The sequence below is a fragment of the Arvicanthis niloticus genome, chromosome 7 (assembly GCF_011762505.2).
Source record: "Arvicanthis niloticus isolate mArvNil1 chromosome 7, mArvNil1.pat.X, whole genome shotgun sequence".
Classification (NCBI taxonomy): Eukaryota; Metazoa; Chordata; class Mammalia; order Rodentia; family Muridae; genus Arvicanthis; species Arvicanthis niloticus.
The window spans coordinates 45,045,792-45,334,149 of NC_047664.1; the positions used below are offsets into that span (position 1 = coordinate 45,045,792).

General features: G+C 37.0%; 1 long non-coding RNA gene across 2 annotated transcripts; it reads right to left on the minus strand.

The window, feature by feature from the left end:
• Positions 1-55,129: 55,129 nt before the first annotated feature.
• Positions 55,130-182,786, minus strand: LOC143442965 (uncharacterized). 2 transcript variants are annotated; one of them, XR_013111591.1, is made up of 3 exons: positions 182,727-182,786; positions 176,755-176,842; positions 55,130-55,256 (listed from the first exon to the last, which is right to left on the minus strand). It is a non-coding gene; the product is annotated as an uncharacterized LOC143442965 (long non-coding RNA). The 2 variants fall into 2 exon arrangements; XR_013111590.1 differs by lacking the exon at positions 55,130-55,256 and adding an exon at positions 66,948-67,071.
• Between the last annotated feature and the right edge of the window lie 105,572 nt (positions 182,787-288,358).

The following is a 288,358-nucleotide window of genomic DNA, read 5'->3' on the forward strand; positions in this document are numbered from 1 at the left end:
TCCATAATGATTTTCCACTTTATTTATTGATTCAGGTTTCCTCACTGAGTCTGGAGTTTACTGATTGAGCTAGACCTGTGAATTCTTGTGAATTTCATGAGCCTTAAGAGTATATTTGGATGAAGATTAGGGTCATGGGAGGAACATTTTCTTTTTTTGTTTGTTTGTTTGTTTGTTTGTTTTTCTTTTGAGACAGAGTTTCTCTGTATAGCCCAGGCTGTCCTGGAACTCACTCTGTAGACCAGGTTGGCCTCGAACTCAGAAATCTGCCTGCCTCTGCCTCCCAAGTGCTGGGATTAAAGGCGTGTGCCACCATTGCCCAGCAGGGAGGAACATTTTCAACATGTAAAATATACTTGTGCAAAAATGTCCTTGTAAAAGATAAGACCACATCTAATTAATATATACAATACAAATATTTTAAATGACAAAAACTATTCAAAATATTTGGTGACTTGTTATAAAATTTCTACTAATAGTAGTAATTATAATGTGTGTTGAATTGTAAAAAAAATTTATGCATGAAGATGTTCTACTAGAAAATTTTCTTCTTTTCTATTCAGAACTTATGCAATATAAACTACAAGGAACTGTTAGATGGACCATCTGTGAGTCCTAGAATAACAAAAGAGAAAGCCAGACATACTGCAGCCCTAGAGCAATTTCATAGCATGTCTGTTACTATAATGGGGTAACTTATGATTATGTATATGATTAAAAGAATCCTCAAGTATGTCTTGAGCTCTGGCTGTATATGATATGTGTCGTGTTTACTCCTATATGGTTCTTTAACATGCCAGAAATAGTGTTCACTGGACGGACACCCACTTGCACAAGTTGAATGTTCACATAGACAGCTGCTGTAACTTCATCCTATCAATATTGCTGCTCCAGATACATTAAGAAGGATTGAAAAATTGCAGTAACTTGATTTAGATCACCGTAACGTATGTGTGAATGAGATTTGTGATCTCCTAATCACATGAAGGCAAAGAATGTTTTGTTTTTCTTAATGCATATTTTGCATATAGTGTACTTTTTAAAAACCCATCTAAGAAGTAATGCCATTTATTTTCCTCAACTGGTAATATGTTAATGTATTTCAATATTTATTGACCATTTAACCAGGAAACAAACACAAAAGGTCAATACTAATTCTCACACATTAAACACTTATCAAATTTATTAGCTACCCTCTTGTGGAATCATGCTGAATACCTATTGGAAAAAAAGAATGCCGATATGTGCTACATTTTATACCCACATTGGTGATTATATTTAGTAAATCTACTAATTATACTAATTACAAAAAGAGTACAAAACCTGACTTCTATGTGTTAGTCACATGGTCCTACTGTTTTACCTTTAATTTTAGGTTTTAAAAGAACTGTTAGCACAGTTAATAGCACAATTTTTAGATAACCAGTCTCAGTTTATTTATTTTAATGTGCCAGAATCTTTTCCTACTCTTTCATGTGTGATGAATGTATTGGTGTTCATGTGTTCACACATATACTAATGACTAATTTGGTTTTAAAGAGAATATTAGAAGATTGGCTATAAGAAGTCATTAATCATAAGAGTTTGAAAGATCATTTGAAATTATTTTATTATAGAATGAATTTATCCCACAAATTCATACAGCATAAGTCTTTTAAATGAATTTGTTGCAAACAGGAAAAACTTTGTGAGTGGTGGCTTAACATATAAGACTTTAAGTTTAGATCTGATATGGGAGGTGCTTGGAGATAAGTGCAATTGTAGTAAAAGTATGAGGAACAGAGTTTGAATTCAGAGCAACTACATACAATAACCTGACATGGTATCATTCTGCAACTCCAGAATGAGAAGGAAGAGGCAAATGGATCCTGGGAAATCACAGCTAGTCTATTCAAAAAGGTAAGATTCTGGATCAGTGAGAGAGCTATTTCTAGGAAATATGACTGAGAACAATATAGAAAGACATTCAATGTTCTCCTCTACCCTTCTGTTTGACATGGTTTAATCTACAAACCACACACACACAGAAATATGCATACACATAAATTAGTTCTTATTATAGCTTATGTATATTTAAATATGGGCATCTATTTGACATGTACTTTAACTTTTTCAGACTTTAGTTTCTAGTTCTTTAAATACTAATATTTAGAGAATAAAACCAATAATATGTTTATGTTTATTTACATATTGCCTTCATATATGTATGAAAATATTGTAGTATATAAATGGAATGATAAAATTTTTAAAAGTTACAGATAATATTACAGCCATCATCCCTTTATAGGATTACTACTAATATTTATGTGGGTTTTTTCATGTTTATCTTGAAATTCAGAAATCATCAATCCAGAGGATAAATAATACACATTTACAAAATTTTCTCTCCAAAGCAGTTCTAATTTAGTTCCTTCTAGTTGTGGATTAGAAATGTTGTACTTGAGTGCCAAGCAGACAAAAGTTGAACAGTGAAGGCTATTCATTACTGTCAATCTGAGTGGGTTCAGAATCACCTAAGAGAACCGTGTTTTGCTGTGTATATTGTAAAGTTTCCAGAGATATTTCAAAGAAGAGCAAAGATGTACCCTGTATATTAGAAGAAATATGCAATGTTGTCCTAGACTGACAGAAGGGGAAACAGGAGAAAGGCAACAGAACACTGTGATTGAACATTTTCTGTTTCTCAGCAAGTTGACGTCAAAACCAAGCCTTTTCCACCACTATGACCTCCATTCCACGATTGACAGTAGACTTCTGAATTATAAGTTAAAATAAACCACTTTTTTTTCAACCTGATTTTGTCAGGTATCTGGACATAGTAATAAAATAAAAACTAGTACAATGTGGAAGACTCATGTAATATTAAAGGATAGAATGGGTATATCCAGGCTGGTGATGTAAAATGACTTTGGGTATAGGGAGACAGTTGAGGTACTGCATAGCAAAGATTTTGGGATATCATACATGGATTCTACAATAAAACTATTGTTGTAAGCATGTTACTTCAATCTTAGAGAAAACCAGAAGAGAAAGTAGCATTATATAATATAAGAAGGATGGATTGGCATAGGAGTTTTAGGTGACATATATGAGATATCACTGTCAATTATGATAGAAATTCAGCAGAACACACCAGAAGGTAAAAGTTAAATACCATATACATTTTTATTATTACAAAATACAGCCTGGAGAATCTTTTGTAAAAACTAATACACTGTGGGAGTTTTTAAAGGGAGTACTTTTTTTCATAACTTGTAGTACATAAAAAAAATAACTAAATAATTTTACATTATGAGATACATTACAGAATGGCCATGAAACTCTGAAGATCAGAGACAACCCTTTTTCCCACTGTTAGTTAGGAGTCCCACAAGACCAAGCTACATAAGAATAACATATATCATAGGGGCTGGGTCAGACCTATGTAGACTCCCTAATTGTCTGCTCAGTCTCTGTGAACCTTTAGGTCTCAGATGCTGTAGGTTTTCTTGTGGTGTGCCAATCCCCCCAGGGTCCTACAATCCTTCCTTCATCTCTTCAAAAGGATTTATATACCTCTGCCTAATGTTTAACTGTATATCTCTGCTCCTTGCTCCTGTTTCTATCAGTTGCTGGATGAAATCTCTCTGATGACATTTATGCTAAACTCCTTTCTACAAATATAACAGAATAACTTGAGAAATCATTTTACTGTTTTTTGTCAGTTCTGTTTGGTTCTATCCTAGATATCTGAGCTAGCCAGCCTCTGCATCCTGGCCATCTAGGCAAAGGGTGGGCTCCTTTGTGTGGCATGGGTATAAAGCTGTACCAGTCATTGGTTGGCTACTTCCACAATTTTTGAATCACTGTTAACACTGCACATCTTGTATGCACAACAAATAAGAGGTCAAAATTTCTGCATCTGATTGATGTTCCAATCCCTCCACTGAAAGTCTTGACTGACTCTAGAAGATGACAGGTTCAGACTCTATATCTCCCTACCTTCCTAGGAGTCTTAGAAAAGGCCAACCTCATAGACTGCTGGAAGTTTCCATTGCTCTGTACTCCTACCTCATGCCTGAAATACTGCCAATTCCAGTTGTCTTTCCCAGTACTCTCTGTCCCTATTTCACTCAAACCTGATTTCTTCTCTTCCCATGCCCACATGCCCCACGTCTATCTGCAATATCGATTCTATTCCCTTTCCCATGGAGATCCATGCATTCTTCCTTGAGCCCTTCTTGTTACTTACCCTCTCTGTGTCTGTGGATTGCAGTATGATTATCCTTAACTGTATGGTTAGTATCAACTTGTAAGTGAATACATGCCATGTTTATCTTTCTGAGTCTGGGTTACTTCATTCAAGAATTTTTTTTCTATTTACATCAATTTGCCTGAAATTTTATGATATTATTAGATACCAGTTTAGCAATAATCCATTATTTAAACATGACAAATTTGCTTTATTCATTTATCTGTTGAGAGAGACATCTAATTTTTCCAAGTTCTGTCTATTATAAATAAAGTTGCTATGAACAAATGAGTGTCCTTGTTGTAGAATGGAACATCCTTTTGGTATATGCCCAAGAATAAGACAGTTGTGTCTTGAGATAGGTTGATTCCCAATATTCTGAAAAAACACTATATTGATTCCAAGAGAGGCTACACAAGTTTGAACTCCCACTGGCAGTGGAAGAGTGTTCCCCTTGTTCCACATACTTGCTAGCATAAGCTGTCACTTCTGTTTTTGATCTTAGCCATTCTGACAGGTGTAAGATGGAATCTCATAGACATTTTTATTTGCAATTCCCTGATGGCTAAAGATGTTGAACATTTATTTAGGTGTTCCTCAGACTTTTGAGATTCCTCTGTTGAGAACTATCCATTTAGATCTGTTTGTGGATGTTCACTTTCTTTCTTTTTTCTTTAAATCTACTTTTATTTTTTTATTTGATATTTTATTTTATTTATATTTATTATATTTTATTTATTTACAGTACAGATATCATCCTTTTCCCCCATTTCTCCTCCCTATGGAACCCCTATCCCATCTCTCCTCCTCCTTTTTGTTTTTATACAATTTTGATTACATGCATGTAATAAAGTCAGTTCTAGGTTGAGGGTCTAGCAATACAATAGATGCAAATAGTTGAGGAACAAGCAATACAATAAACACAAATAGTCAAAGAAAAAGCAAGGCATTAAACCCAGGCATTAAATTTTAAACTTATGAACACTCCTGTGATCACTGTTTCTAAAGACATATCAGGATGACCAAAGTATCTGAGCCTACTTCCCTATCCTAGCCCAAGGTCATTTTCATATCTGAAGCCTACTTCCTTGTTCTAGTCTAAAATTTAGAATCCTGTCTGAAATTACTTCTTTTTTACTTGCCTAATATTTAGATTCTGGCCTGAGATTAGATCTTTGTTGTAGCCTATGATTTAGACTCCTACCTGAAATTACTTCTTTGTTCTAGTCTACTGTTAGATTCCTGCTTGAAGCCTACTTCCTTGTCCTTGCCAATGTCATATTCCTGTCAAGCAGCCCCCTTTCTTGTCCTTGGTCCATGTCAGCTTCTTGCCAAGAAGCCCCAAAGACTCTCCTCCTCTCCCCATTTTTATTTCATTAACAAGACTGAGCCTGTCTTAGGTCGTTCTGACAAGAATGCCTTCCTTACCCAACATGGAATATGCATTATCAAAGGCAATGCACAACTTAGGTTGGGTAAGGTTCTGTGCAGCATCTTACCTGTCCTTGGCTTGCCAGCCTGTTAATTTAATAACTTTTTCTGGGGGTCAATTTTCAGGTTTAAGCCATGTACTTTGGCCGCCAACATGTTGATATTGTTAAAGATAAGCTTTAACATTATGAGCAAGAATAAAATTTTTCCCAGGACAAGAGGGGCTAGCCTGATCAAGCTATATATGCCATTCCTAAGGTTTGTCTGAAATGGAAATACTGAGCTCAGGCCATGGATAATTTTATCGGGATTATCTGCAGCATCAAAGGTCAAAAAAGCAGCATTCTTTAAATTCATAATCTCATTGTACAAAGTTAACACATCCAGAGAGGATTTAGGATTATTCCAAATATCCTACAGATGTCTTTAAACATTTTTCTAATTATAATGACAATCATTGTGAATTTCAAAACTAACACTACTTTAATAATATTTGTCGTGACACTTGGAATGGCTCCTAACTCTTGAACCATGAACCTCTTTCAGATAATTTGAATGGGTTATAGAGCATCATTCGTTGTTCCAGATACCTATATAAATCCTTTTGTATACTCAATACATTAGTAACATTTTTGCTAGATGGTTAACAAAAATAAGTTGTCTTAACTCCCTGTGTCAATGATATTGCAGAAGCAGTGGTGCTATAAATTAATGAAATTAAAGCTGTTATACCAGCAAATTCAAGCCTGCTACCCTCGTGCTTCTGCTTAAAGCCTAACTCACTTCTTCCAGCACTTTCAAGATTTTTTTCAGAGAATGAAGGTTTTCTAGTACTCAGGGCAGTGAGACAAAAGCTGGTTTATAGACCCCCCCATAACGGACATGCCAGGTTTCAACACACTAACATAGTTGGAAATTATACAGTAAATGCAACTTACAATAAATGCTGTAGAAGAGACAAAACCAACTCTATTTTGACAATTAAAAGAGCCTTAAAACATGCACTAACCCTTGTATGAAGTCCAGATCCTGTCCCAACATTATCTCTTGCTATCCTAACATCATAGAGAGCTGCAGCTAGCTTCCAAATATGTTCCTGAAAAAGTCCAGATACAGAATTCCAAAAGTAGACTGTTATTTCCCATATTGGATTGATTTCTAGACCAGTACATGATTGAGTCCTAATACCTGGGCACCTTTAAGAGTTTCTCTTTTTGATTCTCTAACCCACAAGGTATAAAAACTTGAGGCAAGGCATCTTGTCTCATCTGGGATATAGTCAAGTAAAGGTGGGTCAGGAACATATGTTTAATACAGCTCCCCAGTCACCCTTGTCAGGGCACTCATCAAGTCCACAGGTTGGCATCATTCTTTGTCTCAGCAACAGTATGTCTCACCAATCTTTTTAACGTTCCATGGGCCTCTTCCACAATACCTTGTCCTTGAGGATTATACAAAATCCCTGTAATAAATTGTTGATAAAAAGTCTCGACTGCTCAACTACAATTGCCAGGCCCAATATCTGTTTTTTCTTAAATAGAATATTTTATTTATTTACCTTTCAATGTTATCTCCTCTCCCATTCCCCACCCCCAAACCCCTTAACCCATGCTCCCTTTTTCTATTACAGTAAGGGTGTGCTCCCACCATGCTCCCATTCCTGCCTCCCTGCTCTCGGATTTCCCAACACTATGAAATCCAAACTTTTGGCACCAAGACCATCCACTTCCACTGGTGCCAAGCAAGGCCACCCTCAACTACCTATACAGGTGGAGCCATGAGTCCCTCCCTTTGTGTTCTTGGGCTGGAGATTTTAGAATGGCTACTCCAGTTTGTTTCTTAGGACCATTTGCTTGATAAATTGTTTTACAAGCCTTTTACTCTAAGGTAGAGTCTGTCTTTGTCACTGACGTGGATTTCCTGTATGCAGCAAAATGCTGGGTCCTGTTTATGTATCCAGTCCATTAGCCTATGTCTTTTAATTGGGGAATTGAATCCACTGATGATAAGAGATATTAAGGAACAGTGATTGTTGCTTCCTGTTATTTTTGTTATTAGAGATGGAATTGTCTTTGGCTATCATCTTTTGGATTTGTTGGAAGAGGATTTCTTTCTTGCTCTTTCTAGGGTATAATTGCCCTCCTAGGAGCTTTTCCGCTATTATCCTTTGTAATGCTGGATTTGTGGAAAGATATTGTGTAAATTTGGTTTTGTCATTGAATATCTCAGTTTCTCCATCTATGGTAATTGAGAGTTTTGCTGGGTATAGTAGCCTGGGATGGCATTTGTGTTCTCTTAGGGTCTATATGACATCTGTACAGCATCTTCGAGCTTTTATAGTACCTGATGAGAAGTCTGGTGCAATTCTGATAGGGCAGCCTTTATATGTTACTTGGCCTTTTTTCCCTTACTGCATTTAATATTCTTTCTTTGTTTTGTGCATTTGATGTTTTGATTATTATGTGACAGGAGGTATTTCTTTTTTGGTCTAGTCTATTTGGTGTTCTATAGGCTTCTTGTATGTTTATGAGCATCTTGTTCTTTAGGTTAGGAAAATTTTTTTTCTATAATTTTGTTGAATATATTTATTGGCCCTTTAAGTTGGGATCTTCACTTTCATCTATTTCTATTATCTTTAGGTTTGGTCTTCTCATTTTGTCCTGGATTTCCTGGATGTTTTGTGTTAAGAACTTTTTGCATTTTGCATTTTCTTTTATAGTTGTGTTGATATATTCTAAGTTATCTTCTGCACCTGAGATTCTCTCTTCTATCTTTTGTATTTTGTTGCTGATGCTTGCATCTATGACTCCTGACTTCCTTCCTAGGTTTTCTGTCTCCAGGGTAGTCTTTCCTTGTGATTTCTTTATTGTTTCTACTTCCATTTTTAGATTCTGGATGGTTTTGTTTTATTCCTTCACCTGTTTGGTTGTATTCTCTTGTAATGTTTTAAGGGATTTTTGTGTTCCCTCTTTAAGGGCTTCTACCTGTTTACCTGTGTTCTCCTCAAATTCTTTGAGAGTGTCAATTATGTCCTTCTTAAAGTCCTCTATCATCATAATTAGAAGTGATTTTAAATCTGAATCTTGCTTTTCTAGTGATATGGAGAATTCAGGACTTTCTAGTGGGAGAACTACGTTCTAATGATGCCAAGTACCCTGGGTTGCTGATGTTCTTGTGCTTGCCTTTTACCATCTGGATCTTCTTAGTGTTACCTGCCCTGTTTCTGACTGGAGCCTGACTTTCCTATTATATTGGTTGTATCAAAACTGTGTGGGGTGTGTGTTACTACTGGGGTTAAAGCTGGAGCCCAAGATTTGCTCAGTGCTCAGGAGCAGACAAGAAGAAACCAGTGCTCTGGGCCAGGAGTGAATTCCTATGTCCTAGTGGATCCCAGTTACTCCTTGTTTGGGGCCGGTGTTGCTGTCTCCTTACCTAAGATACTGCCCAGGTTAGAGCTCCTGGGAGGCCTGCTTCCTCTGGGTTCTGTAGAACTGGGGGAAGAGCTGCTGCCCAGGATCTCTTAAATCTACTTTTAATAAAGGTTTTGAAACAATTCAACACCTCTTCTAGCCTACCATCCAAACCTAGGAGAGAAAATATGGTAAAGAGGACAAGGGGATGTGGACCAATTTAGAAGTAGCTCTTTGTTGCCATTCTAATCTCTATTTGTTGGGATATGTCCAGTTAAATAGTGTTAGGATACAAATATGAATCAGCATCTGGGGCCTAGCAGAAAGCACCAGGCCTCCACTGAATTGGCAAGAGTCAGTAGGAAAGACCAGGAGCAGCTGGGATACCTGCAGGAGTTCTCTGCTGAGAAAGAGTTACAAGGCTAGCTGTTCGGGTGTACTCTCACTGTTCATTCAGTACAATTAATACTCTCTCCAAACATCATGTGTCCTCACATTTGAAAAACAACACATGAGGCTGTAGCATCAAAATACCACATGAGTCTGCATCACATGATACATGAAGTTCATTGTCTTGAGTTCTTTATAGATTTTGGAAATTAACTCTCTGTCAGATGTGGATTGGATTAAAATCTTTTCCCGTTTGTTAGACTGCTGTTTTATCCTGTTGACAGTATTCTGTTTTATAGAAGCCTTTTCAGTTTCATGTGATCCTATTTATTAATTGTTAAACTTAATGCCTGCATGAATGTGTCCTGTTCAGGAAGTTGTCTCTTGTGAAAGTGAGTTCAATGCTATCCCCCATTTTCTCTTCTATTAGATTTAGTGCATCTGGTTGTAGGACCATGAAAGGCAGCCTAATTTCTGGTTGAGCTAGGTTTGAAACACTGATGAACCAGCAGGTGACTCTGTAGGGTCCCATGCAAGGGATGATAGGGATCATTTATTTATACTATCATATCACTTGTAAAGAGCAATATGTTGACGTCTTCCTAACCAATTTGTATACCTTGATCTCCTTGAGATGTCTTATTATTGTAGCTAGAACTTCAAGCTTTATATTGGATAGATACAGAGTAGACAGCAATGTCATTACCTGATTTTAGTCAAGCTGCTTTTAATTTCTCTCCATTTAATTTGATGTTGGTCACTGGCTTGCTTTAAGTTGTTTTTATTATGTTTAGGTATGCTCATTGGATCCCTTATTCTTTCCAGGAGTTTAATTAGGAAGGAATCTTGCATTCTGTAAAAGAATTTTTCAGTGAAGCATATACTTGATCAAATAGTTTTCTTCTTTTAAGTTTGTTTATATGGTGGATTATACTGACAGATTTGCATATTTTGAACCATCTCTGCACCTCTGGGATAAACCCTACTTGATCATGGTGGATGATCTGTTTTATGTGTTCTTGGTTCTTGAACACAGTTTATGAGTATTTTATGGTATATTTTTGCATCAAGACTTAGGAAGAAAATTGGTTTGTAATTCTTTCCCTTTGGCGAATCTTTGTGTAGTATATGGATGGCCTCATAACATGAATTTGGCAATGTTTCTTCTGTTTCTGTCTTGTGGAATGATTTGAGTAGTGGTGTTAGCTCTTCCTTGAGAGTCTGGTAAAATTCTCAGCTAATATTTCCTGTCCCTGGGCTTTTTGGGTTGGGTGACTTTTAAGGATTGTTTCTATTTCATTAGGGGTTATGCTTTTCATCTGATCTCTATCTAATTTAATGTTGGAATCTATAAAAAAATTATTTCTTTTAGGTTTTCCAATTTTGTGGAGTACAAATTTTGAAGTATGCCATAATGATTCTTTGGGTTTCCTCAGTACCTATTGTTATGTTTTTCTTTTCTGATTTTATAATTTGGATATTCTCTCTGTGCATCTGTTAGTTTGGATAAAGATTCTCTATCTTGTTAATTTTCTCAAAGGACCAGTTCTTTGTTTCATTGATTGTTTGTATCGTTCTCTTTGTTTCTATTTTATTGATCTCAGCCCTCAGTTTGATTAGTTCCTATGATATATTCCACTTGGGGTGGTTGATTTTGTTATTGTTGTTCTAGAGATTTTATATGTGCTCTTAAATTGCTAGTATGAGATCTCTCTAGTTTATTTATGAAGGTATTTAGTGTTACAACTAGCACTACTTTCATTATGTCCCATGAATTTGGGTATTTTCTGCATTCATTTTCATTGAATTCTAGGATGTCTTTAATTCCTTTATTTCCCTTACTCAGTTGTCATTCAATAGAGAGTTGTTCAGTTTATAGGTTTCCTGTTGCTTCTGTTGTGCTTTGAAGTCTCTATTTAGCCCGTGATCTAAAAAGATACATATGATTATTTTGATTTTCTTGTAACTGGTCAGACTTTCTTTGTGACTAACTATATATTCAATTTTGAAGAAAGTCTCATGAAGTCCTAAGATAAAGGTATTTTTGTGTGTGTGTGTCTACATGAAATATACTGTAGATTTTGGTTAGGTCCACTTGATTCATAAATACTCTTATCTCCATTATTTCTCTGTTTCGATTTTTTCTATTGATCTGATCATTGGTGAGAATGGGGAATTGGAGTCTCCCATTATTATTGTATGGTGATTGTTATGTGATATAAGCTCTTATAATTAGGTCATGGATGTTAAGAATTGAGATGTCATCTTGGTGCATTTATCTTTGTTGAGTATGAAGTATCCTTCATCTCTTTAGATTAATTTTGGTTGAAAGTTTATTTTTGTTATATATTAGAATGGCTACAACAGCTTGTTTCTTGGGTCCATTTGCTTGGAAAACCTTTATCCAGCCCTTTACTCTGAGGTAATGGCTATCTTTAATGTTGACGTGTTTTTTTGTGTTTTTTGGTTTTTTGGGTTTTTTTGTATGTAGTAAAAAAGTGGATTTTGCACTTTCTGTTTTTGCATTTACTCTGTTAGCTTGTGGCTTTTATTGGAGAATTGAGACTATTAATATTAAAAGGTATTAATGATTGCTAATTTTTTTATTTTGTTTTTGGTGATGTTGATTGTGATAGTGGTGTCTGTGTATATCTCTATGGGTGTATAAGAACATGTATATGCATGAATATATCTGTGTGTATGTTTCCCTTCTTTTGATTTTGCTGGTGTGAGATTATTTATTTCCTCTGTTTTTCTGTGTGTAGTTAACCTCCTTGGGTTGATGTTTTCCTCCTAGTACCTTTTTATGTCCTGGATTTTCAGATAAATATTGTTTACATCTGACTTCTTCATTGAATGTACTATTTTCTCCATCTATGGGTATCAAAAGTTTTTTTTTGTATATAGTAGTCTGTGATGACATCTGTGGTCTCTTTGAGTGTGGAAGACATCTGCCCAAGCTCTTCTGGCTTATAGTGTCTCTGTAGAGAAGTCACATCTGCCTTTATGTGATTCTTGTCCTTTTTCCCTTGTGGCTTTTCTAATTCTTTCTCTGTTCTCTTTATTTATTGTTTTGATTAATATGTGACAGGGGAATTTCCTTCCTGGTTCAATCTATTGGAATACCCCAGGATTGTTGTAGTAAAATAGCTGGGCTTTGGTGGTTCCATGATGTACTGACTATTGTTGTTTTTCTTACACCAGTGTCTAGTCATCTGGGTTGAGAATAAATGTAAGTCTAGTTCTGAGTTAGTTTTTCATTGGATAAGAGTTTTATTCTTTGGTTTTTGTTTCTTGTTTGACTTTGTGGTCTTTGTGATCTATATTTCTGGTGACCTGTGGTCCATCATGGAGTCACCATCAGAGTTGAGGCTAATATTTAGCATGGTCATTTTTACGGCAGAGAATCTCTGTTCTTCTTACTGGTTTGGCTTATACTTGAGCAATGGGTATTAACCAATTAAAGTATAGGGACATGTCATCAGGGCTGGTGGATGTATCAGCATCTTGGGTCTTTTGGCTCCAAACCAAGATATTAGGTTGTTCAGATGCAGGTGGGGCTTTTATACATTCTGATCTATGTGGCCAACAGTTGAGCCATGAGTATCTGTCCATATAAGGATAGCAGTGTGGCAGCAACTTAGGTTGTTGGCTTCCACATTGAGGGAATGAGATGGTTCAGACAGTATGTGGGGGTTCTTATCTGTTCTACACAGCCAATAGTTTTAACAGACTTTCCTTTTCCTTAGAGAAGTTTTGAGCCCTCAATCAAGTTTAAGAGGCAAAGAGACTTCTCACAGTACCTCTGCCCCATGTATAAGTTTCTCTTTCCACTGTCAACAGTCTTAGATAGTTCAGAATTGGTGAAATATTGTCAACCCATTGTTCCGAAGTTTACATTTTGAGACACTCTTGGTATTGCACACTAAATAACACTTGTATCATGGCATACATCACATTGCGTCATTCTACAGAGCAGTTGTGCAGCTCTGTGTGACTCCTATCCCCCACTTATGTAAATCTTCCTTTCTTCTTTCCACTGGCAACCTCCATCATGTTATTTTCACTGTAAGTTTGCTTTTTTAAACATCATATTGTTAAATAATGCAACATGGAAGAGTTTCACATTGACGCCTCTCTGTTAGAAATATGGCATGAAGTGACCTCCATATTGTCCTTGGCTAGACAGATATTTTTAAGAGCAGAATTACACACTGTTGTCTAAAAATATTCCCACTTTATATATGTGTTTACTTATTCAAGAAAAATTTTAAGTGATTTTAGGTGTTAAAAATTATATGCATAGTTTCTAACTGTATTCTCAATATTTATCTTTATATCCACAAATAAGAGGATCTTTCACTCCTGACCCAATAAGATTGTGTTTCAGCTGAGAAAAACTATTACACAGATCTACAAATGGTCAAAATTCAGAGAATAAATGATCATGGGAGCCCAGTACAAATTGGTACATGTACAATTCAACCTCAACACCTAAGGCTGAGAGAACATCACAGAAGAGGGAGAAGAAAATTGTAGGATCCAGAGGATCAGGATGCCTGCTGTTAAATAGGGTCTTATACACATGATGGGAATTTGCACCCAGGAAAGTTTAACAATGTGGTTATATAAACAAGGCCTGTATAATGATCATATCAGCCAACATGACAACATGGACTGGGAAATTTCACAAAGCCCCATAGTTACATGAAAAGCCACAGAAAATCAATGGCTGTCCAGGACAGAAGAATCAGTTTTCTTCAGACCAAAGTCCCTAATAGGTTACCAAGTCCCATGTGGTCATTGCTAAACACATGTATAAACATGAGACAGTAATAAACTTAATATGGTATGTGTATGTTTAATAATAATAACTAAAGAAGAGATCACAAAATTCAGAGAGAGTCAAGGAGACATGGGAAGAACTGGAGGATAAAGAAGAAAATGACATATATGCAAAGTTAAAAAATATTTTGAATAAAAATTTTAACTAAGAAAGTTATGCTCAGGACTTTATAGAGATGCTTTGATTTCATCTGGGCATATATTAAGAAATATACTCGCTAGATGACATAAAAAACATATGTTGTGTATGAAACTGCCAGTCTGTGTCATTTTTCTTTTTCTTTTAATGAAAGCAGATGTGTGTGTGTGTGTGTGTGTGTGTGTGTGTGTGTGTAATAATTAAAGAAAATGAGGAAAATGAGGTCATGAATTGGAGAGGTAATAGGAAGCCACAGGAGAAGTTGGAAGGAAGAGGGTGATACGTGATATAAATGCAATATTCATGTATGAAAAACTAAAAAACAAATAAGTAACAATTCAAAAATCAGTAAAGAGGACTTAGGAAAAATAAAGAAAATAATCTCACAATACTTTTCATCCAGCCTCATCCAGAAAGTCTGTAACTTTGCATTTTACATTTATGTGTATGTTCTGTTTTCAGTTAAATTTGGGGATGAGTTGGGTCTTAGTTTACATCAATTTTCTTTCATTTTGTGTACCAGTGTACACTTGTTCTATCACCATTTGCTGAAAACAACATCATGGGTTCATTTTACTGGCTTTGCTGTTGGGGGAATGGCTTTCTACCATGTACCATTTATCTGTCCTTCTCTTCCTTTATACTGTTTTGAAAACTACATCTATAAAGTATGTTTTGAAGTTTAGGATGCAAAGTTAATACTAATAAAATAGATATCAATTTTGTGTCAGAAACAACAGTAATGTTAGAAAAAAATAACCTATCTTGTGGCATTTTTGCTGAGGGTGGCTGAATATTGTACAGTTCCTAGTGTTGAGTTTGCCAGCTTACTTTCCACAGTTCCTGGTGGAGGGAAAAAGTCTGGTTTGGGTGTTATTAGACCATAAACAAAATATTAGGAAATGATACCATTGAAGTAGTTACTCATTTTGACAACCACCAGCCCATAATATAAGTTAACAATTAGACTTTTATTGATTCAACAGCCTTGGAGAACATTTTAAAAAAAGAATAAAAGAATAACAAAAATGAACATTGTGATCATGCTGCCATGACTTATATGGGATCCATACTCTCATTATTTATTTATTATAAAAAAAAAAAAAAAAAAAAAAAAAAAAACTAAAGGACCCAGAGAGTTAACTTGGTAAATTACTGATTGCATGAACATGAGAACCTGAAATCAGATCCCCAGAATTCACATAAAAACATTATTGGTGGTGCATGTTTGTAATCCTAGGACTGACAATGTAGAGACAAGGGACTCCATGGCCCACTTGCCTGCTACTCTTGCAGACTCTCTGAGCTCTAGGTTCAGCGAGAGACTCTGTCACAAAAATAAGCTTGAAAGTTATCAGGGAAAATACCTGACTTCAACTTCTGACCTCATATGTTCACAATACATGTACCTAGAAAAAATTATGTATACATTTAAAGAATATATATTTACATATATTTGTATACATATACATGCATATATGTATATACATGCATATATATGTATATATGTTTATATGGCTACTTATATAAATCTATATATATATGTACATGTTCTAGGTGTATGTGTATATAGAATTATATGTATTCATATAGATATATATATGTATATATATTTATAAATGCATCTAATAAAGTAAAAGAGATGTTTGTGACAAGTAAATGACAAAGTGTAGATTTAAAAATAGTAAGAGTTGGAACTAGTAAAATCCTATAAATGCTTAAGGTCTAAAATGAAATTCTTTTGAATTACTTTAACTGCTATTAAAACACTTTTATATCTCATGCCTTATATATCAAGTTATTGAAATGAATGCACACAATTCTATAGGCTAAAATAAATGAGTATCATTTTGTAGCCCACTTGATAGTCTACAGAAATGTCTTGGACTTTACTTCTTTTACCACAGACTTATATTAAGCACAATAATTTTATCAAAAAAGGTCATATTTCTGATGAGAACATAAGACTAAGTTATAATAGAAATGATATCAGGAAAGTAAAGGCTGAATGAGCTCCAGTTTTGCTATTTATTTCACTTAGCAAAGTTTGTTATTCAATGAAATCTTTCAAAAGCATTATACTTTCCTGAATAACCATGGGTGTTTGGAAATAAATAGTTATAGGCCTAATTGTCTTTGACATTGATCACTTCCAGCAACACACTCACCTGTGTCACACAATACTTGCTAGGGTGTTAATCTAGATTGTAATTATTCTCAACTGAGAATTGCATTTAGTTAAACAGATGGGGGTGGACACTGGGTTAACTTGGCCATCTGCTCTGCAGCCAGAAACAGACTGCCAAGGAAGAACTATAAGGTCATAGGCTAGATCAAGTGTTCTCTGTTCTATACCCTTATGGCCTTTGTTGATGACATCTAAATTTCCACACAAGTCCGAATAATGTACTGTAAATGGCTAATAATAATAATATTACTGTTTAATAATAATAATAATGTACTGTTTAATAGACTAAACTAAAGTCGTTATTAATTAGACACTAAAATCTTACAATGAATTTACAGGGTTAAGGAAAAAAATTAAAGAAGAGAACTTTTCCTGATTAGCATGTCTCTCTTTGGAAAATAAAACCTTGATAAATTTGCTAAAGAAATATCTTCTGGGCTACAAACTGTTTTCCTTGAGATGTTTATAGGTCTCCCACTTAAGTTTCTAATCCTCCACCATTTCCCTTTATTTGGATTCAACACCCAGGCTATTGTTTTGGGAAATTAACATGCTAGCATCAGCTTTCTCTTTCCTTACCAAAAATAGCTGAGAACTCATCAAGTTCTGAAAAGCTACATTTCTCATTATCAAAATGAGGGATAATTGGAGTTTTGGTACACTAACCATGGATGAAACCACATTTTATTGTTACTTGGTCTAATAAGAACACTATGTAAATAGAACTTTCAAAATCACTACTACCAAGTAGTAACAAACATGATTTGATATAAGAGGTAAAAGGTAAAGTATGAAATTTACTATGTTTTAAAATGAAAAGTGTAAGGGTACCTATGGCCTCTACTATGAAACTACTCACAGTATGTGTTTGCAAAATGTTGCTTCAAATAATTTCAGCCAGATTCCTGAATAATATACATAGATCAAGTAGCCATGGGTATTTTCTGGAAAGCTAATAAGATATAAGATGTACAGTGGCTGAAGCAGAGCATGAAGATGTCTGACTAAGAGTATATATATATATATATATATATATATATATATATATATATAGTGAATTATAAAAATGAGTATATATATATATATATATATATATATATATATAGTGAATTATAAAAATGAGCATTGATTATCTAGGTTAAGGGTACAAAGTAGAACAAATTAATATGCCTTTCACATAAAATTAAGAACTGCCAAGCCCATTGCATTGATCTATTCATAACTTTACATCATTATCAATCATATTAAACTTCTTGCAGCTTTGATGTCTGAGAATGACTGGGCAAAATGAGCTGTTTCATCTATGACTTTCCTTCCCATAAACATCACTCAAAATCATCTAGACACAGTGTTAACGATACATCACATGGAAGGTAATTTGCATCAACACATGCCTGAGTACACCACATAGATTTTTATCTTTCATCTTAAAGTATAGATCAATCTGAAGCCTGAATCCACAACCTTGAAGGCATCAAAGATCATCACTATGACACGCAGGGGGATGTGCTGAAGTCACAGAAGCATTTTACTGAGCTCATCCCACTAAAGAATCAAGGATCACTACCTACAGCCCAGTTGCCTTGGTTCCCGCTTGCTTTCTCAGAAAAGGCTCCTTTTTTTACTTGCTGCTTTCCTTGACTCTCACCTTTATGGAGCTGTCTAAAGTTATCTTTATCAATCTAGACCAAAATCTGAATTTATATAAATTGAGTTACTTTTTTGCTGAAAACAAGTAAATATAACTACAAAATACATTTTAATTGCCAAAATGGTTTAAAGAGCTAAAAAACACAGTAGAAAAGCACACAGCCCAAGTATCATTCAAATGTTGAAACTCAGGAAAAGGAAAATGCTATTGGAGACTCAAGTACACTTACAAAAATACTTCAAGTGGGTTTACAAAGATACACACTTTAACTTAAGGTTTTTCTTATTTAATGTAATGATGACAATACCTTGAGCAGTAACTGTCCAATGGAAAAAATTGCACAGCACACTCCTGTATGAAGAAGGACATTAATTGTCATATTGTTCTAAAATTCTCCTGGATTTCAGGCATTTTGTGATTTCCCAGTGTAAAGTGTGGCTCTCTCATTACATTACGTAGAAAACAGCTTTACCAAGATCTCAAGACTTCAGAATAAAGGCACACCTGAACTGTGTACTTTTATGGGAAGTTCAGGTTAACATCTATAGTCTATCCATAATAACTATGCAAAGGAAAGAGAAATGAAAGGATTAGAAACCTATCATCCAACAGAAGTTACCACTCACCATCAGCCTCTGTGTGGACTGCATTAGTTCCTCCTGTGCATCCTTTGAGCAAGCAACGACACAGTAAGGTCTCCAAATGATCTTACTTCCAGGCACCTATAACCAGCAAACACCAAGCATCTGAAGGAGAGCAAATTTACCTCAGGGTACATGAAAACAAACATCTTATTATTGCAAATTCAACTTTCATAGTAGCAATGGTACCATGACATTGTCACTCATGCATGTCATATTACTGTGTTCTTTCTCGCACCACTCTTTCTTCTTCCTTTTTGTCTATATTTCTTATATCCTTACCCATTTTATTGATTTTACTTTAACTTCTTGACCTTCTACACTGACTCTGGACTTCCTTGTGGATTGAATTCATCTTGTTTGATCATCTTTGGGGGTCAGCTTTTGGAATCAGTTTTTACTAATAAACCATGAAATGGTTCTCAGGATTTTTGTCTAATTCAGTTAGTTGGAATGTAGAATTTGAAATAACACTTGAGGAAATCAGGTTTTCTTCTTTTTTTCTTTGTATATTTCTTTCTTTGTTTCAGTTCTTTTAGAGAGGGTGTCATAAAGACTAATGTGGCCTCAAACTCCATGTATAGCCAAGGCCTTGAACTATTATCCTCCGTACACTTCATGAGTAGTAAGATTATAGACATGTATCTCTACAACTGTTTTTCTCAGTGTTGGGAGTTGAGCCTAAAAGACTTCAACCATGTGAAGGCAGCATGATACCAACTGAGCCATATCTCAGCCTAAAAGTCATTTTTTTTGTTTTTACATATTTCTTGTAATTATTTAATTTTATATCTGTTCACTTGAATATATGTTAGATTAGATTAGTGTGTGTGTGTGTGTGTGTGTGTATTTGCTGATACATGTCCATATGTATATACATGAGTATGAGACAAAAGCCAGAAGATGGTCAATTTCAGATGTCATGTCACCAACCAGCTATCCATCTATGTCTACCTAACTGTTGCCTTTTGATGGTTTTGTTTCTCTCTCTCTCTCTCTCTCTCTCTCTCTCTCTCTCTCTCTCTCTCTCTCTCTCTCTCTCTGTGTGTGTGTGTGTATGGCTGCTTGGTTGGTTTTGATTTTTGAGGCATAGATTCTCTCTGGCTAGGTACTCTCCAAGTAGGCTGGGCTAGCTGCCCAGGTATTTGTCTCAGTCAGATTCTAAGCCCTTAACAACATAGCTGGCTTTTTAAATGGATTTTCTAGATCATTCTCAGGTCCATGTGCCTTCAAGGCAAATAATTTTTGGACTGCAGTATTTTCTCATTCCCATCTGCTTAGTTTTATTTGGACGTGTTCTTATTGAGCATCTGGTCCTTGAGGGAGTTTCTAGATTGGATAAATTAAGGTCAGAAAACTTACCCTAGGAAAAGGTGGCACCATATTCTATAGGCTGGGTTCTCAGACTGAACACAAGGTGAAAGCAAGATGAAGAGTATCATCTTTCCATCTGTTTCCTGAATGCAGTTGCAGTGAGACCAAGTGCTTGCAACCTGCACTGCCATGTGTTCCTTACCATGAAGGACCTTTAAGCTGTAAGCCAAAATAACTCTTCCCACTTAATTTTGTTTTGTCATGAAATTTCCCACAGTAAGTTGAAGTAACCAACAATTAACAATGACCATAAAATAGAAAATGAAAAAAATAATGCAAAATCACCTTTTGGGGTCTTTAGCTCTTTCCAGACCTTATGGAGATATAGTGTTGTTTGCTTCTGACTCTTCTCTGTACATTCCTGACCTTTTCACACTCTTCAGATATGCTTTTTACTACCTTACAGCTTACTGAAGATTTCTCCATCCCTTCTCTTTGGGATATAGTTTTGTTGCTGGTGATGATGGTGCTGATTTGATTATTTGTTTGGTTTTGTATTTTAATTTTTGTTTGGTTTGGAGTTTTTTATTATTCTGACTAACCTACTTTGGTGGATAAATGAAAGCAGCTTCAAATTTTCTATTTTACTTAGCTCTCCCTAAATATTTTTAAGTGGAGTGATATTATCACTTTCTCCAGCTGGCTAGACCTATGGCAAAGAAAGCAGCTTTAGCAAGAAATAGAGACAGCAAAGAATTCACACTTGGGTTCCTGGGATTTGTTCATCTGTAACACAAAGCAAGGGAAAAGGGTTGTAGCTCTGATACACACATTACCAGCTCTCCTGGATGCTTGTTTTGCTCCATTGTATGCAAAACAGAGCCCACACTTGTGAAGTCTAGCTGGTCCTGTCTTCAGTTTTGACTAATAAAACATAATCTCCCAATCAAATATAAACTCCCATACGCTATTTATTTGTGTTTTCTTGCTGCCTCTGATCACCTAGAGGATGTGCTAACTAACTTTTCTGCAAAATGAGAATAACAGGAGGCATCTAGTTCACCTGAGTCAAGGCTGCGTTGATTATCCCCCAAGCCAGCCAAGCCACAGACACTCATTAGAACAACAAAACCACACTAATGAGCCCAGCCAAAGTGCCAGGACACTGACATGTAAGCTAAACAATTCTAATTGCACATTTCTCCCCACACCTACAATCTAACCTTTCAGAAAGCTGGCCAAATGCCTTTAAGCATTTCCTCTTACAATGAGCACAATATTAAGCATTCAGTACAAGGTGCTGGAAGGTCATTTCAGAAGACATAAGCTGGTCTTTTTCTGGAAGATTCATGGTAAGCAAGATTATAGACAAGAGGAATCAACAGTTTCTCAGCATCTCATAGACGCTGTCTGGTTTAGCGAACTTCAGGTGGTTTACCTACATGGAAACTCAAGCCACCCTCAGGGGTATTACATACACACATAACACACACACATATGTATATATACTTGCATGCATATATATATATATATATATATATATATATATATATATATATAGTATTATTTGCTCTTTTATTTCATAATATATTATATTTATAAAATATTCTATTTTCCTATTTTATATGTATATATGTAAATATGAATATTTGTATAGGTATATATGTCTTTCTATAATACATGCATAGACATACACATTCATATGTATGCATAGGTATTTTTAATCCAAGTATAACTGGTATGAATCTTATTGGTACATTGAAAAATGTACATCCACACTCAATACGAATCCTCTGCATCAAAGCATAAAGTAGAGGCGCCTGAGAGTTCTAGGTCCCAATCAGATTTGGAAAGAGACTTGGCTTTTGCCAGGGGAATCTGATGGATGGGGCAGAAGATGCACAGGGAGGGATGGGGACAGAGAACAATAAAGGCTTAGAGATTAGGGATTTTCACATTTTTAGATAATTTACCTGTGGGTGGCAGAACTTCTCACAGTCCATGAGAATCTGGAAATTTTGCCATTTTCTGGCTATTGAGACTGGCGATTGAGTTTGTACTGAAGGCAAGGTATGTTGTACTTAAAAACAAACAAACAAGCAAACAAACAAACAAACAAAATGAAAAGAAAAGAAAAAAATTTTTTAAAAAAAAGGAGTCTAGGCTAAATTGAATCTATGGGTCCAGGGAGAGAAAGAGATTTGACATAACAGCAGGCAGGAGAAGTCAAGAACTCTAATATCATATGGGAAGAGTCCATGGTTGATTGAAGGGAGAAAGGCAAAAACCATAGGATTTTTTTGTTTTTGTTTTTGTTTTTGTTTTTGTTTTTTTTTTTTTTGTGGCAGTAAAGAATTCTCAGGATGACACAGATGACAAGACACAGGGAGGAAAGGAGACAGAGCTGCAGGACAAAGTGTCAATTTGAGAATATTCCCAAGGGGCCAAAACTTGTCAGAGAGATGCCCAGGATCACAGTGGAGAAGCATTCTTCTCTACATAATGGGGTACCCAGGAGGACATGGGGAGCTGCCTCACACACCAGTATAACTTCTGTTTAGCCAGCTATCAAGAGCAGGCAGCTCCCAAAGGACCCTTATTCAAGTAAGTGAAGAAACCTGCGAGAGGAGCAGGAAGAAGTGAGAAGTGGTTAAAGAGGCAGACTAGATTTAGAGTCTAATATGGTGGGTGGCAGAAGCCAGAATAGGCAAATGATCCATTCTCAGTAGGATGGAATTGGCAGTCTAGTTCAGTTAGGAGAAGCTGATCTTTTGGGGCCCAGATATGTTTGTCATGGGTGTTGGTACCAGATTTAAGGGAGGGCTCAGTGAACCAACCAATTGAGTCTACTCTGTGGATAGAAAAAAAAGTTTATTTTCAGACTGACTTCTCAGGAGCCAGAGAACAGTCGGTAATAGAAAAAGCATTGAGTGTATTGACAGGCCAGGTAGCAGTGATGGAGGAGCTTGTGATAAGAACAGCCTGCTGGTAAGAGAAGTGGAAGGTGGGGTACAGTCTAGAACAGCCTGGGGACTACCATGGGATTTTTAGAAGGGAGTAGGTAAGAGTAGTAATGGCTTTTCCTGACAAACATAAACATGAATTATGTGATTTTTTTTTCATGGAAGCAATCCTTCAATTGCTTGATCAGTGTCCAGCTGATCTGACCCCAGAATGTCATATAAGACATTGTCAGTTGTACTGCCATTTGGAGCCTGCCAGTTATAAGTTATTTATATTACTATCCCACATGAAAAATATTATTTTTTCATTGGATACTTTATTTATTTATATTTCTTACATCATCCCCTTGCCCCACTCCCACCCCAGGCACCCCCTATGACATGCCCCTCTTTCTGCTTCTGTGAGGGTGTGCCTCCACACACCCACCCTCTCCCACCTTCCGACCCTAGAATTTCCCCACACTGGGGTATCTAGCCTTCACAGGACCAAGGACCTCCTCTCCCACCTATGCCCAACAAGGCCATTCTCCCTTACATATAGAGCTGAAGCCATGGGTCACTCCCTGTGTACTCCTAGGCTGGTGATTTAGAGCCTGGGAACTCTGTTTGGTTGGTAGTGTTGCTCTTCCCATGGGGCCACAAACCCCTTCAGATCCCTCAGTCTTCTCTCTAACTCCTCCAATGGGAAGCCCCATGATTAGTTCAATGGTTAGATGTGAGCATCCCCCTCTGTATATGTCAGGCTCTGGCAGAGCCTCTAAGGATACAGCTATATCAGGCTCCTGTCAGCATGTATTTCCTGGCATCCACATCAGCCTCTGCCTTTGGGAACTGCACATGGGATGGATACCCAGGTGGAACAGTCTCCGGACAGCCCCTCCTTCAGTTTCTGTTCCACACTTTGTGTTTATATTTGCTCCCTTGAGTATTTTGTTACTCCTTCTAAGAAGGACTGAAGAATCCACACTTTGGTCTTCCTTCTTCATAAGATTCATGTGGTCTGGGAGTTGTGTCTTGCATATTGCGAGCTTTTGGGATAATATCCAATTATCCGTGAGTAAATACCATGTGTGTTCTTTTGTGATTGGGTTACCTCACTCAGGATGATATTTGCTAGTTCCATCCATTTGCCTAAAAATTTCTCGAATTCATTGTTTTCTTTTTTCATTTTAATTGTTATTAGTTTACTTGCGCATGAGCACCTCATAGGTTTTCCATATTTCTCTGTTAAATTTGATACCTAGTATAGCACATTTAACTTTTAATATTTTCATTGATTTTTATTATTTGATCTAGAATAATGACTTGACATCCTGCCATTCAATGTGCATTGTAGGATACATGCTGATAATATCTATATTATCATTCAATATATTCTAAGGGCCTTCTCCAGACCAACTATCTTGCTAGCTTGGTATGCCATAAACTCCTTGATTATAGCATTACTGATTTTTAATCCCACGAGACTCAGTGATTTGCAATTACATTGTACTTGAATGCCTTGAAATAGAAAGATAAAAGAACCAAGCCTAACAAAAGTAACGTTAGCTTTACAGGTGAAATAATTCCTGCTGTGTTAATTAGAGGTGATTTTCATCATGGTCATTGCCATACAAACTTTAAAATAATACCAAAACTATCTTATATCTTTGTAATATTCATATCATTCAAATTCATTTTATTCAAGGCTCTTTTGTAGATATAATGTATATAGTGACCCCATTTACTTTATCTTCACATGAAACCTTGATCATCTAACTCTGTCTTGTCCAGAAAGAGACAATGCATTTTCTAGTGACCAAGAGAGATTCCTTTATTGGCTTGCTGATGCTTGTTGGAATAAACCTACTAGATGCTGCTGAAGTTTAGTATAGGCTTTTGTGGTAGGATCTGATGATTTTTTGAATTTCCTCAGTTTCTGTTGTTATATCTCTCTTTTCATTTCTTATTTTGATAATTTGGATACTGTCTCTGTGCCCACTGATTAGTCAGGCTAAGGGTTTATCTATCTCGTTGATTTTCTCAAAGAAACAACTCCTTGTTTTGTTGATTCTTTATATAGTTCTTTTTGTTTCTACTTTGTTGATTTCAGCCCTGAGTTTGATTATTTCCTACCTTCTACTCCTCTTGGAGGTATTTGCTTCTTTTTGTTCTAGAGCTTTCAGGTGTGCTGTTAAGCTGCTAGTGTATGCTCTCTCCAGTTTCTTTTTGTAGGCACTCAGAGCTATGAGTTTTCCTCTTAGAACTGCTTTTATTGTGTCCCATAAGTTTTAGTATGATGAACCTTCATTAAATTTTAAAAATTTTATTAAATTTTAAAAAGTCTTTAATTTCTTTATTTCTTCCTTTACCAAGTTATCATTGAGTAGGGTATTGTCCAGGTTTCATGTGTATGTGGGTTTTCTGTTGTTTTTGTTACTGTTGAAGATCAGCATTAGTGTGTGTAGATCTGATAGGATGCATGGAATTATGTCAATTTTCTGGTATCTGTTGAGGCCTGTTTTGTGACCAATTACATGGTCTATTTTGGAGAAGGTACCATGAGATGCTGAGAAGAAGGTATATTCTTTTCTTTTAGGATGAAATGTTATATAGATATCTGTTAAATCCATTTAGTTCACAACTTCTGTTAATTTCATTGTGTCTCTGTTTAGTTTCTGTTTCCATGATCTGTCCATTTCTGTGAGTGGAGAGTTGAAGTCCCCACTATTATTGTGTGAGGTGCAATGTGTGCTTTGAGCTTTAGTTAGGTTTCTTTTATGAATGTAGATGCCCTTGCATTTGGAGAATAGATATTTAGAATTTAGAGTTCATCTTGGTAGATTTTTTTCCTTTGATGAGTATGAAGTGTCCTTCCTTATCATTTTTGATAACTTTTGGTTGAAAGTTGATTTTATTTGATATTTGAATGACTATTCCAGCTTGTTTCTTGGGGCCATTTGCTTGGAAAATTGTTTTCCAGCCTTTTACTCTGAGGTAGTGTCTGTCTGTGTCACTGGAATCATTTCCCCATACACAGCAAAATTCTGGGTCCTCTTTACGTATCCAGTCTTTTAGTCTATGTCTTTTTATTGAGGAACTGAGTCCATTGATGTTAAGAGATATTAAGGAAAAATGGTTGTTGCATCCTGTTATTTGTGTTATTAGAGGTGGAATTATGTTTGTGTGCCTATCTTCTTTTGGGTTTGTTGAATGAAGTTTACTTTCTTGCTTTTTCTAGGGTGTAGTTTTCCTCCTTGTTTTAGAATTTTCCATCTATTATCCTTTGTAGGGGTGGATTTGTGGAAAGATAGTGGTTAAACTTTGTTATGTCATGGAATAGCTTGGTTTCTCCAACTATAGTAATTGAGAGTTTTGCTGCATATAGTAGTCTGGGCTGACATTTGTGTTCTCTTACGGTCTGTATGATATCAGTCCAGAATCTTCTGGTTTTCTAGTCTCTGGTAAGAAGGCTGGTGTAATTCTTATAGGTCTGTCTTTATATGTTACTTGGCTTTTCCCCTTATTGCTTTTAATATTCTTTCTTTGTTTTGTATATATGATGTTTTGATTATTATGTGACAGGAGGAATTTCTTTTTTGGTCTAGTCTATTTGGAGATCTGTAGGCTTCTTGTATGGGCATCTCATTCTTTATGTTAGGGAAGTTTTCCTCTATAATTTTGTTGAAGATATTTACTGGCCCTTTAAGTTGGGAATCTTTACTCTCATCTCTACCTATTGTCCATATTTTTTATCTTCTCATTGTGTCCTGGATTTCCTAGATGTTTTACGTTAGGAGCTTTTTGCATTTTGCATTTTCTTGGACAGTTGTGTCAATGTTTTCCATGGTATCTTCTACACAAGAGATACTCTCTTCTATCTCTTATATTCTGTTGGTGATGCTTGCGTCTATGATTCCTGATCTCTTTCCTAGGTTTTCTATCTCCAGGGTAGTCTCCCTTTGGGTTTTCTTTATTGTTTCTACTTCCATTTTTAGATTTTGGATGGTTTTGTTTTATTCCTTCACCTGTTTGGTTGTGTTCTCTTGTAATTCTTTAAGGGATTTTTGTGTTTCATCTTTAAAGGCTTCTACTTGCCTATGTGTGTTCTCCTGTATTTCTTTGAGGGAGTTATTTATGTCGTTAAAGCCTTCTATCATCATCATGAGAAGTGATTTTAAATCTGAATCTTGCTTTTCTAGTGTGATGGGGTATCCAGGACTTGCTATGGTGGGAAAACTGGGTTCTGATGATGTCAGGTAACCTTGATTTCTGTTGCTTATGTTCTTGAGCTTGGCTTTTGCCATGTGGTTATCTCTAGTGCTACCTGCATTCACTGTCTCTGACTGGAACTTGTCTCTCCTGTTATCTTGCTTGTGTCAGAACTCCTCAGAGTCCAGCTGTCTCTGTGATCCTGAGATCCTAGGTAAAACAGATCCTGGGACTCATGCTGCCTTTGGGATCCTGAAATCCTATGGTCTTGGGTGTGTTAGAGCTACTGGGAGACCAGCTTTCTCTGGGTGTTGGGAGATCTGGTGCAGAGCTGTGATTCTGGGAGTATTAGTGCTCCTGAGAGTCCAGCTTCCTCAACTGTTCTTAATTCAGTGGATTCTCCACTGCTCTGAGTACAGTGGATCCTCTGCTGATCTGAGTACAGTAGTACCTCTAGGATGGGTCAGGATATGCTGTCTTCACTGAGGCAGATCAGCTAGGAGTCTGCCCCAGTCAAAATAACCAAGGGATGGGTGGAATCAGAGTGGTATTTGGGAGGGTGGGCTGTTGTTGGGTGATGGGTCCTGAGTGCCCCAGGCTCCCAGTTGCAGCTCTGGGGTGTAGGGTTGTGGGGGAGGTTTCTTATCCACTGCTCTGAGTACAGTGGTTCCTCTAAGATGGGTCAGGATATGGTGTCTTCACAGGAGCAGACAAGCTAGGAGTCTGCCCCAGCAAAAAGAGAAAAATATTATTTATCCTTAATAAACTTATATAGAACAGATACCACACTACATTCTGTAACTCTCATGTAAACATATTACTTTCAGAAGTCAGTGTTGTCAATGATTGTGTTTGTGTGTAGGATGTCTTCCTCTTCCCATGTATCATTCATAGTAAGAATATCATACTGCCAGAATGACAGTCTAGACGCCTGTATGTTTGGAAATACAAATTCATTTCCCATATGCCTCACTTCTCCTCTGCGATTATTGTAGCAAATTTTGTACAATTACTTACATTTTTAAAATTCAATTTAGAGATGATAATATACATTTAAGAGCTTTTGTGTTTTACATAAACTTTAGAATAACATTTTGATGTCAAGACTTATTAAGACTTCTATCAGTATTTCAAATACCCTGAGAATATATATATACAAGAAATATTATACAAACTCAGCAGGCTATATATATATATATATATATATATATATATATATATATGACATATATTCTTATGTGTATATATATGTAATATGTATATATATTTGCCTGTAACAAAAATTAATGAAAAATAGAGAGCATAAATTTGAAAGAGATCTAGGGGGATATACAAGAGGGTTTGGAGGGAGGAAAGGGTAGGGGAATACAGTATAAATATATTTTAATCTCAAAAACATATTTTTAAAGGGAGAATGACACTGTGAGATGGAATATTTCAAGACCTCTTGGTGCCACAACTTTCTGCTGCTAGTAAGTTTGCATTAGTTTGATGGTGAACCTGTGGTCAACTCTGTGGTGCAGTAGGCAAGGGCACCTGGTTGATTGGAACACTGAATTTATTTCTCATAGATGAATTCCTGTTTCTAAGAATTTGTTGAACGCAAATTAAGAACACTGTCTATAAAATTCTTATCTACTACTTCTTTCTATATGAACTATTTTTATACCTCAAAGCATTTGTTTTATGATAATCTATTTCAATTTTTGTTTTGATAGAACTCATTAAGTTTCCTAATACCATCATTAGTATTTGTCAAATTCTTAGTACCCTGTGGCACACAATTTAAAATGCTTTATAGGCAATTGCTTATCTGATTCCCATAAAAGCATGACAAAATAGGACTAGTGCTTGGTGATGCTTGTTGGAATAAACCTACTGGAAGCTGCTGAAGTTGAGTTTCTTCCAATATACATATTAACCAGCTGCTTCCCAGGTACCCTAGCTCTTCCACAGCTGGCCTCAGCACTGATGCTTGCTAGTCACCTGAGCACTCTGCACAACTTGCCTCCCCAAGCCAGTGGGAGAAATAGAATGGACCATTTGGGGACTTTAAGTTCCTGTCCTGAGCTGTACTCAGCAGTCTTGGTGAAGGGGTCAGTGCTTTTCACTGCACCAAAGATTAGTATTTCAAATATTGCCCTAGAAATGAATATTTTTCTATATACAAATGAATATGCAAAATAGTAGCTTATTAAACAGCACACTCATAGGCACAATGTTTTCCCTGTTTCAAAATGCAAAGCTTTGGCAAAAACAATATTCCTAAGTAATGCCATAGATCGGGAAATTAAAACGTCTTTTGAAATCTTTCACACCACCTCTACGTTATAACCAGAACTGAAAACAATTTTAGATTTTAGACTTTAATGTTTTGAGCCTTTATCCCTTCATTTTTCTAAAAGCCATGTTCAGATATAGGCAGAGTACAATACAGAGTCAAATTATTTTTATATTCCAGTAGCTTTCAGATCCATGTGTATACCTCTGACTCTAGAAATCATTTTGTACAACCCAGGAATCATAGGATTCATCAACATTGTGTCAAAATTTCTTTATGCTGCAATAATTTCCTCCCTGAATGAAATCTATCACCTTTAAAATCAAAGCTGGCCACATGGAAATAAGAAAAGCACCATTCCTGTAGCTACTGAGAACACCATTTCCCCCCAACTAAGTGCTTTTTAAACAAGAGGAAATAAAATATGTAATGTATTTGTAGAAATGAAATCACAGCACGTTTTCTTTTTTTCAATGAATACTTGATCAACTTTCCTAGTAATACAATAACCATAACATGGGTCACAACAGAACATTGTGTAGGTGACATTAAGGCAAACAGAAAGTGAAATAACAGATGTATTATTTTTCAGATAGTTGTAGGTTCGTTCGATGAATATTTAGCCAGTTTTTATAGTTACAATTGTAGAAAACAAATAATTGCCTGCAAAATATATTGGTAGGTATAAAGTCTTAAATAAAAATGTGTATACATTTGTAGTTGAACTTGAGTTTTTTCTATCCTCAGATATTTATTGTGTCTATGAAACAACCACAGTCAAATTATTATTACATATTACTCATAGTCAAATATATTTGTGTCCCAATATCCATTCTCTCTATTAGTCATTCTGCTTCCTATTTCAATAAAATATTATTATGTGATATTTATAAGCTGAAATTGGCCTCCAGTCTTCTCTAGAGTAAAAGAAAATAAAACTCTATATAAAGGAAAAATTGCCATGACCTAGAGCTTATTTGGGAGAATTTGTGGTCATTGCTATGTTCTGCTCAAATATTCGTCTATAATAATTATTTTGAAGACTGCATTTAGATTTCACAAAACAAAGAAACAAAAAGTTGTGTTTGTTAAGCTTTCTATTGCTGTGATAAAATATAATAAAAAGCAACTCGAGAAAGTAAAGTTTATTTCATCTTGCACCCAATAGTTTATCATCCAGAGAAATCCGGGACAGGGACCTGGAGACAGGAACATGATGGCATAAGGCTGAAGCAGAGGGCATGGAGGAATGCTGCTTACTGTCTTCCTCCTTCCTGGTTTGTTTCATCTGGTGTCATATATCACCAAGGACCACCAGCCTAAGAGTAGCACTGACCACACTAAGATGAATCCTCCCTCATTAATCATCACTGAAGAAAGTGAACCACAGGCTTATGCTTACAACTCAACAAATGACTCCAGACTGTATCTAGCTAGAACAGATGTTTATTATTATAATAAAAAGTCTTTATCCAGAGAGGACTGGAAGAAAATAAAAGTAATATAAAATAGGTGAGCTTGTAGAATGGTAAATAAAATTTGCAGAGCTTTGGAAGTATGGCAATTAAATAAATAAAATCATAAACCTCACAATGTGCTACTGAAATATGGGGAGGGGGTGTATAGTTTGTGTCCATAATTGTTACTGTTACTTGGAAAAGCACATATAAAATTTGGAGATGAGTACAGTTTCCAGATAAAGACAATTCGTAAATTGGATTGTGACTTCAAGCAATAAAACCAGAGTGAGAAGTAGAATCAGCAGAGCTCTTCCTAATGGAGTTGAAGAAATATTTGAAGGAAACTGGTTTGAAAGAAAATATCAGCAGTAAACCTTTATACATCTCAGCTTGAAGATGGCACAAAATGCATAAACCTATCCCTATCTACATATGTCTGTGTTTTTTTTTTATTTGTCACAAAAGGAAAAGGAACTATTTTATATACAGCTGGAAAAAAATTGTACACTTGTCAAGCCACAATGGAAATCAATACAGAGAATATTCACATTACTGAAAGTAGATCTACCATATGATCAAAGTAGACCAAAGCTTGATAATCACCTATTAGACCACCAAACTTTCAAAGATTCTTGTACATCAGTACTTGTTGCAGTACCATTCATAATAGCTTGGATATGGAAGCAAACTAGTGGCTTGATTATACAGTAGGTTATAGAGGATTTGCCCAAAGAATTATATGCTAGCATGAAAATGACCTTATGTAACCATGTGAAATAATAAAGAGAAAGTGAAAACACACACACATACACATGCAAGCACACACATGGACACATGCATATACAATGTTATAAATAGTGACTCCAATTCTATTCAGGACTCATACCTATTTGTAAGAGTCCGCAGTCCTTCAGTTTATGGAACATTTCCTGATTATCCTAAGTTCTATTTTGTTTTTGTTTTACTTCTGGTATTTCCCACATTATATTGCTTTGTGGTGTTTGGCATAGAACTCAGTACCTCATGCATGCCAGGAGCACCCACTGTAAAGCTATGTCTTCTGCCTCAGCCCTTTCTTGAAGTCTTTCTCTTTTCATTACCTTTTTTATTACATAATTTATTTATTTACTTTATATCCTGATTGTTGTTTTCTCTCCCTCCACTCCTCCCACTCGTTCCCTTTCCCTTCCCCTCACTTCACCCCCCTCCCTTTCTCCTCAGACAAGGGAAGGGCTCCCGTGGCTATAAGTCCTCCTTGGCATATTTCTCCTCATATTTTAAATCAGTGCCTCGCAACATGTGCCCAGGCTTTCTGTGTGTGTATGCTTCACTCATCATTACACCTGCACACAGACTTGAATCTGAATCCTAGTACAAAACTGTTTTCCAGTTGCTACTGTGTACACTGTGACTTCTATTTGTCATACATCATGTCAATGTAAATACATTGCCTAAAACTTAAAAAGCATATTCACTTCATTGTTCTGCCTTTAAAGAAAAATAACTTTATTTCCAAACTCACTTAGTTAAAGACTAACCATATTCTATAACACAGATTCCCTGACATCTTAAACAAGTCGAACATGCAATCTGAGGAAGAACTTGAAAAGAATTGAAGGAGATAATAACTTGTTGGATCTACTGAAATAAAAGCTTTAACCCCTATCTCTAAAGGAGGATTAGAGTCCTTTTTCTATACCATTAAAACTAAAGAAATGGCTTCTGTCTTTTCGATTGTCTCATTCCTCTGAATGGCTGGTTATTGCCTCATCTGAACATATATTAAGAAGACTTAATGTTGGATATAGTGAATCACTCTATGAAATTACACTCATAAACTTCAAATCACAGCTGAAACAATATAGGATACAGGAAGAAGGAACAGAAACAGAGTTCCAGAGAATATATGAAACTGTAATTGCTTGAGCAGTTTCCACGATTGCTCTCTTATTCTGCCTTGTGGTGGTTATGCAAAATGAGAGTCTTACTTCATGCATGAGAGGACTGAAAAATACAGAATTGTCGAGTACATTTCCTTAAATCACACATTTATAAGGCTATTGACTTGGGTTAAAATATTATTTCTGTAAAGTATCATATTCTTTTATTTCAAAATCATATATATATATATTTCATTATAATTCAATATTTTTATTCAAATTAGTCATAAAGACACATTTCATGTTATATTTTATGATATAAATTACTAACATAGACATGGACAAGGAGTTATAACGTTTAAACCTTAGGCACCATACTCTGCTTCTTATGTGGTATTCTCTATTCATTTACTGTAATCACTATTGCCATAACATTCTGAAAAATGATAAACTTAGGGAATTATGTCAGAAGCCCTTTATTATTAATGACAGAAAAAAAATTAATGATTTAAGGAAAGGAAAGTTCTCAGGCATATGTGGTTAAATAAAAGAGAAATGGCTTGGCAAGACAATGAAGCAAATCTAAAGGTGGGCATGCAGCAAAGCTTCAGGTTGCCTGGGATCACCTCCCTTCTCTCACCTCCATGCATCACTGCACAATTGATTCATCCTTTTTATACACAATCCAACAGTTTCTACACCCAAGCACTTGAAATTTTTCCATCAATGACTAATTTTTCTCTGTTACTACTTCAAAACTAATTGTCATGTGCTAGTCACATGCATATGCTTTAGTAAGTCAGTTACAGTCAAGACGTATAACTTTTGGGAAACAGCTTTCTACTCTTCATCGTTGGGTTGAAAGAAGGGACAAGAACAATATATCAAGTGCTTTCTTAGAACATTAATGACTTACTTAAGAGTATATGATGACTACATTTGGGTCTGAAGGCAGATCTTTTATGAATACTATTTCTTTAAAATATAAGATTGCTGGGAAAATTCTTGATAAAAACAAGTTAGTAATTTAATTTCAATATTATATATTTCAATTCCAGGAAACTTTGTCTTACCTTTAATCAACTATACCTAGTAAACTATGACTTCAAAAACTCAACAAATTAAAAAAATCTTAATCAGACCATATATTCAGATGTGAGTTAAATTTATAATCAAAAGCATAATGAGAGATGTATATAGTTAATGGCTCAATGCAAAAGCATTTCTGAAGCATCCATCTGTCTCTAAGCTTGATACCACAAGCAAAATCTCCCCGTCTCTCTCATCTGTCTGCCTCCCATAATCTTAAAACACACAGAGAGACATGCTTATTATCTGTCACATATATAGCTACATAGGTATATACAGTTATTGTTAAATCATTCTACATATTTTGAAAAGCATTTTAGAGTATATTATTAATGACTGCCCAACCGTATATGATTAAATATAAAAAATATAAGGACCGTCATTTTCTTAATTATAATATTCATCATTTTTCCTCCAGACACTAACACAGAGACATTGCTTTTTTAAAATTCCCAAAGAAGATTATGGATTAAATATCAATACAATATAAAATATAGCACATAACAAGATTTTTCTTACTCTTAGTTTTCATATATATTTGATCACTTGGTAAAACTAACTTTTAAAAAAATCAGGCTTGAATATGTTTATACATGCTCAAAATCAAATTTAGCACAAAATTTGCAAGACATAATTTAAGCTTTGAAAGTAAATGTTTTAGACTCTGTGCACCTCACAGGCTGAGCTAACTAACTATTAGACATGAGAAAAAATGCAGGAGACCTGATGGAGCTTGTTTTATTTTTTTTAAATGGGAAATAATAATGAAAAACACTCCACAGAATGGAGGTTGGCGGTCCCTCCCAGAAGGCACAGACAATTAGGAGCTATTTCTAGGAGGAGTGCATGCTCTTAAACTTCCCTCTCATAGTTCTGGCAATTTTAGCTTAGTATTCTTTGAAGCCCACCACCAGGTAATATTTCCTTAAGCGTTTAGGTTAAACCTCTGTAAAGAGAAGGTCAGCATCCCATGGATATTTGTAAACATTCCCAGCCTTCAGAGTAGTGATAGTTTCTGTCTGAGGCTCAAGCACAAACCAATGTAATTTCACCTCCTTTGCAATGCATATACCTCTAAACTAATATTAAACCTTAGACTTTTCTGATGCTAAAATGGTGATTTTCTATCATACTATAAGTTTTGTATTTGAAGGAGAAAAGATCTTCCTTGAAATTACTCTGTCCATATAAGAAAAACATATTAAAATCAGTGTATTTCCATTAATTGTAAAGTTAATTAAATTGATGCTACTTGCTTGATTACAGTATTTGTTCTTTAGTTTCCGTTGTCTTCCTTGGTTGTTAGGAGTGTGTGGTAGATATTTCTTGCCTGGTAGGAAATTATTCTGGAATTTTGATAGATGTAAACACTGTTTTCTTAGGCAAAATGTGTTACTATGTATTTGCATCTGACACAGAAAAATATGCATGGGCAAGATGGGTGCTAAGGAAACCGAACGAAATAATACAAAAAAAAAAAAAAAAGTGTTCCATCAAGATGTGTTTAGTCCCCTGGGAATGGGATGGAGAGTGAGGAGAGAAAATTAGAGTTTGTCTGTTCTATGGCAGAGGATGAGTTTGCAGGTCTGGGTATAGAGGAGAGGGAAGAGGGTGAAGATCTGAAGCTTGCCTACCTGATTTGTTAAACTAGTTGCTTCTCTGTAAGGTTAGGCTGATGGGGCCCAGGGAAGCTTCGAGGTTGAAATTGGGATAACAAGATGAGTCTGGAGAAGTGTTGGAAGAAAAGATGTGGGTGATCCATTAAAGATCAGAAGCAGCAAGGAAGATGGGCCTGCCACTAGCATTGTACTAAAGAATTGTGGATAAGATTTAGGGATTGGATGCAGAGGAGAGAAGTGAAGAGCTACCTAATTTCCAGGCCAGCGTGGCCTCCGAGTTCCCAGGGAATACCTGCTGATGTTGGATGCTGGAAAAAGTGATGGATGGAGCAAAGAACGTTTGAACGGGAATTTACGCGAGGTACATTGGAGAGAGGGGCCGGGCCAGAGGGGACGCTGCAGCATATGGTTGGCTACAATGGTGTTTGTGTGATTGGATATGGGGAGTTGATTCGGAGAAGAGGAGGAAGAGGTGAATAGCTATAGTAGGCCTACCGGTTTTCTGGGCTTCAGTGGCCAGTGGGTCCTGAGGGAATGGCCCACTGGAGTTGGAGGCTGATATAACGAGATGAGTGGGAAGAAGGAGATATGGATGGGAAGATCTGTGTGATCCACTAGAGGTAGAGCAAGAGATGAAGTGGAGGCCACAGAAGATACTCTGTTACAGAGCTGTGGGTTAGCATGGGAATTGGATTGGGAGGAGAAGAAGGAAAGATGAAGAACTTCAGGATAAGGTTATTAGTTTTCCAAGCAGGAATGACTGTTACGTTTTCAAAGAATGTTGGCTGCAGTTGAAGGCTGTGATAACCTGTGCTGTGTGTTACTTAATATATCACTCAGCGTCTGTCTTCAGCCCTAGTGTACATTAGGACAAATGTAAGAAAGATAAGGACAACAAATGAGTGACTGTTGTACATTTTCAGGAAGAAATAACGGTGATAGATCCCTTTCATGGCCAAATATACTTTGAAGAATGATTCTCAAGTATATCATGTGGCTCATTATGGATAAAAGAAAGAAAGAAAGTTAGAATTTCAAAATGGTAAATAAATAACCTAAAGTCTTTTGTAGGATCCCCTGGTGATGATTGGACTTCTTTTTGAATAGATCTAAGTCAGAGGTTCTCAATGTGGGTTCTGAGGGAATGGCCACTGTGTGGGTTGAACAACCCATTACAGAGGTCTTACATCAGACATCCTGCATAGCATATGTTTATGCTATGATTTATAACAGTAGCAAAATTTACAGTTATGAAGTAGTAATAAAAATAATTTTATAGTTGGGGTCATGGCAACACGAGACACTGTGTTAGAGGTTCACAGCATTGGGAAAGTCGAGAAATGCTGTGTTAAGCACTATCTTACGTTAAGCTACTTTGAAGTGAGTCATGCTTTCTTTCTTTTGTTTCCTTAACAAAAGTCTAATGATAATAAAAAGTCTCAAATACGAGAAAAGTTTTACTAACTCTCTTCATTGCATCTCAAGTCTCCATGGTAAATATAAATGTGAATCTATGCAATTTTTGAGTGGAAGCTTCATTGTGTTTGAGAAGGTCTAGCCAGGAATCTTGGGGAAGTTTGTGTGACATAGCCATATTATGCAGAACTGCACTAATTTTATTTAAATAGTGTCTGTTGACATATTTATTCTGCTAATGACTTTAGAATTCAACTGTAAGAAAATTTCCAGAGTTTTGACTTCTGCTCAGGGGTGGAAACCTGAACCAGTAAGATGAGTTCTGTTTTCCATTCTTTTTTATTTTACTCCTTGATATCTCCATCTCCTATTTTCTGAATAGCTATCCATACATAGTATTAATATGTTTCATTACTCATCCATAAGCATGAAGTTAGGCAGTAAGTACCAAGTCATGAGGATGGAGACCTTGTAGTTGGAATTAGTACCCTTTTAAAAGAGGTTGAAAGCATTTTTTCTATTCTTTTCTTCTTCTTTTTACATCATGATAAAGAAAACCTAAGTTATCTATGAACTACCTTCTACAAACTCTCCAAATCCTAAATGCTCTATCTAGCACCTTCATTTTGGGCTTGCCAGCCTCCAGAACTACAAGAAAAAAAAACTTGTAGCTTACTAGCCATTCAGGTTACTGAATTTTGTTTTAACAGATCACAAGGACAAAATGCTGTCATGATTAGGATATGTAATAATGGATCTGAAAGTATTATTTTGCAGAGCTGAAGACTTAATACAGACAGAACAAGCAACAGAACAAGCAACTCAACATTGATCTACAAAACAAATTTCTAACCAAGGATTGTTGACTATACCCTTTCTTCAGTGTGGCATTGATTCCTCTCACAGCTGTTTAATGAAGTTACTGAAAGGTTATTAATCAATCTTCCTAAACTGTGTGACATGGGGCATAAATATGATAAAACAATTGCAAGGATTATCATTGTTTTGTTCCGAAAAAAAAAAAAAAAAGTTTAAAGGCACAAGCAATAGCCAAAGGGAATGGAAGTTATTTTCTATCAAAGCTTATGCTCCTACCCAAGAAATACATTCTGATTGAAATTTGCATCTGAAAGTGGGAAGGCATATCTGTATAGAAATAATATGAAACTATGTTTTCAGCTGTAACACAGAGCAGAGTTGAGCTTCTAAGAGGCCCAGACTTAAGGAAAGTCCTTTAAACATGTTTTTATTAAATCTTTCTACTTCAATTCTGTGTAGCTCTCCCAGAAAGAGACTTGAACTTACATGATCATCTTCATTAGACTTGGGCATGGTTAGGTAAAGTCTGACGCTATAGTGAGCCATCTTCATGATAGCCAGCCTTCTAGGGAGCCATGGAAAAGGGTGCCCACGTCCCCACTGTGCTGCATCAGAAGAGAGAAAAGTTATCAGCAACATGTTGTGTTTTGTCTTGTCACAACTATATTCAAGAATATTTTTCCTTGAAGAAAAATTTTGTTTCCATGGTTACATCTCATTACAAAAGGAAATACAATGGAGAAATGTTTTAACATTCTGAGGGGGAAGAGGTTTCCAAACTAGAGTTCTAGTCTGTGTCAAACCATCAATCAAAATGAAGGCAAAATAAAGAACTTGTTAGAACCTTGATTTCATTTGGAAAAAAAAAATTCCCTGTACACTGTAGGGATGAATTTAGAAAGAAAATCTTCTAAACATGAAACCAAGCAGATCAAGAAAGTTATATAATCAAGAAACCAACATCCCATAATAAGAAAATCAAAATAAAAAAAAGAAATTTCTATTTGAACTGTTGTGACAAGTCTGAGAAGAATAACCTGGAAAACAAAGACATGCATCCCTTTCTCCTAGAAAACCAAAGAAAACGTGAAACTTTACCTGTGTCTTTGATTCTATAGAAAGAAATTTCACAGATTTCTTATGTTTATGAAGGAAATAATTGGACTGTGATGGTTTAGGCTTATGTGTTTGAATATTTAGTTCCCAATGGGTGAAATTGTTTGGGAATGAGTAGCAAGTGTGACCTTATTGGAAAAGGTGTGTCACTCATGGTGGGTTTTAAGGTTTTAAAAGCCTGAGACAGTCCCAGTGTGTTCTCCATGTCTCATGCTTGTAGATGAGATGTGAGTTCTCAACTACTGCTATAGCAATCCTTGTCTACCTACTACAATGATTCACACCATGATTGGCATAGTCTCTAATCCTTTAAAACTGTAAGGCTCCAATAAGCTCCTTTACAAGTTGTGATCATTGTGTCTTATCACATAAGTAAATAAGTAATTAAAACAAAGATATAAAGAAATGAAACTAAACTCCACAAGAAAACAACAAATAGTAAGTGGCATAACTAACTGGACACATACCTGCTGTGGATTGCCCTGGTGCTGTTTGTATTTTGATATTTGTGAGTGGATCACAGACTCAGAAGATTTCAGGTGAACCTTCTCCTCATTTTAACTGGTCAAACAAAGGCTAGAGCCAGAAGGGAAGGGTGGGGTTGGAAGTTTAGAGAGGGAGAGAGAGGAAAGAGGAGAAGGAGACAAGGAGACGGAGGACAGAAAAGAGGATGGAGGAAGAAGAGGTGGAAGAAAGATGGAGCAAAATAACGTGGCCTGGAGGAACTGCAAGTAGCAAGGAATTTCATAGCTGGGGAATAGAGTATTATAGTGGTATATCTGCCCAATCTAGGAGTGCCATTTATAAATACTATAACTGAGTTGTGTGCTCTTTGCACAGGCCTATTGGGGTTGGAGATTTACTGCAACACATACCCTATTTAGAAATTCCAGAAGAAGTACAGTACTAAATAATAGTTACATGGGGGATTAAGAGAAGTGGGGATGGAAAGCATTTGAAATTTTAGTAGGACTTGACTTTTTTAAAAATTAATGCTGTGTTAACTTATATAAGAATACAATTTAACAAACAGCACAAGAGAAGGAGCCACGGAGATTAAATCAGCAACTATGCCTCGCCCTAGAACACAAAGATGAGCTCTGATCTCAGGCAATTTCAGTGTGGTTTTGATAAAAAGTCACTTTAAGGTGCAAACCAGTTTGCAGATGACAGGGCATGTTATGGTTTATGAAAATCATGCACCAGTCATGTATGGTTCAATATGAGTTTATCTATGCTGATGTTCTTCACTGTGCTGAGTTCTTTAGGTCCTTTCAACGACAAACCCCTGCTCATTTCTCCAAAGAATACTAAAACTACATCCCTCTAATGGAAGACTTAATCATCCCTTCCTTAAGTGTTCCCATCACACATATGTCGGAGCTTTGTCACAGCACCTTTACTCTGTGACATCATTAGTCACTGACCTGTTTGTCCTCCTTGATGGTCTATTTGCCTACTCCCAAGTAAGGGGCATGTTTTATTCATGTCCATGACCTTGCTATCTGTCACTGAATTAAGCACCCAATAAGCTTCATCCATATCTGCCTAATTAATTAGCTGGATCACAGCTCAGGAAAGGTAGGGCAAGTATCATTATCTTCCCTCTGGCAGGTGAGGGCAGGGTCTCAGAGGACTGAGAACCTTGCATATGATTGCAAAGTTACCAATTTTCTCCTTGACGAAGTTCATCTTTCATGATCATAGAATTCAGAGGTGGGTTACTTATGACAAATTGATCATGCACATTAGTAGGTGCAAATTCATGGTTTATTCAGACAACAGAATTGACTCGGTGGCTTTTGCTCTCTTCCCGGCAGTTAAGTGACAGAAGGTCACATTGCCGGGTTGACCCCGAGGAAGCTTGAGGCATCTCCAAGCTTGGGACTCTAACGTTCCTACTCTTTGGTCCCACAGAACTTCTAGTCTAGGACAAGATTTGCCTTCTTTCAGAGGCCCCAGGCTCCAAACTGACAATGGTAATGTGATTCTCCAACATCAAGACTTTGGGGGGAGAGGGCGAAATCACAAAGGTATAATGTGTGTGTGTGTGTGTGTGTGTGTGTGTGTGTGTGTGTGTGTGTGTGTTGCTAAAGAAAAATCCTAGGCACAGTACACATTTTGAAGTAGTGATAATAATTCTTTACAGATGGCTTGAGTTTTTCACATTCTCTCTGTAAGTCTCTGAAGCTTATTTGTAAAACAGAGTTCTAAATAAACTTTCTAAAAGCAGGTGTGATTGCAGCTGTTCAAGGGCTGCTACTCAACAAATGTTAATGGAATAATTAGAGAGTTAATACAAGTAGCAATAAAAAGATTTTCCCAAGCACCCGCCTAAGCCTTAAATAAGGTGCAATTTCCATTCCAAATATTTCATACTAATTAATCCCATGTGACTTCATTTTGATTTTTATGTGTACTGCTAGGTTTTCTCAACAAGAACTAAATATTATCCACACTGAATTTGATTTTAAATATTTCTGTTTTGTTTATCACCCCAATAAGAATTCAAAATCCTCAAGATTTCATTGATTTCCTTATTCTCCTTTCCCATTATAAGATAAAGGATTTAGCACAATTTAATATGTATATTAACAACAGGGAGTTCCCATTACCATTGAAATCAGATGGTGTATACCAATGAAACCCTAATGTACAGAATGATTTACAAAAACAAGTACCATGTTAGATAACTTGCAAAATAAATTTCAGTTAATGTTTCTTTCCCTAGGATAACCTGGAAATACAACCTGTAGTAACAATTTATCTACAAGTTATTTAACAATTGTTGCATAATAACTGCCTATATCTGTCCATGAAGTGTATAAATGTGGAAATAAAAAATAGCTAAGGATAATATATAGTAATACAGTAATGTTTAATATATACAAGAAGTGTTATCCCATCATGAGGGAAACATGGAAGGACTTTCATGTTTAAACCTGTTATAAGATTTATTTAGAGTGAAATACTAAATTCTATTTTCTATATGGTCTCTTTCACTCCAGCATTCTAGTATTCAATCTTTTAATCTGAATTAAGGGAATAAAGTTTGTCAGTCATATTTCCAATTTCAATTTTTTAATTTTAAAAATATATCCAACTATATAATCTGTAATATGCAAACCAATGTAACTAACTAACTTCTTTAGTTTTCCATCTTTTATTTTAGGTATATATATTTTTTACACCCAAGGAAGTTATTTCACTATATTTATCATTTGTAATGAGACCAAATAGCCATATAAATTCTCATATAATTAAATTTCTGAAAAACTAATATTCTAATATTCTTACCATATTTGGAATCATACGTATTCTTATAAAGTCTTTGCTTCCAATAATAGTGATCTACATTGAAACTAGCTCAACAACATTAGTTAGATTAAAAAGTTGAATCTTTTAATGCAAAGTTAAAAGATATTCTTCAGATAGACTGCAGATACAGGAGTATTATGAATGAAATTATTTCACCTGTTTTTTTTTTTTTTTTTACCTAATTTGGAGTAAGCAATTTTAATTTTTAAATTAATGGATTTGTAAAACTATTATTAATTCTTTCAAAATTGTATTTTTGTTTATTTTATTACAATGAATGTCTTGAGATAAGTAATTAATTTCTTATGTTTTATTTTTTAACATCAATACATACATAAAATGTATAGAAATTATATTCATATCCCTAGAACTCTTTAATATCCCCATTTTTTGTCCTCATCTATCCTTTCTGAATCCTACCTAGATGTCCAGTGCCTATACCATTAAAAGAAAATCTCTCAGTCCTCCAATAGCCATTAACATATATTAGCTCTTCTGGAGTGAATCTCATAGTCATCTTCTGAATCTATAACAGAACATTAGAGGGCAAGAACTTGTGCAGACATTTTCATAGTCCTTTCATTTGAAATACTTTGACTCTGAGCCAAATTTCACAAAAACTGAACTCTGTCTTTTTTATTACACACGTTCTGCTTTTTCTCCTTGAGAATTTTTCTGAAGTTGTTTTTGTTTCCATTTGTAGGCATCAAAAAAGCAGAAGTCGAGTCAGCAAATAACTGGACAGGTGTCAAGTGCTGTTAGATCTGCCCCCAGTTAGAATTATTTCTGCTTTGACCTATTCATTGGCAAGTTTGAAATGAAAACAAAGAAATGTGTCTGTCATTTGAGTAGAAATTCTTGTGCACAAATTACAGTCTACTGACATAGTGTTTCTCATCAATGGTTTTGTATTGGAGGAAATAATCAAAACAAAAGAGCCAGATGCTAGCAGTTTTACTGCAGTGCTTAGAGAGCTGTATTATTTCAATGGTGATGGGAAAATTCTTGGTCTTAGGACAAATAAAGAGAACTGGAGGAACGATAGGCTCTCCGGTGGAGAGTTTAGAAGAGAGAAGGATGGGAGAAAATGGTAGAGTACTTGATTAAAAAATTAAATTTGAAATAGATAAAAAATAGAATAAGAGAAATCAGTGAAATAGTATGTAATAGAGACAGTATTACACCAGCCTCTGTTTAACAAGCATCACAGTATATTGTATTTAAACATAACATACAGCTATTTCTCATGTCAACTCAAAATTACGTACTGCTGCAATCTACATTTAAAAGGCAAGGAAAATGGCTGAGTTGAGAGACATTCATGGGGCTTCTTAGATTAACAAGCATATGTTAACACAATAGTTTTCATAAAGTAAAGTTCTGCCTTGCTATCAATATCCTCACTGACAAACAGGAATGATACACAATTCATAACATCATTATAAGAATGATAACATTTACGAAAATGAAGCATGCTTTTTATAAGATTCATAACAAAGATTCAATTTAGTAGTGGGGTTGCCCTTCTCACCACATTAATACTCATCTAACCCTTGTTACTTTGTCTTTTACTATTTAGGAGATTATATAATTTTTATTTAAATACATTACTTGTTCTATAAAATAATTATTGATATAATTAATTTCAATTCTTATTATATGTGTGGATTTCAAACCTGCCCAGAAATACTTCAGCAGATGGCAGAACATGAAATTTAAAGAAAACAATAGGACCTGGCACATCTGACATGGAACAGGACTCTCTCCTCAAATTCCAGAGAACAAATACTCTTTTATTTTAAGATTATATTATGGCCACACCATTTTTATCTTCATATTCTTCTCTCTGCATTCTCCCATATACCACTTTTTGGTCTCTTTTAAATTTACAGCCTCTTTTTTTCTTTAATGTTGTTACATGTATATCTGTAGACATTGTATAATGTTACTTATATGTACATTTTCAGAGCTGAGCATTGGTATTGTTTAACCATTTGTAGTGTTCTCCCCTTGAGAAAGACTATTTTTCTCATTCCCAGTGTTCGTTAGTTGCCTGTAATTCATTGTATAGGGTTGAGGCATATTGGACTTTTCCTTATCCACTTTGGTATGTCTGCAGAGGTCCCTGTTCAGCTCATGTTTTAAGTAGTCATGCTAGTATATATGTATAGATTCCGACATCACTAGGAGGCACAGTTTCACAGCAAACTTATTGATCAAGCCCACCTACTCAGTCAACGGGCTCTTAAGGGAGGTAGTGAGGATTAAAGAAAGAAAAGACAATTAGACAACAATATAGTATGACTCCACAAGAACTGAAGTGAGTTTATTTTTTCCCAGTTTGTTTTTTACCATCCTCAGTACATGCAAAAACAAAAAAAGTGTCAGTTCTTGATCAAAGACAAACAAGGTGTAAACAAAGTAGTCAAGGAACAAACAAGGCATAAACAAAGGTCCTGAGGTCACTGTATTCAGGGACTTATCAAGATGATTGAGATAGAAGGAATACATGCCTCAGCTGTATTTTTCTTGAGCTTACTTCCTCGTCCTAGCCCAATGTCAAATGCTCTTGCCAAATTTCTTCAAATACCCAAAAGGGCTCTCTAAAACCCATGATCCTCTGGCTCTTACAACCTTTATACTTCCTCTTCCAAAATGTTCACTGCCTTAGCTGCAAAGTGTTTTGTAGATATATCTGTTGAGACAGGGGTCTACAATTCTGCACATTGATTGATTATGGTTTTCTGCAGTGGCAGACGAGGACTATACATATCTGTGTATATAAGTGCAAATAGTGAGAGTATTGTAGGGATGATGCTGGTTTAGGAAAGTGGTGATTGAAATTAGAGGGCTCTAGATAGTTTTTGTTATTAAATTTTTATATTTTATCAATGAAGCTAAATGCTATATTAAAATATTTGGAAAATGATATTAAAGCTTAGATATGAGTATGTGAATTAAGACAAATAGTAGTGTTTTACATTGTAGCACAGAAAGGCTTGCTCATATTATATGCACAGTTCTAATATTAACAATAGTAGTAAGAATAGAAATAATACTGAATTTTATTTTAACACTTAATGCATGGTATATGCCTTTACTCTATTAATTTGTAATACCTATAGATGAAGATACAAAGTGACTATTACTGTGTGCCATATTGCTCTGATAGTCTTTGAGATTCCATTGAAAAAAATATTAAATATGATTTATATACATCTTCCAGTTGAGAACATTGAACTTGCTGATATGCTGAACTGTGGGAAGCCATGGCAAGGCCTTACTCTTGGCAAACACTCACCTTTGGCTCTCCTATCTACTATTCTTCTTTCTGCTTATCCTTCATGATTCACTTGTCAGTTCTCAGAACTTCAAACAAGGCCTCATAACAACCCACCTTAGTAACCCTTCTTCCGGATCTCTAGATTTAGACAACATCCTGCTAGATAGATGTTTTTATAACCCCTGGTAACAGAAAGGCTTTGTGAGAATAACTTAGTTAGACCATGCAGCGACAGCTAGCTTCCTCCACCTGCAAAGCCCTCTTTCCTTTCCTACCCCTCCTCATATCCTGTTTTTAGGGTATATAACCTGTGTGAACAATAAAAATTTTGCCAGATTGATCATACTTTGTGACTTGCTGTGCCTCCTTATTTTCCTACACATCTCAGTCCTCTCCGCAGGGTTTAAGGGCCCCACTTGATTGTCCAGCTGGCCTGGACACTGAACAGAGTTAACATACTGAATTTAAAGCCTCATTACTATATCTCTATTAATTCTTCTTCTACATATTTCACTTTCCTCTTTGACACAAGGAACCATAGAATCAAAAATTAAGGAACACTATGTATTTTTAAGCGTGAATACGCAAAGTATCATAGAAGAAATGACAGTTACAGTGGTATTGAAGCAGAACTAATGTTTGGCTAATAGAGGAATCTCTCTTGGTACTAGGAAATGCATTGTCTCTTTCTGGACACAACAGGGTTAGATGATCAAGTTTTCATGCAAAGTTAAAGTAAATGGGGCCACTACATGCATTATATCTACAAAAGAGCCTTCAACAAAATGAATTTGAATGATATGAATATTACAAAGGTATAAAATAGTTTTGATATTAATTTAAAGTTTGTATGGCAATGACCATGATGAAAATCACCTCTAATTAACACAGCAGGAATTATTTTACCTGTAAAGCAAACGTTACTTTTGTCTACTTGGAGTAGCCCCCCCTCCCCATGAAACACTGTTTATATCAGTTAGGCTTGTTTATTTTATCTTTCTATTTTAAGGAATCCAAGAACAATTTACTTGAAAACCACTGAGTCTTGTGGGATTAGAAATCAATAATGTTATAATCAAGGAGTTTATGGCATACCAAGCTATATAGTTGGTCTGGAGAAGGCCTTCAGAATATATTGAATGATAGTGTGGATATTTCCAGCCTTGATCCTATAATGCACATTGAATTGCAGGATGTCAAGTCATTATTCTAGATCAAATAATAAAAATCAATGAAAATATTAAAATTTAAATGTGCTATGCTAGGTATCAGATTTAACAGAGAAATATGGAAAAACCTATGAGGTGCTCATGCGCAAGTAAACTAATAACAAGTAAAATAAAAATAATTTGTAATGCTGTATGATCACTGGCTAAACTTTTTTCCCCACCTGTTTCATATTACTTTAATATTTACCATAAACTTAGATATAAAAACTACATGGTTGCAGTACAAAATTAAAATCATCTCTTGAAAGCTTGCCTCACACTTGAATTTCCTAGCAATCCAACAAGCCAGATATTCACACCACAGATATAAACATATTTTTGTTCTGTCGTAGATCCAGACAAAAGAACTTGGTAAAAGCAAACACACAAATTTCAAGCATTTTGCTGAGATTTTCAAGAATGATATGTGCTAGGTTATCTTAAATTTAAGTAGGTACATTGTCAGCTTAGCAATTTAAGTTTGGAGATGAAACAAAGATTTATTTGTATTCCACCATAAAAATGGCTTCTTAACATTTCTTATTGTGTGTGAAGGTCTCTATGTGTTCTTTTATTCTGTGGTACAAGTCAACCAATACTTCTTCTTCTTAGAAGCTTTAAGAATTCCCTAGCCAGACCATATATTAACTTGATCCATGTTATGTTTCTAATCTCTGAAAGAAAGAGAGAAAGAGAGAGAGAGGCGAGAGAAGAGATCCATAGGCAGATCTGCATGTGATCTCTTGCAGTGCAGATTTCTCTACATTGCCTTAAATCAGTGGTTGTCAACCTTGTTAATGCAACCCTTTCCTAATTTTGTCGTGATTCCCAAATAAAAAATTTTGTTTTTACTTTATAACTGTATTTTACTACTGTTATTAATCATGATGTAAATATCTATCTGTGCTTTCCAGTGGTCTTAGGCAATCCCTGTGAAAGGGTTAGGGGTTGTAACCCACAGGTTTAGAACCACTGCCTTAAAGTAAGAAGAAATTGCTAGCTGTTGACACAGAAGAAAAATGCTTCCAAGAGCTCTAAGGCATCAAGAGGACATCAAATTTCCATGATCTTCAATATTTCTCAGACATGCCCATGCTGTGTTCCCAGTATTGATCTGTCTCAGACCTATTTGAGTTGACTCTATTATAGTCTCAAGAAAATTGATACCTTTGGAACTAATACTTAGTTTACTCAGAAGCATCTCTATTTTGCTAAAGGACATAGTATTGTTTTTCAGGAAAATAAGTTGAAAGTCTATCAATACATGAAATAAAAAGAAATGAAAGTGCATGCTGTTGTCACCTATGTTAATGTACCCACCTTCATTATATTGATTGAAGGGATCTATTATTCTTAAAGCTAAGTGCTCTAGTTTGGTTTCTGTAATGATACACACTTGACTAGAATCATCAAGAAGGAACGGGGTTATTTCATCTTACAGGTGATTGCACATAATTAAGGAAATCCAAGGAGGAAACTGAATACAAAAGCTTGAAGCTAGAAACCATGTAGAGTCATTATTTACTGCCTTTCTCTTGAGTTCACATTCCTCTACCTTTCTGATACAGATAGAATTGCGTACACTGGACTGGCTCTCCTACATCAATTACCAACCAAGAAAAGTACTACAAGGATACACCCCCATGCCTACCTGATGAAGGCAGTTCTTTGATAAATATTCTTCCTGGACTTGTATGTTAAGTTGGCCATCACTATTACCTGCCACACTGAAATACTGTTGGAGCATTTTACTGGCAGATGCTAACTGAATAACAAAGGGCAAGTGGTTGGAAGAAATCAGCTGTTTTTCCTCCTTGTGACAAAACACAAGCTAGAGACAACTTAAAGGAGGATTAATTAACTTTGATTTGTGGCAAAAATGAGAAATACTAGCACTAGCTCGGACCCTACCTCATATACACCTCTTCATTCTTCCCAGGTTTCCAGCACAAAAAGTATCTTACAGGCCATGTCACCCCCACCAGTCACAGATTTCCATTAATTTTCATGGTCATCTATCCATCTCTCCTGTTCTTCCCCACACCTGATCCTGAATACCCCCATTACCTCTCCATGCCCCATTCTTCCCAGTGTCCTCCCTCTATATGCCCCTTGTGACTATTTTATTCCCTTTCTAAGTGAAATTCAAGCATCCTCACTGAGCCTTTCTTCTAGTTTTACCTCTCTGGGTCTGTGGAGTACAGCATGGTATCTGGATTTTATGGTTACTATCCACTTATAAGTGAGTACATATCATGCATGTGTTTTTAGGACTTGATTACTTCATTCTGGATGATATTCTCAAGTTCCATGTCTTGGCCTGCAAAATTCATGGTATCTTGTTTTTTTAATAGCTGAATAGTATTCCATTGTATAGATGTATCACATTTTGTTTATCATTTTTTTGAGGGACATCTGGGTTGTTCTGGTTTCTAGATACTATGAATAAACCTACTTTGAACATAGTTGAGCAAGCGTCTTTGTGGGATGTTAGAGTGTCTTTTGGGTATATGCCCAGGAATCATATAGCTGAGTCTTTAGGTAGAACTAGTTCTAGTTTTCTGAGACACTGCCAAATTGATTTCCAAAGTGGTTCTCATTCCATGGGCAAGCACCAATCTCTCACACTATTATTGATACTCTACTACAGCTGGAGACAAGAGCATGTTGTCTTTTGGGAGCAGCTGACTCAGACAGATACAGGCCCACAGCCAAATAATGGATGGAACCTGGGAACTCTTATGGAAGAATAGGAGGAAGGATTGTCGGCCCCAAAGGGGTTAGGAACTCCACAGGAAGACCAACAGAATCAACTAACCTGGATTTTTGAGGCTAGAAGAGTCTATGCTACCAACCAAAGAGCATACAGGGGCTGGACCTAGGCCTCCCTGCACATATGTAGCAGATGTGCAGCTTGGTTTTTATGTGGGTCTCAAGCAAATGGAGTGGTGGCTGTCTCATGAGCTGTGGCCTGTACTTGGAATATGTTCTTCTAGCTGGCCTGCTTTGTCTGGCCTCAGTGGGAAAGGTTGGGCCTAGCCTAACAGGGTCTTGAAGAGCCAGGTTGGCGTGATGCCTAGGGGAGTCACCACCCCCTCAGAGCAGAAGGGAGGGGAAATGGATAAGGATTGGATGGGGTGACTTGGAGGGGGACAGTGAGCAGAATGTAAAGTGAATCAGTAAAATGTAACATTAAATTTAAAAAAAAAATGAGTCATCCACATTCAGAGCAGGTCTTCCTCAGTCAGTTACTTTTCCATGAAAACACCCTCACAGACATGCTTAAAGTTGTACCTAATACTCTAGGCATCTCATTGCCCAAAACAGTTAACATTGTAAATTAAAATTATATTCTCAAAATAGTAGGAAGCAAACCTAATAAAAATCCAAGGTCCTTCTGAATTAGTAAAGGTTTTAGTATTATAGAATTCTTGAATATGCTGGAATATAGTTCTAAAATAAAATATACAATCATTGCTTCTCATGACCTGACCATTAGAATGAAGATATTGTTAAGACTTTTATAGCTCTCATGCACCATGTCCACATTTAGAAAATTCTGGTGAAACTTCAAATGCCTAGTGATGTGGAGAGTTCAGAGATCTCCATCTAGCTACATGGAGAGTTCACAGACCTCAGTTGGTACCACAAAAAGTAGTCTCTGAAACAAGCCTAGAGCCCAGTACAAGCAACCCCATACTTGACTAGCAGGATATAGCTGAGAGTAAAGAACTGTGGCAAATAATTAGCTGGAGACTCAAAGTAGAGTTTCCAACATGCTAAGATAAGGAGATGTCATCTTCATCAGAGAATTACCCAACACTTAGAAAAGCAGCCACTCCTATTTTAAGGGGACCTGCAAGGAAACAAATAACAGTGTGACTCATTGACATCCATCAAACGATGGCTTCAACTATTCTTTTCATCTTGAGAACTATTCTTTAAAATATAGTATTAATTATATTGACAGATCATACCAGCCATGGCCATTCAGTACTTGACTATAATCTTTAAAATGAACATGTATTATTTTGCATTTGTATATCCTCTTTGGCAAATGTTACATTTGATTCCTCTATTAACGTGCTCATTATTTTTCTGTGTTTTATATATTAAGATCTTTCCTAAAGGGTGTAGTCAAAAATTAATAAAGCTAACACTTATATACCATTTCTAACTTCCATTTCTCTCTTGACGTAAAATGTATTTGTTTTAAGCATGAGGTTTATCTTTACGGTGTGTGCAAAGAGTGAAGAAACCATGTTTTCTCTGTCCACTTTATGGTTTGATGTCAGTATATTATTTCAATAGATCAAGTCATAAGACAGAAAATTTCACCTTAAGAATGACATTATAGGAATTTGGGAAATATATAAATGGCAAAAATGTTTCATATATTTAAAATTTTACTGAATGTAATATTGTCTGACGGGCCCAGGAAAGTCTGACATTCTGAAAGCCAAGATACTATTGCTACTGTATCAGTGATATCCTATTAATTGAAACTGGGTAACAAATAATATGTATATTGGAGGCATGTTATACACACATAAGCAAATGCAAAAATTATGTTTTTCCTTCTCATGTATTTCTTTTGCCACTTGGCTATTGTGTTAATGTGGCTCAATTCTGCTCAAATCAGGCCGTTTCCAATGATTACTGATAGAAAGCCAGCTTGTTTCTGTCTTATTATTAGTGATGGTGTAATTAACAGCTTTGCATATAATATGTCCAGTTCCCTAACAGTATATTTTTCCACTAGACATATATGAAAGATGCCCCGAGTCAAGGGACATAAAGGTTCTTAGAAGTCTGATTGTACATTACCAGGTTTTTGTACCACCACTTCCTCTAGCCACAACTGCATGAGCCTTCAGTCTCCCAAAGCAGAAACTATGGCTTTTTGTGGTCCTGTTTGCCCTTTGGGTAATGCTCACATACACATGCACATACACACAGTCTACTCTTACCCATGTTTAAGTGAAAATTATAGTGACGTTTGCCTCTTTGGTTATAGTTCAAGGTAAAGAAAAGTAAATTGTGGCTTATGAGTTATTGATTGGAAGCAAGGTATCATTTGTCATAGCAGTCATGGGCTTGAAATATCAGCAACCCCACAAACACATATGCCTCAATCACAGATTTTCTGCTCATGTTCTGTTATGGAAACACAAAGCCATATTGATTGCATTCTGGAATTAAGGTTCAGCTCGATGGTTGCAAACACACCATTGCCTGTAATACATTTATTTTTGAGACTTGTTTAACTAACAGCTGAGAAAAATCAATGTGTGGGGCCCAACTAGACTGACCTTTAACAAACAAAATAACCTTTTATTTATTTTTTCCCTCTATTCCTCGTGTAATTTTTGTCTTTCTTTTCTAGTCTTATGACCTTAAGAAAAAATTCCACCAAAATCTGTGTTAGGTATCTTAAGAGGAATGTGACTTAATGGAAACACGAAAAGGAACATTTATACATGTTGCAATTAATGGTTGAGTAACAGACTTCTGTGAGCTATTAGCTGATTCATCTTGCTATAACTTGATCTTTATCAGCTTTGGCTGGAGGTTTCTAGGTGCTTTTGATGGAGTGAAAATACTACCTCAAAAACTAATGCCAAATAGCATATTATAAGATTTTGAGGCAACATAACATACTCCCTGATCTCATCAAATAAGTTATTTGAAGAGAAGACATGTTATGTACTGATGTGTAAACATGTATCTCTCATGAGATTTGTTTTTTCTTGATGAAACATTTTAAGGCTATGAAAACCCTCCTTTATTGACTGAGTCTTTCAAGTTAGAGAACTTGACTGGAAGGGATGCTGAGTGAGAGACGTCCGTAGAGACATATCATGCTGGCATATAAATGTGTCACAAAGATAGTTCAGTGGGTAAGGATGCTTAGCTACTAAGCATGATAACTTAAGTCCAACTTTCTAGTCCAACACAGACAGATATAGCTAACTCCCAAAATTTTCTGCTAAACTCCATGTATACACCCTGGCATCTAGGAGAAATGAATAATGGTTTCATTCACTTGGGGCCCTCATTCCATGCAATAGTGTTATCCACTTTTGGGATTAGGTGCTAAGCCTTCCTACCTAAGTTTAGTTACTCAGGAATGGCTCTCACAGACATGCCTAGAGAATCCTTTCCTGGGCAATTTCAAACCCAGTCAATGAGACAGTGAAGATTACCTATCACCAGACTTATCAAAGGGGAAACTTTGAGTGAATTAATTCCTTCATAAATGTAATTACAAGGGTTTCTATGAAACTTTCTACATAAAGACACACAATAAAAAGACATCATCTACGCCATAGGAAGCAGATCTTCACCAGCCAATGAATATATTATAGATTTTAGGCTTCCTATCTGACAAAAACACTCTTCAGTAAGACTGTCTATGAGGTACCTGGTTTTAGTAGCTTCAGTGAACTGATACATGTGATCAAAGAAAGTTTTGTTATGTTGTACCAAAGGTCTTCAGGAATATAGTAAACAGGACACAAATTTGGAAGAGGATTTTCAGGAACCCTAGAGGAACAATACTGAATCAAGAGTTTACTTAAACTTGAAGGCTAGCTGATAGGCTTCATCACTGGCTGTTGTAATTGAAAGGACAGTTTGTCAGGACATGAAAAGGTTAAAGCAGAGAAAGCACATAGTATATTGGTATCAATAGTTGCATTTTATCTTTAGTGAAATAGAAACCATTAAGGGTTTTTTAGAAGCATTGACTCATCTGACTTAAATTGACTACTGTTCTCACATAAGTGAAAAAGGTCAAATGTAAAACACTCCATTGAAAAAATTATTGAAATCTTTTGGGTGGCTTAAATGATGCTTGGCAATCTATAGTTAACATATCTTTCCTTATTTACCTTTAAACTACTCTACCATGTGGCATTTGTGATAGTCATGCCACCTTCTAGCTTCCCTAAATAATCCACAGTACTCAGCTGCTCTCTCTTGGAATTGTTCCTCGGTCTTCTCAGCAGACTCAGTGTCTACATAGTATTCAAGAGTCAGCCTAGTCTGTGAATGCTGAATATAAGCACGGCACGATGGAGCACCTGTTTGAAAGTATCATGATGGAACTGAGTATTTGTTTACCTTAAAACTGATTACAAAAATAATAAGTATGATTCCTGTCACAAACAAACAATAAAAGACTCACTGACTCTTGCCTATTGCCCTAGAAGCCTACCTCAGTTCGATCATGATCACAGGTGTTTTTTCTATAGTGTCTTGTGGTATTTTGCCATTTCTTAACCCAGAGATGTGACTCAGCACATTGTTCATATTCATACCCACTCACGAGTTTAGTTTTGCAGTTAGACTGTGAACATAGTAACAGTAACTCTGAGACTTACACACTTGTGTCCTCTCTCCTGTGATTTAAGGTAGACTTGTCATTCTCTAGACTCAGACTAGACTTATAGTTCTGACAGTTTTGGCTAGCTGTTATCTATTCTGCACATCTTCAGTATAAGCTTTGAAATAGGCCATAGTCTTCTATCCCAAGACTCCATAACTGTAGAAGGAAGTATGAGTTTCAGAAGAAATAGACTTTTTTTTATGATTACTCAAGGATGTCTGCATGTGTGCATTTTCCTCATTCTATCTATAAATAAAAGGGAGACTAGGAAGTAAATGGGAAGATAGCATAAATATTAGAATTCTCAAAAGTTCCTACTTTTCTGTGATTCTTTTCATTATCTGGTTATTGCCAAGCTTCTAACATCTGGAGAAAAAAATAAACTAGCATACAAGTTGGGAAATTATCCTCTAAACTATGAGGGAAAAAAAACTCTTTTGTAAGTAACATTATCCCATCATCTTTTTACATAAAAGAAAGACGTTTTGTACTGGGATTTAACATGTATTTTAGTAGTTAATTTTATGTGTTCACTTCACTAGGTTAAGGATACCCAGAAACTGGACAAAACATCTCTGTCTCATATTGGTTATTCTTACTGCATTAGTAGTCATGGGCATCAAACCTCTTCTGGTGAAAAAAAAAAAACAAAAAAATTTGAGACTTAATTAGAATAATTATGCTTTGCTAGGTGTGCCCACACTGGTATTTCTGCAGAGGACTTGTGTACAGCCTCAATGGAGAAGCCCCACCCTCAATGTGAGTGCTACCATTCAAATACCCAGGTGTGTAAGGTAGATTAATAGAAAGATAGATGAATGAAAACTTCTGGTTCTGATTTTTAGAGCAAAGAGGTGTTCTTATTCAATTCAGAAGTTCTTAATTCACTTTTAGATGCCAGTCTTCACACCAGTTATCCCTCGATGTCTTCAGCTGTGGACTTGGAGTTACAGCATATTTTCCTCACCTTTAGGACTTCATATCTGTAGAGATACAAAAGATCAACTCACACAGGTAACAAGATCACAGATAAACTATCACGAAATTTCAGAGTTTTCATAATTGAGTAACCATACTAATCTACATCTTTTTAAAACTTTCTACATATAGATTAATTAACACATCTATAGATAGATAGATGGATAGATAGATAGATAGATAGATAGATAGATAGATAGATGCCAGACGGACTTCCAATTTATGCTGGAGTTTGTCCCTTTAGACATTCTTTATTAAAACGCAAATCTAACTCAAGTATCACTTTGCCTGAATGTTCTTTCTACTAGAGAAGAGTTTTACAATGTGTGCACTGAACAGGGCTGGGGTGAATCTCTACAGAAATGAGACATATACATGACTTGTTTATTTGTTTCTTTGTTTTATTTGAGAAAGGGTGTCATCTAACTCATCCTAGTCTTGATCTTTTTATGTTTTTTCCTCCACTTCTCAAGTATAAAGATTACAAACACACACCACCATGTGCAAGTCTAGAATGTGGTTCTTACTTTATCTTGTTATGGGAAAAATTTATTCACAGCTAGAAACATAATCCCCAGGAATGAAGTAGAAAACAAACCAAAAGGTCTCTTCAAGTCGACCTCATATCTAGCATTTATATTGAAGGAATAAATTATGACTTTGAATGGCTCCTCAGAGTTGGGAACCATAATGAACTAGTAGCTGTGGGTTTGATACTAATAAAGAACATGATTAGTACATATGCTTAAAATAACTTGTGTATTAACAAACAAAGGGAAATGAAGTCACATTTTCTGTAATTTAGTAGTTATAATTAGTTATAGTTGGTGAAATAGTATATTTTCATCACTTGGAAAATTCAGAATAGGTCTCTGTTCAAAATCAGGTATCAAAAATACCTATCTCACTAATGGTTGTTTAAAAGGAACAACACATTATGTCAATTTTAAAAAATATTTTCATATAATTTGATCATGTTTTCCTTTTTCCCCAATTACACGCAGATCTTCCCCACTTCCCTGCCCATCCACTTTCACTCTATCTTCAAATACAAAATCCAAAACAGAACTTCAACATCTAAACAAACAAAAGACTGATAAAACAAAAGTTCCCAAACAAAACAAAAATATGTACACACACACACACACACACACACACACACACACACACACACACACACAGCCCATTATGTGTTGGTTGATAAACCCTAGGTTTCATGAATGCCTTGGAGTGTGTTTGGTATAGTAAGTGACACTCCACTGAAGAAAACTGGTTTTCCATTTCCAAGCATGTATCAGTTACAAATAGCTTCTTGGTTAGGGGAGGGACTTTGCCAACTTCCCCTTTTCAGTGTGAGGCTTTGTCTGGTTTGAACTTGTGTTTGCTGCCACACCTGTAAGTGTGTATTTGCACCTATCCTGTTATATCCAAAAAAAAAAAAAAAAAAAATGCTGGATTCTTCTACCACCTCTGGCTTTCATGAACTTTCTCCCTGCTCTTACTATAAATCTCTGAGCTTTGAGATATTTTGATACTTTTAGGTCAAAAGGCTAAGATTATTCATAAGTATCCAGTAATAAATATTTTGGAATTCTCAAAATGTCATCTTTGTAGTATTCAACTCCACTATTATAACATATAAAACGAGTAGATGGAACACTAAAAAGTGGGAATGGCTCACTTGCAGACAACTTTGTGTATAAGAATAAGCAGCCTTGGCTATGGTTGGAGATAGCAGCGAGAGGGAGTGATAACCACTTGCAGTCATAATAGCTCCAAGGTGCTGTTCTAGCTCCAACTTACTGAAATAGGCTGAGCTTGAGGATGGCATTGTTTTGATATATGTCACTTTGATCCCTCTATCACTGCTTTTCTCTGTACTTTGGATTTTTCCCATATTTGTGACAAAGGAAGTTTTGTTTCCTGCTTTCTATGCTCCCCTTTCCAACAGAGAAACCTCTAGATGCTTCAGGTCCTGGTCTGCCTCCAACTTCAGGGCCCCTATGGAGAGATGTTTGCCTGCTGCTTTTCAAACACATTTACCTGCTCTATGCCTAGGGCTATTTGCTAACTTGGCCTCTTTGCTCTGCCTCTCTTGCGCTGCTTTCATTGAAAGCCTGACATATGAGTCTTATTTTAGTGTCAAATTCAATTTGTTCACACTGGCTTTCCTTGTGCACTTCTGCAAATCAATGAAGTGGGGTTTGAACCAAAGGATTACTCATTGAATGCTAATCAACTATAATGAAAGTCCTTTTGTTTGAAAAAAAAAAAAAAAAGAAAAGCCTACTGGAAAATAGAACTCTTGGGGGTGGGAGCAAAAGCAAGAAAAAGCATTGTGGTGTAGAAAGAATAGTGCCAGGCCACAGAACACCGACTGGCTCACAATAGTTCTGTCTTCTAAGACTAGAGAGCTTCAAAATGTCACTTTGGTGTCACTGCCATGCAGCTTAAGATACCTAACTTAAAAGCACAACAGGCTGGGTAGAGTGGCACATACCTGTAATCCTATTATGCAGGAGGCAGAGGCAGGAAGTTCAAGGCCAGCCTGTTATACACAGAATTTGAAGACAAGCAGAGCTACACAATGAAGTGCTATCTCAGCAAGCTGAAAGCAAACAAAATATAATATGAAATAAAATAAGAACACCACTCTCTGACATTCCCATAGTGTCCTCTTATCCACACTTGCCTGGATACCCATGTAGACAGAATTTGCAAGTGATTTTTCAATGTAGTTAGCATCATCCTGAAACCTGGTTTTCATTGCCCTTCTCCTGGTCACCTTCCCCTCTTCTGTGTTCTGCTGTGATACCTTTGCCTGAAGGTTTTTCTTAGGTCTGTGTTCCAGTAGGAGACACAATACTTTTCAACTCAGCAGGCTTGTCCCTGACTTCAGGCGAAACCTTCCTCCTGAAAGGAGCTGTAATGCTCATAGACTTTCTCAACAGAAATTATATCGAAGCAGTGGCTATATCTTCAACAACTTTTACAGTGATGCATCCACCAAAACTCATGAAGCCGCTATCTGTAGAGCCTCTCACCTCAGATGATTTTCAAACATTAAACACAAAGGTGGACGTACCAACAAGGCAGACAACATGGATAAAGTCAGCAGTGAAATTTTTCCTCATGAACTTCCTTATATCTGGAACAACAATAGATGATACCATACAGATTTAGGATGTCTTCCCACTTCAATTATATAACAAGAAAGTCACTCATAGATGTGTCCAGAGGCTTGTCTCTTAGTTGATTCCAGAGCCAGCCAAGATGATGCTCATGAATAAAAATCACAATATAAACTTTAATTTATCTTATTAGCAATTTAAAAAAACGGAAAATCAAACATGTTCTAATATACTACTAAGGTGTACTAAAATAGTACTTAACACTGGATAAATAAGTACATTTGTTATTAAATATAGTATTACATTTTAGTAGTATATATTTATTGTTATTTTTAAGTATTTAATTATTTAATAATTTTTACCTATTTTTCTTATCTTTGTGATCAAATACTTGACAAGAAACAAGTTAAGGGAAAGAGGGTTTATCTTGGTTCATAGTTCAAGGGTATACATTCCATCATGGTGAGGAAGGCATGGCAGCAGGATCAGGAAGAACATGTCCATACTATGCCACAAGTCAGGACTCAGAGAATGGTGAATGCTGTTAATCAGCTAGATTTTTCTCTTTATGCAGCCTAGAAGCCCAGCTCATACATTGACCATGCTTAGGATAAGGCTTCCCACTTAAATTCATCAAATGTAGAAAATCCCTTCCAGATATGCAAAGATTATCCCCTAATTGTTTCTAAAGCCAGCCAAGTTAGCAATTGATATTCTGCCTCATAGGTAGATACCTAATATTTTCTAATATGTATTCATGACATTAAATATGAACTAGAGAGAATGTATTATAAATATCAATGTTACCAATACTGTGGTTACATTACCATATATAAAACTCATATGTGATATATAATACATATACATACCACACATAAATTAAATACATTTAAATAAATTTACTTCATTTACATATTTCATTATATTTATATACATAGATTTTAATTACATGCCTGAATAGTTTACATACAGTTAAATTTTATATTTTAATTATAATTGATTTTATTTTAATTTTATAGTAATGAATTATGATTCAGTCAAAACTAAAAATATTATCAGTGCCGTGATCAGTTCTAGGTCTCTTAGCTAAATACCATCTACTGCTAAAGGATGCGTCTCTGATGAGGGTTGAGAGATGTACTAATCTATGGTTATAGTGATATAGTCAGGAGTCAGTTTCATACTCTGCCCCTTTAGCAGAGTAATTGCAGTAGGTTCTCCTATAGGGCCTATGCCCTGTCTATTCACATGTTTTTAGCCCCAGTAAGGGTGTTAAGTATGCATTTCCTTTTGTTGGCCAGACCTTAATCCTAAGTAAAAGTAATTGGTCACTTCCATTGTGTTCTTCTTACTATTACACCAGCAGGCATGTCTCTCCAGCCTGTCATTATTGTAGATTATAAGGTTCACAGCTGGGTATGAACAATGATTACTTATGAACAATGATTACTTTTTGTATCAAGCATAGCATTTTCCAGCATTATGAAAGATAGCCAGAAGGAATGGTGGCCTTTAGGTAAGTACACGTTTAACATTTCTGTGTTCTATGGTTAAAATATGTAGGTCTTCAATAACAGGGTCTTACTGTCACATTCTGTAGGGTAACTGTTAGTATTGTCAATAGCCTGTAATGTTTGGGAGGGATTTTCTGGGATGGATCTCACTGGCCAACAACTCTAAAAGAGATAACACATTCATTGCACTGGGTTTCTCTAAAAATGTGTAAAATTTAAAGGTCAATACAAAAAATGAATAGGCATGATTAGTGAAGAGAAGTTTCATTATGAAATTATATTTGTCTATTCACCAGTTCCCGTTTCACTGGAAAGTATTATTACGACATCTATTTGTTATTCTTTCCTTAATACTCTTTTTTCACTACACTTCATGATTTACTATAGTTACCCATTTTTGTCATTTTTAACTCAGTTCCTCTAGGGGAACTTTTCTCCAACATTTCCAAAGTACCAAAGTATTTCATAAATGTTATTGTTTGGATATCAGGTGTCTTCCAAAAGCCCGTATGTTTAAGGGAGATACCCAATGCAGCAGCTGTTCTGAGTTGAGGCTTTTGAGAAGTGACTTGGTCATGGTGCCCTTTGAGTGATAGATTCTTTTTCCTTTAAAGAGTGCTTGGCTTTAGTTTTGTCCTTTTGTGTTTCTTCTTTAGGAGAGAGGAAAGAATGGCATATATTCTAGGGAAATTTTATCCATACGACTATTATGATAATGGATCCTGTTGACTGTTAGCCTGTGTGTTCAGTGTGTCTCTCTTTTTGGGAGCTCCCTGCTATGTACAACTTTAAATATTTGGAAATCATGGGGTTCACACGTCCCTCATGCTGCTTCTTTTCATGGAAGCATCTGGTGCTTAGACTGTGCCTGCTCTTCACTCTGCATACAAACAGAATGTTACAGCAAAGCCTGAAAATCAGTACAATTATCTTTAGAAGCAGGAGTACATACTTCCGGTCCAGACTTCAGAGCCAAGTGAAGGTACTTGCTGCATTTTCCCATGGATTTCTGTCCTTTGGGCATTCAACCATAGATATTCTTTTTCTACTTATTTATTAATTACAATTAATTTTGTACATAATTTGAGGTTAGATTGTGATAATCTCACACATGTCTAGAGTATACAGTACTCAAATCAAGCAGCTAGAAATTCTGTCTTTTTAAAGTTCATTATTTTAATATTTTGGTTGACATATAATACCATGAGTGCTTGTGAGGTGCATTTTGGTTAGATAAACACCACACAGACAGACAGACAGACAGACACACACACACACACACACACAAACACACACAAACACGCATGCACCAGAGGCACATAATATAGGGCTTGCCTAAAGTTGCTAAAATTAATTTTTTCTTCTCTTAAGTCTCATATAGTGGATTTCCCTGATTGCATCTCAGAAGAAATTTCCTCCAGTTAAAAGTAGAAACTGTGTGTGGTAGCTCACATCTATAACCCAAGAACATAAGTTTTTGATGAAGGAGAACTGCCAGCCATGAGTTCAAGGTTACATAGTGAGTTATAGAACAGCTGGAACAACAAAGATCTTGTCTGAAAACCTAAATGGAGCTAGAGTGGTAGCTTAGGGGGAGGGAGGGCACTTTTCTCCAGGGCTGACTCAGCTTTGATTCACAAGACCCCAGTCTTTGACAAAAAGGAGCAATTGCAAGTGGCCTGAGGTTGACTGTGGCACCTATTTCTAGATTCAGTTCCTCTCTCTCTCTCTCTCTCTCTCTCTCTCTCTCTCTCTCTCTCTTTCTCTCTCTCTCTCCCAATCATTATTCCCATCTCTCTTCCTCCCTGCTCCTCCCCATGCACATACACTCCCACCTCTTCCCTCCCTTTCTCTCTCTCCTCCTCATCCACCCACACAAGTGCATGGACACATACACATTCACTCGCACAGAGCAATCAGCCAATCAATGTCAATGCACAATTCATAACTAAATAAATATTTATATAGATGACAGATAGATAAATAAACTAAAGTAAAGTGAAGGCAGGTTTGAGCCTAGCCTCACTTTCTCTGTTTTCAGTGGTCAGTGTTTTATTGTATATTGTCTCATAAGTTCAATGAGTTCCTCAAATATTTTATCCATTCATTTTTCTTGCATACTGCAGGAGGGTAATTTTGAATTATTTCATTATATCATGATCAGAAGTCAAAATTAAAAACTCAATTTGTATTCAGCTTTTCCACAGCTATGTACATTTGGCCATGTTATGCAATATATCTTATTAGTGATTCTGCCATGAGATTAAACATTATTAAGAACCTAAAAATGCCAAAGATATGAAGGTTATGCTCAAATTTAATTTCAAATATGTCCCATAATTTCAGGAAGAAATTAAAAGTGGTTAAAAAACTTGAATAACTGCATGTTTAGGAATTAACTCTAAGAATGAAGTAAAAGAAGGAAAACCATGCTTAAAATATTTTTTTCATAATCTATGAATTAAAGTTCTACTCTACAGCTCCTTGTAAGCTGTGTGTCTGCCTTACTTGGTCTGAATTCTTTCAGCATCATGGAATTCTCCCATACTGTTCACTTTTCTCCATGCCCCACTCTTCCCCTTCCTCTCTTTCTCCTTCCTTCTCTCTTCCTTTATTGTCTTGTCTTATTCCTCTTCATCCTTTTCTACCTCTGCTTTAGATTCATTTTTACCTCACTTCTTAAAGGACGCAATCAGAATTTTTAATATTATCCTAGGACTTTACTATCTACTGAGCCATTTTAAAGGTTAATAGCAGATTGGAAAGTTTACCAGTATTAGCAGCCCAGGTAGTCATGTATTAAAAATATTTTTCTGTACATTGTATATTTATATGTAGCTATTTATTATTTACATACATGTATCAGTCTGTACATATCAATATATCTTGGTTTTCTGTTTTTCCTTTCATCCTTGAAATAAGTTGCTGATGTATTTCTTTTTGTTCAGAAACATAGTGCCCACTTTTCCCTTTAACAGAAAACTCACTTTGACAGAGAACTTTTTCACATTTGTACAGAATTGTTCCTTACACAATTTTATTTTTACTTCACAAGAAATAATGAAAAGAAATAATTAGGTAATAATGAGCTTGTGGGTCCTGTTAAAGTCAGTGCTTAAAGAGTGTGAACTTTATGCTCTTTGCAAAGTTTCTGACATACACAAAAACTGACACATTAAAGCACCAGCTAAAAACCCTAGTATAGCTCTGTTCCTGGGCAATTCTTGAGCTGGCATAGAGCATGATGGGGGTGGGGCTTCATATTCCTGGGTTATCATAGATGGTTAATGACACTCTGACCACTCATAAAAGGGATCCAGTCCTCCTGTCTGAATCCTGTATCTGCACCCTGAATATTTCCTAAATTTTATAACCATTCAATTAGATTCCCTAATTATTAATCTCAACATTCTTTACACTCAGCCATTGGGAAAGATGTATATATAAACAGCAGAATTCAAATAAACGTCAGTCATTAGGACAATGTCAGTTTTACAAGCATTTTATCGTATAAATTTATCATTGAGATACCCAAGACCATAGAGTCCTGAAACAAAGCTGGTGCTTTAGTAGTTTTTCTATAAATATAATTATGAATTGGTACCTGTAAATCTAGTATTACTTATTGACCCTGAAGAAAGATGTCATAGCTGCTGACCTCATCACACCTGCCTATATCTTATATCAATAAGGTACAGCAACCGACTGGGAAGATGACTGAGTAGATACATGCTTGCTATGTAATCATGAGGTTCTGAGTTCAGATCCCCAGTAACTGTGTAAAGTACTATTCATGGTAACTGGGGGTTCATGGTTCTGCAAACTCCATCCTTGGATGTCAGAAGATCCCACGCATTTACTGGGCAGCTGATCTAACTAAAATAACATGCTCTGGGTTCAGTAAGAACTCTGTAAGAAAAAAAAAAAAACGAAAACAAACAAGCAAGCAAAAAAAAAAAACTAGGCAAAGCAGTAAAAGCAGTAATCTGAATTTATATTGATATAAAAGTGATGTAAGTTCACATTTATGTATGTTTCTATTGTTGAGATAAACACCATGACCAAAAGAAACTTGGGAATCAAAGAGTTTATTTCATTTTGATCTTATGGTACCCCAGGAAGGGAAGCCAGGACAGGAATCTAGAGACTGAGTTGAGGGAGGAGTGGCTTGCTTGTCATGTTTGTTTAGCCCGCTTTCTTCTATACTACTCAAGAACATACCAGCGGTGGCACAACCCATATTGGGTAGAGACTTCTCACAGTCAGTAATTAATCAATAAAAGTGCTCCACTTCCTTCCCTACCAGAAATGTGATAAGGCATTTTCTCAATTGGTGTCCCTCTTTCCAGATAACTAACTCTAACTTGTATCAAGTTATCAAAGAACAACTCCATCCACAGGCATATACCAAGTACATGCACAAATAACCTCCAAACTATGTCAAGAGCCCTGATATTCTTATAGAGCTCACTGGAAAATAATCAGCATAAAAGTAATGGCACAAAGGACTAGAAGACCTATCATGCCAGAGCCTGCTTGTTTCTGCAAGCACTGCTGGGATTACATCTGTGTAGTTCAAGATCACACCAGAGAAGTTTCACATGCCTCCCATCTGTGGATGATTGTTGTCTAGCTGTCTTTTATGGCCAGGTTCCATTAAGCAAAAATCTACAGTGCTTATTGTTGAGGATTTTTATCCATAGCTACTTGGAGTGCATCAAGGTCAAACTCTCTAGTTCCTGATCAAGGTCTAGCAGCTACCTCAAGGCTCCTATAAATGGAATGTACTCTCAACCCGTAACTTTCCTGACATCTTCACTTTTCTTGTAGCAATTGTGTCTAATATTATTGGTCTAGCTTGTAGTTACCATAACACTTTTTGAACTCCAGAACATCTGTTCCATAGAAAGCTCCAGTGTCTAACATCATTTTAAATTTATGGCCCAAGATTTTCTTTCTTCTAACATTGCTCTTTGTTTAAAACAAGTAAGGTCTGAGCCTATATTTCATAATGATTTATAAGCTGCTAGTCTTTGCACAAGTTTTCCCCATATTGCTGAGATGGGTTAAATTTCAACTCCCATGTGCTTTAAGATCTAAACCAGGTATCAGTTGACAACAGGTAAAATTAAATGGAAAAATACAGCTTTGTTTACCAGCATAAACTGAAGTGAATAATGAAAAACACCACCTGTTCACAATGTCAGCAACAGAGAGCATGTTGACCCACACTAAAAATATTGTTATAAATGGTAATATCATAGACATGGTAACTTGAAAACTTGCTGTACCATTTAATAAAAGTGTCACCACAAAAAGTTACTTCCTTTACCTGTACTTAAATTATATCCTCATAAAAATGACAACCTTGGAACTGGAGAGATAGCTCAATGGTTAAAAGCACCGTCTGCTCTTCCAATGTACCAGAGTTCAATTCCCAGCACCCACATGGCAGCTCACAATTGTCCATAACTCCAGCTCTAAGGGATCTGACATACTCATGCCAATGTATTTAAAATAAAATAAATTTTTAAAAATGATAACCTCATGTATAAAGTTCTATCATAGAATAGCATTGGTATAGACTACTTCTCACCCCCATTCACATATTGAAGCAAAATTCTCAATGTGACAGCATTAGCAAGTGGTGCCTTTGAGGAATAATTAAGGACTAGTTATTATTTTTATAAAGGCTGAAGAAACAGATGCTTCTTTGAGGACAAACAAGAGTTTCCTCTTCTTTAAGGACACAATGAGAAATCACAACCCCTAATCAGGATTGTGAGCAGGCAGCATGTCTGACAGCACCAGAATGTTGCAATTCCAAGAATGCAGATTGTGTTTTGGAGTCACTGTTAGTTACTTTTCCTCTTGCTGTGATAAAATACCTTGGCAAAATTAACTGAAGGGAAAAAGAAATGTTTTTGGCTATAGTTTAATGATATAGACTGTCATGAATGGTAGCAAAAACAACCAGAGCTTGTAGTAACTGGTTGCACTGCATCTATAGTCAGGAAGCAGAGAGTGATGAAAGTTTCTGCTGCTAGATTTTTCTTTTGCATCTAGCTCCTGATTCAAGCCCAGAATCATGTGGTGAAAGCATGTCTAGTGTTCATTTGTCCACATCAGTTACCAAATAAATATAGCCCTTCACTAGCATGCCCAGATGTTAAATAATCCCTTAGGGTTACATGAAAAGCTTGTCTCCTAGGAGATTTCAGAACCTATCGAGTTGATAATTAACACCAGCACAGTCACTTAGTCTATGCAATTTTTATAAAAACCTAAACATAAACACTCATATTATTATGTAGGGGTCTTACAAAGATTAAATAAGTTCATATTTATAAAACACAGATCTGTTATATATAGACATGTGTAATTATAATTAATCAAGTGATGAGACTTAATCATGATCTTTTTTCTCAAAATCCATTCTTAATGCACTCAGTGAAGTCAAATGGCCACTGTAATTCTAACTCTCCATTGTCATAATTAATATTATGGAAGAAGAAATTTTGTGTGAAATACCTTCTAACCTCTTGAACCATCTGTTTTGTATGACAAGACTTTTCTTTGGGGAGATGCAACATACACATCCATTCACTCCCGATTGGGACTCCATGATAAACCAAAGCATAGATAGCACCAACTTAGTGAGCATACACATTTTACTTGAGTTATTTATAAGATTATGGGTGAGAAGTTGCCTAGAGAAATATAAATGACTCAAAGACAGCTGCATCACCAAAGGCCACCCCAGCAAGGACAAAGCTGGGAACCTGAAGCACACTGAACAACCTGCAGGCAGCTCAACAGTTTGGAGAGTTTACTTTTTAAGTGGCTCAGTTGATCTTAACTTTGTCTAGGTAGCTCAGCTACTCTTTGTTTCTTCCAGTCTTCTAGTCTGGTTTCAGAGTGTTCTTGGAAGCCTGGTTTATCTGCGAGCAACTCTCTGACAACATTATTGCTTACTGTTGGGATGGAAGGGCCTACTGAATCTGGTTATCTCAGGGATTTCATGAAGATATGTTGAGTAGTTTACCTTCTGGTTTAAGTTTCCCAGAAAGATGAAATGTTCAGTCTCAGAACAAACTGCTATGCAACCAGGCCCTAGATCTTGTTTAAAGCTTGTCATGATTGACATCTCTCCAACATTCTTCAGTTCTGAAAACCTTCATAAATAAGATAGAATAAGAGAGATGATGTTAAAATAGCAACTTTGTTACTTATAATATGATGTTAGTGAAGGTGTCTTCTGCTCATTTTAAGGCTATTCTAGCTGAATATATATATATATATATATATATATATATATATATATATATATATATATATATATTCTTGTCCATTGTGGCTGGGACAATTTGCTAACTAGGGGATCCTAAACTATGACAGAGTGGAGGGAATGATTTAAGGACTAGCAGACTTTCTTCTTTGTTAATGACTGCAGTTCCAAGGTTAAAATTTCCTTTAAGTTTCCACCTCTCTGACTTCCTGGCTATGATGGGTCATATCTGTAAGCTGAAATAAACTCCTTTTCCACTAAATTGTTTTCATCAGAATATTTTATCATCTTCACAGGAAATCTAACTAAAGTACTAAGCAAATTTGGTAGCTGAAAACACCTATTTACCCTCACAGAAGTCAATCTTAAATGAAAACTGTACAGCTTAGTCTTGGCTCAGCTGAATGTCTTTGACTCAACCTGCATTTTTGGCTGTACCTGATTGGAATAACTCTGCCCCATGTACATTTGTTCTCTGACACAGGCCAAAGGGGCAGAAATGAGAGAAAACTATTTTTCTATTAATAGCAAAAGCATATTGAAGGGAAAAAATATGAAGTATCTCAAGACTTATACCCAGACCTGATACACTGTGATACCTACATATGCACTATTTAGTACAGCAAATCATGTGGCCATGATAAGAGTCACAGCACATATAAGGATCATAGCAATTCAGATGAGGCCAAGGTGATGAAGAAATTCAAAGAAGCAAATAATTGGGGACAGTGTTCCATCTACCTCAAATATCTACTCAAACTGACATGATAAACCAGACTTTTAATAGCAATCCTTCCTTTTAAATGTTGCTATAATGTGTGTATAATCACTTAGAATAGTGTTGGTCCAAACAACAATGCAAAACAAAATTGTAGTCCTTGCATGGATCAATGATGTCTAGTATATCCTAAGTGTCCATTAAATAAGTTGTTGAGGAAGACTGAGAAAATGAATTATTAAATTCATTTAATAATTGACTTGAAAGCTATTTAAAGTTGCTAAAATTTATCTATAGCCCATATCGTATATTTATGTACATGTAACTATTATGTTAGTTTTAAGTTAATATGACAAAATGCCTGAAGAAAAAAAAATCACTGAAAGAGACTTATATTTGATCCATTATTTCAAGATAAACTACAATAAAATAAAACAAAAATGAACAGGTCAGAATTGGAAACAACAAACAAACAAATAAACAATCAGAAGGAAGGAAGACACTCCACAAGATGCTGCATGCTATGGAATCCTGTTGAGGATTGGTCTGGTCCCTTTCTGTATTCAAATACTAAATACTGTCCCAAGATCTGGTTACCATGGACAAGGACATGCTATGTGAACCAAGTTATCCATGAATGGTTAATAAAGATGCCTACAACCTAGACAGGAGGTCTCAGGCAGGGACCAGGAACAGACCAAGGAGGAAGAAGTTTCCCATGGGGTAGTGTGGATTGTGAATGCATAGCCAGGTGGGCTGGCCTGATGGAGTAGGAGCAGCTGGGACATAACAATGCCAATGATGTGTTAGGGATAATCACAAGGAAATAGACAAAATAGCACAGAGGGCTTAATATCTGCCCAGCTCTGGTGCTTTCTGTGCCTTATATTTGAGAGCTAGGTGATCTGAAGTGGGATAGAAATCCCAAATATATATTTAAAGGCAATAAGATGGTGTAACAACTTCAATAATAATAATAATAATAATAATAATAATAATAATAATAATAACAACAACAACAACAACTAAACAAAAACCTATTCATTCACATGTTCGGGAATACTATAGAAATATTAAACTGAAAGATTTAACATATTTACAAAGGACTTGTAAGGTTAAGAGAGAAAAAAAATAAAGATAAAAATAAATAATTTTTTTTTCCAAAAAGGATTGGTTTTGATAGAATACTATGAGATCAGGAACCTGTAAGATACCCTTGAATTCATTTTCTGTTGGCCATGTATTGCAGGGCAGGCAGATTGCACTTAAGAGTAATTTGTTTCCCCAGTGAGAGCACTATGGAAGAAACTATATTTTCATTTGCAAGGGGTTATCAATTAGACATTGGATCTGGGTTAGGGAGGGAACATTTATCCTTTTCTTTCAGCTTTAGGACTCCAACTGTCTAGAAGCTGTGCATGCTACCTTGGTCTCTGTGAGTTCCTATGAGCTTTAATGGATGTAGGGTGCTTTGTTTTCTTGGTAGCCTCATCCCCTCTGGCTTTTGTACTTTTTCTCCCATCATCTTCTGAATGGTTAACTGACTTCTAAAGGAAGTAATTCCAGGGAGTCATTCCTTTTAAGGTGAACTGGTCTAAGGTCTCTTCATTCTTTGCTTAATGTTTGGCTTTGGGTTCTGTATTTGTTGCCCTCTGTTGCTCAAGAAAACTTCTCTGTCAATTACTGAGCAAGATACTGATCTATGACTAGTGCAAAAAATCACTAGGAGACATTTTGTTAATATTTCTATTGTTTTTAGAACTATAGTATTTAGTTGTACCCTGAGTCCCTGGGCTATCTAGTCCAAGGTTCTTACACGACCAAGCAGTGTCCAGTGTGTGTTGAATTTCGTAGAATGTCTTTAGTCAAATAAAGTATTGGTGGGATGGTCCCATAAGCTTTGTTCCGCTCCTGCCCTACCGTATCTATCAGACAGTGCATCATTTTAGAAAGGGTTTGTGACTGAGTTGGTGTTTGCATTTCTCTCTAAGTATCGTGCAGAGTACCTTTCTTTAACAAAGAAGCTAGCAGTTAGGAGTGAAGGGTCCACAGAAGCAACAGCTTGACTTTTCCATGTTATAAGATTTGTGTAGCTGTGTCATCTTCAGCAACAGGCACTGCTGTCAGCTTATGAACAGCAACCTAAGTTTTAGCAGCAGCCTAGATTGCTTAGACCCCCATAGAATCCCTTTAGGAAAACAACTCAATTAGATGTAATTCATTCCAGGTACTAGAAGCTTCATTTGGCTACAAAAGATGTCCAGTTGGGGATCTGTTACCTCCTTTATTTGGTGATTTCATCTAGATAGATTTCATGTAGTATATATTTTAGGAAGAAATTACCTTTCTAGGTTTTCATATTGCTCCTCAAAAGTTTTAGCAGAGAATTCTACCAGACTTTCAAAGAAGAGTTAATGCCAGCCAATACTCCTCAAATTATTTTCCAAAATAGAAAAAAAAGCAACATATGAGTTTTTGTGGGTCCCTTGTTCTGGAGGGTGTCCCACGATGGTCTCCTGGCTGGGGACAGGGTGAGAGCAGGGAGGGCTCCCTACTGTCTCTGCACTGCCTCTGGCCTGCATCTCCACTGTCTGTAGGTCTCCAGCCTGGCCTGATACGGGATGTCAGGTTCCAAGGACACAGAGTGCAAGCAGGAGGAGAGATTGCCTGCCCTCACTGCTGCCTCAGCTAGCTCGCTGCCACTGTCGCTGACTGGTCTCTCCCAGGTGCTGCACCTGTCTCTCCAAGCTGAGCCGGTCCAGGCCCGGGCTGGGCAGATAAGAAGCCAGCTAGCTGGCAAGGAGGCAGCTTGGTGTCCCAGGCAGGTTCTGGGAGAGCAGAGCTCTCCTCAAGTGTTACAGCTCTTGTGACAGTAACTCTTGGACACCAGGATGATTCTTGAGCGTGCTTTACCTTTCCCAAATAGAGCCCTTACATACAGTTTTGGGGTGGGTTAGGGTCTGGCAGCAGATAATGCCTATTGGCTTGGCCTGAGAGCTTGGAGATACCTCATCTGCATGTGGGAGAGCCTGAGGTACCATTCCTCTTGACTGATGGTCATAAATTTCTCTGTGGGAGGGGTTGTTGGAGGACTGAAGCTAAATGAAAAGAACCAGGGCCTGGGAACAGAGGGAACTCCTGCCATCCAATAACAGTCCGGGATTCCAAGCTCGTTCTGACCAAGCACCCAGCTGCTTCTCACACCGCCCTGCAAGTTTTATTATATATGAATATGTGGCTTACTTCTTTGCAATCTTTAAACCTGAGGTAATATATAACTTTGCTTTATGTTTGGAGCTTTTTGGGTTTTTTTTTGTTTTTTTTTTTTTTTATTTTTGGTTTTTGGATGCAGCAGAAAGATGGGCCCTATTTTCACATTCATTCTTTTTGTCAGTGTCTACTTCTTTAGGAATTGAAACCATTGATGCTGAGAGACATGAATGAGCAATGTCTCTTGATTCCTGTTATAATTTTTCACATTTTGGGGGAGTATTATTTTTTTGGTGTTGTGGGGTGTGTGTGTGTGTGTGTGTGTGTGTGTGTGTGTGTGTGTATGTGTCTGTTTGATTCATGTCTTTTGATTTTCTGGTCTAGGATTCTTTATACCTTATGGGGTTTTTTGTTGTTGTTTTGGTTTGGTTTGGTTTGGTTTTGGTAGGGGGATATTTAGAAAATGGCACTCTGTCCAGCTTGTTCCCAGACAGCCACCATGTTCCCTGCTGTTCCTTGGCTCTGACTAGGGCTCCAGCTATGTAGATGTGCAGGCCCTGACAACCAAAAGATGCCAGCATGGGGGATGGGTCTGCCAATCCACCAAGATGTATTCATAAAGCTCAGCTGAACCCCAGACAATATCTGTCATCCTCGCAGTACCCAGTAGAAATGAGACTTTTAAAGCTTAATGATTATCTAAAGGATTTAAATATTTAGAACTGCTCAATCAACAAGATGCCCACACAATTAGAGTTGTTACCTAATATCTAAACTTTTGAAAGAAGTTGCTACCCAGGACAGCTTTCTCCCATCCGTGGTTCTCCATGGCTGATAACCTCCTTCTTCTCCTCCCCTTACTCTATTTCTCCCCTCTCATTCCTGTTTTTCTCCCCTCCCCTTCCTCTCTTTCTTTCCCAGCTCTACCTCCTCTTCTACTGCCTAATCACTGAGCTCCAATATGAGTACAACGTAACAGAATAAATATTCTGTTACATTATTTTGTGTGTGTTTAATCTCTTCAGGTTAGATTTTTTCCTAGAACCTTCTGAAAGGCTAGATTTGTAGATAACTATTAGTTAAATTTGATTTTAATATGTATGTCTTATTTTCTCTATTTATTATGACGGAAAGTTTTGCTGAGTACAATAGTCTGGGTTGGCATATTCAGTCTTTAAAGTCTGAAGAACATCTCTGTAAGACGTTCTGGCATTTAGAGTTTCTATAGAAAAGTCAGGTGATATTCTAATAGCTTTTAATATTTTGTGATCTGATAATTGTTTTGATTATTATGTGTCCAGGGGACTTTGTTTACAGGTTCAGTGTATTTGGTGTATTGAATTATTTCTTGTACCTTGACAGAAATCTCCTTCTTTAGGTTACGGAAATATTCTTCTTTAATGTCATTGAAAATATTCTCTGTGCCTTTGATCTAGGCTTATTCTCTTTCTTCTCTATCCCTATTATTCTTAAGTTTGTTCTTTTACAGTGTGGCAGATCATGAATATTTTTTATTATGTTGCTTAGTTTTGTCTCTGATTTTTCGTGTTTAGTTCCTAAATTTTTCATTACCACATTTTCTTGGTTTTTTTTTTAGTTGATTCTATTTCACTTTCAGTTCTTGAACAGTTTTATTCATTTCCTTTTACTATTTGTGTTTTCACAGATATCATTAAGATATTTGCTAATTTTTTTCTTTAAGACCTTCTAATATATTCATAAAGGCTATTTTAAGATCATTGTCTTATGCTTTAGCTATGTTACAATACTCAGAGCCTGCTATAGGATTCCTGGACTCTAGGAGAGAAATTCCTAGCTGTTATTGATTGTGTTTTTACATCGGTGTCAAGACATCAAGATTTCAGAAGATTTTAATTCTAGATGCTGGTGTCTGTTCTTGTATTTGTTGGGTGGCTGTTTGGTTCATTGGTTTCTGCTGTTTCCTCTTGTTCTTAGAAGAGTGTGACAGCTGTATATTTCCTGGTAGAAAATTCTACTGTGATCTTGATAAGTTAGAAACTTGGTGTTACAGGTAAAATATTTACCTAGGTATTGCAAACTGATACTTAAGAATTAGAATGGCTGGGAGTGTAGACCAGTGGGTCTTTGGGAGTAAGAAAAGCAATTGTTGGGCTGGAGAGATGGCTCAATGGTTAAGAGCACTGACTGCTCTTCCAGAGGTCCTGAGTTCAATTCCCAGCAACCACATGGTGGCTCACAGCCATCTGTAATGGGCATCTGATGCCCTCTTCTGGTGTGTCTGAAGACAGAGGCAGTGTACCCACATACACAAAATAAATAAATAAATCTTACACACACACACACACAAAAAAAAAAAAAAAAAAAAAAAGAGAAAAGCAATTGTCTTCCACCAGGATCTGCTTAGTCCTTTGGGAATGGAGGCAGAGTGTTAGAAGAAGATACAACACATATTCTGCTACAAAGCTTAGATTGAGATACCTGGACAGTTTATGGAAGAGAGTAAAGACAGTGGAGATCTGAAACAAGCCTCCTTGCTTTGCCTGCCTACATGCTTCTCTGTGGAGCTGGGCTAGGTGGCTACCAGAAAGAGTCTGCTGGAATTAAAGAATGAGATAACAGAATAAAAGTTGAGGAAGATTGGAGAAGATCTGGTGAGCAACTGAAAATGGGAGCAGAAAGAAAGGGAACACTATTGCTGGTAGTTTTCCACAGAATTGGAAAGGAGACTGGAGGGTTGGATTTGGAGGAGAGAAGAGGTGAATATTTTTCAGTCTGGTACATGCTTCCCGGGAAGAATTAAAGATCTGAAGTTAGTCTACCCATTTCCCTGGTGTGAGTGGCTAGCTGATTTCCAAAGAATACCTGATAGACTAGGGCCCTGGGATAATGGAGTGAACTGGGGGAAAAGTAGGTTTGAGAAGAGGAGCTATGTAATTTCCTGTAGATTGGGCCTTGGGGTAATTGAGGCTGCAGCATGTGATGTGCTATAGAGCTAGGAAGAAGCCTTTTGTTGTATTTTTAAGAGACATGAAGATCTACAATTAGCCTACTTGCTTCCCGGGCCTGATGGTCTGAGGTTACACAGGGAACGCCTAGTGTGTATGCAGGCTATAATAAAGCAATGATGGGGTAAGGGGGGGGTCTATGTGATCCATTGGAGATAAGGATGGGGTTGAGGGAGGGAGGCTGCATTAAGTGATCTGCTACATAGTTGGGGGATAAAACTGGTGAGGCTGGGGCATTGGATTTGGAGGTCTAGATGGAGGCCTAAGATCTTCAGTTAGCCTACCTGCATCCTTGGCTACCCGTGGATTCTTAGGAGTATCTATCTGCTGGAGCTGAGGGTAGGAATAAAGCATTGAGCTGACAGAATGGAGTTTAGACGGGAGGATCATTGTGATATCCTGGAGATCGGGGTAAAGTAGAAAGAGAAACTACAACAGGTGGTCTGCTACAGAGTTCCAGATAAAACTGTGGGATTGTGGGATCGGATTTGGTAGAACAAAGGGAGAAGTGAAAATCTGCAGTTAGTCTACCTGATGCTAAGGCCTGAGAACCACTTATTTGTTTTTAGAATTTTTATGTAATCCATAAATATGTACATGTATATGATGTATATGTAAGATACACAGATATATACATATATATGTATACACACACACACACACACACACATATATATATCTTCAAATACTAAATCTGTCGTCATACATTGTAGCATATACCTGCATGGTAAATCCTGTCTTCAAAAGAAAAATGAGTAAATAGAATAAGACCATTATGTCTCAATTTTATATTACTACATTTATTTTAAAATATAAAGGATGAAAAGTCTATTATAACCTAAATTAGTAAGTTAAATATTATGACAGCACAAATGTCAACTTTGACTGAAGATTGACTTCCAGTCCGTATTTTAATAAATTTGCATATATGTGGTAAGACTATAAAATGATTTTGAGCAAACAGTAGAATATATGAATACATATGAATGACTATGCCATACCAAAAAAAAAAAAAAAAAAAAAAACCACAGAGTTGGAGAATTGTTTAAAAGCATTTTCCAGCACATATTTAAGAATTTCGGTATCTTTGTGTATGAATTTAATATTTATTAAACATGTATTAAATCTCAAATATTGAACTACACTCTTGCCATAAATAGATAGATTAAACAAACAAAAAAACACATGATAGTGGTTTGTGAAAGGTTTTCCCAATGCTCAAGGACCTTCAGAATATGGTGCAGTCTTTTAAACTTGACTAATCCCACCTTTAAAAGCAGACATATGTTTTTGTTTACTTGCTTTGTTTATAGAAAAATGACAGTCACTTATTTTATACAAAACTTTTCTTTGTTCAAATTTTGGCTAATAAAACTGAGGCCTGTGATGGGGAAGTTTATGCCCTACTTACTCGTCCACCTTTATATATTGAATTTTTGTATTCTACCAACCCTCTACCTTCATATATTGAATATCTGTGCCTCTCCAACCACTTTTCCACATTCATATATCAAATATTCACTTCCCATCCCACACCTACACCGTTATATGTTCAATGACAGTCTATCTACCCACCTCTTCAACTTCATAAGTTGAAATTCCCCATTGATAGATGCTGGTATTAGGAAGGTTTCTGGAACATGCTAAAGACATTTGTTAAATGTCTTTCTATTAATGAAACTCCCAAGATAAACAACTTATAACAAAGAAAACTTTACTTTGGGTCTTGGTTCTGAAGTTGCAATTCCATGTCTGGTTGATTCCAGGTTTGAACCTTATTTTGAGATGAGGCATCATGGTGAGGAATATGGATGGAGCAGAACAGATCCCCTCACAGCAGCCAAAATAAAAAGGGGAGAAAGAAAAAAATCCGGGTCCCTAGATCTGCTTTTAGGATGCCCCCAGTGGCCTAACTGCCTTTCTGTGGACCATACCTCCTAAGGTTCCACAACCTTCCAGCAGTGACTAAGGGGGGAAACTGATCCTTTATTAAATACAGCCCTTGAGGGTAATTTAAAATGTAAATGACAGCATTTCTTGAGGGCAGAACACTCATAAATGGTGTTAATGTCTACACAGAAAGAATCTATTCTCAAATAATCTGTCAAATCTTCCAATATGGGATGACATGCTTCGAGAATCTGTCAACCAGGAAGTGGGCCTCAACATACATTACATCTGCTGACAACTTGACATTAGATTTTCCAGCCTCAGTAACTGTAAATACAAAATGCATGCTGCTTACAAGCATTGATGCTATTTTATTATGGCCATGCAGAGTAACACACTGAGGCTCTGCCAATATACATGGCTCTATTTTTAAAAAGCTGAATAAATGAGGTCAGATATAGAAACTCAGACTAGGAAACGGCTGGGTTAGATTTGTGAAGTAAGATTTTCATGCCTTTTAGTATTATTTATTAAGACTATTTTATGGGGATTATGTGAGAGATAAAAAGACTTATAGATGAAAATCTTAGGAGACCATCCACTGTCTCACTTTTCTGCTCAGTTCATTGTCCTGTAATTGGAAAGTGTAATTTAAACTGGTATGATTCTATCATCATGATTGTTTTAAGAAAAGCTTTGAGGTGTATAGGGTGATTAATAAAATGTCCTGAAGAGCTGGACACTTGTCACCAACCTGGCAATCTAAGTTCAATCCCAAAGTCTCATGTGGTTAAAGAAGAGAAGCACTTTGTACAAACTACACTGAACTCCACACATGCACTTTAGACCATGCATCTGCACTGCACACAAAAATAATAAATAAATATAAACTTAAAAATCCTTAAAACCACATGAGGCATGTACTTTCATGATGCCAAATAGCGTAGAGGTACCTCAACCTTGTATGCACCCATTCACTAAGCACATAGTGCTCCTACACTCACAACTAAGTGGCTGAAAGAAGCATAAATGCACATAAGCATTTATTGTCAACATGGTTCCTGTTATTTCTTACCATTCATGTACAATTTGTTGGAAAATTCTGCCTTAGTTTAGAGATCACCATTTCTTTGGATTCAAAATAATATTCCCTGTACAGATCATGCCTCTTGTTCACTAGCCCAAACTCTAACTTTATTATTAAATACGTTTAAAAATTAAAAACCCCATAAAATAATGTAATGATAAATACAAAATAAAGGTCTTAACAAGGTGGGCAGTCATTGTGCACTTAAGATTAAAAAAATAACATTGTTTTACAACTTGCTTCATACAAGTGAGCATAGCAGATATGCAGCTGTGGCAGTCATTGACTGACACCTCAATTCGGGCAGGCAAAGTGAAGAGGAAGATAAAGTAGCATGCATAAATGTGTGGTCCATTTCTATCATGAAAATGATTCTCTAACCTGATGTTGTTACAGGCTTCTGTTCTAATAAGGGCCAGAATCAGTCAATCCAATAAAAAATTTTCATACTGTAATTGAGAAAATCAATCTTAGTTGTTGTCCTACTGTGCTACTCTGTTGCCAGGTTACAGCTTTCTAGGCAAAGACAACTTCAGATAGGAAAGGGACGATTTGGCTTAAGGTTACAGTACATTATCCAGGGAATTCAAGGAACTGATATGAAAGTCACAGAGGGATGCTGCTTATTAGCTTGCACCCTTGGTTTGCTTGGTTTGCTTTCTTATACAACGTAGGACTACTTATCCAGGAGTAACTCGGCTCATAGTGATTCTTCTACATGAATTAGTAATTTTGAAAATAAGTCAGAGGCTTAAAATGATGAAGGCAATCCCTCCATCGAGGTTTATTTTTTCCCAATCAACTCTAGTTTGTGTCAATGACATACTTGGGCAAAGGGAATTTTAGTTAAAGAATTGCTTCCATCAGATTGGTCTATGGGTATGTCTGTGCTGTGCTGCTTTGATTGCTGGTTCCTATAGAAGAGCACAGCAACACAGTGGGTGTTACTATATGTTAGCTGGTGGACCTGGAGTGTATAAAATCGCTTGCTGAGCATCCACAGCTGGAGAGACAGCCACATCCCTCCATGGTTTCCACTTCATTCTCCCACCTTAGTTCCTGTCCTGGTTTCCTTTGGTGGTTGAATGTAAGATGAAATAATTTTTTCCTCCCAAGTTGCTTTTGGTTGTATAGTTTATCACAACAACTGAAAGCAAATTAGAATTGTGACAAAAAAATGTATATTTTAATTTTCAATTAATTCATGTCTATGAATCTACAAGTCTCAGATTATAATTCTAAGAATTTTTCTCAGGGTCCATTTTTCTGTTGGAGTTTTGATTACTTCCCTTTTCAGATCATTTTTCTGAGAATCATTGTGACTTTTGTCTAATTTTTTCTTTGTAGTTGTTAATGGATCAGAATGTAAAGACTTCTAAAATAATATGTGCACTGAATTTAATTAAAGTTTTAAAATATCTTTTGTGTTTTACAGTTGTCTCATCACACATAATTAGGCAGCTATGTTTTTAATGAATTCCACTTTTGTCAGTCATTCTAAAATATTTTACTTAGTTGGCTAAAAATGAGAAGATACTCAAGAATTTATTGTTGGTGATTTGTTTATTTTGTATTTTACTTTTTATTAGCTGATAAGCTAGTTGATTTTTTCATTTAATAAAATTTTGCTGGGTAGATTCAATTACTGCAAGTTTTAGACTCTGGGGAAGTACACAGGCACTGTAGAAGAGTTGGCTCAAAGAGCAAGGTGCCCTTGACCAAGATGGCAGGCTCTTGAATTCACATTTAAGCCTTATCCCATACAGAAAATCTCTATGACTTTTCATAAGGCTGAGTCCAGGAGAATATTATTTTTCTCAAAAGACAGGATCATTGTTTCTTAGGCTACAACCAATACTACTGTTCTACTTCTGAGAATTTGGAATTCATGCCTTTTACCTGAATCTTTTAAGTTATTCATTATTCTGCTCTTCTCAAAACTACCTTAGAATCTTCATTTTATCCCCTGGATAAGAAATCATACTCAAGGCTGGAGCAATGGCTCAGTGGTTAAGAACACTCATTGTTCTTCCAGAGGTCCTGAGTTGAATTCCCAGCAACTACATGGTAGCTCACAATCATCCATAATGGGGTCTAATGTCCTCTTCTGGTGTGTCTGAAGACAACTACAGTGTACCCATATAAATAAAAGAATTAAATCTTAATAACAACAACAAAATCCTACTGAGTGTCTTACATGTATTCCCACCCTATTTGAAATATTTTGTATATTTTTATGAAAATCTAAATTTCATCTTTATACAATGTGATTTACATTGTTGAGAAAATATAACTCTTGTAAATTAGTCAAGGATAAACTAAATTATTCCTGGTAGATATTCATATCAGATGTTAGGATAAGTGCTGGAGGTGTGATTCAGTGAGAGAGTTTGTCTGTCCTTAGGAGGCAAAGATGCTTTCCAGTAACACAGGAGCTGGCCTTGTTGCAAGATGACTGCCCACATGTATATTGAGTTGAATGGAGGCCTCTAGAAGTCTGTGTTATTATCATGAGGCTAATTAACAAATTAGCAGAAATTAGGTGTCCTTAATACAGTGGCCTTGTTCTGTTACAGTTCTAACAGCCAGAAGTTGACATTTAAGGTTGAAGTAGAGGCCACAATTCTAGGGAAAAGTGCTTTCTACTTGCCTCTCCTCATCTGTAGAGGTTGTGTCAATCCTCGGCATCTTAGTATCTGTGAGAACATTGTGCATCTATTTCTGTTATCATATCACCTTCTTCATTGTCTTCTCCTCAGAGAATTTTAATCTCCTCTGTATACCCAGTAAAGATTGGTTACCATTCAATTTCTATGTATCTGTTGTTTTCTTGATTCTATGACATTTGAGTTGTCAAAATCATGTTAATAAACGAAGGGTTTATTTTAAATCACCATTTTGAGGGGTTCCAGTCTTGATGAGGAAGACATAGTAATGGAAGTAGGAAGTAGCGAGTCTTATTTTATCTGCAATCAGGAAGCAGAAACAGATGAATACTCAAGTGAAGCTCATTTTCTTCCTCTTTATATTCAGTCCAGGATTTCAGGATATTCAGAGAGTGCTTTCTGTCCTCTGTAGAAATGCTTTCATAAACACACTAAGAATAATGCTGCCAAAGTAAAGCTGAATTCAGAAAAATTTAAAATAAAGTTTACCTATCAGAGGGTTCCATAAAGATTACCTAATTAAATGAAATCAAATTCAGTTATTTCTACAAAGACTAATTTTTCTCAAACACACACACACACACACACACACAAATATTTCAATATGCACAGGCATAAAGACATTATACAGATGTATATGTCAGGGGGCCATTTTTCAACCCAAAACAGAAGACTTTTCTATAAGTAACAATGAACACACTGCCCTGTTCCTCTCTTTAGAATATTTCTTAGGCGTTGATTTTGTTTACTCTGACCAACAGAGGTACCACTCCCTGCCTGGGAGACTTCCTCCTATATTTCTGTATCATTATCCATGCCAGGCAAACCTCTCTTCTTCTTTCTCTTCAAGCATCATATTTATTGTGGTCCCTGTATACTTTTATTCAACTTTCTATCATGCACATGTGTACATGTGCACACACACACACACACACAAATATCCCTCAAATAAGAGGTAGATGTGCAGTCATCTGCAAGTATAAAGGCATAAAGGTAGGATTCATTTAACAGAGCTTAAGCAGAAATTCTGTAGTCTATGGACCAGTCAGTTAGCTCAGTAGAACAGTAATGGAAATAGATGCCTGCACTTTTCTCCTCTTTTCCAGTCTCTTGGAGAGGCATTAACTGGAAAAATAGTGAAGGAATACTGAGCTATTATTCAACATATTCTCTCTGTGTTAGCATGCTGTCAAAGCTGAGCCGAGTCAGGTCAAGCGGAAAGCAGATATGGAACAGAAAACAAAAGATAGCAGTACTCTCAGTTCTGTTGCCATTCTTGACAGTCTTTATCATTTCTCCCTGTGTCCTTTCTTTCACAGGATTCATTACTTTCTGATACTATACTTCCCTATCTCTTCTGAAGCACACAACTAATATGTAAATTATATACAGTCAAGAACTTCATAGTATGTTTATTTACTCTTTACAGATATCCATTCATTCATTCATTCATTCATTCTCTTCAATAAAATAAAATTTAGTTTTAAAAAATGTTTCCACCCCCTAGAATTGAACATGGTTATCCAGAACTCAATCCTATATATTGATATGTAATGTACATTATATGTGCATATAGTACATAATATAAAATTATCTAAATTATATAAATTCATATCACACACATATACATAAACACATAAACTCTCTCTCTATATATATATATCTTTCTCTCTCTCTCTCTCTCTCTCTCTCTATGAGAGAGAGAGAGAGAGAGAGAGAGAGAGAGAGGGAGAAGGAGGAGGAGGGGAATGTAAAGGTGTTTGTAAATTGTATTATGCAGAGTGGAGTCCAAATATAAAGCCCAAAGTCATCCTATTAGAAGAATGCCCCTGCCTTAGGGAAGTTTATTACTTGTCCTTTCCATGGTTGTTTTCCCTAAGCTTCAGTTTATTTTGTGTATAAGGAGTGTATGAGATGACAATTTCTGTTATATTTATTTTTAAGATTAGACTAAAATATGTTATATTTAGTGTCCAGATTTTGGTAACTGTCAAATCCATTTTCATTCATTTGAAATCAACCTAAGGAATCTATTTTATTCTTTATTAAATTTGTGTAAGTAGTGCTAATCCATGCCCTTTTCATATTCATAGAGGAAAAAACCTACTTTTTCAGATATATAAATGTTAAATCCTCTTATTTAAAACAGAAGTATGAGCTGCCAGTACTTTTTATCACAGCTTTTATCCACATGGGTGTTTACTCACATGTGCCCACAGCTGAAGTAAATGGCAGAACTGCTTCCTCTCAAGCATCCACAGGCTGCTTTGTGAGTGTGTAGAGCCACTCAGTGAGAAGCATCCTATGAAGAGTCAAAGTGAGGAAGCAAACCTTCATTCACCATGACTGATTTATGGCAAGCAGGTCAGGAAATGTTTCAGAAAATCTATAACATTTTAACCAAATTCTAGAGAGTTTTCTGAGAGTTAGTGAGAGAGAGCGAAGATTTACAATTAACATAAAGACAGCTATATAGGTCCCTTAAGATAAACCCAGTCTTAATCATCCCATGACATCTTTTCAATTTATTCTTCAGTCCTGTCTTTCCCACAAATGCTTAGCTCAGAAGTCTTCTCTGGGTTGACTTTCAAAAAGAGAGGCATGCTTCCAATGTACTGTGGGGAGCCGACAGAAAGCGGCTATCATCCTTGCAGCCATCTTGCGCCATATACCCTGACTAGAGACTTGATTGCATTAGCCTACAACAGCTGAGCACACCCTGATAACATCTTGCTTTAGATACACAGGATTTTCCCTTGGGTGTGTGAGACTTAAAGGTGTGTGACTTAAGGGAGTGACTTAGAGATCAGATTTAGAGACAAGACTTAAGGGCAGGATTAAAGGCATGACTTAGAGGCATGGCTTAGAAGTGAGACATAAAAGGCAAGAGGCAGAATAGAGAATCAGACACTTCAGAGAGTACAACTTGGAACTAGGAATTAGGTTAGACAGTACAACTTGGAGTACAACTTGGAACTAGGAATTAGGTTAGAGAGTACAACTTGGAGTACAACTTGGAGTAGGAATTAGGCATTGAGGAAGAACACACTTGGACTAGAGAACTCAGAAGAGATTATTATTAGGTCTTAGGCACTTGGCACTTGAAGAAAGAACTTGGAATTAGACATTAGGCACTTAGCACTTGGAAGAAGTAACTTGGAACTTGGAGGCACTAGGGACTAGAAACTAGGGACTAGGAACTCAAGACTTGGGACTTGGAGTAGAAAGAGAGACTGAAGAATAAATGGGATTGAATCACATTCTGTCTGGTCTCCATTCCTTGAGTCCATCCTTACTCTCTCTCTTGCTGAACCCCAACCCGCAGACCGGACTAGAGCAACGTGGGGTAGTGCAGTTCTCAACATTTTTGGCTCCCAAACATTGGCCAGAGTGGTTCCCAGCAGTGTACCAGCCAAACAAGGTACACACTGGCTCTGTGAGTATTGTGCTTAAGGAACAAGACCGCAGTCTGAGTTTGCAAAATAGATTAATGATACCATAATGCAAACACAACAGAATTAGGAAAAAAATGTTCTAATAAAAGTCACTACTATCCAGGTACCTAGAACGTGTATGCAGACTTCATTTTGTGCATAACCACCTCAATAGGAAGACCATTTTTGAACATTTACTATGTACGTGCTATGAACAGCATATAATATAATACAATCTTCGGGATAAAGGAGTATCATTTTCTTTTCTCACCAGAAGCAGAAAATAAAGCTGGCCCTGATGAAGTAACCTCTACAATATCCAGTGGTCTCTAAGTCTTTGAACCATCCATCGGTTTCTCTCTAGAAATAAAGGTCCTGCTAGCATGGGTATATTATCAGAGAACTATCAGAAAGAAGTTAACTTCTTCCCCTACTACTACATTACTTTGTTTCTGGTTGAACTGAAGTTCTGACCTGATATGGTAATTCTCAAATGTCTTTGCAAAAGTGACTTTACCTTAGAAATTTATCAATATAGTGGTGCATTTGAAGAACACACACAATAATATTCTTTTACCTTATGCTACTGAAGAGTAGGTTTCCCACTCCCAGTTGGAAGCTCCAGCACTAATGGATAACCTCTGGGTATTAGTGAGCATTGATTTAGATTTAGAAGTCAAACAACACTAATGGTAATTGTTAAGAAGCCATAAAACAGTAGGTGAATTACAAAGGAGTGGATTAGTCACAACCTCAGTGTTCTTACAATTAAAATAAATTCACATCACTGCATGTCTAGAGACATACGTTCAATATTGCCAGAGGCAGGAGGAGAGCGGAAGACAAAGAGCAGCAATCAGAAGAAGCACTCCTGTGACTACATGAATACTAATAAAATATAAAATAATAAATAAATAAGAGAACATAAATCCTAGGCTACTACTGTCTAGGGCCAGAGAAGTTTTATTATAATGTACTAATTTATAACCAACCGATCTTTCCAAGTAACACTGGAGGCAAATTAGGGTTCGGTGATATATGCAAGTAAAGATTAAAATCTCAGGAGCAAGAAATAGAAAAAAAAGAAAGTTCAGGCAATGTATTAAAAAGAGCTAAGGTCAGGCTTAGCATATTAAGAAACTTTAATGAAGAAAATTTAATTAGCAAATGTCTCCTGTTTGTAGAATTATTCTACTCCAGCTGCCATTTTAAAATAGCATTTCTTCACTTAAAGAACACATTTATTTTCTCATGATTCCAGAGGTTGGAATGCCAGACCAGTTCCAGCAAGATATGGTCCCAATGTACCAATAGGCACTTCTTTCTGTTTTCTGAAATAAGGGAGAGAGACCTCTTTTGTCATTTTTTTTAGAAGACTACTGAGGCTTCTCAATTAAGGCCACACCCTTCCAATTCATTTCACTTTAATTGTATCTTAGAAGGCTTGATACCCAGGTACAGTCACATCAAAGTTATGAGTTCTTCACTTTAATTTGAGGGACATGTTTTAGTTCATAGTACTACTGTTCACATTTAATAGAAATATGTTGTTACCTCTTAGTCATCTGCTGCTTGAAAGCTTGGGCCAAGCTCAGCTTCTTGAGGTCATCCTGGTACCCTGATCTCTGTCCTCTCACCTCTGCATTTTGAAACCATAGAGGGAGTTCTCACAAACCCCTACCTTGAACCTCTGTAAGCATCAGCTCTGTTCATGTCCTTTTCTGGGAAATCTATTTACAATAAGCTGTGGGTTTCTGATGATAAGGTCAGTATTCTATGATAAGTATCTGGCATCCATTCAAATGTGTATTAACTTTTTCTGAGACAAGACTGCCATCCAGTCTTGCCTTGCCATCCCAATGTTTTTATTCTAGGGATTTTATTTAGTGTTTTATTTACTGCACATGAATGCCAAGAAAAATAAAATGACAGATCAAACATTTGGGTGTAAAATAGTCATTAAATTATTGAATATAATAAACTAAAAATGGGTAATTATTTAAAGTAGGAGGAAAAGACTTCTTTAATGTGAAATTATATTTCAGGTAAAATATAAAGATGATAAAAAGCTACTATTGCAAAGAACTGTGTATTTATGTTCCATGAAGTTGAAGCTGTTTATATAATATCCAAACACAAACAAAAGATACATACTTGAAAAACAACAAATGACCTGGTTACTGTATGGTTAGAAATAAAATCAAGCAGCAAGTCCTGAGCACCCATTGCCTAGAATACAGTACTCTCACAAGTATACATGAACACATGTTAAAGGAATCAGTGTCCAGAGTAAGGGGTTGGCCTATGAAAGAATATGGAACACTAGCCAAGAGTAAAGGCACAGATGATTGATCTAATAACATCAGATCCATAATGAGAGAGGCACTTGACAGATTTTAGAGGCTCCTTCTTCCCTACCACTACCCTCGAATACCCTGCCTGCTCATTCTTGCTCACTCAATGTTTAGAACTGTATTTTTCTGGGGGAAAAACTAAATGTGGTTGTAATCTTTTTCAAAACTAAAATCTTCATAACTTTACAAACTGAGTGTGTATAAATGATAAAATGTGGCTATTTGCTTCACAAATTGAAAAAGTAACAGATTCTACTTTTGTTTTAAGGATTGATGACATATACTTTTTCTTTGGATAAAATTGCTGATTCAGTTAAGTATGCAAATATATTCATCCAAAGTGTTAAATGATACTTGAATTGAGGCTGTAATACTGATTACATGATGTAATGAAACATCAAATCTCTACTTAAAAGCCCAGGATGTGTTTCAGTATCTTGTATAAATTGTGTTCCTAGTAAATATAAAATAATGGTGCAATACATCAGATAGTCCACCACATGCACACATACATACTGACATAGTATGATAGAGCAATATGTGCTAGAAATATATGGCCAATTTCTGCTTCTGCTTAAATTATAGATGTATTTCAATTATATACACATACATATAAACACACACACAAATACCCATGCAGACACAGACACACACACACACACACACACACACACACACACACACACACACATGTGTATGTATATGATTCAGTATTTTTACATTAATTTTTTTCCTTCTAAAGTTTCATAGAATTTAGAGCTAGAGAGATGGTTTCATTGGCAAAGTGCTTGCTTTGCAGCATGAGAACCTTTATTTTAATCCTTATCAACTACGTTTTAAGAAGACAGACATAGTGGTAAATTTGTAAAACATATTCTAAGGAAGCAAGACAAGAAGATTGCTGATCTCTCTGACTAGCCATCTTGATGAAAAACAATAACTTTGTCTCAAAATATAGTAAACAATTCCTGAAGAACCCTTGCCAACATTGTTTATTGATCTCTATATAAACATGCACTTAAATACAAATATATCTACAAACATATGCAAAATAATTTAGATGGAGGCCTAGTTCTGGTTAGTGTGTGATAACTTTAGGAGGCTAGCAATATTTGATGTAATTTAACTTATCAATTAAACAGTAAATTAAGACACATTGGACAGATGTACATTTTATTGATGCCTTCATTGACAACCAATTATTCTTTAGACATGTAAAAAAATCCCTGAGATTTCCAGACATTTCTTCCAATGTTCATAAATTTTTGGGCTTTCATAATTTGCATCTATAATGTCTATATGAAAGACAATTTCACTAACATTGCTGTAATTTTCCAATATCAACAATATTAGCAGCATGTTTTAAAAGATAATTTTGTCTCAGTTTGATGCAGATTAAGTAAGTATCCAATTACATTGATACATTCTAAAATAAACATGTTTCTCAGGGACAGAAACCTGGGCTTCAAGATGTCATTTTGTATTTCCTGGTAGAGAAATCAACATCACTGTTAATCAGAGTCTGGTAGCAGCATCAACTGGCACATCTGGTTCTACAAATTTGGTCCCACAAATCTCTAGTCAAATTCTAGTTGTGCAAATGTCTGTTCTTGTTTGTCTTTCTACTCAGCTGAATGGAGACAGAAATGCAGAGATCCTCACACTCACTGCAACCATGTATATATCAAGGGGATCATTTGCTTCTATGGGAATTGTCAGAACAAGAAGAACCTATGACCTTCACTTATATTCTTAGATATCTGAACTCATCTTTAAACATTATATATTCTATTGTATTCACCACATTCATAAGCATTCGACTAGATATGGAATTATATGCCATTGCACAGATGATGGTTAGGGTCTGAGTTACCTGAAAATTTTGCCATCATTCTATTGTCCCAGAGAATTAGTTTTGCAACCCCACTCTTGGCAAGGTTAATATTTCATTCTCTTCAACTTCACAGGTTTCACTTCTGAGGGATAACCTCTTGGCTATCCATTCATTATAAATTCTGTACAGGACTCTGTTCCTAAAATCTGACAAACTATACTCATATTAAATTCCAACCACAGACATTAATGTAGAAACCATCATGAATGATGGGATAGTCTGCTATTAAACTGATGAAGTGGAGAGAAAAATTAAAGTGAAAAAGTCCCTTTTATCAGGTCCTCCAGAAAATCACATCTATTGTTATAAGAAGAGGAGGTCTGCCATGGGGGCAGATGGTAGAGGGCAAAGTGCTATGGAAAACTGATACAAAGAAATGGCTGAAACTGCCAGGCTGGTTTCCTACACAAAACTTTAAACTCTGAGAGAGAACTCCTACTTTCATTTCAGTAATAGGTAATGCCTTTGGAATGTCTTTATAAAATAAGAACAGTTTATTTTTCTAGTTTTAAAGGCCATTATAAAATAATTGCAAACTATTCAAAATATTGGGAAGAAAGCAACTCTTTGTTATATTTTCATCACTCAAATGTAATTACCTTCATATCTACATACATTCTTTGTATATAAAACATACTTTATTTTCTATAACTTTCTTCAAAATATCAGAAAATAATTGCATATGCTCTGCATAAGAAATCTCTGCTAAACCCTATGTCATTTAACTGTCTCAGACTTACTTACCTTACAACAGAACCTACATCTTATCTATAATGGAAAGAAAAATGGAACTCCCATTATTGTGACGGAAATGTAGGTTGTAATCATTGCAGATGTTGAGAATTTTGCCCAGTGAAGCTGTGGGAAAACTAATTGATTTCAAGCACTTACAACCATTCAGAAATGGAATTAAGATAATTAAAAGACATGGACACATGTGTGATGCCTACAATTAATCCCATTTAGTAATGTAAAGTTATAGATTGAATTACAAGAAATATCAATAAAGCATTTATTTTAGATAACTACTCTTCCTGAGAAAAGCTAGTATGATAAGCAACTTGCACCCAATGGACAGAAGCTGTTGAGTTAGGGAAAAGCTGGAAGAAGCTAAGGAGGAGGGAGACCCTGTAGGAGGACCAGCAGCCTCACTTAACCTGCCACACCCCCGCACCCCCAGAGATCTCAGACACTGGATCACCAACCAGGCAGCATACACCAGCTGATATGAGGCCCCCAACACATATATAGCAGAGGACTGCCGCATCTGGGTTCAGTCAGAGAAGATGGACCTATCCATCAAGAGACTGGAAGCCCCAGGAAGTTTAGAAGTCTGGTGGGGTTGGGGAGATGGGGCCATCCTTGTGGAGACAGGGGCGTGGGAAGAAAGTATAGGATGTGGAACAGTCGGAGGGTGGAACAGTAGGGGAATAAAATCTGGAGTGTAAAATAAAAGAAAAAATAAATTTATTAATTTATAAAAAAAGACCAGAGGTTTGTTTTGGGAGGCCTAAGACTATCTTTGAAGGATGTTGTTGTCTCTTAGACACTAAACAAGAACACTGACAAACAGCTTTTCAGTCACCAATTTACCTGGTCCCTTTGTTCCAACCACTTGCTTTCAAAGCACTGCTCTTTTCTCTGTCTCCTCCAGCTTCTCTGAACTCCAGTCATACAGTGGGAAACTTACTGATTGGGGGGCGGGGGCTGGAGAAGTCCTGAGATAACCCAAGCCTGAATCTTCTGCATGCTTTATTCTCATGTTTAGTCAATCCACTGGTGCCTCTGTACTTTCTGTGATCCTAGCATGTGGGTATGGCTAGGGAGCCACTGTCCCAAGAAGAGAAGCAGCACATTTTTTGTGGAATCCCAAGGTACTGAGCTGCCAGAGTTTAGTACATACTGATTGTTTCACCATACACTTGAGAGCAGTTCCTAATAATAAAACAAGCAATAAAAACACACAGGTGTTCACACAACACACACACGCAGTGAATAATTGGAAGAATTTATATTAACCAAATAATTGATTCTTAATACCAGTTAGTAATAATTTAATGAACTTAATCATGTTATAAACCTCTGTTACAGTGAACCCAGGGAAGGGTGAAGTAAGAATTTGTATTTTGAAACAAAATTCTCAGGCAGTTCTGACACGGGTGATCTGTACACTCTCCTTGGGCAATACTGATCTATTTACTAGAGTTAGAGAAGCAAATATGGATTAAATGCACACATGCACACACTTTATCTACAAATATTTTCAGAAACGTGCATAATCAAGAATATATGATGTGTCATTAGATATCATATATGTAGTCATATAATGCATCCATGTCACTAAAGTGATAAGTTCATTACCTGAAGTTCTCTATTATACCATTTTCTTAATGTTATTACGTGTTTGTACCTCCTTTCAATTACGTTTTCTAACATGCTGTGTGACTGTGGTGATCTATTCTTTTTCAATTTTAGGAAGATATTTAAGACAAAAATAGTCACTAAAATTATTTCTTCTTGCCTTCCCATTTTTATTCATATTTTTTAATCTGGGTAAAAAAAAAAAAAAACCTCTCACATTTATTTTACACCTACTCCTTCAACAGAAAACAAAAATAATGTCTAAGTTCCAGATCTTGTTCTGGTGTTTTCATACTGAAGTAGTAAGGCAATAAAAGGTATTCATATTTGTAAAGTGACCTCAAAAATTCATTCGTAGGCATTGATACCATGCCTTGGAAGAAAAAGGAACAGAAAGCATATAGTTTATGTCCTAAAAATACATGGGATGATCATATGTCTGGTTCCTGAGTAATCTACAACTTGGAGCCAGAGGCAGATAAAGGAAAAATTGTCATGGAAAGAGCTCTGGAAAGATTTTTGCAGAACTGAAGCCTTGCAGAGGAACAAAAAGAATCCCATGCCCTCAAATCCAGTGAAAGAAAGAAAGGAGTCCACATGAATCAATTGAAAAGCAAGATAATCTAAGAATGGCTTTGATATCATGACTGTCAGTTCAATAACTGGGGAGTGACAGACTCACAACACTAAAAAAAAAATGGCCTAAGTCTTAGATTTCCAAACCTCAGTGTAAAGATTCAACTACCAGATGACATGAAGCTCATGAAGAAGAAAGAACAAGTGAGGATGCCTAGGTCTTTCTTAGGAGGAATAACTAAATAACCAAGGGAGCAAATATGGAGACAAAGTGTGGGTCAGAATCTGAAGGTGGGGTTGTAGGGAGACCATTGCGTCTGGGTATTCATTCCATAGGCAGTCACCAAAAATAGACGCTGATAGGGATGTCAGGATGGGAAAGCTGACAGCAGCCGGATAAGGCTGTCTCCTTAGAGGTCTCTCAGAGTCGGACATACCCAGAGACAGATACCCACAGCTATCCATTAATCTGATCAAAGTTCCCAATGGAGGAGTTAGAGAGTAAATTGAAGGAACCGTGAACCGTAAGGACTGGTGGCCCCGTGAGGAAAGCAACCATACCAACCAGCCAAAGCTCCCCAGGGTCTAAACCACCAGCCTAGGAGCACATAGGGAGAGACACATGACTCCAGCTGTATATGTAGGGGAGGATGGCCCTGTTGGGCATAGGTGGGAGACAAGATCATTGGTACCCTGAAGGCTGAGCACTGAGGGGGGGGGATCTGAGGGTGGGGAGGGAGGCTGGGGGTAGGTGGATAAACACCTTCATAGAGGCAGGAGGAGGGGGGATGGGATAAGGGGTTCCTGGGTGGTGGGGGAAATATGGTAAGGGGATAAAATTTGAAATGTAAATATTATATCCAATAAAAGAGGGGAAAAATAGAAAAGCGGTTAGAACCAACATTCTTAATAAAATGTCAGCCCTCTTTAAAAAAAAAAAAAAACTATCTTGATACTAAAATTTGTTTTGAGAATTGTATATTGCAGAATGATCAGCCTTGGTGTATCTACTCAACAAGCAAGCTGGGCAGACCTGCTCAAACCTCTGAGGTCCGTGAATTCCATCTGGAGGCAGCGAAGACACAGCATCAGAGGATTGTCAATTTTGCTCTCCCCCCCCCCCCCACTCCTCTGCTACTCTCAAGTCATTGTCTGAAACTCAACAAGTAGCTCCTGCACTGTGTAGCTGTGGTTTTCTTTGTCTGTTAAATATTGAGTGAAACTGCAGCCTCTGAGATAAAGAATTATTTAACTAACATTTGGCACAAGACTACTCAACAGTTAATCCATTTTTAGTGCTTTGTTGGTGTTTTCCTTTTTCATGGCTTAGAAACTAAGATCCTTCTAGCAAGACCCAGTATCTTTTCTTACTGTAACACATACACACACACACACACATGAGAGAGAGAGAGAGAGAGAGAGAGAGAGAGAGAGAGAGAGAGAGAGAAGAGAGAGAGAGAGAGAGAGAGAGACATACACACACATTGTATACTTGCACGCACACACACACAAACACAGAATGTTCAAGGATATCCCATCCTCAACTACAGTTGAGAACAGATCATTTTAAGAGACAAAAATGAAAGTCCAAGTGGCTAAGAGCAGCAACTGTAGAAACCGAGAAAATACAAGACGTGCCTGAGAAAAGAAACAATTCTATGTATTAGGGGAAAAAAACATAGTATTTTATCAATGTTACTATGTGAACAGGAATTTGAGAAAATAAATAAATAAACCTCTTCAGACTTCTCTCCTCCTGAAAAGAATATACTCAAATTCTTCCTTGCCTATGAGCTGCTTTCTACAAGGAGGTTCCCATAGCACTGTTAGACAATATACTACTGTCTTCCCAGGTTCTCCATTGCCAATTACAAACTTAGTTATTTCCTCCACCTTGTATCATAAATAGTGGGACCAGTTCGTATATTTATTGACTTAATTATATGTTGGTAGGTGCGTCCTCTTGTTAGAGTGAACTTGGCTCAAAGGTCTTTTCATTCATCCACAATTTCCTGCTCTATAGTGGCATGCCATAGGATAAAACTCTTTGCATCTTTCCAGGTGATTGAAGTTCCTCAGGAAGACATGGCCCAGTTAATTAGTCATAGTGATTGTAGGAGATGGAAAAGAAATAATGTAACAGCAAGAGACAGGAGCATCAATTTTATTTTAATTTATTTCATTTTTCATATTGATCATTTTATTCATTTACATTTCACATGATATTCCCCTTCCCAGTTACACCTCCACCAACCCCCATCCCATTCCCCTTCCTCCCTACCATTTGCTTCTATGAAGGTGCTCCTCCACCCATCACCCACTCTCACCTCGCCCCTTTACCATCCTCCTATGCTGGGGCATCAAGCCTCCCTCCCCTCCTATTAATGTCAGATAAGGCCATACTCTGCTATATATGTATATAGACACTTTTAAACATCATGGTCTTTCAATCACATGCTGTTGACTTTGGTATAACTGATCAGAACACTTTAGTATTACTGAAGATTGCATGTATGTAGGACCTTGCAGAGTCTAGCATAGGATGCATATTAGCCAAAACTTGGCTGATGCATGGAACAAAATCTTTTCAAAAGCTCACAGCTAAGCATCCCTCACATCTCAGTATTTTATTTATAGCAAAGCTAGATTTCTGTATGTTTGACTACATGATATTACAATTTATTTGTAACTGTGGTGAACGTTATAGTCCCTCTGAAGAGATAGCCTGGACCTCAATTAAAATATGGCAGACAGACCAACAAACATACTTGCGATCTTAGCATCTTAATTCTGAGTGAATAAGCATAATATACAGTTATAGAATCCCTTGGATCTTCAAAAGAAATGTTACAGAAAATGATAAATTATATACCATTTTAGAAATTGACAGCATTTTAATATAGGCAAATAGTGTAACAGAATACCTGGTGGAAACAATTTAGAGAGAATGGATGCATTCTGACCCATGGTTTTGGAAATACATGGTTTTGAGGAAGGGAGTGTGGCAGGCAGCTGGAAATATGAAGAAGCTTCAGAATCAGAAATCAGTGCTTTCAGCTTGGAACTAGGCTGGCATGGTCATGTTAACTTATATTCCTGCATCTAATGTCGAGGAACCACATCAAGATTTTCACAATCTCCTGAAAGAGCATCAATAGCAGGAAACCATGTGTTTAGACAGACAAGGATATGATAGGCATTTCAGACCCAAAGGATTCTAGCTGCACAGAGAGGTACAATTTTTAAAAATTATTCATGTGTACATAGTTAATATTATTTATTACTGTAACATTTGTTTCTGTTACATAAAATAAAATATACAGGAACTTGGCATATGGCTTAGTCAGTAAAGTACCTTCTATTCCACCATAACGACTTGAGCCCAGATCACAGTATCCACTTAAAAGTTATGCAGAGTGGTGCATTTCTATAATTCTAGTGCTAGTGAGGTGGAAACATGGAGAATACTGGAATGTGCTGGCCAGCTAGTCTTGCTTTGGTTCAATGAGAAACAGTATCTCAATAATTATGTAAGTAAGTGAGTAAATAAATAAATACATAAATATCTAAATGTGTAAACATACAAGGCAACAGAGATGGATACTGAGCATTGACACATCTGGCCTCCAAGTGCACATGCATCTGGACACACACACACATGATGGAACACATGTGACTACATCAATGTGTACATTACATAACACACATGCACAGTATTTAGAGTCTTGTGAGAATATGGAAACAAAAGGATTGGACAATGTCTTTAATTTTGAAATGCATGGAAAGTCAATTCATAATTAAGTTGGTAAGGCTATTAACTGTACCTACAAAAATTCTGGGTTTACAAATGAAATTCAAACTTAAAAGTCTTGAGTCTCACCAAGTATTCGTTCAATAGACTTAATATGAATACAAGGCTAATTAATTTCAGATATATTGTATATTGCTAGAAAATATTTAGATTTTAATTTACCTCTTTCAAAAATCAGAAAGAATAAATAAATAAATTAGTACTTACTAATCCTGTTTTACCTGTCAGTAGAATATCACAATTTGAATTCTAAGAAAACTTGAAACATAATGAAAGCTCCAGACATTCAGAGACAGGGAAATGAGGTGCTTCCTGTGACATACTTTAGACAGTGGCTATCTGAATGAGAAACTGCACTCTCCCAAACTCATGCATATTCTTGCCTTACCTGTATTCAGATTTTGTGCTCCCAGTAGACACACATGGTTAATAATTCATAAATCATGTTCACAATCTTCTGCCAATTAATAATGCAATAACTAAACCTCAGAAATATGCACTGTAAGTGTTTATTAGTAATGGATATTGTAGGAAAATTTAGGGCATGTAAAATTCATATCGAAGACTTGGCAAATAAAAGTGAAGTAAGGAAACTGTGAATGTCACATTGCAGAGGCATTTTCTAATCTAATCTAAAATAATAACCAACAGACAAATTACACTTCAACCACTGAAATTTATAGATGTGTTTACATGTGATATTTGACTGTTATCATGTTTAAAACATACTCTCATAATTTGAGAATTATAAAAGATGTTACCATTTTTGAAGCAGAAATATAACTATCTACAGAGTAAATATCAAGCAACACAAAAGATTTCATTGTTTTACAACTGTATTCAAAAGCAGTAGAGCCATAAGTTTTAAGAAACAGCCTTTACCCATTTACCACCCCCACGGGACTCTTCCCTTCTTATTTGATCATTTGAGCTGTCATATAATATTAATGAAGGATACAGATTATATCTGAAACTTTTACCTTTTGAAATTTCTGCCTCATAGGTTGTAAGTCCATGAGAAATTGACTTGTGGCTATAATATTTTCACAGGCTAAAGAGGGCTGTCTCAGATAGTCTCTAATTGTCTATAAGAGAATGTGCACAACCCTACTGTGGTTATTCTCTATGTGGACCCAAAATGGAGCACAAAGAAGATTTAATTTCTGTAATCCCAAATCCTAGGCCAACTATAATATAGTAAAGGCAGAGTCACTGTGCCAGCTTTGAATCTTGGTATAGGATTTTGCATAATCACACTAATCGCACTTGTTTTCTGAGTTCTGCTGGACTCTTCTCAGTACAATGTGAGAATTTTAAGTTTACTGTGATAAAATGTACAAGGAAGGTCTTCCATGAAGATGCCTTTGTAAAATTCATATGAATAAGAGAAGACAAGAAATATCCAAGCAAGCTATAGCCACAGTTGATTAGATGCTAAGGGAGAAAACCACAAGACATTTTGATAATTAAGTGAGATTAAATATAAGCACTTGGAAATTCAATGGCAGCTGCTTGCTTACAGCAAGATAGACTGAGAGAAGTTAAGATTTCTCATATATGCTTCGAAGGACAACCAGAAATGCTTTATGCAATAAAACAGGGTGTTGGGATTTTTACAAGAAAAAAAAAAACCCAATTCTGTAAGCACAAAGGTAGAAATTAGTGTGGTCCAATAAAAATTTTGTAGGCTCCAGAAAAGTGCAGAGAAGACAACTTGGCTGCAAGATACAAATGATGACAATATGCTATGATCAGAATATGATTGGTTTTCTAAACCTCTCAGGTTAGAGGTTAGCCTCTACTCTGAGGTTTTAAGGTAGAAGGGAGATGATATTGCTAAAGTCATCATGTATGTAAATAATAGAACATGAAGAAATCATGCTTGAACACAGCTAGAAGCTTCCCATGTACTGACTAGTGTTTGTGATATTGGAAGGTACCATGTGCACTTCACCAAAGGAGGAAAGTAATCTTCAATCAGACCTGGCTATAAACCTTGGAGCATTAACTGGCATTATAAGATATGCCAACAGGATCAATAATTGTACAAAATTTTATGGAAGAGACCAATTGCTTTCTACTTCAAAATATGGCTTACTCTATTATATGAAAGCCATGCTAATAGAAACTAGGAATCTGTGGCTAGACAGATCATAGGATCAAAGACCCTAGAAGAGAACATTTTTTGTGAAATGGTTGGAGTATAGAAATTACACCTAAGGACTTTACATTATACCCACAAATCTCCCAACATTTATAACAGAATCATCTACTTAATGTAGATGACAATTAACAAAGAGATCCCCAAATGGTCAGTATGCAGAAAATAAAAATACTATAGAATACTGTGCTCTAAATTAGACATTCACACCACATTCCTCAGGGATCTTCATGGAAGAGCAACTAAAAAGACTGTCCCAGCTAGAGGTAATAGAACAGATGCACATAGGAATTTACAGCTGTTGTGACAGCATTCAGAAGACTTGAGCATGGCCGGGCAGTGGTGGTGCACGCCTTTAATCCCAGCACTTGGGAGGCAGAGACAGGTGGATTTCTGAGTTCGAGGCCAGCCTGGTCTACCGAGTGAGTTCCAGGACAGCCAAGGCTATACAGAGAAACCCTGTCTCGAAAAACAAAAAACAAAAAAAGAAGAAGAAGAAGAAGACTTGAGCATGCTCCAATCAGACAAAATGCCAGCATAGAGAGGTGAATGTAGAGAAGAAATACCATCATTTGCTAAGGAGCTATTGGCACGTTATAACCTATGGGAGCAAAAATTAGTCTTCTTTATGATATGGCCCTTAGTAAGTTAACCACTCTAGGGCAGACACCATTTCAAGATTAGCTATACAATACAAACTAGAGTTGATTGGAAATGAGAAAGAAAACAGGAGAAAGAAAGAAAGAAAGAAAGAAAGAAAGAAAGAAAGAAAGAAAGAAAGAAAGAGAATTTCTCAAAGTTGTATGGGTAGAAATGAGAAGTTGATGAGGGTGTTAGTAGGAAGAGTTAATGGAGCAAGGACAAATATGCCCTAACTCTATTGTATAAAAATTCAATAATGAGTAAAAATATTGAAGAAGAATGTGGACATTTAATGTGACTCTGCTGTTTATAGCTGGTATTTGGGAAAGTGTTTGGGATAGGTTAATTCACCATCTTGGAATTCTGTGAATTCACCATGGTGCTTTATAACAAGAAACAGAAAGCCCTCAGGAAACAAATGCAACTGTAAGTCACAAAACCATTTGTGCATCTACCAGCTAATGCCATCACTAGATGCCCTCCATAACCTTGTTCTAGGATCACAAATGAAGACATCTCTTTCCTTTACCATCTACTCTGTGAGGTTGTGTTAATAACATTAAAAATAGACTCAGAAATGTTAAATGAGCTAACACAGGAACAGCCTGGTCCTAGCGGCCACTAGGTCACCCACAATGAAATCAGTACTCATGTCACCATGGCCCTGAGTAAATAATAACCTGTATTTCAAAGACATTACCCAGACACCAGTATCTCAGGATTGTGTTCTGGGTCCTGAGGGTATGTGACTTTTGTAGGCCCATATTCTTTTCTAGGATGTGTATGCCGTAGTTGAAGTTTTCCATACTTGAAGTTAGAAAGGCCTTTTGAGATAAGAATTCAAGGAAGCAGTTATATCGACAATCACCTGCCTTTTTTGATTTCCCTTTATTTCTCAACTAACTGCTCTTGAAAGAGAAAACTCAGTCCTTTTCAAGAGCAGAAAGCATTGAACGCCAGAGGGAAAAATAAATTAGTTTAAAGGGACATGAAAGAGACAACAAAATATGTCAATCTAAGATTAGAAAGGAAGGAAGTTAGTATTAAGGGAAGAGAAGAAAAATACAAAGACATAATAGATTTTCACTAAGATTTAGGAAGTAATTAGCATGGCAGTTGGAACTGCATGGATAAAGGACAATAAAAGAAGAATTCAGAAACCTCAAAGAAACCAAGTTGAATAAAGAAGTATATATAAAAAGGAGAATGAACATTGTATAACAATACATTATTAATTTATACTGCATTATTTAACACTTGGACAACAGCACATGACTATGACTGCTTCACTTATTACATGAATGGCCAGTTGTAGAATTTATATTTTTTATATCTGCTGAGGTGAATGAATTATGAGGCAGGTACAGGTTGTTAGTGCTGATACGAAAATTCTCTTCCCTAATTCTCCTGTTTATACTTACACAGAGTGAATACTCAGCAAGTATTTGTTCTTGGGTGTGATGGACATGAAGTTATAAAGTAGATGAAAGGATCTAAGTAGGTACAAAAACCAAAACTCACATTGGCAACTATCTACTATATACAATTATCCTTGGATTTGTAAAAAGCAGTAAAATCATCTGTGCTATGTTAGCTCAAACTATGTGATGTCCCTGACATTAGATCCTTTTTTCAAAAATTGAGTAAAAGACGAATATTTACACAATAATCACCAGCAGAGGTTCAATTTTGGCATATTTATAATAAAGGATTTTCAATTACAGTCACTTATATGAACGACATATGTGTAGCAAAGGCACCATGATAATTTTCATGAGCAAAACATGCGTGCAATGTCTTTTGTGGTATTTGTAAACTTTGGTGAAATTATATTATTCAGGTTTAGATACAACATAAAATTCATGCACTACAAATGGATAACTATGTAGTCTGTGAGTCAGAGTCACACCCTGGATGGCATCAAAATTCACCTCTCATGCACTCCATGCACTGGTATTAATTTAATTGTAAGGATAGCTACACTGTAAACTATAGCAGCAATTATTTCAGTATTTAGTGACAAAGAGAAAAAGCTCACGTTGAAAGTGGGAACTAAGATGGTGCTCCAAATATACCTTAGAAAACCTCTGAATATTACGGAAAAATTTGCTATCCTGTTAGCATGTGAAAGTAGACACAATTCCAAAAAGCACTGAGATGAGTAACTGCAGAAAGACAGCCCCTCTAATTCTATTCCTTGTGACTTGAATCAGGTATTCAATATTAGGAACATGGAGGCTGAGAATCATTGTTTTAATGTTGATTAGCCTTCAAAGTTTGCAAAAGGAAAAAATATGAATAAGAATGAAAAGGAGGGGACTATCCAAACTTGTTTCTTTATTTAAAATGCACAAAGTAATTTCTGAAACCATTGTACATCTGCAAGTATCCAAACCAGGCACACTTATTCATAGGCAAAGCAATTACTTACTCCCTAAGAGAGTTTCGTACTTGCATACTTGAATGAACAAGACACGCTCCAGCCAGGTTGTGACAAGTGACAGGTAGAAGAAACCTTTCTACATTACAGTTACTTCAGTGAAAGGCTTTCTTTCTAGGTGATACTTTTCTCTTCACGTAAGACCATGCCCCCTACCATTAAAAAGGATATTCGCTCAGCTTTTTGTGCATTTAAATATTTGTAGAAGCTCATATATCATACAGCAAATGTTTGACCTTTTCTTCCATTGTTTTCCTTGGAAAAAGGGAAAAGTTGAATGAACCTGAACACTTGGTTAAAATTGTGCTGCTTCAAATTGCTATATCTTAGTCTTTGACATTTTATCAGTGCCGGGCATTGAAGAAAAAAAAATTTTCCTTAATAGGGTAGAATTTAAAAAAGAAGAAGGCACAGGCTTGTCATTATTACTAGCACAATAGAAAGACTCACTGAAATCAGCCATCCAAGCTACAGTGGGACTTGAAGTTAATTACATCACCTTAGACAATAACTTGGTCTTTGTGGTCCCAGTTATCTCGACACACAGTTGGTTCTATTTTTTTGTTGTTGTGTAATGTCCCATTAATCACAGCTACATGTGTTCCCTGCCATGTGATTCATCATCCTATCCCCTTGAAACCACTTCCATTCTCCAGCACTCAAGATAAACCACTAATTTAAAGTGGCACTGGCCAACCTTGGCTATCATAATGGTGTGGCTTCAGTGAGGAAGGTCAATAGCAACATGCACAGACACCAGGCATTTCAGTTGATTCAGATTATCCCCACTGATTGCATTTGCCCTCTGGAACAGAGACCAGGTGGGACAATTAAAGGCTGAACTCGTCAAACAGGGCTGAAGGTACATTGGACATTAGAACTTTCCTAAGCACCATTCATTTAAAAAACAAAAGATGGTAGAGTGAACTCAATGGAGAGGGAGGAGAATGCAGAGGAAAAACCTCTGGGCTAAACAGGCAATGCTTTCTAAGTTTTGCTTTGAATATAGTACATATGCGCCCTTGGACCAGTCATCTAATTACTCTTGGTCTTATTTTTCTTTGATTGGAAAAAAAATTTAGGAACTTGAAGCAAGTAGTGTGTATTTATTTATATATTCTCCTAAACTAATTTTGATGGATCTGGGAATTGGCAGAGGGAAGCATTCTTTTAATGAAATATTAACAGGACACTCATATGCAGCATACTGAGATGTTTTCAATTATCAAAAAATATTACTTGGGCATAAAAGGATTCCTGATCCCAGCTGGGAGAGATAACTTTTTTCAATTTATCAACCCTAGACTTTTGCATTCAACAGAATTCTTTCGCTGGAAGCACCATGCCAGTCAAAGTTAATTTTCTCATAATTTTCTGCTAATCCCAACTTTCTCGAACAGCTACAAATTCCTTCTAACTCTCTTGTCAATTATTTGTACAAATTAGTACCATCAATGTCTGCTGGTGTGAGTTCTTGAACTATGATATTAGACTTTGTACATTACTTAAATGCTCAACTCTAAATGAGAATTTACAGAGATTTGGTGTAGTCATGAAAACTTTATATTCTCAAACCACAGAAAGTTTTATAAAAAATAATATTGTCCTGTAAATAGGACACACATGTATACCTTTTTCTATATCAGTCCTAACTCTTGAGATTAATAATTCCATAAACATTGCCTCTCACACTCTATTTATTGTGCCAAGCTAATTTTTGTATTTATTACAACCCATGATGACTCTTTACATCATCATGTTATTTTTGTTTTAACTTTTCTCTACTAATGAGAATAACCTGTTGGTGTTCTGTGTATCAATTTTTTCCTAATGGAAACATTCTGTACTGGGGAGAATCTCATCAAATCTTAAGAAGTAAGCAAAAGTTTCAAGACTTGAGGAAGTATACAACTCAGAACTCTCAGAGAGTTCCTGATAGTTAAAAAAAATTACAAGCCTCATCTTTAACTTTATACAAACTGAAGAGAGCTTGGCAGGGAGAACTCTCTGACAAAGCTAGCAGCAAGTTATATATAGACTTCCAAGGTTATAATTTTACAAGCCATAGAAATACACTGGGGAAGGTGTTCTGTAGATACAGATACCTCCAAATAATCTATTCTGCGGACTCCTCACTCCTTATCCTGTAACCAACCATAATAATCTCACTAGTCCACCAAACTATATATATATGTATATATATATATACATATATATATATATGTATATATATATACATATATATATATGTGTGTGTGTGTGTGTGTGTGTGTGTGTGTGTGTGTGTGCCTATGCATGCACTCAAGCATAGTTAGGATAAAGGAATGATATGTGTAGTACATGTATATGGGTTTGTGTGTACATTCATGTCTGCATGTGCATGTGGAGACCATAGTAGTACTGTGTGTGTGTGTTTCTCCATGACTCTGTCATGTTGCCTAGAGACATATTTCTCATTTAACCAATTTTGGCAACCAAATTTTGCCATTTTTGGCTAGGTTGCCTACTGAGATATACCTCTCTCTATGACCCGATGGTGCAGTTTCCGGCACAAATAACTATGTGTGTCTACTCATATGTGTACTGGGTATTCAAACTGAGGTTTCCATGTTCAAAGAGCAAGCATTCTTACTCATTGATCCATCTCTCCAGCCACTGGTAAAGTCATTAAGTTGGTCTGGCATTTGTTACCTATCAATTGTGAATATATATTTACTCAAATCATCTCAGGATAAAAGCACATAACAGGATAGAATGTGGATCTCACACATTTGAAGACACATTTCAAGTCAGTCTCTCAAAGGAATTTTTTATAAATGTCTGTGGCAAGAAAAAAGAAAGAAAGAAAGAAAGAAAGGGTCCAGGAAATGGTTAATCAAGAAGTCTACAATATCTACTCCTTGAACTATGTCTTGAATTTTATAGAGAACTCTCAGTTTTCATGCTTTTGATCTTAGAAAGATAGTAATAGAGTATCAATTATGCATTGATTAAAATAAGACAAGATATCTGTCAGTATTAAGCTTTGTAACATGGGTGTGATGTAGCTGCTTCCACATGGCTCTTAATACATGAAAAAACTGAGCCTTGGTTAATTCATATATATAAGCTCCTATGCAACTTCTACAGTGAGTCAAGAACCTCATCCAGATTCTTGGTCCCTGGTGGCTGTGTAGTTTCCATTATTCATTTTTTCCAGCACATAAACTGGGGGACACAGAAAGACCAAGTTGTGGATTTATCCTATGTGAAAAGCTAAGAAAATCACTTGTCCTATCTCTCTTCCTTATAGCCATTTTGTTGTCTTGTATCTGGTCTTCATCCAGGAACTATTTAAGATGCATTGCAACACAGGAAACATTTATATCAAACATGGCAGGGCTATATGTGGCTTTTAAAAGGCTGTCTCTGATTCAATAAAGATCAACTCTTCTCAACTGGGGGCAAGTCTGTGATTTAAAAAATGCTTAGAAACATAAGTAGGCATTGATTTTTATAGTTATCACAACTGGAGTTTTATAGTTATTACAACTGGGTTTATAGTGTTGACATCTGCAACATGAAGGCTAAGAATTCCCTTAAATATCCACAATGAGGGGGAAATCTCCCTGGAAGAAGATTCTATTGTAAGATGCCACTTAAATTATTACTTGAATAAATAATTTGTTAACATACATAATTACAAAAAAATGAATAATCTGTAGTAATATTTATAAAATCCATTAAATGAATAAAGACAAAAGTAGTATGACATTTTACAAATTAATAAAAATTTCTTGAAATGATATATTTAGAAAAATTGAAACAAATATCTAACATTTTTAGTGATGAGAAGTTTACCATTACATACATTCTGACTTCAAGTTTTTGGGAAGACAAAAAACCCACAATGTGACACGTGTGACACTGTAGAATAAGGAGAAAAGAACTACATAAAGGATCAGAAGATCATTGCGTTGAGGCAGAAAGAACAAAACAGTAACACCATGAGCATGGAGTAACCTGTAGTACATGGTTGACATTTCAGTGTTCAGCTCTAGGAGAAAAGATGACCCTAGAAAACAGCAGCAGATACTATTGTTTTTAAAAGTTATATCATAACATTTTTTTAAAAGGTGCTCTCTCTCTTTCTTTGTCTCTCTGTCTCTCTGTCTCTGTGTGTGTATGTGTGTGGGGTATGTGTGTGTGTGTGTGTGTGTGTGTTGTGAGAGATGAACAGAACTAAAGTAAAGGGATCCAGAGAATGGTATTAGCACTTCAGTGGTGTGTTTGGCCATTGGGGAATGACAGCTGAGGTTATGGATACCTAATCACAAGAAACACATCAGAGTTTAGACTTAAACCACTTGCCTGTGACCTTTAGAAGTGAGAAAGAAATTATTCAAGAATCTTTTTGTTCTTATTTTCACATTTGCCAATCGTTGAAATGGAAGTAATCAGAATGGAGTAGATTAGTGTGGAGGTGACAATTTGGGAGTTGTATTTTGTTAGCATTTAATCTGTGACAATTGCTAAACATTGAAGACCCTTGAATTATTTAAGTCTCTATAAGGCAAATCAGACATTGAGGTGGACATTACAAAGTCATCACTGTGAGGGCAGAACTTAAAGCTGTTTGTTTAATAAGCTGGAGGAAACATTTACAAGGATCAGGTCTGTGAACTAAGTCCTAGTACACTTCAGTGCATACAAATGGAGAAAAAGAGCCAAGGATGCAAAATACAGTAACTCCAAAGGAAAAATTATGAAACCATAAAATTGAAATGTAAATAGGATATTTCATAATCTCCAGGGTGATAGTAAAACTGCCTTGATGGACACTGGACTATTTCCCAAGACCAGTAACATGTCTTAATTTTCAAAATATAAATACTACCTCATGAATAAAAATGTGTTTTATTCCAACATATTCTGAAGTTTACCTAAAATAATAATATTCTGCTTTTATGTATTATAACATATATAAGAAATAGCTTCTAAAGAGAAAGAATGGTTAGATGAATTTTATAAAATTAATGATTGTTATAAATTAATATTTTTTGAGAAAGTTAAGTATTCCACACAATGTCAAATAGCATAGGAAGGAAACAAGAAAGTAACACATATATGCATTATGTTAATTTATTTAACTATAAAACTATATAAAAATAAAAACAAAGTATTGGCTGTAAAACAAGGAGATAATGTACTACAGAGAAGAAAATTGAAATAATATATTTTAACAATATATTACCAGTGAAATCATGGATGTTTAGAGTCCCATATTTATATTTGCCCTTATTTAATTTCATTTTATTTGCCTATTATTTTACAAGTTTATATATCTATACTATATATTTGGATAATATCTACTCTCCTTTTTCCCATTTCTACAGGAGCCCTGCCACATAGCATCTTACTTCATATCTTCTTCTTACTTTTTTCCTTTATAACTCACCAAATCCAATCTGTCCTACCCATATGTGCATGGGTATAAAGCCATCCATGAATGTAGCTGAGAGAGGCCACATCCATGAACAAAATAGACTCTTTTTTCCTTAACAGCTCTCAAATTCCAATTTGCACTCAGCTATGGGTATGGTCTTGTCAGGCTCCCTTCCATCTGTGCTAGACTGTTGACTTTCTACAGGCAGACACCACTGCTGTGAGTTCATGGCACTGTGCCAGAAGAGCTATATTTCAGCAGACTCCCCCAATTTCTGACTCTTCCAGTCTTTCTATCCTCTCTTTTCCCTTAGCTTTCGGGATAATGGGTAAAAACTCCACAGCCACATATTCTATGCACTTGTTGCAATTCTTTGTGTTAGCTTTTGTCCACAGTGAAAAGAAGCTTTTCTGATAAGAAATTAGAGCTGCACTAATCTATGACCTAGAATGTATAAGTCAGTTTGGTGTGATGTCCATTAAGCAAAGTAACAGTAGTGGGTTATATCAGAAGACATATGACATTCCTAATCATATGTTCCTTGCTAGATTCATGGTACCAGATATGAGTTCTCTCTTATTAAAAAATTTCCTTAAATCCCATCAGAAAAGTCTTAGTCACTTTCATTATATTCATGTCACCATTGCACCAATGGCAGTATCTTGCCAAGCCAGTCATTACTGAAGCATACAAAGTTGATGGCTGGGTAAGACTGCTAATTTTTTTCTCCCTTAGTAACCTGCTTAGTATTTTTAGGACTATGAATGTTAATCAGCATGGAAGAAGCTTCCAGACCAATACTAGTTTGATTTTTCCATGTCTTATATAACCTTTCTGTTATCTTCAGCTGAACAGTCCTTACCGTTAAGTTCCAGTGGGTGCAAATAGCAATAGTAATACCATGTATTATTTTGAGTAGTCTCTAGGAATCCGCCAACCAACAACTTGAAGAGGGCTATCATAAATCTGATATCAGACTTTTGCTTGGTCACTCATGGCTTCTTGGAGAAGCTTTATTATTTTTTGTAAGGTAATCATACATATATACATGTAAAAAACAATTCATGAAAAAGAGGCCATGAATTTAAACAAGAGCAAGGAGGAGAATATTAGGAGACTGGAGAGAGGAAAGGGGAAGGGAAATATTGTAACTATGTTATAATCTCAAATAATAAAAAAAGAATGTTTGGTTAAAAATATATGTACATATGTATGTATGTGTGTGTATGTATGTATATACATATGTATGTATGTAAATATGTATGTATGCATATAGGCCAGATAAGATTAGCTTGTGAGATGGGTAAAGACACTTGCCCCAAGCATAATGGTATGATTTCAATTCTCTAGACCCAAATGATGAATAGAGATCACTGAACATATCAAGTTATCTTCTAACCTGCACATGAGGGCCATAGAATGCTTGTGAATTCATGAGTGACTACTATTTATATATGAAGATTTATAAATAGCAGATTTCTATGTGTCTTTTCAAGCACTTTCTCATTAGTTTTCCATTCTCAACCCTCTGCTCTGCCATACCCCCCCTTTTCCTTCCTGGATTATACATTCCCCTGCCATTAAAGTGCATTTTAAAATCTGAAATAAACTCTGAATGAAACTGTGTATTTTGATACAACAATATTATAAGAATTTAATACATTATTGTGGTAACAAAATATGAGTTTTTCTTATATTATTGTGTCTATGATGATATTTATGACATCATAGATAATTTAAACTGTATTCTATTAACTATCCCATATTTGAATAATCCTCTCATATTTCTAGTGTGGTACTCTGCCCACTGCCACTACAATTGCAAAAGCATTTTATTGGTTCTATATTTTATAAAAGGGTATTTTCTCATGGGAGTTATTGCTTAGCTGTAAGAATTGCTTTTCAGTGATGAACTCACCCTGAGGGAATAAACATGCAGGGAAAGACTGAAAACTGGTTCAGTTTGCTACTACCAAGACTCAGCTACATAAACTCTCATAAACTCTTTTTTACCTTCTACTATTATAAAGCTGTATCAATGAAAAAGAGTAATCCATTTTCCCACCATTCCTTGCGAGTATAATTATTCTTGCAATAATAATTTCTGCTATGGCACCAGCATCACAATTGTGGATAATAAAACTTGCCCTCAAAAGACTGAAAAGCACACAGGCATGTAGCTTGTTGAGGTGCTAGATGCCAGGTAAGTCCAGGATGTCCACTGTTAAAGTAGAAAAACTTGAACAGATTTGGAGTGGAGGTGAGAAAGATGGAAGCAAAACTCTGCAAATGCAAAACTTTAGGGTAAACATAAGGAGGAATTGGGTTAAATAAAATATGACTAATGAGGAAAAGAAAAAAATATATACAAAATGAAGGTAGAGAGAAAGACTCAGTTAAGAGACTACACCTTGTGTTATGTTCAACAAGAACAATCACCTTGATCCTATTAGGGTCAAGGTGATTGGAGATGTCCAATACCCCAGACTTACGTGCTAATTTGTTTTTAGGAATAAATATTATTCTCAGTAATTGTTACAACTTTAATTCAATTTTATTATCATGAAGGCTGGGGAGATAGCTATTACCATTCATGCCTATAAATATGAGGAGCTTAGAACCCTGTTTTTTTTTAAGACAAATCTCTTAAACATGCTTTTTAGGAACTTTCCCCCCATGCCAATGAGCTCAAGGCTCTTTCCCACTTTCTCTCCTATTAGATTCAGTGTATCAGGTTTTATATTGAGGTCCTTGATCCACTTGGAACTAAGCTTTGTGCAAAGTGACAAATATGGGTCTATTTTCATTTTTCTACATATCAACAGCCAGTTAGACGAGTACCTTTATTGAAGATACTTTCTTTTTTCCATTGTATATGTCTAGCATCTTTGTCAAAGATCAAGTGCTTGGGAGTGTTTGGTTTTATTTCTGGGTCTTCAAATCTATTCCATTGATCAACCTGTCTGTCTCTGTACTAATACCATGCAGTTTTAATCACTATTGCTCTGTAGTAAAGCTTGAGGTCAGGGATGGTGATTTCCCCAGTCCTTCTTTTATTGTTAAGTATTGTTTTCACTATTCTGTTTTTTTTTTTTTTTTTTAACTTTCCAGATGAATTTGAGAATTGCTCTTTCCCTGTCATTGAAGAATTGTGTTGGGATTTTGATGGGTGTTGTGTTGAATCTGTAGATTGCCTTTGGTAAGATGCCAATTTTTATTATGTTAATTCTGCCAATCCATGAGCATGGGAGATCTCTCCATTTTCTGAGATCTTTGATGTCTTTCTTGAGAGACTTGAAGTTATTATTGTACAGATCTTTCACTTGTTTGATTAGAGTTACTCCAGGATATTTTATATTATTTGTGGTTATTGTAAATGGAGTTGTTTCCCTAATTTCTTTTGCAGCCTGTTTATCATTTGTATAAAGAAAGGCTACTGATTTATTTGAGTTAATTTTATATCTGGCTACCTTGCTGAAGTTGTTTATCAGCTGGAGAAGTTCTTTGGTAGTTTTGGGGGTCACTTACGTATACTATCATAACATCTGCAATAGTGATACCTTTATTTCTTCTTTGCCAATTTGTATCCCCTTGATCTCTTTTTGTTGTCTTATTGTTCTAGCTAGCACTTTGTGTACTATATTGAATAGATATGGGGAGAGTGGGCATTCTTGCCTTGTCCCCGATTTTAGTGGAATTGCTTCAAGTACTTCTCTATTTAATTTGATATTGGCTGTTGGTTTGCAGTAAGTTCCTTTTATTATGTTTAGGTGTGAGGCTTGAATTCCTGATCTTGCCAGTACTTTTAACATGAAGGATGTTGTATTTTGTCAAATGCTTTTTCTACATCTAACGAGATGATCATTTTCCTAATCAGAACTCCAATGACTTATGCTTTAAGATAAAGAATTGATAAATGGGGCCTCATAAAACTGGAAATCTTCTGTAACTCAAAGGACATAGTCAATAAGACAAGTCAACAACCTACAGATACAGAAAAAAATCTTCACTAACCACACATCTGATAGAGGGCTAATATCCAAAATATATAAAGAACTCAAGAAGCTAACCACCAAAAAAAAAAAAAAAAAAAAAAAATCTAACCAAATAATGGGGTATACAACTAAACCAAGAATTCACAACAGAAGAATCTTGAATGGCTGAGAAACACCTAAAGAAATGTTCAAAGTCCTTAGTGATTAGAGAAATGCAAATCAAAACAACCCTGAGATTTCACCTTACACTAATCAGAATTGCTAAGATCAAAATCTCAGGAGACAGCACATGTTGGTGAGGATGTGGAAAAAGACGAACACTGTTACATTGTTGGCAGGATTGCAAACTGGTACAACCACTCTGGAAATCAATCTGGAGGTTCCTCAAAAAATTGGAAATAGATATACATGAAGACCTAGCAATATCACTCTTGGGAATATACTCAAATGATGCCTACCAAGCCTCAGGAGCATGTGTTTCTCTATGTTCATAGTGGCCTTATTTTCGATAGCCAGAAGCTTGGAAACAACCCAGATGCCCCACAACTGAAGAATGAATACAGAAAATGTGGTTCATTTACACAATGGAATACTCCTCAGCTATTAAGAACAAGGACATCCTGAGTTTTGCAGGCAAATGGATGGAACTAGAAAATATCATCCTCAATGAGGTAACTCAAACCAAAAAGGACATGCATGGTATGTACTCACTAAAAAGTGGATATTAGCCAAAACAAAAAGTGCCAAAAATACCCAAAATATAGCCCACAGAACTCAAAAAGTCAACAAGCTGAAGGGCCCAAGTGAGGATGCCTCTGTCCCACTTGGAAGGGAGAAGGAAGCAACCACAATGAGTGACAGAGGGACCTGGGAGGGAACAGGGATGTCAAGGTGGAGAGGGGAACATAATCTGGTATTGGGTAAAGAAAAAGGACTGAAATCCCTGAAGGCCAGCAGAAAGAATGGAAACATAAAACCCAGGGAGGTAGGAGGTTGGGGGGACACTCCAGGATATACCACATACCTGGGAGGTGAGAGACTCTAAGGACTCAAAGAGAAGGACCTTAGATAAAATGGCCTATATTGAGGAGAGGGAATTTGTAGAGCCCACCTTTAGTAGAAAAACAGAGAATGAAGTGAGGGGTGGGGTTGCCATCCCACAGTCAAAATTTAGAACCATATTTTTTTCCTGTCTGAAAGAACTGCAGGGATTGACATGGAGCGGAGCCCGAGGAAAAGAAAGTGCAGGGACAGGCTCAAAGTGGGATCCAGCTCAAGGGGAGTCCTCAAGACCTGACACTATTACTGAGGCTATGGAATGCTCACAAAAAGGGACCTATCATGACTGTCCTCCAAAAGACCCAACAAGCAGCTGAAAGAGTCAGATACAAATATTTGCACACAACCAATGTCCAGAAGCTGCTGAGCCCTGTGGTTGAATTAGGGGAAAGCTGGAAGAAGCTGAGGAGGGCAACCCTGTAGGAGGATCAGCAGTCTTAATTAACCTGGCCCACTGAGGTCTCTCAGACACTGGAACACCAACCAGGTAGCATACACCAGCTGATATGAGGCCCCCAGGACACATACATCAGAAGACTGCCGGGGTTTGGGTTTAGTCAGAGATGATGCACCTAACCCTCAAGAGATTGGAGGTCCCAGGGAGTTTAGAAGCCTGGTGAGGTGGGAGTCAGGGGAGGAGACATCCTTGTGGAGGAGGTATGGAATGTGGAACAGTTAGAGGGTGAAGGCAGAGGAATAAAATCTAGAGTTTTAAACAAACAAACAAACAAACAAACATGCCTTTGTAATTTCACTCTAGAGCCTGGGATGTATAGATCCTTGGTGCTCAGCCAATGAAGCTGAATCTTCAAGTTTCAGGTCAATAGGAGACCCTGAGTCAAAAACCAAAGAATAAAAACAACCATGGTAAAATTTGTTCTCTATTACATGGAAGAAAATGTGAGACACCCATCATCTAGTATGAAGACTCCTGCCCCAATACTTTCATAATAATAGTGTATTAGGAAAACTCCAATTATTACAATCAGTCCCTTGCACACACAGAATAGAATAACCACATTGGTCTCAAAAGAAAGTGCAAAATCAGCTTCATAAGCTCTTGCAATAGCTTATCTTCCATCCAGCTACATTTCTGTCTTCCAGACTTCTCTTATATGTCATTGAATATGTGGAAGATTTATTTGTATCTAGAACAATGAGACGTAAGTTGTTGTAATATTTTCTATGACAAATGAATTTTTAGTGTATACAGAAAATATGTAATGAAATGTAAATGTCTTCACAACTAAATTGCACTCCTTAAATTTGTACTGGCATGTTTTAAATGTAGGTAACAGGAAAAGAACATTGAGTGCTATTAGTCATTTTTTCATTATTATTGAAAGTAATACGGCCTTCCAGCTGAAGTGGAGTGCTCTTATGGCAGGAGTGCAGAGTAAGAAGAGAAAACTGTCGAGATTCATAGCATACACCTGCTGATATGAGGCCCCTGACACAGATACAGCAAAGGACTGCCTGGTCTTGCCTCAGTGAGAGAAGTTGCATTTAACCCTTGAAAGACTTGAGGCCTCTGGGAGTGGGGAGGCCTGCTGGGGTGCAAGTGCAGGGGTGAGGACATCCTCTTGGAGACAGGAGGAAGAGGTATAGGATGGGGAGCAGTCGGTACACCAGGAGGGGGATGAAGTCTGGACTGTAAAAGAAGGATTAAAGAATAAAAATAAATAAATAAGATTAGTATGAAAGAGGAAGCCTGTTGACAGTACTTTTAGAAATGTCTCCACCAGAGTTACATGAAAGAGAAGTCATGCACAAGAAAAGCACACTATGTAAAAATGTTGGAGATGGTAGAAAGTATGTAAATAAGTCATAAAGAATCAGAGATGCTTGTAGCCCAAGGGCATTTTAGTTTCTAAGATTTCCCGGCCCTATTGTCCACTGACATTCTTCAGTTTGCCCTTCTCTTTATTCTTAAAATATCTATTTCTACCATTATAATTTGTCTCAAGCGCAGTTAATTGTTCTGGAATCTAGACATCTGAAAATTTCATCAAGTTCCCTCTAGACCTCCTGCCCAGACCTATAGCGTTAGCACTGAAAGTTGAATGACATCGTCGACAGTGCAGGACTAAAAATCTCCAAACTCTCTGCATAAAGTAATAAGCACGTTGAAATTAATGATCACAGTCTAATATTTAGTATAACCTGGAGCTGAAATGATTTAAGAAATAAGAAATTTATGCTAAAAGGAATCTTTGAAATTAAAAAATATTTTAAAGAAATTCTTTTTTTTTCAGGTTTTAGAAAAATCTTTTTAAAAATTTATTATTTTTTTTTATTCTTTAATCTTGTTTTATAGTCCAGTCTTTAACACCCTCCAGGTCTGCCTTCTCCTCTTGTCTCCAAGAGGATGTCCCCATCCCCTACCCTCACCCTCACCCCCACCCCCACCACACCATACCTTCCTACTCCTTGAGACCTCAGTCTCTTGAAGGTTAGGTGCATCATCTCTCACTGAGTCAAGACTCAGCAGTCTCTGCTGTATATCTGTTGGGGGCCTCATATTAGCTGGAGTATACTGCTTGGTTGGTAGCTCACTGTCTGAGCAATCTTGGGGATCCAGGTTCGTTGAGACTACTGGTCTTCCTATAGGGTCACCCTCTTCCTCAGCTTCTTCCAGATTGTCCCTAATTCAATCAGAGGGGTTACCAGCTTCTGTCCGTTGGTTGGGTGTAAATATCTGCATCTGACTCTTTCAATTGCATGATGGGCTTTGTGGAGGGGAGTAATTCTAGGCTCCTGTTTGTAAGCACACCATAGTATCAGTCATAGTGTCAGGTCTTACAGCCTCCTCTTGAGCTGGATCCTAATCTAGGCCTGTCACTGAACCTTCTCTCCCTCAGGCTCTTCTCCAATTTGGTCCCTGCACTCCCCTAGACAGTAACATTTCTGGGTCAGAGTTCCTGACCGTGGGATGGCAATCTCAATCGAGGCATCCTCACTTGGGCCCAAGAAATTCTTAAATAATGAATCTAAAAAGAACTCACAAGGAAAGTAAGGAAATAGGTTAAAATAATTGAAATGTAACAAGTTACATTAAACTCTTGGAATACAGTAAAAATCAAGCTTTTTGTTACAGAGGCCTGCCTTACAAACACAATGCTGATATTAGTTGACTGTGACTGTGGTGATGTGAATAACAATGGCCCCTTTAATATCATATGTTTGAAAGATTAGTCATCACAGATTGGCACTGTTTGAGACCTATTAGGTGATGTGTCAACATAAGTGGGCTTTGAGGTTTCAAAAGCCCAAGCTAAGCACTGTGTTCTCTCTTCCTGCTGCCTCCAGATCCAAATGTTGAACTTTCAGGCTACTTCCACAGCACTGTGTCTGCCTGTATGCTGTCACATTTCCCACCATCATGAAAATGAATTTCTGAAATAATAAGCAAGCTCCAACTAAATTCTTTGTTTTATAATAAGCATTTATATGCTTTGACCGTGGTGTCTTTTTACAGCAACCGAACAGTGATCAAGATTGTAGCAATCCTAAGGAAGTATCACAGATTTGGTTTCTAAAACAGCATAGACTTATTTATTTTTATTCTATTGGTAAAACAAAGAAAAAAACTAATATTAAGGTGTCAGCTAATTGGTATATCCTTTCTTTTTTTAATACATATGCATGTTCATGTGTGTACAGGTACACATATATGTGGAAGCTAGAGAAAAATCTCAGGATTCATTCTCAGTAACACTGTCCACCATCTTCATAATGGGCTCTCTCACTGGCCTCAATATCACCAATTATGTAACACTGCCTGTTCAGTGAGTCCCAAGAAGCCTCTTGCCTCCACTTTTACAATGCTGGAGTTTAAATGTGGACTACCATATCAGCAATTTTACCTAGCTTCTAGAGCTCTAACTCAGGTACTTATACTCACAAGATATAGTATTTTGAATAAAAAATGTCTTCCAAAGGCTTACTTGAACAGTTTTTGCTCAATTGGTCATGCTGTTGGGGAGGGGTTGCAGCAGTCCCAGAACTTATAGGATGTAGTTCCTCACTGGACGTATATCACTGGGCATGGGCCCTAAGAGTTTATAGCTTCTGCTCACTTTCCTCTTTCTTTCTTTAATTCCTGTGTATGGATAAAACTTGACAAACTAAGTTCCTATTCCTATTACTATGCCATACCTTTCCCAAAATGATGGATGCTAATCATTCAGAACTATAAACTAAAGTAATCCCATAATGCCTTTGGATGTTTTTGGTCATGGTGTTTATCACAATAGAACAAACCAACTCCAAATAAGGCATTTTCTGAAATATGGCAATAAGAGTTGGGAAGGAATTGGGATTTTAATGTATGAACTTTGGGCACATGGAATGGTATCTGTGAAGGCTGTTCTTGGTTGTGAACTTGACTATATCTGGAATGAACTACAATGCAGAAATGGAGTTCATGCCTGTGATCTGCACCTTGAAGCAGTCAGAAAACATGCCTTTGATCCAAATCATGAGGTTGGATGACATAGGTTTTTGATACAGATTGACAAGGTTTTTAATCCAGATCATGAGAAACACCTTTAATCTGGGCCATACCTTCTGCTAGAAGCCTATGTACTAGAAGAAGAAAGAGTTCATTTGTTCTTCATGTGCTTGCTTTCACTTTGCCAGTATATTCATTCCTTGGATTCAAACTTATACAGAAAACTAGGTGAGACACCCAGCCTTTTTGCACTGAGTAATTGCTAGATTCATGGACTTTCCATTCCCAGCTAGTCATTGTTTGATTAATTAGACAGTAGCCTGTAAGTCTTTACAAATATACAATTATATTATATATAAAGTTATGTAATATGTTTATAAACTAACTTTTATCTCCCAAAAGTAACTGTCATCTCAGAGGTTTATCGCTGAATAAGATCGCCCTTTCTAGTTCTTTCTGAATTCTGGCTGAGTGGTTCACCTCAGCCGTTTTGTCTTAAACTCCTCTCCAAGCTGACTTTCTGAATCTGGCTTATTTCAGCTTCTCACTGAATTGTTCTACTTGGCTTCAAACTAACTCTGGTAATTTGCTTTATTCTTCTGATTATTTCTTTTTCTCTGGCTTCAACTATATCAGGTGACCTTCACTGAATTACATAAACTCAACTCTACTGCATGATAACCACTACTCAGATTCCCATCTGACTGAACTGAACTCCCTGTATTGCTCTTAAATTACTTCTCTTTATTGTGATCATGAGAGTTGGATATATCCTATCTATGACTCATTCTCTTCAATATTTCAACCATTTGACACTATGTCTGAAACTGAATTAAATATAACTTTCAAACATGACTTCATTCTTTTTATAAACACACACACACACACACATCCATAAGTTCTGTGACTCTAAAGAACCCTGAATAATAAAGTATATAAATGAAGTAGTTGATATTCCCTTTTATGAAATTAGAAAACTGATGACCTGAAAAAAAGCAAGCAGGTAGATGAAATTAATGAAACTGGGAATGAAACTATAATAACAAAGAAAAAATAAAGAAGCCATATTTTTCCTTTAAAAGATTAAGACATTTGAAATCCGAATAAGACTAAATAAGCAGTAAGTAGAGAACATAGAAACATTACTAAAATAAGTCATTAAAAAGTTATAACAGAAATCTAAAGGATATAAAATGAACAAGATAATGGTGTAAATAATAATGTACAAAGAGATAAATAAAATACATTCATGAAGGACACAAGCTATAGATGTTGAGTTAGAATAAACAGGCTAGAGAGAAGAGAGTTAAAAGGTTAAGAATTCATACTGCATTTATAGAACATCCAAGTTCAGTTTCCAACACCCACATCAAACAACTCACAGTCATCTGGAACTATGGGTCCATGAGGTACTAATACACTATTCTGGCATTTCATATAAACACATAGTAAAAAATTACTCTTAATAAAAGGGTAAATAGATAATAAAAACAGTCCTTGATAAGCAAAATAGTCCATGGAATAATGACAAAACTTCAAACTAATGTTAGCACACTCAAAGAAATTCAACAATATAAAAAATATTGTTATAAAACAATCTGTAGAATTTCTATCAGTAGCCACAAACTACTATTAAAATTCAAAAAAAATGCCACGATAACATCACAAGGAAAAAAAATCTTAGAGAAAAATCTAATGCAAAAGATTTTCATCTGTATACATTGAAAACATAAATTATGGCTGTAAAAATGAAAATCTAAATATAAGAAAATATCAACAAACATCAATCAGGTAGTAACTTATTATAAACAAAATGTTATCTGACCAACTGGGTTAATTTATCTACTTTGAAAATTACATTTACTTTTATTCACTAAAAAATTTCATTCTAAGCTTCATAAGTAAGGATAAAATCTTATAACAATCCATAGAATCTTGAAAAAATGTAAAATTTTGAATTTCTTCTTTTTATTTAAAAAATATAATAAAACCTATAGTAGCCATAATGGCAATATAATGTTAGTACCATAGAAATGATCAAATGAGAAGAGAGACAGAGAGACAGACACAGACACAGACACAGAGACAGAAATACAGAAACAGAGGCAGAGATTGTGCCTGGCATGAGGTTTGAAACATAAAATCCAGTGATACATCTTCCTGTTCACTCAAACTCAAGCTCTTAACAGAGCCTTGTAAAATAGGTCAACTAAAAAAAAAGAAAGAAAGAAAAATTATTTTTAAACTACAAATATGGAGAACCTTAAAGTTACCCAAATTATGAACATACAATGGTTAAATCTTCTTTGCTAGATCCTGTTTCTCTGTGTACTCCCATTTTCTTGTGTTCCATTGTCATCAATGAGCATAAGAAGCCAGTATGTGAAGTGATTTATAGTAGCTGATGTTCTGATAATATCCACTTGCTATTAAACTAAAATAAATATCTATCTAGTTAACTCAGAATCATACTGGAATTCAAGATAGCAGACTGAAAACAAGTTTGAAATCAACCTTATATATGATTATTTATGAAGTTTAAAAACATATACTACAAATATTTAGGTGCCCTTTGTGCATATAGCACAAGCCATGAATGATAGAAACAAATGGGCATTAAATTCTAGTGAGATATTTGTATCAAGCCTTCTAGCAGATAGAAGTAAAACCAGATGGTTTACTTTAATTTCATAATAGCTTGGAAGTTGTATATGTGTGCTCAGTAATGAACTATGATTATGGATATGGTTTGCATAATTGTATACTAAGAGTGGCCATAGGATAGGCAGTATAATTTTGATTACAGCTTCAGTAAGTTTTTATGACATTATTTTATGATGATAAGCAACTCTTTTCTCAGTAGCTTTTAATAAATAATATTTATGTCCTGTATTGATTCCTAAAATTATTAGAATCTTGTTTTACTATGCAACCAAACTTTAAGAATCACACCTTAGAAGGGGGAACAAACATTCACAGGAGGTAGAGGGTGGGAGGGTCTTAGGAGGAAGAGAGGAGGAGGAGGAGGGGAAAAGTGGGGGAGAATCAGGTATAGGAGAAGACTGAGATGATATGCAGAGAGTCAGGAAATTGAACAGAGGTGTGTGGCAATGAGGGATGGGGAACTGGTGTTAGCCACTAGAAAGTCCCAGATGCCAGGAAAGCAAAAGGCTCCCAGGACCAAAAGGGGATGAGATTAGCTGAAATGTGCAACAAAGGGGAAGTAGAACCTATAGAGACCATATATAGAGGTTAGGCAAGGTCCCCGTTTGAGGGATGGGTCCACCCATTCCTCTCCAAATTTTTAACCCCGAATTACTCCTTTCTAAAGGAAACACAGGAAAAAGACTGAAGGAAAGACCATCCAGAGGCTTCCCCACCTAGGGATTCATCCCATATACAGACACCAAACCCAGACACTATTGCTGACACCAAGAAGTGCTTGCTGACAGGAGCCTGATATAGCTGTCTCCTAAGATGCTCTGCCAGAGCCTGACAAATACAGACAGACGTGGATACTCACAGTCAACTGTTGGACTGAGCATGGGGACCCCAATGGAGGAGTTAGGAAAAGCACTGAAAGAGCTGAAGGGGTTTGCATCCCCATAAGAAGAACAACATCAACCAACCAGATCCCCCAGTGCTTCCAGATAAACCACCAACCAAAGAGCACACATGGAGGGACCCATGGTTCCAGTTGCATGTGTAGCAGAGGATGACCTTGTTGGGCATCAATGGTAAGAGAGTCCCTTGGTCCTATGAAGGCTTGATGTCCCAGTGGAGAGGAATTCAAAGGTGGGAAGGTAGTGGTGGTGGTGGTGGTGGTGGTGGTGGTGGTGGTGGTGGTGGTGGTGGTGGTGGTAAGTGGGTGCCAGAGCACCCTCATAAAAGAAGGAAATGGGATAGAGGATACTGGGAAAGGGGATAAGATTTGAAGTGTAAATACATAAAATATCCAATAAGAAAAAAGAAAGAATCACGCCTTAATTCTATGCCACTGTACCAGAAAAAGGACAAATATTTGTACCACAAACAAGGACATACATTTTTTTGTCTGTATATAAAAAGGTCATTTCATTTGCCCATCCATTGACTTCAAGTCAAGGAGGGATCTTGACATCAGTTTTTGAGCTATCAATGTCCATAGAGCACATACAAAGAACCATAAATTTAAAAAAAAATAAGTCAAACTGAATTTTTTTTAGAGAAGTGAATGAAAAACATGAATGCCAAAGCAATTTGTATATTATTGTTCCCATGTTTTCTCAGTAATCAGCTTCCTACTCTCCTCTCAGTCCTTGGAGACACTATCCCCTTTTATAATATTTTTTTCTCCTGTGAAACCAAACACTTCTATGAGGGATACCATTTCCTAATGAAAAATTTAAAAATTTGTCTCTCAATAGAGGATTTTTGTCTAGGGTACTGTCATTAAAATACTTAATCATTTTCTGTTGGCTGATTTCTCAGGGACTCAGAGTTAAGTTCATAAATAAATGCCGCAAGGAGACATTACCCATTATACAGCCTGAGCAGATTATATTTAGGAAACTATATTTATAAACATATACATATATGCTTGCACATGATCAAAGAAAAACAAGCCAGTAATCTGAAATGGAACAAAAGGGAAATTTTGGAAGATTCAGGAGAAGGAATGTGGAAAGAGAAATTACATGATTATAAAATAGTCTCAAAAATACAAAACAGAAGAGAACGTCCTTTATATTAAGAGATCATTCCCAGATGAATAGCTGTAGCAGGAAAATATAGCCCAGCAGCTCAGTGTCTTACCAGCAGTAAAGTTGCAGATATTCCTATAACCTAATTTAGGGGCATTAGATGGAATTATCTTATTTGTAGTGTATCTACAAAAGCTGTGAATGGATGAACTTTCAGAATTCTTTGTCTTCTGGTTGACACATTTACTCTCATTATGAAACACTTCTCCCCCATGGGTCAAACACAGCAATCAAAAACCCATTTTCTAAAATGTTTTTCAACTAATATGTTGGCTTTAAAACAACCTGAAGTATATTATTTTCAACGTTCATCACATCACTATTATCTTCTCGACCCTGACAAATTACACTTACCACCAATCTGCTGGTTATTAATTCAATAAAAATTTAAGACTGTTAACAATGCACTTTTCCCCTGGAGGACTAATTTGGTTGGAGATAAAATAAGAACGAGTCATCAGAATTAAAACACTTCTGGTTTAGATCAGGAAGAAAAAAATGAAAAACACATTTTGGAAGAAGACAAAGTTCTTTAAGGAAAAAATAGTGACTTTATAATAACATAATTTGGTGGGCAACAAAATGTGTACAAGTTCTGTCACTGTTTTAAGAATATATAAATATGGTGGAAAACTAATAATTATATACAATATATAATTATAATATATAATTATAAATTTATTATATTATTTATACAAATACAATGTTGACTACTATTTTAAAAATCAGAATTTTTTTCATTAAAAAAGGATCTTCCCACAATTAGAGTTGAGTGGCATGTGACCTAGGCACCATACAGTCTAATTCACTGAAAGCTTCAAATTTTTTTAAAAAGTTAGAGGCCTTGGTTCTCAGAAATATTTAACTTCTTAGCCTTAGGGTAATGTGCCTTTTGTTGTTAAAGAAAGTTACATAGTGCCCAGTATTGCCATGTGGAAGGAATAGCACGACACAGTTACTGCCCCTTGATCAGAGCTAGCAGGGTGTAAACCTCCACACGTGTTGACAGTTGATAGGTTAAGGCTTGTTTGTGTAATAATGTCCCATAGAGACAAAATGACCACTAGTTAAGGACTACTGAAATCAGGTAGCATATGCACTGCCTGTACTAGAAGGAAATAAATTCATCAATGATCATGATTCAGTTTAGAGAAATGACAGCTAAAGTGGTCATGAAAAACAAAAGGAGTAGACGTACTCTCAATTACCTGGCAGCATAGCACCTTCACACATTGACTGTTAGATTATTTTCGTCTGAAATGAGAACAAATGTGTTTACAAACTTTGAACCATCTTGTCATTTATTTTCAAACCTCCTTCATTCTCAACACATTGTTACATAAATAAAGAATAAAGGCAAGGATGTGGAGAAAGAGGAACACTCCTCCATTGCTGGTGGGATTGCAAGCTGGTACAACCACTTTAAAAAACAATCTGTCAGTTCCTCAGAAAACTGGAAATAGTTCTACCTGAAGAACAAGATGCACCTAACCCTCAATAGACTAGAGGCGTCAGAGAGTTTAGAGGTCAGGTAGGGTGGGGGGTAGGGGATGGGGACAGCCTCAAGGAAACAGGGGGATGGGTTGAAGGTATGGGTTGTGGAATGGTTGGAGGGTGGACATGGTAGAGGGAAGAAAATCTGGAGTGTAAAGCCATAAATAAATAAACAAACAAACAAATAAACATTAAAACAAACAAACAAATTCTTGATGAAATTCGATGGCAAACGGATGGAGCTAGAAAATATCATCCTGAGTGAGGTAACCCAGACACTAAAGAGCAAACATGATATATACTCACTGATAAGTGCTATTAGCCCAAAGCTTGGAATACCCGTGATACAACCCACACACCATATGAAGCTTAAGAAGAAGGAAGATCAAAGTGTGGATGCTTCAGTTCTACATAGAAGGGGGAACAAGATGATCACAGGAGGTAGACAGAGGGGAGGGTGTACGAGGGAAGGAGAGAGGAGGAGGGGGGAAAAGGAGGCAGGATCAGGTATGGGAAAGGACAGGAGAGAAGTACAGAGGGTCAGAAAATTGAATAGAAAGATAATATAGCAATGGAGGATGAGGAACTGGGGTAACCACTAAGAAGTATCCTACGCTAGGAAAGTGAGAAGCTCCCAGGACCCAATGGGGATGACATTAGCCAAAATACCCAACTGCACTGCCCCCAGTTGAAAGATGAGTCCATCCACCCACCTCAAAAAATTTTAACCCAGAATTGTTCTTGTCTGAGGGAGTGCAGAGACAAAAACTGGAGCAGAGACTAAAGAAAAAAACACCCAGAGAAGGTACCACCTAGGGATCCATCCCATCTGCGGACACCAAACCCAGACACTATTGTTGATGCCAAGAACTAATTGATAATAGGAGCCTGGTATGGCTGCCCCCTGAGAGGGTCTGCGAGCACCTGACTAAGACAGATGCAGATACTCACAACCAACCATCAGACTGAGCCTGTGGACCCCAATGGAAGAGCTGGGGGAAGAACTGAAGGAGTTGAAGGGGATTGCAACCCTATAGAAAGAACAGTATCAACTAACCAAACCACCCAGAGCTCCCATAGACTAAACCACCAACCAAAGTGTATATATGGAGTGATTCATGGTTCCAGATACATATGTAGCAGAGGATGGCCTTGTCTGCCATCAATGGGAGGGGGGGATCTTGGTCCTGTGGAGTCTTAATGCCCCAGTATAGGGGGATGCTAGAGCAGTGAGGCAGGAGTAGGTGAGTGGGTGGAGATGCACCCTCATAGAATCCGAGGTGAGTGGAAATGGTATGGGGAATTTGCAGAGAGGAAACTGGGAAGAGGAATATCGTTTAAAATGTTATTCAATAAAATGATTAATAAAAATCATTTAAAGAAAATAATTTCCAACAGCATATATATATATACATACATAGTATATCATTATTTTATAGTACAAAATAACCACTCAAAAATATTTGTCCTGGAAATCTGGTATTATATTGAATCAAAGATGAACCCAGAAAATAAACCAGAGAACTATCCATAATAATGATAAAAATGATAACATGTAGCCAATGACAGAAAAAGATAAGGAACTGGAATACCATAGTTACGATTCCTGGATTGATTGCTAAATATAGATGTAAAATTGACTTTTAATTTTTTGAAACTGGCATTGAAATGGGGAATATCAGCAACTCTTGTATTTTCATGGAAATATTTTACTCTATGCAATTACCATCAATGATTTCTTTCTTATGTGTTCCCTGAAGTACTGATAAAATTTGAATTGAAATAGAAACTGTGAAATTAGTTTCCTGGGTTAGACTGATGACTGTAACCACCATTAATTTGGTTTTGTACATTGCTTTGCCATTTCCTTGAATTTGCATTCAAAGTAAATTACATATAAAGATTTAGAGTTGAAAATAAGTCTGTTTCTGAGGAGTAATGAATGAGATGTCTACAACAAAAATGACAGAAGTGTGAAACATAAAAATAGGGAAGAGTAGACATTTTGCTAATCAGTTAATACTGAGATCAGTGCAACTTTGTGAATATTCTGAAAACTACAGATTTGTCCATATTACCATGTAAACCTTGTAACACCAAGTAGCTTTTGACCAGCTATACATTGCCAGGCATGAATTACTGCCTGTGGAGTGGATTAAAACGCATTTGAAAAGCAGTTGGTACTCTCATACTGGTCATGCCATACTGTGTCACGTTCATGGCATTGATACTGGTATAAACCAAAAAAAAACCCATCTTGTTTGAAAAGTCAGTATTACAGGGCTGACTTTCTGTAGCTGGGAAAGACCACTGATAACTTTTCTCTCCTAGTAGCCTGTAGGGCTCCCTCTGGAACTGTGAAAGGTAGCTAGCAATTGGAAGCTTCAAGTTTACTTCCAGCTTAATTTTCTTATATTATGAAACTAAAGTAACTGATGTGAACACAATAGGTTCTCACTTCCTATTATGAACAACCAACAGCAATGTCAATAACCTGTATTGTTTAAGGAAACCCTGTGGAAGTTTGACCAATAGCTCATAGGCAGGTATCCCACATCTGGCACCTAGAATCTAATTTTATATCTTATGGCTTCTGTGATCAACATCACCTACCCTTACAAGGTACTTTTGTTAAAGGTTTTATAATATAGTTTTTTAGTTAGCTTATAAAGTAACAGGTTGTCATAAGATTTTTCATAATTCCATAATTTTAGGTAACTTGTTATTCTACTTTTTTTCTCCTCAATCATCCTCCGCTCAATCCCACTTAAACATTTCACTCCTAAGTATTTTCTCTCTTTGCCTTGATTATGCATGTCTATAGACTCCAAGACTAACAGAAGATTAAGAAAATCTTATACCTATATTGCATTCATATAAACAATCTTTGATTGTGTGACCAAAATAAGAAGAGGTTGAAGGTATTATTGTTAGTTTATATGTTGATAGTATAGTATAAGTTTAACGTATATAAGGCTCTGAGTTTCTACACAGACACACACACACACACACACACACACACACACACATTCACAAACATACACATAAACACTCAGTTTATATTTTCTGAGTGAATTCACTTGTTGATTTACATTTTAATCTACTTTTATTTTTTTACAGCCCAGGCTTTAACCCCCTCCTGGTCTGCCATTCCAAAGTTTCTCATTCCATTCCTCCTCCTCTCTGTCTCCAAGAGGATGTCCCTACCCCACCACCATTCCACCACCACCAGGCCTCCTAACTCTCTGGGGCCTCAAGTTTCTCATATTTTCCTTCTGAGGCCAGACCAGGCAGTTCTCTGCTCTATATGTTCTGGGGCCTCAGTGTGTGCAGCCTGGTTGGTGTCTCAGTGTCAGAGAGAGAGAGAGAGAGGGGGGGGGAGAGAGATCTCAGGGGTCTGGTTTAGTTGAGACTGCTGATCTTCCTATAGGGTCATCCTCCTCATCAGCTTCTTCCAGCCTTTTCCTAATTTGACCAGATTGGTCCCTAACTTCAGTCCATTGGTTGGCTGTAAGTGTCTGCATCTATTTCAATCAGCTGCTTGCTGGGTCTCTTGGAGGACAGCCATGCTAGGTTCCTGTCTGTATGAACACCATAGCATCAGTAATAGTGTCAGGCCTTGAAGCTTCTCCTAGAGAAGGATCCCATATTGGGCCAGTCACTGGATTCCTTTCCCTCAGACTCTTCTCCATTTTTGTCCCTGCAGTTCTTTTAGACAGGAACAATTCTGGGTCACGGTTTTTGACTGTGGGATGGCAACCTCATCCCTCCACCTGATGCCCTGTCTTTCTACTGGAGGTGGACTCTACAAGGTGTTTTACCATTTTTTTAATCCATCAAAAAGACTTTTACATTTTATTAAAGTGATAGCATAATTGGTTATCAGAGGGCATGCCAGATGTGAACTTAGTGACACACAGCTGATGTGCTTTGCCTTTAAGGGATTAGTTTTCTTTGATATATTTAGCTGGATGCTGTAAAGCCAGAAGTGCACATGTGTTTGAGAAAAAAAAGGATTCAATCCCATAGTTTCCCTTCACACACACACACACTTTGATGGCAAAGAAAGTTAAAGGAGATTTTATAAGAAATCACAAAACAAGTAAAAACATATTATGGGAAGTAGTGAAAGCAAACTTAAGAAGAAATTTAAAAGAAAACATGATCTTTATTGAGCTTCAAATTTGATTTAAAATTATTGATGACATTAAGCATGGTGGTAAGGTACCTAACTACAAAAAGAAAGACTGAGATTTCATTCTAAACAAAAGAATTATCTAAGTTTGCATTCTCTAAGCTAAGATTGTTGAGAATTTATCTAAAATTTTTTTAGGCACACTCAGAATTTTTATTTACCTTTCCTCTAGGGATCTTTTTTTTCCCTTACTACTAAAAACTACACGTTAAACTGCATCCCATCTGCACACTTAGTCTGTCACTCTATATAATTTTTCTCTAAAACACCATCTAATTCATGTATAGTCTCTTTTTATCCAGCCCACCTTATCTTTGAATGAGATTTTGATATACATATATGGAGAGTTAGTCATTATTAGTTATGCCTTGAGGAATCAAGATTTAGACTTGTTTTGGTCTAAGTTTTATCCACACATCCAACATTCTGCAGATTGTGAAACCTCAGAACATTTTTGGTACATTTATTTCTCACATAGAAACATGAGGAAAATGGCGTGTACTTCACAAATCCATTAAAAGAGTTTATATTAGTATAGTTATGAAATGAAGATGTTATGAATATAATAACTACTCAAAAATTTAATAAGGGAAAGACCTTTGTTGAAAATCTCAGAGCTTGAAAAGCTAGACAAAAGAGTTCATCCTGGAGAATGTGAAAAAAAAAAAAGGGAGAGTCTTAGAGAAACTCTTTACCACCCTGCTGGTTAAGAAGAGTACATCAAGGCCACTCTCAAAGAATCTTGATGTCAAGCAGTCATCAGCTGATAAACCTGGGTCTAGTCTTGACCTGACAATATACTTGTCACACTCATTCATTGGTTATGAAAATGGGCTTAGGAATAATAACTTCCATAAAATTAAGAGGCTGGTGCTGTAATCTTTAGTTGAGTAAGCAGCTCTCTTATTGGAGACCTACAAAACACACTTTCTCAACGACTACAGTGCAAATGTTTGCATACATTAACACAATAACCATATTGCCTAACCTATTTCGTGTTTAGTGCTATCAGTTATTATTTCTGGAAGAGCAAGATTGAAATGCCACATTGATATTTTATCAGCAGTATCTACTGCATCAATGCTCAGTTGATCAGCATTCTTTAAATTTATAAGCTCACTATGCAAAGTTAAAACATCCAGAAAAGTATTAGAATTATGCCAAATACACTGCAAGTGTCTTTAAATTTTTCCTAAGTATAATGACTACCACTGTAAATTTTGGAACTACTAGGAATCCAATGATATTTGGCATGACACTCGAGATGGCTCCTTACTCTTAAATTCTGAACCTCCTTCTAGTAATTTGAATAGGATAAAGAGCATCAATTTATTCTTTCAAATGCCTATCTAAATCCTCTTGTATATTCAACACATTAGTAACAATTTTTTTTTTTTTTTTTTTTTTTTTTTTTTGCTAAATCATTAACAAAAGTAGCTACCCATGGCCTGAGGTCAGTATTTCTATTTTGGTCAAGCTTCAAGAATGGCATATATAGCTTGATCATGCTAGCCTTTTTTTGTTGTTGTTTTGGGAATAATTTTATCCCTGCCCTTTGTGTTAAAGCTTGTCTTTAACAACATCAACATGTTGGCAGCCAAAGTACATGATTTGAAACTCAAAATGGACTCCCAGACAGAGTTATTAAATTAACAGGCTGGCAAGCAAAGGATGGGTAAGATTCTGTACCGGTCTGGGCCAGAGCATTGAGCAGATCTTGGGTGGCAGCTCTGCCCCCAATCTCTAAGAACCCAGAGGAAGCAAGATCCCAGGTGCTTTAACTTGTGCAGTATCTTAGGTAAGTAGACAGCAAGGCCTGCCCCAAACAGGGAGTAACTGGGACCCACAAGGACCCAGGAAGTTACTCCCAGCCCAGAGCACTGGTTCCTTCCGGTCTGAGCCCAGGAACTGAGCAGATCCAAGGCAGCAGCTCTGTCCTCAATCACACAGAACCCAGAGGAAGTGGGGCTCCTAGGAACTCTAACCCAGGCAGTATCTTAGGTAACCAGACAGCAATGTTCACCCCAAACAGGGAGTAACTGGAACCCACAAGGACCCAGGAAATCACTCCCAGCCCAGAGCACTGGTTCCTTCCGGTCTGAGCCCAGGAACTGAGCAGATCCAAGACAGCAGCTCTGTCCCCAATCACACAGAACCCAGAGGAAGCAGGGCTCTCAGAAACTCTAACCCAGCCAGTATCTTAGGTAACCAGACAGCAATGCTCACCCCAAACAGGTAGTAACTGGAACTCACAAGAACCCAGGAAATCACTCCCAGCCCGGAGCACTGGTTCCTTCCTGTCTGGGTCAGAGCACTGAGCAGATGTTGGGTAGAAGCTCTGCCCCCAACCTCTAAGAACCCAGAGGAAACAAGGCTCCCAGAGCTCTAACCTGGGTAGCATCCTGTCTGTGCTTGAGCACTGAGCAGATTTTGGGCCCCAGTGCTTACCCCAGTAGTTACATCCACCCCACAAAGTTTTGATACAACCAAGATTCTAGGAAAGACAGGCTCCAGTCAGGGACAGGGCAGGTAGCACTAAGGAGATCCAGATGGCAAAAGGCAAGTGCAAGAACATAAGCATCAGTAACCCAGGGTACTTGGCATCATTAGAACCTAGTTCTCCCACATTAGAAAGTCCTGAATTCCCCATATCACCAGGAAAGCAAGATTCAGATTTAAAATCACTTCTAATGATAATGATAGAGAACTTTTAGAAGGACATAAATAACACTCTCAAACAATTTGAGTAGAACACAGGTAAACAGGTAGAAGCCCTTAAAGAGAAAACACAAAAATCCCTTAAAGAATTACAAGAGAAAACAACCAAACAGGTGAAGAAATTAAACAAAACCATCCAGGACATAAAAAATGGAAGTAGAAACAATCAAGAAATGACAAAGGGAGACTACCCTAGAGATAGAAAACCTAGGAAAGAAAACAGGAGTCATAGACACAAGCATCACCAACAGAATACAAGAGATAAAAGAGAGAATCTCAGGTGCAGAAGATAACATAGAAAATATCAACACAACTGTCAAAGAAAACAGTGATTACTTTGATTTCAAATTTAAGGTTTTCATTGGTACGAGCTTCTTATTAATATAAAAGTGAGATGACTATTGTTACTATCATAGGCATTATGCCTGTATAACACATTTAGGAATACAAAGCTTATCCCCAGTCCTTCTCTAAATTTTTTACCTGATTTGAGATGGTTAGCCTGTGAGTTAAGGGCCTATAGCAAATTCATAGCTTTGAGTTTATTGTTAGGCTGTTTTCTATATTTTATTTAGAAATAGCTGAGAGCAGTTAACAGACAACAGTCCAGATTGCCTTACATTAATAGTTGGTTTTCAAAACATCAGAAATCCACAGAATTGACTTTACAAACATTTTTGTATTAATGTTCATTTTGATTAGAGACCTGTCTGCTCCTGACAGCTTCCTGTCGTGGATTCTAAGAAGAAATTGAGCATTTTTGGAGTTGCTCCAGTTGTGGTGAGTTAGCCACTAGGCAAGAATTGCCTCTTTCCATCTACAGACAAATCACTGTCCAGAAATGGACACACTTGTAGAATAGTCAACTGATTATATCTGCCAAGACAGAGTAATTAGCCCTTAATAATTCTGCATCACTAGGTCTGTCAGATGATCCTGGGCCAGAAAGCTGAAGATCAGATGCTCCAAAGTTTTTGTAGTATAGGGACTGTCCAGCGGTCTATATAAATTGGCTAAGTTTTAGAAGCTATGCTTTGTGCTTCCCATAATTTCAGTTAACTCAGTCATTCTGGATTTCTGATAGGGCTGAAAACTTATAGTCTCATAGCCAATCCTGGCTATTTACTTTGAGAGAAAAGATTTGAGAGGATGGTATTCAGTTGACATTCATTCTAAAGCCAAGAAAAAAAAAAAGCCAGGTTCAGAACTAAGTCTTTTATTTAGGGGAGATAACAGAGGTTCTGCTTAGTCAACAAAATGATGGACTGGGTATTAGGTCTATCTTGCACCTTACTGACATAAATTGGTATAGTTATGCTCTAACTGTATTTTGAGAGAAAAGTTTTATTTTAACAGGAAGACTGATACGTAGGTGGAACTAAGGTGGGAGGAGTAAGGAGAGAAGGAGTAAGGAGAGGATGAGTAAGGAGAGGAGGAGGAGGAGAAGGAGAGGAGGAGCTAGGTGATGAGAGAGAAAGAGAGAGGGGGGCCAGACATGGAGGCAAATGTTCACATGTCTCCACCAGTCAAAGATAGTTGACATATATATATAGATTGGGTACTAGGTTACACTTCTGATTGATATTGAGCATTACCAAATTTATAAAGCCATTGGTTAACATTAAAAAATTGTATACAAGCAAAAAGGAGAAGGGGGTATGGAATAGGGGTTTTCTAGGGAGGGGAAATGGGGAAAGGGGCTGGCATCTTAAATGTAAATAAAATATCCAATAAAAAAAACAAAACAAAACAAAAAGGAGAGGAGGAGAAGAAGCAGAGGAGAAGCTAGGTGATGAGAGAGAGAAAGAGAGAGAAAGAGATGGGATATCGAGGCAGATTTTCACGTGTCTCCACCAGTCAAAAATAGTTGATATATCTAGGTTGGGTATTGGGTTACACTTCTGATTGAGCATTACCAAACTTATAAAGCCTTTGATTAACATTTTAAAAAAGTGTATAAAGGCAAAAAGGAAAAGGGGGCATGGGATAGGGGTCTTCTGGGGGGATGGGGAAAGGGGATGGCATCTGAAATGTAAATAAAATATCCAATAAAAGAAAAAAAAAGAGGAAAAAAAAGATTCTGTACACAGTGTTAGCAACCTAAGACAGAAGTGTATTGCTTTTGATAATGCATATTCCATGACCAGCAAAGAAGGCATTCTTGTCAGAAAGACTTAAGACAGGCTCAGTCTGGCTTATAAAATAAAAAAGGAGAAGTGGAGAGCTTTTGGGCCTGCTTGGCAAGAATCTGACATTGGCCAAGGACAAGGAAATGGGCTGCTTGACAAGAATGTGACATTGACCAAGGACAAGGAAGTAGGCCTCTGGCAGGAATCTGATATTAGGCTAGAACAAAGAAATAATTTCAGACAGGAATCTAAGTTTTAGGTTAGAACAAGAAAGTAGTCTTCAGACATGAAAATGACTTTGGGCTAGGACAGGGAAGTTGACTCAGGTATTTTGGTCATCCTGATAAGCCCTTAGAAACAGTAATCACCAGAGTGTTCAAGGAACTTTGTTTATTTCCTTGCTTGTTCTTTGACTATTTATGTTTATTGCCTTGCTTGTTCTTTGACTATTTGTATCTATTGTATTGCTAGTTCTTCAAACTAGAACCGACCTTAATGCTTGTATGTAATTAAAATGGCATAAAAGCAAAAAGGAGGATGGGGAATGGGATGGAGGTTACAGGGAGGGAAAATGGGGAAAGAAAATGGCATTTGAAATATAAATATATAAAATATCCAATAAAAAAGAAATATCATACTGGTATATGGTTACTAAACCCATGGATAGAAAAGAATGTTTCTCTCTTTCAGTGATCAACCTTTCTATATATCATCTTCATAGGGATTGTTTCATCTCCATAAGATGTAGAACATGACATGACATGCCCTTTAAGATGACATTTCAAGCATCTCACAAAGTCAAAAGAGCAATCAAAGTAGACCAGTCAGGAAGAACATTATTTAAATGATTAGATAAAAATAACTTTATCCTTATAAATTTGGGTGTAGTCAAATGATATTTTCTGAAAAATATACTCTTTTTCTTCATGGACACTAAGGTGCACAATTTCAGAGAATGCTGGTCATACAAGGACAAAGCTGGCTAGGAAGCTAATAATGATACTGCTTTTGTATTTATGATGGTTTGTATATGTTTGGCACAGGGAATGGCACTATTATGATGTGCGGTCTTGTTGGAGTAGGTGTGTCACTGTGGGTGTGTGCTATAATATTTTGGGCCTAGCTTCCTGGAAGCCAGTCTTCTGTCTACATTTAGATGAAGATGTAAAACTCTCAGCTCCTCCTGTACCAGGCCTGCCTAGATGCTGCCTTGCTACCACCTTGATTATAACAGACTGAACCTCTGAACCTGTAAGCCATTCCCAATTAAACGTTGGCCTTATAAGAGGTACATTGGTCATGGTGTCTGTTCACAGCAATAAAACCCTAATTAAGACAGTATTGTAACCTAAAATTCTATCTTCTTGTAATAAAAATTACAGTAAAGAAGAATATAAAGAAAAATGGCACCTCCTAGTACATTTCAAAGCCCTTAAGTCTTATATGCTCTCTCTGGATGAATACATTTAGGAAGGGTTCAAGAAAAAAGCTACATCAGCCTTCATTGTAATGAATAGGAACATCATGGTGATTTCAGACAATAGGAACATTGTCAGAGGCAATAATTAGTAGCAATGTGGAGAGAATGGAGACAAGAATATTTCTACAGGACCTGCACTGGTGGTTATTATTACTGAATGTTGGGAAATGACTGTGGAAAATAGTTTAGGACAGGCATTTGAGTGCCCAGAGTGACTGCACAAAATCCACAGGGGCAAAGAGTATATCTTCATGTGTCTCCTAAGTGCCATGGAACAAATCCTTCATGACACTCAGCAAGGAAACTCAAGGCCTGAAAAACAGAAAACCCAATGAGTGATGAAGTTGCAGGTGAAAAAAAAATCCTAAGATCATATTGTAGCTGTTTCTGCCCTCCTTATACTTGAGCAGGAATGTGTTACCTGATTTTCTGAAATGCTTTTTCCTATACTTATTGAAGGCAATGTGACTATTGTGCCATGGCTCTTACTACCCAGTATGTGACAATGTTTCCTGTGATAGTTTCTAAGTTCTGCAGATAGTAAAGATTTTTAAAACAAAAATGTTTTGTCCATTTTAGCACAATTCTTATTTCCATTTCTGGGGTTGGAGAAAATTACTACTGCCATATATCAAAGCTGAAAACTCGTGAATCAGCTAATTGCTTTTAAATTTAGTCTTATCAGGGAGATGTCAAGAAAAAGGTAGATCTGAATTGACAGTATAGAGTATGCCCTCAACTTACTGCCTTTGAAAAAAATAGATACATCTTTCAAAAGTTGAGTGGAAAACAATCAAAACAAGGTATATCATTTTTATTATAGAAAACATGACTTGTCTATCAAGTTTGTATTGAGTTTGTACCAAAAGTAATTGTCACTAATTTGACAATCAAACTGTGATCAGAAATGTATGGGAACTCTCACCTTACCTATTTAATATAGGACTGGGAGTACTACCTAGAGCAATTAGACAACAAAAGGAAGTAAAAGGGATACAAATAGGAAAGGAAGAAGTCAAAATTTCACTATTTGCTAATGATATGATAGTATACTTAAGTGACCCTAAAACTTCCACCAGAGAACTCCTAAACCTGATAAACAACTTTAGCAATGTGGCTGGATATAAAATCAAACCAAACAAATCAGTAGCATTCCTCTACTCAAAAGATAAACAGGCTGAGAAAGAAATTAGGGAAATGAGACCCTTCACAATAGCCACAAATAATATAAAATATCTTGGAGTAAATCTAACCAAGCAAGTGAAAAATCTATATGACAAGAACTTCAAGTCTCTGAAGAAAGAAATTAAAGAAGATCTCAGAAGGTGGAAAGATATCCCATGCTCCTGGATTGGCAGGATTAACTTAGTAAAAATGGCCATCCTGCCAAAAGCAATCTACAGATTCAATGCAATCTCCATCAAAATTCCAAATCAATTCTTCATAAAGATAGAAAGAGCAATCTACAAATTCATTTGGAATAACAAAAAACCTAGGATAGCAAGAACTATTCTCAACAATTAAAGAACTTCTGGGGGAATCACCATCCCTGACCTCAAACTGTACTACAGAGCAGTAGTGATAAAAACTGCATGGTATTGGTACAGAGACAGACAGGAAGATAAATGGAATAGAATTGAAGACCCAGAAATGAACCCGCACACCTATGGTCACTTGATCTTTGACAAGGGAACTAAAACCATCTAGTGGGAAAAGGACAGCATTTTGAACAAGTGGTGCTGGCTCAACTGGAGGTCAACATGTAGAAAGATGCAAATTAATCCATTCTTATCCCCTTGTACAAAGCTCAACTCCAAGTGGATAAAGGACCTTCACTTAAGGCCAGATACACTGAAACTAAGAGAAGAGAAGTTGGGGAAGACCCTCGAATACCTAGGCACAGGGGAAAAGTTCCTGAACCAAACACCAATGGCTTATGCTCTAAGATCAAGAATCAACAAATGGGACCTCATCAAATTGCAAAGTTTCTGTAAGGCAAAGGACACTGTCAACAAGACAAAACGGCAACCAACAGATTTGGAAAAGATCATTACCAATCCTACATCCTATAGGGGGCTAATATCGAATATATACAAAGAACTCAAGAAATTAGATGCCAGACAACAAAATTACCCCATTAAAAATGGGGTACAGGGCTAAACAAAGAATTCTCAACTGAGGAAACTCGAATGGCTGAGAAGTACCTTAAGAAATTCTTAACATCCTTAGTCATCAGGGAAATGCAAATCAAAACAACCCTGAGATATCACCTCACACCAGTCAGAATGGCTAAGATTAAAAACTCAGGTGATAGTAGATGCTGGGGAGGATGTGTAGAAAGCTGGTACAACCACTCTGGAAATCAGTCTGGCGGTTCATCAGAAAATTGGACATAGCACTACCTGAGGACCCAGCTATACCACTCCTGGGCATATACCCAGAAAATGCTCCAACATATAAAAAGGACATATGCTCCACTATGTTTATAGCAGCCTTATTTATCATAGCCAGAAGCTGGAAAGAACCAAGATGCCCTTCAACAGAGGAATGGATACAAAAAAATGTGGTACATTTACACAATGGAATATTACTCAGCTATTAAAAATAATGAATTCAAGAAATTCTTAGGTAAATGGATGGAACTAGAAAATATCATCCTGAGTGAGGTAACCCAATCACAAAAGAACACACATGGTATTTCTCACTGATAAGTGGATATTAGCCCAAAAGTTTGAAACAACAAAGATTCAACTAACAGACCACATGAAGCTCATGAAGAAGGAAGAACAAGTATGGATGCCTAGGTCTTACTTAGAAGGAGTAACAAAATACCCAAGGGAGCAAATATGGAGACAAAGTGTGGGACAGAAACTGAAGGAGAGGTTGTATGGAGACCATTCCACCTGGGTATTCATCCCATGTGCAGTCACCAAAAATAGATGCTGATATGAATGACAAGAGGCGTATGCTGACAGGAGCCTGATATGGCTGTCTCCTTAGAGGTCCCCCAGAGTCTGACATACCCAGAGGCAGATACTCACAGCTTACCATTGATCTTATCAAGGGCTCCCAATGGAGAAGTTAGAGGGAAGTCTGAAGGAGCTGAAAGGGTTGGTGGCCCCATAAGGAGAGCAACAATACCAACCAACCAGACCTCCCCAGGGTCTAAACCACCAGCCTAGGAGCACATAGGGAGAGACCCATGACTCCAGCTGTATATGTAGGGCAGGATGGACCTTGGGCCTAGGTGGGAGAGGAGATCTTTGGTCCCATGAAGGCTGAACACTGAGTGGGGGGGAATCTGAGGGTGGGGAGGTGGAAGGGGGGTAGGTGGGTGTACACACTTCTAGAAGCAGGAGGAGGGAAGAAGGGATAATGGGATCCTGGGTGGTGGGAGCAATGGGGTAAGGGGATAAAATTTGAAATGTAAACATTATATCCAATAAAAAAAGGAAAAAGAAAAAGACAAGTTGTTATCTTTAATAAAATGTAAGCTCTCTAAAAAATTATGTTGATACTATAATTTGTTTTGAGAATTGTATATTTTGAATACACAGCCTTGGTGTATCTACTCATCAAGCAAGCTGATCAGATGTGCTCAAACCTCTGATGTCCTGGAATTCCATCTGGATGCAGTGAAGACACAGTGTCAGAGGCTTATCAATTTAGTCTTCCTCTACCCCTAATATCTCAATGCCCATAATCAGCTTGAAGAAGTTAATGAAGAGTTAGTGCCCCTATTCCCTGGGCTTGGGGACTAAGTTAGTTAATATTGGGCTGTCTTTCTAGGGAAAAGTGGTGATTTTGTTGGAACAGGGAGGATTAGCTAGGATTTATTTCATAGCCATAACCTATTGGTAGAAATCTGTATAATTATTAACAAGATGAAGTTATATGTTCTTAAATTGTACAAAATTTACTTTGATTTCTAATTTAAGGTTTTCATTGGTATGAGCTTCTTATTGATATAAAAGTGAGATGAATATTGTTACTATTATAGGCATTGTGCCTGTATAACACATTTAGGAATACAAGGCTTAGACCCAGTCCTTCTCCAACTTTTTTAACTGATTTGAGATGGTTAGCCTGTGAGTTAAGGGACTATAGTAAATTCATGGCTTTAAGTTTATTGTTAGGGTGTTTTCTATATTTTATTTAGAAATAGCTGAGAGCAGTTAACAGACAACAGTCCAGATTCCCTTACATAGAGAGTTGGTTTTCAAAATGTCAGAAATCCACAGAATTGATGTTACAAACATTTCTGTATTAATGTTCATTTTGATTAGAGACCTGTCTGCTCCTGACAGCTTCCAGTCTTTGATTCTTAGAAGAAATTGAGCATTTTTGGAGTTGCTCCAGTTGTGGTGAGTTAGCCACTAGGCAAGAATTGCCTCTTTCCATTTACAGACAAATCACTGTCCAGAAAGGGACACACTTGCAGAATAGTCAACTGATTGTATCTGCCAATACAGAGTAATCAGCCCTTAATAATTCTGCATCACTAATGTCTGTCAGATGATCCTGGGCCAGAAGGCTGAAGATCAGATGCTCCAAAGTTTTGTAGTATAGGGACTGTTCAGGAGTTCAGCGGTCTCTATAATTTGGCTGTTTTAGACGCCATGCTTTGTGCTTCCCATAATTTCAGTTAACTCAGTCATTCAGGATTTCTGACAGGGTTGAAAACCTATAGTCTCATAGCCAATCCTGGCTATTTACTTTGAGAGAAAAGATTTGGGTGGATGGTTTTCAGCTGACATTCATTCTAAAGCCAAGAAAAAGCCACGTTCAGAATTAAGTGTTTTAGTTAGGAGAGATGACTCAACAAAATGATGGACTGGGTATTAGGACTATCTTGTACCTCACTGGTACAAATCGGTATAATTATGCTCTAACTGTATTTTGAGAGAAAAGTTTTATTTTAACAAGAAGGGTGATATGTAGGAAGAGCTAAGGTGGGAGGAGTACTGAGAGGAAGAGAAGGAGTAAGGAGAGGAGAAGAAGAAGGAGAGGAGAAGCTAGGTGATGAGCGAGAGAAAGAGAGAGAAAGAGAGAGAAAGAGAGGGGGGGACATGGAGGCAAATGTTCATGTGTCTCCCCCAGTCAAAAATAGTTGATATATCTAGGTTGGGTATTGGGTTACACTTCCAATTGAGCATTGCCAAACTTATAAAGCCTTTGATCAACATTAAAAAAGAATTGTATAAGAGGAAAAAGGAAAAAGGGGCATGGGATAGGGGTTTTCTAGGGAAAGGAAATAGGGAAAGGGGATGGCATCTGAAATGTAAATAAAATATCCAATAAAAAATAAATAATAAAAAAAGAAATGTGTGGGAATTACACTGCATACTGGAAGAAGGGACTACTAAGTTGGCAATACCACATTTAAATTTTATGGCACTTCCTTGACCCCTCATTGTGGGTTTGATTGATTTACTCCATTTATTTACCTTTTAGGAAACATGAAATATCATACTTTCTACCTACCCTGGTGGAGCATGTAAAGTGGATTGGTCAATCAAATTTTCCTTATTTCCCTTTGACCACACTCTGAGTACAAATAAAATGTCTACCACCCTACTCTCAAACCTCAGTAGTCATGAAATATCTGGCACCCAAGTCTATTTATTCCTGAGTAGCACACCTACCCTGGCTTTCTGGGTTCAAAATAACGTGTGGAGGTAGGTCAGGCAGAAAAGTAATAAATAACAGCATTCCTAAGAATGTCTCTTCTTGAGTGGGAAGGATGAATAGCTATTATATAAAGTTTGAAAATCTATTATCTTGAACCTGGATCAGTCACATCTGAGTATCTCTATCAGATGATTTAGAAGCTGATCAAAACAAAATACAAAGATAAGACTAATTGGACAAATAAAGTACTATTGACTTCTCAGTGATGACTCATATATTAGTCAGATTCCGCAGAACCAGTAGAGAATACACATATATGTGTGAGTGTATAAATACAAGGTACATACCTGTGTATACTTGTATATGAAGAATCGCACTACAGATTATTATGTACATAAACATTCTATTTACAGACAAGTTAAGATATATTTGAATGCTCATTTAAATATAATTTACATTTATATGATATTTGTGCATATATTTATGTAATATATATGTGGATATAAGACATTAATCACTAGGTAGGGAGAATAACAAACCCTCAGTCTTCCAAATGCAAATTAAACAGAAAAGCCTATGGCTTACTTAAAATGCTTCATATTTGATGGGCCAATATTAACCACCACAGGGTGACATTATAGCTAAGCAGAGCCAGTGAGTCCCCCTTCTTCTATCTATCATAAGGAAGTATCTTCCTGTGTAGCCCAGCCTATCCTTAGCATCACTTCTACCTAAGAATTCTGGGTGCTGAAATTATGGAAGTGTAGCACCACAGTCAATTTGATTGTATTTTTAAATTATTTTTGAATTCTCAAATATACATTTTTAATATATATTTATTAATTTATAGATATAATATTATATTTATAATTTATAAATATTATATATATATATATTAATTTATAGAATTGGTTATATACACCTTTAGGTAACCATGTATATGCAAATGTACACATACATAAACTAAAATAAATACATATATATGTGTATATATTTTAAAGCTGTGCAGTATGACACATAAAACTCAGAAATGATTCAATAAATATTTATTGCTATTATCATTTTTAGTACTACTGGTTTTCTTGTTGCTTTATTTGACATGACATGTTTTTAAATCTAAGACTAAATCCTTCATTATGGATTATGGATTTTTCTAAACTCTGCAAGGCATTTGGGACATATTCCTACTGGCAATTTTTTGGTTCAGTTCACTTTTATTGTTTCTTGATTTCTAATATCAGAGTACTAGGGGCTGCAGATTCTCTGCAGCCTGTCATTCACTCTTGTGACTAAAATGTAGTACAATAAAACAATCACCATCAATTCTGCCTAGACACAAACAGCTATCAAACATGATTTAGAGTTCCAAAATTCTCATTATTCCCTAATTCTCTCATTATTTCACCATAACTAATAGAAGTATTTAATACTTAACTCAATAACTTTACTCAACATGAACAGTGTCTGAAATAGTCATTCAAACTTATGAGGACATTACAACTATCAGTTTCTCACCGATAAAGCAACTATTATCAGAGATGTTAATATCCATATAATAAATTCAACCCACTTGAGTAACTGGAAGACACTGGGTTTAAATGCAAGTTGTCATGTGTCAAAGTTTGGACTCTTTGTCCTTCCCTTTGCTTCCTCCTCATGAAGCCACCTTGAAGTTCTATCAAAACCAGAGTATCGCCTTCATCCCTTAACTGCTTCCTGCCTCATGCTGACTCCAGCCCCTCGTATTACGGATGTCCATTTTTAACCTTGTGGTTTGGAATGATCTAGGACACGTTCTTTAGTCTCTCAGATGTTCCCTTCCATCTTACGTTTATATTTGCTGAGCATCCAGGTGAATCCACCTTTTTCTTTAGTGAGTACCATCAGCCGTACAGAAGCAAAGCTTTTTTTTCCTAAAAACAAAAGTATGAATGACAGCTTCCTCAGGTCACTCCTTTTATGTCAAGGCTTTATTTCTTTCTGGCTAGTGGGAATCACTGAAGAAATTTCCAAGATGCTGAAGGTTTGCAGTTCTCTGAGTTTGCTTCTATGACCCTAGCAGCAACATGTGAAATGTGTGAGATATAAAATTCTTGGATGCTCTCTCGACTTCCTACATCTAACACTGAAAACAAGAGCCTCATTCTAGTACCCATTCAAGCCCAGAACCACAGAGATAGTTCCAGGTACCCAGCCCACAATCTAATAGATCCACCCCTTTGTTAATGTAATCTGTTTGTGCTTCCAGTTAATGAAATCAGAATCATGACTTGCACAATTTCTAAGCTCAGCTAGTGAAAATTGAATGCATTCATCAGTTTTGTGATTACAATAAAGCCAGGTCTTAGATGCATGCGCATAGATAGCACAGGAAGGACAAGGGAGGCAAGTTGATTCTCTGGGCTCTAAGCCCTAAAGAAAATTGATATCTGGAAAATGAATTCACAGACTCTGGAATAGTTACAATTTGAAGATACATAGGATTTGTTCCTGTATTGAATTATAGTGTAGGAGCTTGCCTGCTACTTACTTCTTCAAGTAACATCTGGCATTTTTTTTTTTTTTAGGTTCTTAAGGAAAACTATAGATGAATGTAGAAAATTATAGAGAGACTAACTCCTAAAGATGTTAGAAAAAAGTAATGATGGGTAATAGGAATGACTAGTAGCAGAAAAGATACGGACCAGTGATTTAAGAAAACCCTGACATCAGTAGAAGAACATCCTTCAACTTGGAAGGTGTCAACAGAGTTGAGCTAAGCCTAAACAGTGTATGGTTTTTATTTATTAAAAAATAACCCAGTGTTTTGGTGCAGAAATACCATTTTGGTATTGCACAGGTAAGCCAAGAATAATAAGACAAATAAAGAGGAACCACCTTTCTCTGCATGCTGGTATTTAGATAAATTCTGTAAGTTTACACTGTATCCAACCATTCTGGCATTTATTTTGCTATAAATAACCAAAGATGTTGGAAATAGTACAGTTTGATGCCTTGGTTAGCAGCTATAGGGTTCTCTCTGATGAACAGGCTACCTTGTTCAAATGAATTGTCAGGACAACAGTCATCAGGGCTACCTTGATTCTGCACCAGCCACTGTGAAATACTATATGGATGCCACGAAACAACTATGCTAAAGACTAAAGCTTATTTCTTCATGTCCTGGAGGCACAGCGTGAGTTATTTTGCAGTCAAAAGACTGGATGGACCATTTATTCCTTGGCCTAAGAGGGCAGGGGAGACTTCTGGTGGAGTTAATACTGTGCCTTGTGATAATGAGCAAGGCCATGACTGATTTAAATTGCAAGCCTTGATTATTGTGATTGGTGCTAAAAGGTAAGACTGCTATTGTTTCTAAAAGAATAGTCCTGATTCATCTGGATAAATGGCTGTGATTGGTCATCTCAACCCTTCTCAGGTTACATCAATAGGCCTCTCAGGTTCTCAGTGAGGTGAATGAAAGATATTTGCCTGTGTTTCCTGTACTTATATTGCACTATGAGGCACAATGAAGATTTTTTTGTTGTTGTTATTTAGACTGGTCCTTCCTTTCAGTAGTGCAGGACAATCTGGTAAAACTAGGAGGTAGCAGTGGCAGAAAAGGACATTTGCAAGGTGACTATTTCAGTGCAGCATTTGGGAGTGAAGTGGTAGCTCTCATGGGAACAAGTTGTGGTATGCCATTTCCTCCAGCCAAACGCACCTCCAGGCTCACTTTCAACTCTGTCCTTCATAGTCCATCTCTTCTTCTTCTTCACTCATGCTTTGGTATCCCTAATGAGACCTTAATAGTCATCTTTTTCTTATTTCCAAGGAAGAATGACATTCCCTGTTTACATGTGGTCAACTCTTCCTGTAGATTTTAACAGAACATCTTTCAATCATTCACTTACTTTGGACCCTGAGAAAACTTCAAAATTGAGAGAATGTCATTAAGGAGCAGTTTCGGGAATAAACAAAGTCTCCATCTGCACATTCATGAGTCTTAAAACCCTAACAAATCAGAGAAACAAGATTGCTCTAAGCCCCAAATATCAGTGTTAAGAGTGTGCTTTTAAAATATCTCCCTTTAGAGGCAGGCCTAAGTTAGTCTTCTATCCTAAGTGAGCCTTTCCCTTCCAGTTGTTCATACAGGAAGAAGTGTCCTTTCCTCTACCAAGTTTTCTTCTCCCTCCCTGATTGTCCTCTTACTTGTCTAACCTCATGTATAATAGATATAAAACCCTAAGAATTTCTTTACCTAAGAATTACCATGAGCAGCTTATGAAAATATTAATAAGTGGTAGATTTTGTTTACTTGTAAACTATTCACTACTCTTGTGAGAAAGAATATTTTTTTGCCACTTTCATCATGAAAGACGCATTGAACCACTTTACATGTAGCATTATGTTTTATTTAGAAATTATAGATACCTACCTTTCATCTTCAATTATAGGAACAACCAAATACTTATAATTATTTGACAGCTTTCAATTCCTCAAATGAATTTTCAGATTCTTTCTAGACAGGGATAATTTAATCCTAACAATTGTATAGTCCACAACCTTTAATTAAATTCATAAAACAATACAACATGTTATTCCCACACATATGATGGAAATCAGGAGACCTTGGCTCTGGAGCAAGATTGGCATGCCTTTTCCAGAAGATGCTGGTATTTAAAAGAAAGATGTTTGAATCCTCTAGTATAATGAGGATGTCTAATATTTATTGAAAGCTTTCTTTGGGTACATCATAGCAGCTCCTTCAGCTTTATTACATCCACATGCAAAATGCTCAGATATCATTTCATTTTACAAAAGAAGAATCTGAGTCACAAAGAGGTCAACCAACTTGCTCAAAAGCACACAGCAGGTGAGTAGAAGACCAGGATTTAAAGCCAGGCAAGATGTCTCCAAAGTTTACTCCTGTGGTGATGCTCTTTCAAATGTAGGCTTCTTCTCTAAGCTGAGAATAATAATGTTATTGTCCATCAGGCTGCTTAACAAGAAGAGGAGAAACAGTGGTACCAAAATACACTGACCTAAGTACACATCCTTTAATGAAGTGAGTGTAAGAAACTTCCCAAGCACACAAGCAAATAAAAAGCTAACACTTCTGCAAGAATTTAATAGAAATGCTAAAAAAGTGGCCAAAGGTTTTAAGGGGATTTAGAACCTGGGAGCAACTAAACATGAAATTATGTGATTAAAACTACAGTCCATGATAGCAAGGTTTTTATACATTCACTTAAAATTCCAAAAACTGAAATATTAACATATTTAGTTTTTCACTCCTTCTTGGACACTAAAGTGGATTGTGTTGCTTCTCTGGTCCTCATTTTGAGAAATAATATTCAAGCCCTATTTGGAAATACCTGAAAAATGACAATTCTTATCAGAAGTGAAGTTACTTCTTTTTCTGTGCTGATTGAGCAACTTCTCTGTAATAGACACTGGGCAAGTCCTCAATTAATTCAGTCATCATAATTCTGAAACAATGTTGTTACTAGCCCACTGTACAGTACAGTATTTGCCTGTACTTGAAGAACTGGCTTTATGCTTGTTCTTGCCAAAAAAAACCACAGATAAATTCAAAGGAGTCCATTCTCACCCAAACTGGTTCATATTAGAGCCAAGCCACATCAATAAAGAAAATTCTATTTATCATGTTACAGAGGGCCCATTGCATGTCTCATCTTTATTTATTAACATAGCAGGCTGCTCGTCTCCTAACTCTGTGCTTGCTTTCTGTGCTTTTTGTGTTTGTATCTACAGAATGACCCAGGGTTTAATGCTCTCCCTTCCCTACTTCACCTAATTTCAGGGACTTGATATTGGGACTTGGCACCCAGGGCTTAAAACAGTGATTCTGATGGAGAGACCCCAAGATAAGAATTGTGTTTATAACTCAAAATACCTTCACTGACATCTCCCAGGCTTGTCTAAGCCAGTCATAAGATACATACGCAGTTAGCTGAGGGTCCCTTCTTAGAACTAGAACTGCCTGCACGATGTGTTTGCTAGAATTGTCCTCCAGCATGCCCTTTCTGCTTGAGACATGAGTTTGCTAAGTTACATTACTTCTAAGCACAGATGTCTGCTCTTTCCATAGATTGGATTGTTCTCTTATGATTCTTCTTTCCCTTTCATCTGGGGCTAAAATTGGGTCATTTACTTTCAGAATGGCATAGTTTCCTTTTTCTCTTTTCCATTTCTAGGTTGCTAGCAATAAAATAATAAAAGCCAGTATCTTAAACATGGGAGATAGGTGGAGTCTGAGAATCTCTCTCTCTCTCCTCTCTCTCTCTCTCTCTCTCTCTCTCTCTCTCTCTCTCTCTCTCTCTCTCTCTCTCTCTCTCTCTCTCTTGTATCTGAATCACAGGATTCCTGGAGTCTCTGAAGGGCTTATTTTATGTAGCTAATATTGTCTCCAGACACAGTTCTAGAACAGAACACTACTGTTGCAATTGTTTTAACTATGTGGGTAGGTTAATTTCAAAAGGTTTCAGGTGGATACCTAAGGCCATTTAATAGCACAGAGGAAAAGAGTCAAGACAAGAGAATGCACTGGAACATTTAGGCCAAGGAAGTCTGTTTGCATGGAGAGAGCTGCAGGAAAGTTAAGACTTGAGTTGTATAGATCTGGCTGTGGAGTGTACCCTGTGGGACTTAGTTTCCTTCAGCTGTGTACAATATCTGCAAGGTTCTAGCTCAGGTGAATAATAGCATCCAAAGAGGAGAGAGGCAAGGCAGCTGTTCAACACCCAGTCCTGTATTATCCTTGGGTCACTGGAGAGACCTTTGTATAAAAATGATCTCCCTGTCTGTTTCCCAATTCTAGAAAATGTGAGTTTCTAGAATCTTCTAACACTGAGGGTACTGCTTGTCAGCAATATACTTTCCATCTCTATCTTGCAGCTTCTATAAAAATCTAGAACACTTACCTCTTTTTCACCATAAGGAAAATAGCAAACATGACATGTTTAATTTCACCTGCCCAAAGCAAAATGTGTTCAATGTCTTCCTCTAATTTACTCAGACTCTAATCATCTCTCATTTTCCCTACTTTTTACTTGCTATTCTATTATTGTAAAAAGACACTGTGACCAAGGAAACTTAAAGAAAAAAAAGCATTTGTTTCAGACCTTGCTTTCAGCTTCAAGGGTTACTCCATTTACTGGGGTGGGGGATGTACCTGGGCCTGACATGGGCTTTTGAAATCTCAAGCCTAATGCCAGTGACACGTCATCTCTAGCAAGGCAACACTTACTCCAACAAGGTCAAAACTCCTAATCCTTCCCATATAGTTCCACTGTCTAGTAGCTAAGCCTTTAGATACATGAGCCTCTAAGAACTATTCTCACTCAAACCACCACACTACCTTGTGCCTTATCTCCCAGTTTCCAGTTTCATATAGTTTTGTTGAATGTCCTAGTTTTCTGGTTCATTTCTAGATCAACATTACTAGGGGAAACATATTTGATCACTTCAGCTATGGCTGATAAAAATTTTGGTACATTTTTACTCTCAATTTCTGGAAAGCTTTGATAGTTATCATTTAATTTTCTAAATCATTTTTTATTGTAATCTTCAAATGGTGTGCTTCCTATTTCTCCTCTAATCATTGAACTCTGTGCTGTTTCTGTGAATAATCACCATTCTGGTGGAAATGCTACTCCATCTTGCCTTGCATCTGCTTTATCTTCTTGCTGCTCCCCTAAACATCTGCTAGCACTAAATCCACTTTGTCACTGTAAATATTTACGGCATCTATTTCCTCTTTCTAAAACATTATCCTCTCACTATCGTTTTTATACTAAATACTCCCCAATGGCCCATGTACTAAAAGTTTAGTCTCCAGGGTGGTGTTATTGGGAGAGATAGAAACTAAAAAGTTGAGTTTGGTAGAAGATTTCAGTTCTTGAAGGCATGTTCTCTAAGATGACTCTAGGAGTTTTAGCTATAGTTCTTAGCCCCACAGCTTATAGAGTACTTATCTGATATGTATAGGATGCTAACTTCCATCCTCAGCATGCAAAACAAAAACAAAAAAGGACTAGGGAGCTGGGGAGGGCAGACCTCCATGTCTTCCTTTCTTCCCTCTGGATCTTAAGGTATGTAATTTTTAATCCACTTACTATTCTATTGGGCATCAATAAAGGCACTAAACAACGTTATCCGTAACTCTGAAACTACAAAAATCTGAGCCAACAGAAAGGTTTTTATCTTGGTAGCTTGTTTAAAGAATTTAGTGATAATGACAGAAACATAAGGCACATATTTTCTTTTTTTCAAAGGTTCTTCTTAAAGTTTAACATCGACAAAAATGTGTATTATCATCACCTTTTTCTGGGTATGTGGAAATTAAAATGAAAATTGTCTATGTGTTTGCTAATATTATACATATTCTTAGTAATTCTAATATGATAGTTCCTACAATACTTTTGGGAATATGTGTGTTTATACTTTTATTTTCTACCATTGGCTTCCTTAGCTCAATTCTTGATCGTTACATTAGATTCTTTTATGTATGGCAACCTCATTCCTTGATTAGTTAGTGTCTATTCTTGCAAATTCTGTTGCAATTTAAATAAAATTGGCTATAAGGTTTTATAGTATATTTATGTAGGATAAATATTGAGGGGGAAAATAGTTTTCATGTAATGCAGGACACCAAACAGATGCTCCCATCATCAGAGATATATGTATGTATGAAGTGAGCCTATTATAGAGCTGGAGAGGTGGCTTAGTATGTAAAGGTATTTACTGAAGAGGTTGGATACTTAAACAAAGTCCCCAAAAGCCCCAGAATAGAAGAACACACACACACACACACACACTCACACGTTAACCTCTGACTTCCACACATATACACATATGCAGTAGCATGCACACAAACCAACATACACATGTTAAATAGATAATAAAAGTAAGTTTTCAAAGTTATAAAATGTAATTATCAGTCCCAAATTTTCAAAGGTAATAATAAGTAACATAAATTCCAACTCAGTTAAATGCAACCTAATCTTGGAACTGAAAGCTTCATTTAGTAACAAGAAATGGCCAGTTGGGACTCTTATCTCTACCGTTATTTGATGATTCCATTGAGATCACCTTTGTGGTAGTTTACATAAAAATGGCTCTCATAGGCTCATAAGGAGTGGCACTATTTTGAGGTGTAGCCTTGCAAAGTAGGTGGGGCTTTGTTGGAGAACCTGTGTCACAAGAGAGTGTGTGCTTTGAGGTCAACCTTTCTAGTATTCTCCAGAATAATGGACTCCATGGAAATCTATTCATAAATTCCAATCTTCACAGCCTCAGAATCATCACTACCATTGCAGCTCTTTGAGAATTTCCAAAGAAAGATGCAAATAGCATACAACAGTTTATTTCTGTGTCTATCCATGTCCCAAACCTTTTAGCTTAATCTTCCACTGTGATTTCATAAGTCTGTCATTTTGCTTGTTTTTGTTTGTTTTGTACATGTGTGTTTTTTATGCTTTTTCTTCAGTTTTGTTTCTTAGATTGTTTTATTTGTCTGCTTATTTCCTAAAGAGAGGCACTGAGTTGTATGGTGGACTGCATGGACAGAATCTGGGAGGAAATGTGGGGAAATGTAAACATGATTAGGATATATTTTGTGGGAAAAATTGTTTTAATTTTTAAAAATCACTTTAAAAGATTCTACTGTGCATTCATAACCATCTATTAGTTTGATCAACAGGTTGTTTTAATGTAAGTCATTATTTTTTCTTAATTATATGCATGGTTATAAGCTCTGAAGGAGAGGAGATAGAGAGAGAGAAAAACAGAAAGAGAGAGAGAGACAGAGAGACAGAGACAGAGACAGACAGAGACAGAGAGAGACAGAGACAGAGACAGAGACAGTGACAGACACACAGACCGACACAAAGACACAGAAACAGACACAGACTAAAATTTCACTCTGGAAGTTGTAATTGCTACTTACCAGCATCAATGTTTTCAAGTTTAGACTTTTTCCAAAGCTGAAATGTAAGTCAGGTCACACAAGACATGCTTTGGTTTCAAAAGAGAGATCAGGGCTTGCTGGCCTGTACTTCAGCCCATTTGATCTTACCAGAGTAACAACTCGGAGAACACGTTTTTAAAAATGTCATTCACTTACAAGAAAAGCAAACAGTCTCACCTCCCAAAGGCACTACCATGTTGAGAAATATAATATCCTCCTAATAAAATCTAGATGATTTATAGCATGCACACAGACAAGGCCAATTTGAGGTAAAAATCGACAACTATGCAAGGATCTGAAATGCCAGCTGCTGCAATGTGCTTCCCTGTGGGAGGAGATTTTCCCTCTTGCTGGGAACCATCTGTATAGAAGCAGGAAAACCCAGTCCCTAGAAATGATCCCATACCCAAGTGCTTAAAAAGCCTCAACCAATGTGGTGTGCATGAGATCTTATATATGCTTGATAATAACAGCAATAATTGTACAACCAATGTGGTGTGCATGAGATCTTATATATGCTTGATAATAACAGCAATAATTGTACATTTCAATACTAAGTCAGAATGATAATGGCATCAATTACATTTTCAGTAAATAAGTAAAACTTTGGCATGTATACAAACCTGAGTGTCAGCACACTTCCTGTAAGTTCTTCTCCAATGTCACTCCAGTTGCAAGTGAACCAAGGCCTACTCTTCATGGTGTTTATGAAATATTCTTTGCTGATTCTCAACAGCAATGGACACAAGTATTTTAACCAGTGATATTATGTTATGCTGATATATTGTGTTTAACATGGATTCCCAATATGCAGTTCAGTTTCTTGTTTAATAGCAATTAATAAATGGATAAATGAATTAAATATTTACAAAACGTGAGTACATGCATTTTCTCATTTGATTATTCTAGTTATCCCACGGAGAAAAATTATAGAAATTTTTATTGATGAATTCCCATTGGAAGACAGAAGTTAAGAAAACATTTGGAAGCTTGATTTATGAAGAGTGTAAGGCAGGAATGGAAGAGGGCATGTTTTAAACTCTGCTCTTACAGGTTGTCAGCTCTGTACAGCGGAGGGTTGGAATTAACTTAAGTGTAGTACATAGCTTCTCCCAGAAGCTGTGGGAGCAGTCAGGATTCTGGCTTCACTTATCTCATGCTTTTTTGAAAATTACTAAGCCTGTCTGTTGAGTATAGAATCCAAATATATACACCTATTGATGTGTTATCAATCAAAACTCCTAAGTAGATGATTGTTTAAACTACAATATCATCCATACAGATCGGTAGTATCGAATGTAGTCAACTACTCACTCATTTTTCAATTTGGAGACCATTGCCCTTAAGATTTCTATATCTGATACCCATTCTACACCTAGAATTTCCCACACTGCAGCCAAATGACTTTTCCAAATTGTGAGTTTGTTGGAACCTACTGTATGAAAATTACCCAGTAACACAAATCACCAGGTGAATCTGTATAAGGTACTTAATAAAGGTGTAGATTCCAGTTTAGTCGTGCCTTGGTGTATGCACAAAAGGGCTGGTAATCCACATTAGCATATCTTAAGACTTTTATCTGGGATAGGTAGAGAAATTCCTGTTTATGATGAACATAAAGCTCAAGATGCAGCTGTCTCAGTGATGAGAGTCAAGATTTGAGAGCTGCCAATACCAACAGTAGTGGTAGCTAAGGATAAACAAGCTTTGGATGGGGATGCAGGTAGAAGGTCACAGGGTCCAGTTACAAACTAAGATGAGTATTGTTTCTCCCCATAACTACTATCTTACATGTTTCTATCAAATACAGAAATTTGGGGGTAAAGAGATGGGATGGAGGTTAAGAATATTGATTGTTCTTGCAGAGGACCTGAGTTTGGTTCCCTGTATTGACATGGCAGCTGGTAACCACTGAAACTCCAGTATTTGGAGTACTAATGCTTCATTGGCACCAAGCATACAATGGTTCACATACATACATGTAGACCAAGCATTCATATACATATAAAAAGGACACAATTTAAAAAAAAAATAAACTTACCAAAACCCTGGAGTAACAGTTTCCTGGGTATGTATAGACCAATGGTTAGGAAACACACAGACATAAACATAGACAGACGGGCAAATGACAGACTCACATTCTAGCCTTGGTTAGTGTCTATAAGATAATGCTGTACTTATTTTCTTCACTGTCTGCATCACCTATATAGAACTTTTTGACTTCTTACATTTTAAAAAGGTCAAGATAAGAAAAGCTTCCTTTTCCTATGCCCTCATATATAGAACTCTTTGACTTCTTACAATACAGCTTGCATCTAGTTCATAAGTGCAGTAAGGTAACAATACAACAGGCAAACAGTTTGTAAGTGTACCATGGGTGTTACCTGAAGCACAACTGCACACAGAGGTGCTCTTGAGAGACATGCATCATAGACATCTTTCCTAATAAAGATTTGGAAAGCAATCTGATTTGCTACTTTGTGAGAAAAGAGAAGTTCCCTGGGCTCAGATTTTATATGAAATTTGAACAGCTGTAAATGCCCTTTCTCGGTGGTAGAAGTATAAAAGGCTAAAGACAAGAAGATAGTTAGTTAGCAAATGCTGGATGTGGAAATATGGATGAACCAGAACACCAGGGAAAGCCACTAAATGTTAAATTCATATGAGAGATAGCTCTCTTCTACCTTCCCCAACTGGGGAATTTGTTATGAAAAAATATTTAGCAATCAAGGAGAAAAGTTCTTGGCCATTCAGGATAAGATGGTTTATGTCACTTGCTACTTCCATTCTTGGAGAAAACAATATAAGTAAAGGGGCCATAATGATAAAAATGATGATGTGCTGTCTTCTTGTGTCAAAGCAGCAGAAGCAGTGGTGCTAGCATTTAATGTAAGTAAAGCTATTATACCAGCAATGATCAAGCCCACTACCTTCTTGCTTCTGCTTAAAGCCTAACTCACTTCATCCAGTACTTACAAGCTTTTTTCAGAAAACCAGGGTTCTGTAATACTTAGGATAGTAAGACAAAAGCTGGTTGATAAACCACCATAACAGACATGCCAGGTTTTACACACTAACACAATTAGAAGGTGTACAGTCAGTGCAACTTACATTAAATACTGTAGAATAAACAAAAGTAATTTTAACTTGACAATTAAAAAAGCCTTATCACATGCACTAACACTTGTTTGAAATCCAGAACCTGTGCCAACTTTATCTCTTGCTATCATAACATCATGGAGAACTGCAGCTAACTTCCAAATATGTCTCTGAAAATGTCCAGATCCAGCCTTCCAAATGAAGACTGTTATTTCCAATATTAGATTGATTTCTAGACCCATACATGATTGAGTCCACATAACTGATCACTTGTAAGAAAAATACAAAAGTCATTATAAATTCTCTTTTTGATTCTCTGTCACACATTGTCTGAAAACTTGAGGCAAGGCAGCTTGTCCCATCTGGGATATAGGAAATCAAATGTGGGTCAGGACATATGGCCAATATAGCTTCCCAGTCATCATTGTCAGGTCACTCAGCAAGCTCATAGATCAACATCATTCTTTGTCTCAACATCAGCATGTCTCACCAATCACCCTGACAGTCACCATGCTCCTTCAGCATCCTGCAGAAAAAAACACAAACAAGCCCTCCTCCCCTATATTAGATACCTGGTCAGGATCATGCCATATGCCAGTAAGTGGATCCTTCCATTTTACCTAGGCATAAGTGTGCCTAGTTGAAGGGTGCCATAGACACTCAGCAGAAATTTCCCTGGCACCAAAATATTTTTAAAAATTCCAAATAAAAAGCACATGATTTAAATAAATTTGTGATATATGGGAATATACCTTCCCATTTTTTTATTTTATGAAGATATTGTTTTAAAGTTTTATGGGCCCCTTCCACAATACCTTGTCTTTGATGATTATAAGGAATCCCAGAAATAAATTGTTGACAAAAAGTCTCAAATGCTTGACTGCAATTGCCAGTTCCATTATCTATTTTTTATTGGATATTTTATTTATTTACCATTCAGATGTTATCTCCTTTTCCCATTCCACCCCTCAAAACCCCTTATCCCATCCCCTCATCTTCTACTTCTATGAAGGTGTTCCCCCCACCCTTCTACCCATTCCTACCTCCCTGCTCTCAAATTCCCCAACACTGGGACATCCAACCTTCAGGGAACAAGACCTTCCTCTCCCACTGATGCCTGACAAGGCCATCCTCAACTACCAATACAGCTGGAGCCATGGGTCCTTCCATGTGTGTTCCCAGGCTGATGGTTTAGGCTCTGGGAGCTCTGGTTGGTTGGTATTGTAGCTCTTTAGCAAAAAATGTTACTAATGTGTTACGTATACAAGAGGATTTAAATAGGCATTTGGAGCAAGGGATTGATGCTCTTCATCCTATTTAAATTATTAGAAGGAGATTTACAGTTTAAGAGTAAGTAGCCATCTGGAGTGTCATGACAAATACCAAAGGAGTTGTGTTACTTCTAAAATTTACAGTGATAAATACTGTAATTAGAAAAAAGATTAAAGACACTTGTAGGGTATTTGTCATAATTCTAACACCTCTCTGGATGTTTTGACTTTGCATAGCGAAATTATGAATTTAAAGAATGCTGCTCTGCCAAGCTCTGATGCTGCAGATAATGCTGATAAAATTATCCATGTCTTGAGGTCAGTATTTCCATTTTGGTCAAGCTTCAAGAATGGCATATATAGCTCGATCATACTAGCCTTTTTTGTCTTGGGAATACTTTTATTCCTGCCCTTCATGTTAAAGCTTGTATTTAACAACATCAACATGTTGGCAACCAAAGTACATGACTTGAAACTGAAAATGGACCCCTAGGCAGAGTTATTAATTTAACAGGCTGGCAAGCCAAGGATGGGTAAGATTCTGCACAGAGCATAACCAACCTAAGACAGAAGTGCATTGCTTTTGAAAATGCATATTCCATGATGGGTAAGGAAGGCATTCATGTCAGAAAGACTTAAGACAGGCTCAGTCTTTTTATGAAATAAAAAGGGGTAGATGTGGAGAGCTTTTGAGGCTGCCTGGCAGAAATCTGACATTGGCCAAGGACAAGGAAGTAGGCTTCAGGCAGGAATCTGACATTAGGCTGACAAAGAAGTAATTACAGGCAGGAATATAAATCTTAGCCTAGAACAAAGAAGCAGTCTTTGGCCATTAAAATGACTTTGGGCTAGGACAGGGGAGTAGGCTCAGATATTTTGGTCATCCTGATAAGCCCTTAGAAATAATGATCATGGGAGTGATCATGAGACTTTGTTCACTGTCTTGCTTGTTCTTTGATTATTTGTGTTTATCATCTAGCTTGTTCCTTGGCTATTTGCATCTACTGTATTGCTAGTTCCTCAACCTAGAACTGACCTTAATACTTGCATGAAATTAAAAAGGTATAAAAGCAAAAAGGAGGATGAGAAAGGTATAGGGGGCTTGTGGAGGGGGAATTGGGGAAAGGGGATAACATCTGAAATGTAAATAATTAATATATCCAATAAAAATGAGGATGTGCACATACCCTTACTATCCAAAGCTAATTTATCTATTGTCAAATCAGAGTTCAACATGTCTGCAAGAAAATACAATTTGAGTCCCTTATGTCATAATTTTTAAAGAAAGATAAATATTCACTTCATAGAAATTGACTCTTTGGGATTTCTTCCAAACTAGAAAAATGAGATTCATACTGACAAGAAAGATATATGAATGCACATGTATCTTTTGCATGATTATAGGTTATCTTTATGCTTGTACAAATTAGGATTCTATAAAGAAATAGAATTGATAAAAATTAACTAACATATATGTGAAATTTATTAGCGTGACTTACAAGCTGTGGTCTAGGTAGACCAACAAGAGCTATCTCAGTAGAAAAAAAGCAGAGAACCTAGTAGCTGTTTAACCAATGAGAGTGGATGTGTCTACTCTGTCCTATTATGATGGTGGAGCCCCAGGGAATTTCCAGAGAGCTGCTTGTTTTCAGTCTACATTAAAATACTGAAGAGGGTTATAACGTCAGTACTCAGATGGATAAACTTGCCAATGAGAGAAGGGGAAAGCAGACAAAATGCAAAAAGCTTTCTTTTCCTATGCCCTCCTATATTGGCTGCCAATAGAAGCTGTAGTCCAGATTTAGGGTGGGTCTTCCCAATTCAAATGATGCAATCGTGAAATCTCTTGCAAGTATGCCCAGCTCCTTGGATTTTAGTTGATTCTAGATGTAGTCAAGTTGACAACCAAGTTATCTGTCACAGACCTTGATAACAACTCACTTGAGGCCATGGTTCTAGGACCCACTTGCCACATTACATGCACCACTTTTTAAAAATCAAACACCAATGTTTATTTCGGTATCTTCAATAACCATGGCACAGTAGACAAAGAACCCAAGTAGAAAGAAGAAGAGAAGCTATCAGACATTTGTCCCACTAGGAGAGCCTGAACTTCCTGTCACATAACAGAAGTATAGCTAGTTCTACTAGCAGGTCTCTCAGACCACAGCCACAATATCTCCCCTATAGACTTCTCAGGATAGAAAGACACAGTGTCTCCAAAGGGGTTAGATTTTCAAGATAGGCTGGCAAAACTCTGTTCATTTCACTTGAAGTCAGATGAAGAGATGAAGCGTGTGATTCCATAGAAGAAATGGGAAAAGTACCCTGGGACACAGATCTTCTATAAAATATTTCTACCCGTCCAATTAAAGATTAGCTTTGAGAAGGAAGACACAGGAAACCAGTATTCCAATTAAAGCAAATATCATCATTCTGTATTTTGTTTTTGATTTTTCAGGTAACTCAAAGGATGCAAAAACAAATCCAAAACTGCTCATTTAAAATTTTTGGATACAATGTCCTCCAGAAACAACAGGGCTGATACACATATGAATTCACAGAGACTTTGACAGCACAAACAAGACCTGCACAAGCTCAGACCAGACAAAATCCCAACATGGAGAAGATGACATGGACACAAAGTTCCATCCTTGACTAAAGCTGTATTTGCAATCAATACCTGCTGGGAGAGAGAAAATCAGTTTTCTCCAATGCTGTCTTACACTGGATAAATCAGTCTGAGGCAGGCCCCATGACTTTGAATAGCTAGCCAACACAAAACAGACTCCATGTTTATGATTTTTTTGTTTGTTTTGGATTGGTTTGGAGTTTTTTTGTCTTATTGGGTTTTTTGTTTGTTATTTTTGTTTCAATTTTTGTAGATAGTGAGATGGGATCTGGGGCTATCAGAGGAGTATAGGGAAGAGAAAGAATATAATCCAAATATATCATATGAAAAAACTGTAATTTAAAACATTTTTGCACAGCTAAGCATGATGAAAACAAGAGGAGGCTTTGATTTCTAAAAACAAAGATGAAAAAAGTCTTCAACTAACTCCCTATACATTCACGATTTCATTTAAGTTTTTCTTTGTGCCTGTTTACAAATTTTATAATAGCATAGAAATCTAATGGCAGAGCCCCTTGGACGCCTAAGGAATGTAGGCTTCATTGTATGCCTCAGATAATAAATCAGTTGATAGTGATCTGAGACTTAAATAAGGTCTTCTAAAAAATGGCTTTTTTTTTTAGATTGAACCAATTTCAGTCAATTTTGTATTTCATTAGATACTGTCTCTTTCTTCAGTGTAAAGCTTCTTTCTCTCTCAAATCTAGCACATGTACCTCTCTAAATTGTAGCAGAACTTTTCTTAATGAGATATTCACAGCTAACAGAATAAATGTGTATCAGTATTCATCCATTCTGAAGTGAAATGCTTCTGATTTTCATATGTTCTACATTTGTTGAGGCAAGGCCTCATAGAAAGAGTATGCTTTCACTTATCATCAAACAACTCACACTCATGACTTCTCTCTGGCCATTCTATTGATGTGTCTCATTCATGCCTATATCCCTAGACAAGTGCTTGGAGCTTAAAGTTTCAGAATCAGTGATGATTTAAGAACTGATGGTGTCTAGTCAACATCAACTTAAATGAAGAGAAATTCAAAGCAATTCTACTAAAGTCAGAAACAAGACAAGATTATCTAATGTCTTCTTAATTGTTCAATAGAGTTAACTAATATAGAACTTGAACTCTTATCTAAAGCATTAAGAAAACTTAAGGAGACCAAGCAGATACAAATTGGAAAAGAAGAAGTAAATATATCTTTATTTGAAGATGCTGAAATAATATAATTGATTTTTGAAATTTCATGGGGAAACTTCTATAGCTTATTAACACTTTCAGCAAAGTAGTAGATACAAATAAGCTCAAGAATAAGTAGCCTTCCTACATACAGAGACAAATGAACTGAGAAAGAAATCGGGAAAACAAAACTTTTCTCAATATCCTCAAATAACATAAAATATTTTTGTGTAACTTTAACCAAGCAAGTGAAAGAGTTATATGATAAAAAACTCCAAGTCTTTGAAGAAAGAAATTAAAGAAGATATCAGAAGATGGAAAGATCTCACACACATGGATCCATAGAATTAATATAATGCAAATGGCCATCCTGCCAAAAATATTTACTATTCAATATAAACCCTAACTAAAATCAACATAATTCTTCAGAGATTTTTATAGAGCCTCAGCTTTATTTAGAAAACATATAAGTAATAATAATAATAATAATAATAATAATAATAATAATAATAATAATAGAACTGCTACATGTAAGTAAACCCCCTCAGAAAACAGTACTATAGAGTTATCATAATAAAAACTGTATAGTACTGGCACAGAAGGAGAGATGTTGATCAATGAAATCTTATAAAAGACAAAATATATAAATACACATATTTATGAATACCTGGTTTTTATAAAGAAGCCAGAAATTTACTCTGGAGAAAAAGACAATATCTTCAACAAATGGTGCTGACAAACAGGATTAGCTGCATGTAGAATTCAAATAGACCCATAGTTATCATCTTGCATAAAACTCAACTTCAAATGGATCAAAGACCTCCACATATAACCAAATACACTGAACATGATAGAACACAAAATGAGGAATAGCTTTTAACTCATTAGAAAAGGAAAAGATTTTTGAACCTAACACAGTATAAGCTTTATCATATATATACATATATAGAAGTTGTCTTAGAGTTTCTCTTTCTACAAGAGACATCATGATCATTCCATCTTTTATAAAGAAAAACATTTCATTGGGACTGGCTTATAGCTCCAGAAGTTTTATTGTTATGGCAGGAGTTATAGCAGTGTACAGGATTATATGGTGCTGGAGGAGCTATGAGTACTACATCTGGAGTAGCAAGCAGACAGCAAGAAGTAAATGTAGCATTAGACCTGATTTCAGCATTTTAAACCTCAAAATCACCCCCTTCTGATGTACTTCCAACATTGCCACACCTACTCCAATGAGGCCACACCTCCCAATAGTGCCAGTCCCTCTGAGACTATAAGCTATTTTCATTCAAACTACCACAAAGGTGATCAAAATGATGGCAGAGACAGAGCTCCAAATGACCATTTCTTGTCACTAATAGAATCATTGGCCAAGGGGTCCCATGGGAAACCTAAACAATCCAGGCTGTTTCCAAGATTATAGGCTGCTCTCCACAAACTGACAGCAAGTTTCTATTGCTAAAGAGAACACCTGCATAAGTCATTGAACATAAAGATGTCAAGCTGGTGCGTATTCAGAGTCTCAGTCCTATGTACTAGTGTCTTTGGTATAAGAAGATATTCTGCACACTACCAAAATAGAAAAAACACCAACCCAGATCCAAACTCTTTGATCTATAACCGTGCATTGCCTGCAAGATATGGTATTGCAATACCATATGAAATACCATATGGTGGCATAATGCTTATGAAAGTAATTAACTAATAATTGTTTTGACTTAAAACCCATTCCGTTAAATGAAACTTGCACCCAACACTGATTAAAAGACCAGCACATGAGACTAAATATCCCAGGGACCCATGGCAAAAACCAAACACTACTTTTTTTTAAGTAGCAATAAAATGACTTCTAATCATATTCTATTATATTCATAGATAAGTGCCTTGCTCAGCAATTCGAAGAGAAGCTTCCTCCTGCAGCAGAAGGGCATGAATACAAAGACCCACAGCCAGAAAATATGCAGAGAATAAGAGACCTTGGAACACTCAGTGAGAAACAGAATATCTCCATCAAATCTGCCCTCAGTGCACAGGGATCCCTATGGAAAGGGAGGCAGAAAGGAAGCATAAGAGCCACAAGGGAAGGAGAACACCAAGGAAACAAGGCTCCCTAAATCAACAGGATCAATGTACATGTGAACTCATGGGGATTGAGGCAGCAAGTGCAGAGTTTACACAAGTTTGCTGCAGATGAAATTCTAGGCTGAGAGGAAAATGTCCAATGTGTGTTCATCACTAACCAAGAAGCTATCACCAGTTGATAACTACTTGCAAATGGCAAATGAAATTTTAGTTTTCTCCAAGGAAGTCTCATTGGGAAACAAATTTTCTTAAGGGTAAGTTGAATGGCCAGCAGTAAATGGCTGACAGAGAGCAAATTCTTCAACTGAGTATTCAGAGATTCCTTTTCTAATAATATCATGTCAAGGCTTTTCTTTTCCCTCTTTATTTTCCAAACTATTCATCTTATTTTTATGTTTATTGTATATTTTTCTGTCTTTCTATATATTTTTCTGTCTTTCTATTCTGCAGCTCTTTTGCATATATGATACAGCTTCTAGTTTAGTGTTTTTGTAGGATTTCTGAAGGTGTGAATCTCACACTCTCTGTGAGTGCAGTCTCTGTGTCTATCTGTTTCTTATGCCTTTTCTTTGTGTATTTTCCTTCTGTTTGTTTTCCATTCTGGTATATTAATTTTTTAAAATCATATTATATTATATTAATCCCTTAGACGCCTGTTTGATTTCGAAGGAGAGACAGAAAGGGAGTGGATCAAGATGGAAGTAGGGTGTGGTGAGTAACTGAGAGGAATAGAGGAACTGGAAACTGTAATAAGGACCTATAATGGGAGAAAAAATTTGTTGTAAATAAAAAGAAAAAAGAATCAATGGTGCTTTTTAAAAGGAATATAAGGGTGTGCATGTTGGGTTTATTCACAGGCAACAACATTTATTTTGGTCGAAGGAATATTGATTGGTTTTCTAAAGACCACAGAAAAATATATTGGAACATATTGTTTGTTTTGTTTAGAATTCTAGAGATCTCTTGACTCTAGTGTCTCTGAAACTTTCTATGTTCATCTCTCAACTTGAGGCATAAGGATGCTCCTTTAAAAGTCTCAATTTTATCATTTGGTGCACTGGGTTCTCTAGTTTTAGCAGCTCTTTATAGTTAAAAATTAATTGTATGCATGTATGGAAATACCCTAATGAAGTTCTTTTGTACAATGAATGTTCATTAATTAGAATATATAGAGCAAAAATAATTCTAATCCAACAATAATTAATATTGGATTCAATTTTTTATAATGTTTTTTATCTTCTAAAAGATAATTTTTATTTTAAAATATAGAAAGTACACTCTTAATAAATAATAAAACCTTCTTGCAATTCAATAATAAATAAACAAAATAGAGCCTTTATATTCTTGTGCGGTGTCTGCCTGCAGCGCCATTGCTTCCTGACTCCTCAATACCCAATTATTTCTTTAAGTACTAAGCCTGAAGTAGACACAGTGTACTCAGAATTGCTTTGCCCATTTCTCAAGGTCACCCAGTCTTCTCAAATCCTTTTATAATCATAACACAGAGTCATAGATAAGGATTGGAAGCAGCTTTATGTTGTAGTTCTGCTCTCCCTGAGGATATGGAAAGAAACATTCAACTCCTTATCAAGCCCTAACAAACTACAGTTCTCCCAAAGTCTAACCTAGGAAGCCAATGAGTTCATTTGTGAGTAAAAGTTTATGTGAAGGAGTATAGATCTCCCTCTAGAGTTACACCAAGAGAAAGTCTTGTGCAGTATGGATGCAGACTTCCTCACAGCTGCATAGATGGAGTCCTCTATTCCATTCCTCTTTTATATGTTATGTATGTTCTGGTATCTCTGAAGACCAGAGGAGGCTTTGTGCAATTAGTGGAAACCCACATATAAATGATCAAGAATGGCAAGAGTAAATGGCTGTAATCTCCTGTGAGAGTCCAGTACTCATCCCCTTCTCTCTTTCTCTGAGGGAACATTAACGGACATCAGACATTCTTTTACAATCACTCATGGATGATTACTGTTATAACCAGAGGACACCATAACACTGTACTTAGAAGAAGATGCAGAAAATAAATATCAGAATGGAGACAGTGAGGTGTGAGGACGGAAAGGTATATCATAAGGATCCTTACTCTGGTAGACATCTAGGCTCATTTTTTTCTGAAAACCTTCTACAAAACTTTCTAGTACATGCTTAGTATTATCCTTTTCAACTCCTATACCACAGTCATAAGAAATTCTTTTGTAGACAGTTATTTGTCCAGCAATATGTGAGGTACAAGATACGCAGGGTAAGTACCCTTCGATGGCTTCAAAGTATGCCCTGCAACAACAACAACAACAAAAAGTCTCAACTTACAAGTGAGTTTTAGGAGAATAAAACAATATTTCTTAGAATATTCACTACTGAGACTGAAACATAGGGCATGCTGGAGAACAAGATGTATAGTAGCAAGAATATTGCCTCATCTATGGTTGGCATATCACATTTATCCAAAGAAAGGCTTATGTTTGCTATTCCTTTATTGCTGATTGCACAAGTGTCCACTCTCTTCAGTGCTTATAGCTCTTTATTACTTTATGTTTATAAAAAGTTATTTACCATATACATGAACATGTGTGCATTCGTGCGTGCATGAGCACAGGTACATACCTGCCTTTGTGTGAATGAATGCAGAGGTGAAAGGATAACATTTGGGTATTGGTTGACTTCTGCCACATTGTAGGATTTGGTGACATAATTCAATCCTTAGATATAAGTACTTCCAGCCTTTTAGCCATCTTGCCAGTTCTCATATCTTTTATATCTTCTCAACAATTACTGATCTCAGTACCTGCAGTTCTTAATAGCACTTGTTCCATTGGGCAAAAAGGACTTAGGTATTTACTATGCAGTGCACCAAATGGTCTTGGAAATCACTTAAAAACAGTTTTTATACTTCAGCTTCTCAGAACTACCTTTCTCCAAAATGTATCATTCAACTTTCTCTGCTTGTCAGAATCCAGGCAATGGTTCAAAGTCTGAAAAGTGTTTCTTGACTACATGTAAAATGATCCATCTTTCTGTTATACTTATGATTATACCTAAGGGAACCTTGCCATGATATTAAAATGCCCATTGAAATAACCTTTACTGTAATACTCAACCACAATGAAGATACCTTCTCAAATATCCAAGATCATAGTGACAATATGATATACTTGCCCCTGATTGTACTTCTGATTATTAGCTCTGTCTCCTCTGAACTAATTTCTTGAAGACTTTTCATGTATCCTCTCTATTCAAATCATGTCAAAACAGTAGTAACCTGAAGCATTCTTCTCTTGAGTCTGGTGACAAAATGTCACCATCTATTTAAGTGTGTTATTTGCAAAGACTAGCAAAGCTTCAAATGTATCATTGGAATATAAATATTTCATTAACCATTTATTCAAACAGGGATTCAGGTTTATTCCATGTCAATAAATATCTCTAAGTCATCTGCCCTTCCATTCTGCCATGTGTCTTTCTACTTCAGATTGTTCTTCATTCACTTTGAGCCTTCTCTGTCATATTATCAAACCACCCACTTGCAACCATCAAGGTCACCACAATAGTGGCTACCATATTAACCTAAAAGGATAAATAGTTCCCTTCAAGGGATTCTAACTATAAGTAGCAAATTAGTAATTCTTGTTTTTTCAAAGTATAAATAGCAGTGTAAGACTTACATGAATCTAATACTGTTGAAGTGTCTTGTGAAACAGAACATAGTTGAAGATGTTTCCCTAGGATCTAATTGTATTAGCAGCATTCAAACACAAGAGGCACTAGGAGAGTCACGATACATAACAATACAAACACCCATGTGTGCAGTATCATATCATCAACATACAAAGAAAGTGTAATCCTTTTGTTGTCTAGAGATGTTCATATCTATTATTGAATCATCTTCCCTTGTGGACCTGAACATGGGAACTCAAATCACAACAAGAAGCTGTTACAATTAGTATGTGTGATCATTATCACACAGAACAAAGGTGTTCAAAGTCTGCAATCAATGAAATAAAAAACCCAGTCTCTTGATACCCTGGGGTAATCACAAAAAGAAAAAGGACTGAGGGAAGAATTTACCAGTCAAGGGCAATTGGTCTGATATATCTGTGGTACATCTGTGATAAAAGCGATTGATTGTAAACTTTTGGCATGAGTCCCTGAGATTTTCCTATTTGTGTACTTCTAGTAGGCTCACCCTCATTCTGTCTGAGAAATTAATTCCATGCAATCCCTTCAACAATATTGACACATAAATCTGCTATCTTATCAATAAAGAAAGGAGTTGCTAAAATATCACTCAAGATAATAAAGAATACACAATGAAGTTGGAATTTGAACACACAATCAGAGCCCAAGGATCCCTGCTCTTAATCGTACTACGAGTTTGCTTCCTACACAATCTGTCATCTCATGAAAAGTTTCCTTGCTGAGACAATGGGCAAAGGCTTAAAACCAGAACGTAACCTGTAATAAATTTCATGTATTATCATTTCATGATGATTAAGCTTGTAGCTATTAAGTACTACCAAAATATTAGAGCAGGTTTCAGCACCTGCTGTTATCTCTACTACAAACTGTATGCATGGCTTGAAGCAAATCACTTTCTCTTCCTGACTCTTATTTTTCTCACCTATAAAACGAAGCATCTTCTGTGATTTTGCTTAAGCTTACTTTCTGCTCCAGGAGCCTATGATTCCTATGCAAATGTAAGGGCTATTTATTAAATGGCTCAGAGGCTCTACTAAGAAGTTCTTAAAGACTTTAAATTTTGTACACTGAATGTCTGGATTTAGGAAGGGTTATGGAGAATGCCAGATTTGAAGAAAATTAATAATGCTAGAAGTATTTTTAATATTTATTTCTTCTAAATTTTCAGAGGAAAAGTTCAAAGACACAACTCCATTCTTGTCTTCTAGACAGAAACCCAGAGCTGAAGAGGTAGGGAGAATTTATTGAGTGTCCAGAGATAGCTTAGGAGTCCCCTGAAATAACATGATCAAGCTTCCTAAAATATGTAATTTCAATTTTAGTAATGGTGGGTCTGCACTACTAGCTGCAGCTGCCAAAAAAATAGTTGACATTTATTACAGCCTCAGACATGGAAAAAAAAATTACTCTTCACATGAATACATTTGCCTCAAGCAATGATAGTCTCAGAGGGAAATCATAACCATAGAGAAAATGCTACTTGACTCCACCCACATCCTGGGAAACCTACAGACACTGAAAAAGAAATAATTAGCATTCAGAATTCTTTCTCTTTTGCTTAACTTATTATAATTGCCTTTACTGGTTCTCTGCCTATATGTCTTACTCTCCTATATGTGCTAGTGGCCTCCTGTTGCGAACACTTCTTGTTGTCTTCCCAGGCTGTCTCAGACTGAACATGGGGCAAGCCAGGATGATGCCAAATAGTTGATGTCAAATACCTGATGCTCACGGGAGTAATCTCCATGTACTTTTTTCATGGCACCTAGTTGATAAGTTATTTTGCTTTATCATCTTCAAGACAAGACAAACTTAAGGTAGGCTCACTAAAGATCCAGAAGTCCCCAGCAAGCTGGAGTAAGCCCAATCACTGTGCCAAAAGTGCACCTGTTAGTACATTTTGCATTAGCTTCTGTGGTGCTGTAAGAATAAACCTGCCAGATCTCTTGCAGAGAAGTAATTGAAAGAGAAACCACACTGCTCTGTTTTTAAATCCATATCACACTTGTACCAGGCCCACTCTTTCTATGAACAGCTCACAGAAAAATGACTACGAAACAGGGGTGATAATGTAACTGTCACATTCTTTTGATAGTTAATTACAGGCTAAGGATACTCCGTGGTCCTAAACACATTTTCTTAGTAAGATAAGATAAATTGATGAAAATATACTTCCTTCTTTCTCTCCATACTAAACATCAGACCCCACAGCAATGTGACTGCAGTTCTTTACAGATATATTTCTGCCTAATCATATCCTTACACATGTAATCATGGCTTTGATTTCAACTTATCAAAGAACCAGTGCAAACCCAGCTTCCCTGCCTTCCCTGTTTCATTTATGTGCTCTTTTCCATGGTTTCTGATATGATTTATGATACTACTTACAAACACCAGTTTATTTCTCCTCCTCTGGGAGAATTCAACTTGAGATAGTTCTCCCCCTTCAGTCCATAACAGACCTTAAGTCTATACTCTGGCATTTCCCCAACACATACACACAAATCACATAGCAGCACTTTAATAAAAAATACTTGACATGTGTTTTACCTTGTATGTAGATACAGAATGTTTAACACTAACTTATATGGGAAAGATTCAAAATTTGAGAGAGAAATCTGTAATAACGTTAATGAACATTTGACTAAGGACTAAGGAGGTTCATCTTGTACCTCCTTATTGATGAAGAAGAGCCATTTATCCAGGTCAACAAGTGCCCCTTATCCAGTCCAACAAGAGCCATTCATCTATGGCATCAATTTCATTCCATGAAGCTCACTATCACAGCCACACCCAAAACTTGTAGCTTACACATATTGCAGTCATGGGATGTTATGTTTCACCTGGATAAATAGACATAACCTGTTGGGAACCGAGCTGGCCCACGTTTGGGGGCCAAAAATGTTGGGAACCGAGCTGGACCCTGTTCAGGCACCAAAAATGTTGGGGCTTAGGCTGCCCCACTTTGGGCAGCCTAAAATGTTGAGGCCTCTCCACTCCATGCTAGGCCGACACTGTTTCCCGGCCCAAGCTGCCACTCTGGTCTGCAGGTCAGGGTTCAGCAAGAGAGAGAGTGAGGACAGACTTGAAGAATGGAGACCAGACAGAGTACGATTCAATCCTGTTTATTCTTCAGTCTCTCTTCCTAGTCCATGTGCCAAGTCTTGAGTTTCTAGTCTCTAGTGCCTAGTTCCTAGTTGTACTCCTCTTGTTCTCTTCTGAGTGTCTAATGTCTACTCCTGCTCCTAGTGTCTGAATCTCTGTTACTCCAAATTGTTCTCTAAGTTGTACTCTCTAAAGTGTCTGATTCTCTGATCTCCAAATTGTTCTGCATTGTTCTGTCCTAATTGTTCTGAACTCTCCTGTCTGCCTCTTGCCTTTTATATGTCTCACTTCTAAGCCCTGCCTTTAGGTCACGCCTTTAAGTCATGCCCTTAGGTCTTGTCTTTAAATCTGATCTCTAAGTCACACCTTTAAGTCACACACCTTTAATCTCACACACCTTTAATCTTACACACCCAAGGAAAGTCCTGGGTATCTAAAGCAAGATGTTATCAGAGTGTGCTCAGCTGTTGTAGGCTATTGTAATCCAAGTCTCATGTCAGGGCATATGGCTCAAGATGGCTGCAAAGCTGATAGCCGCTTTCTGCTAAAAGTCGGCTCCCAACAATAACCCTCCAAATGATCAAAACAAAACCTTGAGATAATGCTAACAAATAAAATATATAAAATTAGTTTTTACGTCTGACAATATGACCACAAGCCATAAGGATGGTGACACTGTTGCATCTGAAAAAAGAAGAGCTTTCTCTCTTGTGAGACAAATGAACAAGAGAAGATTAAAATATCAACACTGAACAATAGACTTATTGTCTGCTAGAGGCTTGGACAAAAATATGAGATTTCACACCTTTTCCTGTGATGTGGAATTTACTTCAGTAATTCATTTTCCTCACTTACTACTTAGCACATAATGTTGTAACTTCTTTCTTGTCACATAATATTTTGGCAGCCAGCAAAATTAATACAAAAGTTCTCATGATGATACAATATGACTCAATGGTCTTCCCCCTTGAAGCATTGTTCACATTAGGTATATAATACAATTCTTATTGTTCACCTTTACCAAATTTTTGCATCTGCATGTAGAATTATGGAGAATGAAGATATAAAAAAGAGACCATTATATAGATAAACACTAATATCTAGATGCTGACCATCCTACAAATTCCATAAATTACAGTGAGAAACATATTTCTTTTGTTCCTGTGAAGGCTGCACTTGAACTCATAGTTCTTCTAAACCTGGGATCCAAAATCATCCAATAGAATTATTGCATACAAAAATTAAAGTAGTCTTGGCAATAGGAGCTTGTAATTTTAGAAAGGTTAAAATGAATTCAATCTTGGTGGCAAGGTCATATTTAGCTAAAATTCCAGCCAAGAATAATAATTATAACAGTCAAGATGGAAAAGATGCCTTGGGGTTTTATAAGCCTCCAGCTCTTTGGTACAGGCACCCTTATGGGCAGAAGTGTAAAATGTGAGTCCAGTGGGTAAGAATAAGTCAAAATCATTTCTCATATTTATAATCACAAAATAGTAGATAAAATAAGATCTCCCTTTGTTTTATAGAGATATTTGCCAACATTCATATTTTTTGTAAAAAAAAAAAAAAAAAAAAAAAACAAAAACAAAAAAAAAATCTTACCACATCCCCCACCCCCATTTTTGCATACACAGCTTCTGGGTTGACAGCATATGGATCCAAGTTCCTAAGTATTAAGATAATATCATTTTAAAAATCCAACGACACACAACAGGAGTCGAGCCAGAAATTACTCACTAGGAGAGATGCTGGAGATTCAATCAAGTACCTTGTGGGGAAGAAAAGAATCAGCAAGAAGAGGAAGTTCTAAGAAGGACTCAAAACACAGTTCTTCTTTGGCCCATTAGGGTTCCATCTACATTGTGCATTAGTTGCTACTTATCCACTGCTGTCATAAGAAGGAAAGACCTATCTGGGCTCACAGTTTGAGAGTGTAGTCCATTCTACCTAGAAACTGCAAAGATGAGAAACACTTTAGCTATAGCAGCAGGTGCACGAGGCAGTTGGCCATATTGTATCTAGTCAGGAAACAGAAAACAATGCTTGTGTAGATTTGGCTTTCAACATTTTCTTGTTTATACAGTATGAAACTCTAGTTCATGAGACAATTTCATCTATATTCAAGATGGTTTTCCTTCTACCATTAAACATGTGTAAATGCCCTAAGGGACACACCATACTCAGACGCGGTGACAATGAAGATGAGCATTTCAAGTCACTCCGTAACAACTTAGTCTCACCAACCTCCAAAAGCATAGAAGCAATGCTGAAACTTATGCTATACGGGCATATCTTTATGCAATGACCTCTCAGGACCTGCTTGCAGATCTGACCCTTCAGCACACTGCCCACAGTGAGCACTTTTCCAGAAGCATACTCGCCCCTTCTTCAGTTTTTACATTTTATGAGTGCATAACCAGTACATGTAGATGACCCTCCAATTCTGTTTCCTAATAGAAACTCTGTCTCCCCCTACACATCACCACCACGATTATATTGACTGTTTTGCACCTTTCTATTTCCAGTGGGGTTGTATTTTTATAAACCAGGGCTTTTGTTTAGAAAGGTCTTTTTTTTTTTTTTTTTTTTTTTTTTTTTTTTTTTTTTTTTTTTTTTGGATAACCGTTGCCCAATTTTGACCTATTTTTCTCTGCACTGGTCCACTTCTCCCTCAGGGTAGCCATACTGGTTGTATACCAGACTGGACTGGATGGAGGGAGGGAAGCTCAGCTGAGATGGGGAAAGGCAGAATCTTGGTCAGAGGTGAGTGTGAGGCAAAAATGTACTTCTAGCAACAGCTTCTGAAAACTGGTTTGATTCTTGAAGAGAGGAGTATTTATGCACCTGGGGAGGTGGCTTCAGTTTCTGGGGAACATTTGTGTGGCTGTGTACCAGTGGTTAGAGAGAAGTGTTGAAAGATGCTTCATTTGCATATTAAGGGGCTGTTTGTTGGGGTGTGGCTTATAAGAGGAAACAAGGAAAGTGAAGCTGAGCAGTGGACTTTATGGCTTCAGGTTGGAAGAGGGGAGAGAGCCAGCTCCTGCTGTCTTCATCTGAGGTATCTAGGGTTGAAGCTCTCCTTGACCCTTCCTTGATATACTGAGCCAATACAGTGCCACATATGCTCACAACGTAGTGTTTTCCCCTCAGTTGTATTAATCTCTTTATCAACTACATCTATTTTCTTTGTACTTCCATTGCCTACAGTAGTCATTTTTAAAATTTGTTTGCTCTACTTGCTGCTCTTTCTCACTGTAAATCTGACAAAAGTGACGAGTAAATATTACACAGCCTAACAGTACACTCTCTTGAAGTTTCTTTCAACAAACAAGTCAGTCTATTATATTTGAACTCAGTCTCTTTCAAGTACTCAGGACTAGAGAGTCATGTACTTAAATTATTTGAAGAATATAACAGTAATAGTCCCTGGCCCAATACCTGATACAATCTTTGTTCTGCTGTGAAATATTGTGAGCACCCCCTTTGCTATCCACATTCTTATGGGTGTCCTCATCTTTGCAACTCCCTCCAGAATGTCCCATTAAATTCTGCCAATAACACTTGAGGGCTTTTCTAGGATATCACTTTAGATTCTGGCATACCATTTCTATTGAACAAGTTATAAAGACCTAAAAATAAAGATATTATCAGATTTATCACAGCAAAAGCCTACTTCTTGGTAGCGATTTCTGTATTATTTGTTTTTCTACTGTGACAAAAATGTATGATGAAAGTAAATTAAGGGGAAATGGTGTTATATTTTCTTATCTAGCCCAACATGGTCAGGGAGGTATGACATCAAGAGTGGTCCTAGCTGCTGCAACTGCAGCATGAGACAGCTAGTCTTATTGAATGCACAATCGGGAAATATAAAGTGACAAATCTTGATGCACAAGCTTGCTGTCTATTTTTCTTGTCTATTGTATCTGTTACTCAGGCTCAAGTTCAAAATGGATACTCCCTCCTGAGTTAATCCTCTCTGGAATCAACTTCACAGATGCCATCATGGATATGCTTCCTAGGTGTTTCTAAATCCAGTAATAAAAGAAGATAGGCAATCACAGCAGTACTTCCTGGTAAATCCCATGAGGGGATGATTCATGAAAAACTACATAATAGACATATGGAAACATTGATGGTCATAACTCCTCTGAGCTTCCTGGGTCAAATATGCAAGGAAACAAACTGCTGTACCTATGACTTCTAGCACCTAAGCAATGCCAATAAGCACAGAAGAGAGTCCTGATACTGTAATTGAATAAAGATAGGCAATGCTAGGTGCTCTCGGATTTATAGTTCATGGTGGTCAGTCTAAATACACTGGAGACATTTTCCATCCCTTTATATCATTGCTAAAGAGACTTGTGGAAATGATTCAATGTCAAGGTGATTTTTACCTCCCAGTGTATAGTTAGCAATATTTAAAGAAATTTCTATTTACATAACTGGATGAGTTGCCAATGATACATCCTGAGTATAGAACAAGGGTGTAAATGAATATCCCACAGCCTTCTATACCTCCAAAACAATGGGATGCATACTTCAAAGCATCATTATATCTTATGGTTGCAAATCCTAGAGTATTATAATATCTTTGAGGTTCTCAAATGACAATAATACAGAAACTCACTTGGCATTCTCATTGGAAAAACATTACCCTCTCTAAGTACACAGTGTGACCAAGGTCCAGAAACTGTTTATCTTCTACTCACCAACAGCAACAGAAAGGGAGTCACCAACAAAGAGAGGGCTACCTGATAACTCATTTTAGCTTTGACTTTAGCACAAATATGCTGGATATAGAGCCCAAGGTTGAAACTAGCTATCTTTCCTTGTTTCAAAATGGAAATCATTTTCATTGATTGCCTATAAATTTTAACAAGGCACGAAATGTCATAGTCCTCATGAGTGGTTTTATATGTCAATAACTTAGTCCAATCTCAGTCACATTTTAATAAATATAGACATCATGATATTGGAAGTTATTTAATCATTAAGGCTTTTTAAAACACTGAAATATTATTAGTTACTTTATCAGTAAATGGAATTATGGGTTATTTTCATTACTAATTGATTTTCTGAACTTTCTAATTGCTTTTACTATAACTGTATATTAAAAACTATAAAACTGACAAATGCAAATATTTTAATATGCCGTAAGTTAGAAACAGAGTAAATTGCATACACAGAGGATATGGATTCATTTACTTTTGTATTATATGGACTTCTGCTTGGGAAATTTACTTCTATTAAGTATTATATGCACTTCTATCTGTGCCATAATCATGGGGGTGGAGTGAATAATTCTATGAGATTAAAAATGAGCTTACAAAATGTAACTTTGTCTAAACTTATTCAGTTGTTTGAAGGGCTTCCCCCCACACCCTCACAACTTTTCTGGAGTTTCTCTAAAACCCCACAGACAATTCCTACTCTATCATATTGAAAAATAACCTTGTCATTATTGAAGATAATAGCCTTCAGACTCCTGTTCTGATAATCCCTTGCTCGAAAGTCTTATTTTGGGAGAAGAGTGTGATTTTTTTTTTCTTTTAGAATGGGATATTATTCTATGTTGACTAGGATCTCATTATACAGTCGTGTGTAGCCCAGGCTAGCTTCATTCTCCCACAAAGCCATATGCCTCAGCCTCCAGAGTGCTGGGATTATAGGCATGCACCATTTTTTCTGACTTCATAGTTTGAATTTGGACCCAAATAATTTGCCTGTATTATTATTCTCCTCCCAAATGTGTGGTTCACAGTCCAGGTTTTACAGTTATTCAAGTATGAATTTCCTATCACCTGATGCAGCATGTTGCATGTGGTATAAAGCAGTAGGCACTTATTTGGTTTGTATAATTCCGACCTTAGGGCTCAGGTGCTAACTGACTGCCCTCTTCTACAGTTGAGAAAGGTGGTTACATGTTGGAAAGACTGTCTATGCTTAGCAGGCACATTCATGTTTAGCGTTGGTGACCTCTGTTTTTAATTTACCTGATTTTCCACAGTATCGACTGCAGTTTTGTGTGTGTGTGTGTGTGTGTGTGTGTGTGTGAATAATTCTTTATTTACATCTCAAGATCAAAAGTCGCTTACATTAAAGCCCTTCCTACGCATACATTTATGAGCTGTATTCACAAAATGTTCAGGAACGTTAAAAATCCCTGACATGAAAAATGTGTTGCATCACAAGGTTTTAAGATGAACCTAGAAAATAAATATGTAGCTCTGCTCTTGGGAGCAATGGTAGGCAAACAGCTAAACTGCTGCTGTACAGGGCTTAAGCCTGCCTCCAACAGGTGTTGCTGTGAGCCATCGGAACAGTGAGCTATTCTTGCCATCTACAGGCCACAAGCTGTACTGCTAAGAAAGGCCTGCAGCCTGCTGATTAGAGGAAGCTGAGTCATACTCAGACATTCTTATGCTGAATAAGAATGATAATATTCACTGGACGCAACTGAAAAAATAATTAAAATCACTTCACATGTCTATTGCCTTTACCCAAACTTGTCTAAACACCTTATTTAATTAAAACTAAAATGCAATCTTTTGTGTCTTTCATTTTATTGCTCCCTCCAGCCCTTTTCCCTTTATAGTTATGTCTACCTCAAGAATAAGCTATGGGATCCTACAATCTATGGGATCTCTAATATTTATTTCTGTGTGTTTTCTCGACCAGAATATTGTCTGATATGTGATAAAAGAGTTCATAAAGATTGATTCATTAATGATTCAGATAATTAATGAATAAATGGATGAACAAATGATGTGACATGATAATTATATTTTAGATTACTATTCAAAATTATTTATAAAAAGTCTACAGAAAAAGTTGTGTCAAGCATATATGATATGTTAATTTACTTATTGTAAACATGTATATGTGTGTATATTTACATATACAGAAAGAACATATTTGTATGTGTAAATAGTCTATGATTTTATAAATCAGATGTTTTGCAACTTGTACAATACTTGATTATGGTCTACATTTTTATTAAAAATCTAAAATCCACATATGTATAATCTTGTAAATTAACACTTAAGGTCTCACTCCGACACATTATAAGACAGAATACTCTGCAACAGTCATTCCTTCTGTAAAATAATAAAGGCATCAAGGCCAGTTATCACTTTCTATTTGTTTTGTCCTTTCTGTGATTGACAGCAAAAATCTTGTCAAATAAAATGAAAACAAAGGAAATAATATTTGCATGGTGTTATTATGAAGGAAAATAGAAATTTGAGACCAATATTGTTTCTTTTTAGAGACTTGAATTCTCTTATCGGTTTTCCTTCCACTAACACAATTTGAGATAGATACACTTTCTGTTTCTAAGCTTAATTATATTTTAAAATATGGGGTTATTATTCATTGTGTAACAAGTCTTGGGCACCAAGCACCATGCTTGGAATTTTCCTGATTATCACATTTAACCTGAGATATTTATTGATATGCTCATGTCATGTATCATTAAATTAAATTCTGGGGACATTATTTTGCAGTATCACCTTGCAGGTCAGACAGTGTCACACCAGAACTGGCTTACACTGGAAAGAGATAATGCCCTCAGTGGTGTCACCTTGGTAGATTTAAGCCAGCCAAGGTGGAAATATTCACAATATATAAACAGGCAATCCTCTTCCCAAAAACTATGACAGAGTTGAAACTATATAAAAAAAAATTGGCTTTCTTAGCTTTACATTCTCTTTCATGACTCAAATATCCTTATGCCCACACTCTCTTCTACTTTATCACCTAACATTACCCTCTATTAATGTTCTGAGTAATTAATTAGTATTAATGCTACACTGTGCCTAGACTTATACATATGTGTACATGTACATATGTATATGCTGAAATTCACATATGAAGGGGAACAAGCAGCTTCATTTTATTCTGAGTTTGGCCTCCTTCTCATAAAAATGGTACTTTCCAAGTCCACTCATTTTACTGCAGATTTCACGATATCATCTTTCGGCATATCTGAATACCACTCCATTTTGTATACGTATGGCATTTTCATTGTCTATTCATCTTTTTTCAGACACCTAGTTTGATCCATTCCCTGACTTGTAAATAAGGCAGCAATGAGCAAGGACATGCAGGTAGATGCCTCTGTAGCAGGTAGGGTATGGAGTCCTTTGGATATAGGCCTGGACGTGCAAAAGCTGGAACATCTGGTAGTGCATTTTAATTTCTTGAGAAATATCCAAGCTGATTTAATGTGTCTCTGCTGATTTTCCTTCCCTCCAGCAGTGAATAAGGGTTCTAATTTCTCCACATCCCTTTAATATTTGTGGTCAGAATTCATGATGATAGCTATTCTTACTGGGGTGAGGTAATATCTAAAAATTATTCTAATTTGGGTTTCCCTCATGAATAGGGATGTTGAGCACTTAAATACTTACTTGTTCATTTGTGTCTTTTTTTGAAAAGTGTTTATTTTATTACCCATTTTCTTATTGGCAGTTTTATTTCCTTGGTGCCTAATTTCTGCAGTCCTTAATAAATCCTAGATATTCACTTCCTATCCAAAGCTGATGTTTTGTTTTTTTTTTTTTTTTCATTGCTGTTATTGGCTGCATACTTCTAGTCAGATAAAATGAGAACCAAGTGGGGACAGAATTTATGATCCTCATTAACATAAGGCATGGGGCAAGTAAGCATTTTAGGTAGATCCAAGAATCAACTAGGTATAAGTACACAAACAAAAGCTGAATCCAAAAAAACGTTTCTTTCCCTGTTGCTACCCACACTCTTGTAATTTCTTCCCAAACATTACACCTTCACTTTTCCCTGAAAACATCCAGGGACCTGAACTTCTTCAGTAAATGTCTAAGCTTGGAGAGTGTACCACACAGTGCTACAGTAGCACAAGAAACAGCTTTGCAGTCAGGAGGAATCACTCTTCTCAGTAACATCCAATCTAGTGTGAGAAGACAGGACTGAAGTGGCAGAGATGGTAGTGCAGAAGTGAACCAGAGGGCTTGGTTAGTATATGATATAAACAAGTTAAAGTTCTCTGTGCTTCAGTTTACTGTTTTATGCTAAAGGGGGATTATGACAGCTAATACATCTTAAAATTTTTATGAAATTTTTACAATTTTGAAAATATTTACCTCTTAATAAATACCGAGCATACATTAGCCACTACCTTAAAAGAAACAAGTTTAACTGCATTCTTCACTTAGACCTATGAAGAAAACTTACCATATAATAGGGTTGAAGTTAAATTGGAGCATTTTAGATAAGACAATCAATAACAAGCTCTTACAGGAATCAGATAGAGAATGAGATGGGGTCCCTCTTGACAAAACAAGAGGACACATTTTTAGGGGAAAAAAAGTGAAACTGGGTCCAGTGAAGCAAAATACTAAAAGGTAAAGGACAAAGGTGAAAGTTAAGCACTTGGTGCACAGGGGCACTGGCAGCTATAGTGCATAGGCTGAGGGCATATCGGTGCATGCAAGGATGCAGAGGCTTCTGGTGTTTCTACTTTATTGTAAAGGCAAAGTGCAATGTGGATCTCCTCCTTATACTCTTCGTATCTTGTTCTTATATAACAATCAATCTTTTTGCCTCCCCTATCCCCAAGAGATCTCATGAAAGACAAGAAAATTTCATCAGTGTGAGAGTCTTCCTGTTATTGATTTTGTGGGAGTGTTCAAAGATAATGAGAATTTATTTGGGAACTAGTATTTTCAAAACACCCCAAGTCTTTTCTGGATAGAATCTTTGTCTTTCATTTCTGAATACTTGGTTTTACTAAGAATGTACAAACCCATTGATGGTTTCTGTAAAACTGTACACTAATGAATGAACTTTCTATAGAAACTTTCCAACTCTATCACCATATCCAAACAGATTTTTTGAATCCAGAATGATTAATATATGGAATTAAGAAGAAATGAAATACTACCATTCTACTAAAGCTACATAGCAATTAAATGACCGGTAATGACAGTCTGCTACAACCATAGATAAGAATCTTATTCAACCATCACCAGAGAAGCTTTCATTTGCAGTGGATAGGAACTAATATAGAAACCCACAACTGGACAATATGCAGAGAGTGAGAGATTTTGAAATACTGAGTCCTAACTGGGATGTCTTCATCAAAACCCTCCCCTTGGGGCTTAGGAAATTATGCAGAATAGGAGGTGGAAAGATTGTAAGAGCCAGAAGTGATGGAAGACACCAAGGAAATAGTATCTTTCAGACACAGCAGGACTTTTGCACACAAACTCACAGGCATTTTGGCAGCATGCAAAAGGTCTGCATAGGTTTAGATGGGTCCCAGCTCTGAAAGGGGAAAGTAGACATGGGTTCTTACATTTAATCAAAATGCTATCTGCAATTGATAGTTGCTTATGAAGCAAAAATTAATTCTCTCTAATGATGTCTCCCTGGGTATACAAACCACATTTAAGCATAGGCCCCATGCATAGGAGCCGTAGATAGCCAACACAAAACAAATTCAATAGAATTTTTGGAGATATTTTGTTCTATAGGACTTTGTTTAGGTATTTTCTGTCTCACTGGTCTTTAGTATATATATTATGGTTTCTGATTTTGTATCTTTATGAGTTTTGTTTGTATATGTGTGTATGTTTTGTATTTTTCTTTGGTTTTTATCCTTTCTTGTTTGCTTAGTTAAGGGGGGGAGTTGGGTTAGTGGAAAAGTGAGGAGATGGGAGGGGCTGAGAGAAGCTAATAGAAGGGAAACCATGATCAGAATGTACTTTATAGATTTTTTTCAATTAAAATATTTTCATCATTTTGTTTTATTGAAAATAGATTTTTTTCTCATATAATATATCCTGAATCCTGATTATAATTTCCTTTGCACTAGTTTTCTCAGCTCCTTGCATCATCTCCCCTCTGGATCCACCCCTTTCTGTCTCTATTTAGGAACAAACAAGATTCTATGAGATAACAACCAAACATGACAAGACAAAATGTAACAAGATGAACCAAAAGCTATCATATTGAAATTAGAGATGGCAACCCAACAGGAGAAGAAAAGTCCAAAGAGCAAGCACAAGAGACGGAGACACACTCATTCTCAACATCAAGAGACCTATAAAAATAATAATCTAATGGTTTTAATGTATATACAGAAGAGCTGGTGCATGATAAATTATTTAAATATTGTATAATCTATCATTTATTGTAATGGTATAATTTAATATTATATTCTAATATATAGTATATGAGAATGTTAATATTCTCATATACATACATGAGAATATATACATATCATGAGAAATGTTTGCTTTAATTTTCCAAAAATCTTTCCCTGTTCTGTTCTCACATTTTCCATCTCTCAGAAGTCTTCCCTTTTGATAGAATCATGGGAAAATTGTCATGAGTCCAAAATCTTAAGGAAAGATCTTAACATATATATTCTTATTTTTTTTTTCATCTGACTATTTAAAACTCACTTGCTGGGAAGGCGCTTTAGAACATTGTGCTTGCTTTATGAGTGGAGAAAACCTTTAGTTTAAAATTGATGTAGGTTTATTGTTGAGTCTGACATAGTATAGCCATGTCTCATAATGTCTCAGGTGTTCTCCCACTGTAGTCACTCACAACACTGATCAAGAGAGCCATTTATGATGTAGTGTTGATGAGCCAGACACACTGCCTACTACATTAAAATGGCTACCTTGACTTAATTTTTAGGTAGTCATTTTAAAAATATTAATTTATTTGGTATGTGTGTGTGCACAAGTACCACATGTGTCCAGGTGTCTGTAAAGGCCAGAAAAGCATGTTGGATTACCTAGAACTGTAATTATAGTGGCTGTAAGTTACCATGTAGGTGCTGAGAACCAAACTCTGGTCCTCTTCAAGAGCAGCCAGTACACGTAACAGCTAAGCCACATTAGCATCCTCCTAGTCATATATATTTCTCTTATTTTATGATTATACTATGATAACATCATTATATTATGACCTCAATTTTTCTCCCTCCCAGCCCTTTGTATATTCCTCCTTTCCTTCTTCCAAATTCATGACCTCTTTTTTTTCACTAATTATTTTTCCATGCACACATACACACACACATACACACACACACACACACAATCAAAAACAGGTAAGACCTATGCAAGTCTTCCCAAATGAAGAATTTTTGAAAAGATAGCAAGGTAGAATTCTCATTGTGGTAGGAAGGTGGACAGGCTGAAGACTCACGTCTTAATTAAACTAACTCTAAATGTTAATGCTCGAATGAAAGAAAACTAAATCTTGATTGGTAGAAGATATCTGGTCCTGAACTTTCTTAACACCTTAATGTTAATTCCTTAATGTTACTCACTCCTCCTGAAGCATTTCTTCCCCCCATTCCTTCTCTTCTCCCTCCTGCTCCCTCTCTCTACTTCCCCTTCCCTCTCCTCTGGACCATAATTCTTATTCTTCAATTCCTCCTCTTTCTAATCATACTTCCTTTTCTTTTTTTCTTTTTCTTTTCCCTTACTTCCTACTATACAGCTAATAAAATGAGAGTTGAGAATTTTTTTAAATTTTTTTTAAACCTAGTGCTAATCTTTACTGTCACCAAACTCTCTTTGAAGTCAGTTTTCACAAAGTGATATTTAGAGACAATTTTCTGGGCAACAGAGGATTGTCAATAACTGTTGTGGAATCCATGATACGGGGTCTTAAAGGTGGAATTGCTAGAGAAAGTGTCTGTACCAAACTGATGTTATCCTGACCTTATAAAAGCCATGCAGGTGACTGTCTTTTTTTGTCCTCTCAAATTGCTACAACAAGAGGCAATGACAATTTGGTTTTGCCTGGTCTCCCAAGTCTTGCATAATGTTGCTAGTCTCTTCTCATTTTCTGGCAGATTGCACAAAGTTGCGTTGAATTTGCAAAAAAAGACAAAGGACAACAATGGTCTAAGTGGCTGTGAGACTGCCTCAGTAAACTTTGCTGCCAGAACCTCTCACCTTACAGTAATGAGCACATTTGAACTCTTCAGTGTTGTCACTGCCTGCAACTCCATTCATGTTACTTTGAAGATAGAAGCTGCCCCGTCTGCAATCAAGACAAAACATAAAATAATTAAGAAAGATGGAAGAAAAACAAAAATATTCTAACAAAGAATATTTTCTATTCCTAGGAAGGCTGGCTTGGCTTCTAGTTTTACAGCTGTTGATTGCCCTGGTCATTACTGAACAGCTTCTCAGAATTTCTCAAGGTTCCGTTTACTTGTATGTAACTGGAGTCTACTCTCCTTCCTTTTATCTAAGGATTTCACTGAACTCTGAGACTGCCAATATACAATGAAGGAAGGTTTATTGTATCTAAAAGTTTCAGTTCAAATCTTGCCCCTATCACCTTTGGTTTGTGATGGGGAAGAACATTACATCAGGGTATATATGGTGATTCAAGTGGTCACTTCACAGAATCTTGTAAGTAAACAGAAAGAAGAGACCAGAATTCTGCAATGTCCTTCAAAAGAACAGGCCCCATGACTTAAGACTTCCTATAGAACCATCCTCTTCAAAGTCCAGGAACTTCAAGTAGTACCAATGCCAAGACTAAGCTCTTAACACATAAGCTTTTGGCAGGTAATTCAGATCCAAACTAAAGCTGTCTCAAGGGATGGGACTTGTCCTTGTTATGGTTACTATTGCTGTAATTAAACACCATGACCAAAGTAAATTATGGAGGAAAGACTTTATTTCACTTATACTTTCGGGTAACAGTCTATCACTGAGGCAACTCAGGGCAAGGAATTCAAGTATCTGAAGGCAGGAGTTGATACAGAAATCACAAAGGAGTGATTATTTTCTTTCTTCCCATGGCTTACTCAGCTTGTTTTCACATAGACCATAGGACCTCTATAACAGGTATAGTACCACCCACAATAGATTTGACCTTATGCCATCCATCACTAATGAAGAGAAACCTTTATATGACAAACTCTTAAGGAGATTTTTTTTTTCAATTAAGTTTCTCTCCTTTAAGATAGCTTCAGCTTATGTCAAGTTGACATAACATTTCCCAGCGCAGGGCTTTTCCAAAAGAGGCCAACTCACCATTGTTACTGTCTTAGTTAGGGTTTTCATTGCTGTGCACAGACACCATGACCAAGAATTCTTCTTATAAATATGATATTTAATTGGGGTTTGTTTACAGGTTTGGAAGTTCAGTCCATTAACATCAAGGTGGGAACATGACAGCATCCAGGCAGGCAGGCTGCAGGAGAAGCTAAGAGTTCTACATCTTCATGTGAAGCCTGCTAGCAGAATACTGGCTTCCAGGCAGCTAGGAGTAGGGTCTTAAAGCCCACACCCAGTGAGACACTTACTCCAACAAGGTCACGTCTCCTAACAGTGCCACTCCCTGGGTCAAGAATATACAAACCATCATGGTTATTAAAGAAGGCCTAGGCTTTTGAATCAAAGAGAATCAGGAGAGCAAAAAATCTTTGACAGCAATATAGATTTTTATGAACAAAAGCTCCATTTTCTCTTTACTTTTACTAGAGTATGTGCACTCTGCAGTTTATTTCTAAATTTGAGGTTTATTATCTCTCTAAAGAACATAATAAACTTCATTTTTTTTCTTATCACAACATTTCCTATATAGACTCTTTCAAGTTATAGTCCAGACTTTCAAGACTCACCGATGGAGACAAACAAAAAGGGGGCAGAGGACCTTTTCTTCTAGGGTGTGCATTCTCTCCTCAGTAGAGAAATGCAAACCTCGCTTTTCATTCCTGTAGGTGTCTTTCCATGATCAGGGTAATATTATTCTTGTCTAAGATGTGGAAACCAATTCTTAAGACAAGTGGCTTCTTGGCCAAGGACAAAGTTATCTTTCTTAAATTGAAGTTCAAGGATTGAGAGCAGAAATTACCTTGCCAACGGAGCTCAGTCTGAAAGGGCTCATTCACTGGCAGAGATCCTCAAAGACATCTCCACATAATGTGACTCCAAGTGGCATATGAGTATTAAACTTGTTCCAAACAGACTCACCACATCTTCATCCGCAGGAGGGAGTTTTCGATACCAAGTAGACCAAATGTTTCTAGTGTTCTTGGTTTTGGTAGTGTAAAATCTACTTGGACCGTGAAAAAATTATAAGAGGAGATATATTCCTTTATCTGGGTCAGTAAAGCGAAGTTAATTCTCATGACATCACTGTTGTTGTTGTGAGTGCTGTTTGTTCTAGCCGTGCAAGTACACCTTAGTAGTAGTAGTAGTAGGTACTAGTAAGTTGTAGTAGCAGCAGCAGCAGCAGCAACAGTAGTAGTTGTTGGGCCTTGGACCAGCTAACTCCATTTAACCTGCCACCTTCAGTCAAGTAGCACACAGGTAGAGGGCGTGATTAACAAGTCTCCACCTCCAGAGATTAAAATATTAATGAGTTATCTAAAGCCCGGGGGTGTAGCTAATTAAGTTATCCCATCCCCTTTTCTCCTTCCCTATAAAAAGTCAGGGGAGACTGGCTTTTTTGGGAAAGCACATACCATCTATACCCATTCACCACGCCATGAACAATAAACGCTTTGGGAAACTCCACATGTCGCCTGGGCCTGTCTCCGCCAGGTTCCCAGCCGTTGGAACCTCGAACTGCAGTCTTCACCGCCAGCCCACGGTGGCTGTGTGAATGTGGGACCCTCCTATGCCTGCGGTGTGGGAAGTCCGGCCGGACCCCGGACCACCGTGGGACCCCGCCGCCGGACTCCCTCCCCCACGTGAGGTTTTTTTTTTTTTTTTTTTCCCACAAGTAGTAGTAGGTATTATTGTGGTTGTTATTATTACTGCTATTGAAGTTTAAAATAATGACAGTCAAATCACAGCTAAGCCAGTAAGAACACAAGAATATAGTACTCCGTCACAGGCAGGTTGCTTCCACTGGGTGAGGAGTCCCAGAATAGTTGTCTCTTACTTAGGGAACAAAACTGTGCTGTTACTCAATCTGCACAGGAGGTGTGCTTCGTTATTCCCAATATGGCACTGGGAACCAGCAAAGTCCTCGAGGAACTTCTGGTCCTTATTGTGTGATGAAAGCTAGGAAACACTGTTTTAACTGTTAGCAAAGGAATTAGCAGCAGCAACAGCAGGACATACCAATCTGGTGGCAAGAGAGAGAAGGCTAAGCCAGCAAAGGACAAGAATAACCTTTTTTTTCTTTTTAATTCCAATATCTAGACAGCTACTGGAAAGTCCCACCCAAAATCAGGGTACGTTTACCCACTAAAAGCAAGACAATCAGGACAATTCTTCAAGCAAATCTCCTACTCAGGTGATTCTAATTTTTTTTGAGTTGATATTAAACTAAACATTCACAAAGAGCTAAAGGCATCTGAGGAGAGCTGGGAACAGAAGAAGTAACTTCCCCTTGAGAGAGCACCAGTTGATTCTCTGGTGACAAATGGTCAGCCCTAGAATACACACACACACACACACACACAAACACACACACAAATAATACAGACTGAGCAGGTTATTTTTAGGAATACATGTCTATATCCCTATACACATGTGTACCCAACAACAACTAGTGCAAGAAGATGCCATGGACTTGAAGGAGAGGAGGAGGAGTGGTATATGTGAGGATTTGGAAAGAAGAAAAGGAAGGGGAAATGTTGTCATTACAAATAATCTCAAAAGTTAAAAAAAAAAAAAAAAACTAGCCATAATGATGAATTATACTAACCTGTGAACCACTATACCAGTACCGTGGCCATCAGTGATCTTCCTATATATTAAACACAATATGCATTTTGTCCTAAAGTGATTTCAAAGACAAACTGAAATTTATAAAGTTCAGAATTCTCTGGGTAGAAAATTATTCTTGTAATCACTCTCACTGAAATGTAGCTTTGTGGTCACAGGTTGGCATTGCAATGATCAGTGGGAAGAAAATCTGAATTGGGATAGTATTATTCCTATCCAATCACATCCAGGGGCAAAGACATCAGATAAAGTGGAAGATCCCTTCAACCCACCTTGACCTCCTTGAGCACTCACCACAGTGACTATCTCTTGGGGAAAAAAAAAAAAAACATTTATTTTCAAAAACATGCAAGGCTACATATTAGCCTGGCAGGTATCTTAAGAAAAATAGACATAAAACCACACTGGCAGAGTGGACTACAGTTATATTTGCTTAAAAATCTGTGGATAAAACCTGAAGAATCTTGAAGTAATGCTTCAATTTCTATTTTTTGTACTAATATTCCTATGAATACTCCTAGGTGTCCTTGTCACCATGGGCTCAGTTAGCTGGGGAAAAAAAGCCAACATGAAGATTTCTTTGTGAAGAAAACAAGGTGACGTTAAAAATGGAACTCTAGTAAAGAAACTGTAGCCTTAGCTTTCTATGAAAAGGAACTTGTAGACAAAACCCTTGGTTCCATGTTTTCTTCCAGTTAATAGTTTTGCAGATCATGTTTCTTATATGTCATTCTTCATATTGGTTCTTCAAAACACTGAAACTGTTGTCCCAGCTAGCTTTAGCTGTCAATGACATTGTTGTTTAAGAGAGTCTGAACTGGAAGATTTCCCAGATCAGGTATAGAAATTGACATCATTGCTGACTCATGTGAGAAGGACCATCTCTTTTCAGGCAGTGTCATCCTTGGCCATGGAAGTCATGGGCTATATATAGGACAACTAGCTAAATGTGATCTTCATAGAGAGAAAGAAAATGAGCAAACTGGTTATCAGCATACCTCTATATTTCTGCTTCATTTCTAGTCCTGGATTCCCTCAAAAATGGACAATGACCTATACATATGAGCCAAATAAGACTCTCACTTTCCAAGTTCCTTTTTGGTTATGATGATTATCATGGCAGCAAAAGGAAACTAGCAAAATGTATCTACTTACTCATCAGTTACTCATCAAATATCTTCTTATATTTGAATGGGAGAAAGGGTGTTTTTCTTTTAAAAGAAAAGAAAACAAAGAAAAATTAGCTTGATATTTTCCCTACTACTATACTTACGTTTAGTCACATTTTGGGATCTTGATAGAAATGGATAAGAAATATGACATATAGTTATACACAAGAACTCATTTAAGCCTGATTTTGGAGAAAATAGAAATCGGTTTCTGGTTGGGTATTAATTGTATGTGTAAATTTATAAAAAAGATTTAAGGTATACTGCTAAGTGCTTGTACACTTCATCTATGAAAATTCCTTTATTGTTAAGAGAATGGGAATCTAGTTTGATGACCTTTGTCACTTGAATAAACATAAAAAGTTTAGCAATAAATAAAATACTTAAGAAAATTGGTAGTCAAATCCATGAATAAATGCATGCTCAAGATAATGGAAAAAAATCAAATTGGATATTAGAAATAAACTTTTAGACAAAAGTCAAACTGAGGAGCAAAACCAGTAAGACTAAAGAATGTAAGAGGAGCCCAGGGAATCCCAAAGAAATGAAAACTTTGGGTCAAGACACATTTATCATCCTAACTTAATCTCTGTTTCCTGTACTCTCTAGGATTAATCTCAAAATCAAGTCAGCTTGCCGATTTGAACATTGTAAGAGGGGTGGTAGTTAAGGATTGTAATCTGAAAGAATATGCTCACTTCACTTAACACAACACATAATACACAGATATATTTGAAACACATTAATTTAATTATTAATCTAATTTATTAAACATTAACTCTGAGTTTTTATTATTGTGATATGTTTGGTTTGGGGGATAGCATTTTGCTTTGTTTTCCACACTGGCTTTGAACTCACTTTGTAGATAAACTGGCCTTCTGCTTTTTATCAGCACTCTAGGCTTAGTGAAGAAAAGGTCTGAATAAACCAAAGGTGACAGTATCCACCTTTATCATCGTGTCTGACACATTGTTCCCTTCATTGAATAAAAACATACCTAGGTTGCTTCAAACTATATTTCAGCAACTACTTTCCCCAATTTACTGAGAATTTTCCTACCTTGTAAGAAGAGCCCCAGGTCTCTGAAAAGTAAACCTTCCTGGAACAATTCAAGAGTCTTAGCCCTTCTTAGAATCTAGATCATTCAACAAAATTCTATAAGCAATTGTTTTGAAGCAGGAAGAATACCTCAGTATTTCACCCTGTACCTGATGGCAATCATGCCTATACAATCTCTTTTTATTGCCCTGTACATATAGAAATGAGTTTCTCCTAAAGGTAATATAACCAGGATCCTGGGATACCCATATATGAACTGGTTGAATACTTTAGGTAATGATATATGTGAAATAAGAGAGAGGAAGGAAATATGTATGTACCAACAGCCAAAAACAAAACAAAAAAAAAACCCAAATATATCTGTGACATGAATTTTTTTTTCATATTGACCTACCAAAACTACCACCTCATTTACTTCAAACTGTCACACAGTGGCTGCTCAGTTTAACAACCCACCCTCTGTGGCAGTGGCTTTGCAGTTATGAGGGTGTTGGTTACATAGCCACCATTCCACCATCTTATCAATTCAAATATGTGACCTGGAATGAAAAAGATAAAATCTGAAAGACAGCAATGCTGAATCACTGAATGGGAGCCTCCTGGGTAGAAGATCTGGCTGCTTCACACTGGAAGCTTTTGGGATACTTTTTATTCCATACTGCTAATTCCCTATGTTATTTTAGAAAACACTTGAACACACATTCTTCTTTTTTTATTCCTAAAAGAATGAGGTGTTTATCACTTAAATCTCAGTAACATTACATATGAATATTTAGAACAAAATAGATATTTTACCTCAATATCCTGCACATTCTGCCTCAACACCCCCATGGAAATGTAACAGACAAAGAAAAAAGACGAAGTATGTGGTGGAGAGATGGGAGAAAAAGTGAAGCTGAGTGTTCATGCACCATGGAATGGGAGACTCAAGAGCAGTGACAAATAGGCAGATATGAGAATCCTGTGTAGCCATCTGAGACCATAGCAATGTCTGGGTCCAGGCTACTACCAAGAGCCATATCTTAGTCAATCACCCTCCCACTGTCAAGGTTTGTGTTGATGTCCATGGCCTGAGTTACCACCAAAGTCCTTGCTGATATCAGTGGTCTGGGTCCTACCTGAGACCATGTGGGTGTCTGAGATCTATGATGCAGCCAGGGTACATACTGATCTGAGTAGCCTGTGGTGCCATCTAAGGCTATAGTGACATACATGCCCATACCAGCACCTGGAGGCAGAGGCATGTCTGGGCCTATGATCCTATCACAGCCAGGGTGTCTGTTGATGTCCAAGGTCCATGAGGATGTCCCTGGTCTGAGTTGCATCTTGAGAACTATGCTAAATTGGTCCTGCCCCTTACTGGCCTAACACCTCTCTGGCTACAGCACTTTCAGAGAGCTGGCCCTGCTCCTTATCTGCCATGTGGTGGCATGGAGAAATACACATCTGACACTTGTGGCAGGTGGTCAAGCTTGCCTGACACAGAAAGCAGAAGAAGAGGAGAGCTGGCCCTACCAGTCACCTGGGCAAAGTGAGGATGTGAGCTGAGGCCTGAAGGGTAGGGTGAGGATGATTTAGTGCTGGGGAAGTAGAGAGAAGGTGAGGGGAGCTGGTCCTGGTTGACATAGGAGAGCTAGTGGACACTGATCAACTCAGCTTCCACCCAGGTCCAGATCCAGGGCTTTCAGTTGACTCACCCCAACATCCACCCCATCTATGAACTGCTGAAACATGTGAAGGGGCTTATTCTGTAGCCTCAAAGTTGCAGCATCTCTGTGGCACAGTGTAGTAATGGAAGGACCAAGAGGAGTCCTGGTAAAGATCCAATATTGATGGTGTGGTAGAAGACAGAAGCCTTGAATCAAACCTAATGGCTCATTCTAATTAATATTTGTAAATAAAATTTTATGAACAACAGAGTATACTTTGTGACACCCTGAAGCTTCCAAAGGAAGACATTTTTTATTTTACCTTTTGTTTTTCTTGAAGGTAGTTTACATGGGTGGAGGGGGGATATGAAGAGACAGGGAGATGAGTGAGATTGGGATTCATGATGTGAAAGTCACAAAGAATCAATAATTTTTTTAATTAAATACACACACACACACACACACACACACACACACACATAATTCTTTGTTTTTACCACTAAATCATCGATGCTGTCAAGGTCTTAGTCACAGCAGGAGTTTAATCAACAGTGAAAGGACAGATAAATATATAAATCAAAAATGAAATATGTATAACGTAAGTGTAGTTCATTTCCTTTCCTTCACATGCTTGTCCTCACTAGGGAGAGGAAAGATATGTAATTTTTATTTTGTAGGAAAGCAAATCATTGCCAGAAAACCTCTGGGAAGTCATTACTCCAAGAGTTATCAGAAGACCCTGAGGGAAGAGGGTCCCACAGGATTTACTCATGATTACCAGTGTGGGAGCTAAGTGAGAATCAAGTTTATCCTGCAAGGCTCTAGCACTGAAGTATGAATGTGTGTGTGTGTGGGGGGGTGGTTGTTAAACTGAAACATGGTACTAAGAATGCTGGATATGTCCAGATTTCCATTTCATAGTCTTTTGGCCTTCTAAACGAAAAATAAAATATGTTATTCTTAGAACAACATTTTAAAAGGCTTTAAAAAAAAAAAAACTTGTTACACTGAAGAGAATTCAAGGAAAATTTGTATTTTCCTGTCTCAATTTGAAACCAACTGTGATAGAATTATACATAAGGTCAAGGGAAATGAAAATATTTTCTTTGCTTCTGTTAAAAGCTGTGTAGGTGGATGTGGCTAATTACAAAGGAACGGTGGGTTTTGTGAATGCTTTCCTACCATTAGGCGCTACCCTTGAGTAAGGTCACTATGACCTGACTCACTGTAGAGATTGAGGCTCACCAAGCTACATAATCTTTATTGATGGGCAGATTCCAAAGGAGTGAAAAGAGACAAAACCCTCATCGCTCCCACTATAAGTGACTGACATCGAAGACAAGGAATGAAAAAGTAGTGACAGTATAAAATCTCAATACTGAGTTTCTCTCAGTAGAGAGAAGTATGGAAAACAAAGTTCATTGTTAAGAGACTTTCATTGTTTTGTGTATATTTTTGTAGTGGAAAATATATAATGGCGAAAAAGTTATGGGTCCTTTGAAATAAAATGAATTTAGAACTGAATCATGACGATTCACACTTAATTTTTTACTAAACTTTACTTGTTATAGCTTCTGTGTATACAAAAGCTATTCTGTCTACTACTCCCTCAGAGATTTTGAGAACTTAGCATGGGATGATATACCACACAGGTCACTCATCATTTCAAGCCCAGTGTTCAAATAAAAATAATTGGAAAATACAAATAATGTAGTAGATATTTCAAAAAAAAAAAGTGGTAACAGAGGAGGGGAATAAGGAGGCTCTGTCTCCTAACCAAGGTTATTGATAATAATACCTTAAATTTAACAAGACTTTGTTTGGTGTCTTAAAACATGATTGAAATGTATATTACTTGTAGAAGTAATAATCTCAATAGGAGATGCTTATAAGTACCCCTTTATGGAGAAAGAATAATGATGGGATAGGAATCCAGTGTTTTAGCAAGGTGTGCAAGCATGGCTAGTCTGTTTGCAGAGGATATGTTCATTGCTAGTATAGTATATAGCTTCTTCCCACACAGTGATTAAAGAGAAGGAAGGTGATAAATGGGGAGGAGAATCTTCAGGAAAATGTGGGTCATTAGTTTTTACTCAGGAACAGAGATGGTTCACCTGATTTGTGGACAAACAATCACTCAAATGGGTGTTAACCATTACTGGTTTTGTCAGTAAGTCATGCCGAGGATGTCAGCCTTCGAATTGGTAGATTCAATGAAGAATTGCTATCAACAGTGAGAGTTGTCTGTTCTCTTCATATCCAAGATGGAAACAGATGAGAATAGACAGATTGAACAAGGTCATCTTTCCCTCTATTCTGCATCCAGGTCATTCACTCTGGACTTCAGCCTGTAGATATAAAGTTTCTCATGCTTTTACTTCAGCTAAATCACAATTCTGGTCCAACTTACTGATGACATGCCACGGAACTCTGATTTTTCCACTATTCCATCTGCCAAACCCCATCTTGTACTTCATATATACATATACATATACATATACATATACATATACATATACATATACATATACATATACATATACATACATACATACATACATACATACATTACACAGACACACACATTCACACACACAAGTCACATATATATCACACATAAATATGATTTTCATTCTCTAGAAAACTTTAATGCAGGGACTAAGCAATCTTCTTGTTCATGTTCTTATTTCCATGTGAAAGCTTCTTTTTCTCCATGACCTTGCAAGATACATACCTGCAGCAGCGATGTGTTGAACTTTGCTCATTGGAAGAACTCAACAAATAGCTTTAAGATTAAAAGTTCAGGGGGACGGAAACAGACTGACGCACAGCAGTGATGTTTAAAGGTGGTGGTGAATTTCAAAGGCACTTCAAATCTTGGCCAAGTGACAAGAACAAGAAAGGCTGATTGTAATCTGTGCATATTTAAAAGCCTGGAAAAGAAGACACAGTGGACGACATAAAGCTAGTTTCTTTTTTTTTTTTTTTCCTCTTTACATTTTTATTTTTAGTTGCTTTCAGAAAGCTGGGATAAATCCATGAAGGGACCACAGTGGGGCTAGAATGGAAAAATACCTTCAGATATTTAAGGCCAGACCCAGAGCTAAGATTTCGCAAGACTCCCATGGAGAAAAAGAATAATGATTAAAAGTCTGGGAAAATATCCCTTGGTTTTCTCTTAAGGATTTTGTCATGTTCAAGCTGGATAATGAAGGCTAAGCCCTGAGTCAATAGCAGGCTTATGTAAATAGTACATTGTTCAAAGCGGTGAGAAACAGGAACGCTAAGACATCCTTAAAGTTTCTCTGCTTCCTCTGAGGAGGCAATCTTAAGTGACAACAAGTGAGATTGAGTATACTATCTAGTTTGAGTAAACTAGTATGAACTCATTACTCCAGGAATCAAGGAAACTTGGAGACAAATGCTTCTCATGGGTGTGTCTGGGAAGACAGAAATGGAGAACATTCGGTAAATAGATTTGAGAGTCTATGACTGTTTGACAGCATATTATTTGTTCAGAGATAATAATGATCTTCAGGTTGAGATTCAATTTCCCCATAGGGAAGTAGAAGTATGTAAAAAAAAAAAAAAATCTCATTGTAAAACAAGTGAAGCAACACTTCTGGGTCTAAAACAATGGCTGTGGTCTCCATACAGGCTGCTTGTCACCTGCTCTGTAGGAAAATAAGCACCACAGTTGGAATTGAAATTGCTGAAGATGAGAAGCCCTTTGATAGTGTCCATGTATGGGGAAGATATTGCATGATTTGTTTAGAATCATTGCTCTAACTCTATGATGTCTATTTATGCCTTGGCCCTTGGTTACCTCTTCTAGCAGAAAACAATGCCTCACTTCCTAAGTGCTATATTTGAATATATTACTCAGTTTTTCAATGGGCTGGGTCACAAACTAAGCATAGGCTCCAAGTCTCCTCGTCTTCTCTCTCTCTCTCTCTCTCTCTCTCTCTCTCTCTCTCTCTCTCTCTCTCTCTCCCTGTCTCAATGAAGACTTATAATTAAAGCATTTTTCTCTTCTGTATCAGGGAATTTTGAGCACAGCCACAATCAACTTTCAACCAACAAGTATTTTGAGATGCAAATTAACTTTTGTGAAAGAAATGTACACTGAGATTATTGTAGTTCTATATTTTCATGTCTCTAAAATGTACTTTTACACAACTTCATAGAACATAAAACATCTGTTTGTGAAAGAGTGAATGGTATGAAACCCTAAGTGAGTTCAATAGCAAAAAATTAAATAAATCTGGGTAGAAACAGAGCCAAATATTTTATATTTTCCTCCTTCAAAATAGTAACCTGGACTATTTTAAGCTTAATTTATACTGACCTTAATTTCTCTACATCACCATGAATATTAATTAATTTTGCCTTAAGAAGAGTGTGAAACTTCAACCTATGTTTGAATAGAAGCCCGCAAATAAATAGCCATAAAATCTTAAACAATCATCCCAGTTTTCTTACTGTTTTAATTTTTCAAACTCTAAAACAATATTAATATATTTAACCATTGAGTATACAATATTAATCTATGTGAAATCAGGAGGCTACATACTACCATGCAAGGCTCCCAGTGAGACACAGCATTCACACAGAACTGACCATGGATGCTGTGGCTGCAAAGAAAAACTCTGCTATGACCTTCACTTTCTATCTTCATAGGAAATCTCTCCTTCCCGAGATTGTCACAATCTCTGTAAATGCCCCTAGTACCTATTCGTTACTAGCTCTCGTAACTCTTTTTAGCTTCATCCTTGTTTTAGAGCAAAGATAACTGATTACAGAAAACATAATAAAAAGAGAATGAACTAATGCTTTAGGGTGAGAGTGAGGTCCCAATACACATTTCACTGTTTTAATGGGTCATTAGGTAAAAAGTAAAAATTCTAAAAGATTTTTATATTAAGCAGTAACTACATATGTGATTTGACTGGTCTTTTAGAGCCCTGTTAGTTGAAAGTTTCTTTGTAAACAATATCAATTATTTAAACAAAACTTCTTTTTTATTTAAGTAAATAGTTGGTTTAATCTTTGAAAATTCACAAATATGTGTTTTTACATTGTGTTCCCATTAGTTTCCACCAATTTCAGCCCTGCCTTCCTCTACATTCCTACCACATATATTCGAGTACCAAATTTTCCACTTCTTTAAAGATCACTCTCTTCCCCTTTCAGCATCACTTTTCTATTTTCATAACCTACAGACACATATAAATAGACATGCATACATATACAATAAAACCGTATACACATACCTTTATGTATTCATATATATATATATATATATATGTATATATGTATATATATCATATACACATGTATATATATATTCACACATTCATACACATACACACTCAGGTATTTATATACATATATCTAAACTCTAAGAGCTGCTTATAAAAGAAAACATATACTATTTGTCTTTGAGTATAGTTTATTTCAATAAACTTGATTTTCCTGGTTCCATCCATTTTCCTGAAAACACCATGGTTTTATTTCTTTTCATAGAATTTCATTGTATACATGTACATTTTCTGTATTAATTCATTTGTTAATGGACATCTAAATTGGTACTATTTCCTGCCTACTGTGAATAATGCAGAATTTCTACCCTACAGATATGTGGGAGTTGAGAGAGACTCTTTACTCGTACAATACCTCATCACTTTTTTTCAGCTCCTGGGTGACCAGACTTCTCCATGTGGTTTTACTTCAGTCCAGTAATGGTAAAATTGTTGGGATAACCCATTTTTCATTGAAAACATTGATATTTTAGATTGTAATATCTCTGAAACAGATATTAAAATTTAAACACAAGCGAAATTTTATAATATACAAAGAAGTGTAATCCACTGTGAATGAATGGACTGGACCTGCATTTTATTGAAATGGGCACATGACATGACACATTTTCACATGTACCATTCATAGCTGAATGAAGAAAACACAGCTTGATAAATTAAGAAGAATAATCATCCAAATATCTTCCAACATCCATAGTGAATAAAAATAATTGAAGATCAATATACATTGATAAATAATACTGTAATCAAAAAGAAATAGTTTTTTTTTCCAAAACAGATAATCTATGAACCTCAGTGTCTTAAGAAATCTAAAATGCTTTCCTTGTTCAAAGCCTTTGCAGACCAGAGAGAAATTTCTTACATTTGATCAAATCGAAACTCGGGCTTAGATACAGGATATATATATTCGGTCACTTGCCTTCATATGGAAAACCACAGCTCAGGTCTTACATTCTTTTGGTCAATACATGTATTTCATTCACCTAAGTAAAGTGCACTGTCCAAGAGTAAAGTCAAATGAGTGGGAGAATCAAACATGACCATGTGTGAGCACAGGACCAAAACCTAATGATCATAGTGTTGTGTACAATTAAAGTCGAACCAAGCAATGCTTTACATCAAAAACTCATAGTGCTTATAGGATTATTTCATTAATAACAGGGATTGTTTTATTAATTATTTACTATTAGTTTATTTGACTGTTTATTTAAGATAATTCATATTATTGCTTCAAATTCTGTAGGAGGCATTAGAGCTAAACTGTTTCTGTTCTTAGCTTCCCCAGATTTTTTAGGTAAGCTCAAGAGTGTCTGTAAAAACAAGACATACTAAACTCAACCCGGGAAGAAAGGTAATTTTGACAGGTATTCTTGTATAATGAATGTATACAGAATATGTAGGTGTTGTGTAGGCATCAGGAAGAGAAAACGAAAGAAGTCTCTAGTTCAACTACATTTGCTTGTTGTGACAAAATACCTCAAGAAATCATCTTAACAGGAAGACACGTACACTTTGCTACATAGTTTCCCAAGTTTCAGTTCATAAGTAGAAAATATTATGGAAGTAGCTGCTCATGGTAGGTAGGAAAAACTGGGGTAGATAAAGAGAAAGAGAGAAAATTAATCAATTTAATTTCAATCCTTAAGGCTTCTCTTCTTGAAGGTCTAACATCCTCACAATTATGTCACAGGCTACTGAACAAGATTTCTAACTGTAGCCTTTGGGCGATATTTAAGACCTAAACCACGACTATGTTCTATGTGTTTGCGGTAGACTGAATCTTTGGATGTATTTATTAAAATTTCATGGTTTTGGTCTCAAGTAAAACTTGAAAAACATTGACAATTTGCAAAGCTGTATTTGCTGTTTTAAAGGTCAGAGATCTGGATTTGTTGTGAAGAGCAGAAGGGAAGTACAGCTGGTAAACACTCATCACTGAGCTGGGGTCTGCAAGGAAACTGGAGTTGTGCTGGGAGGTTTTGATGTGCAACAAGATTCACTATGGGATGCAAATCAAATCCTTCTAGGGAACTCAGAGCTTGCCCTGAGGCCTGAAAAGAACTTTCTTCTATTTTCAGTTCTTCCTGTTTTCCCTAGATTCACTCTTAGAATGCTGAGAAGCCAGACCTCACTTACAGAAGGACAAACAGATGCATCTAAGTGTGAGGAAGGAAATGATTGTAGCAACTTAGTTTAAGGTGTTGTTTTGCATTATGATTCTCTCTTATAGAAACATATATCTACTTCAAATTGGATTGGTGTTCCAGTGCACTACTAGATGCAAACATGTCTTTCACTACCAAGGACACACACATGCTTATGAAAAAAGAGAATCGTCAAAGAAGCATGACTTCTTGAGATACTCTAATCTTGAACCAAAAAGGCATGAGACATATTTATCTTCTCTAAGTCTTTGTTTACTTAACCATACAGGAGACTTGGTAATGACTTGTGAAAGTTGTACATATGAAATCAGACTATTTGAAGTCGATTGCTTTACTTTGGTTACAGTCTCCTCTCCCCACATACTGTTTCCCATCTCTGTGTCCTCCAAAGAGTACACTGCCCATTCCCTTAATAATCTTAGGATTCCTTTTAATCTTCCCTTAAACACAATTGGTGTCATCGTAAAGTTGCACATCTCATCATGATGTTTTCCTACTGAACTCCCCTTACATGTAGTATTTCATCTTATGAACTTGACGTGTACCAGTCTGTGAATGAGACAAATTTTTACCTACATGTACAACTATACAACATGCCAAGTTTATAATGGAGCCAACACAATTGGACTCATGAAATATCCTAAAATTAAGCTCACATGCTAGCACATACTGGCTGTCTGATCTTAGAAAGGAAGTGTCTTCTGTGTCTCAGTTTTGTGGTGTGTAAAAGAGGAATAACTGCAGTTCAACAACTGCACATAGTTGGAGCAAAAGTTATGCACTATGAGCTATAAATCAACAATTCAATGTATGTTATCTCTCTCCCCTAGAAGTTTGTGCTTAGTAGTCTACTAATAATTTATACCTTTTTGATGGCGTTGCTCTTGCTTGCTTAATACAACTTTATGTGCTCTGTATAAAAATCCCCAAGAACTAAATAGTGATAACAGAAAAAGTGTATTTCTATACAATAAATCCATGTGTAATATATACATTTAGTATAGTTACATAAAACTATTAATATATGTAAATAATAGAATTAGCATTCTTATGGAAATAATACTCATGTTATTCATATAATCATATTATCTATCCATGGTATAGATTATATTAAGACATTAATCCTGTAGATCCACTCTACATTTGGATATAACTAACTTGGTATGTTAATATACCCTGTATAGTTTATTTGTATCATGTAAGCATGTCACAAGAATTTTGACAATTTTATAGTTAAACTGGACATAGGTTGTATATGCAGAAGGAAATAAAACTGCCTTAATATTGAAATGAGCAGAGGAGTTGAACTTCACTGTCTTCATATTCTTAGCACTGACACACACAGAAAATCAAATTTACATTTAAGCCAATATTTACCTAAATGAATAAAAGTTTTCTGTGGCAAATAGGACCAACGTTAAAGAGTTCTCATAGTAGATAGCACGTAATCTTAGTACTTTCTCCTGCTGGGGCCTTTGCAGCTTTGACTTCTATTAATGATAACCTAAGGTTCTGGTGATTCTTAGAATAATGTTTTCCCCTAAGTGTTTATGCTTTCTTCCTGACCCTTTGGATATATTACCTTACATGAGAAATTGTCTAACTAAGAACTTAGAGATGAGGGTATCATCCTAGAATATCAACATGAGTCCTTTGTAATCACATGTATCCTAAAAAGTGAAAACTGAGGATCTGTGACAATAGAAGCCAAAGGCAGAGTGAATGAATATAGGCTATTGCTAGAAGACAGAAAACTCAAGGATCATGTTCTCTTCCAGAATATGTAGATGCTTCTCTCCCTGAGCATCCAGAAACAGTAGCCTGCTGGCACCTGGACTTAACCCTGCCAGGCCAATTTCAGATGTCTGACCTCCTGAGCTGTGTCTTCATCAATTTCTGCTTTAAGACACGTGACAATTTGTTATGCCAATAGGAATCATTTTAGAACTGTTTTCTGCCAGCATAAATGCTGCTTGAACAGAGTCTCAGGGTAACAAGAAAAGTAGTCCTAATGTGCTTGAACAATATTCTAGTTTGCGCCAAAGTACTTCAAACCATGCCTGGTCTTTTGTGCTATATAAAAAACACATTGCTTTTTTCTAACAATATTTCAGGAATTGTGCATGCAAGCGTCCCACTATTTTCTTCTTATTCACTATCTCTGAGGATCCAATAAGTCTGGATAATAGGCTCCACATGGTTGGCCTCTCCTCTCCCTTACCAGCAAGGGCTGGATACCATGCCTGTTATATCCATCAACTGTACAACAATTTGTTCACATTGAAACATTTACTCCAAGAAGAAGAGGGGAGATCCATGAGATTCCGGAAGTAAACAACTCACAAACATCAAGAAGTTCCTAAAACTAATAATACATGCATAGCCTTTCCTCAAAGTTATAGAAGCAGTAAACTACTCTGAAGGAGGATTAAGGTGTCCAGAAGAGGTCCTTTGACATATGGAGCTGCTTGAAAGGAGTACAGAAAGACCCGGGGACACAGCCCTCATGAATCATCATTAGTATTTGGAATGCTCCTGCTTCTGCTCCTCTTCCTGCCCTGCTCCTCCTCTTTCTCCCCCTCTTCTTACTCCTTTTTCTGTTCTTGTTCCTGCCATGAAATTCCACATGTCCAAACCTGTACATAAGTTCTATCTCCCTGCTTAGGTTTATATACCTCTTTACCATTTCCCATATAGAAAAACAAATCTTTTTCTTCCTCTCCCTCTCCTCCTAAACATGTTCATGTCATCCAGAACATTAAATGGAGGATGGTGGTCTTACCTGTGGACCTTTAAAAGCTATGTGAAAATACTAACCTCCAATACCTGCAAATATGACCTTATCTTCAAATAGGACTGTACAAATGTAAACACAAATGAACTTAAATTGTTTGGAAGTAGGTCATAATTAAAAAGCTGGCATCTTTGTAAAAATGACATTGTAAAAAAGTGTAGAGCAGACTCAAACAAAATTAATACATTGGCAGAAGCAAAGAGGGATTGGAGCAATGCTACCACAAACCAAGGTATGCCAACTGAGGCTGGGATCACCAGAAGCAAGGACAAAACCATGGCGTATGATCTCTCTCTGAACCTCCAGGAAGGGTCACACGTAATCAATTTCAGAATTCTGGCCTCTTGTCTTATAACATAATAAAGTTCTGTTGAATTAAGTCCCATGCATGGTCATATGTTGCAGTGATGGCAGAATGTAAATGCATATAGATAATCAAAAGCCAGAATCTTGGTTTCTTATACTTAATTCTACTTCCTGTCACCTACACACATGCATCCGTTCAAATGTACAAATCCATTCCAGCTTTTGTTGATTTGGGATTGACAAAGATGAATCTATTTTTGCCACCCAAGCAGGAGGGGAACAGTGTGCATTCTTTCCTGCCTGGCAGAGGCCCCACTGGGCTAACCTGCACTTATTGCCTTGTCTGGTTATAAAGTGAGAGTTAATGTGTTAGCACAGCAGTGTTCCTGTTAACTACTGATTTGTTTTCTCATTTGCGTAAATACAAACTGAACTATGTGAAAAGCCAAGGAAAGGAAGTCTCATCAGGGTGTTTTATAGGCCACATAAGCGGTTCTGACACCTGGGACTTATTGTAAGCATACAGTCCCGTGTCTCAGCTACTCATTTCCTTTTGTAAATGAAAAGTCTAAAATCTTAGCCTAATATTATTCATCACAGTCTCTAAAGAAATAGGTATTATGCTTCACAAATAAAACCAAGTGTCCCCACCTCAGAGGCCCAATATACACCCCTGCCTAAGTCTTGTGATGGAATGACAATGTGCTGTGGTGATGTGATCTAGGAAAGGGAACACATCCAAATTCCTTCCAAGGTCCTAACCAATGGAGTAACCATGACAACATCCAATAGTTTAATTGACAGTTGAGTCTCTCTGTCACCATAGGAGATATTTTTCACCATTTCTTTTTTTTTTCTTTTTCTTTTTTTCATTGTATGTATTTGTTACACTTAATACTCTGCTACATAGGAACATTTTCACATGATTATACTATGTATTGAACAATTCTCTTCTCCAAGCTCCTAACTTCCCTAGTACTTTACTAGGCTTAGAAAATGGCAAAATGAGCAAGTAGCAGAAATTCTTTCTAAATAAGAGTGACAAGCCCTCATATTAAGTTTTTGAAATTCAATCTGTCTCTCTGAAGGTCCAGACACTCAAAACTTAGTAACCAGTCCATGGTGCTCCTGAGTACTGTTGGAACCTTTGACATGTGTACAGGGCACTGAAAGAAAGAAGTTGGGTCAATGGGTTATGTTCTTATGGTGGAACTCTAAATCCTTTTGGTTTGAATGCTGGTTGTTTCTCAAAGGCTCATGTGGACACATACTTGCTCCCTAGTGGGAAGTGGACTCTGCGAAGGGTATGGAACTATTTGGGCGTGGCACATTGCTGTAAGAAGCCCATCACCATCACTGGGGATTGATTTTAAGGAGGCATAGTTTTGTACCACTTCAAGGTCACATTCTCCTCTGTGTGCCATTGACAAATGATCTCTCAGCTCCCTGCTTCTAGTGCTTGCTGCCACACTGCTGCACTTTGATAGACCCTTATCACTCTGGAATTGTAAGCTGAAACAAACTCTTTCCTCTATAAGTCATTTTATACATTTAACAGTGTTTTTTAACATTTAACATTTAACATTTTAAACATTTAACAGTGTTTTTTCACAGAAACAGAAACGTAACTGATAAAGGGTAAGCCCTTTGTTCTTTATCATTATTTCATGGGCACCTTGAAGTTAACATGGTTCTTCTGCCATAAGTTTTTACAATGAAATACTGGGATAGCACAAGTCCCATTCCACAGTTAAATTATCTATTCACTGAACTCTTTCAAGAGATGAGCTGAAATATATCTTTTATCTTTACAGTATAAATATTTCAGGTATTTTATCATGGTTACTGATAGATGACAAACACAACACAAAGTTACACCTATAAAAAGTGTGAAAGATAATGTAAATCCTGATTGAAATCAAGTTTCTAAAACAAAAGGGAATTTTGGAAGGTACCTGTGTTTGCAAGAACTAAATTCCAACTTCCTTTCTCATGCAATTGTTCACTTAGAGTGTCTTTTTTTTTTTTTTCCCCATGAGACTCTGGCAGAGACAAACCAGACGGAGCGGGATTCGAACAGGCAGATAGAGAGAGGGAGCAGAGGGCACCGCACCGGACGCCTTAGCCGCTGCGCCACCACCGCCAGTTCGCTACTTAGAGTGTCTTTATCCACTATGGAAAAGAGAAGATACTCTTAAGGTATTTGAGATGAAATTGCCTGAGACTTTTACAGGTGACACACATTCATTACTGAAAGTTCTAGAAGGTGGAAAGCTCAAAGTCAAGTTACAGGTAGAAGAAATTTGTAATGAGGATCTGCCTACCAGCTCATCTATGGCAATGAACCCTGAATTTATTGTTGAAGGGTAAGCTATTACTGTGAGGAGTTTTTATAAGAATTGTATTGCATACAAGAGAGTACATGACATAATCATCTCTGAAAGGCATTTACTTTAAAGGTACAGGTTTTAGCACACAGGTTTGGGATTATTCAAAAATTCTAACCAACTCAAAGGCTGACAGTATTATCTATTTATATTTATGTTTATTCCTGAGACAACATTTTCTTTCAGTGTGATTAGTGTTAGTTTCTGAAATGTTTTCTAGGGCAGGCATTCTGGTATCAAAATGGAGAAAAGTTTTGTTAATCAGATAAAGCACATGAAGCTGTTCTGAAATTGAAATCACTTAGCAAATTTAATGTATACATGCTATGAGTTTTGGCAGAAAGTTTTTTTACTTTCTTTTTCCTTTGAAGTACCAGGCAACCCTGAATAGTAAATGCTATGGAATTATTTTCTATGGCATTCCCTGTAGATTGGCTCTCCTTTGTGAGTAGATTTTTTTTTGTACTACAAAATAGGAAATGTAAAAGTTGAAAAACTTCTGTATTAATGAGTAATTAATTAACCATATGCTATAAATACGGATGAGAAAATTTCTCATCACAGACTACAAAGAAAAGCAATGGGAACAGGAGTTCAGAGATGGCTCAGTGATTAAGAGAGTTTGCTGTTCTCCTAATAAATCTGAGCTCAATTTTCAGGACTCAACCCAGATAGCCCACAACTACTTGTGATTCCAACTCAAAGGGATCTGATCCCTACTTGGGCCTCTGCAAGCACATGAACACTCACAGTACACACACACACACACACACACACACACACACACACACACACTTTTTTAATTAAAGGATTAATAAATGATTATTATCTCTTAAACTTTATTCATAACTTCCAGTATAAATACAATAAAGGTGTATATTTATGATTAAGACTAGGTTTGTACTGTCTGGTGCTCTTCTACTGTCCTGACATCCATTTATCTTTACTTTTTACACCGATGGACACTGGGGAAAATTTTTCCTGTGGTCTATGGTGAACATACTGTTAAGAGTTTTGTGTGGATGTATGCCTTTATTTTTATTTGGTATAAATCTGAAAAATCCCTGGATCTGATGGTAAATTTATGCTAGAAACTTATGATATCTCATGCCAAAGCCAAATGTAATCTTGTATTTATTTTGTTAGGGGATGCCTTTGCACACTGCATATTCAGATGTTGATTTTTAAGGAAAAAACTACGAATTCCATAAAAATTAATAAAAATTATATATGACTTTGAGAGACCCCTTGGATATAGACAAGAAAAGGGAAATCAAGAAGACCAACAAAACAGGTAACATGTATTGCTCATCCTTCTACATGGGATCAGCGCTGAGACTGGCTGAGACATGAAAATATCTCTAGCCAAGACTTCAGCTAAGAATAGCCAAGAAATCTTGTTGGCTACAGAATCTTCAGTATGTATTATGCAATCCTTCTAAATGACACTAATAAAATTTATATTACAATTTGTTTATATAGTACATACTAAGTTTTAAAAACAAAATGAAATGAAAAACAGATGCCATGCATGCTCAAACAAAGAGCAGAGAATCATATTTAGCTGATTGTGTACACCATACATCCCATACATATTTTACCACAAAAATGTATATTACCTATGATAGGTTATATGTTTAAAAATACTAATGAAGTTAAAGCAGCCCTGACAAGATTCACCTTGAGAATGCTGGGAAGGATGCTAAGACACTGAGACATATTTTCCACAGTATCTTGCTTGATCCTACCTTAGACTACTTCACTGTTATTTCTTCAAAAATCTACATCTGGGACAATTTCAAAACAACTAGCTAGATTGTGCAGTATCACAGACTGTGCCAGACAGATATTCGTTTAAGTCCTATACTTTCACATCATAAAAAATTGGACAACAAATGTTAAAACTAGCTTTCTTACAACTAGCCAATATCTCAATTTTTTGTGCCCCTAAAAGAAAACTATGTTCCCAGACATCAGGGGAAAAAAATTAAGAAAACAATGCCCCATCTTTGTCATCCTTCAAGGGGAACTGGTTACAAGTTGTTAATGGTTTTGGTCAAGGAGAAAACAAAATAGCGGAATTTAGATTCAGAGATTTCTTTTCTCTATCTTTTCTCCATCCTTCTTTCTATTCTATCTAATGTTAGGGGGAAGGGGAAAAAGGCATGAAAAGGAAAAAAGGGATTATAGGAATAATAAAATAAAGGATATATTATTGGATCTACTTTTACATCAAAGAGCATTAATAAGTCTATTATTTCTACTTTTTATATTTATAAAAATGTAAGGTTATATCTAGTTACACACACACACACATATATATGTATATATATATATTATATCTCAACTCTTGTTTAATGTATTATACCTATTTCTTAAAAATACAATGTTAACTTCTAGTCTCTTTGAAAGCTGATATTAAAAATTGTTTGGAACAGAAAGAAATCAAGTTCATTGCTAGTCAATAAAACCTATAATTATTTAAATACTGTCTTAATTAAATACAGAAATATGTTTCATAAGCTGGAAAGACATCAAATAACTAGAAACAAAAATGTTTGCTTATTCATATATAAGATAGATAGATAGATAGATAGATAGATAGATAGATGATCTTCAATAGCCTCAGAGATCTACAGAATATGACATTTTAAAATGTTGTATTAATAAAAGACCTTTTTTTTTTTTTACAGTGAGACACAACTGTTCCTGTCAGGACCTATATACCACACTTCAGGAGGAAGAACTTCCTTATGGAATTTGATTTAAATGTGGCAACCTAGCTACTGGTCAATAAACTGTCCTTGCTTCAACTGCTGTCCAAACTGAAAAAACAAGATGCAGGAAAGTAGACTGCTGAGGGTTACATGAACAGTGTAGACAAGTCCTTCATAATTCCTGCTTCACAAAAATGTCTGTCAGATATTCTGGGTCAAAAGGTTGAAAATGATGCTTTTATAACTCAGAGAAACTTTGGGTGAGTGTATAGATGCCTCAGTCATTTCTATAGTTTTGGGAGCTGCTTGCTCACACTTCTTGCATACTCAGGTAACATTTATTCCTTCTCAGGTCTCTGATCGGTGGAAGACTATATAGTTAAAGAGTCACAAATATGTTTAAGTTTTTTTAGGATGTAAAAAATGATTTTAGGTCTAAGTAGATGTTTATTGGATGTTAATGATTAAAAAATGATTTGGGTATGGAACTCTGAACTCACTAAGATAGGATGGATAGTGTAATACTTTTTTTAAAAGTTGCCAATTACAAATAGGTTGTACATTGTGAATGTAATTTGATTGGCAGTTTTCATAATTCTTATTATTTTGTATATTTTATTAGTATAAGAGAAAGTTTATTGGGTTAAAAGGAAAAAAAATATTGGGAAATAGTTTTGCCCACTGGATAATCAGATGCTGAGTTCTATGCCCAGATATTTAGTTGCAGACAAATCATCACATGATTAAGCATCTCCAGTCTCAATGTTATGTAAAAATTATTTTTCAACATCTCTAATTAGTTAATAAAATGCTTATCAGCCAATTAACTGGACAGACAATAGGGAAAGACTTTTTTTTAAGGCCTGAGCAGCCTCACGCTTGGGGGCCAAAATGTCAGGGCTGCTCTGTCAGTGTTGGAACCCGCACTTCCAAAAGCCTTGGGGGCTAAGTTGTTAGAGTCTGCACTGCCCCAAGCTGCTCCAGTCTGCTGGTTGGGGTTCAGCAAGAGAGAGTGATGACGGATGTGAAGAATGGAGACCAGACAGAGTGTGACTCAATCCTGTTTATTCTTCAGTCTCTCTCCTTCTCTCCAAGCCCCAAGTCTTGAGTTTCTAGTCCCTAGTACCTATTCCCTAGTGCCTCCAAGTTCCAAGTGCCCAATACCTAATAATCTCCTTCCAGTCCAAGTGTCTTCTTCCTCAATGCCTAATTTCTACTCCAAGTTGTACTCTTAGTTGTACTCCCTAACCTAATTCCTAGTTCCAAGTTGTACTCAACTCTTCTGTCTGCCTCTCACCTTTTATATGTCTCAGTTCTAAGCCATGCCTTTAGGTCATGCCTTTAAGCCATGCCCTTAGGCCTTGTCTCTAAATCTGATCTCTAAGTCATGCACTTAAGTCTCGGCTCTAAATCACAGAGCTTTCTTTCTTTCTTTTTTTTTTATTTGTTTTTTTTTGTTTTTGTTTTTTTGTTTGTTTGTTTTGTTTTTCGAGACAGGGTTTCTCTGTATAGCCCTGGCTGTCCTGGAACTCACTCTGTAGACCAGGCTGGCCTCGAACTCAGAAATTAGCCTACCTCTGCCTCCCAAGTGCTGGGATTAAAGGCGTGCGCCACCACTGCCCGACAGATCCTCGGTATCTAAAGCAAGATGTTATCAGAGTGTGCTCAGCTGTTGTAGGCTATTGTAATCAAATCTCTTATCAGGGTATATGGCTCAAGATGGCTGCAAGGATGATATCTGCCTTCTGTTGGCTCCCCACAAATTTTGATCCAAATTAGGGATCCAAGAGAGAAGAGAGTGAAAAGGGACCATGAAAAGAGGAAGATATGGAGTGACTATGAGGAGTAACCTGAACAGGTTGCAGCAGAAGTCTCCATTTAGGACACACAAGGACCAGAGTGAGCCAAGGCAAGACTCAGATTGAAGGTAAAAGACAAAATGTGACTGGTATATAAGCAGGCTTGGAGTTTTAGAGCAGCTCAAAACCTGTCCAGCTTATGCTTGTAGCTTGTTAATAAAAATATTGGGTGTCTGTGTCTTTATTCTGGAGCTAAAATGGACTATACAGGTTTAGAAACATCTGGTGATTATTTGAACACAAAGAGAGAATAGAAACCTCCCTCCAAGAGTTACCTTTACAGTGTTTCTCTCAGTAATGTATGTTTCAGCATCTCTACCCCTTCACTAACTACTGGCAGCATTTTGACACTATAGTGGCTCTAAAGTAGTATCTCACTAGCTTGTTAATGTATTTTCTTTCATATAATTAAGCATCCTTTCATGTACTTAGTGGATACTTGTAGGTATATGTTGGGAAAAAACTGAACAATTAATTTTCCCATCATCCAATTATCTATCATTTTAATATAAATTGTAAAAGATGTTATTTTATGTCTTCTCAGTGACAGTCAGTTATATGACCTGACTAAATTATTCTGAAACATTTTCTTGCTTTACACTATGTAGTCCTAGATAACACTGTCTAGATTATACTGGTCAACTCTATGTCAACTTGACTCAAGCTAAAATCATCCTAGAGGAAAGAACCTTAATTAGGAAAATGCTTCCATATTATCTGGCTATTTGCAAGCCTTCAGAGCATTGTCTTAATTATTGATTGATAGCGAAAGCTAAGTCCATTGTGGGTGGTGCTATTCCTAGACTCTGGTCCTAATTTCTAAATGGAAGCAGGCTGAGCAAGCCATGGGAAAAAGTGAATGAGCAGCACCCTCCATCACCTTTGCATAAGCTTCTTCCTCCAGGTTCCTGCCTTATTTGAGTTCCTGTCCTTATTTCCTTCACTGATTACATAGTGTTAGTTTTGTAAGCCTTTCCTCCTAAACTTGCTTTGTGGTCATGGTATTTTATGGCCCCAAAAGAAACCGTCATGAGGACAATTATATATAGATAGATATAGATATAGATATAGATATAGATATAGATATATTAAGGATTTAAGAAAATGGTTTTAGGTCTAAGTACATGTTTATTGGTTCTATATGTTGTTCTATATACCAAGTTATCATTAGTAGATTAGGAGATCCACTTTGGAGCTGTGGGCTTCTTTTATGCCACTCAAAAACACTAATTTTTTTAACCATTTACTTACTTAGAATGTGTGAAGCTTCCACTCTTCTCTCATAGTTAGGTTTAACATCACCCATTACTGACATAATGAAGTAAATGTCTAACCATGATCTTCAAATGTCCTGGGAAAACAGACCATCCCTGTATCAAGGTAATTTAAATCAGAGAAATATCTTGTATATCTTTGTTTCATTGCGTTTTTTTTCCCTATGTCGACATTGGTCTTAGTGTATTTTGTTGATGCATTTGAGGCTGCGTACCATCTTGCAATGATTCTTCCCTGAGTCACTGCAGCTAGCTTAACTCAGATAAATAAATCTTTAGAACCCCAAGATTGAAGCTAAACTGAGAAGGCCCTATCTTAGTTGTGGTCTTCCTTGTCCACATTACTTTCTAGTTCATCTAGGATCCTGGATATGCAAGGAAAGTTAAATATCATTTCTCAGGCAAGCTTCTGAGAAACAGGAATATATGTTTCATAAGCATATGTAAATACAAAAAGGAACATCCATAGCTCACGAGAATCTTATTTCTGAAAACAAAAGTATATAGACCGGGGGCAAAGGGTTGACATAAAAGAGTGTTATTCTCATAATACTTCTTCAGTGATCAGAGACTGGACAGTGAATGAAATAGGGAAAAGAATAGGCAAGCTTGCAGAAGAAGAGCAAGTGAGATTTTTGAATGTGCCTGATTTTCTTATTAAGATACAAATCTTTTAACGATTATATTAAAACTAAAATGAGTATACCCACTGGTTTATAGATGTTAAACATATAACATCCATGTCAATGTCTGAAACCTACGCACTGGAACATAATGTGTCCTTCATTATATTATTGTGTACCATGGTTTGCATGTTGTTTATTATGCTAAAGTTTCCAGCTCTGAAAGCTTGCCCTATGGAGTATCAGTATTTGGGAAATAGAAGAACCTTAAGAGATAGAGATTAATTTGAGGACCCTGAGGCAACTGAACTTTTCCATGTTAAAATCTTTTTTTATGAGTATCCTTAATTCTTGTGAAAAACAGTTGTAAAAATCTCAACTTTGTCCCTGAATTTTCCTGGCATTTGTTGAATTGTGATCACTTATTTCCCTATCAAACCTTGCACTTGTCATCAGCTATGATGTAATATATACAAAGAGGGTGCTTGAAGGAATCTGCATCACATTGCATTTGCAACACTCGAAACTGTGAGGTACATAAACACCATTTTCATTCTAAGTTGACAACCTCAGGAATTTCATTATAGCATCTAAAACTGATTAATATACCACATTTGTTGAAAACCCAGAGCTGTAAGACTGTGAAAGGCAGCCTGCTTCCTAGCTGAGCTAAGGCTAGAAACCCTGGTGACCCTGAAGGGACAGAAGACATTTAGCCCTGCTTTAGGACACCAAGCTCCTGGCACGAGGCCACATCCTTCCATAGATTTGTGGCCATCAGTCATGTCACATAAGAGCAACTCCACAAGCCCCTCCACAGGTAGAGGACATGACTTGTGGTCACATAGCCTCAAGACAGATCTCCATTTTAATGAGGTACCTAAAGGACTAGAGGACTTAGCCAATAAAATCTTCTTCCCAGACAGCCCTCCCTGCAAAATATATTTAACCTCAGGCCTGCCCTTAGAAGCAGGATATAGTTTTATTCATCCATTTTCCATCATGACAATAAATGCCTTAAAACCATGGACTGCCTCTTTTCATTGAGATCTGCTATGGGGAGAAATGGAGAAGGCTTTTGCCTAAAGAGACCCATCCCCATAGAAGGCCTCCTTGGGATCCCAGCCGTGGCTGCGACCAACCCAAGCCAAAGTCAAGCCAGTCACCCACCTACAAGCCAAGGACTTTCCTCATGGGGCCCAGCCAAAGCTCTCCTCTTTCCCCCTCTGCTCCAAGGAGATTTAGACCATGGGCCCCAACTCCATTCTCAGCTCTTCCTTGGCGCCCAGGGCACCTAGGTGCCCAAGAGCCTGAGAACCAGACAGCCCCGTCCGGCCTCCCTGCAGGCCTGGGGACCCTCTGAGCCAGCTCTGTCTGTACCTGGGACCTCAGAATGCTCTTCCCCATTCCCGGGGCAGTGTCCTTACATCTTCCCTATAGCCTGACACCCACCTGGTGACAGCATGGGGCAAGCACAGTCAAACTCCCCATGTCCTGTGTCCCCAGCAGCTGTGCCTTGTGGTGGAGCTGACTTGGACCTATTAACCCTACACACAGCCACTAAATACGTTTCATATTTGCATTGCCCTATGCTTCCTTGACTAATATGTGAGACAATTTTCAAATGAGTAGAAGACATATCATACATTTAAAACTTATTAGTGTGGAATTATTCGTATGCTCTCAGAAAGATTCGGTCCATAATTTGTTTCAAATAAAGGCTTTCAATTATATACATAAAGACAGATATATATTCCTTAGTGTTCATTCTGTTATCCTTTTCTTCTTATCAAATGAATTTCAAATGCACCAGGCATTTTGGGGATCTACATGAAAATAAAAAGTTATTAGAGATGCATCTGTGTTAAAATTAGTTAAAGCCTAGGCTAGAAACATGAATCAGTGGTTAAGAGAACTTACTGCTCCTATAGAGAACCTGAGTTCAATTCTCAGCACTCACATGGTGGCTCAAAACCATCTGTAAGTCCGGCTTTAGATACTCCAATGTGATCTTCTAGCATGCGTGGCGTAAAGCATGAATACTGTACATCAGCCATACATGCAAGACACTAAGACAAATAAAATAAAAATAGATATTCGAAACAATGAAGTTAGCTATAAACACTATGATACTGTGAACCAATTTGCCATCTAAGATATGTTCTTCAAGAATAATAATATTCAGGCTTAATGGTTCATATTTTAAATTCTGGCCTTTGGGAGATGGAGACAGAAGAATCAGATCAAGGTCACCTTTAGCTACCTAGTAAAGGCAGCCTGAATTGCATTCGAACTCATCTATAATAAACAAGGAAATTTTTTTCATTGAAAAGAAGTATATATTCTTCTGCTACCTCTCTGCCCATCTTCATTAGAACTACATATCCTGAATCATACATCTCAAATTCCCTTGCCCAACTCCTTTCCCTGCTTGCTGAGTCCTCTGGGACACCCCCTGCTTAACCCTCTGGGAAGTCTGTTATCCCCAGTAGACATCCACCCTCTCATTACCTCTCCAACCACCTTCATAAGACCTGGGGATCCTGAACCATATAGATTTGTTGACCCAGACTCATACAGTCCAGGGATACCTATCAGAAGTAATATCCTGGTGCCAAATCCATCCATATGACTACAGGACCTCAAAAGAACATAAACAACAAAAGCAGGGAAAATATGACACCTTCGGAGCACAGCTGCTCTATTACAGCACAACTGAAGCACAAGAAAATAACCTTAAAGCAAATCTTATAAACATGACTGGATCTTATAAAGATTAAAGAGGAAATGAACAAATACCTTAAAGAAATATAGAAAACTGCAATCAAACAAGTAGTGGTATTTAAAGAGGAAACAAATAAATTTCTTAATAAAATATAGGAAAATACAATTGAACAGCTGAAGGAAAAAAATAAAACTGTTCAGGACCTGTAAATGGAAATAAAACAATAAAGAAAACATGAGCTGAAGGAATTCTAGATATGGCAATTCTAGGGAAGAGAATGGGAGCAACAGATGTTGATCACTAACAAAATACAAGAGATGAAAGAGACAATCTTAGACACAGAAGATACAATAGAAGAAATTGATATAATAGTCAAAGAAAAATTTAATCTAATAATTTCCTAACACCAAACATCTAGGAAATCTATGACACCATGAAAAGTCCTAATCTAAGAATAATAGGAATTGAAGAGAGTTAAGAGTGCCAACTCCATGACCAGAAAGTATTTTCAATAAAATTATAGAAGAAATCTTTCCAAACCTGAAGAAAGAGATGCCAATAAAAATACAGGAAGATTACATACAATACAGGACATAAATTTGACTTGACCAAAAAAGGAAAACATCCTACCATATAATAATCAATATGTAAAATATACAAAACAAAGAAAAAATGTTAATACACCTAAGGTTAAAAGGCAAAAAATATACAAAGGCAGACCTATCAGAATTACATCCAATTTCTCAACAGATAGGCTTAAAGCTTGAAGATCCTAGACAGAAATCTTACAGCCTCTAAGAAACCATAGATGCCGACCTACACAACTATACCCAGCAAAACTCTCAACCACCATAGATGGAGAAAACAAGATATTTCAAGACAAATCCAAATTTAAACATTATTTATCCACAAATTCAGCCCTAGAGAAAAAGCTAGAAGGAAAACCCCAACCTAAGGAGGATAACCACATTCAAGAAAACATAGGAAATAAGTAAATCCATATGATCAAATACAAAGGAAGCACTCAAAATACACACACACACACACACACACACACACACACACACACTAACATTACTGACATCAAAATAACAAGAACTAACAATCACTGGTAATTAATATGTCTCAACATCAATGGACTCAATTTTTCAATAAAGAAGACACAGGTTAACAGAAAGGATACAAAAATAGGATCCATCATTTTGTTGCATAGAAGAAAGACACCTCAGCAATAAAGATAGACATTGCATCACAGTAAATCTAAGTTCTGAACATCTATGCCCCAAACACAAGGGCAACCACATTTGTAAATGAAACATTGCTAAAGCTTAAGTTACAAATTGACCCCCACACATTGATAGTGAGAGACTTTAACACCCCACTCTCAACAACTGACAGGTCATCTAGACAAAAATTAAACAAAAAAAAATAATAAAACTAACGGACAATATGAATCAAATAGACCTAACAGACATCTACAGAACATTTCACCCAAACATAGAATGTACCTTCTTCTTAGCACCTCATGGATCCTTCTACAAAATTGACTATGTAGTTGATTACAAAGCAAACTTAAGTGGATACAAGAAATTGAAATAACACCTTATTTCTTACCAGACTACCATGGTTTTAAAGCTAGACTTCAACAACAATAGAAACACTAGAAAACTCAATTTTGTGGAAATTGAACAACTATCAACTCAATGATCATTTGGTCAGGGAAGAAATGCAGAAATAAATAAAAAAAACTTTCTAGAATTCAATGAAAATAAAGGTACAACATATCCAAATTTGTGGGGCACAGTGAACGCAGTGCTAAGAGGAAAGTTCTAGCCCTAGGTGACTATAAAAAAAATTAGAAAGAATTTAAACCAGAAATTCAAAAGTTCATCTGAAAGGAAGAAGAAGGAGAAGGAGAAGGAGAAGGAGAAGGAGAAGGAGAAGGAGAAGGAGAAGGAGAAGGAGAAGGAGAAGGAGAAGGGGAAGGAGAAGAAGAAGAAGAGACAGAAAGAGAGAAAGAAAGAAAGGAACAAAGAAAGAGAGAGAAATAGAGAAAGAAAGAAAGAAAGAAAGAAAGAAAGAAAGAAAGAAAGAAAGAAAGAAAGAAAGAAAGAAAGAAAGGCAAGCAAACCAAAGAAGAGTAGAAAGAAGGAAATAATCAAGATCAGGGCAGAAATCAATCAGAAAAAAATACAAAGAATCAATGAAACCAAAACCTGATTCTTTAAGAAAATTAACAAATAGACAAACCCTTATCCAAACTAACCAAGAGATAGAAAGATAGTATCCAAATACACAAAGTCATAATTGAAAATGGAGACATAGCAACAAACGTTAACTTACTTCAAATCCTGTACCTCACAAAATTGGAAAATCTAAAAAAAAATAATAAATAATTTTCTACACAGATATTATTTACCAGATCAAGATCAGGTAAATGACTTAAACAGCCCTATAAACCCCAAGGAAATAGAAGTAGTCATCAAAAATCTCCCAACCAAAAAAAAAGGCAGGACCAGATGCTTTTAGTGCAGAATTCAACCAGACTTTTAAGAAAGCTAATAACCAATATTCCTCAAAGTATTCCAGAAAACAGAAACAAAACAAACACTGCCAAACTCATTCTATGAGGTCACAGTCACCCTGTCACCCAAATCACAAAAAGACTCAACAAAGGTAAAGAACTTCTGACCAATTTCTCTTATGAACATTGAGGCAAAAGTACTCAATAAAGTATTTGCAAACTGAATCCATCAAAATACATCAAAATAACACCCACCATGGCCATGTAGGTTTCATCACGGGGTACAGGGATGATTCAATATACAAAAATTCATCAATGTAATCTGCCGTATAAGCAAAATGAAGAAAATCATATCATCATCTCATTAGATGTTGAAAAAGTCTCTGGAAAAATTCAACACCCTTTCATATTAAAAGTCTTAGAGAGATCAAAGATACAAGTCACATGTCTAAACATAATCAAAGCAATACAATATCAAACATCAAACAAAATGGAGAGAAACTTTAAAAAATTCTACTAAAATTAGGGACAAGAAAAGGCTGCCCACTCTCTCCCTATGTATTCAATATAGTACTTGAATTTCTAGCCACAGAAATAAGACAATGAAAGAAGATCAAGGAGATACAAACTGGGAAAAAAGAAAAGTATCTCTATTTGCAGATGATAAAATAGTATACATAAGTGACCCAAAATATTGTAACAAAGAATGCCAACAGCTAATAAATTTTGTCAGCAAAGTACTTAGAGAAAAATCTAACTCAAAAAGATCACTGTCCCTCCTTTATACACATGATAAATGGGCCGAAAAAGAAATTAGGAAAACAACACCCTTTATAATAGGCATGAATAATATAAAATATGTAGGTGTAACTCTAAACAAGCAACTGAAAGACCTATATGACAAGAACTTCACATTGCTGAAGAAAGAAATTGAGAAAGATATCAGAAGATGGAAAGATCTCCCCTGCTCATGGATCAGTAAGAGTAACATAATGAAAATGGCCATCTTACCAAAAGTAATTTACAGATTCAATGCAATTTCCACCAAATTTCCAACAATTCTTTACAGACATTGAAAGAGCAACTTTCAACGTTTTATGGAAAAATAGAAAACAACTACAATAACAACAAACAAACATCTTGTACAGTAAAAGAACATCTGATCTCAAGCTATCCCTGATCAAGCTGTACTACAGAGACAAAGGAATAAAAAACAACATGATATTTGTTTAGGAACCAACAGGTTGATCAATGGAATAAAATTAAAGACCCTGAAATAAGCCCACACACCTATAATCTATAAACACTTGATTTTAGACAAGGAAGGCAAAAACATAAAATAGAAAAAAGAAAGCATCTTCAACAAATGGTTCTGTTCTAACTGAATGTCTGCATGTATAAGAATTCAAATACATTTGTATTTATCCCCCTGTATAAAATCCATGTCCAAATGGACCAAAGACCTCAACAGAAAAGCAGATACACTAAATCTAATTAAACAGAAAGTGGAAAATAGCCTTGAAAGCATTGGCATAAGAGACTATTTCCTGAACAAAATACCAATGGCTCAGGCTCTAAGATTTAAAACTAATAAATGTGACTTTATGAAACTTCAAAGCTTCTATAAGGTAAATGACACTGTCAATAGGACAAAACAGCAGCTTGAAGATAGGGATATGATCTTCAGCAACCCTACATCTGACAGAGGGCTAATATCCAAAATTTATAAAGAACTCAAGAAGTTAGACACCGGCAACTCAGATATCCCAATTTAAAAAAAAAAAAAAAAAATGTGGCCGGGCTGTGGTGGTGCATGCCTATAATCCCAGCACTTGGGAGGCAGAGGCAGGCAGATTTCTGAGTTCAAGGCCAGCCTGGTCTACAGAGTGAGTTCCAGGACAGCCAGGACTACACAGAGAAACCCTGTCTCGAAAAACAAAAAAAAAAAAAAAAAAAAAAAAAAAAATGTGATACAGAACTAAACAGAGAATTCTAAGCAAAGGAATTTTGAGTGGTAGAGAAACACTTAAAGAAATGTTCAAAATCCTTAGTATCAGGGAAGGGCAAATCAAAACAACTCCAAGATTCAAGCTTTACAAGTCAGAATCGCTAAGATCACAAACTCAAGTGATAGCACATGCTGCTGAGGATGTGGAACAAGGAGAATTGATGGTGGGAGTGCAAACTTGTACAAACATGTTGGAAATCAGTTTGGTAGTTTCTTAGAAAATTGGGAATAGCTTTATCTCAAGACCCAGCTAGACCACAGAGACACTTGCTCAACTATGTTTGCAGCAGCTTTGTTTATCATAGCCAGAAACTGGAAACAATCGAGATGGTCCTCAACTGAAGAATGGATAAAGAAAATGTAGTCCATCTACACCATGCATTACTATCCAGCTATTAAAAACAAAGACAATTCATAAATTCAGCTGGCAAGTGTATGGAATTGGAGAATATCTTCCTGGGAGATGTAACCCAGACCCAAAAGGACATTCATGATGTGTACTCTTTTCTAAGTGGATATTAGCCATAAAGTATACGGTATCCATGTTACAGTCCACAGTAGGAAGGTCCAAGCAAGGATGGTTGAATAGCAGTTAGAAGGGGGATTAAATACACGTAGAAGGGAGATGGAGGGAAGGAACTGGATGGGAAATGAAATGAGGAAGGGAATGAGTGGGATCAGGATCAGGTACAGGGAGGGACAGAAGAGATAACCTAATGACCATGAGAATGAATAGAAATCTATAACTGACTGGGGTGTAGAGGTGGGGAGCATTTTGAAGACATGCCAGAGACCTGGGTGAGTGGAGTTTCCCAAAAATCAATGAGGGTAACCTTAGCTGTGACTTGCAGCATTGAAGTTATGGAACCTGAACAGATCACCTCTAGTAGCCAGGAAGGAAACCCCCCACCCCCAGTAGAGACACCAACTCACCCACAAAACTCTCAACCCAAAATGTATCCTGTCTACAAGAAATGAGGAATAGGAGATGGAGCAGAGACTAGGGGTATAGCCAAGCAATAACTAACCAAACTAGAGAATCATCCCATGTGCAAGTACCATTTTCTGGCACTATTAATGATACTCAGATATGATTGCATGCCTCAGTGGAAAAGGATGTTCCTAGCCTTGTAGAACTGATGTACCAGGGTGAGGGGATACCCAAGGAGGGGCGCTCCTGCCTCTCAGAAGAGAAGTAAATGGGGAATGGGGGGAGGGATTGTATAGGAGGTGATGAGAAGTGGGGCAAACATCAGGATGTAAAGAGAATAAGTTTAAAAAGTTGACAAAAAGGGTAGGGAGAGGAATCCTGGAGTGACTGCTTAGAAGATAGGAGAACTTGCTGCTTTGCAAAGGACCAAATTTTCTATTCCATTGATTACAACTATGTAACTTCAGTTCCATGTCATCCAATGTCCTCTTCTGACCTTTGTGGGCACCAAGCATACATGTGGCACACATACATGAGTGTAGGTAAAACACTAATAAAATGATAATACTTAGCGGCAGCAGCAGTAGTAGCAGAAACTGGACAATTAATAATATCCAGTGTCAATTATGGAAACATAATGTACCAATTGATAATCATAGGCTTAAAACATGATAAGTGAGCCCCCAGATGTGTATGCCTTTCTAAGTGGATATTAGCCATAAAATACAGGATATCTATGTTACAGTCCACAAGCCAAAGAAGGTAAACATTAAAGAAGGTCCAAGCAAGGACCCTTATGCCACCCAGAGCCTGGACTACATTGGTAGTGAAAAATATGTACAAGAAATCTGGAATCAGAAATCACACATGAAAATTGTTCCAGTTACCATAAACATAAATTCGTGAACAAAAGGTCTCATTTTCATTGGTGTGTTGTCAATATCTACTTTACCCTACAAACTATATATTCAATAATACAGCATATATAAATTAAAATACACATGATTTTGGAGTATTTTTATAGTTTTAACAAGGATTTTTGTATATACAGTTCATGAACTTGCAATATTACTGAAAGTTATGAACACTTTTGTAACAGATAATGAATCAAAGAAACTCAAAAGGAGTACAGTCAAGTTCTGTATAAGTCCTCAGGATGTATAAAAGCAGTTCTTTCTGCCCTTAGGCTGACATATCTTTTTATTCTTCTCATATAAATTGTAATACCATATTCAAAAATAAATTATAACAGAATAATAGGAGTCATGTCATGAAATTAGTGAATGAAGATAGTTTGTTCTTGTCTAAATTTGCCAAGGTTGCTATAACAAAAATACCATATACTGTGAGATTGAAAAACACTATAAATGTATTCTCACCACTCTAGAGACTGGTGAGTATAAAACCAAAGTATTAACAGGCCTTATATCTGCTGAGGGCCTCCTAATTTTCAATAAACTGGGCCTTCCCAATAAAACTTTGCTTAGGGAAAGATATATGCTTACTCTCTGGTGCCTCTTTTATGGTAGCACTAATTTAATTCCTGAAGTTGTTCCATTTATGACTTAAACACTTCCCCCAACACCCTGACTTTGATTATGATCATATTGAAGATTAGTTTTCAAAACATGGGTAGGAGCAGAGCAAGAAGAAAATGCCATGGGGACGACAGTTATTTCACAAACTTGAAAACACTGGTAGTGTTTGACAATCTGCTCCAATCTGATGTGAGAATTTCTCTCCTTTTAACTAAATGCTTCTTTGTGCCTATTGTGTATTTATAACTTCTGAATTATTCTTAAATCACTCCTGGTTTTTGTTGGATTTTTGTTTTGCTTTGTTTATTTCCTAGGGTTCTTAAACTCTGGGTCTGTTCCTTTATTGAGCTCCAAGCATCATGCACATTCATTATGCTTATTCACAGCCAGATAAAACCAGGTTCACAGAAAGATTGAGGGTAGACTAAAATAGTGCTTGAGAAATATTCCCACACCATGCAATTACCCATAGGATACAATAGAACTTCAGATTCTGGATCTTATTGGGACTGATACTGGTTCTACAGATTTTGAGTGAGAGTTACAGTATGCTTTCCTAGAAATTTCAAACAGATGCTGCTACAATTGGGATACCACAGTCAGTATAACTGGTCTAGTGGAAGGAAACCAATCTGTTAAAGAGTAGTCGGGGATATAGTTGACATGTGAGAGTTTAAAGTCAATATTTATAGTAGAGACATGGGCTAGCTCACTAACAATAAAATATGAGATATGCCAAAACAGTAAATAACACAAATACATTATTTTAAAAATTGGCATTCAAGTTACTCTTAGTAAAAGAATATAGAAGCCAAAAAGTCAAAAAAAAAAAAAAAAAAAAGGCACCACAAATAAGAAGGCAATTTAGGTGAGCTATGGAAAAGACTGTTATAATTTGGAGAGAAAGGAAAGAGGATGAGTTTAAAGGAAAAGGGAATGAGGTAGTTAACCAAGGTCTATAAACCCCACAGCTAAGTTCTATGGGGAAGGGAAAGATGGGGACTTTACAAGGGCAAGCACCTCTAATATTCTATTCTACTTTGAGTTGCTGCATTATAAATGCATTTAGTAGCTGTAAATGTTCAGTAGAAATCAACCACAAGTGTATAACCAATGTTGTGAAAATGACTGGAAGGGTGGAGAAGCAAATAAGTGGAAATAAAATTAACAACTAAGTCTTGCCCTGCCATGATTGCTTAGTTGGAGGTTATTTATAAGAAAGGTCTTAAATCTTGAAGTTTCAGTTATATCCAAGAGCAGAGTTCATTCTTGCTAAATCTATATAATTTGTTGTTCAAGGAGGTACAGTACAGAAATGAAATGTTATTTTATTAGTCATTCCACAAGGACAAAGCCTTGTAAACAAGGACTGTAATGGGTTCCTGGATATATTGTTGCTATAACCACAGTAGATTCAAATGCTTGAGAAATGAGTGTTGGTTGCACATAGCATGGAGTTGATATAGGCAGGTTTGAGGCACAAGTCACTTATTTCCAAACTATACTAGAATAAAAGTGTACATATTTGTTTACTATGGATTTCCTGAAAAACTAGGTTCTACTCATTGTGATTTAAACACCAACAACCTATCTCCTCATATTTTATAAGAAAAAAGTCCATCATCAGTATCTCAAAAGGGTTATAATACTCAGAGACTTTTTTTTTCTTGTAAATAGTCCAGTTCCATTCCTTTCTTTCTGGAAGAATAGCAGAAACTTTGGAATAGCACGTTATGAACTAAATGTTTGTGACTCCCTAAAATTTGTAAATTTTTTGAGAGAGAGTTTTATATACCTACTTCTGTCTTTAGAGTATTAGAATCATAGGTATGAGCCAACATGCCTGAGCATGCCACAGCACTTACTCAGTGCTGAGGATAAAATACTGGTCTTCATGTACATTAATCAAACACTCTACCAGATGATCTATCTTAGCCCTCAATATGGTATGATTGAGTGATTGCACTTAGATTAAAAGATAATTTTTCAGACCCTTCTGAATCTTTCTTTGCTCTCTCCTTTTATATTAGTCAGATTTTTCATTGCTGTGAAGCAAAGTATCTTCTGTCCTCTACTTCAGAGGTTATAGTTCATCATGGTGGGAAAGTTATAGTGTACTAGAATGGCTCACCTCAAGACACTGGTAAAAAAAGAAAAAAAAAATGCCCTTTAGCTCCAATCAAGTTCCCATCCTATTGGAAAGTACACATAACCTTTAGTGTGGGTTTTGCCTTCTTATATAATCCTCCATGAAAATGTTCTCAGACGTTACCAGATGTGTAATGTACTCGTAGGTCTTTCTAAAGCCAATTAAATTAACATTCCAAGACAAATACCTGACCTCTTCTCTTCCATTACCTTCTCCATGCAATTCAGCCCATAACAATGACCTCTGAGGAAATGAGATTGATTAAAATAGAAGAAAAGTAGTTAACAGTAGTTAAGCCAACACCTTTAAGCAAATATAATACTTCTAGAAAATGAGAAGTGAACATCAACAAAGGAAACATGAGGTTGAACAGGCAGGTACAAGAAGACAAACAAAAACCAATTAGTGACATCAGGGATGTTGACAAATGTACAGAGGAATGTCGATTGGGAACAAAAATAGAAAGGACTGGAAGCATGGAAGTTATATGTTAAATATGGTACAGGGATGGCCTCTATGAGAAGGGATATTCACCTGATAATCTATCTGTATTATGACAATGACAGCAGGGGATATTTACCTTGCATGTTAATTTAAGAAATCTTGGAGATATTTGCATAGTAGATGTAAGACTAAGCATCTTACATCCATTATGCCATCATTACTTATTTTATTAACTTAATAAAATTAGGAACTAGCATTGTTATCTTTTGATAGATAATGAAATTTAAACTTACAAACTTAGCTCATGGCTATACATATAGCATATACAAAGTAGAGTGGGAATTTTGTTTGTTTTGCTTTTTTCCTTCTTCCATTTTTGTGTATGTTTATGTGTGGTGTATATCTTTATACATGCATTTTGCACATGTGTCAGCTCACATGTATGCACATGCACATACACATGTGTGTACATGTCTATGAAAGCCTAAGGCTGATGTCTGTAATCGTACTCTTTAAGTCATCCACCTTAATCACTAAGATGAGATCTTTTCAGATCAAAACCTCATCTACAAGTAGTGTCACTAGGGAACCAGCTTGGTCTTGGGATTCTCTGCCTTAGCCTACAGTTAGAATTATAAATGGGCCACCATGACCACCTAGAGTCTATATGATTTCTTGATATCCAAAATCAGGTCCTCAATCCTGTATAACAAGCAACTGAGCCATCTTCCTAACCCCAAGATGATTTTGAACTCCTAACTTCCTCTGGCTCCAAACCAAACAGTGTCATTTTTCTCTAATGGCCACTTAATGTATCTGAGTCTTCCAGCTTTCTTGGCACAAGTTGGCAGTATCATCTTCTCATATGTTAAGGCCCAATAACCCCACAGTCCCTTAAAAAATGTAAACTCATTTATTTCACCCAAGTCTCAAATGTATCATTTATAATACATGGTCAGAATTTTCTATCAGAGATGAGTGTAGTATTAAGAGTGAACCTTTCTTACTAAGGTATCAGAAACTCAGAATAAGGATTGCATGGTCATCATCACCACCAACGTCATCATTGTCACTTAGGAATCAAAAGCTTTTGATTTATCAATCATGATGCAAAATAGCCCTCTGTCTGAAAAAGAAGCAGACAGGATATACTTTCAAAATTCCTCCCTACTTCCATGATTTTATGAGTCTGCTTACAATGTAACTTAGTGGGAAACACTGCTTTTAAAGTACTGAAAGGATGGATTGGGAATTAATCTAAATATATATGTTAAAGAATATTTGATATGCTTTTACATACCATGGAAGTAAAGAGAAATGGAAAGTCTTTGTGCCCATGTACCCTGAATTGCTTATGGTCAAGATCAAGAATTGTACATCACATAAAAATGCATACATGTATGCATACAAACACAAAAAAAAAAACAAAAAATAAAAATAAAAATACTGATAGAGAACATTCTTTAGACTTAGCTTTTATTGGTACAGAAATGTCCTAACATAATCACATGGTACCATCTGAATGATACCCTATGTAGTTGACCTGATGTCTTAAGTCAATCTACTTTTGCTGCTCCAATCATTTGACATTTCTTAAACTCTTGATTCAAAAGAAGATAATATGATGAACTCTCATTCATAGCCAAAAAAATAAAAAACAAACAAAAAAGAACCAAACAAGCTTCATGTCAGTTCCTTAAGATGTACTGTCAGAGAAAAAATAATATGAAACAGAAGTCCAAAACAGCCTAAAAAGGGACATTTCTTGACACCACTGACCAAGAATGCAAGCAATAAGGGGTTCCTCATCTGAGAACATGTGAAAGTGAAGAAACAATGTGATAGCTAGAAGTATGTTACAGTTGCACTGACCCAGTAGTTAAGTACATTGCATTCCTATATATGTGATTGACTTTTTTTAATACTATTTTCTTTTTTTTCTTTTTGGTTATTTTATTAACTTACATTTCAAAGGTTATCCCCCTTCCTGATTTCCCCTCTGCAAAACCTCTATCATTTTCCCCCTATCCCCTGCTTCCATTAAGATGGTCCCTCACCCACCTACCCACTCCCACCTTACTGTCCTAGGGGCATCAAGTCTCCACAGGACCAAGGGCTTCCCTTCCCATGATGCCAGATAAGGCAATCTTCTGCTAAATAAGCAGCTGGAGTCATTGGTCCCTCCATGTGTATTCTTTGGTTGATGATTTAGCCCCTGGGAGCTCTGGGGGGGGGGGGGTCTTGTTGGTTGAAATTGTTGTTCTTCCTATGAGGTTGCAAATACCCTCAGCTCCTTCAGTCCTTCCCCTAACTCTTCTATTGGGGCCCCCATGCTCAGTTTGATGGTTGGCTTGTAGCATCCACATTTGTATTGGTTAGGTTCTGGCAGAGCCTTTCAGAAGGACAGCCATAGCAGGCTCCTGTCAGCAGGCACTTCTTGGCATCAGCAATAGTGTTTGGGTTTGGTGTCTGCATATGGGATGGATCCCTAGGTGGGGCAGTCTCTAGATAATCTTTCCTTCAGTCTCTGCTCCACTCTTTGTCCCTGCAGACAGGAACAATTCTGTGTCAATATTTTTGAGATGGGTGGGTGGCCCCATCCCTCAAATGGGGGCCTTGCCTAACCTCTGGATATGGTCTCTACAGGTTCTCTCTCCCCTTTGTTGTGTATTTCAGCTAGTGTCATCCCTGTTGAGTCCTAGGAGCCTCTTGCTTTCCTGGCATCTGGGACTTTCTAGTGGCTACTCTCAGTTTCCCATACCCCACTGTTAGACACCTCCGATCAATCTCCTGACCCTCTGTACTTCTCCTCTGTCTCCACTCACACCTGACCCAGTTCCCTTTTTTCCTTTCCCCCCATCTACCTCCCCAGTTTCTCCCTCCATCTCCTGTGATTATTTGGCTCCCCCTTCTAAGTAGAACTGAAGCAGCCACACTTTGATCATCCTTCTTCTTTAGCTTCATATGGTCTGTGAATTACATCATGGGTATTTTGAGCTTTTTTCCTAACATCCACTTATCAGTGAGTTCTTTTGTGAATACCATGTGTGTTCTTTTGTGACTAGGTTACCTCATTCAGGATATTTTTGAGTTCCATCCATTTGCTTGTGAAAGTCATGAAGTTTTTGGTGTTTTGTTTTGCTTGAAAAAGTGCTTATCACTTTATTTTTTCTTGTTTTCTTTTCTTGTTTTATTAATTGAATATTTTATTTATTTACATTTCAGATGCCATCCCCTTTCCCCATTTCCCCTCCCTAGAAACCCCTTATTCTATCCCCCCTTTTCCTTTTTGCTTTTATACCATTTTAATTACATGCAAGTATTAAGGTCAGGTCTAGGTTGAGGAACTAGCAATACAATAGATGCAAATAGTCCAGGAACAAGCTAGACAATAAACACAAATAGTCAAAGAACAGGCAAGACAATAAACAAAATTTCTTGAACAGTCCTTGTGATCACGGTTTATAAGGGTTTATCGGGATGACAAAAATATTTGAGCCAACTTCCCTGTCCTAGCCTAAAGTCATTCTCATTTCTGAAGCCTACTTCCTTGTCTTTGGCCAATGTCATATTCCTGCCAAGCATCCCATTTCCTTGTCCTTGGCCCAAGTCAGAAGCCATTATTTTAAATAGCTAAGTAGTACTCCATAGTATAAATGTACCTCATTTTCTGTATCCCTCAAGCTGTACTACAGAACAATAGTGTTAAAAACAAACAGCATGGTATTAGTACAGAGTCAGACAAGTAGATCAATGGAATAGAATTGAAGACCCAGAATTAAACACACACACACCTATGGTCACCTGATCTTTGACAAAGAAGCCAAAACCATCCAGTGGAAAAAAAGACAGCATATTCAACAAATGGTGCTGGCACAAGTGGTGGTCAACAAGAAGAATGCAAATTGATCCATTCTCTCTCTCTTATTAATCATTCCACTCGTTTACATCTCAAATGATATCCAACTTCCCTGTTACCCCTCCACCAATCCCCCATCCCACATCTGCCCTCCCCCTCCCCTTTGCTTGTTTGAGGATACTCCCTTACCAACCCTCATTGGAAGAACAACATAGGTTGGCTTGACCACCCAGTTCTCCCAGAGTCTAGATCACCAATCAAGAAAATTTGTTCCATTTTTTTAAATTGTTTATTTTCATTATTTACATTTCAAGTATTTTCCCCTTTCCTGGTTTCCCTTTGAAAACAATCTATCCCACATCCCCTCTTCCTGCTTTTATGAGGGTACTCCCCCACCCACCCACACCTGCCTCCCTGCCCTGGCATTCCCCTACACTGGGACATCGGGCCTTTATAGAACCAAGGGCCTCTTCTCCCATTGATTTCTGACCAGGCCATCCTCTGCTACATATGCTGCTGGAGCCATTCATATCTCCTTGTACAAAGCTCAAGTCCAGTTGGATCAAGGACCTCCACATAAATCTAATAGGAGAGAAAGTGGGAAAGATCCTTGAAAACATTGGCACAGGGGAAATTTTCCTAAACTGAACACCATTGGCTCAAGCTGTAAGATCAACTATAGAGAAATGGGATTTCATAAAGTTGCAAAGCTTCTGTAAGGCAAAGGACCCTGGCAACAGGACAAAATGGCAACCAACAGATTGGGAAAAGATCTTTACCAACCCTACATCCAATAGAGAACTAATATCCAAAATATACAAAGAACTCAAGACATTAGGCTCCAGAAAACCAAATAACACTATTTAAAAACAAGTACAGAACTAAACAAAGAATTCTCAACAAGGGCTACCAAATGGTTGAGAAGCACCTAAAGAAATGTCCAACATCCTTAGTCATCAAGGAAATGTAAATCAAAACAACTCTGAGATTCCACCTCACACCAATCAGAATGGCTAAGATAAAAAACTCAGGTGATAGCAGATGTTAGTGAAGATGTGACTGACTTTCAAATAACTCTCAATTCTTCCTTACTTATCTCCTTTCATGATGAAAGGAAACTTGTAGAGACTGCTGAAACCCAAACAACAGTCCTATTAGACAAACTAAATGGAAACCAGTGTCCAACCTAACAGTCAGTACATATCACGTGTCTATACTGAGGTCTCATTGGCTGGTTCAGCCAGAAAAGCTCTGTTACTGAGGCCACATCCCTAGTGCATATTACATCACCAAAGTAAAAAACAGTGAAGCATAAAGTAAAATCTCATCATCAAATTAATGATTTTTATAAAAAAATATTTAGTATTGAGTTCATTTTGGACAAATAGTTAATGCTATGAAACAAAACTAAAGCTGATAACAAACTCTAGCTCTCAACTGGAGAATGCTAAAAAAAAGAAAGAAAAAGGTTAAAAACAGCCATAAATCCTCTACATACAGATGTGAGCATGAAATTTACAGATACAGGTTACTGGGGAACAACCTTTTTCAACCCAAATACAATTCCAAAATGGTGTAAGAAATGAAAATTCCAATAAACTAAAAGCAATAAAAATTATTTAAAAAAAAACACAATTTTTAAATTTTCTTAAATCATAAAACTATTGTATGTTATAAAATTTCAAAGAGACAGAAGTTATAAAAACAAGAATTAACAGAAAAATAGAACCCAAGCAAAATTGACATAAAATTTTATTATACAAAAACCCCTTAAACCTTTGACTTTAAAGGTCATTAGATACTAAATCAAAACTTTAGTCTGAAAGAAGTAATGAATTACAAGGCTTTCCAGTGGATATCTCTCTCTCTCTTTCTCTCTAACTTTTTCTCTCTCCTTCTACTTTTCTATTTTTCTTATATTGAAAATAGATTTTTTTATACAATATAATCTGATTAGTGTTTCCCTTCTGCCAGTATCTTCATGATCCTCTCCACATGCCCTCCAATCTGGATATACACCCTTTCAGTCTCTCCTTATAAAACAAACAAGAATCTAAAAAATAACAATAAATTAAAAGAAAACCAAACAGAAAAAAGGAGCCAGAAAAGTACAAGAAATATAGATACAGGAGTACACACATTTGCACACAGATACAGGAACCCCATAAAAACAAAGAACTGGAAGCCATTATATATACACAAAAGATCTATAAAGTAAAAATATACAAAGTAATAAAATGCAAGCAAACAAACAAATACATATGCATGTATGTATGTATGTATGTATGTATGTATGTATGTATGTATACCTTTACCAAACATTGAAACAAAGAACCTCTAAAGATGCCGTTAAGTTCATTTTGTGCTAGGTATGGAGTCAGCTTTGTAGTGGTTTGTATTCCCAGTCAGACACTTTAAGAAAGAACTAATTTTTTTATTTATGAGTAGTTATCAATTGAAAATAACCTCTAGGTTAGGGATGTGGCATTTTGTCTTCTCTTCCTTTTAACACTGGGATGTCATCTGGCGTAGACTTCTGCAGGCCCTGTACATGCTGCCACAGTCTCTGCGAGTTCATATGTGTGCTGATCATGCTATTTTTGGAAGGTCTCATTTCCTTTGTGTCTTTCATCCATTCTGGGTCTTAAAATCTTCCAGCCTCCTCTTTCTCAGGGTTCACTGACCTCTGATAAGAGGGATTTCATAAAAATATCCCATTCAGGACTGAATATTTCAAGGTTTCTTATTCTCTGCACATTGTCTGGCTGTGGGTCTTTGTATTTATTTCCATCTGCTGATGAGGGAAGCTTCTTGGATGATGGTTAGCAAGGCACTGATCTATGAGTACTGCAGAAGGTCATTAGATGTTATTTTATGACTACTTTAGCAGAACAGTAGTATTTTGTTTTCCCCTAAGTTCCTAGTATATCTACCTCAAGTTCTTGGTCACTAAAGCAGTGTTGGGTATAGGTTCCATGTCATGGAGTGGGCCTTAAGTCCATATTTGTTGATGACTCACACAATTTTGTTCCACTACTTCAATCGCATTCCTTGTATCATTGTAGATCTGTAGCCTAATTGTTGTTTAGCTTTCTCCTTTGGTAGTGTGCAGAGTACCTTCAAGTACTATGAACCTAGTCTCTAGGGGTGAAGGCTATAGGTAGGAACCAGTTTGACCTCTCTGTGTTTAATGAATTATGCAGCTATTGTCTTTAATAATTGGGTCTTATGATCAGTTTGTGGAGAGCCACCAATAACCTTGGCAATAGCCTGTTTGTGGGTTCCCATGGCACCATTTTGGCCAACAACTCAGTTAGATGCCATCGATTTGCTATACTGAAAGCTTCATTTGTTGAGATGAGATATCCAGTTGAGCATTCATCTCCCCCATTATTTGGCAATTTCTTTTAAATTACCATTATACATGTTCACATGTTAGGAAGCTTCTGACCCTAAAATGGCCCTAGTTTTACCTTTCCCTCTCCTTATTTCCTCCCTCTCTTCTGCAGCCATTACCCAACTAGTTTGATAATCTCATTCCATTCTGTGCCCTCATTTTTCTGTAACTATTCTATCTATTCTGAGTGAGATCTATCCCTCACCCATAGTCTCCTATTCTATATCTAACCTCTTTGCTCTGCATATTTTTAAAAATAGCTCATGGATGTTCTATCTTTATGAACAAATGTAATGAGCAGGAATTTTTGGGTAGCCAGTGTAAATTGAGGGGTGCTTTCCAGCTTGATTGCAAACATTAAAATAACCAAAGTAAACATACCTATCTTATTAGTGAATAGTTATAAATTTGAAAATTAAATTAAATATTTATTCTATTTATGTATGCAACCATTCATTCAATGATGTATAGGTCAATGTTGGGCCACATATCTGATGATATATATGGTACAGCCTAGGCATTTTAGCCTATATGACCTTGTCTTATGTAAGCCTACAGTCAGAATGTCAAAAATGCCTCATATGATACATGCATATATTTTATGAAATCGCTATATATTTTAGTATATTTGAGATAGCTGGTAGAAAGAACAATATGGGTACTGGGCAAGCATATTCTACCTGGAGAAAGACAGATGGGTTAATGCCAGTGCAATGGCTTGCTTCTGACTTTAAATCTGGAACATGATTAAATATTGAGCCTTTGGGCCTGAGTTAAATCTGCTCAGTGATCTTCCTCATCAGAGGGAAGTTCTGAGTCTGATGGAATCATGACATCCCATCTTTACAGGTTGGCAATAAGGAATGCTACAGCTTTATTATTATGTTTCCAACTCTCTGTCTATATTATTTAAATGTGTACCTATAAGGAGGGGACTTATAAGTGGGCTTGGCAGTTAGGAACACTCTGTTAGCTACTTTCCTCTTTTCATGGCCATAGAGTTGTATCCTTATGATGAGAGATGGAAATTTGAACCTCAGTTTTCACTTCTCTAAACAAAGAACACTACATCCTATCTTCCCTAGTCTTATAGACATACTTGAAGACCTTCATTTTGTACATGAAAAAATTTCTCCTTCCAGGTGCTTCTAGCTTATATTCCCTTTACATTTCTCCTTGTCTTCTATGGGTTCTATTTTCCCAAGTTAAAGCACACACACACACACACACACACACACACACACACACACACACAATGAAAGAGAGAGAGAGAGACAGACAAACAGACAGACATAAAAATCACTGAAAATTGATATCTTCACCATAGAAGAAAGGTTGCAATATTCTTGTATTAAGAGACAGATGTTAAATATTTTAATTTTGTGAACATTATGTTATCTCTGTTACACAAGGCTCTATATGATTTATAACTTTTAAAATTATTGCAAGTAATTTTCATCACATGGATCCTAAAAGAGGAATATCTGGTACAGAATTTGTGTTCTGGGACATTGTTTACTAAACAATGGTCTCAGAAAGTCATGATGCTTGTATAGAATAATAATGAGTATTAGTAAAAACACAGTGACGTACAATTACACCCGTTTGATACAACCGTATGGCCATGAAAAGAGGAAAGTAGCTAACAGAGTGCTCCTAACTGCCAGGCCCCACCATAAGTCCCCTCTTTAGGTACACATTCAAATAATATAGACAGTGAAGGCCATTGATCCTTTCTTTTATAGATGGAAAGGTGGGGCACAGAAATACTGTGGAACGTTATCAAGGTCGCACAACCCATGAAAGGACACTGTGTTTGAACCTAGGGAAGTGTGGTATAGTATTGTTATTTTTGTCCCTACCTACTGAACTCTAAGTGATTTTCTTCTTTCCTCTGTTGTTTAAACATCTATTACAGTAATGTGTGCAAGTCTGGATCCTACACCCCATCCTATTTCACCAGTAACAGTTGTCTGGAGTGATATGCTCTGGACACAATCAAAAAGGGAGACATTAGCCAAAAGTTTAAAATATTTAAACATTCTGGAAACTGATCGGTAAGGCCTCCATCTTCTGCAGTATAAATAGTAAGATTTGTAGATTTTCAATAAAGGCCAGAAATGTCAGCATTTGTTTATTTTCTCATTGAGATAACAGGGTGATAATTTGGCAGAAGTTGTGTTAATGGTGAGCATTCTTAACCAAAAAGTCAAAAACTACATATTTTATACCTTATTTCTTGCATTTTGTCTTTCATTCCTTTATTTCTCGCTAGCTTTTATGTTTTATCCAGAATATAAACCCCAAACAGAGATGTTCACGGACATCATAATAAACTGGAATCTTTCGAATTTATAAAGTACTTAAAATGCATGAGTGCATATATTGACTTTTTATTTGGAGATAGTATTAAGATTACAGAAATTGAGTAAATTGTGGAAAATTACATCACACAGCTGGTAAGCACTGTATGGGGCCAAGTCTCCAATCTGTGCACAGGCAGTGAGCTCACTGCAGCCTCTGTGTGTGATATGCACATGTGTGTGACCTATGGAGTAAACCATGATCTTACAGAGCTGGAAATTCCACCAGACCTGACAATGAGTTCAGATCCCCCACCTAAACATGTGACTGGTAAGTTACATCAGCTTTCTATACCTTAGATTTGCCAGCTGCAATGGGAGATTATTTAAATAGATGTAAAACTCCATGACGGAAGCCATATGCATCAAATTCACTTCAGTGAATATCATTGAAAGTTTACCTCTTTCCATAGTTTTAAAAAGTCATAAATCACAGTGTATACAGGAAGAGAACGAAGGTGTACGGGCTCTGCTTTGCCTGTTACAAATTTCTTGCTCTGCCCAGTAGGTGGCACTACCTGCGCAATCCCGGGAATCTGACAGGAAAAGCTGCTATGGGGATGTTAGGACTGATTTGGCCTTGAGTTTGTGACCTTAATATATATGTGTGTCTAGATCTCTTTTTTTGCCTTCAAATCACTCTCAAACGTAGGCAGAAGTACTGGCTGACTATAGGTAGTTTGTAAATTTACCTAGATTTTGTTGCTTAATTCGGACATTTTTCTGGAATGGTCATGAGTTAATTAGTGTTACAGAATACCTTTTTTGTTTGCTTGTTTTGTTGTTGTTGTTGTTGTCGTTGTCGTTTTGTGTTATGTTTTTTAAATTATTTTATTTACTTACATTCCAAATGTTATACCTCCCCCATTGATCCTTTTCCCAAAGTTCTTACTTCCACCCCCTCCTCACACACACACACACACAGTTTGGCTCTGAGAGGGTGCCTTTCCCCCCACCTCCCCACCTCCCACCCCCCACCCCCACTTCCAGGGCCGCATCCTACCTACCCAGGAATATCAAGTGTACAGGATTAGGCACATCTCCTCCCACTGAGGTCAGACAAGGCAGTCCTCTGCTACATTTGTGCCTGGGTATATATGCTCTTTAGTTGGTGGTGTAGTCTCTAGGAGCTCCCAGGGGTCCTGGTTTTAGACTTGGTCTTCCTATTGGATTGCTGTCCCCCTGGGGTTGCCATCCCCTTCAACTCCCTTTCAAATGTAAAATTGCACATTTGCCTGGATTGGGAGGTAGTCAGTGAGATCTTTCTCCCACCAGTTGCAATGTTTTCTTCTGATATAACAATTGGGCAGACTTTCAGTTTATTACTAAGCCCAATCACCTTACTATTGATTTCTCAATAAGAGATGCCAGACCTCTTTCTCCAAGAGTCCCACGGAATCCTCAAAATCACTTGAAGCCAAGTCATTGTGTTCACCAAGAGGCAGCTCTGCTGAGTTCCATCTTCATTTCTGCCTTTGTTTTTTCCAGAGCAAGATTGTTAAAGATTTCATTTTTAGTTCAAGCTTTAAACTTAGCATTTGAGAGAAGGAAGAATACAATTCACTTACCCAGAGCTGTGAGGAGGCTATCTGGATGTCCCATCACTCCCCAAAGGAAACTTGAGCAAAAACATCTGTTGCAAAAAAACAAACAGATGTGTTAGCTGTGTGACCAAGGCAAATCATTTAAGCAAACATAGCTGGAGCTGCAAGGTAAATTATGCATTACTAGTAAACAAATCTTTCAGAAACTCATCAGCAATGCCTGCTGTCAGAAAAGCATGGAACATGGTAACTAGACTCCAGGGGTGTGAAAATGAGTGATGTCTGGGGTCAGCTTCCAGACAGAAGGTCAGAATGAGGTCATCAGGCTGCCTTCATTCTTTCACAGAGATCTGAAGACAAATACTAAACCAAGTCTGGGGTACTAGAAAGCCAGTGGCAAGGATGTGTGTGCAGACGGTATCTGCTCAGAGAGCAGCAAAATGAACATGAAGATGCTACCTTCAGAAGCTATTCCCTGAAGTTTAAGATGAAAATGGTGGTTACTGTAAGACTCTAATAAAGACATGATCAGTATGTGATCATATACCATCCATATATTTTTCACTTTCTAGCCATTTTAATAACACATATAAATTGTGTGAAGCTATCAGTTTCATTGTGACATTTTCAAATAAGATATGTACAATATAACTTATCATGTTCATCCTCAATAACATAACTTAGCTAAGTGATACATAATTTTACTAAGAATATTTTTTTATATTAAGACTGAAGAGATTGCTCAGTGGTTACAAGTGTTTATCCTTGATGAGGATCAAAATTCAGTTCCCAGAACCCACATAGCTATGCACAATCACCTGCAACTGCAGATGCAGAGACTGCAACAACCACTTCTGGATTCCACAGGCAGGTTTACTAACACATATGTTCATGCATGTGTGCATCTTCATGCACACACATACATACACACACATGTGCATGAGCACACACACACACACACATCCTAAACAGAATTGGGATTATAATTACAAAAAGAGTAAATCTAAGAACAATGCTTAAGTTTCCCGCTATACTGGAAGAATATTGTTATAAACATTGTCTTGCAGTTTCATCTTGTTTTACACACAGCTCCAAAACTTTACAGATAAGCGTGAGCTTCCACTGTCTAGCTGGATTCTAATGCACTTGCCTCTAGTAAGTTATTAGTAACTTTTAAATCATTATAACTACCATTGCTGTGCTGATGAACCTTGCCTGCCTTTGTGCTTTCTTTTGCCCATCTTCATTTTCTTGACAGATTTTTAAAGGATTTACTTTTATTTATGTGTATATATTACTGTGAGTGTTGGCCACACCACATGTGTGCTGGTGCCACAGAGACCAGAAAGAGAACTGGATCCCCTGGAACTGGAATCACAGGAAGGTGTAAAGCTCTTATGAAAAATTTGAAACTGAATCCAGGCCTCTGCAGCAGCAGCAAGTACTCTTGACGACTGAGCCATCACTCCAGCCCTAGACATGTATTTAATTAGTTAGAACACATTTCAAATATTTGCCAATTATCTTCTTTCTGCTTCAAAACTAAAGTTTAGTCCAATCACTGAGAACTTGTTGCATGATGAGGACTTGAAATCAAAGAAGGGTGAAACTATTCATACCATAGTCATTGGAGGTTTTGAGGGTAAGAGATGTTTTTCCGTATTACAGAAGGCAAACTAATAAACCCACCGTCCCTACAGGCACACAATAAAGACCTAATACCATAACCAGCCCAGGGCTCCCTCTCTCATCTCAGAATAAACTGACATAAAAGTCTATCTGTAACTTTGCCAGTCACTTTTAAATTCCTACCCCCTGCCCTTCCTATACTGTTTTCCATCTGAGGTAGCCTGTCTGTTTACAGAACACTCACCTTCTTTTACCCTTGAGATTTTAGTCAGAGTTTTCCTGACCTTAACTGTGCTAGATAAACCTGATCTTCACTTCTGCCACATAATGAGAACACATTAAGGTATTTTACAGGGAACAGTGTAAGGACTCAATATAATCTGATTATGCCCATGCTGTGTTATAATGCAGACACTATGTTGTCTTCTACTCTGTTTTCCCTGATGAGATTGAGCACTCTCTGAGAGATTGGTGTTTATGTCCCTATGAACAAATGAATCTCATTTGCAGCCCACAGACTTGTGTATAAGTAAGGTGCTTCTATAAATATGATAAAAGCAAATTGGAGGGCTATTATTTCTCTTTAAAGCATATTTATTCTCTCATAATTTCATATATAACTTGAAAATAATGATGAGCCTTGACTAGCCTTGAACTCTGGTTGTATTACAGGATGGCTCTGAACTGTGATCCACCAACTTATCGTCTAGTATTCTAAGGACACATTTTGAAAGTTCTCCCTCCCCTAAGTTTGGTTATCCATTCTTCGCCTTCCCTGACATTATGTACAGTTTCCTCATCTCTTCACAATATGTTAGTACCCTGAGTCTCAGGATGGCCTTCCTCTTACCTGCACACTACTTTGTCAGCATGGTACAATTATTGCACTGGTGAGCTTGGAAGTGAGGACATATTGCAAATTGACCTAGGATATTTTTTGCCTGCAAATTGACTTAGTGTTCTGGGATATTTTTCCATGTCTCTAGGATTAATATCATACCCAAAGGCAACTTGGAGAGTGTTGCAGTGAACAATTAAAGCTACTCTAATCTCCCCAGCAGCAGCAGAGCAAGTTCCTCACAACCTGCCTCAATGTTCTGAGTTCCCAAATGAAAGACCTTCTATTTCAATATGCCTTAAACAGCTTAATGGCCGGGCCACCCCAAATGTACATGTTTCTAACATTTCCCTCTGATACTCCTGAGTTATTACTTACTAAAATTTATATTCTATTTTTGCCATTCTTGATCCAATTGGAATAGAGGGCTGGGGCCACATTTGCCTGGCTTTCATACATGATTGTTATGCTCTCTCTTCTGCAGCTTCCAAGCCTAGATCTTATTCCTTTCACCGTGGCATGGCAATTCTCCTTTTTCTCCTGGCTCCTTTGCCTAGGAATCTTAAAGTCCTGCTTCTGTCTTCCTGCCCAGCCATTAGCCACTGGCAACTTTATTTACCGATCAGAACTAACTGGGAGTAGGGACCTTCAGTGTCTTATATACTGCTTCTCATGAAGTTTCAATAACCTAAATAACATACCTTTTTTTTTTTTTTCAGAGCTGAAGACCAAACCCAGGGCCTTGAGCTTGCTAGGCAAGAGCTCTACCACTGAGCTAAATCCCCAAAAACCTAAATAACATAATGCAAGCATTAGACCAAATGCACAACAGGGGAGGGAAAAAGTTTATTTCAGTTTACAGATTACATAAAGTATATTATCAAGGAACATCAATTCAGGAACTGAAGGCAGAGCTCTAAAAGCAGAAATTGAAGGAGAAACCATAGAGAATTTTCTTCTGGCTCACTAGCTTTCTGGTTTGCTTAGCCTGCTTTCTTGTACAACCCATGACCACCTGTATAGAAATGGGACCATAAAATATAACTGGACCCTCACATATCAATCATTAATTTAAAAAAATTGCTTAAAAGACATTTCAATTTTGGGAATTCTTCAACTGGGACTTCCTCAGATAACTCTTGTATACTTAATAGACATAGGGATAGACCATGAAATTCAGAAGAAAATTACATAAATAATAGTGGTGCTTTCTATCCCAGAATACATTTAAGACAATGATTCCATATCTATGAGCTTGTATGAGCCGAGTGCCTGTGTCTTCCAAAAGTAATTCATAGCCAGCAACTCTATCACATTGTAATAGTATTTGAAGACGTGTCTTTCACAAGTAATTATTAGCTAGTGTACATAAAGTTCTTATGATATGATTTATCCCCTTCTGAGAAGAGATGTAAAAGATGACCTTCACCTACCTTTTTTCTTTCTCCTCTACATGTATGAATTTAGAAAAAAATATTGAGATACAAGGTAAAAAGACAGATCAACTTCTACTTCTAATTTTCTAGTTACCAGTTAAATATTTTACTGAGAAAGTGGACCAAGCACATTCTCCAGTTTCATCCACTGCATAGTCTGTCTCAGCAGTGATATTCTGAATATGCAAGCTTTCTGGAAAATGTTACATGACATAAGCAAAAATACTATCAGGTGATTTATTAGCAACTTCAGTGAATTAGCACATTCAGATGCATGGGGAGAAACAGACACTAACACATTTCAGTGAACTCCTGTGTAGTAGGTGGTAGTTTGATTGAAAATGGCCAATAGAGAGTGGCACTATGAGGAAGTGTGTATTGTTGGAAGAAGTATGTCACTGAGCTTGGGCTTTGAGATCTCAGATGCTCAAACCAAGCCCGGCATCACTGTCCATTCCTGTTGTCTGCCATAGAACTCTCAGCTCTCTCTCCGACATGTCTGCCTACATGCTGCCATGCTTTGTGACATGATGATAATGGACTAAAGCTTTGAACTGTAAGCCATGCCCAATTAAATGTTTTCCTTTATAAGGTTTTGCCATGATCATGTTGCTTTTTTTACAGAAATAGAACGCTAACAAAGACTCCCTATAAAGGAGGTAAAGGGTCTCAAGTTAATAGAATAGTAATGCTGACGATTTCCAGACCTGCTTTATATCCTTGCTCTGTTGTTATCTAATTCATCTGACTTTGCAAAAATGCTCAGTACGTTTGGCACTCAGTTCTTATCATATCTTAAACTCTTCTATGATACTTAAAATTATTTATATGAGATAGACCATACTAATGCTTGCTATGACATGTTTGTATGTCTAATTCCTGAATGTAAATCTCTGTGGATATATCTATTTTCAAGCCACTGGTTTTTCAAGTGTCCATTTATGTTAAGACAAGGTGATATGGATGGTTCTTTGTTAAATATGACCAGCATATGCATCAGAAGATGCAGAAGCTATGTAGAGACACCTACATATCAGATGGAGTAAAAGAGAAATTATCCCTAAACTCTGCTTGGTTCACAATTGAGTGAAATTCCTGTTGCTTCTATCATCCTGTCTATGATCCTATGCTATGTAGACCTTCTCAGGTAATAGAATAACCATAAGTACAATAAGTACCCAGTTCAAGCATAGGCTTCTAAGACATATTAGTTCTACATGTATATCACAATGTAATTAAAAATAAAAACTTTAATTTGAATATATGACTAACTGGCTAGAAATGACCATTGCTTACAAAGCTCTGAATAATGTCTTCCTGAAATTAATGTCTTCAATTAGTCTTTCTATCTTTTTTGCATTGAATATTTGTTTCAGATATTTTCAGGGTAATGGAACATATTTTGCTTTTTCTTGTTTTCCTTTCTCGATGTTTGATGAAATCTTTAAAGCCAAAAGCTAAAACCAGATTGAAGGAGAATACATAGCCAAGCTCCTTTCATCAAAAGATGCCAGTGTGGTTGTCAACAGGAGTGATGGATAGAGCACCCAGGTTGGTGTAGACACTGAAAAAGCTGTCCTGAAAGATCCAATGGAGTCAACAGTAAAACGCTGCCTTAGAGAACACAATTTAGATATGGTCCTTGCTGCTACTGAGCCACTGTCACACTCTTGGCTAACTGCCTTTTTCACACCTAGCCCTCTACCCGATCTTAGTGCTCAGGCAAAACTATAGGCTTATTTTTCATCATTCTAGACTGGTATCCAGTTCCAACTCAGTGAAATTCTTGTCATTTAGTTCAAAATATGTTCTTTCAAACACACAGGAGTGATAAAATACACTCATGGATCCAAGTGACAAACAAGTACATCCAAAACAAGAGACAGAACAGATATCTAGAACCACACCTTCTCATCCCAAGTTTTCTTTTGAGGCAGATTGTTGTAATTCCAAATAAATATCTGGGGCTCATAATATGTATACCTGGATTGGATACGTTTTAAGATAATAAAAATAAATATTATTAATTTACTTTTCTGAGATGTAACAGAAAAGGCTCCTTTTTTCTTTTAATAATTGCCATTTTCATTTTCAAAAATGAAAAAAACATTATTGGCAATAAATAATTCTAGATGATAAGAGTATACTTTTTATTTTATTCATATTTTCATTGAAGTTATTGTTGAACACATTATTGTGGATACTGAAATCTTAAAGTCCTAGCTATGAATTTCTGCTCTCTCACCATCAGTATTAGTAGCTGTGGGTTCATCAATTTCAAATTTCCTCTCTTGTAAAATTAAACCAAGATACTGCGATATTTTGAGTAACTAACTAATATCTTAATGCTTTAAAAATTGATGCTTTTCATTGAGATTCTATATTTGGGTTCCAGTTTTTGAAGAGCAAATATTTGTCCACACTATATTTCATGATTGTCTTATCTTCTCTAGAGAAGACTCAGAAATACAACAGTGATTACTAACATTTTTTGGGGAATGGATATTGGAAAATATGGGCAGCTACTTTATGAATTCAAAATTGTCCCCAAGAGACATTCCAGTATTTTGTTGTGTCATTTGGCTTCATCACATCCCAACTGCATTTCACTGCCTGCCATGTTGGAAAGTGAAATGGAACAAGAAAAATATAAACTCTGGTCCAAAGAGTAAACTGGAACTGCTCAGTCACTCATTTTGGATAGCCCAAGGCTTCATCTCTTCTGTGCCAAAACAACCAGTCTCTTCAGACATGGCATCTCAAACACTGTTCATTGCCATCAGGTGTATACAATTAACCTGAGTCCATAAAGCATGGCTTTTGTTCCATTTTATTTGGTCCTGCATTTTTAATGTTGATGGCAAGCTCTGTTGAGTCATTAAAAGGAAAAGCTTGACCAGAATTGTATTTCCATTATCTGTACTTTTGCCTCCGTAGTTCATGAGAACCAATAATTTTACTTGTATGTATGTTAAGGATTTACTATAGACCTATATAGTCTAATAATTTCCACAAAGGGTTTAGCTCTGATACAGTAAGTTATGAACCAAGTTTCATAAGCTTCACTATGATTAAAATAATGGTCACGTTCAAAGGAGGGGGTCATGAGCTGCAAATTAATGCAAGGTTTTAAATGTTTGGGGGATTAAAAATTTAAATTGCACAGCTCAATTTTGCTAATATTGAAATGCATAATTTGAAACACTGGCAGACTCAATAAAGAGGATTCAAATGCAATAGAAAGTTTTAAACTTTCCTCCAACTGATTGTGAATATAAATCATTCAGGAAGCTCATTTTAAATACAGAGTCTTGGTCCCTTTCCCAAGGATTCTGACTCAACAAATTTTATATAGAAATATTGTTGGAGAAACATTCCAGATGTTGCTGATTATCTTAGCTGCAAATTAACTTACAATGTGCTCCCCACTCCATCCATTCCTGCCCTCCTCCTGCTGTCTTCATCCTTCTGACCTTAGATGTTGTTGGCTCAGAATCTTGTAACAACCCTTATCCTTCACCATATTTGAAGGTCCCAACATTAAATATAAAATAACTGTGTGCTTGGTGACCAAAGTTAACAATAAATACTTATATAAGAATGGAGATTATTTTGCAAAGATTCATGCAAGAGAAAAAAAAGGAAAAAATAGTGAATGAAATTTGTTGATCCACTCAAACTTTACAGAACCAGAGCATTCAGATGAAGTCCAGCATTTTCATTAGCTGGACTTTGCTGGACCTTGTAACCCTATTGACAGTTACTGATTACTATCATACTCCTGAATTTGTAGTTGATTGTGCATATAAAAACAATGATATCTTCAAGATGATTGCAGTAGAGTCAAAGAGACAGGTAGTAATAAATGTTAGTGTAATAAATCATGCTCCAAGAATGTGTGCACTATTGTAAAGGCAGAAAGGGGCCAAACTTCCTTTATTTTTATCCATCACATTTTATGGGAAAAAAAATCATTTGTTCAGGATGCTAATGTCTCCATATCTGGTCTTCTTGTAACAAGCCTCAATAGGTTAAGTGCTGAAAAAGAAGAATATGGCAGAATGACTATTGGAAATTCTCTGTTTCTGATAATCTTGGTGAATACAAGAACCCATCAGAGAACATGGTTGTGATGGTTTGTATATGCTTGGCCCAGGGAGTAGCACTATTTGGAAGGTGTGGCCTTGTGAGAGTAAGTGTGTCACTGTGGGTTGCCCTAGCTGCCTGGAAACCAGTCTTCTCTTGTCTGCCTTTGGATAAAGATATAGAACTTTCAGTTCCTCCAGCACCACATATGCATGGATGCTGCCAAGCTCCCACATTGATGAAAATAGACTGAACCTCTGAACCTGTAATTAAATGTTGTCCTTACATTTTTGGTTTTAAGTCTAGTCTTTAACAGCTGAGCCATCTCTCTAACCCCATATACCCAGAAGATGCTCCAACATGTAATAAGGACACATGTTCCACTTTGTTTATAGCAGCCATATTTATAATAGCCAGAAGTGGAAACAACTCAGATATCCATCAACAGAGGAATCTATACAGAAAATGTGGTGCATTTACACGATGGAATACTACTCAGCTATTAAAAAGAGTGACTTCATGAAATTCACAGGCAAAAGGATGACTCTTGAAAATATCATCCTGAGTGAGGTAACCCAGTCATAAAAGAACACACATGCTATGTACTCACTGATAAGTGGATATTTGCCCAAAAGGTAGGAATACCCAAGATACAATTCACAGACCATATATATGAAGCTCAAGAAGAAGGAAGATCAAAGTGTAGATGCTTCAGTGTTTCTTGGAAGGGGGAACAAAATACTCACAGGAGGATATCCAGAGGCAACGTGTGAAGCAGAGACTGAAGGAAAGGCCATCCAGAGACTGCCCTACCTAGGGATCCATCCCATATACAGTTGCCAAACCCTGACGCTATTGCAGATGACGGGAAGTACTTGCTGACAGGAGCCTGATACGGCTGTCTCCTGAGAGGCTCTGCCAGAGCCTGACAAATACAGAGGCAGATGCTTGCAGCCAATTATTGGACTGAATGCAGGATCCCTGATGGAGGAGTTAAAGAAAGGACTGAAGGAGCTGAAGGGGTTTTCAACCTCATAGGAAGAACAACAATATCAACCAACTAGATCCCCCAGAGCTCTCAGGGACTAAGCCACCAACCAAAGAGTACACATGGTGCGACCCATGGCTTTGACTACATATGTGGCAGATGATGGCCTTGCTGGAGGGTCCCTTAGTCCTGTGGAGGTTCAATGCCCCAGTGTAGGGGAATGGCAGGGTAGGAAGGCTGGAGTGGGTGTGTTGGTAGGGGAGCACCTTCATAGAGGCAGGAAGAGGGGGGATTGGATAGGGGGTTTCCAGAGGGGAGACCTGGAGAGGAGTCTTTGAAATGTAAAAAAAAGAAAATATCCAATAAAAGAAAAAAATGTTTTTTGTTTTTTTTTTAAGAGTTGCCTTGGACATGGTGTCTGCTCACAGCAGTAAAACCCTAAGGTAATAATGATTAGCCACCCTATCTCATAGATGGAATAGCATCAGAAAACAAAATCTATGATTGAGAATTCCTCAATCCATTTATTACTATATTTAGTATTTGCTCTACAGTAAGGAAAAAAATGCTGATCTATACTGTTTGAAGTTTTCATCGCTGTAAACTCATCCATCATGACCAATTTCAACTTAGCAAAAATTATACTAACCGTAGCATTGAGATAAAATACCATCTGAAACCACCTGCTCAGGAATGTTATCTTCTACAATGGACTGGGCATTCCTATAACCATCAGAAATCAGGAAGGTACTCCACAGACTTGCTTACAAGCTAATCTAATGAAGGTGTTTCCTTAATTGATGATCCCTCTTTCTGGATGACTCTAGCTTGTGTCAGGTCGACAAAATACTAACTAGCACATGCATATCACATCTATCTATCTATTTATCTCTCTATCTCTATCTCTATCTCCATCTCCATCTCCATCTCCATCTCCATCTCCATCTCCATCTCCATCTCCATCTCCATCTCCATCTCCATCTCCATCTCCATCTCCATCTCCATCTCCATCTCCATCTCCATCTCCATCTCCATCATTTCCATCTCTATCTCACCAGTACACGGCAGCACTCTTTAAGATATCAGATATTATTTGATAATATCCAGGGAAATCAAGTTTAGGGCTGAGTTGACATTGATCTTGTATTCAGAAGCCAAAATGTTTTCACAAGAGAATGAGAAAAAAAGACTATTCCAAGAACATAAAAGCTTTCTGTGCTTGAGAATCTATAAAAACCTGCTCATTGGTTCTGAGCAGTTCATGAAATAGATGTTCTTTTCTTTATCTGGAAAGTTGGACAATTTGATAGACAACTAACTGGGCATGTACATGTTCATTTCATTCCTCAGCTTATGAGTGTTAGGAAGCCATCAGACATTCTTTATATAAAAAACTTACATAATTTACACAATTTGATTTGTTAAAAGTATCTATTGTGATGACCAACTTTAAGGTAAAAAGTAAATTAAATAGGAAAGTACAGACATTTGTACACTCTCATCTCAATAAAATCTTATGAAAGTACCAGGTGAGTGTGAAAATGACTTCTCTCTTTACCTCTATCCTGTATTCAGTGAAATCTAGTACAGGATTTTCTATCTCAGAGGACTGATATTGTAGTGAACAGAGAAATAATAAACCTTCAAGAGACCTTGCAAGGAGGGCAGGTAGACTGTGAATTCCTTTATCTAGGTTATGATGTTTATGCATGAGGGAAGTTGTATTTTTCACATTAAGAATTTGACTAAAATTGAAAAACATACAACCTCTCCTTACTAATTCTTTCAGTTCCAGGTTGTTCCTATGTGTAACCTCTTGGTCATCTAAGAAGAATGTACTGTTGCATTATATCTCGAACATTATATGAAACTTCCGGGACAGGAGATCAGGCATCAAGACCTTTATTCTAGAGTGATCTGGCTCTACTCATGTAGGTTAATGTCAAGTACTCCTATGATGTCATCCAGTATGCTAAAATGGGCATGTCACATGTATATACCTTTGCTCCCCACATTTAATACAACTTTTATAGTGTTTATGTTGTCTTTGAAGCACTGTACATTTTTCTCTAGAAGAATTAGAAAACTTGGTGACCAATCAAGTTTTTTCAGCACCACATTTCCTAGTTCAGATCTCAAGGAGAGTTGGGAGAGGAGTGTCAAGAAATTCCAACTACATGATGTGAAATTCTCAAGGATTAAAAATATTATTAAAGTCACTGTTTTAATAGCTGAGTAGTACTCCATTGTGTAAATGTACCACATTTTTTGTATCGATTCTTCTGTTGAAAGTCATCTGAGGGCTGGAGAAGATGGCTCAGTGGTTAAGAGCACTAACTGCTCTTCCAGACATCCTGAGTTCAAGTCCCAGCAACCACATGGTGGCTCACAACCATCTATAATGGGATCTGATGCACTCTTCTGGTGTGTCTGAAGACAGGGCTATCTGAGGACTGACCCACCTGGGGATCCATCCTGTTTGCAGACACCAAACCCAGACAGTATTGCTGTTGCTAAGAAGTGCTTGCTGACAGAAACCTGCTTTGCTGTTGCTTGAGGGGTCCAGCCAGCAACTGACCAATGCAGATACAGATGCTTGGAGCCAACCATCAGACTGAGCGCAGGGACCCTGGTTGAGGAGGTAGTGGAAGGACTGGAGGAACAGAGGGGTATTACAATTTCATAGGAAGAACAATGTCAGCTGACTGGACCACCCAGTGCTCCCAGAGACTAGACCACCAACAAAGGAGTGTACAGGAAAGGATCCATGGCTCCAGATACATAGGTAGCACATGATGGCCTTGTCTGACATCAATTAGAGGGGAGGCTCTTGGTCCTGTGGAGGTTTGATGCCCCAGTGTATGGGGGATGCTGGAGCAGCGGTGAGGCGGGAGAGGATGAGTGGTTTGGGGAGCACCCTCATTACACCCAGCGGGGAGGGGCGAGAATGGATGTGGATAGGGGTTTGTAGAGGGGTAACCTGGAAATGAGATATCATTTGAGATGTAAATGAATGGAATGATTAATAAAAAAACAAATTACTAAAAACGTTAAAAGTCGGGTTGTAGCTACAGTGATTTCTGTCTCTTGAAAAAGCGATAAAGGTTCATATCACTTTTTTCCTCTTAGATTTTTAATGATAGCACATGCAATTTTTCTGGTGATGATCTCTGCTTTCAAATGTTGCCCTCCAAAAAGACTCTGAAATTGAATCTAAAACTTTAAAGAGAGAAATTAATTTATTATTCTGTACAAAAATCCCTTTGAATTCTGCCTGTATTCTCAAATATATGTCTTTCTAAGTTGTCAAGATAATTGTATATACTGGAGAATTCTTTAATGCTTAGAAGTTTTACATTTTCCTAATGAATTCAGAACACTTGGTATTTTAAGCAATCATTAACTGTAATGCTTAGAGTATAAAACTGCAACATGAGTAAACAGAAGACAACGTTGTGGGAACAACTAGTGAATTCCTTGGAGGCAATAGGGAAGAGCAGGTCTCTTCAGGACTTTAAGAGAAATAGTTTATGTGGGATGAACTGGTTTTAGTGTGAGTATGAAGGAGATCATGAAGTAGAACTTTTTTCAAAGTTAATTATTTTATTCAGATTGTTCCAAATATTTTAAACAGATATCTTACGTTTGACTAATTATTAACAAGCCGTATGCTTCTTAGAATATGAAAAACCTCATGAAATATAGGGAACATAGCTATCCTATTTGACTGCTTTGCCTTACTATGAGGAAGTAAGAGTCACATTTTAGAATGATTAATGTAAACTGTTCTGGTTGTTATAAACTATATTCTTCTGCCTTGATTTTAATAAATTCATTACAGTTTTATGGTTTAATAGTTTTTTAGGGTTTTGAGTGGTTTACTTGCAAAAATAAGTGTGCACCAAGTTTTTGCAGCACCTGAGGAGACCAGAAGAGGTCAACAGATCCCTTTGGAACTGAAGTTACAGACATATGTGATCTGTCATGGAGGTACTAAGAACTAAACCCTGGTCCTCTACAAGAGCAAAAAGTGCTCTTAACTACTGAGCCATGTTTGTGACTTCTGAAACTTCATTATTTAAATTTGCACAACTTATTGTTTTTACTCCTACTATTTGATTCCCTAAGCTTAATAATGGCCCTTAATTTCTACATGTCCATTTTCACAATCTTGATAAAATTATTACTGTAATTGTAATTTAATCTGTTCACTTGAGAATAAATATAACTTAAATTTTATTTTCAATTGTTATGTGAATTTACAAGTTATTTGAGTAATTTAGTAATTTTAATATTTTATATATATAAATATAAACCTCATATATTGTTGTGATCATTTCTATTTAAAAATCTACCAATAAGCATTTCAAAATTCCAATAATTTTCTTATTGGTTTCTCTTTTTAGGTTATTTTTAAACAATGTCTTTATTCAAAAAATATCTTTTTCTTCAACATATACTGGTTTATATTGAAGACAATAAAATTAGACTGAGCACTTATTTTTGTATAATAGTTTACACTGTTTATTCTTTCTTAATTTTGTAGGTCTGCATTTAATTCCTAAGGACAACTATACAAGAGTATTTTGTTTACTCCTATACAATCAAACAAACTCCTGGGAACCAGTGTCTTTTGTCAAAAAAAAAAAAAAAACCCTGTACTTGTATGCATAATGCAAAAATCATTATTGCCAGAAGACATTTCTAATAGAAGAGAATGGGAAATAGCCTCGAATGCACTAGTACAGGAGACAACTTCCTGAACACAAAATCAATGACTCAGGCTCTAAGATCAGCAATTGATAAAAGGGATCTCATGAAACTGAAAACTTATGTAAGGCAAAGGATACCATCAATAGGACATATTAGCAAAAGATCTTCACCAACTTTACATCTGACAGAGAGCTAATATCCAAAATATATAAAGAACTCAAGAAATTAGACATGAACAAACCAAATAGCCCAATTTTAAAACATGGGGTTACAGAGCTAAGAAGAATTTTCAACAGATCAATTTTGAATGGCCAAGAATCACTTAAAGAAAATGTTCAACACCTTTAGTAATCCTGAAATGCAAATCAAATTGCTCTGAGATTCCACCTTACAACCAACAGAATGGCTAAGGTAAAAAACGTAGGTGACAGCACATACTGGCAAGGATGTGGAGCAAGGGGAGCACTACTCCATTGCTAGTGGGAGTACAAATGTGTATGTACAACCATGCTGGAAATTAATTTGGTGGTTTCTCAGAAATTTGTGAATAGCTCTACCTCAAACTCATCTATACCACTGCTGAGCATATCTCCAAAAGATGCTTCACCATACCACAAGGACAGTTGCTCAACTATGTTCACAGAAGCTTAATTTTTAAGCTAGAAATTGGAAACAACTCAGATGCTTATTAACAAAATAATGGATGCAGAAAATATGGTTCGTTTATACAATGGTATACTACTCAGCTATTAAAAACAAGGACATCATGAAATTTGCAGCAACAAAATGGAACTTGAAAATATCATCCTGGGTGAGGTAATCTAGACCCAAAAGGACATGTGCATGGTATGTACTTATTCACTTATAAGTGGATATTAACCATAAAATACAGGACACCCACACTACAATCCACAGATCCAAAGAAGCTAAATAACAAGGAGGGACCAAAGAGGATGCTTGAGTCTCACTCAGAAAGGGAAATAAAATATTCATCAGTGTTGAATGGAGGAGGGAACTAGGTGGGAGAGAGGATGAGGAGGAGAACTTGGTGTGTGATTGTTGGGGACAGATCAGACTTAGGGAGAGCAGGGGAGCTGAAGCAAGGAGAGTAAATGGAAATTGAAGGGGAAATCTCTAGGAAATACCAAAGAACTGGAATGGGGGTGCTTCCAGAGAGTCTATGAGGGTTACTCTACCTGAGTACTGAGATTCCTAGCAGTGGGGGATATGGATCCTGAAGTGGCCATCTCCTGTCCAGGCATGACTCCCAGTGGAAGGATAAGGACATCAACCTACCACAAAACTTTTTGACCCAAAATTTATTCCGCCTACAAGAAGTGCAGGGACAAAGATAGAGCAGGGACTGAGAGAAAAGCCAACTTGAGACCCATCCAATGGGAAAAAACAATTCCTGACACTATTGATGTTATTCTGCTCTACTTGCAGACAGGAGCCTAGCATAACTGTCCTTCCTCTGAGAGGCTCTACCCAGCAGCTGGGTGAAACAGATGCAGAGACCCTCAGCCAAACTCAGGATGGAACTCAGGCAGTCTTGTGGAAGAGTTGAAGGAAGGATTGAGGATGTCCTTACAGGAAGTTTTTTGAGTCTAGAGACTAGGTTTATTGTACCTTTTGCTTTGAGTTTCTATTTTCTTACTAGGAATCTGAAATAAAAAAAAAACCTTCTCAAACTAACAGTTTGCTAGTTGAGCTTTGTAACCATGGGAAAAAAATATGATACATTTTAAATATCTGAAGAAATACATTTTAATGAATTTGGGGATGGTAGTATTTTTAAAACAGTTTATCTGCTTAATTTTTCTCCTGTTCAGTTAATATTCTTGATTAATAAATGTAAAAATTGTGAATTTTGTTTGACTAATATCATGGCTGCTATTCCCTGCCATGTGCTCTTTTAATGTCTTCTTTCTCTTGTGGATTACCATGCATACATACTTGACACCAGTGTAGTGACATGGATCAAACTAGATAACTCTTCTGCTTTCTAGTATTGGTCTTCTTGGTCTTATCTTGTCTTTGTCATGTCCTCTCTTCCTCTATCTCTCCTTCTCTCTTTCCCTTTTTTACCCTCCTCCCCTCCTCCCTTTCCCCTCCCCCTCCCTTTCTTCCTGCCTCCCTTCTCTCTCTCTTCTTTCCTTCTTAATTTTCATTTTTTTTTGTTTCCTCAAATGAATAACTTTGGACAGGTTGGCCTTTCCTCTCTGATTTTGCTTTTTTGATATATGAAGTGAGACTAACAATCATCCTATCCACCTCAAAAGACATTGCTTTACCAAGTTTGCAAGTTAACATTTGATAGTGACATGGATAGCTCTGGTCAATACGCAGTTCTTATCCCACTGATATTTCTTCCCAAAATAGATATAAGCAAGGAGAATAAAAAGCAGAAATGTGTGGAGTGGAAACACACCTTTGATCAATAATAACATATTGACAAGTTGGCATGCACTTTCCTACTGTGGTGTGGAAATTAGAAATGAAGACACGATTCTGCCCAAGGAAAGCATTAAAATCTTTGTAGTGTATGCATCAAACTTTTATCAAGCACTTGCTCCCCCATGGTGAACATCATGCTAAATACTTTATCTCCTGCATACCTCAAAACCCTCATATGAAGTTTATAGTATCTCCAAACACAAGGTAGAGGGAAAAATTCTGTGTCAGGTTTTAAAAGTGTGTAGAAGTCTCTTGGTGAACTTGCTGTACATAAAATTTCCTGAGTCATATTCCTAAGGACTGTGACTCAGCAACTCTTCAATTCACCTTAATAATTTTCCATGTTATAGAATTCTTCTGGTTACCAGAATCAGATTAGCCATGTGATAAATTCGTGGATTCTAGGTGCACAAGGATCCTGGAAGCCCATATTTTGAAATATGTAAGACTACAAAAATCATCTCAAACACAGGTTAAGAATAGAGGATCCCAGGCTTTTTTTGTGGTTTTTCTGACTCAGTAATCTGAACTGAACTCAAGAATCTATTCTCTTTGTCTTAGGTTATTCTGAAAGTTGGGCAGGTGTGTGGTTTAAGGTAATTAACTAGAATTACCTAGTAGCAACAAAAGGATAAATGAAGCCTAATTCCCTAGATCCTCAAGCCAGAGCTCATCAGTCCAGTACGGTCCTAGAAGAGCTACTCCTGGGCTCTGCAATAGGTTATTAGCCTGCCCTGTTTGACAATGCTCTCTTCCCACACATTGATATTTCTGATTTCCTTGGCTCCGCCTCACAACTCTCAGTGCTGAGCTCAACACAAAGCCCTTGCAGCATGGAAACTGTAAACCACAACAACTCCATGTCAAGTCTAGTGAGGAGTAAAAAGAAATCCATGGAAACTGTTGTCACAGTCACAGGAACTGCTTAGCCAGCTGCAGGAAGCAAACAAATTCACTGTAGCATTAGCTCAGGCAGAAGGTTCCAGCTCATTGAAAGCAAGCTCATTTGTTTTCACATTAAGGCTCATCCAAGCCTACCTGGGCTGTGCTCACTAGGTTATAGTAGCGCCAGGGCAGAGCTGGGTAGAGGTGATAGATTTATGACACACTGTCTTGATGACATATTTACCAGGCCTTGCCTGTAGGAGCCAGAGTCCAGGAGCTGGAAGATGAGAGTACTTACTGGAAACTGAGCCCACTGGGGGGAAAAAAAAAAAAAAAAAAAACAGGTAAGAAGAAAGTGATGAGAGAAGCCCCTCCGGAATGTGTGCTTTAGAGAGCAGTGAGTTCTATGGATAGAGGCTGTAGAAATAGGAAACTACTGTACTGAGAGGCAGGGGAAGACGTAGGAAGGGAATCAACTGTGGCTCCTAAACACTGCCTGGACAGATGTTGAGGAAGTGACAACTATTGAGCTTCGTATTTCACATTTAAGAAATACGATTAAATTTATTGCACCTCACAGGGTTGGTAGACATGAAACATCAGAGAAATTCAAGGCTGTGTCATCATGTAGTCCCATATTAATAACCTTTATATATCTTGTAAATCGAGGTGAGCCTGTGTTTAATTCTGGCTGTGTCCTATTTAAAGAATAGGAGCCCCACAATATGAAGCATGCTAAGGACAGTTTGGTTTGAATGGCTTCTGCTTATGGATACATAGAGAAGCAAGAAAGCAGGAAAATACAAATTGTTATGCAAATCATACATCAAGATAGATTTTTCTCATCGATTGTTCATGAAACCCTATGTTAGAAGTTAGTATATTAGAAGTGTGTATGGTTAGATTCTATCTGTATGGTAACTAAGAACTGAAAATTTAAGTTATGTGTCCCAGTCTCACAGCTTATTTGAGCCATGCTGGAGACAGATTAGGTATTCAACAAATGTATTTTCCAATGTTACTAAACTAGAACTCATTTTCCTGTAATGATCCACATTTGTACAGAAGCTTTTCTTTGTTCTGAGCATTTACTCATGCGTGTATCTTCACGAAACATTTTCTTTATTAACCACTGCTGTGTGAAAATCTTTTTGGGAATATAAAATTCAGTCAGACAAATTTTATGTCTTTGGTACTTAGATAGTATGTGTTAAGATATTTGTGTTGTCCTTTTTATTGTCAAATTTACATACTAACTAAGAGTCACTTGGGAACAGGGATTCTCATTTGAAAGGTTGCTCAGATCCGATCAATGTGCCCATGCCTGTGGAGAATTGTCTTGATTGTTGATTGGTGTTTGGGGGTCCATGCACAGAAACTTCTGTGACAGATGTCTGGGTGTGATGAGAATATTCAACTCTCCAGAGGGGTGAGCGCATGCAAATTTCCATAATATCAACCACTGTGTGTGTGTCTCTGTCTGTGTGTGTGTGTGTGTGTGTGTGTGTGTGTGTGTGTGTGCATGTTTGAGGGGAAAAGGTCTACTTAAGCTGTTGTGTTCTAAGAACCACACATATTCTCTTTGGAGACACTGTAACTCACTGTAATCACAGATTCAGATAGCCTGATAGGGTAGTCAGCCCCGGGGATCTTTCTCTTTCCATCTCCCAGGGTTTGAATTGGAGATATATGCCACTATACTTGACTTTTTACATGATTTCTGAGCATTGACTTTAGATCCTCATGTTTGGATGGGAAGGTGTTCATTGTTTGACCTATCTCCCTGACCTAGCTGTCTAAGATTTAGTTTAGACAGTCTAGTTTCCATTCTATTGTTGCGGTAAACATGATGATCAAAAACAATATGGAAAGGAACTAGTTCATTTCAGCTTCACTTCTACCTAAAGATCTAAAGAAACTCACCTCAAACGTGAACTGTGGAGGAAAGAGCTTGCTGGCTCACTCCCTCTGGCTTGTAATCACCCATCTCTCATACTTCCTAGGACCATTTGCCCATAGGTGAAATCACTCACAATGAGCTTGACCATCCTCATCAATTAACAATCAAGATAATTCCTCACAGACCTGCTGTAGGCTAATCTAACCTGAACAATTCTTCAACTGGCCTTCCATTACCTAGAGACTATAGGTTGTATCAAGTTGTCAGTGAATGAAGACTTAACCAGGATGAGGTTTTTATGTCCAGGGTTTAAAATGATACCATAAGCATCAGGAACTTTCTCAACTCCAGAGATCTGAATGCTTAAGGGGAAAATGTATATGTTACAATGATATATATGTCACAATCAGTATATGTTACAATAATGAGCTTGCTAGTTTATGTGTATTTGTATGGTGGTCATAGCTTCTGTCCAGCACTCCTGAAAAGCCACTTAAGGGCTTTTTCCTGATAAAGAAAATTTAGGCCTGAAAAGACTTCACCCATTTACATGACCAGAGTATCTTGTGACCCCAGGATAATCCAGTTTTCTCTACTGGCTGAGGTTCTTAAACTGGCCATGCATGCAGCCTTCCCAGTTGGCAACAACAGGATAAACAATGAGAAAGTTCTGATAAGAATATAAAAGTATAAAAGTCTGGTATGCTGCTGTAACTTCGGTTTGACCTGCAATCTCCATTTTATTACAGAGATGTATAAGGAAGAGGAGATACAGCAGTGACAGTGGCTCATGTGGAGAAGCCAAAATTAAAATTCATTTCTAGAAGTGTATCCATTTCTTGCCTCAAATGTGTGCAAATATTAATCAGAAGACCACCACATTAGGAGTGAGTGTGATTAGCATAATGCGGCCTGGTGGATTAATTCTTTCTGAGCAACCAAAGGTAAAACTGTTTTCCTTTCTTTTTAATCCTTTCTAATAGATGCACAGCTGCCAATAGAAGTTAGGGTGTTTTTTCTTTTTTCTACATCATAATGAATTTATACTGTGAACTCTCTCCTTAAACATAGATGTGAGGATAGATGGTATAGCTATCTAATTACTCCCTGTGCTAGCATGGAGCTTTCATTTCCAGAACCAGATAAAACAAACATTACTTATCCAGTTTTTTTTTTTTTTTTTTCACAGAAAACCTATGGTCACATTCCGACCATCTGTTGCTCTGAGACATGTGACCCAAGCAAATGGTTCTTTCTTTACTTTGCCTTCATGGGTCTAGGAAAATGGGCAAAATATCACTCTGCTTTTAAAAGTGGCATGTTTTGGAAATCAGTCTGTCAATGTAAGTAAAACCTTTGGAAACATTTAATTCTTTCAGCACAGAAATTTTATGTCTAGAATTTATCTTAAAGAAAGTTAATTAAGCTCCTCCATTGGGAACCTTTGATCAGATTAATGGTTAGCTGTGGGTATCTGTCTCTGGGTATGTCCGACTCTGGGGGACCTCTAAGGAGACAGCCTTATCAGGCTGCTGTCAGCTTTCCCATCCTGACATACCTATCAGTGTCTATTTTTGGTGACTGCCCATGGAATGAATACCCAGATGGAATGGTCTCCCTACAACGCCCCCTTCAGATTCTGTCCCACACTTTGTCTCCATATTTGCTCCCTTGGGTATTTAGTTACTCCTTCTAAGAAAGACCTAGGCATCCTCACTTGTTCTTTCTTCTTCATGAGCTTCGTGTCGTCTGGTAGTTGAATCTTTGTTGTTTCAAATTTTTGGGCTAATCTCCGCTTATCAGTGAGTAAATACCATGTGTGTTCTTTTGTGATTGGGTTACCTCACTCAGGATGATATTTTCTAGTTCCATCCATTTACCTAAGAATTTCTAGAATTCATTATTTTTAATAGCTGAATAATATTACATTGTGTAAATGTACCACATTTTTTGTATCCATTCCTCTGTTGAAGGGCATCTTGGTTCTTTCCAGCTTTTGGCTATTATAAATAAGGCTGCTATGAACATAGTGGAGCATATGTCTTTGTTATTTGTTGGGGCATTTTCTGGGTAGCTGGTTTTCAAAACATCAGAAATCCTTAGAATTGACATGACAAACATTTCAGTATTAATGTTCATTTTCATTAGAGACCTGTCTGCTCCGGACAGCTTCCTATATTGAATTCTAAGAAGAAATTGAGCATCCTTGGAGTTACTCCAGTTGTGGTGAGACAGCCACTAGGCAAGAACTGCCACTTTCCTTCTACAGACAAATTACTGTCCAGAAAAGGGCACACTTGCAGAATAGTCGACTGATTATATCTGCCTAGACAGAGTAATCAGCCCTTAATAATTCTGCAGCACTAAGGTCTGTCAGATGATCCTGGGCCAGAAGGCAAAAGAACAGATGCTCCAACATTTTGAAGTAGAGCGAGTGTCCAGGTGTTCAGAGGTCTCTATAAATTGGCTAAGTTTTAGAAACTATGATTTGTGCTTCCCACAATTATAGTCAACTCAGTCATTCTGGATTTCTGATGGGGTTGAAAACATATAGCTATTGACCTTAAGAGAAAAAATTTGAGTGGATGGTCGTCAGCTGACATTCATCCTAAAGCCAGGTTCAGAACTAAATGTTTTAGTTAGAATAGATGACAGAGGAGCTTGTTAGTCAACAAAAGGATGGACTGGGTATTAGGACTATCCTGTACCTCACTGGTACAAATTGGCATAATTATGCTCTAATTGTATTTTGAGAGAAAAGTTTCATTTTAACAGGAAGGGTGATGTGTAGGAGGAGCTAAGGTAGGAGGAGTACTGAGAGGAAGAAAAGGAGTAAGAAGAGGAGAAGAAGAAGGAGAGGAGAAGCTAGGTGATGAAAGAGAAAAAGAGGGGGGAGACAGGGAGGCAGATATTCATGTATCTCCACCAGTCAAAGATAGTTGTTATATCTAGGTTGATCAGTGGGTTACACATCTGATTGAACAATTCCAAACTTATAAAGCCTATGATTAACGTTTTAAAAAAATGTATAGATGCAAAAAGGAAAAGGGGGCATGGGATAGGGGTTTCCTAAGGGGGGTGGCGGGGAATGGGGATAGGGGATGCCATCTGAAGCGTAAATAAAATATCTAATAAAAAAATTTAAAAAAAAACAGAAAAATAAAGTTAATTATTCTATATATAAAAATCACAATGTCTATATTTAGTTCTAAATAATATGAAATTACAAGAATAATCAGGAAAAATGTGGAGTGGCTATACAACCCATAGTATTATTTTTTAATAAAATGATGCATAGACTTTCAAATTCCATTTATAAAGATTATAAAATACTGTGATGACATGCAAATATTCATGGCATAGAAATAACATCAATAACCAGTCTAATTTTGTGTATATATGTGTATACATATATATTTGTATATAAATATTTGTTTATATATTTGGTTTTTTCTTTCCCTTAATTGAAAATATATTCTTTGATCTTGACCACAGTTTTTCTTTTCTCTCCTCCTCCTGCTAATCTCCACCTCCTCTTCCCCAGATCTATACCCCTTTCTTTTCCTCTCCAGAAAAGAGCTAGTCTCCAAGAGTTGACAGTCAAACAGGACAAAATAAGGTACAGTAAGACAGGGCAAAAGCCTACACATCAAGGCTGAACAATGCAACAGGAGGAAAAGCGCCCCAAGAGCAGTCAGAAGAGTTAGAGATACATACACTAGTCCTGTTTGGAATGCCCCCAAATCACCAAGCCAATAGCCATAGCAGATATAAAGGAGATTCAAAGCAAATGTAATAAGGAAAAAAATGAGGAAGCAACACTCTTCACATAAGCAGCAAACATAGAATATATATGCAATATTGAGTCCTTACCATATACCAGTGGGGTAGACTCTATTGTTATTAGTATCTCCATATACCAAGTGAGAAAGCAAAGCCTGCCTGTGGTTATTGTGGTTTATTTTTTGGTCACAGATTCAGGTTCATTGCTTTCTCCTGCGACCACCTTCCAGTCATCATATGATTAGAAAGTTCCAAATTCAGACAAGTATTTTTTACACAGTTAGGGGTAGGATTGAAATGTTAGCTACATGGAAAGCTAGGGCTGGAATATTTAGAATTAAAGGCTAGCCCGAGCAACTTAGACCCTGTCTTAAAATTAAAATAAGGAGATGCTTTGGGATGTAGCTCAGTGGTAAAAGGTTTGCCTAGCATAGAGGAATCCCTGAATACTGCAAAAGAGATGGCTTAGTAGTTAAAAGCATTGACTGCTCTTCCAAACAACCATGGTTCAATTCCTAGTACCCTCATAGTGCCTTCCAATAATCTGTCATTCCTGAGGATGAAATGCTCTCTTCTAGTCTCTATGGATGGCCAGCAAGCAAGTGGTACACAAACATACATGCAGACAAAACACCTATACATATAAAGAAAAAGTTAAAAGAGGACAGAAAGTATTTTTAAAAAGAAGTGGTAAGAGGGGGAAGAGTGAGGGGAAGGAATGAAGGTGATTGTGATCAAAACACATAATGTACATTATGAGATTCTCAAATAATTAATAAACATTACATACAAAAGTCTGCTTTTGTGGCTCTCCTGTCTGTTCAGCAAGCTCTTAGAATTCACCTGGGTCATCCAAGTAATAGTAAGGTTGCATATATGTGTAACTATGACAAGGGTTTTTGCAGGGGTACTGGGAATTTAAATACATGTCCTCAAGCTTACAGAGCTAACACTCTTACCCAGTGATCTACCGAGCCTGAATGCTGCTTTATTAATATATAGTTATTGTACAAGATGTTGAACTGCATTATGATATTTTTGTTCTTGCTCATAATACACTGTCATATTCATACTATTGCCTATTCTTCTCCTGTAATCTCCTTCCCTTCCTTTCATTGGTGTGTGTGTGTGTGTGTGTGTGTGTGTGTGTGTGTGTGTGTGTTTGCATGTGCACGTGCAGGTATTTGTACATGCATACACTTACATGCATGCATGCATTTGATCTTACAGTGTCATGACCATTCTCACAGAAATAGATGAATGTTCCCTACTTGCCTTTTTTCTTTACTGACTAAACTGTTGGATACAAGTTTTTGGTACCCAAATTTTATGATGATGTTGTCTGGTCTTATATTTCTAGCTTCTTTAGGGCTTTTTTTTTTTTTTTTTTTTTTTAGCACAAACTGATATTGAACTTCATCAGAGGCGTTGTCTGTATGTGTTGAGATGAACACATACATTTTATCCTTGATTTTGCTTGTGTATTTTACTGTGTTTATTGATTTTTAAGTTAAGTCAGCCTTGCATTCGACACTGAACTGGCAAATGCATATCATCACAGGGAGATAAGCATTGAGAGAAGCCTATAGGAAATTACAGGCATCCATGTCAGAAATATACTTTAATCATGTGTAATACATATAACTACTGGGTTGAAGGATACTGTTAATGGGAAAGTGGGACAGAAGGACATGGTAATTCTCTGCAATGCTAAAGTTTAATGGCTAATGGGCTACTATGTAGCCCATTGAAACTTCTTGTGTCAGTTTCCCCAAATGCTAGAATTAAAAGTATGTGGCATCACATCCAACTTTAAGGGTAGGTTTTGAACACAAAGTGGAAGTAGCTCAAGAATCAATAAAAATTGAAAATTTAAAAACAACCACACCCTATCAATACACATGAGACCAAGATGTCAATAAAGAACAATTCTCTGTGATGCTGGAGTACTGAGATCTAGTACTGTTTCTCAAAGAGAATTGAATTTGGTGCCTGGAAGATGGTTGCTATTAAAAACACAGTAAAACAAAATGAAAAAAGAAGCAAACCAAATCAGCTTGGCCTAGGTGCCTATCCCTTTGTGCTGTGTAAATGCAGTATATGACATGCAGCACTTAAGAGCTAGTTGGACAGGCAGAAATCCAGTCCACACAGCACAACATTTGGGAAAATCATGATGCATTTGGAAGTGGGGCCATGTTTCTTATGAACTAAAAAGAAGTTATAAACAGATTTTTATTAGTGTCTATTTGCCTTTTGTGTATGTTTGGCAAGTAATAAATAAAAAGAAAAAAGTCCTTGAGAAAGAACTAGCTCATTGGCAAGCAGTAGAGAAGGAAATGTCCAGGTCCAGGGACTCAGAGCTGTAGTGAACTGTAAAAGCTAAAAGCCAGATGTTCCTATGCCTAGGCATACAAAAGATGCCATTTTATTCATTTTTAAACTATTATTATTTATTTTATGGTATGTGTGTTTTCCCAGTATGCATATTTGTGCACCACATGTGTGTTTGGTGCCTGTAGACGTTAGAAGAGGGCATCGGACCCACTATAACTAGAGTTACAGATGGTTGTGAACCACTTTGTGGAGGCTTGGAAATAGAACCCTGGTCATATGAAAAACAGCCAGTTCCACTGACACACTGTTGAAAGGCTTTGTGTAAAAGTGCCCTTAACTTTAATTGCACAAAAAAATCTCATCTCAGTGAAGATCAGAATATACTTGAGGCCTTCTCATATATATTTTTCAGAAAGCGCTAAATATCTACTACCCTTGATTCAAGAAAGAAAGAAATCTTATTACAAAAAGTCAATGAAACATATCTGATTGAAGAACCATGACATATGAAAAACTCTGGGTAACACAAGAGGTTACATGGGGGCAAATAAAGTCGGAGCCAGTAAAATATTTAAGGAAATCATTTTGTCAAAATTACCAATAAATAATAATAATAATAATAATAATAATAATAATAATAATAATAATAATAAAAAAAATATGGGGGAAAGATAAAAAATAAGGCTTCACTTAACATCTTTCCATCAATGATGCTTACATTTTGCATAAAGGAACATTCCATTTTTTTCATTTGCACCGTTTGTGGCCAAGGATAACTTTAGATAATAAGGCGTACTTTTAGCTATAAGACCAATAGACTTATAGGACATCAAACAGGACACTTCCTTTCTGACAGCAGAATGGAGACTTAGGGAAGAACTAGTATCCTGTATTAAGAGAGAAAATTTTTTAAAAAATCAATCCCTCGAGAATTTTCCTTGAGTTGACCAGGAGCCAATATGTACCTTCACCCTGTTTCTTAACAAATACACACATTCTTCACATATAACCTGATGGCTATAGGGTCTCCTTGAAAAGCTTTCTTACTTTTAATTCAGAACACGGAACCATAAGAAACAGTATCTGACTTTATGGAGAGATGGTGTACCCAAACCCAACAAATCCTCTAGTGGTTTTAGACCTTGGAGTTAAATTATACCTCTCGGAAAGAACAAAAAGGTGGTCATTTGTGCTATAAAATCTTCAATGTGGTCTTTTTCCCTTCCTGTCAACAATTAAATAGAACTATAAGTTTCAAAAAACCCCTTTTAAAACACCAGAGACAGCTCTGAAACACAGGGTACGCAGATGCCTGCCTGGACCAGAACTAACCCACTATGGCCACTTTGAACTAAGATAAGGGAAGGAAACCACTTTTTAGTATACATGTTCTGTAGAAATGGTTGGGCTTATTCTGATTAATACAAAGGGACAAGATAAGATAAAGAGGTCAATGTCTCATTAATACTGAAAGATTAATAAGGCAATTGTATGTATGTCTAACAGTAGAAAAGAAGCCTAAGATAATCACTAATTCTTTTAGTACTATTTCCTTTGAAAAGTACATGCTAATTCATTCAAATCTAAGCTGCATAGGGACATGTTTGACCTATGAACTCATCAAGTGAATTTAATCATAAAAGCTTGACAACCTCTCTTTAACCCAAGAAGTAGTTTCCCCCAAAGCTCTATGAGATTATATCTGAGCTCTGACTACCCTGAGATGATCATGCAGAGCAGCCATGTGCCAATGCTATGATATATAATGTTTCTGAGCCTTCTAGCCATCCCCTGTGAGGTATCAACCACATGAGTGAAGACTTCACGGCCCCTCCAGGCCAGTGCGTCTGCCAGCTGCATATCCCAGAGTGTCTACTGTCAAGAATATGCTTGGTAGAAGCAGAAGCATTCTGGCAAGCTGGCCCTCTGGGGAAAAGTTAAAAACAGATTTTTTTGTTTACTCATTTCAGTGATGCGAATGTCTCTACACCATCTAGTTTCAAGCATCTGAAGCTTTATTGTCGTACATACATACTTTCTGAATATTTAAAAATGGATTCTTCTGAGCTGAGGCAGGCAAGCTCCAGCACGCATAGAAAAGTCTGTAACTGAGCTTTGTTCAAATTCCAGAATCACAGAAATCATTCGATATAACAAATTATTACTGTTTCAGCCACTATGTTTTGAGTAAATTTTTATGCAGTGACAGATAGATCATCAGGTCTAAAAAGCAGCTTGTATCAATATTATTCCATTGTTTTCAAAGGAGGGATTAGATTCCAGGGAACAATGGTATATAAAATACTTTCTTGCCCTAAGGAAAGCTACAAACCTTTGGAGTAGAAACCTTTTCAAAGTAATGCAAATCCAACATCTTAGTCGGCACTCACCAGCACTGTCTTTGCAAGAATGTAGTGAGGGCAAAGAAAACCTCATAAAGTTTCATAAGTGACAATTTATCAATGTGTCCCCACTTCCAGATGCAAACTGCCATAACCAAAAGACAGGTGAGAGTGATTACCTGTGTCCTTTATTGGATATTGGTTTCTATAGGACAGACATGTGTGGATCTGTTCTGCTCCTACCATTCAGGGAGAGAGACTTAAAATAAGATAAGAATAGAGTATCCTCCATTTGCTTTGCTTTGTTAAAGTTAACTTATCATTTTAGATAGAGTCATGGCAGGAGGACAGAACAGGCAGAAATCATATTAAAATCTACTAAGAAAATAGGCTTAAGTATGGAAATTGATCAACTCTCCTTTGATTAAGAATAATAGAAAGGATCAAAACTTTACTCTGTGATTATAGATTAGTGGACGCTACGGTTCCAAAAGAAAAGACAGAATACCTCTAGTAGTAATCCGAATGCAAGTTTGTGAAGCTGTTGGTGGAGTTAAAGGAACCTACTCCACAGGAGAAAACATTAAGGACCAGCATCGGCAAGAGTGGGAGGATTGGGGACGAGAGCCGATACAACCATGATTATACAAGTTGTGGCCTCAAGTGAAAACATGCTGCTATCCTGAGATCAGGAAGAAGGAACATTATGGCCTATGCAAGAAGTCTCTAGGGAGGTCCTCAAGAATACCTGTGTAGTGTTTCCAGCTCTCCACATGCCAGGCACTAGGGTTTCATCTTCCTATCCACCCTGTTGTGGATGGGTGAGCCTCTCAATATTTCCAGATAAAGAGTCTAACTGTAAGTGTGGACCTTCAGACACCACTCCACTGATTGCTTGCTCTGGAAGAAGAGATTTCAACACTCTTTCCCTCTTTATGAAGAAATGACACCTTCCAGATTCCTGCTCTTTCACCAATCATGGCTCTGAGCTCCCCAGCAGTAGGCATGGAATCTGGGCAAAAGTAAACCTTGTGGCTTTAAACCACCGGGATTCCTGACCTGTTATGACTATTTTTTGTTTTGCTTTGTTTTACTGATATGGTTTTAAGCTGGGACTTAAAGGGACAGGAAGCATCTATGGGGTAGAGGTAACTGAGCTAAAAACATTGTTTGATTGCATCTAGACTGAGAACTGCACCAAAAATGGGTTTGATAAATGATCAAAACCTGATAGAATTGCAGGATTGGAATACCCCTGTCCCTGATGTTTATTTACTGCATACTGACTGACCCCAGGCATAGCATGTAGCTTGTTTGGTCAGATCATGTATCATATAAAATAATTTTAGTGAATAAAGAATAAGGATTTTGTGAGTATTACAATCCTGGCCCTGAACTGTAATACCTCTGGGGTCAAACCCCAGCTCCAGAGTTTACTAGTTTGAGATGATTATTATTAGAATATGTAAGGGCTTCAGCATCATCAGCTACAACCCTAGAATGTTATAGGAGGGCTGTGTTTGGTGGTGATGGTGTATCTGTGTTCTGCAGCTGAGTATCATGCTCTTGTGGTTTTTGTGTTCAATCAATTACCATTAGCTCCTATTATTGTTAATTTTACATGACCATCAAAACACCCCACCATTCTGAAATTATAGTTTAATTAATCCAGCAATTATTATGTGCATGTTAATTTATAAAGCTTTTATTTACTTATGCATTCATTAAAGATAATCAAAGGTCTCATATTTGAAAATGTACTTAGTTTGTATCTTTCTACTTATGAATGTTTATCTTTACTTTTTCACATGTAGTGTTTATGTGTGTGTGTGTGTTTGGGTGTGTTTGTGTGTGTGTGTGTTTGTGTGTGTGTGTGTGTGTGTGTGTGTGTGTGTGTGTGTGTGTGTGTTGTGATAGCACACATTTAGAGGTCATAGGACAACTTACAGGAGCTTGGTTTCTCCTTCTACCTTGTGGGCCCTAGGATTCAGGTCTGTAGGCTCAGTTGAGCATGGCTTTTCCTGGACCAACCATCTCATTCAAATGTTTACCTTTTTTACATTCACACTACCAGATTGACTCTGTCCAACTTTACTTTCATGCATCTTAAAAAGTAATACATAGTACCCACTCTGAGCATGCTCTGAAAAGGTAAAGATTTAAAAAAACAAAAACAGAAATGAAAAAAAAAAATACCGGTGTTCTCTAAAAGCTTACATTTCCACAGAGAAAATTTTATTATGCCAAGCACAAGTATAGAAGGTTTCAATACAATAAGAAATAAAGTGATGCTGTTATATCCATCCCAGGAAAGGACTTTTTCTCACTGAGGCAGTTTTAATATGACCAGGGAGAGTCAGAACAAAAGTGGAAGCTTCTGATTTTCTGAATCAGGTAGCATTCCACATAGTAGTGATCACGTGTATCTTCTACAAGGTGGGAGGATTAAATAGAGATTGAGATTATTTCAAAAAAACTAACTCAAAATGAAGAGCATGGGTAGGAACATGTCACCCTCGTGTCTCTAGGGAATCTTAACACACTTAACACACTGTACTGCATCTGAGCTGCAGATGGATTAGCAGGCACCTTTTGAAAAGCACCCTCTGCAATATGTTACAACTTTTATCCTGGGAGATGAGACCCAGAATTATCTATTGGAGAAAAGAGAATTTTTTCTTGTCTCCCTGCAGAAAAACAGTATTTTTGGAGTAAGGAAAGATTATCAAGGGGCCAATTAAAAAGAGTTATCCAGCGCAGGGCATGAATCCAAGAGCTGAGTAGTCAGAATGTGGGAAGATGCTTTGCCTGGCAGTGTCTTCATCGATACAAACAGGCTGTCAACCTCTTGGAAGGTGAACAGGTTCTTTAAGGAATGAACAGCAACAGAGAACTCTTGTTTCTGCAGTCATTTGCATACAAAAAGATGATTTAATATCACCTTCAAAACTTCACTAACTTCCTTCCCCCCTTCAAAAAACATCAATGAGGTTTAAATTAGGTCACATTAGCAGGATTATGCTACTAATGTAATTTTTTTTTTAGTTTATAAGGGGTTGGGATAGAGCAAAAAATAGATCTGAGTTCCTCTTTCCCTGGTTCCTGGGGTTGCACCATGGGGAGGCTTTCAGGCATTAATGGTAACACAACAGACCCATTTCTGTGCTGGATTTGCCAGAGATGAGAGATACATGCGAATATCCCTATAGCAGGTGTCACCTCAAGAGGTAGAGGGAAACATAGCAAGGAGTTCTAGTATGACATGAGGAGAATAACAGAAAGACACATAAAGTTTTGGGGTTGCAGAGAAGAGAGACAAAGAAACAATTCATGCAGAAGACAAAGATGGGAGCTTCCAAGAAAGGTACCCTGAAGGAAGAAGGTGGGGATAAAATAGGGTGGTTAAGAACAAATTAGGAAAAGACAGAGTAGTGAAGGGAGAAACATGTTCAAACATTCAGGGACAAAATTAACAGAACTGAGAAGGTAGGAATCACCCTGACAAAATACTCTCTGGACACAAAGAGTTCTCAGAATATAGACCACCCAACCAGGACATGGCAAACAGCAAGATAGAATAGATCAATGAGGGGAGGGGTCAGTGGATAAAAGCTCCTGCAGCAGAAACTTGAAGACCTAATTTCAGATCCCGGCAATGCAGGGGGAAGACATATGTGGTAGTGAGCATCTGTAATCCAAACAGAGATGTGAAGCATAGATAAGGGAAAAAAACTCAGATGCTAGCAGGCCAGCAAGCTTGGAATACCAGGGAAACTGACAGAAACAAGACAGACTGACTCAAAATCAAGTTGGAAGAGCTAATAAGACAACTCATCAGGTGAAGATGTTCATAAATAAGAAAGCGTCAGGATTTGAGTTTGATCCCAAGGACTTTCTTGGTGGAAGGAGCAGATTCCTTAAAGGTATAATCTCAGACCATTGCATGTAGGTGCTGAGGAATGTGTGCCCACATGTGACTATGTACACACACGCACACATGCATGCATGCATGCACACACATACACACACATTCTAAAGTTGGCTTTGGGATGTACAAACAGTCCAAAGCAAAGTCATCCAGGATAACTATCAATAAAGGCTATTGAAGGTGATGCTAATGAAAGCACAGGCAGTTTGATGTAGTTACAGAATCCCATGAAGGAGAGACATTTGGTAGGATCATTACCAAGGTTGGATGGTGTTTCTTCAGAGATGGAAAAAGGGGAGATTGCAAAGGAATGAGAAACCTAGACTTGTGGTTGTCCACCTGAGCAATTAGAGCAGAGAGGGACCAGGGTTACACATGATGTTCCTGTCACAGCAACATCAATTAGACACTGGCCTAAATGCCACAAAAGTGATGTGGTTTAAACTAAATATGAATGTCTGCACTTTGCTTATGTTTTCCTTTCAAGAAACACTTTAAGCCTTTAGAGTTCATAGATTCACACTGGCAAAGCATGTGCTATTTTATAAGAGTTGGTCTCTCCAGAATTTAGAAAGTGAAAAGAAAAAAAGTCCTAATGGATAACCATGTGAAAGTACATATATATATGTATATATACATATATATATGTATATATACATATATGTATATGTTTATATAATATGTTAATAATTATATATCATCATACCATATAATTTCACATAAGTATTGTTATGGATGAAGATGACAGAGGAATTGGAGATTTTCAGAGAAGTAGTACTTGAGATGAAGCTGGGTATCAGGGTCTAGAGTATAGGTTGAGGATGAATCTGAGAAATCTGCCAGGGTCTATGACCTAAAGCTCAAGGAAAACAGCAACAAGTGAAAGATAAGTTCTAAAAAGGCTATAGAAATAGAGGTATCAGAAATATAGTTATTGTGGGTACAGCTTCATGTTACTAGGAGATATAACTCCACCCACATGAACATCCAAACATGCACTGAACAAGGGTGGCACCAATGTATATGCTAAACTCAATTAAGAAATGTTCATGAGACCTCAATCTTATCCAAAGAAGCATAGGGGACTGAGTAAATCTGGGAGGGAGAGAGGTAGTCCTCCCCAAGGGAAGAGCATCACAATTGTCCAGTGCTCACAGTCAGACCTGAAAACATACATACAAATAACGTTATATGGATCCAACAGGTTGTATTTATCATGACACCAGATAATTTATGCTTGAAATAACAGGGGAAAATGAGGCTATAAATTTCTAGGAGAGTTGGGAGAGTCCAGCTGGAGAATAGGGAAGGGAGGAATATTGCAATAAAAGTATAATCTCCCAAATAAACAAACAGATAGCATCAGCTTTTAGAAATGGGCATAATTGCTGAGCATTTCAGAGAGAAGGGATGGAGCCATGCTCTCAACAGCTGCCAAAACTTGTCTATAAACCCAGGTCAATTATGGGCAAGCAGCTTTGATTTGAAGAGTAGTGGGAGTTCTGGCCACAATTCCCAGAGCTCTTCATCCCACTATGCCCTTACCCACAGGGCATTATGAGGGAAAATGGGACTTGCTTGCAATTCTCATTCCTCTTATAGTTTCACAATATATGTGTTGCTTTCCTCTCTGTTATGAGCTCAGCAGCCTCATCCAGAAAACATCTCACATTAACACAGGCCCATGATATCTGTTACATGAAGAAATCCAAAAATAAGGAAGGGTAGATTAGAAAGGATAGAAGACTGAGAATGTTTAATTCTCACCATTAAGTGCCCCATTCACAAGGGGAGTGAGTCGTCCTTTCATTTCCTCTACAATACCTGTCATACTGTACGGGCTGGGTTTGTGTGTGTGTGTGTGTGTGTGTGTGTGTGTGTGTCAACTTATTACAATCTAAAGTCATCTCAAAAGAAAAAAAACATTGACAGACTGCCTTCATTACATTGGCCTGTAGGCAAGTTTATGAGACATCTTGACTAATGATGACAGAGGATAGTCCAGCCTACTGTGGGCAGTGCCACTCCCTGAGCATGTGGTACTGGAATGTATGAACAAAACAAACTGAGCAATCTATAGAGACCTAGCTTGTAGCAAGTGTTCCTTCATGGTTTCTGCTTCACTTCCAACCTTGTGGTCATGGCTTGACTGCCATCCACAATGGACTGTAACCTGCAAGACAAATGAATTCTTTTTTCCCCAAGTTGCTTTTAGTCATTGTGTTTATCACGGCAACAGAAACCAAACTAATATTCATACCAACAACATTTCACTTTAATAGGGAAATATATATATATTTTCCCCCACACACACATAAAACTTTAAATGTCTTGATGTATTTTTTAAACGAGGCTTTCCTTCAACTCTCCACAATGCAAAGTAATGTATAGTCACCACTAGCTTACAGAGAAAGAAAGCAATGAGAGCCCTAGGGGACACAAGGGCCAGGCTTGTCAAGATCCAAGGAATTAACAGAAAGTGAAACAAACTTTGGGATACTAAATGTTTTGCTCGAAGAAGAGGGCACTATAAGGGGAGAGTTCTGAGGGACTAAGGGAAAGCATCAGAATCATGAAGTAGCCCTGGTAATAGATGTGGGAGATAGAATACAGGTCTCTTCTGAGGTTTCTCAGGCTCCTGGGGCAGAGGGCAGCTCTTCACCCAGCCACTTGGGTATCAACCATCATGGAGAAAGCCCTCTTTGAATTACATTTAAATACCACATAGAAAAACACTTTGAAATTGACTTTTTTCTGGTCTGTGGCAATAAGACAATTCCTTGGACTAAAGGAATAAAAACTTCCCCATTGTTTGATAACACTGAATAAGAATTATAAAGAGTTCATACTAGAAATGTTATAAGGGCTAGAAGAAAACTCAAGAGAGCACATCACAAGACTCCCAAGGTCATAACATTCAGATCTCATGACCATTACAGAGTATGCAGTTGCAGAATCACACTGGGAAAATATATACATAGAACTTTAAGAACTGACTGGTCTGAGAGGAGATGAAGCTGACTCAATGGTGCCATCTGGTGGTTCTGTGTCATAAGCTGACCAGACGAGAGTTTTTTTTTAATTTCTTTAGCCCAAGCAAGGTTATATATCCCCTAACAGAAGTCATAGCACATGTCTATTGAGAAAATAAATCTTTATTATTTTATGAATGAAGTGTCAAAATCCATCAGTTATTTTACTCATTGCATTTCCACAATGACCTAATAAAAAGTCCCCTCCTTTTCTAGTTTGGGAGCTAAAGGAAGTGGGGATCCTGCAAAAGCTCTCGCATCAGGGATTGCAGAGCTGAGATTTAGCTAGAGCTTCTGAGTTTACAGTCTATTCCTTTGCCCTGTCCCCACTGCCTCAATATCTCGAGGCTATTGGTTTTATGAGGAAATAAATGGTAAACTTCCAGTCTAAAAGGAAGGCAAAGTATGTTTTAAGAAAGATTCTCGCTTTCCAATTTATGGATAAGTCCATATCCCTATTTTTATGAGGTCATGGTAGGGAGAGACACAAGTCCATGATGAGTTATTTGGGGTGTGACTGCCTAGTAAAGATGACCACATCGGAACTAATACACCTTAAAGGTGGCAGAAGATAATTATTAGCATCATTGAAAACTCACACTATCCCCTTATAAAATGGGATGTTAAAGTAATTGAGCAAGGACTCTGTGAGGTAGCATCAGGTTGCCGGTGTGATGGGTGAAATTATGGAGAAATTTGCAGGTGCTTTTGTGCCCAAACTGTTTATTCTTCTAAACTTGTTTCTTTGTGGAGTTATACAAAAGCTCACAATTGTAGTAAAGACCCTAAAATCTCAATGATGTAATCATTTGTGACACAATTTGATATGTGTTCAAAAGTTTTGTTTTCTCTTTCTGCTCCATCTTGTTGCGGCACCAAGGAGAAATAGAGGACACAAGGTAAGCTTCAGAATCACCCGTTCTATAAGTCCATTGGCCAAAGCTGGTCATGTGACCCCTTCTAACTAGAAATAATGTAGGCGTGTAAGGAGAACAAGGAAATAATACAAGAACCCAGAGATCTCTGCATACAAGTCACTACAATTCTGTGGGTTTTCCCAGAGTATAACAAAGGTGTTCAACTTACTGTAAGCCACTTGAGACATGCATTCTCTGTATACCTTATAGTGGGATTGGAGAGACAGTTAAGCAAGTAACTATAACAAGTACTGTCCTTCAGAAGACCTGGGCTTCATTCCCAGTATGCTCATGGCAGCTTACAAGGGCCTATAATCTAGTTTCAGGAAATCCAATACTCTCTTCTGCTCTCCTTGATCCCCTGCCTGCACTTGGGCACTTACATACACTAAGTCAAATTAATTAGATAGATAGATAGATAGATAGATAGATAGATAGATAGATAGATAGATAGATGATAGTGTAAAGCTTTCTCTGACAGCTTTGACAAAGTAATATTGAATATAAACAAAGATTAATGAATGGATAATATCTGTCTTGGTTACTATTCTATTATTGCGAAGAGACATCATGACAAAAGTACCTCGTACAAAGAGAAAATATTTCATTGGGGACTTGCTTGCAGTTTAAAGGAGGATTCCACGATATTCCTGATAAGAAGAAGACAGGCATGGGGTTGAAGCAGTAGCTGAGAGCTTACATGTTGAGATAACAACCATGAGGCTGGTCTATACACACTGGTCTATACATTTAATGACATATGCTGTCCTATGACTATGGGAATATGGCAGGGTAGTTTTTATTTCTCATCCTGCATATGAGAGAGAGAGAGAGAGAGAGAGAGAGAGAGAGAGAGAGAGAGAGAGAGAGAGAGAGCAAGAGAATGTATATCATTACAAATTTTCCATTTATTTATTTATTTATGTGTGTGTGTGTGTGTGTGTGTGTGTGTGTGTGTGTGTGTGTTCCTGTTTTTTTATAACTTGGAGCTGAAGTCACAGGCAGTTGTAAGCCACCTGACATGGGGGCTAGGTAGACAACTCAGGTACTCTGGAAAAGCAGCAAGTGCTCTTCCCCACTGAGCCTTACATTCCAGAATGCCCCAGCACTCTAAACAGCCTAATTATTTAATTACATAGATACTGCTTCCAAGCCAAATCACTGGGCTTGCCTGCACTTTCTCACAGCGAATGAGAAAATGAGGTCCTTTCTCCCTCAAACCTCAAGAAAACCCTGTGCTATTAAATGAACACCCAGCCTAGGATGAAAAGGGACAGGGCTCCGGTGGAGTAGGCCTGAGAAAACTAAGCCATAACTATGGGAAAGTCATATGGGTCTCAGCACAAAACATCTGCCAAGGACCAAGAGTGGGTACCTCATGGACAGACCTTTAAATTGCAGTAAGTCCTACCATATCTTGATTATGCATTCTCCTGGAAACAACTGTATGATAGAACCTCTTGTTTGCTTTGGTATTTAGGCAGCTTTGTAGAATTTCTAAGAATTAGTACATAGTAAGAGAAAAAAATGACACTGTGATGTGTACTTTCCTTCAAGATCAGTAGTTGCTTTGTAAAACTCACCAGAGAGCTTTAAGGGCAGCTGAGTAGGCCTGAATTACAGGCCTGAATGGAGCTCATTGGTAGGATGACCATCTACCATTATTAAGGGCCTGGGTTCCTTCACTAGCATTATTTGGGTAATTAAAACGTATAATTTGATAGACACTGACAATGGGCATTAGAGAACTTGACTGTGTGAACAACTGACACTTCCCCACTTCCTTGTCACGATGGCTATGCTACTTCTAAAATATATGGAAAACACACTGATGCTTAAATCATGCATTGGGATCTGAGAAAGCATTTGTAATTATTTTAACCTCTACCTTTTAAAATGCATTAGCTGCTAAGGGGAAAGCACCATAGTGGATTGGCTGAGAAACCGTTTTCATTCACTTGATGGATCATTACAAAGCTATGAAATCGCGAATATACAGAAGGAATTATAATATATGAGAATGTTATGGTAACTGAAAAAAAAAACAGGACACAGTTACACAGTTGATATATGCTAACTATAAATATGTAGAATACACAATGAAAAATAAACCGAGACTAAAATCCAACACTCCCATTAAAATGGTGAGGCTGGGAAAGCTGTCTATTTTTCTTTTCTTTTCAAGATTCCTGTAAAACTGTGGCCTCAATACTTATAATAATAGCAATATTGTGACTCTAATTTGTCACCAGGGCCTTGTACTGATCACTCTTATCATTGCTGCAGCCATATGCCTGGCAAGAAGCAATTTAAGGGAACAAGTTTATGTTGGCTCCTTCTTTGAGATATGGCTGGTGACAGAAACAGAGCATGGTGACAAGAGTGGCTCCCTTTTACAGGGGTGGGGACATTCTCAGTTCTGCATACTCTAGAAGGAGAGCTGCTTTCTCCATTTTCCTTTCTTGCTATTTTCAGTCCCTAGCTCATGGTGTCACATGTTTTTAAGATGGATCTTCTCTCCTTGATTAAACCCCTCTAGAAATGTTCTCACAGAATCAGCCAGGTAGGTATCTCCTCATTGATTCCAAGTCTAGTTGATTGACAATGAAGATGAACCATTACAAGTGCAGCAACATATGGTAGTATCGGAAATTATAAATATACTACATATATTTAAAATATATATGCTATGTATATATAGTATTCTATATGCAATGTTTTATGTCAATTTATTAAAAGTTTGTAATTGCCTGAATGTGAAGTTCCCAACTGACTTTCCCATGGCTGCTCAAAAGGATCAACTATATTGGACTGTATACCGTGAAAATGGCCAACTCACATGTCATCACTTCAAGTGTGATTTAAAGAAATCAGTCAGTATAGGTTTTATCTAAGCCACCATTAAAAGCACACATGAGTGTATGAATAATGAATATGCATTACTATGTGGGTATATTACACTGAACTCAATTCATAACACACATGTCTCTCTCTTTGTCTCTCTGTCTCTGTCTCTGTCTCTCTGTCTCTCAATATCTCTCTCTCTAATACACACACACACACACACACCTGTATTCTTCAGTAAAACTTAAATTTAGGGAAAGTACTTTCACATTGCCAGTGAGATCTTGTCCTAGCTTCTCAGCTATTTTCTGTTTAAAGGCCAAATGCTAGGAAACAATCTCAAAAATTCAGCTGAGCAGTCGCCTTGACTCTGGCCATGCCCCTGTTCCCTTTCCCCAGCACTTTCCAGCTGTCTCCAGAGGAGATGGAGCACTGAGCCTTGGGTAATGCTCGGCTGAGCTTTGGGATGATCTCATTAGTTACAAACCATGTGCAGTAAAGTGCGAACCAGGCAGGCTGGGGAGCAATGACTGCAGGGTGATAAAACACTCATTAAGTCAGCTCACCTGCATGGCCTCAGACATTTGCTGATTCCTGGGATGGATGCATATACACTAGCCTCAAATAGTGGGAGAGTTGGCACTGCAGTGGGGAGAATCTCACAATCCCTTGTAAACTCACCCCTTAATTTTGGGGATGTTTTGGGGATAAGGTGGAGGGGAGACGTGTTGCATGTCACATACAGCCAGCTGCCCTGAGGAGAATGGATATTCTCAAGCTGACAGAGACAGGAAGCAGAAGAGGACGGGAGTCACAGCAGCCCAGGACTGTCTCATGTCTGTTGTTAAAAAGAAGAAAGAAAGGCAAAGGGGGAAAGGAAGTGTGGTGGTGAGAAAAGTATACATCTCGAAACGTCCAAGTTCTCAGTGGCATTCAACAATTCTCTCTTAAATATCTTGCCCAATGAAGCAGTCTTCTCAACATGCTGAATAAACTTCAAATTGAGAAAAGGAAGATAAAAGATCACAATTTGACTACCTGGGGGGAGAAAAGAAATGTTATTGTTTGCTAACTAAACCTACTTTGGGCTCAACAGAAGTTATAGATCATCATCTCATAATTTGATTATAATTGCAGACAAGTGATCAGTGTTTGGTCATTATCACCACTGATTTATTCATTCACACATGCATGTATCCATCCAAGACACACTAAGCACCAACAGTTTGGCAGAAGCCATTCTATGCACTTAGAGGCACTGGTTACTAAACTGTATTCCATGAACCAGCAAAAGCATTCCATTCCTCATCATACTGAATATAACATTGCATTTTCACAAAAATTTTTGTAAGTTGCAGAAGCCAACAGATTCAACCTCCACCTCTTTTGACTTCTGCTCTGAGTAGAGTCCCTGAGCTCTCAGCTCCTGGCACAATGGTGAACATCAAAGCTTGAGTCTACATCCTTCCTTTTGATACTCAGTTTTTCTTCATCTGAAGACACTGGGAAAAGCTGTATACCCTGAGGTTTACTAGAGGCATGTGCGGAATGATATTTATATATCAAATCTGAGACTAGCAGGCTCATATTAAATATCCCATGGTTTTGATGCCTTTCCAAAAAGTTTATGTTGAAAAATTCTTCATAGAGGTAATGCTGAGAAAGGGAAGCCATAAAGTTCTGTGCGCAGGAATGCACTAATACCATTAACATGGGAATTGGTCAGTTATGGTAGAAACTAATGGTAATACAATGGTAAGTTCAGCCATCTTCCCTACTCTTCTGTGTGTACTCATTCTTCAGAGGATACAGAGAGAAAGCACTCTAGAGGTCAGATGCAAAACAACAGGAATAAATGTGTTCCTTTCCACTTATTCATTCATTCATTCATTCATTCATTCACTTTTCATCCTCATTACACCATCTCTATCCTCCCAGTGCCCCCTCACACAATCTTCTCCCACCCTGACCCCCTTCTTCTCTGATAAGGGTAGGTTTCTCCCTGGATACCAACCCATTTTGGCACTAAAGTCACTAGAGAACTAGTCAATCCTCTCCCACTGAGGCCAGACAAGGCAGCACAGTTAGTGGAATAGGATCCAGAGGCAGACAACAGAGTCAGAGACAGCTCCTGCTCCAATTGTTAGGGGACCCATGTAAAGACCAAGCTGATGAACATCTGCTACATATGTGTTGGGGTCCTAGAGCCAGACTATGGTGACTATTTTATTTCCTATACTGAGTGAGATTCAAACACCCTTACTTGGGCCTTTATTGTTATTTAGCTTATTTGGGTCTGTGAATTATAGGGTAGGTATCCTGTACTTTATGGCAAATATCCACTTATAAGTGAGTACATGGTATACATGTCCTTTGGAATCAGTATAACCTCGCTCAGGATGATATTTTCTAGTTCCATTCATTTGCCTGAATGTTTCATGTTGGCAAGGGTGTGGAGCAAGGGGAACACTCCTCCACTGCTTGTAGGAGTACAAACTTGTACAATCACTCTGGAAATCAATCTCAGAAAATTGGAAATAGTTCTGCCTCAAGACCCAGCTATACCACTCCTGGTCATCCACCCAAATGATGCTTCACCATACCACAAGGACACTTGTTCAACTATAGTTAACAGCTTTATTCATAATAGCCGCAAACTTAAAACAAAGCAAATGTCCCTCCACTGAAGAATGGATAAGGAAAATGTGACTCATTTACACATTGCAATACTACTCAGCTATTAAAAACAAAAATATGATATTTTCTCTCATAATTTCCCCCTCTACGATGTATTGAAAAAAATATCAAAGAAAATCCAGAGTCATTCTGTCCCTGCCTGTGACTCAAGTTGGAGAAAATCTCTGACTCACCTAAAAGATTCAATCTGGGGCAGATCGTCAGCATCTTGAAAGGCATAGTTCTGTACAATGGTACTTACAGCAGGACACAAAGTGATCGCCACAGTAACAGTTTGCGTCTGGCTTTTTCTATGTGTGAACTTCCAGTAAATCACTCCCTTGGTCATTACTAACCTCCCATATGTGACAGGCATTGTGTTGGGTATATAGCTTTGTGAACCACATACAGACCGATATGCTCATGTTTTTTTTTTTTTTTTGCACACATATGTGTATACACATAAATGCTTATAAAAACAGTGGCAAATAGTCACATGTTTATATAAATGAATTACATGTAAAGTGTTTTCATTTGAAATAAATTAGTCACCACTGAGGAAATCTAAATTCTAAAATCTAGAATCAGCTGTTTAAGTACTTGAATAGAGAAACATTAACATCTACCAGCAGAGGGCAGAACATCCCAACAAAACGAGTCATGTAGCCCCTAAGTCCTGCGGTTCTTCACCTTTGATGTATTGTCTCAGTCTTCCTACTTGAGATCTTGGAAAATTCTTGAGAGACCTCCATATCTGCTTGGTCCTCAGAGTCTCCCACCCATCCATCTCTAGGGAAAAAAATATATGCAGTTGGCAACTAGAGTGAGGTATGAATCCTATCCTTTCTGCTGCTGTAACGTGCCTAAGGTGACTTACTCAACAGCGTAAGCATCAATTTTTCTTTGTTTAAAGTGAGAGTAACATTTATGTACATGTTGCTGTATTCATTACAAATAGGCAGTTGGAAGGATTAACAGGCAATGAGCCTGCTTGTAAATCAGTCCAAATGTCCCTATGCCCAAATTACTTTATGGCTGTATATAACTCATTTGCTGTCCTTTTCCTCCTATCAACGAGCCTGAACTTGAACTGACTATCTACAGAAGAAGCTGGCTTAGTAATTCTTATCAAGACAAGAAAGGATGTGGCATTTACAGAAATCCTTTGGTAGGTTTGCCCTACTCATCCATGGATCTGTTTTATCTCACTAAGTGTTGAGTTAGGTGCTGTACTTGGAGAAATAAAAACAAAACTAAACTTTTAAGAAGACAACTTATTTGGCCAAAGATGAAAATTTAATCAGCAACACAAAATAAGATTCAATACAAAATAGGAATCAATGACAAATGATTTTTTTTCTGTCCCATTTTTAAGATGATGGTCAAGACAGAAACAGCTTTTTAACAGAATGAACTATTCCAAATACTTAACTGTTGCCTTCAAAACTTTCCACTGACAACTTAATGAGATGTGTCACTTAATTTTTTCTTTGGTAATTACTGAATAGCTGCTGTCTACTTTGTTACACGTTGAGTTTTCAAAAGTGATAAACATGCACCCTTTATTCTCAGATGCTAAATATACTGGAATAAAATTATCACAATTAGCATGCAGATGTGTGAGCAAGACAAAATATATTCCTCTATGAGTGCAGACTAGAATCTATATGTGAGTGTATGAGTTTCTGCTCATTCATGTGAAATAGTCTCAGTCAGTTTGAGGAAAAAAAAAAAAGCTGTCACAGGAAGTCTAAACTAATGTCTTCTTGCTCTGAAACATTTAGATCCACTCTGGTAAGTCCACCACTGCAATCACGCTGTCTTTGGCATTGCCTGACCCTGCTATACAGGCCTCCTCTAAAACACAACCTCTGAAAGAGATTCCCTGTGGCCTGACTCATACTGTCACTGAGCTACACTGGTCTCCAAAGCTCCATTCTCCCATTTCTCCTTTCTTAGCTTTTAGACTGAGACTCTGACATAAAGCTACTTTGGTTCTTTCCTCTACTCCCACTGCCCCTTCTGCCTCATCTGCATTTCCTCCCATTCTCAGCCTTCAAATCAAGCCCTTCACAGTGTCTCTCCTCAATGGACCTGGTTGACCATAGAGGCAAGTTGGCCTGGATTCCTTCGTGAAATCAGATAAACTGCTAATGATCATATATGAATTTAGACTGAAGTAAGTTAGTACTGATATAACCCCTACTTCTGGTCCATAGCAGTAGTTGCTCTGTACATGGCAGGTTCCTTCATTCCTCACTTTCAGCTTTGTGAACACTCTTGGGGATACAGTGCTGTGCAGAATATGCATCCTGTGTGGAGAAATGGTCAATCACAGTATTTGGCACAGCAGCCTTTGAGCCAGCATGAATTTTGTATGTCCCCTTTATCTAATTTGTCTTACTCACCTTCAAGACCCTTGCTATGGCCACAAATGGGTACATGGATTGAAGCCTTTACTCTGTTTAGTCTTCTGCTTAGTTTGTGATTGGATCAGATCTGCCACACATTTCAGACCTGCCACAATGAACTTCTCAGTACACAATCAATCTGGGTGTCTAGTTCCAAGGGAAGTAGCCATGAACCAAGTTCCAGCTGGGAGGTGGGAGGCAGTGTCTGCATGTGATGAGCAACTTTCAGTTGACAAAGAGCTAGACCTACTATAGCAGGCAGGGCCTTGACGAGATATGACATGTAAATCCTATTCTAACAGAGTGAGTACTGGCCAATCCATTCTCTCAATCAGAAATCTGAAACAGGAAAGAAACTGTTACCGAGTTTTGGCAGCAGGTACCAAAGTATAAAATTGTAAAGTAAGTCATGAGGGCCACAGGTGCACTGGAGTTGTAAGAGGGCTGCATTTGCTAGTAAGAAGAAACCATGGACAAACAAAAGGCCTGCTTAGGCAGAAATTTTAAGATGGTTAAGTGGTTAATAAGGTGGACTGGAAATCATGTGCCAAGGTTCAGATTCCAGACCCATTCTCGCTAGCTTTGTGACCTTGGCAAGCCATAAACCTCTCTGCACCAATTTCCTCCTCTATAAAAAGAAGAAAAGGCTAGCTTTCCCTTAATATATTCTGACTGGCCCAGGCCAGTCAACAAATTCCATGTACCAGTACACCATGATCAGAGAGGGAATGGCAGAAACTGTCGCTAGCTGGGAGAAGACATTTTGACTTTTTGGGAGAGGAACTGCTGCCTTTCCTCCAGCTTTGGGACCCACAATGGCACACCATCACTCAATACCATGGATCCCACTAGTTTAGGAAGCAGATAGCCATACAGAAGTGAGTCCTGTGTGAAGCATACCAGAAGCTGCCTCTACACGAGAGCATTTCTGTAATATGAATTGGCAAGAGCACATGTGTTTGTGTGCGTGTATATATGTATATGTGTATGTCTTTGTGTGTAAGAGTGTGTGTGTGTGTGTGTGTGTGTGTGTGTATGTATGTGTTTGCGTGTGTTAATGTCTGTGTGGGTTTTGGTTTTTCTGTTTCCTACAACCTTTTTCAACATATGGAGCCAATTTATAGAGTTCCTTTAGAGCCCAAAGGCCTTCTTCAATGAGCACATGACCAGTTCCAGACTTTTAGAACTAGTGTTTGTTCTTCTACCAACTTTAACATTATTTCCAAAATTCCAATTGATATATTTAAGAGTTTTACTTACCTCAATACTCTGGTCTGCTCAATCAAACTTTTTCCTACAATAACACCTGCAGGGAGGTCAAAACAAACAAAACTTAAAAATCTCCATACTCAAACCTAGCACAGGTTGTTTAAACTGATTTAAAATGGATCTTTGAAAGTTAAATTTATTTTTATTTTATGGGTATATAAGTGTTTTGCCTGTACATGTGTCTGTGTACCACTTGCATATCGGTGCCCACAGAGATCAGAAGATATCTAATGCCCTAAAACTGGAGTTACAGATGTTGGTGAACCATGATGTGGGTGATAGGAGTTAAGCCTGTATCTTCTGGAAGAACAGCTAGTGCTCTTAATTCCTAAGTTATCTCTCCAGTGCAGAGACTCTGCCTTTCTCTTTTCCTTTCTCTCTTCCCTTCCCTTCTCTTCTCTTCTCTTCTCTTCTCTTCTCTTCTCTTCTCTTCTCTTCTCTTCTCTTCTCTTCTCTTCTCTTCTCTTCCTTGCTTTCCTCTCCTCTCCCTCCCCTCCCCTCTCCTCTCTTCTCTCTTCTCCTATCCTTTTCTGTCCTCTTCTCATCTTTTTTCTTTTTCTTCCTCTTCCTCTTCTACTTCCTCTTTTTCTTTCAGTCTCAGTAGGTCAGTTCCACTCTATAAATCATAAATCCATTGCAGAGGACTAACCTTGGCTTGGAGAGAGATTCTGAGGAAGGGGTGTCTGGGAACATCAAAACAAATGGCTATAGTTGTGGGTCCAAACTGATGGCCCTTGCTCTGCTCAAGACATCTTTACAGCCTGCTTTCTAAACTGCCTTAAAGGATGGCTACTATATGACCTGGGTTGAAGACCACTGAACTAGTTAATATGCTCAATTACAGAAATTAATATGGAAAACAAGTAACAGCTTCCTCAAAGTAACAATTATTAAACAGTCTAGAAAGCTGGACAGACAGTACTGAGGACTATGGGTACACAACACTGAAGACTGTAGACAGGTGGTATAGAAAACTATGAACAGACAGCAATGAAGACCAGAGACTTACAAGCACTGAAGATTGTGGCTCATGAGCGAGCAGTAGATCTGGAAGCCAACCAAAGAATTTTCTGTTCCCTTCCCTCCAGATGTCTGGGATCACAAGGGATCAGAACAGGCAGCATGTCCATTCTGATAGAGACTGCTGTCCTCACCAAATGAGTTTGGTAAATACTGGTGACTGATTGTGGTCTTCTTGCCACTTTCACTCTAAGGAAACAGCTCAAGCAAAATTACTTCCTCTCATCAAACATTAAGGTATGTGATATTTTAAATGACACATTACAGCAAAAGCAAGAAATGCATTAATGACTCTAAGTGTTGTAAAAAATAAAACATGCAGAGAGAAGACTGCAAAGCTCAAAGACACCCCTGAGACCCTCTCTCAATAAACACAGCTGAATTGGGCCCCTGAGCACACCAGTGTCTGTTCCCTAGACTTGGATGTAGCCTCAAGGTAGGTTATGAAAGGTCAGGGCAAGTCAGTTCAGTTTCTCCAGTGGCCAAAGTCAGTCATGAAGAGCTTTGAGGTCACAGGTGCAGCACTGAAGAGAAGACAAAACAAATAAACTAAAGGGTCAGATTCTTTGTATTTTAGCTGTGGTGCTATGAATTCACAGCAAGCCAGAACAGGATGAGGTGAAGTGGAGCTGGCTTTCTTCCCTTCAAAGTTTTTCTCAGTTATGATTAATCTATAATTATTATAGAAAAACCTCAGTTATGATTATTCTTTAAGTTTTCTCCTATCTTCACCAAAGATTTAAAAACCTATCAGATCAAAAACTCATGCTATCTGCAGCCATGTAATAAAACTTGGAAGGAACTCGCAGTGCTTATTGAATCAAAATGCATCTATGGATTCATACATAAATATTACTTTTATGTAATTAATATAAAATATTATTTTTACTTTATCAGTTAATTTTAATTTTTAAGGAAGCAATACTTTCACAGAAATATTAAGTAGAGAGTGTAGAAAGGTCTCTGTGTCTGTTTGTCCCATACAAGAGCAGCCTTATCCCTCAGACATCCTCCACCACCATGGCACATTTAGTTCAGTCAATCAACCTTCACTGAGAACTCTTTATCACCCAAATAGACCACACTCAACAACAAAAAACACTTATAATATTGTACCCTCTATAAGAATGAGAAACTATACATTATAGTGGCATGTGGCAACCATTACACTCACACTCAATAGTCTTATGGCCTTAACAAATCCTTTGTGATCTACCTTTAAATTTCTTCTTCCACTTAAATTCAGTGTGCTCAATCATCTTTTACTGCCTATACAGACTTTTCCCTCTTCGAGTTGAACTTGTGTACTATGTAACCTAGATTATTCAGCAAAACAATTGTCTGCTATGTCTTATCACGATTTGGTCATTCTGTTTCTTTCCTTTTAGTGTTGAAGAATATCATGACTGTATACAAGTTTAACAGTTGTGAGTAAAGCTGCTGTGATATATGTCTTTGTGCAGGTTTTGTGTGGATATTCAGGTTGCAAGTTATTTAAATAGATACAAGATAGTGAGATTGTTGATTGGAAATAGTGACAGCATATTTTATTTGCAGAGTACTGCTGAACTGTCTCCAAAGTGGCAGCCTCATTTTTCCCTCCCACCATAATGAGTCAGAGAAGTTGCAATTCATATCCCTCCCTGCCAACACAGACAATTCCCTTTGCTATGAATGCAATGCATTCACACAGTGCTAGAGTTTAAACTGGCTTGGGAGTTTGATATATGTACGTTTTTTAGCTGAGTATTCTACCTTGTACAGATGTATCTTTTGCAGGTACTTATATTTCTGGACAAAGAACATGCATGGTCATTAAGGTAACTGTAATATACGATATCAAACTATTGAACCTGGTATATCAATATGATACTAGGAGAAGAAACCCCAACACCCAATTTTTGTAGGCAACTAGACACCTTCAAGGAAACAAGGGAATTCCATATAATTATTTATGAAGGAAGATTAAAAAACAGTGCTATCTGGAGACAGCAAATTGAAAACAAAATGATAAATTATGCCACCATATCTTCCAAGGTATATAAAAAACAGGAATTGAGGGTAACAATTTTTTGTTGTTGTATGGTCATTTTAAATGTGCCTTGAACACATATTTGAATTGCTCATAGCTGCCAGTTATTCCAAATCATCAGATCACACACTGCCATTCTTTCTATATATATTTTTGTTTATTATATAACATTGTTATATATATTTTTTCTTGTTTTATTTAGAGAGTAATTGGCATTGCTGAAACAGTCACCTAAGCCAGAAACATTATAAATAGCATATTGAGGACATATAAAACTCTAATTACAATGTTTAACTACTTATTAACTATATCATTTGGATTCAAGAGCGTGTCCATTGTGTTGGATAGTTTGATGTCAACTTGGCACTAACTAAAGTTATCTGAGAGGAAAGAACCTCAGTTAAGAAAATAACTCCATAATGTCAGGCTGTTGGCAAACCTGTAGAGAATGTTTTAAGTTATTACATGATGTAGCAGCGCTCAGCGCATTGTGTGCAGTGTCAACCCTGGGCTGGTGGTCTGGGTTCCGTAAAAACACAGGCTGAACAAGCCATGATGACCAAGCCAGTAACCAGCATTCCTCCATGGCCTCTGTATCAGCCCCTGCCTTCAGGTTTCCACTCCGTTTGAGTTCCTGTTCTTACTTTCTTCAGTGATAGACTACAATGTAGAAGTGTAAGCCTAATAAACCCTTTCCTCCTTAATTTTTTTTCTTGGTCAATGAGTTTTATCACAGCAATAATTACCCTAAGATACCATGCATTGCATAGCAGAATTAATTAATACCTATAAACTCAACACAATTGAAAACAAAAAATTAACATAAAATATGAAACCCACAGTAGGGAAATGGGTTGCATTCAATTTCCAACTAATACTAACAGTAATAAATTTATTTTATTAAACAAAAGAATTCCCCTTATTGTATTTTACTTTCTTTAAGCATGGGTATTCTTTTAAAAAATATTTCTGCAAGGTACTGAAAAGATGATTCGGTGCATGAAATACTTTCAGCACAACTTTGTAGACTAGAGATAGAATGCAGGCTCTGAGAAAGCAGATAGATGTGTATGATGGCCCATCTATAATCTCACTGCACAAGAGGTAGAGAGGGACATCTACCCAGGGCAAGGTAGTTAACTGGGTAACTAGCTGAGCCAAATTTGCAAGTTCTGGATTTATCAATAGACCTATGCTTGGTAAAAAATAATGGCGGTCTAGCAAAGAAGACACCTGGGGTTAACCTCTGACTTCCATACACCATATGTACACTTATATGCATGTGACCATGATTATACATACAGTGCACATGACACAGGTATTCACATGTAATAACATTTCTGCAAAATTAAGTTAAACATGTATTCTCTGCGTGTGTGTGTTAAAATGTACACATCATAATTGGTAATCCAAAACCTTTTTATTCATGAAACTATTACATACATATGTTGAGAATGTACTGTGATTATATTTTGAATGTAAATAACTGTGACTGTAATGGGACAAGTCTATAGTACATGGACTATCCATCCTTTTGAAAGTAAACATACAAAACTGAATGAAAAAAAATAAAAGATATGACACCAGGTAATGCCAAGTGTCATGAAGGAAAATAAAGCTGCAAATGATGAGAGAAAGCATTGAGATTCTATAAAATGTGTTCTTCAAATCATCAATAGGTTGTATGATGGGGTGATATTCATAGAGAAAACTGACTAAATGTAAATATCTGGAAGATTCAAAGAGAAAATAGTAATTGCAAGACATTTACTCAGAAGTACATGAGACACAGGTGTTCCCTACAAGCTCCTGCATTGAGTACTTTGTCTCCAGTTGGTAGCACTGTTGTGGGAGATGGTAAAAACTTCAGGACTTGGTGCTTTGCTGGAGGAAGTAGGCCCCAAAGCCTCTCTGACTTGAAATGTTAATGCCTGATCATTAGCAGTTCTCTCTCTCTCTCTCTCTCTCTCTCTCTCTCTCTCTCTCTCTCTCTCTCTCTCTCTGCTATATGCCATGTAGTAAAACACCTACACAATTACTTCACTCCACACTCCCACTTACATGATGTTCTACCCAATTGTACATACAAATAACCATGTACTTAACCTCTCTGAAACAGTGAGCCCAAATAAATTTTATAGACCTTAGGTAATTCTCATGTATTTTAGTTATAACTCCAACAATCTCAAAATATCAGCAAGAAAGAGAATGAAGGTAGTGAGAAAGAATGAGTAAGAAGCTCACAGTGGGGGTGAAGAAATGCATACATGTAAGCAGGGGAAGAGAAATCAGACATAAAAATTTGAGTAAGATATTTATGAGATGACATGCATATCAAAACAACCCCTTCCTCTGTTGAAAACAGAAGTGTACCATGATAGTGTGCAGTAAGAAGAAATGGCAATCTACAAGGAGACTGAAAACAAGAGTTGAAATAGACTTAGAGGTATTCTGGGTATATGAATGTGCACTTGTGTGGGGGAGCTGGGAGAGTGAACCCAGGACTCCATCCATTTTAAGCATGTGCTCTAGATAGATTGATGATAGAGAGATTATAGATGATAGATTAGATAGATAGATAGATAGATAGATAGATAGATAGATAGATGATAAATAGATTGATAGATATAGATATTTATATCAAAATCAACAAATATACATATATATGCACTTAAGTGTAGAAAATGTGTGTGTGTGTGTGTGTGTGTGTGTGTCATGATCCCTCTATGCCACACAATGGAAGAAGTGACTCCTGTGAGCTTTTTTCTGCTCACCATGTAACTACTGAGTTGTACACAAACCCTCCAGCCAACAAAGTAAATAAATACAATGTAATAAATATTTAAAACAACCCAGAGCTATCAGGCTGACGGATAATCATTGAGTCTAGAGTTTAGAAGATAGAAACAGATGGAAATTGATTTTAGAGTGCTAATTTTAAAATAAATTTACTATGGATAACTTATTCATTATATGCTGTTGGAAATTGCATTATAACTTGCACGGTGTCTTTGACAATAAAGGAAAAAGCATGTCTTGGGTTCTTCACAGTAGTTTAGTTTGACCGCAGTTTATATGCGTCCTTAATAATAAAACAAAGGCTCAAGATGAAAAAACCATGCGTACCACCCATAGCTGATTCCTCTTCCATTTATTGGGCATGTATGTCCTAGAGTAGAATAAGAATAATATTAAGACCAGGCTCTCTGGCTCTCTGAAGTCTAACAAACATGTTAGACAATGCAAACAAATCACTACAAAGTCCAGTCTTATAAGTGGGACATCCCAGTCTACATCTTCTCATCTTGCTTTTCATAAGTTATAAAACTAAAAGCTAATAGAAGACCCTGGGGTAGACTTATTAGCTCTCTCGACACTGAAGCTCTGCCTCTTCAACGGCTGTCCTTAGAGGAGGCCACCTCACAGTAACATCGAAGGCAGCTGGCCTGTGACCCTTTTGATGTGACTGTGCATGCACTTTGCCTATTAGACAGGAACATACTTATCACTTAGAGGTGCGATGATCATCAGTGTGTACAGTTCATACATTCCCCTGGTGCCTCTGCCTTCCCATTGCAGAGGCAGAATAATAAAGGTAGCACATGTGAAGAGTGTGAGGACATGAATAACCTGTATAGACAAATATAATTGCAGCACACAGAAAGCTCAGTGTTCCATGTGAGGCTCTGCAAATGCACTTGACATTATTTTCCACCACAGAGTTTTGCTCCTGAACATTTCCTCAGCAAAGGAGAATCCATGGTGAACACCCATGTCCCCAGCATACCCTACTGTCCTGAGAGTTAACTTGAGTAAAAACCTGGCCAAAAAAAAATAAAGAAAAAGACAAATAAAGAGAGTTCAGAGAACAGTAGTTTATGGTTTAAATCCTAACTGCTATATCTCAAGGATAATGCTTTAGCAAACTTTTTTTCTCCAACTATGTTAAATGAGAAAAACTTACACAACATTTTATATATAAAATTTGAAGCATAGACTTCCCTTATCCTCTACTGCATTCTATAGAATTGCACAGAAAATCATCTTTCTTGGCATAAAACCCAGCATCCTGGCTCCCCAGGCCTTTCTAGATATAACTCTTAGGTTTCAACTCAAGAGCTCAGGTTGACCACTGAGCTGGCCATAGGCGGCAGCACTTCACAGATGGTCCCGGCTGACAGAGAAAATAAACCTGGTGAGAACTTGTCTCCAAGGCAGTTTTATAAATCAGATCCTGGCTAACAGAGACAGAGGAAAATATCAACTCTGTCTCCTCCTTCTTAAACTCCCTGCAATACAGTATATTTTCCAAAGTCAAGTGTTCACGGTCCTCTATAGCCCTAAGAAGCAGGAGGCCAGGAGAGAAGGAGCCTTGGGGGAGGGGTGGAGAGGAGAGATCTATGACACATTGTTCTTTGGAGAAAGTGGAAGAGGGACAGAGGTGTGTGGTCCTGCAAGGCAGAGGCCAGGCTGGTGCCTCCCACTCCCAGGAACTCATTTATCACCTTGATGGTTTCAGCTCATTTGCAGCCAAGTTATTGTCACCCTTAAAATAATGTGGCTTGACAAGGAAAAAATGAAATCCTTGTGAAAAGTTACCTAGTCATCACACTCTGGAGTCAAAATATAGACTGCAGTATCCAAACACCAGGCTGGGCATGGCGGGGGTGGTATTTCCTCTCTCCAGCAGGCTTTGGTTTTAGAACAGGACATTAACATTTATGTCATGTTAACGTGCACCTAGGCATGGCGTGTGGCCTCCTGCCACAGACACAGAGAAACACATGCCCCAGCACTGCCTCTGCCTGAGCGCCAAGACATTCAGTATAAATGGAGACGCGTGTTTCCTTGCCCAGAGAGTTAATAGCGGGCGACGACTTAAATGTTTGGTCATCCCCCAGTGCACAGACTCCATTTCAGATGTCAAGAAAGTACTAAATCTTGCTGCACTGTGAGTTACAACTAATTTTCACCCCCAGAACCAATTAAGCCCAAACATTCCCAGCCTGGAACCCCCAAACATCCTGGCCACCCCATTGAGCTTGCTGTGTGATCTCGGTCAACTGCTGGTAGCTCCTGAGCCTCTACTTGTAAAATAGTGAATACCGAGTGTTCCTGAGCATTTGTTGCTAAATGCACAGGAAGATACTAAATGCAAATGATTTGTCTGTTGGGTCATTTTCATATCTCCTAGCTTATATCCAGTATTTTTCCCATACATATCATGAGAGCTAAATTCTAAATTCATCAGTCTCACCATCATGTGCTAGCCAGAACCTTACAGTTACACTATGTTCCCATATTCTGTTATGTGCAACATGGAGGATATCACCCTTGGAAAACAAGACTGTCTAAAACGTGGCATGGGGAAGCCACAAGTACTTGTAGAGTTACCCTTACCTCTCAGTGTAGACCTTCAGATTTTCTCTCCCCTCTAAAACAGATCTTGAAGTGCCATCTTCCTTCATCCTTTTTGTGTGCAGCCATTTATTTTTCCCTTTCAAAATGTTGCCAAAGCAATCAAAACTCCTTTTGAAGAATTTTAGAACTCACTGAACTCATCCTAATCTTTGGGGAGACCCACTGTCTTCCTCTCTGATTCTTTGTCTTCCCTAAATAGTGTGTTCTCAGGGATTACTAAGCTGTCTGACCCTGATGAAAGCATTCTTATCACTTCAAAAGGGCAAGCCCTCATCTTTATTTCCGTTGACATCTTAAGTATCTTTCTCAGCCATCAAGGAGAACTGTTTGGGAAATAAAGCATAAAATACAGATAACAATATAACATTATAGTTGTTGTAGTTGGACCCAGGTATTGTCTGGTTGCATTGTTTGTGTATGGTATCCAATTAATTATGCATCAATACATTTTCAGGAATATTCTGCAATATGATTGTTTCAGTGGGCTTTGCAATTGCTAGTAAATATTTCTGATAATACTTTGAAAATTTCTCCATATCTATATGTTTTTACTACAAATAATAAAGAAAATAGAAGACAATAGGAAACTTTAGACTTAATCCAGTGAACAAGTATTTATTGAGAAGTATATATAGGAGTCCTTATGTATATCATAATGGGTGACAGAGATTCATAAGGCATGCAAATTTTCATACTAGCATGACATAACCATTAATGAGTAGGAGCTAAAGCTGAATATGTAACATGATAAGAACGCTGCAAATCAAGTCTGTATATGAGAAGCCACATAAATGTAAAACATAGTTCTTAGGACAGCTAATCAATAATAATAGATTTGCTTTCAACCATTTAATATATTTGCTTAATATCTACATTTACAGGGATGCTAGATATTTTAAAATGTATAGCTTTATAAAATAAACTGTATACCTTTATAAAATAGTAGCTTTCAAAGATAAATATCACACACATGATATAAATTCCATATGTATTCCACATATATAGAAAACACAAAAGATTAGATTCTCTTGCATACCCAGGGAAATACTATTCTGTTGAGCTATACCCTTACCCCATAATAAAACTTCTTTAACTAAGAGTTCCCTTTGAGTACCAATATTAATACTGCAAAGCTTTTCAAAACAACCCACTGGTTATAGTAAGAAGACTGATGCTTTGAAAATAGAGCAATTTGTTTCACGGATACACACTGTTCCATAGGAAGATCATTGGGCTTAAAAATTCATTTTCAAAAGAAAAATAAGTCCCTGAGTAACTAGATACATTAATCATCTAAAACTTTAACTTTCTGGTACTATAGCTATCTTAAGGAAATTTCTGTTATCATTTTTTTTCAAAAATGGCTACCATGCATTCAGATTTGTCCAAATACCGTCACTGAATACTAAGAAAATTGAAAGAGAAGTAGAAACAGAACCTGTGTCTTATGTTAGCTCATTTCTCTGTAGATTTAATACCTGAGAAGTAAAATTTCAACCAAGGTCTGTTATTATCTGCAATATTATTATGTCACACACTTCTCTAAACAAAATGAACAATGGCTGATAATGGAGAGTCTAGGGCTCTAATATATTGGTTAAAACTGCACCAACAGACCATTTGTAGACTGTGTTCTTTATACTTATGGTACCTCTATTTCTTTTCCTGTAAAAATAAAGATTATTTTTACATACTGCCATCTTAATCATTATAATTAGACAAATTAAAAACATGTTTTCTTTTATGTTGACATTCTGCTTGCTTTTATAATGGAATACATATTATATTCTGTATTTTTATGTTGTCAGTATAGTTGACACTGCACAATTTTAATAGGATTAAAGCACCGAAAATACTACATATAGTATAACATACATCAGTCATGAAAGGTCAATTTTTTAAATATATTCTCTAAAAGGGGAGGTGAAATTAGGATTTTAAATTTGAAAAGTGGAGTTTTTGTTTCTCTTTTTGCATACTGTAGAAATCTCTCCAACTAGGTTTGAGAGGCAAAGAGAAAATTAAATGGAACCCATGCTAGCCAAACCTGGCCGGGAATGACAGGACTCTTGTGACCAAGGAGCACAGAAAGAGATAGTCGCAGGTGACTGGTTTGATCCATTTCTTCACTCTGAGTCCCACTGAATGCTGCTCAGAGGTAACAGGCATTTCCTCCTGAGGCAGAAAAGGGAGAAAAGGGAAAGGCCAGAGATGCCTTTATGTATAACATGATTCTCCTGATGTCCAGTGTCTTCTGCTATGACAGGAGACCTATCTTATTTTCTATGAATTTGGTTGTGGGTTATTCAGCAGCAGCTTTGAGACTATGAGCTTTGAGGTGGACTTTATATACATCAGAAACTCTCTACTCCATAGAGCCTAAAATACTCAGGATCTAACCTTTCGGAAATAAAATTGTCTTTTCCTAGTTTGTAGAATGCATTGCCTTCAGATCAGAGCACTCAGCCTCAGGAAAGCGGTTTCTCTAGGATTGTAGATCAATAAATGTGTGTGTGTAGAATCAATAATCTGAGTTGGTGAGATGACAGAGGAGGAAGACAAAGGAGGAGCAGGAAGTGTAAGGACAATGGAAGAGAGGCACATGGCCTGGAAAAACTGAAAATTATAAGGGATCTCATAGCTGGGGAATAGAGTAGTGTAATGGATCACAAGTGAGAAAAACTGGATGGACTTATGTACTGCAGGAAATGGAAGGTTCTAAAAAGAACTTCGTTTATTCTACTTGAACTCATCTATTCTTTATGTGCTGTTGGGCTCCTACTTGCTACAGACACCTGGGTGGTCTGTTCCATGAAGACACCTTATACCGAACCTTCCTAGAGCAGGTGAGCAGTGGTAGAACCACTGCACTCAGAGCAGCTGAGGAACCACTGCACTCAAAGCAGCAGGATTTCAAGATCCCAAAGGAAGCCTGAGTCCCAGGAGCTCAGGATCATAGAATCACAGAGACACCTGGACTCTGAGGAGTTCTGACACAAGCAAGATAACTGGAAAGACAGTCTCCAGCCAGGTCTCTGTGACCTTCAGAGAGTGAGTGTGCAGGTAGCACACTCTCTGTGAGTGCAGGTAGCACTAGAGTTAACCAGATAGCGAAAGGCAAGCACAAGAATATAAGCAACAGAAACCAAAGTTACTTGGCATCATCAGAACCCAGTTCTCCTACAATAGGAAGTCCTGGACACATCATCACACTGGAAAAGCAGAATTCAGATTTAAAATCACTTCTCATGAGTATGATAAAGGACTTTACAAAGGACATAAAAAACTTCCTTAAAGAAATACAGGAGAACACAGATAAACAGGTAGAAGCCCTTAAAGATGAAACACAAAAGTTCCTTAAAGAATTGGAAGAAAACACAACCAAACAGGTGAAGGAATTAAACAAAACCATACAGGATCTAAAAATGAAAGTAGAAACAATAAAGAAATCTCAAAGGGAGACTACCCTAGATATAGAAAACCTAGGAAAAAAATCAGGAGTCATAGATGCAAGTATCACCAACGAAATACAAGAGATAGAAGAGAGAATCTCATGTGCAGAAGATACCATGGAAAACAACTGTCAAAGAAAATGCAAAATGCAAAAGGCTCCTAACCCAAAACATCCAGAAGTTAGAGAGAAGACTGAAAGAGATGAAAGGGTTTGTGGCCCCACGAGGAAAGCAACAATACCAACCAACCAGAGCTCCTAGGGTCTAAACCACCAGCCTGGGAGCACATAAGGAGGGACCCATGGCTCCAGCTGTATATGTAGGGGAGGATGGCCTTGTTGGGCATAGGTGGGAGAGGAGATCCTTGGTCCCATGAAGGCTGGACGCCGAGTGTGGGGGGTATTCGAGGGTGGGAAAGTACAAGTGTGTGGGGGGGATCATCATCATAGAAGCAGGGGGAGGGGGATGGCAATAGGGGGTTCCTGGGTTGGGGGGAAATGGGGTAAAAAGATAACATCTTAAATGTAAATAAAATATCTAATAAAAATGTGGAAAAAAGAAAAGAAGCTGAGTAGGAGTCAATACCACAAGAAGATGGGACTGGAAATGAATGGCCTTTAAGTGTTCTGAGGAAAAATGGATTTTCATCACTGAGATTTTATACTCATTAAAATAAATAAAAGGCTAGCAAGTGTCCAAGTGGCTTGAAAATATTCCCACAGTAATGTTCTTGAGAGGAAAGTCTAAGGCACACATTCCAAGTGAAAAACTTAATACATGATACCCTCAGCAAAGCAAGAGTAGAGTGTAATTCCCAAGAATAACAGAACACCCAACAGACAATAAAGCATAGGAAAACGAGTTGAGGGACCAGCTTTGGAATACACAGGTCAGGTTACTCTGTGCAGAGAACACTGGGACATGAATATGAAATTGACGGAATACATAATGCACCTAAATGTCACAAAATGGAATTTAGATTCTTGAAAGTCTTGAAATCCTATTAATAAGAAATATGTAGCAAGTTTAATTTTTTTTCAATTCAAAGAAAATAACAAATTCAGTGAAAAAATAAAAATATGCAAGACATAATTTCATCATGGTTTACTATAGAGCTCAGCTATGAACAGTGGCTTAGCTGTAACTTTACGAACACTGGATATTCATCTAATCAAACATTGTCCAGTCTGTATTGAAACAGTGGTAGTGAATGAAACACAAGCTTCATTGAAAAAGATATATTCTTATTTACCTGATAGAATTAAATGATAACACATAACACTGGGGAGGGAGGGGAAGTAGCAATAAATGCATGAGCACTTTACTTATAGGAAATATACAATAATCTCTGAATTAAAGATGCAGAAATGGTAGAATCAGGGTGGAGAGGTGTCCAGAGATTACCACTGAAATAAGCCAACCAATTTGTCATCAGGATTTGCCAATTGTTTAAACAAGCATTTTAATTTAAGTATATGATTTATAGAGAAAGTTGCTGGTACCCATGTTAGAGTTGATAAACCCTACAGAAACCACCAGTATCAGATCAGAGAAGAGTGACACAGCTGCCCCTGTCCTTCACCTTCTCGCTAAGGAAGAATTATCCCTCAATTTTCCTTTCTTAATTTTGTCTCTTCATGATAGTTTAGAAACCATGTTCTCTTAGTAATATGGAGGACTGATTTTATGATATACCTCAAAAAAAAACCCCAAATTTAATATTTACCAGTATCTTGTCTTCCAATAATAATAAGAGAAATAAGCCATATATTAATTTAAATCTTCTCAGCACCTTATAAATTACATGATTGATTTTGTTTTGTTTTGTTTTTTTGTTTTGTTTTTTAAGGTGTTTTTTTTTTTCAAGACAGCATTTCCCTGTGTAGCCCTGGCTGTCCTGGAACTCACTCTGTTGATCAGGCTGACCTCGAACTCAAATATCTGCCTGCCTCTGCCTCCCAAGTGCTGGGATTAAAGGCGTGGGCCACCACTGCCCAGCAATGATAGTTTAACACATGTCATAACTTTATTTTGTATTTTTTATAAGTTAGATATAAGTAGTTTATGCAGTTAATAATTGTTATAATTATTGTTAATAATTACCTTACAGATAATAAGAATATTTTCTTGCTACGTGATCCGGACACTTCTTTGTCTAAAGTGCATGTGATAAAAATAGTAGGTAAATTCTCACCCTTATGGTTGTATCAGTTTTGTTTTAACCTCTTAGAGTTTATACATGCAACTCTAGACAAATAAAACTTATTTTCTGAGTATGTTTAAAAATATTTCCATTTTTTCTTTAATAGTTCATATTAATAAAAACACTGCTAATCTTCTAGATATTCTGTTCTGTCTGATCTTTGTTTTCTTTACTTCTCTATAAAATATATTTATTTTTATTTCATATGTGTAAGTGTAGGCCTGCATGTCTATGTGCATCACATGAATGCAATACCCAAGGAGGTGTGTTACAACTTGTCATGTTAGTGTTTTGCTTTTACCTGGGGAGTCATGGTTCCAGCTCCTCATTTGTGGCTTTTAAGAACTCTTGTTTTGTGATTAATTCACAGGATGAAGGTTTTCTTCCAGTTTTGCTGGTGGCTGTTTTGATTTAGATTTAAAGATGTAAACATGGCATTATTCATTAATTCAGTAAAGCTGTTAATCTCAACTGTCATGTTGTATTTCTCTATTTTCTCTCTAATGAGAAAATGGTTGTGAAGAACCTATTAGAGCTTCTCATATTGTATTTCATGGCTTAATAATACTGTTAAATTTAGTTTAAAATAAACTTCCTGAAAATATGCATCAAGCTCACCTACAAAGTTAATAACATTTAACACCATGAGATTACTCGTATTAATTTATCCTAGGTAATTTAAATATGTTTTAGTTTTCAATTTATTTTAATACAGCAAGTGGGCCTGAAGAGGTTGCTCAGTGGTTAAGAGCAGTTACTTCTCTTTCAGAAGACATAGGATTGGTTACTAGAACACACAAGGCAGCTCATAATAGTCTGTACTCCAGTTCAAGGGATCCAACACTCTTTTCTGATCTCCAGGAATATGAGCTATGTACATAATACACAGATGTACATTTAGACAAAACACTCATATACATAGAATAAAAATAATAAATAGGGTAACTCTTCATTACATTTACATGTTTAATATATAAAACATTATTAAATAGATATTTACATGGTACATCTGTTTATGTGTTAAAATATTTAACATATCTGTTTATATGTTAAAGTGATTACATATAGTCATTTCCAAGAATGTGAGAGATCTCTTTACGAGGACTGATGCCATCAAAAGCAAAAAATCATTTAGTGTAATATGCTAATTTTTATTCTGTGCTTACCTTCTATTTTTTCAAGAAAATTTCAGAAAGAAAAAATGGATAAATCAACATGTTAACTGTCATGATCTATTATAATATATACTGATACTGTTTTGATATATTCATTCATTTTCAAATTTTCTATCATTACCCCAACATTAATTAACTGCTGTCATTATTATCATTAAATATTTACAAGATATTGATGATTTGTAGAATGAAGGGAAGGAAATTAAAGATGAAAAGATAGAAGTGAGGAAGTCTAGATAAGGCATGCTGTGCCTTGACACATTCCATTTCATTCTTCAATATCTAAAGTAAATGCAAACGGAAGGGTCTGGTGTTGGTCACTGTAGGCACTTAAAACTCATCAGCCCCAAGTCTGCAAACATTTAGAAAAGCAAACAGACAGCCAGGGGTTCCAAATAAAAGCATAGGGCAGAAGTCAGCAAAGATCATTATGGCAATCTTCAAAGGCCGGCTTAGACCACACATTTGGGTGGTAGCTCACATGGTCACCATTCAAGAATTCACAGGAGGAGGAAGAGGCACTTATACAGCGTTTGGGGGAGGGGTAGAAGGTCTGCGTCCTGTACTAATCCCCTGTGAATTTAGGAAGTAACTGAGTGACATCATATTAGACAGAGACTAAGTGACACAAATCTTGTTCTGATTTTGGAAACAAGTTCTTTTTCGTCTGTTTGCCTTAGAGTTTATAATGCAGCGATAAAATAACCACGACATAAATTTGAAAGAGAACAAGGAAAGGTACATGGGACTGCTTGGAGTGAGGAAAAAAGAAGGGAGAAATGATAGAAAAAACAAAATAGTCTTCTAATGAAATTAGAATCAGTAAGTATATTTTAAAAATGAAACAAACAAACAAACAAACAAAATTAACCAAAGCCACATGAGGAGGAGAGTGTTTATTTCAGCTTATATCTTATAGTCAGCCAGTCATCCTGGGATTGGGACAGAAATTCAAGGCTGAACCTGTTGGCAAGAACTGGGGCAGAGACCATGGAGGACTGAAGCTTTCGAGCTTGTTCTCTATGGCTTGCTCAGCTTGTTTTCTTTGTAGCTTCCAGAATTACCAGCCCAGGGATGACACTGCCTACAGTGAGCTGAGCCCTTTTGAACACATTGTCAGTCAAGAAAATGCGCACATTGCCTAGAGGCCAATCAGGTGGGAGCATTTTCTCAACTGAGGTTCTCATTGTCCATGACTTCAGCTTCTGTCAAGTTGACATACAACTATCTAGAACACTTTCTTTCTCTCTTCCTCTTCTATTGAGGCCTTACCTGTATCTC